Here is a 282567-nt window from a genome sequence, read left to right on the forward strand (position 1 = left end):
GCACCCTTGCCCTGTGTGAGTTCACCACAGTGTCCCCATTGCTGCCTCGCTGCAGCTGGGTGTCCCAGGAGCTGCATCCATAACTCATCCCACCCCCTGAGGCCTCCTGTGGATCACACTCCCATCATCTCCTCTGTAGGTCTCTGCAGCACTTTGTGCTGCTCTGCTTTTTGGGCTTAGCTCTGACCCCTGATGTACCTCCCCCACCCCACCCCCCCTTCAATTTTTAAACATAATAAATAAATAAATTTGCCCCCCAACCCTGGTACACAGAGAAAAATGTAGAAAATAAATCAAAAGGACTCCCCCCACCCAACAATCAGCACTGCAGAGCACAAACTGAGAGGCCGCCTCGTCCTGCTGCAGGCAGCTTTCAGTTTGTGCTGGTACCAAGGCACTAAACCAGTAAGGCCTTTGAGGTCCAAGTCCCTGCTGGTGCTGGCACACCATGCCTCTGGCACTTGGTGCACACTATTGGAAAAGGCAGAGAGCACATGCCCATGGGGCAGCGACATTGCTTCCCGTGCTGGAGTCCACCCAGGAGTGCTCATTGTGTTTGGTGGCATTGGAAAACCTCCAGGTTGCAGAACACTCCCAGAAAATTGTCCCCTGGTTGGGGCTATGGATTCCTGCCTGCAAACTCCGGTTCTCCTGTGCTTTGCTCAATGGCCCTCTGCAGAAAGGAGAAGGCACCACTGGAGCTGGTGCACAGATCAGGTTGTGCTAAGGGCTCCGGGCACCCATGGTGCTTGGGTTTTCAATCTCAGGGTCTCATCCTTCCATCAGGAGAGGAACTAAACAGCTTCACTAAACAGCTCTGCCGCAGCATCCCTGTGCCATCTCCTGATCGCCCTTCCCAAGAACCCATCGCTATCGCGAGGACGCCCCGGTTCCTAGTCCATGGCACAGGGTGACCCCGGGCCGGCCGGGCGTATGGGAGCAGCAGTGCCGCACTACGTGACCCGTGTGGGGGGGCCCTCCTCCAGCAGGCTGAGCGAGCGGTTGGTCAGCTCCTGGGCGCTGCTGGCCAGCTTGTAGCCAAAGAGCCGCATGGCCGGCTCGCAGGCGTCCTGCACCACCTGCGCCAGCTTGAAGGGGATGCTGAACCTCCACTTCTCAAACTGCTCCGAGGAATTCTTCTGCGTGGAGTAAATGCCGTTGCCGTCCTGTGGTGCCTGCGTGTTGGCACGGATCCACTCCTCCACCTGCGGCGTGGGGTGGATGCCTGCGAAGCGGTACATCTCCAGCGCCTTGCGCAGCGGCGCCCGCGCCACGTCCTCGTAGCGCACCAGCATGTAACGGCCTCGCAGCCAGCGTGGCTGCCGCAGCCCCAGCTCGGCCGACAGCCGGATACTCTCGCAGTTGCCCCGCAGCCGCTGCACCTCGTCCTCCTGCAGCGGGGCTTCCCCCTCGGCCGCCCACTTCTTCCAGCTCTCGTACTTGCCCGAGAAGGCCACCATGCGTGACGCCAGCACGGCACGCGGGTCCCGCACCAGCTGGATGACACGCAGGTCCAGCCGCGGGTCCTCGGCCAACGGCTGCAGGAACTCCAGCTGCCGGATACGCACCGTCTTCAGGGCCATGTGCTGCTTGCGCCGGCACGCCTCGGCTGCCAGCGTGATGTTGAGGGGCCCGCAGCGGCGGTTCTTGCAGTGGTACTTCTCAAAGACCTTCTTGAGGACGGGCGTGCAGACGGGCTCCTCACAGAGTGAGCGGCTGGAGCCCCGCCGGAACAGGGCAGCTGTTAAGTGCTCCTCGGGCGCCGGCGAGATGAAGCTCTCCAGGATGTAGAGGTCGCAGAGGAGGAGCTGCTGCAGCACGTCCCGGTACACCAGGGCCGAGCCCACCGCGTTGGCTCCCCCTGGCTCGAAAGTGACCGTCCTCTCAATGTGCCACAGGGGCTCAAAGAGGTAGAAGATGTTGCCCTGCTGATTGAAGAACTCCCCAACAAAGGAGGAGCCGGTGCGTGTGGTGGCCATCAGCAGGACGTGCCGCCGCGGACCTGGAGCTGCCATGCCCAGCTCCCCTGCCAGCTGCAAGGTGACGTTGCGCAGCCGTGTCCTCAGCTGTGAGAAGGCTGTGTCCAGCTGCCGCAGTGAGGCCAGAGACCCATTCTCAGCTGGCACCGGGCTGGTCTCTGTCTCATTGGCCTCTGGCAGCACCTGCGGGGACTGCTTCAGCTTGTCCGACACTCTGCAGGACAGCAAGGCAAAACAGGGCTGAGCCCATGTCCCTCTGTGTCCCTCCATCCCTCTGTATCCCCATGTCCCTCCTTAACAATCAGTGTGGTGAGGCACTGGCACAGGCTGCCCAGAGAGGTGGTGGTGCCCAAGCCCTGCAGACACCCAAGGTCAGGCTGGACGGAGCTCTGAGCTCCTAATGGAGCAGGTGTCCCTGTTCATTGCAGGGGAGTTGGACCAGTTGGCCTTTAAGGGTCCCTTAAGAATCCCTTCTGTGATTCCATGATCTCTGTGTCCCCATATTCCTCCATCCCTCTTTATCCCCCTGTATAAGTTTTTTGGGGACCCCCTTGCGTTCTTTCCCTGCAGGACCTGGGATCATTACCACATGGGGCAGGCAGGTGGCTCAAAGCAGAGGACACACAGTATTCCCCTGTTCCCTACCTGGAGATGAAGTTGTTTTCCTTCTCGATGATGACCAGCCCCACCACGAACACCAGCAGCACGGCATACTTGCTCCTCATCTTCAGGCAGTGCAGCACCTCCCGAAAATCCTGGGGCAAAGCCGATCTCCTCTCCATTTGGATGGTGAGTGAGGGAGCTACAACTTTTGTGTCTTCCGCATGTCCACACTTTCCTTAGAGAATCCCTCAGGCAGGCACCTGATGCCCTGGGCTATCTGCTGGGCACCTGCTGTCCCGCAGCATCCCTTCCCAGGTGGCTCTGGCCTGCGGGAACAAGGAGAGACACGTGGGTGCCTTCCAGCACTGCTCCCAACATCTAGAGAGCTCACGCAAAGGGTCTGGAGGTGATTCCTGTCTGCTGGACAAACACAAGCTCGAGGAACTCCCAGCACCATAAGAACACGGAGGCAGAGTGTCTCTGTACAGTTCCCACCTGGCACCCAGCAGCTGCTGACAGCACCACTCTCCCAGCTCCCAAAATAAATCCACCACGGGAGACCGCTTCCCACACCTCCTCCTCCAGCATCGAAACCCAATCCCAGCCAGCTGCCTGCTGTGCCTGGCCAGAAACCCCTATCAGCCCCCCTGGGCAGGAGCTTCGGCAGCAGGGCTGCTCAACGAGGCTACGGGGGCTTCCTGTCAGCGTGATGGGGCGCGCGGCTTCCGCCTTCCTCTAGGTACGAAAAAGAAACCTGATGGGGTTCCAGGAACTGGCTGAAGGCCCACGTGGTCCCCTGTGTGCATCGCACACTCTGCCCCCCACGCCCAGTGCCATCATTTTCTCATGTGGGTCTGTTGTGGCTTTGCACTTGCTGGCGGTGACGGCTGCCAGGGGAAGGGATTTGGACTGCCATCGCCAGTGCAGGAAGTGTTTTCAAGGGTCAGCGCTGCCACTGCCAGCATCCTGGGTGCAGCCGAGCCGGGATTTCCCCCTTCAGTGCCCACAGCAGACAAACCACAAACAATGCCCAGACCAGGGGCTGTACGGGGAATAGATTCCAGAAAAACCCCTATTCCAAACCCTGGGGCAGATGTGATTCATTAAATACACGGGCAGCTGAGTGCTGGGTCCCTGAACCCTGCAGGGCTCAGCCTCGGGGCGCACAGAGCACCCCACTCTCCGTGCATCTCGGGTCTGAGGGCTTGAAACCAGCGGGGACAAGGCTGGAGAGCAGCACGGTGCCCCGCTCGGCGTCTTCCTCACTGGGAGCACGCAGCACGGCCGGGGAGAGGCACAGGCGGCTCTTTGTGAAGGGAACAGAGGGGCTCTGTGCCCCCGCGCTTCTCAGCACCGCTGGGGCTGGAATGGGAGCAGGCGGCCGCAGGGTTCCCGTTCCCAAGTCCCGCTCCCGCTGTTCCCGTCGCCGCCGGAGGTGTGCGCGGTGAAGTCACATTTTCCTCCAGTGACTCAACGGGCGGCCGGCGAGCTCCTCGAGCAAACCGTCTGCTCGCAGCCCTCGCCTCCCTCTCCCCACCGGGTTAATGGGGGACAGCCCGGCTGAACCCACGGGCAGAACAAAGGGATGGCGCGGGCTCCGATCGCCGCTGCTCTTTGTCTGCAACCCGGGGGAAGAATCACACAGCAGTTCCCTCCGTATTACAGAACGCTTTTCTTCCCCGCGCCGGGAAACACGTCGTCACCCCGACTGCCTCCTCCTGGCAGCGTCCCGGAGCCGGGCGGTGGGATGGGAGCGCTAGAGATGGCACAGCTCGCTTCGGCCACCGGCTGTTCCCTCCGCTATTTTTTGCACAAAATCAACGTGTGTATTCAAGTTGAAAAAAAAAAAAAGGGGGGGGGGGGGGGAGGAAGAAATGAAAAAACAGTCACCTCCTACGCTGTTTATAAAGTTGCCCAGAATAGCCCCAAACCGCGGCCAAATGGGGGCCGGTGCCCAGCCCTGAGCAGGGGACGCGGGCGGGGCGGTGTCGGGGCCATCAGCCCGGCTTCCAGGTGACTGCTGGTGGGCTGGCAGGGGGGCACTGGCAAGGGCTGCCCCAGCCCCGCGATAGGGCTTTCGGAGCCGGAGGCTGCCCGCGGGGTTGTGGCTGGGGCAGCGGCGGGCGGCCACGTGCTGGGACCCAAATTGGGAACAAACTCAGCTCTAATCGCTGCCGGCACCGCTTGCGGAGCATATTGCTGGCTGGCTCCGAGGTCGACTCGGGAGGCGCCCAGGTGGGCTCTGGGGATGGCACGGGAGGGAGGAAAGCGGCTCAGTACGCTCCAGCTGCACAAAGCCGGTCCCTGTGCCTCAGCCTCAATGAGCCCTTTCTCCGGGGTGAGACGGAGCGTGCCCGCCTCCCCGAGGCGCAGCGCTGGGAGAGAGCTCCGTACTGACGCGGTGCAGCGCACGGGGAAAACGGGGAGTTCCATGCCTGCGGTGTCGCAGCGGGCTCCGGGCCGCGACTCCCGGCAGTGGGACCCCGCCGCACCCCGGCAGCTCGGGGCGGTGTCGGGGCGCGATGCTCCCCGGAGCCGCCGCAGAACTCTCGCGGGCGCTGAGGCCCTTCCCGGCCCCGGCCGCATCCCGGTGCCCTCGCGGCCGGAGAGGAGAGGCCGAGGACAACTTCGCCTTCCTTCGGGAGGACGGCTGATGCAACTCTGGGAGAAACTCTCCGTACCCCCCCGGCCCCTTTGCTCTCCGCACCGAACCGAGGCTGCGGCGCGGCTCGTCCCGACACCGCGTTCTGCTCCCCCCGAGACTCGGGGGCTCCGGGGGTTGCCGGACCCGGCGGGGAGAGCGGCGAGAGCTCCCCGTTCGCAGACAAAGGCGCGGTCGGAGGCGGCACAAAGGATCCCGGCAGCCGCCCGCCGAGGGGCCGGGGGAGGGGGGTAAGGGGGGAGCGGAACGCGGAGCCCCCCGGCCCCCTCCCACCGGCGCAGAGAGCCCCGGCCCCACCGCCCCCGGCCGGCCCCGCGCCCCCCGCCCGTACCTACCCGCGAGGGCCCGGTCGTGCGGTGCGGCGGGGCGGGCGGCGGGGGCCCTGCTTTTCTTCACGGCGCTGTCATCTCCCTCCCTCCCTTTTCCCTGCCTCTTTCCCTCCCTCCTTCCTTCCTTCCTTCCTCCCGGGGTGCCGGCGGGGGGAGCTGGGCCGGGGCGGGGCCGGCCCGGGGCATCCTGCCGGCTGCATCCCGCACCTCGTCGGGAAAAGTTTCTCTCGGTGCCCGGCCCGCTCCTCCGTCGCCGGCTGCTCTGAACCCCGAGCCCCGCAGCACCCGCGGGTTCCCTTCCCGCAGCCCCACCGAAAGGGTCTTGTGGTTGCTCAGCGCTGCGCTGCTCCGGAGTCACCCCAGAACTCTGCTGCGGGTATGGTTGGCAGCGTGGGATGGCGAATACACGGTGCCATCGCCATCCTGAGAGCCCCAGCGACAGTGTCCCATCGGGAGGGGAACACAGCTCCCACTCCGAGCAGAGAAGGACGTCTGGCTCTGCAGGCAGAAAGAGGAGAAAAAAATAGTCCCCATACAGCGTCTCAGCCCTGTTCACATTCCTGGCATAGCTCTTCCAGGCATCAGGCAGAAACACACTTGCTGGCGTTGGCGTGCCACTCGTTAGTAGCCCCCCATTAACGAAGTTACCGTGGAGCGCCCTGCCCTCCGCCTGGAGTGCCAGCACCGCGCTCCCAGCAGGAGGGTGCATGCACCAACCTGTGCGAGGTACACGCACCGCTGTGTGCACTGATGGCAGCGCCCGGCGGGTGGAGCAGCTTGTGAGCAGCCCAGCTCAGCCTCCGCCTGCTGACCCCAGCCACCACTTTCCCCTTCCCAGGAACTTTTTGGGCATTTTCAGCTTTTCGCTTACTGTTCCAGTGTTGCGTTTGAGCAAGTGGTGAAAATGCTTCATACTGCACTCCTTGCCCATTTTCTACCCAGATCCGTGCTGGGGACCGCGCCCAGCTGTGCTGTAAGGAAGCCCAGCCCGGCCTTCACTCTGTGAAAGCAGGGCAGAGTTTGTGTGGATATTCACCCACTGACTGGGAGCTGCCAAACTCTGCCCTCACGTCCCCGTGCACTGCCCAGTGCCGTCTGGCAGCCTCAGTGCTGCAGTGTGAGGGGCTCTGTTCCCTTCCATGCATCCCTCGGGGTGCTTTAGGGGTTCGTTTTCCAGGAGGACATGGCTGGAGGACTGGGAAGGCTTCCCCCTGGCTTAGCTCCAAGGGCTCATTCCTGATTTGTTCCATAGAATCAATTTCAACCCCTTGGTTGAGAAGGACCTCAAAGATCATTTAGTTTCAGCCCCTCTGCTAGGTGCTGAGTCATCAACCACCAGACCAGGCTGCCCAGAGCCACATCCAGCCTGGCCTTGAATGCATCCAGGGACGGGACATCCACAGCCTCCTTGGGCAACCTGTTCCAGTGTGTCAGCACCCTCTGAGTGACAAGCAGCCAGTGCTGGAGCCAAGCAGGAGCCCGGTTTTCCAACCACATGCGCACCTCAGGTGCTGGCATGCCATCGTTACCAGTTTGCTGCCTGCAGCCTGCTATGTCTGATGCAGCAGTCATGGTGGAACAGCGGCACACAGAGGGTAATGGACGAGGTGTCCAAGGGCCGCCAGCAGGCGACCCCAGAGAACACTGCTGCTGGTCCCTAGGGCCGCCTCCTTCCCCGTATCCGCTTCCTGCAAGCCCAGCAGACGCCACAATCAAAGCTCCCCAGGGCGATTTGCAGCCGACCTCTCTGTTTTTGGCTCCCCCCAGCGGATGTGCTCGACCCTAGTGGATGTAATTTGGGTGGAAGGCCGGGGGCGGCTCTGTGCCCCACTCACTCCCTCCCTCCCTCCCCCCCAGCAACGATGAGACCCTCGGGCTCTGGGTTTTCTGTTCCTTTTTCGGTTCTGCTTCTCTAAAACTGCCGGCGTGCAACTAAGAAGTTGCTACATTGTAGCCCTCTTTATTTTATTTGTATTTGTAATAATTGTAAACACTTTCACCACCAGCCATTGCGGACGCTCTTACCGATGCCGTGAGAACAGCAGAATGGGAGGATGTCTGGTAGAAAGAGTGAACCTGAAGCAGTGACCCCAGTGAGCAGTGCCATGAAGGCTGTGGCCCTGCACCTGTCCTCCTTCCCATGGCCCTTCTACAGTGGGTGCTCGTCACCAAGATGGTGGCCAAGCCAGGCACGTGCTTTTACCATCCCTTTATCGTGAGGAAGTGGGCAGCTGTCAGCTCAGAATCAGAACCCCAAAAGCACAGCATCAGCCAGCATCCTCAGCTGGGCAAAATTCAGGTTCCCTGCTGCCTACAAGGACAGATATGGGGAACCCCCATTGGAGCACCCTGCTTTTCCTGGTGCTGGGAACCTGACCCAAACCAACAGCAGGCTTCCCTTTCCAACAAGGAAAGAGAAACCCCCAAAGAGCTGATTGCTCTGATTGCAGCCTGTCACCTGCCCCAAGCCTTTGGGGGTGTGGGGGGGAATAGGGGGGTTGGGAGGGGAAAGCATGCCAAAGCATAGCTTGTCCAACTCTCTCCCCTCTGAAAGAAGGAAGTGAGAACCACAGAGCATTGAGCAAGTAGAAGTACTCAGCACCAGGAAAACCCCAAGGGTGACTCTGCAGCTCAGGTGTGTGGGCCCCTGCATGGCAGCTCTCCCTTTTTCATTTGACCACATAACCCCCAGACTGATCGGACCCCAGCACATGTCCCCTTCCCCTCCTTTGTGTTACTTGCAGCCGTGTGAGCCTGAAGCCTTATTTTGCATTGCTTTTCCTGTGCTGGGTGAGCTTCCAGCTACTTCGAGGCCTGATCGGGCCCATGTGGGGCATCCCCAGACCTGATGCACATGGCTGCAGTGCCAGAGGCAGCAGGGCAGCCCCTCCAGCATCCCTTCAGGTGTTTTAATTCTGAGCATTGCTGCTGGCCCACGGCAACCTGATCTAACCGATGTGCATTGCTCCTCTTCTGAAAAACCCTCCAGGTCTGAGATTCCTTAGAAGGCTCTGAGCTCATGGGCGCGTGACTGCCAGGAGTTTGCTTTCCTGCCAGGTTTGGGGGCTGATCCCTCTCCGAGCTCAGCCACTGTTTACAGAAGGCAGTTTCTGACATCTCCTGTCATGCTGCGGCCCTGTCGGCCTCTGCACTCAGGGAGATAACGTCTCCACCTGGATATCTTGTCTGGCTTAAGATAGCTAAATCCTCACTATTTAGCACACAATAGGGGCACCAGGGCAAATAGAACAGAGAGCACCAGTGTTGTCCAAAGGTTTAGAACCCAGCGGTCAGGTCAGCCCAGTTTTGTAGCGAGATGGGGAGAAGTTCCACCCCAACAAGCGCTGCCAAAATCATAGAACCATTCAAGCTGAAGGGACATTTAAAGGTCATCTGGTCCAATTTCCCTGCTATGTACAGGGACATGCAAGGTGGAGACGTGGCTCTCCTTCTGCACGTAGCTTACTGTGGAAAGCCATGGGGAAATTGAGACACCTGTGTTAGAAGTCACTCAAATGCCAGCTGTCTGCTGATCACCCCAGGCAGCATCAGGAAAACCAAAGAGGAGCAAAAGCAGTGTACTCTTCAAGCTCCCCTGTGAAATAGGAGTAGTTAAAACTTGATGATCTTTTTTTTTTTTTTTTTTAAATGGAAAAACTTTCCAAATCTCTCAGGGTTAATTAACTCCCATTTGCAGATCTGCAGGGAAGGACTGGAGGTGGGTCTGGACATCATCCAAACTCCCTCCCTACCCCCCCACCAGAGCACACAGAGATCTGTCACAGCTGAGCACTGCAATCACAACTGGAGGGCAAGCAGCTGTGGGACAGGTTTTAAAGGGTGGCTGCAAAGAACTGAAGGGTTCCTTTTCAATGCTTTGGTGCTATGTGCCTTGGTCTCTCTGTGAGAGGCGGCTGTATGCACTAAGCTAGGAATGGAGTTTGCTGCTCTTTCCAAAGCAATTTTTTGCATGTTTCTCTTTTCTCTGGGCTCAGCCATGCTTTTGTTCTGTGGTTGTGTCACGATGCTTGGGGTTGGGAGTTCCTATGCCTCTGCCTTCCCTGAGGAAAGGGAAGAGGGCTTTGTTCCTTCTTTCACATCTCTGTGTTTGCTGCTGTGCAGAGATGCTCGGATACTGCCCCATTTGCTGTGGGGTGAGCAGTGGGAAGGGAGGCTGCTGGTGGGCAGGCTGCTGTAGAGCTCTCTTGTGACACCCAGGGAGGTTGGATTACAGCCCTGTGCCTTGCTTGTGCTACAGGTAGAGGATGATGGATTTGTTCTGCAGCCCTTGGCTCTGAGTGGGGGCTGCTGCAGCCATCGGGCTCCCACTTCCCCCTTGTGACTCTGAGGCCCACCCCAGTGCCAGCAGTCAGCTGCTGCTGTATAAGTCACTTAATTGCCTGTCTGGAAGGCCCTTGGCCCCAGGCATGCTGATATCCCTGTGTGTGGCACTGCTGGGCCACTTGCTGAGGTCCCAACCTCCAAGAGCTCCCCATCCATCCCTGCTCCTTGTCCCACATGCCAACTCACCCCATTTGCTCATCTGAGCCTCAGCAGATGTGGGTGGTTATTTCTGTTCTAAACTCTTGTGGTTTGTGCCCTCTTCTCCAAATGAAACTGTATTCCCTTCTGTGCCTTCCACTTTGCTGCGGGTACAGAAGGAAGGGAAAAACAAGTGTTCCAACAGCAGAGGAAGCTGCATGAATAATGCTGGGGGTGGGGGGAATGTTTGCTCAGTCCTTGCACAAGGCCCTGAGGCTTTTTGTCCCCTGCCAGCTCTTCTCCCCAAAGCTGACAGCACTTTGTGCCATGGCTCCCAGAGTCCCGTGACTGTGTAATCACTGCTGTATGAGCTGAGTCAAGGCAAAGCAGATTTTCAGTGTGTTGCAAATCAGCCTGCACTGCAGAAAAAAAGCCCCTGGAGCTTCTAAGAGTAATCTTGAAAACCTGCAAAGAAGAAAGTAAATTAAAAAAAAAAAAAAAAAAAAACCTCAGGCCTCTGCTTTATAAAAAGCTTTTTGATTTTTGGCAGCTGTGTTTTGCCCGTTTCTGACTGGTAGCAACAGCACAGAAGCAAGGCAATGGCACTGAGCTCTGCACCAAGCTGGGACCAGCCCAGAGGCAGCAGGAAGGTGGAAGAGGAGGTGGAGGATGAGCAATGTGCTGCCCTTACTGTGGGGCTGTGCTTTGTAGCACCCAGCAACACTCAGGTTTGATCACTGTGGACAAAGGCACGTGGAAGCAATGCTCACTCTGCACAAGAGCTCTTTGGCAGGAAGATATTGTCCCCTCCCTCCACTTCACATTGATAAATGTGGTGGAAGAGAAACCCTACCCATGCTGGGTCCCCCCCACATTCACAGTTTGGTCCCACGGTGCCTGCTTTGGGAAGGCCCATGGGGCTATGCTGGGGCTGCAGCCAGGTGTTGGTTCCCAAATGCTGCTGTGGGCAGGTGGAAGCCATGAGCAAGGCTTTTCTCTTTTATTTCATCCCCCTAGACTTTGAGGACTCAGGTTAAAGCTTATTTTTTTCAATGCCATCCTTTCTGAGAGGCTCTTAGAAATGGGGAGCAAAGGTTTTTAAAAGATTTGATTTTTATTATTTTTTTTTTTAATAGAATTGATGTATTAGAAGCACCTTCAAAAAGCAGCTCTTTAATGGGGGAGATGCACTTGCCAAGAGCTGGCTGCTTTCAGAAACTGTGGTGAGCTTCAATGCAACAGCACAGCACGACTGAGGGAGGGGGAGCAGTGACGATGGGATTAGGTAAGCACACTCCTTTGTTCATCCCTCACTTTTATTGCTGAAAACCTAAAAAAGCATCAAACCCACTCCTTTTATTGGAGAAGGTTTTTAGTTCCCAGTAAGCAGCTGGAGTCATCGGTTAGAAATCCTGACAGATAAGGTGGGGAGGAGAAGGGAACAGTATTTCCTGGGGATCCCATGGGGCTGCTTCTGTTGTACCATGAGTGGGAATGAAGATGTCCTGAAATCTCCCTGCTCTTTTCCTTGGTCTTTTTTTTTTTTTTTTTAATTTCCTTGGGATTTCTGATATATATTTTAAACTTCATTTTTCATTTTTCCTTTATTTTCTTCCTGGGTGACCTAAGTGTATATTCCTAATGATTTCTTGGGGGATGGGGAGAAAGTCAGACTCAGAACAAACCTAGGGCTTAATTCTCCTTTCGATTTACAAAAAGAAAGCTGTTTCCCCTTCAAAGGCTGTTGCATGCCGGTAGCGGAGGTTTGCCTAGCTACATTCTTACTGCTTACAGCCTTGGGAAGATGACACAATGAGAGCAGAAATGGGAATCTGCACTGTATGCACTTCCTTTGAAGCATGGGCTTTGCAAGGCGATGCTAAATTATCGATTCTTCTGCTTTTCTATTGACTCTGTGCTCTCAGGCCCTGGGAGTACCAGTCAGAAATCCTGGCTCGTGAGGGCAAAGCATTTATGGCTGCTGTCCTCTGACTCTTTGTAGCTAATCTGTTTGGTTTGAAAGAGCAGTGCAGTGCATTGGGATATGTCCTTCCCTGGAGGGGTGGAGTAATCCCAGCAAGTAGTACATAAAATGCTGAAGAAACAATTAAAAAAAAAAATCAGCTTCTAACTATAATGAAAAACTTGTGGCAGGACAAAAGAAATACAGCAAAATGAGAACTCTCTGCAGAGATTTGAGGTTTTGTTTTGCTTTGCTTGGAAAATCCGGTGCACTTGATCTGACCCCTTTAGATAATTGAGTTGTAGAACGTGGGAAGGAGCAGGGCTGCCATGCCAGCAGTGCTGAGCACTGCCAAAAGGGGTTGGTCCTTACTGCTTTCATCCCATGCTGCCATTGGGGCTCGGGCAGCACCCTGGGTCCAGGTTGGGCTGTTAGTGCTGGTGCAAGGGACGCTGGAGGCCTCCCTCCCACTGCCCTGCTGGCTCTTTGCATGCTGCCTTGGGCTGATTCAGGTCACTAATCCAGCACAGCACTGTCTGCTTCTGTGGAGCAGGGTGGTTTTGCTGTGCTGGGGAGGTGAAGGACTTGGAGCAGCAGAATGAACCGTGCTGGTGCTGGAGTTGTTCCTCTGCACTGTGCTGGTGGCAAAGACAGGGGCACAGCATCTGGCATGCTGCAGGAAGCCCATCCTGAGCCGGGACCCAGTGAGATGTCAATGAGTCATGTGGAGGCTGCTGCTGCTTAAGCTGGAACAAGCTTCAGATGTGCTCAAGGCTCTTCCCAAGCCTGCAAGGCTGTAATTTGTGGCTTGCTTTTGCTTCCTCTTTGACAGCTTGGTACAGTCGGAGTGGAAATGCAAAGTGGTCTAAAAGCTGCACTGCTGCAGAAAGTGCCTCTTTTTTTCTTTTTTCTTTCTTCTTTCTTTTTCTTTTTAATTTTGGCAATGAGAGCACTTCTCCTGCAGAGCTGTCTCTGCAACTGCAAAAGCAGAGCCTGTAGGGGCTCTGGCTGGCCTCCCAACATTGCCAAACACAGACGGCTCGTGTGCGTGCCACTTGCGCAAAGCGGGGAATGCAGTGAGGAGGGCGAGGTGGCCCTGGGAGGAATTTGTGCGCCGTAGGCTTGACATAACCGAGCATCAGGCTTCCCGGAGCCGGCTGGGCCTTGGTGCCAGCCCAGTTGGACTGGTTGCTGGTGGAGCAGCACTGCTGGCTGCCAGCCCTTGAGCATGAGTCATGGTATGCTGCAGGAGAGTCCCTGCTCTGGCAGCTTCCCAGCCCCAGGCTCTTCCTACTCACTTTCTTTGTGCTTCTCAAAGTGGGGCTGAAAACAAGCTCTTGGGTAACCAGCCCACAACTTTATTTAAACAACAGCTGTAGTTCTGGATCACTGAATTGCACAGGCTTCTGAACAAGGAGACTGTAGAGCCGTGAGAAAGAACGCTTGCATTTTGTAGGAAATGTCACAACAAGCTATCTGTCTAAGTGAGCTCAAGGAGCCAACAGAAGGTCCCTCTCCTCCTGTTTCAGAGAGTGGTAGGTAGATGGTGCACAGCTGTGGCTCATGCTGTCAGGGTGAGGTCCCCCTGCATGCCTTGGTTCCTCATAGCTGTGAGCTACCCCTGGTCTCAATAGGACTAGCTTATCTTTGGGGTTTCCTTCTTGTAAATAGCCTCATCATCCATGGCAGATGGCCAGTGCTTGGTCTCTTGATGCCATTTAATTTTCTTTAATCCCATTTTAAGTGAGAAAACTACTAGGTGATGTGTCAAAATAGGGAAAGCTATATCATAGTGTCAGTTAGGAAGGTGGTAGCTGTGTATATTAAAAAAAAAAAGAAAGTCCCTAAACAGCTAGAATTGGCAAAGCTCCAGAGAAATTAGGCTGACAGTGGCTGTCCTGATGCCTGAAATGCAAATAAACTGGAGGTGGCACCAGGAAGATCCATCTTTGTCCTCCATCCCTGGCCTTCAGTTCCCAGTGGGAAACCACCATACCTGCTGAAACGGTGCTCAATTCCCAAACGGTCCTATTTGCCCCCCTTACCCCACTTCCAAATATTCCTCACCAAGCTGTTTTTTTGTGTTCCTAAGCTAGTAGCTGACTTGGCTTAGAAAGACAAGGTGCCTTGTCAACACTTTGTGTGCACACGAGAGATAAGAGAGGCATGCCGAGCTCTGTCTAAGCAAAGTGGCTTTGGGACCAGAGTAAAGGTTGTTTGCTTAGTCTGGCCAACACTGCTGGCTGGCTGGGCCTGTCCATCTGACTTCAGTTTGAGAATGATCTCAGTTCTGCTGTGCGCGGCAGTGGGTGAGCATAGTCCTGGTGGCCTCTGGGTGGGATTGCGGAATGCTCTGTGTCTCTGTGTCTTCTTGCAACTTGGTTGCCCCAAATTGCCTTTTGACTTGAGAAAGGTCTGTGTAAGAGAAGTGTGCCTCACTCTGTTTAGATACAGGCTTTCAAAGTGAATCGGTACAAAGATCCACTTCCTCCTACCCTAAAAAAGAAGTGTTGTCAGTGAGTCCGTTCCTTGGGAAATGAATGTGTCAATACCAAACACAGGACCACTGTGTGCGCGTAGATCCGCATCTGTAAGAATTGATTAAAAGATGCAGCATGTCTGCTGAGATCAGGGAGAGCTTGCATAAATCCTAACTGCAGAGTGAGCTTTCTGTTCTCCAAAGCATGGGTGAGAAATGCACTGTGGGGTAAAAGGAGACCACTTTGCTCTGGTGGGGCCAGGTGATGCTGTGCAATGCTCTCATCTTCAGGAAGGGAGGCAGAAAAAGGGACCGAACTGTATGAAGGACCTGCACAACCCTGGCTGGTGGTCAGGCTTTGTGGAAGACAGTTTCATTGCAGTGCCTGCTCCTCCAGTTGCCTGGGAAGTGCAAGAGATGAGGCTCTGAAGCATGGGAGATTGTGATGAGGAGGGGTTTGGCTTCTCCCGGGCAACAAACAGGACCGAGGAAATGGCCACAAGCTGTGCCAAGGGAGGTTCAGATGAGACATGATGAGAACTTTTTCTCTCAGAGCAGTCAGGCACCGGAATGGCTGCCCAGGGAGGTGCTGGAGTCACCTGGCAGCGTTCAAGAGGCGCCTGGACGAGGAGCTGCGAGATATGGCTTAGTGCTTGTGGCAGCAGTGGCGATGGGCGGACGGTTGGACGAGATGATCTCGTGGGTCGTTTCCAACCTTGCGATTCTATGGTCAAGTGAACACGGGTTCTGCTGGTCGTGCCTTAATGTTACTTGGGCCGTGTGTTGAGAGGAGAGGGAGGAGGCGGCTTGCGGGCCCCGTGAGAACAGCGAGTCCCCCCACCTCCCTCCCAGCCCTGCGTACGGATACCCCCAACTCCCACACGCCCCGCCGCCATTTCACGCCCCTGTCGGGCGGCGCTGCGCACAGAGCATGCGCGACGGCGGAGGCCGGGGCAGGGGGGCGAGGCGCGGGAGCGGTGCCGGGGGGAGGGGGCGGTGCCGCGCACGCGCGCTGCGTGCAGACGCAGCCTTGATATAGGGGCGGGGGGCGCGAGCGCCGCATTGCAGGCGGGCGCGGGACCATGGCGAGGCGACTCCTGACCCTCCTCGGCCTCCTGGCGGCCGGTAAGCGGCCCGGCCTCCTGCTCAGCGCCGAAGCGAGCCCCTTCCTCGGCGTGTGCGCGGGCTGACGCCGCCCGGGGCCCTCCTTGCGCTGATTCGGGCGGTTGCAGGCCGCGCCGTGCCGGGGGGCGGGGGGACGCGGCCCCGGGTGGCGGTGCTGTGCGGGCGCGGACGGGGGTCCCGGGGGAGCAGCCTTCGGCGGGGGCTTGTCTTCGTCGCTTCAGGGGTAGGTCAGCGTTAATCCGCTTTGAGATAGCGCTCCGCGGTCTCCTGCGAGAAAGGGAAGGGCCCGTGGCCGGCCTGTCGCGGGGCTGGAAGTGGAGCGGCCTGTCCAGCGCTGGGCTGGGGGTCGGTGCGGGTGTTTGGTGCCGGGCTGAAGGCGGGCGGCGATTCGCTGTGTGAGCGGAGGGGCGATCCGTGGTGCTGCAGGAGATCCGCGGAGTGAAGGTCTGCTGCAGCACGGCCCCGATGCCCTCGTGTTTTTTTTTTTATTATTATTTTTATTTTTTGGCAGGTTTTCCTCTAAGGTAGGTTTAAACACGCTGCCTGTTTGCTTCTGAGTTTAACTTGTCGCATTTGACCGGCTCATTAAAAGCTATAAGAGTAACGCGCTGACAGGCTGCAGTAAACCGTGCCGAAAAGAGATTGCACAACTGCGTGCTGCTGTTATACCTAACAGTATGCGGCTGTTGCCCTTGTGTGCATGACTTAGTGGAAAACCTCCGATTTCTCAGGCAAGCAAACCAATATTGCTGTCTCACTCTGCTTGTTTATCTTCTGGATGGTATAACCCGGCTGCCTCTGTGCTGGGTTACCTGCCATCCGGTTCCATTTTAGTGGGGCTGTTCTTGAATCGCCACAATTGTTGTTTTTTTTCCCATGCTTTAAAAGTGAAAAGCCTTGAAAGTGTTCAGCCAAGATTGCTGTTAGCATATTTAGGGAAATTGTAATGAGAAACCAGTTTAGCAATGAGAGTTAACTTGGTCTGCTTGTTAAAGGCATGTGAATGCAGCTTGGCATAGCAGAGGACTCGTTAGGCCTGTTTTTCTGTAGGAAGTCACTGTTTTAGCAGAAATAAAAACCCATCTCTTTTCACTGAAGTGCTGCTATGACTGCTAATTGATTCACATACAAGAGCACTGTAAAGATTTTTTTTCTGACATCTTGGCTGTGACAACCTGGAAGGCCAATTTTATGCAACAAGTTAGGTAATTAGCCACATAGAAATCTCCCTACCCTTGCTGTATCCTAATGGAGTTACTTGGCAGGCTTACAGCATGGTTGGTTGGCCATCAGGGTTTTTGGTTGACCTACTTAAAACTGCTTCTGTGCATCTTCCTTGTGGAGACTCTCAGGAATTAAAGCTAGGTGTAAGGGCTGGTGTTGTCCTACGCTCCTTGGTTATTGCTGTCAGAGATTAGTTTCTCTTGAGTTTAAAAGGAGATATATATATATATATATATATATAACCTGGTACAATCTAAATTGGGAGTAGGAAGTTAAAAGTTTGAGCAGGCAATTGAAGCAGCACTTTGTTCTGTGCTGTGGATGAAATCAACCAAATGATGAAGGTGCCTTGTTGTAAAATGAAATCCCTGTTTTGTGGGATGATTGGGGAATGCTGTGGGTGAGAGGTATCAGACTGCTGTCATGTAACCAGGCTGTGCTGTTGTAATCATGTGACTTGTGTGTGAACCTGGCCTTGGACGATCAGTCTCCCTGTTGTTTGCAGAAGAGGCAGAAATAGAAATAGGCACTCTTGGTTGCCTCTGGAGGAGCTGAACAAGCTGTTCTGCATATTCACAGCTACTCCAAGTGAAATAAATGTGTGCTTCTGCAGAAATTTGTCTTCTGATGACCTCTATTTGTGCTATAAGTCCTGCAGCGGTTCTGGGAGTCTCTAAAAGCTGAGATGTCATAGGGAGTGGAAAATAAGGCAGAATAGAAGCTCGTCAGCAAAACTGAAAGCATTTCTGTCAGGTGATGATGATGTCACCTGGGGCTGTGGGAGGTTGGGCTCTGCTCATGTAGCAGTTTTTGTCTGCAGTGAATCTGCTGCTAAGGCTGCAAGCTGAAGGGGATACTTCTCTGGTCCTTTAAGTGTGTGCATGTGTTTTTGAGGGAATGTTTGTGTACTGGGTCACAGAGCAATGTTTAGTTTCAGATAGCAGTACTGTTACTGAAGAGGCTTACACTTGTTTTCCCTGTTTTCTAGACTTTGAACTCCTGTAAAAGTTTGTATATAGAGAGATTTTCTTACAGATACCCTTCTGTTTTCTGAAGTCTTGGGGATGTTTCTGGGCTTTACTTGCCCTATGCCTGTAGGGTAACCTGTGGCCAAGAACTTTGGCTTCTTTGCTAGGTGTGGTTCTAGCTGTAGTTAGAAGGTGGTGTGACTGTGCTTACCTAGTGAAAGGGAAGTCCTCAATACAGAATTTCTGCAGAAACTTGCATGAAGTCCCCTTTTTCCCAACCCAGAGAACCCCAGAGCAAAACAGAAGGAAGGGAGATAAAGTATGTTCAAAACTTCAGACGTATTTATATGGTAGAATTCTGCTGCAGGGAAAACTTCCCATAATCTCATGGGAATATCCTGGTGTCCTGTCTGGGACAGCTCTCCTATGACTGCCAGATGCTTTTGAACATTCAAGTATCTTTCCTAGCTTCTGTCTTAAGAAAATTTTAGGCAGAAGTTGCGTGTTTACTCTGCAACCTGTTATCTCCTACAGCCTTAAAGGAACACTGGCAATTAATTGGAATGGTGGAGCTAATTGTACTGTCTTGGCTGATGGTGTTCTCTGCTGTCTTTAACTTTGTTGTGATTGCCTGTATGGACAGAAACTGCTTCTCCTACCATCTTTGCTTTTTTGGTGCTAGAAGCAAGGGAGTGCCTGAGCTACAGTGGTGTTTTACAGCAGCCAAAGTGGGAGGGCACTCCCTACCCTGAGGAAAAGCCCAATCCTGCCTTGAACTCAAGACTTGTTTCTGGTGAATTGCTGGAGTTCCTGGTGTTTCAGGCTTGATATTGGTTCAGTAGATGCAGGCACGGAAGGCTGTGATACTAAGGGACATCTGGAAAACTGATAATACCTAGCCACGTTTCATGTTCAACCTGCAAATTTGTCCACACTGTCTCAATTACTGTGGTCACTTGACTGCCTCATCCAAAAGCATAGCATGCCTTTGGCATGAGTTATAAGTGTGGGATGTGGTTACAATTTGTGAAACGTTTCTTAAACTCACTGACTGGCCAGAGAGCTGTGGAGCACCTAACCCCTCCTATGACTCCCTGTTGGGGTCACTCCTTCACTTGTTGACACTTTGTAAGATTTGACTAAGAGAGGTTGATCCCACTTGACTTGAACTTGAACACACTTTGTTCTTGCAGTTTCCAAAAGAAATGAAGTAAACATAGTTACCAACCACACACACAGTGGAGGAGATGGATGCGTTCCCTTGGGCGATTCTGGGTGATAGAAGTCTCTTCTACTTAAACATTGCCAAGTGGGATAGCCTGGCACATCTCCATGTTAACGTACTGGGAGCAAATTGGATTGGCAGCAAGGTGTAAGAGTTGGTAGAACCCCCAAGTTATTTTCCACATATGACTTTGAGACATTAAAGTAAATGATGACTCAACTCTTTTCTTACCAGTTGCAGGTTAATTTGTCCATAGAAATGCTGCTTACGCTGTGTTTCTCCTAGCAGTCCGGTTTGGAGGCAGCTTGAATCTTCAAGCTGAGTTCCCAATAGTTTCCTAGTTTATCCCCTGGCTCTCTAGGAACTCTAGCCTGGCCCACAGAGAATGTCTGTGCACAGAAGCTTATATAAGGTGTTAACTTGTAAGAGCAGTCACGAAAGTCTCATTAGTAGATCCAGTGCAGCTTTGGAGGAGATTGCTTAGGACCTTTTTCTGTGCATCTCGGAGTAATTCAGGCTGGTTCTCAGTAAGAGAAATATAACACATACTTGAAGGAAGAGAAGGTTATTGTCAGTATGTAATTCTCACCATTTTTCCAGTAGCTGCCCTTGCAGAATGGTAATGCAGCCATCATAAGTTTCCTTCTGGATTCCCGTTTGCTTAAGAGTGAAGAACTCGACTCTACTTCAGTGTATTCTGTAAGCTTTTCAAAAGGAAAAGGTATTGATGTCTGGGAGGGTTGTTGCCTGTACTTGACTCACCTCTGTTTGTTAGTTTGTCCCTCACAGATAGTAGCACTGAGGAGAGCTGTGATAGTTGGCACACATCGATTTGGAAAAGTGTCTTGCTGAAGTAAGTAGGGCAGCACCTTTGTGGGAGAGAGGTACAAGTTTCCCTGTAGCCTTCCAGTCCTTAAACTGGCTTTTGTGTGAGCTCCTTGGCAGGCCCCATATGAGGTACAGTAACTGTTGCTTTTTGGACTGTTAGTGATATTCTAGCAGAGGTAGGTTACTGACCTGAGCCTTCAAGAATGGATTGCTGCTGCTTTTCAGCTTTTGGAGAGTCTTGGTACGTTGTTGGGCTTCAGGCTGTGTTTCTGAGGCAACGCTGCTTCTGGGAGACAGCTTCTGTTGTTTGTCAGGAATGAGCATCAGAGAGGTCAGCATGCATATGAAGCTCATCTTTGGGATGGAGTAGCTGCAAGGATCCTAGGGTGCCTGCAGACTGTCAGCTTGGCTAGAGGCCTGAAAGCTCAAGTCTTTTACAAATGAAAGCCCTTTAATTTGGTATGGGGGCTGCATTTTCACCTTCCCCTTCGATTTTCTCTTGTTGCTTAATTTAGTTGTGCAGTGGCCATTTGCCTTCTAAAATGGAAGAAGCCAGTTGAAAAAGGGAGGAGCCAGTGAAGGGGATGACTTCTGAAACACCCTGGCCTTCACAGATAAGCTTGTGCGGTGCTCTAAAAACAGTGGCATGCAGCAACTTCATGGCAGTGGGGGGCAGGGTTGGATGGGCATGGCAGCTAATCTACAGAGAAAGGAGACATCTATTTAAAAATGGATGACCTCAAATAGATGAAGAACAATGTGTAAAATAGAGGGATGCCAGAGATAACTAAGAAGGTAATCCCATTGAGTTTATCCAGCAAGCATTAGGAGTTGTGTGAGGTAACTGACTGTGCTTTGTTTTCTCCTGGGTTGCTGCAGGCATCACGTGTCAGTGCAGAGGCTGTTGGGGAGAAAAGGCAAGGGAACTGTTCTGTTGGGAGCTAGCACACAGACCGGGAGATTTACTTTGGTTGTAAAATAAGTGAATATATGAGGGAAAAAATGCTGGCTCAGAGATAGGAGAACAAGCTAAAAGCAGAAGTTGTGGGGATGGTAAAAGACTTCCATCTGTTTTCTGAATCTGGAAAAGCTGTCTGTCTTCCTGCAGGGGGGAAGGCTTTAAGTAGTACTGGTGGTGTGGTATCTCTTCTGTCCTGGAGTGTGATAGGCATGTTAAAATAGAAAGGCAAATAAAAATTGGAAGTTGGTTAAGAGCTGGATTGAACCAGAGTGAGTTGCTATGGGATTGCCTGGGTTTGGGCTTTAAATGGGCTGTTAGATTGAGAGTTTGAGAAACTGTGTTTTATAACTTTTATAGTTTGGTATTTCAGTTTAGTTTTGTAGCTCTGTAGTATGTTTGGAACAGGGGGAAGGGGGTAATTTTCTTTTGATGTACAGAACAAAAGGCATAGGTTATTTCTTAACAAGTAAATAGTTAAAAGTCTTTAGTTCAGCTGTTTAAAGTCAAGGTCTTGCTTGATTTTAGCCAGGCTTTACTCTTTCTTGCAGAGCTTCTTCCCAGTGTTCACTAACCTGTATCTGAAAGGGATGAATTGCTTTCCTTGGCGTTGCTTGTTGTCTTCCAGCTGAGAGCTGACAGCTATTTGACTTTCCAGTCTGACTTTGAAACTAAATTCTTGCTGGTGCTTCCAGATGGATAGTGTATGGATAGTGTGCTGTGTCTTACAACAGGCCTTCTGTGAGCATTTTGCTGACCACCCACTTTTACAAGTTTAGAAGTCTTATAAGCAGTCCTAGGGTGCAGTTTTGCTGAAAAATGATGTGCAGTCTTGGCCTTTTCCTGGGGGAGAGCGTGGCAAACTTCTTGTTCTTGTGTAGAAGTTTTAAGTATGCCAAGCACATTTTTCTTAAAATAAATGGGTCACTCCTCTGTGAAATCCAGTGTAAACAGGCTTTAGAGAGGAACAGCTGAAAAGGCTGTGGACTGTCACCCATAAAGCACTGTGTATTTGGCTCTACTTGATGCGTGCTGGCTATGTACCTAGCAGATGTGTTGGTAACTCAGCTGTGAAGCTAATCCTCTAATTGCTCAGAATCGAGGGGCGAGAAACAGAAACGTGATTATTTGCTTGTCATAACTCACTAGAAGCTTTGTAGCTTAATTTGTGCTTCTTAGTGGTCAATGTAATTTTACGGCATTTTGTGATGTGTAAACAGCACTGGTGTAGAAATAATGGCTCCTGAATAGCACCTACCCAGCTGATAGGTTTGAACAGGCTTCTAACAGCCCTGCAAAAAATGACAGCAGTGCCCTTTAGGATAACCATGGCTGGTTTCACAGGAGTGTGCCTGCTGTGGGATTTCGGGAGCTGTTTCTTCATTGGTTACTGCAACCTGGAAGATTGAGCTGACCTAAAGGCAAGGTGGATTGAGAAAACTGGGTGAAGCTGAGTGTCTGCTCCAGTGGCATTTGCAAACCAGCATAAACAAATAAAATACTTAAAATTAGCTAGGAAGTGAGCTTGATGCTCTTGCCTTATTACTAATAGTGCAGGTCTCCTATGTGTCTCTGGGGGAGCTGCCTGAAGATAACTGCTTTTCTGGAGTTGGCTGCGCTGTTGGTGTTTGGGACTCATCCTGACATCTCAAAATAGAAATTACTGGATTGAAATCTGCTTTAAAGTATTAGTAAACTGAAGTGGCGTAATGGAAAGGTCATAATTACACAGTGCAGCATTGAACTGTTTACACTGAAGTGGAAATTGTTCAAGTGTGCAACTGTGAAAGCACAATTCTCTCTTTGGCAGCTGTGGCCAGCCCTGTTTTGTGGCAGAAGGACTGTGTGAAGGGTCCAGAAGTCTGGTGTCAGAGTCTTCGGACAGCGTCGCAGTGTGGAGCCGTGAAACACTGCCAGCAGAATGTCTGGAGCAAGCCTACTGTAGTAAGTATCAACTGCTGAGATCTTCCCAGGGTAGTTTGGGTAGCTGGTTTCTACGTGCTGAAGATTTTCAGGTCTGATTGCGGTTAAGTGCTACATCAGACTACACTGTGGTTGCTGTGAGTTAATTTGGGTGCCAGATAAGGGTTGCTCTCCATTTTGTGGCCTTGCGCAACTTGTCTGCTGACTTCTCATGTGACCTGTTGCACAGTGCAGCATGTGGAACAGAGCTAGTGGATTTCAGACTTGATCCTCTTCATTAAGGCGATTCATAATTCATAGGGCCCTTTTTATTCTGAGCCACATCAAGCTAGTAGGTTTAGTTAAAAAATAACAGCTGTGTGATTGCTTAGGTCTTTTTCACAGTATGATATTCCACAAAAGATACAGCTTGTGCTAAACTAGGAAAGCCCTGACAGTAAATAAGTGTACAATTGTTATATTTAGTATAGCTCTTAAAGTTGTGCTACATGTGAGTGCTGCTTTAATGGATATAGCTGTAGCTTGTGTTGCTTCACAGCTTTCTAAGACAAAGGCCATTTGCACACAGGTATATCCAACTCATTTTGCCTACATCTGTGCTTAAATGTGTTTCAGCTTGTGGAAAAGTAGGGAAAGGAGAAATATTGGAATGGCTAGGTGTAATTAAAATGAGTGAAGCTGCCTTAAAAGTTCCTATGCTTCTGGTGTGTGTGAACTCAACTAATTTCTTGTGGGGTTGGAAGAACTTGTGTTTTGTTCTATCTTTAGACTGTGAGTTTGTATTCTCTACTCTGTTCCAAGTTTACTTGACACAAAATAATGTGAATATGATTAAAAATTATTTTTGTCCCTGATCTTTGGAAATTTAGACTCTTCAAATAGAAAGGTAGAACAGGTTCAGGAGAGGACATCTCAGGTCAATATACTTTACCTTTCAAGTGTGCTGGGACTAGGTGAGATAATAGTGACAACATACCTGCTTCTTTAGAACATGCTGATTTACTGAAGAAATTGGTGTTGGGCATGTTCAGAGTGACCTTGCTCTGTTTTGAAGCGTCTCTGCCTCCACCTTAGTTTCAGCCAATACCTCTTCTTTAATTTAAAATATGAACGTGGTGTTCATTCTTTGCATTCATATTTGCAAACTGCATTTACAGGCACTTAATTCTGTCTCCAGTTAACTCTTCTTCTCTCCCTAGAACAGCATCCCCTGTGATTTGTGCAAGGAACTTGTAACAGTGGTTGGCAAGGTTTTGAAGGACAATGGCACAGAGGTAAGCTGAGCTCTTCTGCTTGCTCCAAGGCACTTGCTGATTTCTTTGTCATAACAAAGTCTCAAGGTGCAGCGGTATAAGAATACTCTGCAAGAATTTTCCCAGTATGAACAGCAAGTATTAAAAGAGGACGGATTACACAGAACATGGCTTTTAAACGCACCTCTTCTGTTTTAGAGATTAGCAAATCCTAGAGCCTTCCCTAACACATCCCCAATTGTCTATAGATGGAATTGTTCCTGTGTTAGTGGGCCATTAATCTTGAAGGGTGCGATAATGTAGAAGTGGATGATGAAAGCAAGTAAAGTGGGCTTTATTTTGGCTATGTGACTGCTTCCCTTTAGCTTTCATGAGCTCAGAGTATTTAGTGAGGAAAAGATCACTCATGCTAGCTCATAATTTCACTTCCTATTTAGTGTAAATGGCTTGTGGTAGTGTGGGCCTTGTAGGATGTATTTCATGTTTTCTCTTTGGTGGGGTTTCATTGAAGACCCAAAACTGGGCAAAAAGCTGTAATGTAAAATCTTATTCTAATTTGGCTTGCTGGCTACCTAGACTTACCTGAGTCCAGGGGCCATCTTTAGGCCTCATATCATGCATTTTTGGGAATGGAAAGAGCTTTTTGATATATAGATCTAGATAATCTATGGCTTGCCTTATCTTTTATTAGGATGAGATTCGCTCTTACTTGGAAAAGACATGCGAGTTTCTTCCTGACCAAGGCCTGGCCTCTGAGTGCAAAGAAATTGTGGACTCTTACCTACCAGTTATTATGGACATGATCAAAGAAGAATTTGTAAGTAAACAACAATCTGTAACTGTTTGAATTGAGAACTGCTGTTGTTCATGTTTGAGTTTTCCATGCAGGATGGTGCATATGGTCCTTTCATTCTGTGTGAGTTATTTGTGTTGCACTTCTTTACATTTGAAGACAACTTCCTTACTGGGAACTGTTTTCCTGCTTCAGCAGAACAGCTGTCTACTCTGAACATCATGTAACAGTGCAGTCAGTCCAGTGCTTTATGTATGTATCTTATCTCCGCCAGGATAAACCTGAAGTTGTGTGTAGTGCCCTCTCACTGTGCCAGTCCCTTCAGAAGCATCTTGCAGCGATAAAACTTCAGAAACAGCTTCAGTCCAATAAGATACCAGAGCTGGACTTCTCTGAACTGACATCTCCATTCATGGCTAATGTGCCTCTCCTCCTTTACCCTCAAGACAAACCCAAGCAGAAATCTAAGGTAAGGGTTCAGTGCTACTACACTATGAAGGAAAAGTGTCAGATTTTGTGTAAGAGTTCATTGGTGATTCTTGGTAAGGGATTTTCATCCTGGGCAAAGATTAAATAGATGTTCTTCACCTGAGTGAAGTCTCCTAGTGAATTTTGTGCTGCTGCATGTACCTGTACAGCTATCTTTTCTTCCTTGTGGATTTAAAGCTAAGTAAACTAATAACTGCAGCCTCTATGAACTGTCTATATTAGCTTGGATTAACAACTGCAGTCTATGAAATTAAGTCTTGTGCTGGGCTTTTTCCATCCAGGGCCATAGTAGTCAGACAGGTCTTACTTGAAATCGTTTCTTCCAATAAAGTGTTCAAAGGAAGAAGAGAGATTCTCCCGTGTTCTGATTAACCTTCTGGCTGTGCCTTTCAGAGAAAGCATTTGTCTCTGAATCTGGAGTTGACAGACTGGATCAGAAGAGAATGAATAGCTGACAGGGTTGTAGATGAGATTATGAACTTGGGAGTAGAGGCCGAGTCTGATAATGAACTTAGATAGGGGAACTAAATAGCTGAGTGGATGTAGAACAAGCTCTTGTGGGTGGAGCAGGGAGTTGTATGCCAAATTTAGAAACCTTTCCCCCTGTCATCTAGTAACAAAACCAAGAGATTTTAGTGATTGAATATCTCACTGTTATATTGAGTTTCGGAGCTGTGTGTACCTAATCTCCATCTAGTGGCTGGTGCATATGCTGACAGGAAGGTGTCTTTTCATGTGAGGTTGGACTTTTAAGTATTCCATATAGTATTAAGGTTTACACATAGTTTAAAATAACTATTAAAGCTTAGTACCACATTTGAGAAGATTCAATGGCTATGTGAAGATGTGTCAACTTCTTTTCTCTCTTGGTCCAGGGAACTGAGGATGTATGCCAGGACTGCATTCGGCTGGTTACTGATGTTCAGGAAGCTGTGAGAACAAATGCAACTTTTGTAAAGTCCTTGGTTGCGCATGCCAAGGAGGAATGTGACCGCCTTGGACCTGGAATGTCTGACATGGTAAGTTATCCTTCTGTTTAAAAAATTGTTTCTGAATGTAGACATAAATCACTTGATCGGTGCCTTAGTCCCCTCAGTGTATTTTCTAATACGACCAAGGAGCATGTGTGACATTGGGTGCATGTTATGCTGTGTAACAATGACTCAACGTTGAAATCATCAGCTTTTCGATCAAGTAGCAGTGGTGGGGGGGGGGGAGGTGAATGGGAGTGAAGGAGACAGAAAAAGGCTCAAGATGACTAAGAGGCTTTAAAGATACGTTTCATTAAAATCATCTGGAAGAGTAATGGGGTCAGAGAAGTACAGAGGGGTAATTTTTCCCTGGGAGGAATGAAAGGACTTATCAGATAAGCATATGTGTGCAATGATTGTGTAACCTGAAATGCCATCTTATGCATGGGACAAGCTGTGAAAGATAACAGTGTAGGTATTAAGTAGAGCAGGTAAATTAATACTTTAGGAGGTATTAGAAAATTCTAGGTTAGCCCTGCAGCTTAAGTGTCTTGAGAATTACAGCAAGGCTTTTTCTCACTTCCTGCAGTGCAAGAGCTATATCTCTGAATATTCTGACTTGGCCATCCAGATGATGATGCACATGGTAAGATCAGTAAAATGTGATATTTGATCTCAGTTCATTTTTCTGCTTTGTGTAGCTGACTTATTTGGAAACAGGAAATGCTTTTTGTAATAGAAGTGGGTAAAGTTTGCTCTGTAAGTGTTGGTAGTAACACTTGGAATTTGGCATTTAATTGGATAATAACCTCACTTCCAGTTTGCTTCAGCCCTTTCCTCTTCTTCCGCAACTGCTTCAGTAGTGCAGAAGGCATGCCAGAGATACAGAGGAAGATGCTTTATGTACATTATGCATGACTATCTCAGTCCTATACTTATACCACTTTTCCCCTCAAATATTGTATACAAATAGTAGTTGGTCTCTGTCACAGCGTTGCAAAATTGATTTAAGTAAGTGCTGGAAATAAGTATACCTTGGGGGGTGTGCACTGTCACCCTCCATTTTCTTTGTGGAAAGAGTATGCAGTTTAAATGCTTGACAATTTTTTTTCTTAACTGTTATCTTTAATTTCTCCTGTCTTCTTCTGTCTCCCATTTTCTTTGTCAACAGAAAGATCAGGTAGGTGAACAACTTGCCTGTGGTGATAGCCTGCTTGTAGTTCACTTGCTACTCTAAAAGGGCTGGTAGTTCACTCCTTGCTCTATTAGCTGTGTATGTGGTGTGAGTGCACTCAGTTTTGACAGATACAAGGGCCGCTTATGTGATGACAGCAGGGAAAGACTTTAGTCTTCCTCCAGTGGATTGGTCTGTCTTCCAGCTCTGGATACCAGTCTTTGGTACCAAGATATCAACTTGGTTATGCTTTGGCTGGTGGAGTAGATGATGTGCTCGCTTTCATATGAGACAGAACTGGGAAGAGCGAGCCAGTGGGTCCTGTTAGCTTCTGGTGTAATGTTTGGGCTCAAAGGGCTTGAGTTTGGTTATCTTTGGGTCACCTTTGTTAATATTTAAATCTAGAACTATCATACTAGATGCTCTGAATACAGAAATCAAAATGAAAGGTGCAGGAGGCCTTTAGGCTTCTGCTTCCTAGAGCTGTTTGGGCTTTCAGTTTAACTGCTCCTGGGAGACCTTGTGTCTGTCATCTCTTTGAGAGAGAACACTGTGCGTGTGGATGTTGTTTTAACATTAATATTAAGGAAATGCTTATAACGACGCATGAATCAAAGGGCTTGACTTAAAGGTACTGCCTGGAGTAGCCTGAAGCATCACTAAGTCTGAGATACTGCTTTTGTCTGTGCATGAGGTTATGGCGTGATGTTGCGTAAGCCTCTGCTGTAATAAGCTCGATGACATGGCTAATTGGCTGGGGTATGGCCTTCTAATTATCTGTAGGACTAAAGGTAACTTTTAAAAAATCTTAAATAGACTTAAGGGGAGGGGAAACTCAAGTTTTGCATAATTCTCTGAAAAGTCTTTCTTACCTTGTATAGGTACGGTAAGACCTCCTTAGAGCAGTATATTTGCCTCATGTTCAGGATCTGTTTCTGCATTTAGTAATGTCTGTGACCTCTGAGATGCTAGAAAGCCTTCTTAATGGCTTTGTTTTATGCTCTTATGACTGAGAAGAACACTTTGAATGCAAAAATTGCATATACTTATTTAAAAAAAAAAGGGGGGGGGGAGGTTAGGCTTAGTTTTTAACATGGTTAACTTTTGTTCCTTATAGGCTGTGTTCAATAATGCAGGAATGTGTTTCTGTTTTCAAAATGTGATGTTACAGGATGCTTTAAAGAAGGTAGTTTGTGAAAGAGAAGAATCCTTTCTTCTGAGCGTTTCTTCCAGTTCTTGGGTGAACTTGTCAGGAAAACAAACCTCTTCTGTAATAACTTAGGGCTTTCAGGGGAGCAGCTTATGGATGCAGATTTAAAGGGGTGGTGGTGGTGAACTGTTTTGGTGTTGGTACATCTTAAGTCAACTCCTTTGAAGGGCTTGCATATAGCATATTAGCTCTTGGTAATTGGGTTTTGAAGTGGATGTGGCCTAACCTCCTCCTCTTCTAAGGGAGCTGTTAAATTTGATTTGGTAGCTGTCCTGCCTATAACCGTATCAAATGCTTTGGTGATACTTCAGTAGTCCTGAAACCTCTAGTTGTGTTGGAGCCTTTTAATAAAGGTGTGTCTTGTGTTCTCTTGGCACTCCCACAGGCTCCATAAAAATGGATGCATCTTCTAGACTTTTAAAAATTACTACACCTCTCTTTCCAGCAACCAAAGGACATTTGTGCCATGGTTGGATTCTGTCCTTCTGTGAAATCTGTTCCCCTTCAGACTCTGATGCCAGCTCAAGTGGTTCGTGAAGTGAAAATGGAAACTGTGGAGGTATGACAGTGACTTTGTACTCAATAGCTTTGCTGCCCTTTTTGCTTTACTGTAATGAACTACATGAAACAGAAAAGTAAATGCTTGTATGCACTGTATAATCCAAATCTCCCTGCATATAAAATCCTGGGCTGTTGTTTTTGAAGCCTGCAAAGTAGAAGGGAGCTGATGTATTTATTATCTTTACACAGCCTTTAACTTAAGCAATGAGATGAGTTTTTTTTTCAGAAGAGTCTCTTTTGCATACAACTAACTTCAGATGAACAGTCTCCAAACAATTTCCCTCAAGTCCCTCTGTTTTTTTAAATCCAAACAGGAGGATGCTCTCAATTCTAATAAATTTTGTTCTGTTAATGTGTTTTAAGAAATACTTTGTGTTTCCCTTGACTCCAGTCACCATGGCAGTGCTTATTTTTGTCTGTTAGATTTAACTCACTTCCTTATGCAACCTGAGAACTGTGGTCTTAAATAATCATAAAAATAACTTTTCATACAAAAAAGCATTTTATGAAGACCTTTGAGGTTTTGGGGCTGTGCAAGACCTTTTGAAAGCTCAAACTGGCTAGCTAGGTAAAGGACTTAGTGTGTCAGTCCTGAATGTGAGTGCTGTTGGACTGATCTTTTATGAATTGTTCTCTGTCAAATGTGGTCAGGTGTTGATTTATTGTTTTGTATGAATGTTTATATTCTCAGAAAGCCGCAGTTCAAGAGAAGACTTTTTCTGTGTGTGAAATCTGTGAGACGATGGTGAAAGAAGTGACTGGCCTGTTGGAGAGCAACAAGACAGAGGTGTGTAAGTGATGAAAATGGTACTCCTGCCAAGGCTTTGGCTAAAATGGGCCTGTAGTGTTATTGGTTTAGAGGGGGAAAGAAAGCTCAGCTTTATGAGAGCAAGAGTTTTCTCCTCCTTTGCTAGGACAGAGGAAGCATTTGAACAGATTCAGATTTGTCTGTTATTTGCTACTTGTGCTTCCTTGTCCTCCAGGAGGAGATTGTGCATGAAATGGAGGTCGTCTGCTACCTGCTCCCAGCAAGTGTCAAAGATCAGTGTAAGGACTTCATAGAGGTCTATGGCCAGGCTTTGATTGACATGCTCCTGGAAGCAACAAATCCTGAGGCTGTGTGTGTTATGCTGAAATGCTGTGCAGCCAACAAGCTTCCGCAGCAGCCAGGTTGGTAATGATGACTTAGTATTGTTGTAGTGTGAGCTAGTTAACCTGTGATTATATCCTCTGTGGATTCGTTGCCTAGTGCTGCCTCCTTTCTTCTGTTTGGGGGAACTACTTAAGTGTTTTTTTTTTCTTTCTCAGTTGTGGTGAAACCTGCAGGTGGCTTCTGTGATATCTGCAAGATGATAGTAGCTTATGCGGACAAAGAACTCGAGAAGAATGCCACAACAACTGAGATTGAGGCTTTACTGGAAAAAGTCTGTCACTTCCTGCCAGAGTCTGTCAGTGATCAGGTAAAGCATCTGTATAGGGGCAGGCTAAAAAGCAATTCTGTGCGCAGTCCAAGGCTGAAGTCCACACATGCAGCTGGAACTGACTTGGTTCAACCACCTAATCCTTCTTAGGATTTCTCCTTCTCTACTTAATACAAAGGCAGAGCAACCTCTCACATTGTCTCGCTCCAATTTGTAGGAGGAAGATGAGGTTCTTTTAATATCTGTATACCCAGTGTGAGATTAAGAAAGAGCGGTTCAAAAGTTGATCCAACCAGTTTATAATAAATCCTAATCAGGGAGACGGGGAAGAGAAGGAGGGCGATAGAAAAGATAGGAAAGAAGCAAGAATCGCGTAAAGCAGGGATAGTCACCACCAGGATCCAGCACTGGTTCTGTTGCACACCGTTTGGAAGGTCTGAGGCAAAAGCAGTGGGGGAGGGAGAGCAGCAGCAGTGTGGCCGGCCTTAGGCAGCAAGCAGGTAGCAGGAAGAAGTCGCAGAGCCAATCTGTGAGGAAGCAGCAGGACTCAGCAGGCCCGGGAGAGTCTGTCAGCATGCAGGAATTCCGTAGTGAGGAATCTGATGGCAGACACCTTTGTTCTTCTTCAGCATGCTGGTAGAGTGCAGAGCAAGCCCAGGAGGGAGAGGGGCAGGTTGTGAGGCTTCTTCATGTCAGAAACCTCTTCTTCTTCATGAGGAATCTGTTGCCAGAAAACCTAAACCTCATGGTTATAGGTCCCCTTTTTATCCTTCTGCCAGCGTGGCATTCCTGGGTGCTTGAGTAAGAGTCATGTGCAGCACCTCCTGAGATGGCCCTTGCCCAGGACTTGTCCATCAGTGTTCTCCAGACAAACGATTTCTCAACTTTTGCTCAGGACTTCCTCAGACTTGTTCATCTGTGTCCCCAGCAAGCTTGGAGACAATGATGTAAAAGAATAATCTCTTACACACGTGCAGTAGAGGAAGAGAGAGGGGAAGAAAACTGTGGGGGGTGGGGTGGGGGGGTGAAGGGCAGCAGGCCAGATCTGAGCAGTCCTGGCTGTGTGACAGCCTGCCTTCCTATCAGTGCAAGGCAATGATGAACAGAAGAATGAAGCAGAGAACATGGAAAGGCTGGAGAGTCATGCCTCGGGGTGCTTCTTATAAGAATATGATCAGTGTGACTTGTGTCAGAGTTGGAGGAATCTCCTTCTGCAGAGACTGGAAGGAGTTGAGGTGTGGGGAGACTGTTTTCACATTCTACGTCCTTAGGGGGGTTGGCAGTCTGCTGATGGGTTGAGACTTTCAAGTTCTTGGCTGGCTGGCTTGCTGTACTAATTTGTAGTCAATAAAGGTCTGCCTAGAAATCCTCTGAGAACAGTGGGTGGAGGCAGCTGAAGGGTTTTTTCCCCTTCCTATCTCAACAAGGATCCTGTTAGGGGGATTAACAAAATAGCTGGACATAAGCTGGCATAATTCCAGTGAGATAGTAAAAGGCAATGCCTATTAAGCTGTTGCTGTCAAGGTTTACCTGGAAATCTTATTAGGTGGCTGCTGAGTGTCAACTGCTTATAAGTTTAGCAGGCATATTATATGCAGGGTTAAAGTAGCCATGAAACAGCTGTTCCTGCTAACTGCTGTGAGGCTGTTTAATAGCTGTGGTTGGCTTATTAATTGGTGCCGTTAGTCTCTGCTGAGAGTGCCAGTGTATCTGTGCTTCAAAGTTGGCCTCTCCACTAGAGGGCTGACTGCTAGTGATGGGAAGCATTTCTGCTGTTGCCAAAGTGGATGGTTAGTGCTTGGGTTAAGGACGCTTAAGAGCCGTCATCAGTGCATTGCTGTGATCCTGTTCAGGATGTTTGTCTTCAGCCTGAGCATGTTTTCCCCCTGAGACATCGATAAACTCCACTATCAGAGACTGAGCATTGCAAATCAAAGTGTGTGTTGCTTTTTTGACCACTTTCTCATCGCTGTCTTTTCCATACTCAGTTGTGTCTACAGGCAGGTATGAACTAACCAAAAATTATTTTGTTGTGGGGTGAATGCCATGTTAAATCTTCTGATCCACATAGCTTGAGTCTCTGGTTTATTGGTGTAAAGTGTGTTATTGGAGTGCTTAGAGAAATAGATGATGGGTCAGCTTGCTAAAGACCCTATATTAATGTGATCTTCTTAAGGCCTTAATGGAGAAAATCTCTCAACCTGTGCTTTGTTACAGTGTGTTCAGTTTGTGGAACAGTATGAACCTGTGGTTGTGCAACTCTTGGCAGAGATGATGGATCCCACTTTTGTTTGCACTGTGAGTATCGTATTTAGTTCTATTCAGGATGGGCTCTGATACAGTCCTGCCTACTCTTCACTATGCTTTTCAGTGTCTAGCAAGCAGAAACACTGTTGGAATAAAAATTAGCATGCTGAATGCTTGGAGCAAATTCACTTGTGCAAGGCCTTGGGCTTAATGAATGGACAGCTGTTTGACTGCCAGCCTTGTGCAAGGAAGGACAAGAAAAGAACTGCCAGTGGTTATCCACTGTTCAGGTTCAGTAACAAGCATGGTGTGTCTTGAATGTGATGAGAGGAAGTTAAATGACGTTGAGAACAATCCCTTTCTAGAAGCTGTTTCACAATACTTAATATGAAAAAGTTGGAGTAACTTAGTTTTTCCTGGTGTTGCATTGCTGCTTTGAGTCTACTGATTCAGCTGTAACCATGACTGCAATTGTCAGCTGAAGACAGTGCTGTGTTTGCTCCTGAAGCTGCCTCAGCATTGCCCCTGGGCTCCTGCACTTCGTTAGGTAGAAGCTCAGACATAAGGCTGAAGTCTAAATGTTTCGGTACTAATTCATACTGACTGCTGTTCTTTCCACAGAAATTAGGAGTCTGTGGAGCAGCTAAAAAGCCTCTCCTAGGGGATGATGCTTGTGTTTGGGGTCCAGGTTACTGGTGTAAGAACATGGAGACTGCTGCTCAATGCAACGTATGTAAAACCTTGAATTTCCAATCATTTTGATAACCTCCTTAAAAACTAATTTGCCAGCTTCTCTAGCACACTAAGTGGGTGAATTCCTAGGTGGGTACTATCTAGAGGTGGTTGAGTTTGATTAGAGATTCTTCCATAGCCCTTAGCTTTCTTAAAGCACGCTGTTCCTCCCTTATTCCCTCCTGTTTATTACTCTGCAAGCATTTTGGAATCATAGAGTCACAGAATGGCCTGGGTTGAAAAGAACTATAATGACAATCTAATTTCAAACCCCCTGCCATGTGCACGGTTGCTCACCACCAGACTAAGCTTCCCAAAGCCACATCCAGCCTGGCCTTGAATGCCTCCAGGGATGGGGCATCCACAACCACCTTGGGCAACCTGTTCCAGTGTGTCACCACCCTCTGTGTGGGAAAAACTTCCTCCTAATATCTAACCTAAACCTCTCCTGTCTCAGTTTAAAACTATTTCCCCTTGTCCTATCACTATACTCCCTCACAAACAGACACACCTCCTCCTGTTTATAGGCTCTCTTCAAATATTGGAAGGCCACAGCAAGGTGTCCCTGGAGCCTTTTCTTCTCCAGACTGAACAAGCCTAGTTCCCTCAACCTTTCTTCATAGGAGAATGAATAGGAATCCATAGTAAGCTGCAGTATGAGCTTTGTATTTAGTCTGTGTTCCAAGAGCCGTAAAACCGTGCCACAACCTATGATCAAGCTCTAAAAGTTGGCTTTCAGTATTGTTGTGGGTTGATGCTTTCTCTGCCAGGCCTTAAAGACTGAGGATCATCGTTTCCTGAAGCTTCTGAGTGGGGGGGCAAAAATACTGTTTACTATATAGAACCACTTATTTTAAGAAATGGTTTTTGTTCCAAAATCTTAGTTCAGAGTAAGGTGTTAATTGTGTAGGTAAGAGAACAAGTGGGTACTAACTGGCTTTTTTTCCACTCACATATACCATTTCTTTCCCTGCAGGCTATTGATCACTGCAGACGTCATGTGTGGAACTAGAAGTATTTTTTCCAGTACTGAAAGTTTGCCATGGCTCATAAAAACGTGGACTGAGGCTGGAGAGCTGTATCTCAAATGTCCCTCCTCTCTGCCTCATTAATAATTTGACCTTCAAGTTCCTTTATTGTAACTCTTCTGTAGCAGTGCTGCTGTTGAAGGATCAGATCTTCATTGTTGACTTAACAAAGATATTTCTGACTGTACAGTTTAACTCATTATGCTCCTGAAAATAGTCAGTGTGTTGTAGATTTTAATTGGTAGACTGAAGTTTTTTTAGGTGCTGGGAAAATGACAAAAGATGAAATGAGCTTCTTATCTTTTAATTTAAAGAAGAACAAGATAGTGACTAAGCTTTTAAATATCTTTCTGTAGCCAGCTTTGGGAAGATGACATATGTTGTGTTTAACATCTGTCTGGAGTACTAGTTTTCTGCTTACTGTAGGGGAACCCTAAAGGATAATGTTGAATCCTGGAATTCCTTCAGCTGGAGTTTTCAAAGCTTTGCAGATGCAGGGAAGGGGATTTGGTGTGCCCAGCAAACTTTCAAAGCAACCCGTATATAGAAAGGATACATTTGCACTTGAGTGGTCATGCTTAAGACTTGTAGTGTTGTCATAGCTAAAGAAACCTCTCAATATTAGATCGTGTCCTTCTTATTTCCTTGGATGACTCAGCTTCAACATGGGTATTCTCTTGTCAAGCCCTGAACAGTTCAGTCTTTTCAAGCATGCTGACACACTTAAGGAATGCCTCCCCACTTTTTTTTTCCCCCCTACTTGCTCAGCGATTCTGCTTCATCTTACAGCTTGGTACATGCAACCAGCCTGGTGCTAAGGAGGTAGAGCAGACTCCATCGTTAGGAGATGGAGGTGAAAACATCAGCAGGGGCTTTATGTATATGAAAGCCTGTACAGTGTAGCGAGCAGAACATGTGGGAGATGGTTTTATTGTAAAACGCTGTTTCGTTCCTTGCTTTTGGTTTTCTCTTGTGGCATATTCCAGTAATCTTAAAGCTTCAGAGATACTGTTAGGCTTGCAGGTATTTCCCATTGCTGCCACCCATTCTCAGTGACATTCATCCTTCTGAATAGTTTGAAGTTTAGCTTTTTCTTTCCCCAGAGTTCCCGTTTGTATTGGGAAATGCGCCTGAGTTGCAAGTGGAGATAGCAGAGAGTGAGAATGCTGTTGCAGGTATTTTACAGCTTTGCTGGCATGCCTGGCAGCCTTTCACTGTGGCACAGAAGGAAAACATCACACTGAAATTCTGTACTTTTGAACAAAAGACTTTTAAGGCAGACTGCTACCCTGAAAACAAGTCAGGCCCTTGAGGTAGGGGCTTTCAGGATGAGAATCATGCTTACGTTGTTCAAGACAGACCTTTTACTGGCTTTATGTGCTAAATTTTGAACAAGGTAACTCCTCAAAAGGCAACAAACTAGTTCAGGAGAGTCCTCTGGGAAGCAGAAGCTGGGCTGTGTGGAGCTTTGAAAACTCCAGTCCTGTTCAGAAAGTGCTGGCAACTGCTCCTCTTTGTGCAGCGCCTTGGGTGAGACAGGAGCTCTGCTAACAGGGCTTCAGGAGCAAACAAACTCATTTTCACTGAGTTGAATTGAAAACCACTCAACTGCATCTTTTTCTTACTACTTGTACATACTGAATGTCTGGGCAGTCTTGACAGATACTGAGACAGATTTATCTTTCCTGTTTGTGTACAGAACTCTGAAGCACTCCCTGCTTTAAAAAAAAAAAAAAGTCCTCTAAAGGTGTACAATATCAGCAGCTTTCTGTCTTGGCAGGCTTGTGCAGTGCTTCCAGTGGTGTATCCCAGCAGGGGTAAGTGTCCCAGGTAGATGATGGGCTCTCCTCAGCATGGCTGGCCCCTGGAGAGATACAGGTTGTCACACTGCAGATCTTTTAAAACTGGATGATGTTCTTCAACATGATTTTTTTTTTTTAGGGGGGTGGATTAACACTTGCTTTTATCAGCTGGCAAGGTTGTAATTCCTGTGGGTTTTTTAGTAGTGGAGGACTCATGCTGGCAGCCTGTAGGGCGAGGTGAGCTGGGTGAAGTCCTGTGCTCCTGCTGGGAATCTCTTCAGTTTTCTCACTTCCTGTGGAATGTGGCACCTGACCTGCTTGAGTGACGCGTGTGGGGGGACGTGCAGTTGCTTTCTAAAGAACATTGTCTTGATTTTTTTTTTTTGCACAAAAGCTTCTTTAATGAACAATAAAAACCTCTGTAAACTGGTAACTCCGTTGTTCCCTTGGTGTGTGCTAATTCCTGAAGGATCTTGTCAGCGTCCCTTTGCCTCAAAGGCAGAAGAGGGCATGTCCCAAAATGTCACCTGAAGCTTTTGCAGCAGAGGCAGGGCGATGTCAGGAATCCTGAGGCTGAATGACAGGATTCAGGTTTGCATTGCAGCATGCGTGTCCCATCAAGCCTTTTTATATGGAGGGCAGCTGTGGGCTTGCCAGGGATTGCTGCTGCTTGTCTCTTCCCTTGATGAGCGCAATGCCTGCTGTGAGGTAACACTGACGTGTTGCAATTCCCATGCACGGGCTGGAGGGAGTTCTTGCTGGAGCTGTTTGCAAGTCAGCACTGAAGCCTGCTATCATTTAGTGTGGCTTTCCTGCGTCTTCATTTCTTGTTTTTATTTTGATTGCAATATATTTCTTATAAATGCTTAACGACACCTTTGATTCTTTTGACTAAACTTACTGATCTTTAATACCTGTGCTAGCTTTGGGCAGTGGGTTCTGGGCTGTAAAATGAAGCCTGGTCGGTTCTGACCTCCTGGGAATACCTGCCTGACTCTGGTCCCTCCCTCTGCTTGCATACTGCTGCTGATTTTATAATCAGGGCATAAAGAGGGGTGTGGTAATTGCTGTGCGTAGGTGTCAGTTCTCACTACTTCTCCCAGCTGTTCCAAGATTCCTCAGTCTGGGAGAAGCACGGGAAATAACCAGCACTGTGGACTGTCTTGGGAACAGCATGGCGAGCAAGTGGAGAGGCTGGGTGCTGATCCTCTCCGTGTGCTTGGGGTCCTACCAAGGTAAGGTCAGGCCTTGTGCGTAGGGCTCTTTCCTCAAGAGAGCTCAGAAAGTGCTTCTGAACCCCAAAACTATTCCAAGCTATCTTAAGCGTGTTTCCTCCTCATAAAGGATCGGAAAGGTTCAAACTCAGTAGCATGCTTCCTTGTCCTCTGGTTTTGGGCACTCTCCAATGGGTTGTGCTTTGTCTCCTGTTCACTTGGAATCGACTGTTCTGGTTTTTGCCCTGAATGGTGATTTTTAAGAGCAGAAAATGATTCCCGTAGGAGCCAGCAGAGCTGGTGTTTTGTAGGGGCTCAAGGGGAATGGAGGAGATGAGATTGAAGAGGATGAGTCAACGTGGAATCTCAACAGCTTGGCTGCTGCCCTCTGTGCTGGGGCCTGGATGTGGATGTGTGCTGTGGGAGCCATTGCTTGTGTGTGCTATTCTGGTTCCCCACAGTACAGCTGTCTCTTGGGTTGGGGGTAGGGAAGCAGGAAGACTTTTCTGCTGAGCTTCCTGGCTGGGTCTTGGTGAGCTCTGGGTTACAGGGTGCAATGTTGGAGAGCTCCTGGAGCCTTCACCAGTAGGGCTGTAAGGAGCAGATTGCCCCAGGCAGCAGAAGGCAGAGGGGTCGTGCCCAGTGATCCTTGCTGACGGGGAGGGAAGAGGGTTGGAAGCACTTAGAAGAAAATTCCTTGGGGAAGCCACAGAGCTCTGTAGATGCAGGAAGGTGAACTTAAGATCTTTTGTGCACTTATTTTGGCCACCCTCCCCTTGGGCTTCACAATCTGTGCTGTGCTGTCCCTGTGCTGGAGTTGTGCTCCCCATATGGGACGTGCTGGGGGGGGCACGGGCTACTGGGAGCTTCCTTACCACCAACAGGACCAGCAGGAAAATTTACCTGTGTGCTCAGCATGTTGGAGCCAGCCTGTGGTGGGAGGGAGTACAGCTCTACCTTCCACATCTTCACCAACTCCTCATTTCCTCATTCCTGGAGGGTTTTCCCACCAGCACTGTTAATATCACCTCTTCTTGGCCAGATCCTTGGATGGTTTGGGGGAAAAGCTGCATTTGGGGAGTGCGTTGCTGGCTGGTAACTGGGGCGCAGGGCCCACGTGCCACCCCCAGGCTTGCACCACAACCGGTTCTCCGGGCTCAGCCGGCTCAGCTGTGGAACGAATGCTCCTCCGCGCCCTGCAATGTGCTCAGGGCACAGCAGTGATCCCATCCCTACTTGTCCTTCAGAGGGCATTTCCCACCTGGGGACCATTTGTGTGGTTGGTCTCCAGCCTGGTGCTGGTAGAAGTGCCCATGTCTGTGGGTCAGTCGGTTCATATCTGTTGGATTAGGTGGGGTTGTGTCTATGGGTCAAGCTGGGCCATCCCAATGTGCACACTCAGTGTTTTTGGGTTGTGTGGTGCCTGCAACACCCCTTCCGTGCTTACTCAGCATCTCACAGGGTGAGCTGGTGACCCAACATCTGTGAAAACAGTGATTAAAATGGACAGCTGTCCAATCTGGGAGGATGTGGCAGGTGGGAATGGAATCTTAGGCCACTTCATGCTGGGGCTGCGCACCCACCTTTCCTAACCCTGGCATCATATTTCTGTGTGCAATCCTGTTTTCCTTCATCAAAGGAGCATCAAGAGGGAGAACTGGCTTAAAAAAAAAAAAAGGGTGGATTTTGCTGGGGGAAAGCATCAGTGCTCCTTTTTCTGCCACGTAGATGTATGTATCATAAATAGATATTTTTATATATAGTAAGCTCAGAAACAGCCTCAGGTTGCAATGCTTTGTCTCTTTTCTCTTAAATGGGGCTGCCCCTTAGCTCTTGTCTGCCTTGCTGTTCCTGTTCAACACACCGTTGCTGTACCTACATCAGCTGATGCAGTGAGTGTGTGCCTGTGTGGGACTATTCCATGGGAACAGTCCCTGTCGGACCCACCCTGCCCTGGAGCAGCGCAGCAGCACTGCAGAGAGCTATGCTAGCACTTTTGCTGCAGATGCAGTTTGTGGGGGGATGCTGCTTGCCCTGTTGTGCCTGCACAGAATGCATCCTGACGTGTGGAGGTGGCAATTAAACACTGATGGTGGGAGGTGCTTATCAGGTGGCGTTACACCATGCCTGGCCTGAGCGAGAGCGATGCTGTCACCTCTGTATTATTCATTTTGCAAGATTTATGAGGTTTTTTTTTACGGTGACGCCTTACCAGGTGTATTCAGCTCTCCAGGCTGTGGGTGCCTCACATTCACTGTGATTTTAAGATGGGAGGAAGCTGCTGTGATGTGTGCCTGTCCTTATTGAGGGCAATAAATGATGTTGCAAAAGGAGAAGGAGGCAGAGTTGGGGCTGAGTGAGCTTTGGGTGTCAGCAGCAAGTGGCAGAGATAAAATAATAGTAAATGATGCTATTGTGAAAGCTGAGGCGAGTCAGGGCAGGAGGAATGAGCAGCATAGCATTGCTCCTTGCTGCCTTTGCAGCTGGGGATGGGATTGGATGGAATGGGAAGCAATGAGATGGATAGGATGCAATGAGACAGTATGTGATGGTATGAAAGAGGGTGTGATGGAATGGGAAGAGATAAGTTAGGATGCAATGCAATGAGATGGAAGGGGTGGGACAGGAGGTGAGATGAAATGTGATAGGATGGTTGAGATGTGATGGATAGGATGGAGTGGAATGGGATTGGATGAGGGGGGATGCAGTGAGATGGAATAGGATGAGATGAAAGGGGAAAGAGTGGGATGAGAAGAGACAAAATGTGATGGGATTTGATCTGATGGAATGAGTTAGAATGAGTTGGGATGAGAAGAGATGGGATGCAAGGAGATGGGAAGCAGGCTGGCAGTCCATGGTTTGGGGGTTATGCCACCTTAGGGATCCATGTGTGTGCTTGGGTGCTGATGTTTCCCTCTCCTTCCCCAGCTGGGGCCAGCCCCCTGCCTGAGTGTGGCGAGCAGCCGGAGGAGTGGTGCCGTGATGTGGGGACGGCAGCCAAGTGCGGGGTGCTGGAGCTGTGCCGTCTCACTGTTTGGGACCAACCAGTAGGGGTAACTGCAACTGGGGAACACGTGGTATTGACCTGCCCATAATCCAGGGGTGGGAAGTGGGGAGGATGTAGAGGGTCTGGTGCTAAGGCAGCATCCTGATCCATTCTCTATCTCAGCAGAAAGGGATCCCATGCCACCTGTGTCAGGTGGTGGTGTCCATGATGGGGAAGATCCTGCAGGACAACTGCACTGAGGTGAGTCTTCACTGGGAGCACAGGCTGCTGTCTCCCCATGCGTCTGCAGGGCCAGCACAGCCTGAGTGCTCCCCTTCTCCTCTAGGAAAAGCTGCGGCTCTTCTTGGATAAGAGATGTCAGTATCTGCCCTTCCAGGACTGGTCGGTCAAGTGCAAGAAGATGGTGGACACTGGTGTCCTCATCCTGGCCCAACTGGGCAAGCAAGTGCTGGTAACAGCCTGGGGACCTCTGCAGCAGGGAAACCCCTTGAGATACACGATGCGGGGAGCATGGTGGGAGTATACAGCCCTGTAATGGTGTGGGAGGCTGTAGACAATACTTCTGCAGGGAGAGGATGGAAATAGGAATGATGCTTTGGTACGGGGATAGATGTTGATATGGTGATGGCCCCAGCCTGCTACCTCACTCCCACAGTCGGACCCAAAGGTGGTGTGTGGCACTATCAAGTTGTGTCAACCCCGGGGGGGCCTTGAAGGGGCCCTGAAGTTCCAGGAACAGCCACCAGCCCCTGCTGACCCCGCACAGGACTTGGCCCAACTGGCTGTGCCCTTCATCAATGGCGTCCCGCTCCTGCTCCAGCCCCAGGACCCACCGCATGCCCAGGTACTGATAACCGCCCCTTCTTTATAACTCATTTATCAGTGCTGTTCTACTATTTGGTGCTTTGGGTTAATGAGGTCCTGGAGAAAAACTGTTTGGGTTTGACACTGAGTTGTGCTACTATCATCCTGCAGGACACTGGGGACCTGTGTGAGGATTGTGCCCGGCTGGTGGCAGCTGTGCAATTGGAGCTGAGCAATGGGGCCATCACTGCTCGCTCACTGGTGGCCCGCGCCAAGGAGGGGTGTGAGGGCCTGGGGCCCGTCCTGGCACAGAGGGTAATGTCACTGCGCCAGGGACATCCTGGTGGCTGCTGGGGCTGGGAGGTGGCAGAAGGCAGTGGTGGTTACTGTGCCCCATCTTGTTTGGTATCTTTATTGATCTGGACGAGGGGATTGAGTGCACCCTCAGTAAGTTTGCAGATGATGCTAAGTCGAGAGGAAGTGTCAATCTGCCTGGGGACAGGAAGGCCCTACAGAGTGAATTGGATAGGTTGTACTGCTGGGCTGAGGCCAATGGGATGAGGTTCAATAAGACTAAGGGCCGGGTCCTGCACTTTGATTGCCATAACCTGAGGCAGTGCTACAGGCTGGAAAGCTGCATGGAAGAAAAGGAGGTGTTCCAGAGCTGTGGAGATGTGGCACTGAGGGATGTGGACAGGAGGGGGTGGGCTGGGGTTGGGCTAAGTGACTTGAGAGGGCTTTTTCAACCTGGATGATTCTATATTCCTCTGTTCTCCCTGCACAGTGCAATTACTACCTGGCCAAGTATGCAGACACAGCTGCCTGGATGCTCCAGTACTTGGTAAGCAGGAGAGCTGCTCCCCAGTGCTTCCTTTTACTTCTGCAACTTTCTGGATAGCTCACACTGTTGCGATTCAGTTTTTAATGATTGTTCTCATATTTTTCTCTCCACCCTCCACCTTCCCACCTCCAGCTGGCTGAGGTAAGCGAGATGCCCACTGGCAGCCCATTAGGGCCAGCACAGGTCCATGGGCTGAATGTGAGCCATGTCTCCGCAGGACCCGCGGCAGCTCTGCAGCATGCTGGAGCTCTGCCCCACAGCAGACCCAGGACCCCTGCAAACGCTGCTCTCCGAGAAGATGGCCCAGCTCCTGGGCACGCTGCTCTCCAATACGGTATGGCCCCGTCCCCTCTGTCAGTAAGGGTGGATGGGGTGAATGCAACTTAGCCCTTTTCTCTCCCTCCCAGGAGGCCACGCCGCTGTGTGAGATGTGTGAGTTTGCTGTGCGGGCGGCTGAGAGTCTCCTGGAGAACAACATGACGGAGGTGTGCAGGGGCTCCGGGGGGCTGCGGGCAGCAAGGGGATTTCCCCATGGCATCACGCCTTTCCCACCCAACAGGAGCAGCTGGTGAACGACATTGAGAAGGTGTGCTACATGCTGCCGCACAGTGTCATCGGGCAGTGCAAGGACTTTGTGGATTCATATGGCAAGGCGGTGGTCATCATGCTGCTGGAGGCCACCGACCCGCAGGCTGTGTGCACCATGCTGCATGTCTGTCCGCGCCAGGGGGCGGCCCGGGGGGCAGAGCTGGGGGCAGGGCTGGGGGCAGCACTGGAGCCGGCTGCTGGAGCCTTCTGCAACGTCTGCCAGATCTTCATCACTTACCTGGATAACGAGCTGCTGAAGAATGAGACGCTGACGGAACTGAGCGCTGTGCTGGAAAAGGGCTGTGAGCTGCTGCCCGGCCCACTCACCAGCACGGTCAGTGGGGCTGTGCTTGGGGTGGTCCTGATCCCCACCCTGACACCAGGCTCACCCCCCACCCCTCTCTTCTGCAGTGCGAGGCGCTGGTGGTGCAGTATGAGCCAGCAGCTGTGCGGCTCCTCGTGCAGATGATGGATCCTGACTTTGTCTGCACTGTGAGTGCAAACCCACAGGTTGGGGAGGGACTGATAGCTTTCAGGGCACAACCTCTCTCTTCCCCTATTTTCCCCTTGGCAGAAAATCCGAGCTTGTGACTCAGAGCTGACCTCAGCCCCCTGTGCTCAGGGACCCGACTACTGGTGCATCAGCATGGCCACTGCCACCGAGTGTGAAGTAAGTGACAGCAGCAATCCTCCTGCCTGCTGCACACCCCGCAGTGGTGCAGCTCCCATCTGCCCCATCTCTCTCTGCAGGCTGTGGAGCACTGCAGGCAGCATGTATGGAACTAGGAGCATGGAACATCTCCATCCTGGACCCTCCCCCCCCCTTGGGATGCAGCCACAGCACCAGGGATGGGGTGTCCCGGAGGCTCCCTCCCAGGCTCTGGGGCACTCCAGCCCACTCTGCTTTCTTCTTTTCCGCCCCTGGGGCTTGGATTTTTGGATCAGGTTAAGGGATTTTGTTGTCTTGTTGGAACTGGGAGCTCAGCGGTAGGCTTGTTTCAACGTACCCCCCTTATGCTATCCGCTGAGTGAAGACCTTTGGTTATCCCCTTTCACATTCCACCCAGAACTGACACCAAAGCCACAATCGGAGCAACTCCATGGACTGGGATGGGCTCTGCTGCTGCAGCGCTGGTCCCAGTTTGCTGGTGCTCTAACACCATGGGTCCCATGTGATTTTTGGTAAGACCTTTGCAAGTCTTAGTCCCAGCTGGGGCAGCTTTTTAATTTGACTTTTTTCCCCCATGGTCACTAGTTAAAGAAACAAAGCAGATTCCACGTGCCTGGCTTTGCATGACTTCTGCAGTAGATGAATGTTGCAGGGGGGAGAAAGAAGACATAGGCTGGGATAGAAACATGCATGTGTTTTTATATATATATATAAATATATTACATATGTTTATATATATGCATATCTGTTCTATGTGTGTGTGTATATATATACATATGTATACATGTTTATGTGTACATGTATATACACATATAAATACATATATTTATGTATATGTAGATAGATGGACACAACCTTGTCCCTGCTGCTGTGTAAGGATGGGCATAACCTGCAGAAGGATGCAAACCCAGCACTGCAGGGCCAGCATGTGGGGTTCCCTGGCTGCAGGGAGGCATGTGATGGTATCCCCAGCCCCGTGCATGGAATGCAACATGGAGTCACCTTCAATCCACTGGCATGGGAGCCTTTCTGGAATATATATATAGTGTGGGTATCCCATGAACACACAAATGAGTGAGTTTGGGGTTTCCTTCCCAGCAACCATTTCTTGCAGGGGATCCTGATGTCAAAGTGTGGTGATGAGGCAGTGGTGTGCTGGCTTGTCCCCACTATACCACCAATAAACACCTCCATCAGCCTGGCTCTTGTCTTCCTTCTCTTCTATGCACCCTGGTTGCACCCTGGTCGTGCTTGTGCAGTGTCATGTTTCTCCCCAAAAACCGGGCTCTAAGGGTGGGTGGAGGGATGAATTAAGAGAATTAAAGGGCTTTCTTTTCAAAAGGTGGCTGTGAGATAGTGATCTTGTTTGCAGAGGAGGAAGAACGACAGCTTAACCAAAGCCATAAGGAGTGTATTTCTGATTCCTGTAACAGACCATTCCCAAAACTCTCCACAAGGTAACGGTTGGAAACAACCCCCAAATGAACAAACCCGGGAGCCAAAGAGAAGGGGAGGACGAGGGGAAGAGGGTACACACAAACAAACAACAGCCAGAAGCCTGCTATTGTCAGTCTCTCTCTTTTGACCACATTGTAACACATTTTGGTAAAGCCAGCAAAATGGAGAAATGTCTTCGGTTGGGTCTTTCCCTGCTGGAAAGGTGACAACAAGCAGTAATGCTGGGTGGCTTCGGGCCATAGGTACCCACAGTTGAGGTGCAATGGGCTTTGGTCCCAGCATCAGTTTGTGTGGGGGACGCCTTGCTGTGGCTGTGCTGTTTTCGGGTTGCCTTCACCCTCATCCAGCCTCATAACGCTTGAGTTCATTGCATTCACTCAGCATTATTAAAAAAAAAAAGAAAAAAGTTAGTTTTTTAATAAAAAAATGAATTATTTAATGATTCAATGACACGCAAGGAAGGGCAGATCAGTCCTGAGAGCCCTCTCCCAGGACCCAGCTCTTCAAGGCTGCTGGGTTGAAATGCAGGGACAGATGGAAAGGGGACTGAGTGCCGGTCTCAGTACCCGCTGTCCCCCCAGCTCTGTGCTTGTCTCCTGCCATCCTGGGCTGGCCTGGGCGGATGCTGCTGGTCATAGCTCAGTGATCTCCAATGGGCTCTCCATGATCACCTCCCTCATCTTGTGCAGGGGGGTGGATTTGGCTGACTCGGTGCGGGCATTGTGGTCGTAAGCCCCGCAGTCGGCAGTCAGAGTCTCCAGCGAGCGCCCCAGCACCTTCTGGTCGTCTTCAGGGAGGCTGTTGAGGTCAGAAGCCAGCAGTGTACCTGTACTGCCATGAACCACGTGGATGCCATCGGGGCCTTTCAGCTCTACTGGCTGCTTGTGCCGAAAGCGCAGGCTGCCCTGGCTGGGGCAGCGCTCCTCGTCCTCCTCCAGGTCCTTCTGGATGAGCTGCAAAACCCCACCAAGATGTCACCAGGTGTCCTAACTCCTTTCTGGGGAGTTACAACTCAGAATCATAAACACTGGAAGTACCAGTTAAATCATCTAGTTTAGCTGTCAGCCCATCACCATTATAGCACTAAATCACGATGCTCAGTACAACACCTCCCCTTTTCATGATCTGGACCAGGGATGGTGATTCTACCACCTCCCTGGGCAGCCTGTATCAGTGCTCTTTCTGAGAAGGAAAGACCCAGTCCTCCTCTTTCTTCGCAAGGAGCTCCACGGTCGATCTCCCCTTGCTCATTTTGGGGAGCAATTTTCTGTGCATCTGAATATTGCAAAGCTAGCCTCGGACTGCACAAGGCCCTGTCACTGGGTTGTGGGGCCAGGAGGACACACTGCATCCCAAAGGGCACAGCAAGCATCTCCCCATGCCCACACACACCCCCTCTACCTCTGTGACCGAGGAGCGGTCTCCCTGACTGGAGGTGGCCTTATGCACCATCCGCTGGGCAAAGAGCCTTTTCAAGCGCATGTAATCATCCAGGACCACCTTCAGGAGAGAGCCCTGGGTGGAGGAGGAGAGAGGATGGGTTATGCAAGGGAAAGAGCTGTTTGTTGGAGGAAGGCTGGCCCCACCCTGGTGTTTCTTGCAGAAAAATATCCCCTTCTGGTGTAGCACCTGGGGGGAGGAAGCAATGTTGGATCCACGGTAGGGATGCTCACCTTAATGGGTCCCTCGCGCATGATCTGCCCCAGCTTGGCAATGTTGTCGTACTCCTGGATGGCGGCTCGCAGGTAGCGGTCATCCTCAGGCTTGGCAGCTGAGGGCTCTCGGCCGAAGGTGCCCTGCAGGAGGAGAGTGTGGCTTTGGTGTCAGCATGGGAACAGGCATAGAAATGGGTGAGTATGCCAGAAGGTTTCCCCAGGAGCAGGGCCGGGGCTATATCTCACATGGGTCCTGGCTGGGCTGTTCCAGAGGTCAGTGATCTCGCTCAGGTTCTCAGGAAGGTCATCTTCATGTTCTGCTTGTGCCGCCAGTTCCATGGTCCGGCAGAAGGGGTCCAGCCACACGGGGTTGGCCCTGCCTCGGAGGGGGAAAAGTGCTCAGCCCAAGGGAGAGCAAGGAGAGGGGAGCCAGAAAATGCCCCAAATACTGTGCCCAGCTGAATCCCCCCATAAAGCAGAGGACTCTCCACCGCCAGTTCATCCCTGGCTGTAACATGTGGGTACTCCATTGAGAGCATCCCCTGATGTATGAGGAAGCAGAGATAGGAGAACTCACCCATCAAAGGAGTACTTGTTGGTGTTTGGCATGTCCATGATGTCCATGAAGCCTCTATTCCCTGCAAAAGGCAGGAGTGGAGGCTGCCCAGCAGTTCAGCTGCTTACAAGCAGCAAAAAGCTATGGGCATGGGGCAGTTTCTTTATGTAGGGAATTCAGTGGCAAAAAAGGCACCGGTGGCAGGAAGAGCACTTTGTGATGGGGTTGATGGCAGGGAGCCTGGGTGAGAGGAAAGCTTCCTACCACCACACCTCCACATTTAGCACCATGCATACCAGCCAGGCACCCTACTGAGCCATGCAGCTGGAAACCCCCAGCACTGCTCACCTGTGGAGCCCGCCACAATGGCTTTCAGCTTCCTTTTGTGCCTGCGAGAGAAAGAAATACAGCAAATTAGCAGAGAAGATCAGAAAGATGTCAGGAAGGAACAGAACATGCAGGTTATTGGAAGCTGGACACTACTCACACTGTGCGGTAGTACCAGTTCATGAGGATGAAGAGCATGGCAGCCAGGAAGAGCAGGACGGCCAGCACAATGATTGCCATCTGGGAGAGATAGAGGGGTAGTGGCAAATAAAAGTAATTATATTATTTATATAATATTATTAAAATAATATAAAATAATATAGATATATTATATAATTAAAATAATATATAAAATAAGAATATTATGTATGACATATATAATATTAGAATAATATTAGTAGTATAGTAAAAAGTAGTTAAAGTGTTACTATATGGGAGGAAGGAGCTTCACCTGCAGAGCTGAGAGGTCGTCCGGGGCACGGGCAGTGATGGCAGGCTGTACATCCAGCACATTATAGTTCCTGAAGAGGTTCCTCAGCTGCTCCTTGTTCTCATCGATCATCTGAATCACCCTGGGGACAGAAGAGTGCTTGGGCCTCTTGATCTGTAAGGCTCACCACGGGCTCTGACCAATGGCTAACGTACCGCTCCACATCCAGGATGCGGTTGGTCTCCCTGTTCACCACATGGATCAGCAGCTCTGTCTGTGCAAAGTTCACCCGGCCTTTCTTGTCCACGTGGAACTGGGGAGAGACAGCAAGGTCTGCAGTGCTATAGGGGTGTCTCCTCAGGGGGCATCTCCTGAGGCATGCTCATGTGTCATTGCCCACATTCATGCAAGGACAGCCCTGTCCTCAGTGAGCAGTGCTCGAGATGTGTCCTCAGCCAGATTGCTGGGCACTTGATTGGTGGTGGAGTAGCCACATTGCTCCACATCAACCAAGACCGGGGTTGGTCCTTCACTTCCAGACCCTGAGGACCTCTGTATCAACACTGCGTCCCTGCAGGGGATCTCCCAAGCTACGTGTGGAAGGTGACATGCCCCTCGAAATAACCTGGAGAACTGATGGTTACCTGCACGTCATCCGTGTTAACAATGGCACCCGTGATGTTGGAAAGCAGACTGATGAACTCCTCCTCAAACTGCCTGACCTTATCGGGGATCTCATTGATGATAATTTTGACTCTCTGGTCATCCCGCAGGATGTAGATCCCCACAATGGCTGTGTCATTGTGGCCCACCAGGTCAGAGGCCATGATGTCCACAACAAAGTAGCCAGGATTGTAGGCCGTGAAGAGATCAAAGGTTCTTAGGATGCCATCAAGAGTACCTGGGAAAAGGATATGCACAAGCACAAGGTTAGTGTAGCCACTTCAAAACGCTCACCTGAGGTCTCCACCAAGAAACTTGCAAACCAGGGCTTGGCAGGTGACCTACAGAAGCTCTTGCAAGCTAGAGCCTACATTGTGAGTGGAAGAAAGAGGACGGAGGAGCAGCCATGCTGCCTAGTGACTATGGCTATGGAGGACATGTCATGCCATGGAATCATCTGGCCCTGCACTCATGTGGTATCCAGGCTACGCACCAATGCTGAAGATGTTGGCCACCTCCTCAGAATCATTGGAGTGCTGCTTGATGTAGCGGATCCCCAGGATGCTGTACAGGACTAGGCTGTTGTTGCCCACATCAGCATCCACTGCCAAGACTTTGATCAGCTCTGATCCCACCTTGGCATCTGTGGCCACCCCTTCGGGAGGAAGATAGAACAGAGATCTGGATCTGTGCTCTGTTGCTTCTCCATCCACTCATCACTGGAATCCCTTCCCAGACACCAGCAGTCCTTACCTGCTGTATACTCTGACTTGGTGAACTGGGGGGACTGGTCATTGATGTCATCCAAGAAGATCCGCACCTCCTGAAGGGTCAGATCTGTGCTGAGGTCCCAGGGCTGTGCTCTGCCTGCTCGCTGGCCCCGGGGTGGGGACCAGTTCCTCTGGCTGGATGCTTTGACGATGATGGAGTAGTAGGGCTCCTTCTCGCGGTCCAGGTCACGCAGGACTTGGAGCTTCCCCTCCCGGCTCAACTGGAAGTTGCCCTCTCGGTTCCCAGCTGCATGCAGAAAGGGGAGCTGAGTCATTTGCCTTTTGGCTCAGCATGTACTTTACCATGTTAGAAATACCATGAGCAGCCTAGGGGAGCTATGCAAACCCTTGTAGAGCATGCAGGTGGGGGTGGGGTGCTTGGACCAGAACTGATGCAGAGTGACTCTAGGGATGATAGCTTAGGACATCATCCTTGTTTGGCCACGCTATGTCCCCATCTCACCTGCTATGAAGTAGTAGACGATGGCATTGGAGCCCTCATCTGCATCCACCGCACCAGTGACATTGCCCACCACGGTGCCAGGCTGTGAGTGCTCAGGAACGGAGAGTGCCTGGTACTGGGGACTGTCTCTCTGCCGAAGCCCAGGAGAAGGGACGGAAGGCTTATTGTGGTGTATGAGCCTTTAGTACCCCCCTTCCCTTCCCCCCCCCCCCCCCCCCCTTTTTTTTTCTTTTAAAGGCTAGAAGTTCCAAACCCCATTGTGCTTCCCAGCACAGTGATGCTCAGCAGTGCATGCTCCATCACATGCAGCCCCATCCCAGCACCCTCTGTGCCCTCCTTGATGCCTTACAGGTGGCCTGAGGAAGATAGGTTCATTGTCATCAATGTCATCGAGTGCGACCTGGAGGGGCTGCATCGTCTCATAGGCTGGCTGGCCCTGGTCAGAGGCCACAATGATCAGCTAGGGAGAGAAATAAAGTGCTGTTCTGGGCAAAGGCAAGCAGGGTGAAGGGACATTGCCAAGGCAGTGGCAGAGCGGTGGCTGGGTGGTAGAGGGAATTTAACAGTGAACTGTGTGATGGCCCATCACCACCATGTCCTCCAGGACGCAACCTTCTGGTGGCTACCTCTTGACTGTACCACATCCCTCTTGCATCCTCTGATATCATTTGATAACCACCTGGTTCCTGCTAAGGTGGTGGTGGGAAATTTCCACTACAGGGGCAGATGTGACCATCCCTGGTCATGGCCTCCACCCTAGCAGCCCATCTTATGAACCAGTCTGGGTGTGTTATCACCTCACTCACATTGTACATCGCTTGCTTCTCCCGGTCCAACCGCATGGCCGTCTGGATCAGCCCACTGACAGCATCGATGCTGAAATATTCCCAGTCCTTGTTTCCTGCCCCGGTTTTCAGGAGGCTGTACAGTACTGCCCCATTGAGGCCCTCATCCTTATCTGTGGCATAGACCTCGTAGACGTTGGAGCGCAGAGGGATCTCCTGTTGGCACATGGGCAGCACCTCAGCCCCCAAGCTGCAAGCCATCCCCCTGTTCCATCAGCCCCTCCAAATCCCATTGTACTTGCTCATGCTGTCCAAAACACAGCCTGGGGCTTGCAACACTCATGGCATCCCCTGCACCTTGCAGTGCACTGCTCATGTATTCTGGGGGTCACCATCCCAGCTGTTCCTGTCTCCAGTGCTGAAGCTGTGCAGCCCACGCTGACAGCTTCAAAGGGGAAATGTAGAATTCTGATTTCTTACGGAATAGCTGCAACTCTGGGTACTGGTTGGAGCCAAGCCTGGCTTCTCAGAAAGGAGAAACACCTTAAATGTCAGCCTTTTGGCCCACATTTATAGCATGTTCAGCACACAGTGACTGGCTATTTCCCTATTTTATACACTGCCAGGGTTTCTGTTCCCCAAGATGTCCCTCTGGGGACCAGCTCTGCTCAGAGGCTGGTCTAACATCCAGAAATGACCTCCTCATCCCAGGAAACCTTTCCAGTTTTCACCAAAAGCAAGTGCCAACCCAACTTCTTGCTGTGTGTTAAACCAAGATCTTCTATCACCTCTGGTAGGCATGGAGAGTGCTTTTGGTCACCAGCAAGACTGTGTGCCATGGTGTGCCACCTCTCTCTGCCTACCTCCCACCCCTCAAGCCCCAGATGTACCTCCTTGATGTGCAGAATGGTGCCGTTGGGTGGGCGGACGAAGACAGGGCGGTTGTCGTTGATGTCAATGACCTCAATGTGAAGCATGGTGGTCCCCCAGAGTGGGGGACGACCTTTGTCTGTGGCCACCACAGTCAGGTTGAATCTCTCATAGGACTGCAAGCGCCGCCGGGATGTGATAAGCCCAGAGTCTTTATTGATTTTGAAGGCCTCTGGGGAAAAGCAAAACACACCTCCGGTTCAGGACACTTGACACTAAATAAGCAATGAATGGTATACTTTAGAAATCTGTCCACCAGATGAAGCACACCCCTTGCTAGTGGAAAATCCTATGGTGGGGTGATGGAGCAGAACTGTCTGTCTGAGCCTACGGTGCCACCTGGCTGCTGAATTCTCACACCTGGGCAGCATCAAAGGTGCCATCCCCAGGCCACCCTGCTGTGTTTCAGTGCTGCTCAGGGATTACTGGATTTCAGGCACCATCTCTATCCACCTGCAAAACCTTAACCCTTATTGGTCCCTACAGCTCCTCACCAGAACCCTGTATGTCCCCCATCCACAGCGAGAAGCCAGCCTCCTGTGGCACCTACCTGCTCCGGGACCCTCAATGCTATAGGTCACCACACCGTTGTCCCCCTCATCCAGGTCTGTTGCGGTCATGGTGATCACTGATGTACCCGCTGGCTCATTCTCGTAGACGCTGGTGCTGAACTGGCTCTTGCTAAACTGCGGCCTGAAGTCATTGATGTCCAGGACGGTGATCAGCACCTTCGACAAAGCCCAGCCCACTGGGTCACATGAGGATAGAGACCCCTGCCATGACTGCTACAGGAGCACGGTGCCCTTCCTGCTATTCGTCTCACTCTACTGGCCCAATTCCTGTCCCCAACAATGGAGATAGACACAGCCAGGGCGCCCATTCACTCCGTGACCGGATGGAGCACTTGCAGACAATAGCATCCACCTCCCCTACCCCTCCTTCCCCATCCACTCCTATGGATGCTTGGTGCCCGTAGTGTAAAGTCCCCCTGCACTGTTAATCCCACAGCCCCATGTCCTGGGATCCTCTGCTCTTCCTTCAGGCTCATTCCTCCCTAGAGCTGGTGGTGACCTACCTGCACAGAGTTCTCCCGACGGTTACTGGAGATGTCCCCAGGGTTGTCCCTGGCCACAGCTGTCAGTGTGTAGTGGTCCTTCTTCTCCCGGTCTAGGGCTGACAGGACGTAGATGTCACCCTGCAGCACACAGAGACCTTCAGGAGTGTCTTATCTGGCAGAGCTGGTACTCAACGAGGGACAAACAGTGAGGTGCAGGAGCAGGATTGCCCTTGGGGCCACAGGGTGGGATCATCTCAGCCTGCCTGCTCTTTTTCCCCTCTGATCTAGCTTTAACTGGCTCCTTACCGTGTCAGGATTTATCCCAAACTTGCCCTCTCCATCCCCTAGGCTGTACTGGATGAGAGCAAAGCGCCCAGAATCCGCATCCGTGGCCTTGACCCTCAGGATGACTGTACCCAACGGTACGTCCTCAAAGACAGCTTTCTGCAAGCAAAGGGAGCAGGGAGGGCTGGTTGCTGCACTGTTTGCCATTTTTGTAAGAAAAGACTGTTAATAACTAGCTAAGCCACCAAGGTAATACTCAGGTTAATGCACTGCTTCCAAGCTCTGCACAGATTTGGAACCAGCTCACCTGGTAGGACGGCTGGCTGAAGATGGGGTTGTTGTCATTGACGTCCACTATCTGGAGGTACACAGGGATCTCAGCGGATCTGCGGGGAGAGCCGTTGTCGGAAGCTCGGACAGTGAAGTTCAGCCACTGCACCTCCTCGTAGTCCACTGTCCTGTTGGCCACGACCTTCCCTAGAGGATGGCAGACCCTGAAATGAGAAACCTGCCCCCAGGTCCCCTCCTGACAGCCTTTTCTGCACACAGAACATGGCTTGGTAGCAATGATGGAATAAAGGAATCTCTTCTGCTATGAGCCAGGAGAGAAATTAATGAAAGAAACCTTTCTATGGGCTAGCTACCATAGTGAGCCAGAAATCAGACGGTGCTTCTACGGAGCTCCCTATCTACTTGGTTAGATTTGGTCCTCGGTTGCCAAATCCTGGCCAAATTTCTCATAGAATTACTACAGCTTGTTCCTTTTAGGATTGGGCTGTGTCAAGGGGCTTCAGGCACTCCACCTCTTCCCTGCTTTTCTCACAGGGGTTGTGGGATGCACACCTTCCCAGACCACCAACCTGCCGATTGATCTTCAAGGCAGGCATAGCCTTCTGGGGACAGGTCCAGCAGCTCATAGGTGATCTGCCCATTGGCCCCTTTGTCTGGGTCCACTGCTGAGATGGAGATGAGTGTGGTGCCTTGTGTGGCTCCCTCCAGGATGCGCTCGGTGAAATAGGTGACCCCGAATGGACGGAAGCGTGGCGTGTTGTCATTGACATCCAAGACGTTAACTGTCAGTTTGGCTGGGGACAAAATGGGGGAGAGAAAAGAGAGAAAAGGAGAAGTGAGAAAGAGAAGGGAAAGAAGGATGGTCCTAAAGAACATGGAACTCCAGGAAAGCCAACTAAACTGAACTGGATCATCAAGAGAAATGGCTATCTTCAGTTGTGACCCTAGCTGGCTGTGGGACAGCCTCATTTACTTCAGCCCTAAGCTGGTCTGTGTGGCTGGCTCTGAGATGGTGGCCAAGGGCCATGAGATCATACTGGTACCTAGGAAAGGCAACATGTGCCCCTGTGCCACCTAGTTACCCCCATGGCAAGGGATCATGCTTACCATTGGGCACGCTGACTGAGCGGTCAATGACTTCACTGGCATTGTCATGGACTGATATGGTGACCTCGTAGGTGGCCACAAGTTCCCGGTTGAGGGGGGTTTTGATCTTCACAGCTCCTGGAAACCCCAAGAGGTTTGGGTTAGAGGCTGTACCTGCACTTTTTTGAGCACCCTAGGTAGACTGATGGGCACCAGCCAACTGCTGCTTCCTCCCATGTGTTCACACGTTTACCTCTCCAATGGCTGAGCAGGGAAAGAACTTGGTAACTATCTGAGGAGATGACTTCACTCTCTGTACTGTCCATCTCCTGCCTTCCTGCCTGCTCCACTCGGCCCAGATAGCTGGGTTTCCCTCTCCTCTACCAAAGATTTAGCTTGTGGAGACAAGAGGGATTTAGGAGCAACTTCTGCTGTATCACTGCATGATTGTCATCCATCTTCATGCAACATCAAGGCACTTTTAATAGTCTTTCCCCACCTCCTTTCCTCCAAGTGATTTTTTTTCTTTCCCATATCAGCTCCATGATTCCAAAACACTCCTGGTGGAAGGCTCCTGGCCCTCCTGCCCTTGAGGCTGGCACTACTTACTCCATTCCCCCCATCCCAGCCCCCTCTGTGAGGGTGCCCGCATCCGGTCTGCAAAGGCTGAGCAGCCACCTCTGGCCTGCCTGGCCACCTGCAATGATGATGGGTGAGATGGAAGGATGGCATGGAGGGAGAAACAGGTGTGGACACAGAGACAAACCTGGTGAGCCAAGAGCTGGAAAAAGGAAAGAAAAGGGTTAGATAAGCTGGAATAGCAGAGCAGGAGGCAGGAGTTGAGCATCAACGCCCCATGCCTTGGACACCTACCTCCAGGAAGAGAAGAAGAAGCAGAAGAGAGAAGAGGGATCCATGCTGCCCGCACCACCCTTCCCGCTCTCCTACCTGTCCTAAAATCCACTGTGAATGCTTCCTGCTGGTCGGACACCAGTGCATCCGTGTCATCACGGGCCACAATCTCCAGCAGGTAGTACTCCAGGCGTGGATGGAGGTCCCGGTCAATGGCGGTCACTTCAGCCACCACAGTTCCAGGCGTGGCTGATTCAGGCACGCTGACTGTTTGGATGGGGTTGATGAATTCGGGCCGGCAGTCATTGACATCATCAATGAGGATGCTGATGGTGGCAGTGCCTGAGAGAGCTGGTGTGCCCTGGTCCACAGCCACCACTGTCAGCCGATAGGCATCCCGCTCCTCCCGGTCAATGCTGAGGTTGGCCACACGGATCACCCCTGTGGTGGCATCAATCAGGAATCTGTCCTGGCCCCCACCCTCAATCCTGTAATCCAGTTGCTTGTTGAGGCCGCTGTCTGCATCTGTGGCTGTCACCTGGAGGACGGAAAAGCCTAGGAAGGAGGAATGCAGCCTGCTAAGGTAAGGGATGGAGGGCAGCAGCAATCAGCCCGATTCCCAAGGAAAATGCCACCAAGCAATGTGGGCAGCCCTAGCTCCCAAACTGCCCCTTCAATCCCAACTCAGTCAAGTTCTATAGTCAGTTGCTGGCTCCACACAGTCCTTCAGGTCACCCTTATGTCCCTGCTGTCCACCCTCACCTGGGGGGCTGTTTTCTCTCAGCCGAGTTGTGATGGACACTGGCTGGAAGACAGGGCGGTTGTCATTGTCATCCAGGATGGTCACTGTGAGGCTAGCGGTGCTGTTCAGCCCCCCAGTGTCAAGGGCCACCAGCGTGAAGTCCAGCAGTGGGTCCAGCAAAGCTTCACGGTCTATCACAACACCGGGCTTCACTGAAACGACACCTGGAGGAGCAGAAAAGTCTGGTGACAGACCCTACTTCTGCCTGGTGGCCCTGGGCTGGGGACAGGGGTCTGCCACATCACCTCACCTGTCCTATTGTTGATAATGAAGAGGTCCAGGGATGTCGCCAAGAGCTGGTAGGTCACCATAGCATTACTGCCCTGGTCACCGTCCAAAGCTAGGATGGGTCCATTGAGCATGGTGACTGGAGTCCCTGGATGGGACAGCTAAGGTTAGGAAGGGTGTCAGGCCCCACAGAGTCCCCCACCCGCTTCCCACCCTGGTGATGCATGAGGGACAGCAATGAATGAATGGAAGAGGTGACAGAGCGAGGCCTTGCGGGGCGTGAGGGGGTGGCTGCTGCAGCCCTGCAGACCGGCATGTGGGGCCCAGACATGGCAGCGGGATATCCTGCTAAAAGCAAACAGACAGACACATCCATCAGATCAGCTTCTATGTGCTGTGGGATGGGAGCTCCTGGGGGTGTCCAAACCCTTTGTCTGGGAGCAGATAGCAGCTAGGTTGGAGACATGTCTTGGAGCAGGAAGTGGTTCAAAAGGCAGAAAGGAAGAAAAACATAAAAATAAGAGGAACATTCTTAGCACTTGTGCTGAAAACTGTCCATCTGGACCGGCTGGACTATTTCATCTCCATCCCATGAAGCAAGACAGCTCCAGGTGCTGGTGATGGAGAGGTAGCACCCTGTCCCCTATAAGACCCTCTGGCTGCCCACAGAGTTCCATGTGGACCATCATCTTGCTCTCTGCTGTTGAGCAGTTCCTAAACAGGGCTGATTCACTGCAAACTTGCATCTTGCCTGTGCCAGAAAGGGTTTCCACTTCCTGCATAGACAAAAGTCGTGCTCTCCTGCAGGCTGACCTCCCCTCACATTCAACATCCCCTTCCCACTGACCTGTGGCCTCACCCTGCGTGGTGGCACCATTGGAGCAGAGCCCGTGGTGCCTCCTCCATGGTGGCCAGGAGGCACTTCCCCTTGCCCGGCCCCCCAAGGAGTGAGGACAGACCTACCCGGGGGCGAATTCTCCATCACCTCGGCCTGGTAGGAGCTCTGGGTGAAGAGGGGGTGGTTGTCGTTTTCATCCGCTATGGAAATGACCAGCAGGTCAAAATCCTACAGGTTTGTGAAGGAAAATGGGGACAAGAGGGTGATGACCGCAAGGTCCTTTCAACAAGATCACCACCCACCTCTCCTACAGAATCGTGTTCCCCAAAAGTGGAGCCATGTGCAACTATGATGCCATGTTCCCCAGATTACCCAGGAGAGTCTACAGGGATACCTGTCCCAGAGCTGGGAATCCCTTCTTAGCCCACACCCTCAAAGGGTGGTGTTTGGGACATCCAACAGATGTCACTGTGGTTGTTCAGCTCCCCGGCCCAAATCTGGCCCTCCATTCATGATGTCTACTGCTGTTGCACAGAGTCAACACAAAATGTAAGATTTGCTCTAAAACCTAATGGCCTCATTCTCTGTTGGTGGGGTAATGCAGCCCCTCCCTCCTTGTGACCCCTATATGCTTTCAAAGGATGAGAACACTGTTGGAAATGCTCCCTGTTTTCTGGTCATGGCAGGAGCCCCTTCTCCCTTGCCCTGCCTCCTGCACTGCGGGAGGGCTGGCAGTGTCTGTAATTACCCGCCTGGCATTGCGGATGTTCTCAGGGTTGTCCTTCACCGTGACGGTCAGCCTGTACTCTGCCACCCGCTCCCTGTCCAAGGGGCGGTTTACGTAGATGATGCCGGTCTACCAAGAAAAAAGGAGGAAATAGGTACAAGGGACATGAGGTGGGCTTCACCTGCTGGAGAAGGCATCCTATGGAATGCATAGACCAGAGCAGTTCTGCCTGGTGCCATGAAGTCTTTGGAGACCCACCAGCCAGTAGAGCCCCATATCTCTACACAGCCCTCCACTTTGGTGTCCAGTGCACCTGTAACCCATAGATCTTCACCTTCCTTAGCTCTCGGGAGCCCTACACCCTTCCCAGGGTGCAAGACAGCCCATGGGGGCAAAGGAGGGAACTGTGCCCACCCTACAACCCCTGGTGCCCAACCCCTCAATGGGGCGTACGGTGCTGTTGATGTAGAAGGCGCTCTCTTTGTTGCCAGCAGTTATGTCAAAGGTAAGGAGGGCGTTCGGGCCCTGGTCTGCATCCCGGGCAAGGATGCGTGTGACGAAGCTGGAGACCGGGGCGTGCTCACTGAGGGTGATGTTCATTGGCAGATTGAGGAGCACGGGGTCATTGTCATTGATGTCCAGCACACGCACGCCCACCAGCATCTGCAGGGACAGAGAAGAAGTACAGGCTCTGATAGGGAGCACTTATGTCTATTCCTTCCTGCAGGAAGGAGTTGGGGAAACAGGATAGCGGCTTGCTGGTCACCTTGGGTCCCTGTGGACTCACCGTGGAGCTGAGTGGGGGCACACCCCGATCCCGGGCGGAGATAGTGAGGTTGTAGAAGGGGATGTTCTCGCGGTCCAGCTCAGCATCCTTCCGCACCCGCAGCTCCCCTTCCACTGGGGAGATCACAAACTCCCCTGCCAGAGATGGCAGGGCCATGGCTTGCACCGTGCCACCCAAGGGGACAGGGGACACACACCCTGGTTCTGAGGTTGGCTCTGGGCACAGGGAGGGGTGTGCTTTGTGGGCTCAGGGACAGCCCCATTGCCAGGGGAACAGGGTAGCAGGGTCTATCTCAATGCCCAACATCCTTGCCAGGAGAGGAGGAGCTGGCTAGCGGGACTGAATGGCAGAAGAAAGGTGCTCACTATCCTTTCTGACGATGCCAAAACCTCTCCAAGCACCTGTTTGTGACTGGGCAGGGGGCCTGCATGGCATGGATGGACCCAGAGCCAAGGAGCCGCTTCTCAGTTGTTCTAGAGATGTTTTGCAGCCAGGGTCAGCTGGTAGATGGGACTGGGCTCTGCCTTCCAGAAAGCTTTGGCTGCCATCACCAGCCACTTTGAGGGGGGTTAGGGGGGTAGTGGTGACAGCTGTAGCTACATCCCCTCAGCTGCCACACAGCCGGAGACACTCACAGCTGCTCTGCCATCTGCTCTGGGGCTGCAGCTTTGCCATGAGTTACAGGGACATTCAGACCCCAATGCATCCTGCAATGCTGCTGTATGCTTACATTTCTCTGTTTCTCTTTCTGTGCTATTTATTTTGTTGCATTTGTTGTTCAGCAGATTCCTCCCTCCATCCCCTCTCCCCCAAGCTGGGCTTGCACAAGATCAGGCCCCCATCCTTGGCCAATAACAGGTTAAGTTTCCTGTTGCTCAAAACAGGATTTCCTGGTGTCGAAAGGCAGAATTTGCAGAAGCAGCCAGCTGGGAGGATGGCTTTTCTGAAAGGCTTCCGCCTGCACTCTGCAACTCCTCCACCCACCCCCCTCCCTGCCTGGTGTCAAGGCTCTGCTTCAAAAAACCACAAAATAAAGCAAAAAAGGAAGGCGAGCCCAGCCTTTCCATAAGCGTGGGCTGCATTCCGTGTTCCCCTGTAGAGCAGGGCAAGACGGATGGGGCCGTACCACTGCCTCTAGCACAAAGTTTAGGAGCTAGCACCCCACGTCCCTGCTCACCCAGAGGGTCCCCAGCGATGATGCTGTACTCCACCTGCCCACCGGGCCCCGAGTCCCCATCGTGGGCCAGGAAGGTCCAGATGCGGGGTCCAGGTTGTCCCTCTGTCACATCGAAGGGGCCCTCATAGGGCCGTGGGAAGGTGGGGCAGTTGTCATTGATGTCATTGAGATTCACCAGCACCTGCAGGAAAGGGAAAAGGGTGAGAGGGCTGGGAAAGGGGACTGACCTTGTGCCGATTGGTGGATGGGGCTACTGGTGGAAAACTCCACATTCACATCCTGACAATCCCAAATTGGATTGAAAACATGAGAGAAACATGCTTGTCCACAAAAGAAATGAGTTCACAGAGAGCTGTTCTCTGCAGCCAGCTGTTTTCTGGCTCTCTGAAAAGCTTGCTCACTCCTTCTCCTCCTGGACAATCAAGGGCTTCACCTCTCATGATGAGCAAATGAGAAAAAATTTGCAGATTGCATGCTTATTCAAACACAAAACAACACCAACGCAGTTGGCTTACCATCCCTTTCCATGACACATTTAGCTGGCTGGACATCAGTGAGCCTACAGTCTCAAAAAAGCATCAACAGTTTCGAGAGAGTAAAGCACGGTATGAGCACAGCCATCATGGCCATCAGCCAGGCTGAGCTTGAGTCTTTCAGGCATTTGGCCTTTTAACTGAGTCACCCTCCACAAAACTTGTTTATATATCAGAGAGAGTTAAGCCTTTCTGGGCACTTGCATGGCAAAGAATGCCTGTCTGAGGAGAGAGTCTCCGGTGGCTGGTGAAAGGCTGAGCTTTTGGAACGCTAGAAGAGGCTCCTCCAACTCTTCTAGCTGGCCATATGGGTTTTATGGATGGCTATGAAGAAGATGCTAAACAGGAGATACTTTCTGATCTCCTGGATTGAGGGTCATAAGGTTTGTCAGATGGACATTTGGTACTGGCTAAATCTAATCCTTAAAGACTATATCTGAGTGCCTGCTCCGTTTCCTAGCAGCAGAGAAAACAAATACTGGCATGCCTTATCAGGGAGATGGATTTCCCATCACTTGTGATCCAAAATAATCAGTAAATCTTCTCCTAAAAGCTCTGCTTTCAAAATGTACTGGCAGAGCTATGTGGGCGGCATGCAGAGGATGTTTCCTCTCCTGTCTAGCCCTGGTCCTTGTTGCTGACAGAGCCTCCAAATTCATGTCTCACTGTGGTCAAGGGAAAGCTTTGCCTTTGCCTGCAGCATGCCAAGAACTGCTGCCTCCCCTATCCTGTCCAGCAGGCTCCAAAATCACTTTGGACATGGACAACACCATACAAAAATCAAAATCCCATTTTGATTTCGTCCACTGAAGTAATCAGTGTGTTCAATTTGTGCAAAACGTGCTTTGGAACTGCTAGCCTACCCTCCCTTCCCTGAGCAGAGCCTGACTGATCTTGGAGCAGAACACAAAGTTTGTGAAATTGCAAGAAAAAGGGATGAGATGCTTTCAGTAACCTCCCTACATGGAATGAAACAGGAATTTGGAAAGCAGATGAATAATGGTGGCTGAGCCCAATCTTGAGCACTCTGTTTTGCAGCCCCATGACGAAACAGCAACTGGGCCAACTGGGAAGAGTGTCTGGTGAGCACTAGGAAGGAGATGTGAAACCACTCGTGAAAGGATATAATGCTACAGTGGGATGGAAAGTACCACGATAATAGCAGGGTGGCAAAGTCTTTGGCTACAGCAAAGGAGAACAGCCCAAATGCGGCAGACACAGAACTGAAGGAAAAGAGCTGCTTACCTTTGGAAGGCCTCAGGTAGGCAGGGATCTCGAGCAAGAGATGCCCTCACCTCCACTGCCAACCTTTAAGTGAGGTCTGGGAAGGGGTGGATTCTGACTCCACCCTTTCTGGTCACTCCGATGCACTGCTGGATTGACCCTGCCTTCCCACCAGGTGCTCAATCACTGGTTCAGACCATGATTTAGCATTTATGCTACGGAGGAGAACTCCTGGACCCCAAAGACACTACAGTGTCACAATCCTACCGTGGTGGTTGACGTCAGCCGGCGCGAGGCGATGGGGCACTGGTCAGTGGCAGTGACCACCAAGGTGTAGCGCCCATGGCTGATCTCATAGTCCAGCTCCTTCAGGGTGCGGATTTGTCCCTGTAAGGCAAGGGGACAGCAGCTGGGAGTGAGGGACACAGGAGGAGGGTATGGCTGAGCTGTGAACAGCATCCTAGCATCCTGACTGACCGTGGTGCTGTTGATGTGGAAAGTGCCCAAGATGTTGCCTTCAGTGATAGCATATGTGACTGTGCCGTTGGGCCCTTCGTCCCGGTCCAGGGCCTGCACGGTGACAAGTGTGGCATTGAGAGTGGCAGGGCCCTCATCCAACGTCACCTCATACAGCTGCTGCTGGAACACTGGAGCATTGTCATTCTCGTCCAGGATGGTGACGAACACCGTGGTGGTGGCCTGTGGTATGCGGGGACAGCATGTTAAGGCCCACAGTGAGCAAAGCTTGACCTGTCTGGGTCACTGAGCAATGTGTAGTTAGTCCTGCTGAGAGCTGCAAGCAGGAAGCATGAAGCTTTGCCCTAAACCAAAGTGACGTGGGGCTGCAGGAACACCTCCAGCACAAGGCAACATCCAATAGTGGTTAGGAGTTAGGTACAGAGTTAAAGCACGCATATATTAAATCACAACCTTGTTTCAAACACAACATGTCTCAGTAACATCTCAGTTTCTTCTGCTTTTTCCCATTGCTGCTAACTCCAGGCAGAAGCCAGTGGTAGAGGAAAAGCCAGACACTGAACCCCACTGTGCCTTGCTGCCTGGAATAGGTCTTAGCAGGTTCTCATTGTAGCACTGGGGACACCTTGGTCACAATTACTGAGATGGAAAATACCCAGAACGGCTGCTGCTATGGCTTAGAGGAAAAACAAAAATGAGCATCTCAGACAACCCTGTCCTCTGGTCATGTCATCCATGGACACAGCTGGGGGTAGGGAGGTGACAAGAGCATGCCACTATGCCTAATGGCTCAGCTGGCGGTAGGACCCCTCCAGCAGTGTCTTGGGATGGATGAGAAATTTTTTTGGAGCAGGATGAAGAGCAAATGAGATGTTTCTGGGCAGCAGGATGGCTGGAATCTGCCCTACCAATGCCAACTCCTCCACTTGTCCTGTTGGGGTGGGACATGGGACACCGATTCCAGGACAGAGGTTTGCACACAAGATCTGCCCATACTGCAGCCAGCCTGGGTGCGACTCCCTCCAAGGTCACAACTGTCACAAAAAAACCTCCAAACGTTGTGCCTATACCCTCCCCCAGTGACAATTTCCTCCCTACCAGACAAGGGTAACATTTCTGATAAGAGCTTTGTGGAAGCATCTACTGTAAAGCCACAACCACACTGCACCCTCCTCACCAAGATGCTTGAAGCAGTGTGGTGCTCAGGATGTGCACAGGTGATGCTCTGGAGAGGATGTGCTATGGGGTATGGCATCTCCCTGAGTTGCCCCTTTTTCCCCCCTCCTGCTCATCCCTTCTGCAGCACCAGCCTGCCCAAGCCGTTGGCTACCTGCCCACCCCTCTCACAGCAGAGAAACTAATTACAAGCGAGGTGTGCACTCAGCTGAAGCGAATCGGGCAGGACTGGGCACCGCTCCGTGCCCCATCTGGCCTCCTGGGGGTGCTCGCACTTCTCCTCTCCCCAGCTCGAACGAAATTTCCTGCGTGCACGGCTCAGGCGGGCGCGGCGGGGCTGCGCTGCGCTGCTCCGGTGCTGCGCGGCGATGGAGGACTCCCGAGGAGCGCCGCTGAGGCTGCTGCTGGGGCTGCTCTCCTTCATCGCCTCCCACGGTAAGCCACGCTTCTTCTCCTCTTCCCCAGCACCGCGGGCTTCCTTACCGGGTGGGGGACTGGGGGGGTTCTTAACTTCCTCGGGGTTTTGGGGCAGAGGGGATAAGCGTTGCCTCCAGACGCGGAGTTTCAAGCGATGGGGAAACGGGGCCATGGGGCAGTGGCTGTTGTAAACCTTTGCTCGCCAGCTGTTTGTTTTTCATCCTTCTTCCTTCACTGTGATGGGACGCATGCAGCATGAAGGCAGCCCCCCGCCGGTACCCCGAGCTCAGCCGGGCTGGGAAGCCCGCTGTCGGCAATGCACAGGCAGTGTGTTGGAGCTGCTCTCTGCACAGATGCTCCGCTCTACTCTAATCTCCGTGCACATTTGTGCATGCACGCAAGGGATGTGCCAAGTGGCTCTGTACTGGGCTCGCCTTCTCCCTCTATCTCAGGACAACACACATTTCTGCTGGCACATCCCCAGAAAGAAATGGTGCCCAGTTGCAAGGCTGGCTGCAGCCTGCAGAAGTGTGCTTAAAAACGAGGGAGAAGGCACATTTGTTTTTTGCACCCCAGCCGCGGCTTTCCTGCATCTGGGGTGTGCTGTGGGCAATACTGAAAGGACACATCTGGGGCTGGGAAAGGCGCTCCAGCAGGGCTGTGCACGCAGAAGTTTGTCTGCTCTTAGTGCTTCTTTCTGCCCTCTTTATACAAGCTTGGATGCTCGGTGTTAGCCCAGTGCCAAAAGAATGGAGCTTCTTGCACCAGCATGACTGCCAAAACTTTCCATAGCCCAGCTAATGCTAGCTGGGCTGGATGGAGAAGTGGAACTCTTGGAGACATCCAGCTCCTATATAGTTTTAGAACGGCAGCAGCATGGATCATGCCTCGGATCAGCCCCTCTCCTCCATGGGGAAGGCAGAATCCCAATTTCTGAACTCATAACTCAAGCAGAAACCTGGTGCTGTGGCCTCATCCCTGGGCTGGGGCTGAGCTGTGACCTGCAGCAGCTGGGGGCAGGCAAGGAAGCTGGTGGTTTGCCACGTGCCACCACTGCAGTTTTGCTTTGAGTTTTTCTGGGAAAGAAAACAAAAGGGCAAAGCCACACAGGTTTGCATTGGCAGCAGGTCAAAGCAGTTCCATGATGCTGTCCCTGGGATAGACACCACATATCAGGGACTGCCCCAGCTCCCATGTACTAGAGCCATTTGGCTCCATGGGAGATAAGGGCCAATAACACTGCTTTTTTTCCTGCATCCCCTTTCTTTCTTTCCTTATTCCTCCTTGCTGCAAAGACTTGTGCCAAGGTAGGCTCAGCCCTGTGCTCAGCCAGCTGAGAGCTCCAAAGCACAATGACAACATGGTGACAACAACCTCATGGCATGGCTGCATGAGGCTACTTGGTACAAATGCTCTGACTTAACATTTTGCCATGGGGAAGCACTGAGTTTCCATCCCAGGTGCTCCCAGCATCCCTGGACCACTTTTGCTGGGCATGGACCTCCAAAGCAACCCAGTGCACAGATACTCCCTTTGCTACTGGGCAAAACACAACCAGGGCACAGGCTCCCAAACCAAGCCAGTGGGGATGAGAGGAATGGCCCCTCTTTTTTTTTGGGAAAACAAAGGCTGTGGCAGACACTTCCTCCAATAGAGCCCCAGCTTCCCTTCTCCGGGCTCCTGGGGCCGTGCTGTGAATGGGGCACTTCCCGTGGTGCAGGTAGCACGGCCTCCTTGGAGGTGCCTTTGTGCCGATGGCAGGGTGTGGGGCTTACTGTGGGGCATATGGCTTAAGTGGGGTAGGAGCAGCACACGGAGCATTTTCGCTTTCTCTGTCTTGGTATGGTGATGGTAGAAGCCCTGCATCGTGGAAGGTGCTCAGTTAGGGTGGAGGTGATGGGAGCTCTGTCTCAGCTGGAGGGTGACCTGTGAGACACTCAGCACATCCGTGGCTTCTTGCTGCCTGCTTGATATAGCAAGTGAAAAACCTCAAAGCGAAACAGCCCGGAGTGATGGAACAACAGGATGTTATTGAGATGCAAGAGCATGCTGTCCTAATGCCCTCTTCTTTAAACATCCCTGAGAACCTCAAAAAAAACAAAAAACAGAAAAAAACAAGGTGCAACTCTCCAGCCCCTCACATGCCCCTGGCTGAGCAGGGGAGGAATTTCTGTGAGTAGTTTTGGTTTCAGACAGCTCCTTGCAGCAGCAGCAGCCAGTTCCCCTTCTGCTCTGCAGCACTGAAAAACAAGCAGGGTGGGACCCTCTCCCCGCCTTGTCTCAGGGGCATGGCCTCCTCCTATGTCTTTTCTCTTTTTTTTTTCTTCTCCTTTTTCTTTTCTCCTACTTTTTTCTTTTTTCTTTTCCCCCTATTAACCAGCTGTCGACACAAGCTATGGGGAAACAGGAGCCAGCAGAGTGCGATGCAACCAGACCAAGATACTTGTATTTCCTCATTTGCCAGCCATATCCCCTCCCCCGCTTCCCCTCCAGCTCCCTTTGCACCCTTTGCAGGGCTCCACTGCCCCTTAGCCCAGACCCCCACCCACTGCCCCACACTGTGCTGCCCACCTGAGCTGTGCCCCACAGCCTTCAGGTCACCTGCTACTGTTAGAGGATGCTCAGTGCTTACTTTCAGGGAACAAGAATGCTTGCAGCTACAGAAGAAGGGCAGGTTCTGTTTCCCATCTCCCCCCTTTTAGGATATTCAGCACCTTCCCGAGCCTCAAGTCTCGCATCATAGGAGAGAAAGACTTCTGGCCATCACCATGCCATAGCGGATGCCCACACTGGGGTCCCTGAGGGTGATGCCCCTTGCATCCTCACGGTGACCCTGTTCTTCTGCTGGCAGGAGGGACAGTGGCGTTCCTGGTGACAGCCCCATACACGCTCTGCATCTGCCCTGAGGGCCAGAACGTCACCCTGAGCTGCCAAGTGAGTGGACCGCTCGCCAACCACCACGACCTGATCTTCAAAACCTGGTACTTCAGCAACAATGGTGACCAGAGCTGCTCCGAGAAGCGACACATTCGCAACCTGACTGAGAAGGAGCTGCACCACGATTCCAGCCGGCACCATGGCACCGCTGCCAACAGCACCATGAAGTTCTCCCATGGATCACCGGGTGGTCACCGTGGCGTGGAGTTCGTCCCTGACCACCATGGGACTTTCCACATTGTGGTGATGAACCTGACACTGCAGGACAGTGGGAATTACTGCTGCTATGCCATGGAGACACGGCGGGAGCACGGGAAGGTCCATACCCTGCATGTAGCTCACGGCTTCGTGGAGCTGCAGATCCAGAGGGGTGAGCAGGGATGCAGAGGCATAGGATGCCCCAGGTGGGGTGAACTGGGGTATGGGAGCTGGAGAGCAGCGGATGTCAAAGGGTTGAAGGAGGGACGGGGAGCATAGGAACAACCCAATTGGAAAAAAAAAAAAAGAAAAAATATATCAGTGGGGGCTGGAAAATGCAATTAGAAGTGTGTTACATAGTTTCAGTGATCTTCTTTGACCTTTTGCAGGAGAAAAGGAAAACAAATCCTAGCATAAGAGGCTGTGGGGCCAGGCAAAGGAGCCGCTGGTGCTATTGTGGCTCTGGTCTGGCTTTTGGGAAGGGCTGGCTCCTGGCGTGGGGATGGATCCCATGATGCCACTGCTCTGAAGGAGTGGTGTTGGAGTGGCACAGGCTGCTCAGGGAGGTGGGGGAGTGACTGTCCTGGAGATGTTGCAGAGCTATGGAGATGTGGCACTGAGGGATGTGGGTGATGGGCAGGTGGGGGTGGGCTGAGTGAGCTGAGAAGGCTTTTCCAACCTGAATGATTCTGTGATTCCATTTCTCTGATTTTCTCAAGCTCATTGGGCAAAGGGAAGCTGGTAGATGCTACTTGAACTAGCTCCTGACGTCTCATGTACTTTGGTTTTCTCCTCCACAGGCAGAGGAACACTTCAGAACTGCACCTTTCACACTGCTACCAGCAAAGGTAAATGAAGAAAGAGAACACCTCTTCCCTATGCAGTGCATGCTCTCCCAGCTCACATGCTGCCTGAGGGCTGGGTGCTACCCTCCAGGTACACCCATCCCGCAGCCCTCAGAGCTGGTGCAGCCGCGCTGTCACTCTGTCTGCCCCTCCTGCTGGTTGAGAAATCCATTTTGCTAAAACTGATTTGAGATCCAATCCTTACTCTGATGCTCTGCTATTGCAGATATCACGGCCGCTGCACTGGCAACGGGCGCCTGCATCGTGGGCATCCTCTGCCTGCCCCTCATCTTGCTCCTGATTTACAAGCAGCGGCAAGCAGTCAGCCACAGACGTACGTACCCCTGGGTGCTCCCTATCCAGGGACCAGGAGGATCCATTCTGGGACACCACGGGCCACATAGTTTTGCTCACTAAGCCATTGGGCAGTGACATGGCTCCAATGGAAGCCCTTGGAGAAGTGGTTTTTGCAGCAGGAGTGGAAGCGATGTCAGCATGAGGACAGGAACCATGCTTTCGACATCCATCCCCAGCCTTGATGAAATGAGCATAGCCAACCCACAATATTGCAAAATGCATACGCATAGAAGGGTGTGCAGGGGGGAGGCAAAGCCCCAGAGCTTGATGCTGGGGATAGGGGGGTTGCTGGAACACTTGGGCAGGAGGTTGCCACAGGATGGGTGCGATGCTGGGTGCAGGCAGGTGATGCTGATGCTGTTTTGTCTTTGGCAGGTGCTCACGAGCTGGTCCGAATGGAGAGGTAAGCGTGTTCTTCCCCATATCACCAGCACCCCAAAACCACCCTGTCCTGCTCAGCCTCCCATTGGGGTGCAGCTGAGGTCAAACCCACTCTGTCACTTCCTGTGCCCTGAGCCACCATTGTGAAACAGGACTCTGAAATACAAATGCAGATCACCTGTGCAGAATGCTGCCAGTGCAGTGTAACCTCAGCTCCCTCCCAGATTTACAAAAAGGGAAGAGATAAGAATGAAACTTTTCAGCCAAAGTAGGCTTTTTTGCTGAAATCCCACACAGCCATGTGCTTCCACACTGACAAGGAACCACAGGCCCCTAGCCAGAGCATCAGAGCTGGCTGTCAGCCCTAAGGCAGGGCTGGGGGGATTTTAGTCATGCAATGCTCGCACAGGGAGCCATCAGCTGCACCCTGCCAGGCCTTGCAGGAGGGCAATAAAATGAGTGTCTGTATCCTCTGGCCCCTCTCCGCACAGCTGCGCCTCTGTGCTCCCCGCGCTTCCCGCACAGAGCATCCTCAGTTCAAAGAGATGCACGTTGTCACTGCACAAAGCAACGTGCTGGAAGGCTTTGCAATAAGGAGACCCTCTAGCATCCCTCACTCCCTCTCTTCTGCAGCAGTGCCCAGGGCATCGAGAACCCTGTCTTCGAGGCGCTCCCTGCGGGCAGTGCTGAGCAGCGGCCCCGGCCTCAGCTCTCCTACCTGGGCGGGCGGCAGCACTCTGAGTCTGGCCGGCACCTGCTGTCTGAGCCCAGCACCCCACTGTCCCCACCAGGCCCTGGGGAGTGCTTCTTCCCCACTCTGGGTGAGTATCCTCGCAACTACTCTGTTTGCGGCTGCTGTGGGAATGCGTGGATGAGTGCCCTGCTGAACGCTTAGTGCACTAACACCTGCTGCCTGCCCCCTTTTCCAGACCCTGTTCCTGATTCACCAAATTCCTTGAAAGCCTGAAGAGCCCCATGGCCAATGCAACAGAGGAGGGCACTGTGTTGTGATTGTGCTGGAGGGGACGCAGCCAGGGTGGGCAGCAACTCCCACCCAGCCACTCCCAGCAGGAAAATTAAAAATAAATTGAATAAAGACCTCCACACCTTCCTCTCCCCAATGCCTGGACAGCAGCTGCTGGTTTTCCCTCACATTACAAGGAGGAACACGCAGAGAGGATAATGGAAAGAGCCTGATCTCAGTCGTCATTATGCACCGGACAATAAAGAAGGGGAGGATGCCAATACAATCAAACAACAGGAAAGTGCCTTAAAAAATCAAGTCAAGCCCAGGAGCCTTGCCCGTTTCTGCTGTCCCAGTGACCTCTCTTGCTTGGACTTTGGGTTTCACTGCCTATTTTCATGGCAAAGAGCACGGAGAGGGACAATTGTGCACAGCCTGTACGAAGATGTATGCTGTTGACATTTCATTGATTGTGGATCTCACCTTGTGCCTAAATCCCGGAGGATGGAAGGAAGAGCAGCTCTGGGCCCCGGGAGCTGCATCTCCGGCTCCTCCTGCCAGCCTCCCCCAGCACTTAACTTATTGTCAGGGGCTCCACCTGCGTGGTGCTCACCCATCCTGCTCACTTGGACGGCATATCCTTTCCAGGAGCATATGGTAAACTACTTGAAGCACCGCAAGACAAAACAGTGGCACTGGCCAACTTTACACGAAGGGTTTCTTTGCAAGACAGGAAGGGGAGAGGCTCGCTCCTGTCGCAGCCCTTCTGCCCCACTGCCTGCTGGCACAGCCTGCAGCCAGAGGACTGTTTGTGCTGTGATGTGATTCTGTACTCAGCTTCAGAGTAGTAGGATTCATCTTTCTGTTTGTGACATTATCAGTGCTGATTAAAAAAAAAAAAAAGGATGCTTTTTTTTTTTTTTTTTTTTTTTTTTTTTTTTTCAAGCTAGTGAGTCAGATAGGTTGTCTGCAGGGTGCTGGTGGATTTTCTGGCTTTGCATGCAGCTGCACTGGCATCACCTTCACTGCAAAACTGAGAAGTCCTAGGGCACTGAAACAGCAGGAGCCAGCAAGAAAAACCTGTCGATGCATAGCATCCCTACTGCAGAAGGCTGTCGAGCCTCAGTGGCACGAAGCCATCAAGGAAAGGCTGTGCCTTTATGGGGAGGAAGGTTTAACCCACAGTCCGGCTTAAGAAAAAGACACAAAGAGGCGTGTGAGCCGCTGGGTGGGTAGAAGTGTGAGGATCTGCAAGCCGTGACCTGTGCTGCTGCTTGCAGCAAGTTTCCTCCAAATGTAGAGCAGGGCTTTGCAGCCAGCATGCTGCCAGAAGATGTGTGAGATGGGGAGAGATAAGGGCAAGGTGGAGGCGAGGCGAGATGGCAGTGAGGTTGTGCTGTGCTGGGAGCATTGTACACTTGCATATGGGTATTTGCTCATGCATCTTGCTGGGTTCAGCATCCTGAGACACTTCTCTGTCATGGTGTGAGCCGGTGGGCAGGACAACCCCTGCTTGCCAATGGGGATGCTTGGAGTTTTCAGCTGAGACAGATATGAAAGAGCTCAGAACTTCTGCTTAAACCACTTCAGAGCAGAGGTGGGGGTATGAAACAGCGCATGAGACACAATCGAGGACACGTGCTGAAAGCAGTGATGAGGCAGCACCTCCCTAAACACCTCAAAGCAACCAGAAAGGGTCCAAGGCATCGCATGTGCCAAGGATGGATTCCAAAGCACAACCTGAAGCAACACGCTAACGCATGGCCAAACAGTCAAAACATCACCACAGAACTTCGCATCCACCCCCTCCCGCATCCATCCCCATGCAGCATCCCGGTGCTCAGCCCCAAAACCCTCATCCCCAGCGGCTCACCGACAGCGAGGGGTTGCCCTCATCCTCCACAGTGACCAACAGGCAGTAGGAGCTCTGCCGCTCACGGTCTGGCGGGGAGGGCCGTGTGGCAATCTCGCCGGTGACGCGGTCCATGCGGAAGGTGAGGTCCTCGTTCCCGCGGGTGATGTAGTAGGACAGGACGCTGTTGAGGCCGGCATCCCGGTCGGTGGCGCGCACCTGGACCACTGCCGTGCCCCCACCGACGTTCTGCAGGTGTACACATACAGAGGCATGATATAACATAGAAAAGACATCATTCATGATATTGGTAACATCATTCTAATATAGAGTGGGATTTCCCAGGCAGCGTGCTGCTCCAGGCTCCAAACTCCATCCTGGCACCCAGCAAAGCAGGGACTGTACCCCTTGGCCAGCATGTTGGGATGAAGCCCTTGGGTTTCCTGCTGCAGACAGCCAAGCATTTGGCACTATCTGGGCTCTTTAAGTGTAAAACCTGAAGGTGGAGGCTGTGTAATGCACTCAGAGCTCAGCTAATTATTTCTAGATGGACCCATTACAGGGGAAATCAAAAGAGAAATTCTGTTCTTCGACCAGCTTCAACCATGCATTACAGAGATAAGGAAATCCTAACAGGGCAATAATGTTAATGCGAAACTATTCATCACGAGCAGCACTCCCACGCATCCAAGTGTCACTGACTATCGCTTATATTTCATTTTTCACCCTCAAATGGAGAACCCATAGCCCAGGAATTAAACCTGCAGGAAATAAGTTGTCTTCTTTTCATGCCTGGTTGTGTTTTATTGCTTAATTATCCAGCTCCCTCAGAGCCGCCTCGCCTCAGGTGCTCACCTCACTCACGCTCACATTGTAGCCCAAGGGGCTATCGATGACGGGCGGGTTGTCGTTGACATCGAGGATGGTGACCCGCAGGGTGTGCTCTTTCCTCCGGGGGGGCACGCCGCCATCCGAAGCTTGGATCTGTGGTGGTAGGCAATTTTTCTCCAATATGCCATTTCTAAGCACAAAGGGCAGGGGAGCATGGCAGGGCTCGGCTCACCCGCAGGGTGTAGTGATCCAGCAGCTCCCGGTCCAGCGGCCGAGCCACGAGCACCTCTCCGTAGGTGTTGTTAGTGGTACGGATCTCAAACGCCTGCCCCACGTTCCCTGCTGTCAGTGAGAATGTCACCTGGAAGCAGCCAGCAGACAGAGGAAAATCATCAGCAGGTGATGTGACACGGAGAGCCCCTACAGGAATAAACCCAGCAGCACCTTGGGGTGTTTCAGAGCATCTTGGAAGGTGTAGTGCGGTGTGTGTCAGGGGTATTCAGCCAATTCCCCCAGCAAATTCCCCCAGCCTCACCCACAGTCCTCATGCAATGCTCGGCATGAAGGGGATGCAGGGCAGGGGAAGGGGCTGGCATGGTGCTGGGGGAGGATGCAAAGTCCCACCTGCCCATTGCTGCCTGCGTCAGGGTCACGGGCCAGGACCACAGCCACCCGCCTGCCCACCATGCTGTCTTCTGGAACACTGACAGATGAGTCGGAGGTGATGTCAAACTGTGGGCTGTTGTCATTCTCATCCAGGACTGTGATGGTCACCTGTGGGCATGGCAGAGGTGAGACCCCCGGTAAGACCCCCAGAAAGCCCTCAGTCCTTGCACCTCCATCCCCCAAAAGTGCCTGCAAAACAAGTGGGGTCTTGTCCCACAGGGGAATGCACACAGATACTGCAGGCTAGAGGTGTGGGTTCACACTTTGCAGCAGAGCAGAGGAAACCCAGAGAGATCATGCTTTCAAGCTTGCTGGATTTTGCATCCTGGAGGTGACAAGGCTACTTTGGCCACCATTAATTGGAGGAAATGCTCTCATTGCCTTTTGCAATTGAAGACCTGCAGGAGTGGGAGAGGAAGAGCAGTTCTGTTCCCGGGGCTCTATTTATGGCTTCCCTCGGCCACAGGTGTGGCGGGGCTGAATGGAGCTGCTGTGGTTGTTGGTGAATCAGATTCAGGGACTGAGGAGCAGGGAAAGCCTGGCGAGTTCTGCAGCTGTTCCTCTGCAGGAGATGCCACCTGCAGCTTGGTGCTTGGGACAGGTCCTGCCATTGATAGTGATGGTGGTGTGGCACACGTGCTTACCTTCTGTGGGAGGAGAAGCAGAGAAAACAACAACAAAAAAACAAGTTAGTGGGGTATGGAGCATCCCAGCCCACCAGGGCAGGGTCTCCCCTCACTGCCTCTTTCCTCCAGCACTCCCTTCAGAGGTAGCAGGTGCCCCAAGATATGGGGTCTTGGAATGCAGAGCATGCCTCCAGCTCTGAAACTCCTGTGGGGCCCAGCTGGCCCAAACCGGCACACTTTTGTCCCTGCCCACAGAGCCACCCGTGCCCATGGGCCACCCTCTGCGGCAGGGAGATGCAAATCGCCCCACTCAGCTGCCCCTGAAACTGCCAAATATAACGCTGCCCTTCAGCACTGCAAAGTATTTCAAGCCTCCCCCAACCAAGATTTACCTACCTCAGGACCAGTGTATTTTGGTAAGTGATCTGTAAAGTCTACAGGGCTGTGTTTTAATGTCTTTTTTTGTTTGTTTTATGTGTTATGAGAAGTCTGACCCTGTGACACACAGAAGCTAAAACTCAGCTGTCTGTGCTTATGCAAATGCAGGATTTCCCCCATAGTTGGGTTTTCAGAACCTGGTTTTTGGGCTGGAAATGGGTCTGCCAGACCCAGCAGATCTTGCACAAGAAGAGCCAACATGATTACGGCATTATGAAAAACCTGTGTGATAACCTGGCCAAGGGAGGGGAGAGGAGCCACTCACCACCGTAGAGTCGACCTTTGGCCCTCCGTCATCGGCCACCACCGTCAAGGTGTAGAAATCCCCCTTCTCCCGATCCACTTGGCCTTTCACCGTGATCACCCCCTGCCAATGGCCAAGAGTCGTGTCCCCCCAGCAGCCCCAAGGCACTGGGGACAGCCCAGCCCAAAGGACAGCACCGCGGCCGCTTACAGTGATGCCGTTGATTTTGAAGAGAGAGAGCGCCTGGGCATTGGTGTTGGGATCAAACTTGTAGGTGATCTGGTTGAGGTTGTCAATGGAGCGGGCCTGGACGCGGAGCACTTCGGATCCCAGTGGGATGTTCTCCATGATGACAGCCTCATAGCTGCTGTTGGAGAATTGCACGGCCTCATCCAGCTCATTCAGCAGGCTGACGTACACGCTGCAGAAGCCCTGGTTGTTGGGTGGAGCCTGGTCTGTGGCTGAGACATTCATCAGGTAGCTCGTCTTGGTCTCATAGTCCAGGTAGTCGATGGTGGTGATGAGACCTGTACTCTCATCAATCTCAAACTTCCCTTCGGCGCCTGACAGGATCTGGTAGCTGACCAAGCCGCCATTCCCTGGGGAAGAGCACAACCATGGCACTCAGCATCCCAGTGAGGCAGGACCACCGACACCGAGCCCAGCCCACAGGGCTGCAGCCCAGCCAGACCCTACCTGTGTCTCTGTCCGTGGCCCGCACCACGGCCACTGAGGTGCCAATGCCGGCTGTCTCGCGCAGCCCCAGGCGGTTGTACTGCCGCTGGGTGAACACTGGCACCTCGTCGTTCACATCCTCCACATACACGATCACCTGCAGGCCCCAAGAACATGTGAGAGGACTCAGGCAATGGGAATGGCTGCTGACTGCCATTTTGATGGCCTGAACCCCCCAAGTTTTCGCAGAGGAATGTGAATGTGGGTCATGAATTGGGAGGAGCACCAAATCCCCGTATTCCTTTCCTCCTGTGGAGGAACCCATCCTCTGCAGTCCCAAGAGGACAACAGCAGCATGGCAGCAGCTAACAGCACTGAAAATTCATCGTCTCAGATCACAAATGTGTCCCTAGGATGTCTCATTGCTGCGAACGCTTGTCATCTGTTTGCATGCATGGAGGACCTGGAGCATGTCCAGAGAAGGGCAGTGAAGCTGTGAGGGATCTGGAGCACATGTCTTATGGGGAACAGCTGAGAGAGCTGGAACGGGTCAGCCTGGAGAAGAGGAGATGCAGGGGAGACCTCATCCCACTCTACAACTCCTGAAAGGAGGTGGTAGTGAGGTGGGGTTGGCCTCTGCTCCCAGGTAACAGCAATAGGATGAGAGGTGACAGCCTCAGGTTGTGCCAGGGGAGGTTCAGGTTGGATATTAGCACACATTTATCCTCCAAAAGAGCACTGATGGCCTGAGAGGGCTTTTCCAATCTGGATGATTCTGAATACATTTCCTGGCATTCATCTGCTGCACAGGAGCAGTGTTAAGAGGGATCCATCCTTCCTTGGCCAGAGGCAGGCACAGCTCAGTGTTAAGCCCTCTTTGGGATCCTCCCCAAACTTCACTGTTGGAGACCCTGCAGCGTGGGAGCACCGATGGCTCCATGGGAAATTCTGTGCAAATCTCACAGCCAGAAAGTCAGGCTGTATTTTCCTGCCTTTCCCCAGGGACAGCCTTTCTCCTACTGCTTTCCTATGGGGGCTGTGGGCATATAACGTGCAGCTGGAATCCCCCAACACATTGGTGGTTCTAAAAATAAAGGCGATGTGACCAGAGGGATGAAGTGGCAGATCAGGGTTCATGGGAATCCCTTCTGAAGAAAGGAAGTTGCTGTATCACTGCTGCAGATGATTACATTAGTCCTCTCTTAATTAAATAGATGCTTGACTATGTGGTTTTCAGCATGCAGCCTGAGCGCACCCAAATGTCACAGGAAAAAAAGAAAAAACAAAAACCCAAACCCTCTTCTCCACCCACAGAGACTTTCCGTCAGCGTTTCCAGGTCTCTTGGGCTTCCTGCATGCCTGCCTCTGCTCAGCGAGGACTGGAAATTACTGCTGTCTGATGCAGCATCTCTACAAGCTGCCTCATGCTGGGCACGTACCCGCACGGAGCTCCTCATGGGGCCGTGCTCTGTGTTGTAGGCTTCCACCTCCAGGACGTGAGAGGAGTTCTGCTCACGGTCCAGGGGCCGCACGCCGCGCATCACCAGCCCGCTGCTGGGGTTGATCCGAAAGTTGTTGTGCTCGTTCCCTGGGGGTGAGAAAGGCAGAGTGGTCATGCAGGTGGTGCCAGCCTCTGGAGTGGAGTGCCCGTGTAAACCTGGGCTTACCCTTAACGATCCTGTACCACACTCTCCCATTCACACCCTCGTCTGCATCCATAGCTTTCACCTTCGCGAGGAAAGAAAAGCAGAGGTGAAGCTTGCAGATCCTCCCACCCTTCCCAGCTGTCAGCTTCGAGGGAAGGGGGGTTACCCTGCCCTCATCATCTCTGCATCACAGGCTGAGTGCCCAAATAAGGGGTTTGCTTCTTCCTGAATTCACTGGGTGGCCAACCGAGCTGAGCAGCCCTCAGCTACTATGAGCTGTGCATGGAGCTCCCGGGGAAACCTAGCACAACGGTCCCCTCTGGTGTCTCCATGTGACAGTGCAGCTCTCTGCCCAAGGATACACTTCCCCAGGGGAATCCAAGCCACCCTCAGGAGAGTGAAAAAAACCCTGAAGAAATTATCCTAATGTACCTCAAGTCACTAAGTCAAACCGTGTGTGCTTAGCAAATGCCAGAATGAGGGCAGCTTTGGTCACCCTGCTTCAGCAAGGGCCTGCTGGGGACAGCTGGGGCTATCAGGGTACCCGGGGTCATGGATACCACCACGGCCCCAGATGCATGAGCCTAGGTTGCAGCTCTCAGTTTCTGGGCCCCACAGCTCTCGTGCCATTTGCTGGCCGTGGTTTCATCCTGTGTCACACAGCCAGTGAGCAATGCTTGTCTGCTCTGATACAGTATCTTGCTTTCCACCCTGCTCATCTCCACCTCATAGTTTCCGATCAGCAATTAAAAACATTTAGCTAGTGCCTTTGGAACCCTTTTTTTTTTGCACATTTGACCTGGCTGCTGCCTACCCAAGCCTTCCTACCCAGGAATGGGGACTACACAAGCAGACCCACAGCTCTCTCAGAACCAACTCAGAGGGCGGTGAGTGCACTGGCACTGATGCTCAGAGCTGTGGAGGTGCCCTGGATCATTGGTGGAGCCCTGATCTGGTAGGGGCAACGATCCCATGGCAGGAATTGGGGCTGGATGGGCTTTGAGGTCCCTTCCAATCCAATCCTGAAAATCCCTGCCCTTGGTTCCTTCTAGGAGACAGCCAGCCAAGGGTCCTCACAAGCACAGGGGCTTCTCTCATCTCATGAATAAGCTGAGTGAATTTCTTACTTTAGTCCCATGAGGCTCCCTGTCCTTGCTTTTTTCTCCCTGATACTCTCACCATGCATTCACAGGGAACAGACTGGTGTTGAGAAGCCACGTGCCTGCACGATGCTGCTGGCGGCTGGGATGTCCTCAGGTACACTAGCTTCATAGCTGCTCTGAAGGAAGATGGGCCGGTTATCATTGACATCCAGGACAGTGACATAGACAGTGGCAGTCCCAGTGCGGCGGTTCCCAGTGGGGCCGTTGTCTGTGGGAGAGAAAGTAGGGCTGGGATTTGGTCATCCCTGGCTCTTCACACAGGGGATAGCTGGAGGTGGGGTGTAAGCATGGACCAGCATCCCTTCTGCATCAATGTGGAACCTGTAAACCTGTAGGGCTGTGATCCCAAAATTTCTGAGCAAGTTATTTTTTTTTCTGCTCAGGAGGGACGTCCAAGCCTTCTGCAGGCAGGCACATCATTTTAAAGCTCTAAGGATGATAGACAAGATGTATTTGGTGCCCGCTCCTCTGCCTACGCCAGGGGATGAACTGGCAACTACTGAGCTGAAGTCCAGCAGTATGGAAGCAACACTGCAGTGCTGGGACAGACTGGGAAAGGAAAGCCCTGAGATGGGACCAGACAAGGGGTGAAGTAGCTGTCCACAAAAGCAGCTGTGCAAACACAGGCAGCTCAAAGCTTTCATGGAAACGGGGAGAAACTCTCACCGATGGCCTCCAGGATCAGTGCATAGGATGCCACCGTCTCTCTGTCCAGGCTCACGACCGTCCTGACCACCCCATCTCTGAAGCCAACACTGAATTTGCCATCCTGGTTCCCACCTGCAGCAAATGACAGGAACCAGAATGTTATTGTCACCAGTGCAGTTCCACGGGTGAAAATCAACAGAGACTAGATGCAGCCCCTGGGGATGTGGTGATACAGGAGGCCCTGAAATAAATTATGCAGATGCTGCACCTTGTGGGTTTAACGGCAGGGTGTATTTAGGGCCAAGGGTTCCCAAATCTCAGCCCAGCGGCAGCCAATAGGGGAGTTAGAGCAGGGCCGTGCAGCAGAGGGCGATACCGCACAAGTTTTGGGATCGGCAGCACCGATATACAGGCAAGACTCAAACAATCTTTTTCTTATCATGTTGGCATTGTGTCCCAAAAGCTGTACGTTTCCCAGGTGTACCTGCTCCCTGGCCAGAACGGAAAGCATCCTTGGAAAAGACACCCAGATCCCCCTGCAAGGCAGTCTGGAAAAACATTGTCAGGGTGGAAAGCTCCCCAGCTGAGTGAGATGGGGTCAGCAGCTGTACCTGTGATGAAGTAGCTGAGCTCAGCATTCAGTCCCACATCGGCATCTGTGCAATTGAGTCGGACCACTTTGAAGTCCCGGGCCACGTCCTCGGGCAATGACACGTTGTAGATGGCTGGGAAGAAGGTGGGGCTCTCATCGTTCACATCCAGCACTGCAAGAGGGAATGGAGATGAGTGCCCCCAGGGCTGCCTTCCTTCTGCTGCCCATCTCCCCAAAATTCCCCTGGCTGTTCTGAGTACCCTGTAGAATCCTTGCTGCCTACGGAAATTTAGACATTTGGGGACTGGAGGGGACCTGATGTGCCCACCTTTAACAGTGAGGGTGCTGGTGGAGCTCTTGGAGGGTGTGCCAGCATCGCTGGCCACCACACGCAGGTAGTACTCAGCGATCCTCTCCCGGTCCAGCACAGCAGTGGAGATGATGAGCCCGCTAGTGCTGTTGATGAGGAAGTCCATACGGGGCATCCCCACCTGCATGCGATACGTCACCCACCCGTTGGGGCCCTCATCCAGGTCAATGGCCAGCACCTGGTGGGGACAGGATGGAGGAAGGGGTGAGCACGGTGACCCCAATCATTTCCTGAGTGACAGGAAAGCTAAGCTTTCCTAAGCTCTGTTCCCAGAAACCTCAGGTTGAAATAACAGAGCTTCAAGTTATTCTCCTTGTGGGTACCATGCTGTGTGATGACAACACAGGTTCCCATGGACATCTCCATTCATTGTGGAAATGATGTCATTTTCCAGCACTGGTGGGATGAGCTCACCTGGAAAACAGAGGTGCCAGCGGGAAGACCCTCAGATATCTCAGCGACGAAGGGCAAGTTTTGAAAAGTGGGATCATTGTCATTCAGATCCAGAAGGTTGACGAACACTGTGGCACTGCTGGTGGCTCGTAGGGGTGGCCGCCCACCTGCAGGAATAGGATGGGGGCCAAGGTTAATGCCTACAACCCCTCGGGAGAATGCATGGTCCCCAAGCAGAGAAAACTCTCCCTGCAAGCATGCAGGGTCTGTCAGTGCACGTGGCTGAAGACAGCAGCAGCATACATCTGTCCTTATCCCTTTCCTTACAGCAGCTTGGATGGGACGTTACAGCACAAACACAGGAAGGGGCAGAGTAAAGGCTAAATGTGCTTCCAGGCACTAACTGGACAGAGGGGAATTTATCCTAATTAATCTTTTTTCTTGTCCTGAAAATGACTCCGTAAAATATGTTCTCAGAAGATTAAAAAAAAAAACAAACACCCCAAAACATAACCGCTTGACCAGCTCTTTCTCCCTCACCTGCTCAGCTGGCTTCCCTAGGAAGGGAGACCTACAGCCATGGGATCTTACCAGCCCTACAAGCTCCACAGCCTCAGCTCTAAAAGCATCCCTAGATTACAATAGACCTAAGCCTAAGCATACTTTGCATACACTGAGCAGCAGTGCTGCTGTCCTCTTCCAGCCTCTAGAAGAGAAAGCTCATGCCCACTCCTTTCTATCATGTAAGGTGGTGGCCCCAGCTCTGCAGCATGCCTCAGGCTCAAGTGCCAGGTCTCAAAGACCAGCTGGCTCCACTCCCCGCATTAAACACTGATGTCCTCCCATGACACCAGCTTACAGTCGGTGACCGACACCACAATCCTCCGCATCAGCTCAGCCTCCTGTGGGTTGGGGTTCTCACGGTCCAGCTGGACGCCGGAGGTGCGGATCTTGCCAGAGGTGCTGTTGAGGCTGTAGAACTTGTTGGGGGGGCGGATGCTGTACACCACTGTGCCGTTCTCCCCCAGGTCTGGATCTACAGCCACCACCTGAAATGGCAACAAATGCAGCTGAGAGACGGGAGTTCAAACAAGAGTATCCCAAGTGGAGATTCACTGCTGTCTAGTATAGTGGCTGAGCCTTCACTGGTGGCGTTCTCCTCCCCTGGACATTTGGTGCTTCCTGTAATGTTTTTTAATTGCAGGGGGCATTTACATATACTCAAAGCTCAGAACAACTTCACTTGTATCTTCCCTGGCTCTTTCTGTTCCAGCTGAATTTCCATCCTAATGGTCACACAGCAATTGCTTTCCCAGCAACTAATTTGGATGGCGATGCAAGAGGACTTCTCAGCTTCTACAGAAGCTACCTGCCACTCTCTGGAGGAGAAGTGTGGGAGAAGCACGGTGGGACCCACAGGTCCTCCAAAGTAGGGCTGGGGGCTGTGTGTCACCGTTGCAAACCTTGTCACCTCCTGCTCTCCTGCTGAGCCTTTCTTCCTTTCTGCACCAGCTTTCTCTTGCAGCCTTCCCTGTTAAACAGTTTTGTGGATTCTCCTCACTTTCCTCTCATTTATTTTCTGTTTCGTGCCCGTCATTTTTCTCCCAGTGTGATGGAGTGCAAGCCTCTTGCTCTCCTTCTCTTTTATTTCACCAGCGGGATTTGAAAGGCTGTAAATCAATGTCTTTCAGAGAGGTCCTTGAAGGAGGTCGCAAGCGAGGCTAAGAAAAGGAGAACTTGGCCAAAACCCACATGATTGCGAAAACAATAAAGAATCCCAGTGGAGAGGAGGAATGCATGGGATGGGCAGCAAGGAGGAACCTTTTGAACCAACTTCTGCAAGGCTTACTGCAGGCATAAGGGAGGAAGGCTGGGCAGGTGGGAGGAGGCTGCTTGAAGCTGCCTCTCTGCGTACGTACCGTGGTGACGTCTGAATTCGGGGGGGTCATTTCCACCAGGTTGATGAAGTAGGGTGCATCCTTCCAGGTGGGGTAGTTGTCATTGATGTCCAGCAGTGTGATGTTCACCTGCAAGAGAAAACAGGCTCAGCTGCTGGCAGGTCCGTGTGAGGACCAAGGTGAATTTTTTGTCCTAATTGCAATCTGTGTTGCAGAAATTCTTTTTTTTTTTTTTTTTCTTTTTTTTTTTTTTGTTGCCTTTCAGTGAAGCTACTGACAGAACATCCTCTCATCTGCAGCCCCAAACGGGAGCCCAGCACCCCACAAGCTGTGCATTTGCCTAGCCAAGACTGCAACCTCTAGTTACAGCCTTGCTGGATCCCACACCTTCCAGTGGACCTCAGCACCAATGACAATTATTCTGGGCAGTTCTTTGGCACTACCACAGTACTTTGCTGTTGCATGGGATATCTCTTCTGCAGCCCAAGAAAGCAACCCAGGAGAGAGAGGACCCCAAAACATTAAAGCTTCCAACCAACATTAGGCCACAGGAAATGGATCCTTGGCTTCTGACCTCATATTTCCAAAGACTTCCATGAAAAGGTTTCAAATGATGGTATGCCAATGAGGGGCGAGGCAAAGCCATTGCCAGGAGGATTCAATTTGCCTGCACCTCTGCTAGAACCTTTCAAGGAGCCCAAGAATCAAAAAGCAGTTGGAAACTCTTGATGCAGGCAGTGTGTGAATAGCAGTCATCAGGAACAGCTAAGTGCTCCTGCAAGCTCTCCGACCAAGCATTTTCTTGAGAAGCACTAACAAAGGGAGCCATGCTGTGGGAGGAATGGGTACCTGCTGCTGTGCCCGTGCCAAGGGATGGACACACAAAGCACAGGAAGGTCAAGTGGCTCTGTGACAAATGGCTTGCTAGGAAAGGGAGCCTGATTTCCAGGTCCACCCACTCTGAAGAGTCATTCTGCAGTGGGAAGCAGCCCGGAGTGATGGGCAGACACCACAGTGTGCTCCATGTGCCCTCCAAGCACGGGGTCCTGGGGCCATGCTCACCATGGCAATGCCTGTCTTCTGATGGTGACCCACACCCCCGTCCACTGCTCTAACTATGAGGATATATTCAGATTTGGCCTCCCGGTCCAGCAAGGATGTCGTCGTGATCTCTCCTGCAGACAAAAAGGATGAGAGAGATGAGGGAGGTCATACGGTGACTTACCACCTGTAGCTTGGGAAACTGGTGAAAACAGAGTTACTTCAAAATGGAGACTGATTCAGCTTCACATAGATGGTTAGGGTTTCCTGGAAGGGGTCTGCAGCCAGCAATGTAAGGAATAACCATGCTCTCCTACCCTTCTAGGGGCTCTATGCTGCCTTGGTCCCCTGAACCTGCAAACTCAGTGCCTGTACAGTGCCTGAGCTGTAAGGTGTGCCTTGCTATGTATGGAGGAGCTGGTGTGCCATGGGAAGAGCTCATCCATGCAAGAACTGGAGAGGAAAAACTAATCTAAGCAAGGAAAATTTGTAAGGCTAAAGGTCTTCTTAAAATATATCTGACTCCAAACTCTCACAGCACCAACTAATCCCTATACTGAAAAAATTAATCACAGGAAAAGTGGTTTAAGCGTGCAGATGTCGTAATGATGGATGTCTCCTGTCCACAGACTTGCACCCAGCACAGCACATCCTCACAGAACAGGTACAGAGAGTTTGGATGTCTCACAGATAGCGTTGGCTTCTCCACCACCCCAGGTCACACTATCATCCCTTTCTTCCCTTCCAAGCACCCATGTGCCTCTTTTCTTGCAGGTGCCATATGGATAAGAGGAGGTCCTATCTGCAGCATTTGCTGCTTTGTCAGCATTCCTGCCCTTAATGAACCAAAAAGATGTCAGCGAGGAAGGGCAGACAGCATCTCCTGAGCTAAAATAAGCCCTTGCAGTCAAACTGCCAGCCTTTCCTCAAGCATCACTTACTCTGGAACCTTCTGTTGGGGCCTCTCCCAAAAGTTTCAGAGTGCCCAACCTTGGGGACAGAAATTTGGTGGCTCCCTTACATCGTGTTTCCCCTAAGTAGGCTGCTGGGAAAGGAGGAGGGAAGAGTGAAGGGGGGAAAACAATAGGGAAGAAAACTGGGGAAAAATGGGACTAGATTGAATGGAAAAGAGTTAGTGTGTGGATGGAGGCTCACCCGAGCGAGCGTTGATCCGAAAATGAGAGGAGCCCTCCAGGGAGTAGATGATCGACTCCTGCCCGTACTCCCTGGACCGGTCCAGGTCTGTGGCATTGAGGAACAGCACAGTAGCACCTTGTGGGGGCAGAAATGAGGGCTGGAGGAGGCACCTGCCCCACTGCTCATTGGCTCAAGGACTTGGCTCCTTGCCTCCCCAGCAAACATTTGTGTATCCCAGGGTAGCTGTGGGATCCCCAGGGCTCTCCTGAATGGCTGGAGAAGCAGCTGTACTTCATACCTGCCATGATGTCCTCCATGATGGCTATCACGTAGGAGGGCTTGCTGAAGGTGGGTGGGTTGTCATTCTCATCCTACAGCAAAAAGAATGGCAAGAGGCTGGCTGGGACAAAGGCACTGTGGGTGAAGAGGTACAGTGCAGATATGGGTGCTTGTATCACACAGTCAGCTCAAGGCAACAGTGTAAGTAGGTGGGATTAGGGCTAAGGTGTAGAGGGGGCTTGAACACCACATCTAACAGCCCAAAAAAGGGAAGGGTGGAGCCACCAGGACATTAAAGCACTGTTGCGGATTTTGTCACTTTCCTGGGGCTGTTCCAGAGACGTTTTCTTCATGGAGGCTGCTGATGGGCCAGTAGGCTCAGCTGCTCCCGCTGCCACCAAACCGGATATTTGAGGCAATTTCACGTGCCAGTGATGCCCATTGCACCGTAATTGAATTGCCATCCTCTGCTCCCGTTTCAGGAAGCAGGTGGTCTGCAATCAGCTGGAGCATCACTCGGCTCTCCCTGTGCCTTCTCCGAGGGCAATGTGGAAACTGCATCCATCCTCATGGAGCATGGGGTGACTGTCACAGGGCAAAGTCAGTGATGGGGGAGAAATGCCCAACAAGACCCCGTGCGCTCCATCATGCCATCATCAGCTTTACAGATTTCTGCAGACTCCCATCCTTTGCACGCTTCCTGTTGCCGGCTCATCGCCCCAGTGAGGACGGCAGCGGCAGTGAACGCAGCGGCAGCTTATTAGCAGTGATATTTCCCTGGATCTCGGCGCCGCGTGCTATTAGTTCTGACTCGGCAGCTCCCTCTACAAAGCGTATTGTCCCCTAATGGGAGATCTACAAGGCGAGTTTGACTTCTTTATTAAAAACCAACAAGCAAAGGAGGAAAAAAAAATTGTCTCCCTCCCCGCTAGCTCTTGTTCTGCCTTTTCATGTCTCTTTTTTCCTGAAGTGCCGTTGTCAAACACCTCCTTCTCGTTTTATTTCTATTGTAAAAGGCAGGTGTGTTCATACTGCTAAATGGGAGCTGAGGTGATGCCCCAGCTCCACCTGTCACCTGTCCCAATCATCACGTTCGCACTGTACTTACAAACACCTCGATGGTGACGGGGACAGTGCTGTTGAGTGGTGGGTTACCAGCGTCCTTGGCCATCACGGTCAGGTAGATGACCCCATTGGCTACTTGCTCGTAGTCGAGGGGGTGATTCACACTTATCACTAGAAGGATGTAAGGTGGGAGGCTCAGCAAACGGGGGACATCCTATTGTCACCACCCAACCTACTGTTCTCTTGTCATCTCTCTCAACTGCAGTGCTTACCTCCGTACCCTTCTGACACTGTGATGTCAAAGTACTCGCGGAAGGCAGATGCCTGCACGATGCTGTAGGTGATCTGGTTGTTTGGAGGGGAGTCCTCATCAGATGCCTACATAGACAGAAGAGAAAGGTGAGCACAGATGCTGCACTGGCCATGCAGGGAGTGATGCTGAATGGGGACACGGCCCCAGCTGGTTCCTCACCCGGAGCCGGACCACCTGGGTGACAGAGGGCTCGTTCTCCCGCAGTGCTCCCAGGTATGCCTCCTTCTGGAAGGTGGGCACGTTGTCATTGACATCCAGGACGTTGATCCTAATGCGCCCTGCTGTCTCCTCGCCGCCGCCATCCCGTGCAATCACAGTCAGCGTGTAGCGCTGCATGGTCTCGAAGTCCAGTCGGGCCATCAGCAGGATTACACCCGTGTCCTTGTCCAGTGAGAAACTGGGGAGGGACAGGAAAGGGGTGAAACCCTCGGCGACCACGTGCTGGAGATGGTGAGATGTTAGTCTCCCAATTTTGGAGAAGCACCTTTACCCCAGTGGTTCAACCACACCACACCTACCGATCGGGGTCATCACTGAAGAAATAACTGACTTTCCCATAGCTGCCAACATCATTGTCAGTTGCCTGAAAAAAATCAAAAGTTAGTTAACAAATGAAGCTACTTCTGGGAATTGCACACACCAGTGAACCCATCACAACTCACAGAAAGCTTAATTTACATTCACACCTCGGGAAATTTCATGCCTTCCCAGGTGACGTGGCTTTAGGGCAGGCTGGTGGCTGCTCAGCCCAGCTCCTGCCCCCTCCAGGAACACCCACAGAAGGTGCTGCCTCCAGCAGCTCTCCAGAGCAGACAGGCAAGCCTCAGCCTCTTCTTTGCCCCCCCTTTTACCTGCTTCTTCACACCTATGTTGTTCAATGCTGTTGAATACCCAATGGATTCGGACTTGGACTGTTGGGGCTTGCCCAATTTCTGGGGGAATTTCTGACCGGCCACCTGCTGCAGATAGCATCCCTCCAGCAAGAGTGCTCAGCGCTATTCCCCAAAACATTATGCCTCCTGCCTTTCACTGCCATGCTGAGCTGGCGTGGGAAGAGTGCACGAAATACAGCAATTCAAGGCAGATGAGATTTTAAAGAAAACAGAGAAGAAGAGAGAGCTGTCTGCTGCGAGCAGCTCCATTTCCACAGGGGAGAGAAATCCTAATCAGAAAGCCACAAAATAGGCACAGGAAAAGAAGGATGACCTGGGAAGCCCAAATCCTGCAAGGCTTTGCCACTGGATGGCTTTGCCTCCGGGCGAGGTATGCAAGGCACAGTTTGTTAGCTCCAGAGGAGTGAGGCGAGATTTATGTATGTTTTAAAGTCTTTTTTCTAATGAATATATAAAATATGCATGAACGGAGGCAAGAAAAAATGACCAGAAAACTTTGTATTTAGATGAAGAAAGTGGAATAAGAGTCCAAAACTATATCTTTTTTTTTTCTTTTTTTTCTTTTTTTTTTTTGCCCCCCACTATATTTTCTAAATTGAGTCCTGTCTGGACTACTTAGACTCCAACCAGACTCTGAGAAGCAGGGTCAGAGACACATTTTACGTCCAGATACCATCAGGAGGCTGTATTTTAGGACTGGCACAGAGCACAACCCGCTCCTGAAACCCTCCTGATTTACTGATGGCCTTGGGTACCACTGCCAGCAGAGCAGGAGTTTGAGCACACCCAACTGCCTCACCTGTGTCCCCGTACCTTTCATGTTATGGTGTGAAAATTTGCCAGAATTCCTTCATTTTCCCCCCAAAAGCTTCTCAGCTGGGTAAATCCTTGGTGCTTTGCCTCAGCCAAAGCATGACCTGGTGGAGCCATCCTTCTAGCCCTACCCATTTTGCTGATTTTCTTCTCCACTGCTAAGGTGTGCTTTAATTTTTATGCACATTGCACTCAGCAAAAATGAGCAAATCAGCCCAAAGCCACCCTACCCAGGACCAGGGGATGTCTTTTTTCCAGACATCATTTTTGCTCCCGTAACCTGGGACCCATTAATCCCTAAACGCTTGGGACAAGAAAGGCATTTTCCACGCACCTGGGTTGGTGGTGATGAGATAATGATTTACAGGGAACCTGCCAGTGCCACAAAGCATGGGCAAAACTAATTCCCTTCATTTGGCCCCGTGCGATTGCACTTGTAAGTGCTTATTGCAGTGACAGACAACGCCGGGAAAGTGTAATTTTCTGCTGCCGGGCTAAAAAAATATAGGGAAGGAGGAAGGTGAAGAGAAGGTCAGCATAGAGCCGTGTGATGCGAGAAGAGCCAAAGCTCTGATGCCTCTGTGGGCTGATCCCAATGCCACAGTGCCAATGCCCAGTGTTTCCAATGGATCGGTCCCCAGCTGCAGGCAGGGAGAAGGAGAAAGAGAGGGAGGAGGAGAAGTATGTGGCTGGAAGTTTCCTGGGGCTCCACCTCAAGCAGCCATCAAGCAGCTTTTGCGGCTGCTCGCCTCCTGCCCAGAATATTAAGAGGGGATTTGCCCACTGGAGCCTGCAAAGGGCAGGATGGAAGCACAGGTCTATAGCTGTGCTTTTGTGAGCTGTCACCAGTGTTGTGCTCTTCTCCAAAATGCATTTAGGTGGCAAAACTCAGGGAGAGTCTTGGGAAGAGGCAGCTGGGCTAACCCGAGGAATCCATTCATTCCTCGAGCTGCAGGGATGCTGCTCTGTGTTGTCGCACAGCTCGTCAGCCCCAAGCACTGCTCTCCATCCCGCACGCAAGTATTCCCACATCTCCCTTTTATCCCATGAGCATCCTTCCCACCTCCCAGGCAGGCGGTTCTGCTCTCCTGCGCGGATCTGCAGGAAAGGGCATGTCGTGCAATTTGTTCGGGAAACAATAGCAATGTTTGACATGTCATAAGGATTGATGGAGCAGAAATTTACATGGGAGAATTCATTTTTAAACAGCTCCATGGAGCCCCAGCGCTTTGCTTGTAATGGTTTCAACATTCATCATCCACCAAGCCCCACTGAACGACTCTTTAAACTGCTCGAGATTAACTCTGCTCACAGCAGCTCTGCGAGATGAGTGGGGGACATGCTCAGAGACAAAAGCCGTGCATGTCTATTTGGGTCTCTACCCCAAAAACATCCTGATCCACCAAAACCTGCCTAAAGGTTGAGCAGCTGGAAATGGCACGCTCCTCCCAGCTCTGGTGGATTTGCACTGGTATGGCAGCAGGATGAGACAGATATTGTTGGGCTGCTACGGTGGGTCACTGCTCCTCTGCTACCTTTGTTTTCCCCCTACCCCGCACTGAGGATCCAGGAAATAAAAATTGATGGGGAACAAATTGCTTTGGCCAGGAGCTCGCTGCTTAAAAGAGTCGTAGCAGGAAAGCAATTACCTGACATCAGAAAGCTGTCAGGGCAGCAAGTGACCGGCCGTGCTTCTTGCCTCCTGGCACAGGGACAGGGATCGGCATGGCACGTCCACCTGCCCAATTCTGAAACCACTTGCTAAAGAACAAGCAACCCTTCTTCAAAGCAATCGTCAGATCCTGATTTTCCAGAGGAAAAGGGAAGAGAAACCATGCTCCGGCATGTCCCGCACTGTGATGTGATTTGGGATGGGGAGGAGAGAAAGATAACACACAGAGTTTCCATGAGAAGTAACCACCGGGCTGCAAAGCTGGATAAAGAGAACTGGTGGAAAACCTACTTAATGCACAACTTCCCCAAGTGGAGCCTGCTCTGGCAGCTGCTGTTTCCCCGGCCCGGTGGGAGGCAGCAATCAGGCAGCATTGCTGCGCCGCAGCCGTGATTAGGACTGGAGGTGAGGAGAGGGAGACGCCCAGCTGCCCCGAGCAGGGCTTCAATTGACACTAACGACCCCAAAGGGCTCCAGGGGGAGAAAAATAGCCAATCAACCCCCCTGCGAACAGCAGAGCCTTCCCACCTCTCCTCCCGGCTCACTGATTGTGTTTTCTAACAGCAGCAGTGCCTCGTCGGCCAGGTTAACACTTGCCTGGGTGGCCGTCATTTAGTGGCTGGGGATCACGGGTCGAGGTGAGACCCTACAGCATCTCGGGGTGGAGACAGACCTTGGGCAAGAGGCTTAGCGCCATGTTTTGTGCTCCTGTCCCACCACAAAGTGGCACCAAGCCCAGCACAGCGCCAGGTCGTGCACGACAGAGCCAGGAGCGAGTCCTCCACTAATGAAGCGTATTGATTTCATATTCTCTTGTTGTCCACCTAAATGGCAAGCCGCACATCTGATAGATTAAATAACTGCGCAATTGCTTGGCTGACATCTCAATTGCTTTGCTGCTAGGTCCCTAATGAATTTTACAGTCCAGCAAAATGGAAGGAATTAAGGTCAAAGTCCAACGCAGGAAATATAAATGCCCATTCCTCTCTAAAATGCTCCCAGGAGCTCTCCCAGTACCTACAGCCCCATCTCACCCAGGGCTGATGGGCACGAAGGATGGGTGGAAGTCACCCCCACACTGGATGCATGATTGCTCCAAGACAGATGCAAACCCACATACGGAGGGAATTTTGCTGTTCAGAGAGGGGCAGCAAGCCAAGAATACATGAACAAGAGGCAGAGGGATTGCAAAGGAGATGACCCTCGGTCAACATGAAGAATGTGGTCCAGCAGCCATGGGCTGAACCCCAGCACACCAGCCCAGCCTCTATCATGCAGCATACAGATGCTTCTCAAGCATCCCTTAGAATCATAGAACTGTAAGGTTGGAAAAGCCTTCTCAAGTCACCCAGCCCAACCCCACCTGTCCATTGCCTACGTCCCTCAGTGCCACATCTCCAAGGCTCTGGAACACCTCCAGGAACACAGACTCTCCCACCTCCCTGGGCAGCCTGTGCCCATGCATCACCATGGGATGCAGAGCTGTTTTGCTGCTGTGACTGTCCCCATTTGGGGCTGAGCTGAGCTTTGGTTTTTGCCACCTCTGCACTTTGAAGCTGTGCATTTATCCTGACAGCTCCATCAGGCTGCGGTGCGGCTGCAAGAGCTGCAATAAGTGTCTCTCTCCCCAGCTGTCATGATTCCTATTCCACCCCATTTCAGTCTCACGGATTGATATTTAGATTAAAGAGATAAACACAGCCAGAGAGCACTGGGCCCTGACAGAAAGACGAGGGCTTCAGATCCGTCAATCATGCCGCTACCTGGAAACCCCCTCCTCCCTGCCCTGTATTTACAGAGCCAAATCGAGGAGAATATTTGAAAGGAACAAGGAGTGTGAGCAGGTTTACAAAAAAAAAAAAAAAAAAAAAAAAAACGCCAGGCACGAGGAAGAAAAGCTGCTCATGTTTAACTTTCCAGGCAATTTGGAATTGCCTGCTTTGATTATTTAACTATTTATTGTTTGGTGCATTTGCAGCTTTCCTCTCTTCTCACAGATAAAGGATTCAATTTTCCTCCAAGCGACAGGGAAATTGGACGTGATTTTGCTCTGTTTAAGCACAGCTGGAGCAGGAGAACACGGGGCTGAAGAATAACAGGATTGATTGGGATGCTAACGGGGAAGGATGGGGCTGACATTGCCTCTCTTTATCACCTCCCATCCCCACCAAAGCCATGCAAGCACTGTCCAAGGATCTCACCCTAAGCCAGCAGATTCCACCTACCACCAGGCCTGCCCCCAAAGGCTTTGCAGTGCAGGTGCTGCCCAAAATGGGACCATGCCAGCCCAGCTCCAGAGCCCAGAGGATGGAAGGGGCACAGGGCGGGCTCACTGCTGATTGAGAAAGCGATTCGCATCTTAAATAGGTGTATACTGATGCCCAGGGTGGGAAAAATCACACTATTACTTTTGTGTTGACTGGTGTTCACAGCTGGGTGGAAAGAAGGGGAGGAAAAGCAGGGTGGGATCGATTTTCCCATCCTCGATGCGAGGCCAAAGAGAGATCGAAGTGGCAGCGGCAAACTGACAGCTGGGTGGTGAAGGAGAGAAACTTTGCCAAGCAAATTAAAGGTTGCTTTAATGAGGAGAGTAATGGAAGGTTAATTAGCACATTTACTTCATTAGGATCTTACTAACAAGGTTTCTCCTAGGGAAACATGGTGGCTAAGAGAGGCTGAGCTCTGCAGGCTGTGGAGATGCTCTGGAGGGACTGCAGCACATCCCTGGGACAAAGGAGCAAAGTGGGGCCTGGGGGTGGGACAGCTTCTCACATTTTCCTGGAGAACTGCTTTTCTCCATGCCATTTGAGGCAAATCAGAGGCACTGCTTTGGCTAAGGAATGAATGGCTCGCTGTTTGTTTCGGCTTTAATGATTTTGGTTATCAGAGCTTTCCAGAAGGACCGTATGCTGCAGATCTGTAGGATACGAGAGGCTTAAGGAGACCTCCTGCCCCTTAACTCCTGCCCCCCGTAGGGTCTCTGTCCCATTCCCCAGCCCTGCAGTTCCAGCAAAAAGAACAGCAGCTGATCACACAGCACATGCCTGCACACTCATAGGACTGGAGGTGATGCTGAGCTCCCACTCCTCTCACTGGAGCCTTTGGGGGTCCCAAGGCAGACCCCATTTCCATAGCCTCCTCCACCCCAAAACGCTTCTAGCTGAATGCTCCACCTGGTCCCAGCCCCTCTCCACGAACCAGAAGAGCCCCACATGGGTCATCTCCAGCCCCAGTGCAGCATCAGATGGACACCCAGCCTTCCTCAGGGGGGACCAGTTCAGTCCCTTGTATCAGGAGCCTTGGCCAGGGGGGTTGTGCACCCCAGTTAGTTCAGGGTGCAGCATATGCTCTCAGTGCCTCTTGTTCCTGGAGGGCACGAAGTTATATACCGGCTGCCTGCTTGCTCAAGAAGTGTGAAATTCTTTCTCTGACCTTTTCAGTTACGTTATTAAAAGGTTTCATGGCCAGTTGTTTCAGAAAAAAAAATAATATTTCAATATCTGCTGGTATCTGGGGCAGAGCTTTAAGGCTCGGGGAGCTCTCCCAGCACCCTTTCCCTACCCCTCAGGGATGAGGGGCCATTCCAGATGTTCTCCTACAAGCAAGAAGCTCCCTGCATCTGTATGATAAATGCATCTCCTGGATGGGACTGAACAGATGGACAGATGGATGGATGGGCAGGGAGAGGAGAGGATGCGGAACGGAGAATGGAGAGCCGGCCAACAGAGTCTTAGAGGGCAGACAGGGCTGCATAACATGGGGACGGGGGTGGGTTGTGCCCAAGGACCTGCAGGGACACAGAGCTGACCCTGTACCTGCATGTTGCGTTGTTCTACAGCTGATTTACACGTGTAGCAGGCAATGTTTCTCTGCTGTCAGCAGCATTACGAGGTGAAATGCTGCAGAGACAAATGGCCATTTGTCACTGCAAATGAAGTCTGCTTCTGCTTTTTTTTCCTCCCCTTTCTGTTTGCAGCTGGGTACCAGACCTGCACTGCACAAAGGGGCATTTCCCACTGCCTAACCCTGTGGGTAAATACCACACTGAGCAAGCAAAATGGAAAGAAAAAAAAAAATGAAAGAAGTGATTTCATAGTTAGCAAACAGACTTTCAGTGGCAGCATCCTACTGTCCAGCATGCCTGCAGTGAATGGGACATTTTGGGAAGCTTGCAGGAAAGCCAAGCATCCCGCAGCAGGAGGGCTGTGAAAAGTTTGGGATCAGCTGGGAGGGCAAGCTGGGTTTGAGCACTAATTGCATCCATTCTGATTTATCACAGAGGATTCGACTCCGGGCGGTTCTGCGTGTGCTCTGAAATGCTGGCAGAGCTGGAAGTTGGGAAAGAGGAGCGGCAGTAACAGCCTCATTGTTCAGTGCCTGACGGCCCAACTAGCTAAACATCTGCTTGAAATATTAATAACTGTCAGATGGGAACAGCTCGGGGGCTCTATGCAGTTTCACACCATCTGTTTGTAGAGTAAACACACTTACACACCGAGCCCTTTTGTCAGGGCTTTTCTTCTCTGGGTGGCATGCAGGAGCTGTGACTGTAGAACAGCAGCAGCAATGCACCCAATGCATCACACTGGGGATATTTCCCATCCCAGAGGAGCACCAGCATCTCTATGGGTTTGATGGCTGGACTAGATGATCTTAGTGGTCTTTTCCAACCTTAATGATTCTACAATTCTATCTCCTCCTCCACATCTCCATCTTTAACCAACACGACTCTTGCGGCTCTTCCCCTCTTTCCACCCTCAGCACAGCTGATCCCTATTTCCTTGCCACACATGGGATTTGCAGCAGAGATGCTTCTACTCACGTGGACCTGCAGCACAGTGGTGCCCACGGTGGCGTTCTCTGGAAGGCTGACATTGTAGAGGGCCTTGCTGAAGACCGGACGATTGTCATTCTCATTGATGAGGTTGATCTTCACGCGTGCAAAGCCAACGTGCTCTGGGATGCTCTCATTTGCAAAGAGCTGCACGGAGAGAACTGAACCTTAGAACTGTAGAAGCACAATTCATGTTGGGAAAAGCCCTCTCAGCTCACCCAGCCCAACCCCAGCCCACCTCCACATGCCCATTGCCCACATCCCTCAGTGCCATATCTCTGCATGCCTGAAACACCCCCACAGGTAGCCTGTGCCAGTGCACCACTGCTGTTTCCAACCTGAACCCCCTCTGGCACAACTTGAGGCCATCACCTCTCCTCTTAATTGGAGCTTCTGTGAATTCCACTCTTTTCTCTTTTAATTTTTTTCATGCAGAAAACTATTCCCTCCTGCCAACCTCAACATTCTGTGCCCCATCTCCCTGCCCTTCCTGCTCCCTTACCGAGAACTCGTAGCGGGGGATGGTTTCAAAGTCAAGTGGGACAGCCACACGGACACGGATGTCCGCCTTCCCCTGGATGGACGTGGGTGAGATGATGAAGTGGTTGGAGTTGTTGCCCACCAGGTAGACCTCAAACACACTGTTGGGGCCCTGGCAGTAGAAAGAAGACGGCTGGTTAATTGTTTGCATAGCTCAGCACCGGCCTTAAGAATTCATTTGGTTTTTAAGATGTTTGCTGGACATGCAGTGCATGCAAATACTGCAAGTCTTCTTTTTATGTGCTTTCATAGAAGACCTCTGTGCGTGTGAATGAAACGCATCCCTGGGATAAATCTGTGCAGGGCAAAGCTGGAAGGGAAATCCCTTTTAGCATTTTGAGACCGAGGTACCACACTGCATCCCACTCTGGGATGTCACAACACAGCTGCCTGTCCCTCCAGCCCCATCTGGGACCTGTATATCCCTCTCCCACAGCCCCACTGGCAGAGCATGCCCATGGCGCTGCAGGAACGCTTATGGGAGCACCACTCCTTCCCACTGGTCAGCCCTACAGAGCGAGTCTAGGAGTTGCTGTAGCCGAATTGCCAATTTTCCTCGAGTGACCTCCCTTCTAGCAAAAAAAAAGCAGCAATTAAATGCACGAAGGGGCACTAATAGCAAAACCTAGCTGACTGTGACCACCGAAAGCCGCTGGCACATGCAACGTCCCTGCTGGCCCTTCTCCCCTCAACAGGGCAGCACTCCCCGGCACCCCGTGCAAGGTGCACTGCAACTGCATCTCCTCCACATGTCCCCTGCCTCTCTCAGGGTCCCTATGCAAAAGCACATTCTGGTGACAGTGAGATGCAAGGGATTTTCTTGGAATCCGGCAAGGAGCAAGTTTGTTGGAGGCACGAGATAAAAGTTGAAACATCAAAAGAAATCCAAATACTTGCAGGGAGGGAACTAGGTGGATTAATTCTGGCTGGGAAGGGAGATCAGGCTCCAGATACTGCCGTCCCTAATTACCAGCCACTCGAGTGCCTCAGTCTCCCCATGTGAGCTCTGGGGAAGGGGAGAACGCCTGCCTGTTGGGAAGGCTGCTGCCAGGTCTGCTTATACATTTATTCCACTATTTACTTTTTTTGGTTTCGGCCCCCATGCTGCTTTTCTTGCTCCTGGTTCCTGGAGCCTGTGAGCCCCCTGCGGATGGCTGAAAGCAAATCTGAATATTCAAATTGTTATCAGCTGCCCAGCAGAAGGGGCTGGCTCAGCCCATGCCGCCACTGGTGCCCCGCTCCGGAGATTTTTCCACACGCTTCTCAAATCCCTCACCCCCTTCCTCCCTGCCACCCAGAGAGAACAACAGGGCCAAGATGACTGCAAAGAGCGAAATAAGCACTGCTATCCCAAGCAGGCAAAGGTCCTGCAGGGCTCATGGCCACAGCGTCACAGGATGCTCAGATGTGGCATAGGATGCTCAGGCACACAGCACTGATGTTCCTTTCCCCCACTTGACCTCCTCGTGGCCGTCCCCAGCGCCGCACTGATGGAAATTTAACGCCAATTCAGCTAAAGACAATTGTAGCCGCTGTTGTGCATAATTATCACTTTGTTCCCCGTGTACTTGCTCCTCAGAGCGTGTAATAATCGCATTCCTGCTGCCGTGGTGCTGGCATCAACCTGGTGTCAATACCTGGCTTTTGGGGGGCTGATCAGTCCCAAATACAGCCCTATGCATGCGTTCCCCCCTCTTCTGGAATCAGGAGAATGCAGAAACACTGCCCTAGCTCAGGTGGTGTTCCCAGAACAGAAAGCTTGTGTTTCTGCAGCAGCATCACTTCAGTTTGCCTCGCAGCTACCTTCCAGGCAGGGGCAGAAAGCTGAGGAGTGCTTAATATCTTTCATTCTGACAAGTTTGCAAAGAAAGAAAAGCGCTAAGAGTTCAGCAGGGGTGGATGAGGTAGAAAATAAGAAGGAAAAAAAGAGAAATTCTTCAAATAAAATGCAATTAGTGCCTCTTTGTATGGCTTGGCTACCTTGTGCCTCAGTTCTAGCTAGGCAGGGACAAGTAATGCTTAATCTTGCCTTTGAAAACATAAAGAGGGTGTTTCTCTCCACCCACTCTGAGGCATTTCACTTGAGCACTCTGGATAGCCTCCCTCTGCTCACTCCTAGCACTCACTGCTCTCCCAGAACCAAAAGCTCATCCAAAGGCTTTCTAGCCACAAACACTGGGACATCATGTTCCCTGCATCCCTCAGGATGCCCAGAGCAAAACCTTTCCCACCTCACATCATCCTAATACCTTCCCATCCCTTTCCATCTGTCTGTCCCAAGCAGCGTTTCCTGCCTGCTCCCAAGGAGCTGCTCCATCCCCAGGTTATCTCCCAAATTCCACACACGCCTGCACAGACGGGATCAATCCGAGGCTGCCTCGCCTCCAGCTTATCTCTGCTCCAAATGATTGATTTTCCCTCTTTAAGGGTAATTTGCTGGTGAATTCCATGTATTGCAGAAACCCCTGTGAAATCTAATTCAGCCCGACTGGCAGCTGGCACTTTTGGGAGAGAATACTCGAGCGCCGTCAATTCCCCCCTACAATTCCTGGCTGCGTAGATCATATTTATAGCGTGCGTGTCTGTCATATGCATATATATGCTTGGGATGATTCATATATTGCACCTGCACACACATGGGCACATACCGTATCCGCATGCAACTCTCTGATGCAGCTTTATGCACCAAATACCACGTATTCCCATTGCCTGGATATATATATATATATATATATACATACACCTTTTCATGCATTTCCCATCTATCTTCCTTAATATGCTTATTTTGGGGGAACTTTAAAAATTATTTTCAAATGTCAGCCCATCATACTCGTGCTCTATACAGTCTCTGCCCTTTTCTTTCTCTTCATTCGACCGTGGCAAGGAAAATCAAGTGAAAGCCATGGTAGAGGAGCTGGTTTCTCTGGTGTGCTGCTTCTCTTAATACACTTCTATGGACCTTGCAGTGATGCTGGCACAACTGAACCTGGTCAGATCCCTTCCACGGGTGAAGAAAGCTGCAAGAGGGCATGCCCTGGGCAATACATGCTTACAGAAGCCCTGACTGCAGCTGGACAGCTTCGAAAATCCCACCCCAAGTATTCAGCCCATGTTTTCCAGCAAAAAAAAAAAAAAAAGAAAAAAGAAAAAGGGCAATCCAGGGTGTTAGCTTTCTGTCTCAGAACAACTTATTTGTTCCTGCTGATCTACCACAACACAGGTGAGAGGAAAACCCAGTGCATTCATATGAACAGACACACGTCTTCTGTAGTGTCCATTTCAACACAGGCTCAGCATAAACACACTGGGAGATTTACACAGATTTTTATAAAGAGCTCTCAAATGGTTTTGGAAAAGGATTCAAGTGGTTTTCTCCCTGTCTAGCAGAGAGAGAAACTCAGTTGCAGAGAGGTTAATGCTTTTTTCTTGGTTCACAGAAGGCTGGCTCCAGAACCGAACAAACCCTGTGCACTACTTTGTCCTGCATTCAAGTGTTTTTGACGAGCCACAAGAAATACAAAAAGCAGAAGTGGGTGGGGGAAAAAAAAAAGCTCAGCCCTCCTTCCGCTGCCCTGCTCAAGCCAGTGCTGGTCCAGGCATGACCTTGAAGTAGAGAGCAACCAAGCCTGGGAGAGGGATGTCACCATCCCTATGACTTCTCCTGATTGCTCCTTCAGAAGGAAAACACAACACATGGGTGCTGGAACTGCAGTACAACAGAGACAGATTTCTTCCTCCTTGTCACAGAATCGTAAGAGCTGGAAGGGACCTTTAAAGCCCATCTGGCCCAACTCCCCTGCAATGAACAGGGACACCTACAGCTTTGTCAGGGGCTCAGAGCTCTGTCCAGCCTGACCTGGAGTGTCTGCAGGGCTGGGGCAGAGCAGCTTGGGCCAGTGCCTTACTGCATTTACTGTAAAAAACTTCTTCCTTATATCCAATCTAGATCTCAACTCTTTTAGTTTGAAACCATTTCCTCTTGTCCTGTCACAACAGATCCTTCTACGGTGTCTGTCCCCCTTTTTTTTGATGCTGTCCTTCCCCATTCCTCCAGCAAGCTGGGAGCTTTCCAGGAGTGGACTGGGAGGAACAGGCTTTCCCTTTGGGCACCCTATGTGTGTACACTGAGATGCTAAGCTCAACCTCACTGCAGAAGAGCACTCCAATGCGAAGAGAAAATCAAGCACACGCTTTCAAGTACTGGCTTGTGTGCAATGTAAATACCTGCTGAAGTGCTCCGCTGAATTGGTTAATCTAACCTTTGCAAACAGCAATCATTTAAGCTGATATACAGTACACAAGAAGAAAGACAGACCCAAACCCCACAGTTCAAGAATGACACGTGGCCCTGGTTACAAAACACCTTCGTGTTTAAGGGCCTGAACCCCACATAGAGCATTTTAAGGACAAGACCTGTATGACACCTCTTTACCAACCCCACGAGACACAGTGAGCTTTCCTGCACCTCTTACCAGTGGAAATAATGACATAGCCAGAAGCAAGCCATGCTAACGCGATGGTTTCCATGAGCTTGCGGAGTAAAAGCTCATCTGTACAAGAGAGATCCTCTCTCAGCAGTTTCAAAAATCTCAACAAATTCATTCAGAAAATCACAGTAAGTCTAAGGCATGCACCAGGAGCCAAAAGAATGAGGTTATTTTTTGCTCACCCTATCAGGAATTCAAGGCTATTTTTTATTCTCCCATTTTAAAATTAGCCAGGCTGAGAGGCTGGAGTGAGTCCTCGAATGGGAGTGACTCCAGTAAAATGAGCTTTTAACAAGAAATGATGACAGATCCTTCATTCTTGTGACATAAACAGGAGCATTACAATGCCTTTCAAGCACGGATCTGCTGACATCTCTCAGAAAGCACAACAGTGGCTCTGTTCCCAAACTATCCTCAGCGTCTGTCATATCCATATCTTCTTTATTAGTAATCGACATTTTCAAGAAAAAAATGTCTTTTTATCTGCCTAATAGATCGTCTGCCCCCTTTGGGCTGAACTCAGGACTCCCAAGGGGTGACATCATGTCACGAGTGTGTTGTTAACTGTGTGCCATAATCACTTTTTGTGAAAAAACAGGATTTTGTGTGGTTTACAGGGTTTGCTGAATCCCACTGGGGGCTTGAGCAGAGCATGTCCATCACTTCAACCAGCAAAGGCCATCACTGCCTTCCAGCCACAAATGCTAATTCACCGCTTCTTAGAAGATGCACGTTTCAATCAACCTACTGGGATTTCATTTTATTTTATTTTAGGGAGTGGGGGAAGATGTAGATGTTGTATCCCTCTTTGCTACCACTCAGTTCACCTGCAGTGCCAGGACAAGTCCCGTTGGGACTCTGAGGTCCCCCAGGAGCCCAACAGAAATTCTCTTTTCCTAAAAAGGGCTGGCATAAGAAAGCCTTGCAATGCCCGAGGGGAGCCCTCAGTAGCAGGCAAGGATCAGCATCCTGCACAATCCTATTTTCTGGCTCTCAGTGGCCTCAATGCATTTAAGCAGACTCCACGTCTGTGCTCCAGGGAGTGAGCTGCAATAAGAACTGCAAAAAAGAGGTACCAGGGTACAACCACGTACCTCATCACTGATCTTTATCCTTCCCTGCATCCCCTCCCCCCCAAACAACCCAGATGCTGCTTTACCAAGAATGCTGTGAATCACCATGACCCATGTGTGGCAGGAGCTGGCTCACCTCATCCTTGTCCTGCACCTGGATGAAGAGGGGCAGTGCGAAGCCCACCTGGGCCAGCTCAGGGATGGCCACGCTGTACTCGGAGCTGTTGAACTCGGGTGCGTTGTCATTGACGTCAATGACCAGGATATTGAAGGTGGTGGTGACGGTGGCATTGGAGGGTGTGCGGTCATCATTTAGCTCGGTGCCCTGTGAGGGGAGAAAACAGTGGGGCAGCCCGTCTCCTTTCTCAGGTGACAAGTGGTAGGACACAAGGAAACAGCCTCGAGTTGTGCCAGGGGAGGTTTAGATTGGATTTGGAGGAATTTCTTCACGGAGAGGGTGGCCAGGCTTTGGGACAGGCAGCTTGGGATGGTGGTGGAATTCCCATTTTTGGAGGTATTTAAGGGGCATGTGGACATGACACTAAGGGACATGGGTTAGTGATGGGACTTGGTAGGTGAAGCTGATGGTTGGACTTTGTGATCTCAAAGGGCTTTTCCAGCCTAAATCATTCTACAATCCTATCTGTGCTTTCCAAAGAATAAATGGTAAAGGGCAGAAATAGCCACTGGGCAGAGACCACAGTGAAAAACAAAGTAAATGGCTGTTCCTGAAACACTTGGTGGAAGGAAGAACTCTTCCTCACCCTTCATCTTGTGTGTGCTGCAGAACCTGACCAAAGTTTTGGAAGGTGTGCATGCTGTGATAAATCTCCCAGGTTTCTTCTCCCTCTGCTTTGCCAACAAAGGAGACTTAGAAAGGTTTGGGTTGGAAAGGACAGCCACATCCAACCTGGCCTTGAGCACTTCCAGGGATGAGGCATCCACAACTTCTCTGGGCAGCCTGATCCACTTGGTCCTGCCTGAGCATCTTCCCATGCAGCTGACGTGAACATACACACATGCTGACACAGCTCTTCTGCCACCCCTGTTTCAGATACAGTGCTTGCAGACCTACTCCCTTCCCGTAGTCCTCAAACTAAGGGAAGAGGCAATGGGAGACACAGCACTCGTTTTCTCCTCTGCCTTCTCCTGCGGTGCAAGCCAACCACAGAAGTACTGCTGAAGGCACAGGAAACTAGGGCAACTCGGGAAAGCAAGATTAAGACCTTAAAATAGCTTTGGCAACATCTAAACACAGAGCTAGGTCATAACTCCGTATCGCACCTCTGTCTCAAGAATGACTTTAATTTTGCTTTCCCCAAAGGAAAGAGCACAGATTTTATTGCAAAGCTTGCAAACTGCCTTTCCCAGCAGTCTCTCCTCTTATCCCCTCTCTTTGCTCTTCACTGCTTTTGCACTCCCAGCAGAAAGGGCTGATCTCAGCCAGGAGCACCCAGCTGGGAATGGAAGCGGCAGGGACATCACAGAGCCAGGCTGGTAGCAATCTGGGGACGATGGGAAGTTTGTGGGGAGGGGAAACGAAATCCAACAGCGCAGTATCACATGGCTGGAAGCCTGGCATCGTACAGTCAGGAAAGCGGGCAAGCTTTCATGTTCACAGACCTTTCCGAGATTAAACTAACATTTTTGACCCTATTAAATACAGACAACACATGTATAATTTTTTTCCCCCTTCTCTCAATTTCTACTGAGTTTAAACTATAAATTTCCAAACCAAGAGATACTAGGGATTGATGCAGTTTTCTCTCTCATGCAGAAAGCCTCATAGTATGACCTGCGTCTGAGACCGGGAGGAGGAATTTCTTGTTTGCCCCTAGCTGTGCCCACTGCACTTTCTGAAGCAAGCAGGCTGCTGCCCTCTCAATCAATGACCCTTCCTGCTATGCTGATTTTTCCCCAGCCCGGCCCAGCAGAATCTATACTCTTAAATGTGTTTCCAACCAGCTGCCCTGCTTGGTATTGATTTTAATTAAAGGGCTGTGAGCGGCGCCGACGGCCTTGCTCAGCTGGGGCTGCAAGCCACGCTCCAGTGCGTTTTCTTGACAAGGCAACTTCTGGCATCACTCCTTTGGCTGATAGAACAGCAGGAAGATCTAGCTGGAGGCAAGGCAAAGCACCAAAAATGGCTCCATGGAGGCCATCCTGCAGGGGCTGTACCAAATCTCCTTGGTCAGCCAATGATGGCTCACAGCTGTGGATGCCCCCAGAAGCCCCAAAGCCAGGGTTTGTACCTCCATCTGGGTGCTCTCCCGTTCCACTCCATGGGGTCTTCAGCACCTCACCTTCACTGTCAGGATGAACCCAGAGCTGTAGAAGGGGTTCTCTCGGTCCAGTGGCCCATTCAGAGTCAGTGCTCCACTGATGTAGTCCAGAGCGAAGATGCTATTGGTGTTGCCTAGTAAAACCAAGAGGCAGTGTAAGCACAGGAAGGACATGAGATTCTCTCCCACTGGCCTCTGCATGACTGGACGCAGTGCTTGGGCACTGTGCAGTGCCTCAGTGTGCTTTAAATGGTTGTAAATGGCCTCCTCCACAAACCTGCCCAGCTGGGAATGGTGCTTTCCTTGTAGGTGGACATCTCTAGTGCCAGGGAGAGTGCTGGAGTACACACTACAGGCTTTAGTCCTGTGTTTATGCGCTTGCATCTACTGTCAGCAGATGTGATGCCCTCAAGCAGCTGCCACATTTCCTATCTGAGTCAAATTTGGCCTATGCACTGCTCCTTGCACTCACACCAGGTGCTTCCAGCGAGCAGCCTATTTGGCTCCTCCTCTGGAAATAGACACCGAGGGAGCACTGAGGTGACACTCGAGTCTCTCGGCCAGCAGATGCTGAAAGGATGAATTTCCTGCACTGGGGATACCCCTGTGACAGTCACAGGTCCTCTCTCTGCCCTCCAAACAAAAGCAAGCAGTTGGTGCTTGGAGTCCAGGATACCTGATGCCGGCCCAACACAATGCCGTGGTGGCTGCTAAATTAGTGATGAGCATGGAGATTGCATGCTGGCATGCGGGCACCAGCACTGCTGCTCTCCACTCTCCTTCCCGGGCTGCTTCCTGAGAGCTGTAACAACTTTCTCCCCCATTTCTGCCCTTGATGCTCTTTTCCCTCCACCTGAAGTGGCCTACTGAGTGCCATCCAGCTTAATGAACCCATGCATGGCTTCTTACAGTACCAGCAGCAGCTCAGAGAGGTATGGAATCACAGATTCTTTAAGGTTGGACAAGCCCTCTCAGATCACCTAATCCAGCCATCCACCACTAAACCCTGTTGTTCCCGCTGCCTGTCTTGAAGGATGCTCCACAAGATGCACCGAGTTGCCCTGCTAAGAATTTAAATGCTCCCGGATGCCATGTGGCTGTGGTGTTTTATGTATCGGGGTGATCTTGATATGCACCCCCTGATATAGACTGTAATAAAAATATGGTATCCACAGACACTTTTGATGGCTAGAGGAATAAAGGAGTTATCTGACAGTCTCCCAGGCTGCACATCAGAGATTCTGCTGTGGCTCAACTTCCCAACACTGCTCACGGAGAAGATACACATCTGGTGCCCTCCGGGGTTTCCTTCTGTCTGCTCACAGAGAATTGCTGCCTTTGCAAAGGAGCCCGGGAAGGGAGCGAGGTGGCCCCATCCACGTTCCTCTGGGGACATCCGAAATTTTGCCAGCAGTGCCTCTCTAAGCAGCCATTCGTTCCGCTTCCAGCCACGAGCCCTGCCAAAGAGCTCGTGCTGCCGAACAATGCGCCATCCCCAGAGGCATTTACAAAAATCTCTAATCATCTTCACATTTCCTCCCTTTTCTCACAGCTATGAGAAAAAGAAAGATAAAAATAGCCAATTTTGCCTTCCCCCCCCCCCCCCCCCCCGCCTTTTTCCTCAGCCCTCTGTCTGTGGATAATTTCTCCCTGCTCCAGCTCCCCTCCCTTTCTCCATCAGCTTTCACCCACTTGCTCGCTGTATCGCTGCATGCCACAAGCCCCAGCACACCCGTGGTGGCCATGGGGACAGCAAGCCAGCAGAGCCAGTTCTACGTGGTGGTGACCTGATGCTATGGCCAATGCCCTGCTGTTTTTGTATCAACGTTGAGACACAAGACAAAGGGCATGGAGGGGAGGGTGAATCTTTGCAGGATTTTTCAGCTGTGCCCAGACCCCGGATAATCCTGTTTCTCAGATGACACGGATGGCACAGACTTTCCCATCCCCACCATGAGCTCTGCATGCTTGTTTAATGACACGGGCAGGGACAATTGTGGCTGCCTTAGCACTGAAGAAAAGTGACCCACCGAGCGATGCTCCTACTGACTGTCATTCTCCATTGCTCCACCCCAAGCCCATGCCTAGAGTGGTTCTTCAGCACTAGTGATCCCATGTGTGGCTCAGGAGTTTTGGAGGGATGGGGACAGGGTGGGTGGCAAACTAGGGCACAGAGCAAGAGGAAAAGCAAAGCATCCGATGCTTGAAAATATCCCCAAAGACAAAGTAAAGGCAAAAACAACAACAAAAAGGAATATGTTTTGGGACAGAAATATAAATGTTGTTTAAGAGATATCAACCAGCACTGAAAATGGTGGTGTGGGTACAGAGGTAGCAGAAGCTCCTGTATCCCACGTGGCCAGGAAGGCAAGGAGCAGCTGGTGCAGGGTTAGGAGCAAAGAGATGGATGGCAGCAGCCCACCCCCAGCGCTCTTCCAGGCTCATTGAGGAGCGGAGCCCAGGCATCACCGCGAAGAAACTCTGCTACAACGAGGGGTTTTATAGATGAGGGCCGTAATGTTTAATTGCCCTCAGCCAACTCTCTCTGTTTAAAAAGGCCATTAGAAATGGTGGCACGAGTCCAGGATTGAGGAGAAAAAAAAAAGAAAAAAAAAAGGAAGAAAGGAAGATATTGGCATCTCCTCCTTCCTCCCTGCCCCTTTGGCCTTTGAGCATCGCTCACACCCACAGGAGGGATGCAGCCAACCTGCCAACCTGGCCATGCGGGTCGACTCATGCCAGACAGCATCCTGCTCACAGCCAATGACTTTCACAAGCTGCAAAAGGGGAACCCATCATACACCTCGCGCCTGGTAATTTATTAGTCCAAATGTGCTCCGTCAGGGCTCCTCAGCGCTGAAATAGATGCTGTTGGATGTGGTTCACAGAGTCAGCAACAGACACAGTTATCATCGTCTAAAGAGTCCATCAGCCGCCACGACCACTCTTCACCTTGAGGTTTTGCCCCGGGAGATAGGCAGGAGAGCACGACAAGGGCAGTGCCTTACCCCAGGCTTGTCATTTTTAGGATACTTAAGCTTGGACCACCACAACCATTGTTCTAAAGGAAAAAGAAAAGGAAGGAAGGACATTCCCATCCCTTTCTGACCTATATCTGCCTGGGCCACCCCGCATTCATTGCGCACTGAGCACAAGGCAATGCTTGTAAATGTTTTTGCTCAATCCTGCACCTTTTAGAAGCTATTTGTCTGGATTTCCAAGTCCGCTAAAAGCAGCAAGCAGTCACACAAGGAGAACATGAAACAGCAACAGTGATGTGTCCAGGATAACTCACCCAGATTTTAAACTAAAACCCACATTTTTGGGATCAACACCTTCCAAAAAACCTCTCATCCTACAGAACATCTCAGAACCTCTTATTATCTCTAGCCCTGACATGAAGAGAGAGAGCACAGGTTCATCCAGTGGTTACTAGCGCTTCAAATATATATTAAATCACAGGCAGGTAAAGAGAAGATCCCTGCAATCAAACACAGACTGTGTTTTATATTTACATATGAATGGGAGTGTACAGTTTTAATTTCCAAATATCCATCGTCCCCTCTGCACCTCAGTTATCCTTGAGTTGTGACAGAGCCAAAGCACACTAACTCAAGGAAACCCAAGGGTATGACTGCAGCCACCACCTCTTCTCTGAGCACTGTCAGGGTGGGAAAACAGCCGGTGATGAATAGCTTGGCGTCAGGCACTTTCCCACCCATCAGCATGCCCTCCTCCAGAGGTGCTCTGTAGTGACGGCTGCCTTTAAATCATGCTGCAAGGCCCTCCCAGCAGCTGTGATTTATGGGGACATCAACACCCCAGCAGTTCATCCAGCAATCCCGATGTGGGAAAAAGCCAGCACGGCCAAGCACTGGGAATGTTAAAATCAGCAGGTTATATTTCCAAGGATTTTCCCTGCTGCCTGGTTTAAGGGAAATGGTTTGCTTTGCCTTGCCTTTCTCTATTAAACGGGGTCAAAAGTAGGAGGGGTGGGACTTGACCTCCCTATGGATCTTCGTGATGCCCTTTGGGAAGGTAGGCATGTGGACAAGCCAGGCCCATGTGAAACAAATCCTGAGAGTGCCCATGCTAATTTGGTAGAAAGATTCTTATTCCTTAACAGCAAGAACAAAAGAAAGCCAGAGAACGGTTATCTTCAGACACGCCTCCCTCTTGCTTTTGTAACTCACACTTCTGTTACATCGAGCAAATAATAATTTTTAATTCCTGCTTCCCTCGGGATTCTCCAGCTTTAGGATGAGAGCGCTTCACTGGCAATGGAACCAGCCTCCTTAAAGAGTCAATTCTGGAAAAATGCTGCTTCTGGGGAGCCCTGAGCACAGCTGCTCAGAACTCCCCTTTCTCCTGTGGGGCTTCCCAAGTCCCACTAAGGAGGCGTGGATTGCCTTTGTGCCCATCCACTGCTGCACCAGAAATCTGGCATCACTGGCAGACGCTGCTCTTCCCTCAGGTTTAACCACTGTGATGATGCCCATTAGTGGCACAGCCCATTTAATACATGATAAAAGTCCTGCTCCTAGGCAAGCTCTGTCACTCTCCCATCACCTGTTGGTGCCACCAGGAAATCAATCTGCCTCCCAGCCATGAGCTTCCCACAGTGAACAGCCTTATTTGGAGCAGGTCATGGCACACAAGTCACCCACTCGCCTGGGACATGAAAGATGATGAGGCAGAGTCCCCAGCACAGAAGCTATCTCCATAAATCTGCCAGAAAGGAGCTGTGGATTACTGCCCGGGATTAATTATCTGTCCTTCAAATGGAGCCCTGACCTCAGAGGCTGAGCATCACCGACCCACAGGTGACATGGCTCCCTGAGGCACCCCCACGGACCACTACCCAGATCAGTTCTCCTGTCTGATCTCAGGTTAACAGCCTTGTAAGGCAGTGGCACACAGTTAGATTTTCAGTCTTGTTTTATGTGGTTATGGTTAATCTTCTAGTTTTATCGTTGTGCTGTCACAGGAGGACCTTGTGCCTGGAGATGGCTGCGTAAATAAGGGCTCCCACACTATATCCCAAGCATGGCTGTGGCTGAGCATGACAGCAGCAATTCCAAATTAATACCCATGACCCATCTTTGAAGCCAGCCAATGCCTTCCACACACATTCCAAAGGGTCGGTGGTTGCTTTGTGATTCTCCCTCTACTGTATATTCAAAGGAGATGCCCATATCAGGTTGTGTGAAAGCCCTGTGCCCTCAGGCTTGGCACCTTGTGCCACTGTCTTGTGGGAGCATTGCCACTTCCCCCCCATCACAGCCCCCTCTAATTGCAGCCTCCATTGCCCATTTTCACTTTTGCTTACGGTTGGTTTCTAATTTAATTTGCGTCCTGCTTCCCATATGTTAGACCACTATTTTTCTTTTTTTGCAAAATTGCAATAAAAATCTACCAGCTCAGGCACAAAATCTGCTCGCTGACCTTTACCATCATGACTGAAGATAATGATAAATTAATTAGGCTTTACCTGGAGGCCAAAAAAGCCATGTGCCTGGGGTGAGTGGGATTTTGGAGGTGCTCTAGCAGTCCGCTCTCACTGCCGGACCAGAGTGTAGTATTGTCTTTCTTGAGCAAGATGGGCAAATGGTGGAGATTTTAATAGAACATCTCAAGTAGAGGTGAGATGGCATTCACGGCCTTACTGACTTAAGGAAAATCAGATTTGGTTTGTGACCAAGAGGCAGGGTGAGGGGGGAGCGATGCTGGCAATGACGGGAGATATCTCCCAACCAGTTTGTGTTGTCAGCTTGGGGAAAGCAAAATAAATAAATTCAAAGCAGCCTGAGCACCGGTGGCTTTGATGTGTTCTGCACGATACTCTGATAGGGAGCGGCTCCCCACTGGGCGGCACTGAGGCAGGATTAAGCTGCTAGTGTGTGTGAAAAGATGCGCGCTGGCTCTGGGTACTGCTGTCTGTCTGTCTGTCCCCCCACTCCCAGTAAAGCAGCAACGGGGCTATTCCATGGGAAAGCCAAAGAGGAGCATAAACATAAGTATTTCCCCAGTGAGAAAGGGCCTGGATAAGTTAAAAAAAAAAAAGAAAAGAAAAGAAAAGAAAAGAAAAGAAAAAGGAAAAGAAAAAAAAGAAAAAAAAAGGACCCCGCTGCTCTCTGCTCAGATTGATCCACGTGATCTGAGGGAATCGCTCCTTTAATTTGTGCTGGGGTATATTAGAATAAATTGCAGAGGGAATTAGAGGAATAAATAATCTTTGCTTCTTCAAAGGCAGGCAGACCTGGGCGCTTGTAGCTGGGATCAGTGGACTTGAAAGCCAAGGTGAGATCACCTTGAACCTGGGTTCGATTAAGGGAGCATGTGAAGCAGCCCAGCTTTATGGGAGTGAAACAGGAAACTATTTCTATGCATGGAGCTGCCAGCCAGCCCCACTGCGTGTAGCATTCCCCCCAAATCGATGCCCACACACACTGGGGAGCAACTTCTGAGCTTCAGGGCAGCCCTCGCGAGGTGTCCAACTTGTGTTCTGCTCCTGAGAACCACCGTGCCCACCCTAAAAGGCACCCCTCTCCCACTCCCAGCCATGACTTACCTGAGACAATGGTGTAGCCAATGCCACGGGGCCGGCCCTTGTCCTGGTCGATGGCTGTTATCATCCGCACTGTGGTACCCTGCAGGAAATAGGAACAATGTTAGGGCAGCAAAGCTCTGCTCACCCACCCTTGGGAAGGACCAGCAGGACTGAGCCTAAGGGAGCTGCAAAAATTTTAACCTTTGATGGAGGAGGTTGGATGGGCACTGGCAACAGAGTTGCCCATAGGTTCCTGCAAGCCCACCAGCCTGCTTCTTAGCCCAGCAGCAAGGTCCTTGAGGCCAAGAACCCCCAAATCTGACCCACGAATCTTGTTTAGCTCCTGAAATAAAACTATCATACACCCTGTCAGCTCCATAAGCTGTGTTTCCCCTGCTGCACTGCAGTGAGCCCATGTGAATACAAACACAGCCACATGCACGTAATTAATGTAGTGTGAAAAAATTTACAACTCAGCTGTTCTTGTTTTCATTGGTTTACTAAACAGTGGAAAAAGAATTTTTTTTTTTTTTGCCCTCAAAGAAAATGTCAATGGAGGCGTTTGCATATCTAACAAGGGAGCACAGCAGCAGGCAACACTGTTTCCCCACCATCCATCAGCTGAAGGCCACCATAGCAGAGTGGGGACCTGTTGTGTCCCCAGCTCTCAGCATCAGGTAGATCTGCCCCTTGAAACCTCAGAGGGCATTTCAATAGACTCCTTAAGTATGTCCCTGCTGTTAACCCCGAACATGAGCTGTAAATCCCAAGGCACTGGCTTGTGAGCAGCACTCGGCTGGCAAACCTCAGCAGCTGCTGGCAAGCCTCTAAATCACGGACAGTAATTGTCCTTCCCAAACGAGCCTGAGGAAAGGGGAAAGCAAACCAGTGGGAAACAGAGCAAGGGATGTGGAATGGAGGGCAAGGCCATGTGGAGAAGAGGGTCAGAAGAAAAGGCAGGAGGAGGCAGGGCTTGGACAATGGCCAAGCATTAGCGAAGACCCAAAAGCCCTTCCTATGGATGAGGTGAGCTTCACCAGTGACTGAGGAACATGTGCCAGAGTGGATCTGAGCTCTCTTTTGCTTCTAGATGCCATCTTTTGGGACCAAGGCAGGGACTTGATTGTCTCTGGTGTCTGTTCATAGCCCAACTGGCTTCTATCCTTCCTGCCAACTCCTTCGCAAGGGCTTCCAGCTGGCAGATCCCAGCCCCCAGGAACACAAGGATGATCCTTGAGCATTCACACCATGTTTAGGATCAGTCTGGACTTTCTGTAGAAGAGGATGGAGCAGTGCCACAGGGCAGGTGGAATGGTTGTCTACCTAGCTGGTGGCAATGATTTGTTTTAAGGTGAACAGTAACAACGTGGCCTTGGAGTGTGATCACTCAGCATGGTCTTTGGGAAGGGGTATTCTGGTTCAGTAAGGGATGAAATGAGATGTGGAGAAGGAAAGATGCAAAATTTGACCCTACACGTCTCTTTAGAAGCCACAGCAGTCAGGAAGTGCCTTGCTCACCAAACACACAAAACGGAGCTAAACCCTCAGTAATGCCATCACGTAATTTCTCTTCTAAAAATCCTATTGGATCACAATGTTATTCCTTCTAATTCTTGGCATGACAAAGATGGGAGAAGTTGCGCTCTACTGGACCATCTCAACTCCACAAGCCAAACACATCCAGCAAGGCTTCCATTTCCTCACAGAAACCCCAGGATGCCCTCCAGGGTCAGGAGCTCTGCCCAGGGCTTGCCCCAGCAATCCATGGCACGAACCTCTGGCTCTTGGACTCTCCCAAATTTCTGGTACTTCTTAAAGCAAGTGGTGGGTATAAATCGGAACACTGGAGCAGAATAACTCTCTCCCTCTAGGGAAGGAGGGAGAAGATTTAGAAAAGTAATAACCTGGAAGAGACTACGCTTGAAAAAAGGTAAAGAAAATAAAGAATGGCACATTATCCAAACAAAGTTTGAGAGTTTTTTGAAGAGGGGCAGGGGTAAATCAATCCTTTTTTAATAAAACCCTGAGCTTTTAATAAAGTGTTCACACTGATGGGCTGGAAATATTGTAAGAAAGAATTAACTCGGAGCTATTGAGACTCTAGGGCAAAAATAGCACTGATTCCACGTTATTTCTTTAACCCAAGGAGTTGTTCGAGAGGAGGGGGTGGTGCTGAAAAATTAAAACTGTTTTAATGATATTTTACATGGATGCACACCATGCTGTTGCAAGGGAACACACTTGCTGATCTTGAGACTGAGCACCAGTGGTCTTGTCCTTCCCTTGCCTTTGCAAGGCTCCATGTAGGATCAAACTTTCAGGGGCCTCAGCTCATCTCTTAGAAAGTGGATTCCTCCTCCTTCACCCCAAAGTGAAGCTGCGAGGGTGCCTGGGCCAGGTATCAGCCAATGTCCAAGAGCAAGTCTCACCTTCAGCATCTCTTTTCTAGCCTGTACTAACTTCTCTAGAGCATCAGCGATGCTATCCAGCTTACGCAGATGGTGTGATGATGGATGCATTAAAAGAACCCAAGGATGAAAAAACAGCCTTGAGTGCTCTGGGAGAGTCACCTTAGGCAGTTTAGGATGATAACCAGTTGCACAGAATGAAGCACAACACCTCCAGAGATGGCACAGCTTCTCCTTGCTGCATCCTCTTCCTTGGCCCTGTAAGACATTTTCCTTCCTTCCCATGCCTGAAGAACTGTGAACCCTGAGTGCTTCCAGTTATGCCACCAGATTCCAGTTTGGCAAAGAAACTGCAGCACTCCTCTCCCCTTTTCCCCTTTTCTTCTTCCTCTGTTGCAGGATTAGGGACTTGAAAGGCAAAGCGCAGCACAAGGAGGAGCTGGCGGAGGGGGGAGCACCTCGGAAAGCTGCCACGGCAGATTCGGAGGCAAAAATCCTATTTCTCACTTCTTAATTCCAGTCAATTCCAGTCAAAGGGTTGATAGAGATCTGTTTGCAGTAATTTGCTGCAGTTTATCCACTCTTTTCACCTTCTATCGGCTCTTCACTGACGGGCTGGCTGACATGCTGTTGCTCGAGTGAGGAAATTAAAATTTGATGCAATAATCCCAAATAAGAAGGATTTTATTAGGTAATGTATACACTTTAGATTAGGTATTCTCGCCCGATACATTGATAGAGGAGCACAGACATGCTGTGCACTGCAGATAAAAAGGGAGCAAGGGAGAGGGTGTGGAAAGAAGCCTCTTCCGTCCCCAGATCTGGGGCTGGAAGACGTCCTCAATGTGGCAAACGTCCCCACAAATGCACTACAGCTTTACAAAAGCTCAACGGCTGGCAGCTTAAATCAGCTGCATGGCAGCCCATTCTGGGGCAGAAGCTGGCTGAGCCCAGTTGCCTCACCCAAATCTGCTGTTATCCTTTCCAGAATGGAACCTTTTGGCATACACTCCTTCAGGTGGTAAGGTGAGATGATGAGGAGGGCTCCCATGGAGAAACTTGCCACCAGAAAATCCACATGGAAACCCCAAGCAGTCTATGTGCTTGTTTCAAATGCTGAGATGTCTCTCATGAAGGATGGGTCTTTGGTCCTGGTCTGGACCCTCCAAAGCAGTGGCCAAATTCAGCAATGGGCCTCACTCAATTCCCACTTTCCTCACCCCCAAGCAATGGCAGAGAAAGTGGTCGGAGAAGGTCAGCCAGCAGAAGCTGTACTCACCACACCTTCCCTTTGGGAACCAAAGCTGTGAGATGGACCCAAAAGCTGCTTTTGTTCCTTGTTTTTATCAATTGTGATGCTTTTAGAAATGCTATATATGGCAAAGAGAAATTGGGTGGGGTAGTAAAGTTTCATTCGTTTCCCATTTTGGGTTGAGCAGTGAGTATTTGCTGCTTTGCCTACCATAAATATTGTACACCCCAGGAATAACTCTGGTGCATGTTTGTTTAAATGGATTGTTTAGCTCCAGCTCAGCAAATGCCATTAGGTTAAGTGAGATCTCCTTTCCTGAACACCAGGTCACTCCATGAAGGCGATGCAGTCTATACTTTTCGATACTCACAGCACTTCCATTTCTATAATTTCATCTGAAGCTATGTCGTCTCCCAGCAGTTAAGAGTGATCTAAGCAGCATTTTCTTTTCCCTGTGGCTCATGTTGACCACCAACAGAAATACTAAACAGCACTGAATCTCATGAAAGTAATTCATAAAGCCATTTTTTGGCCATCTTTGGGTTGGCAGATGGGTAATGTGCTGTCTGATGGTGAGATTTCTGACAGTAAGACTCAGCCCTATTGATCCAGCACTCTCAGAGCAGTCAGAGCCAGAGTTTTGCTCCAAAGTGCATAAAAAGGCAGAAACTCAAGTGAGATGGAGTCCACCCTGCCACCACATGAAACGAGCCATCAGGTGTTTCAGATCTAGCACAACAGATCCTGTGTGGGATGGATTGTGGTTATGGAAGCCTAATGCTGTCTCAATCTAGAACAAAAGGTTTCGCCATCCACACACAAAAATATCTGCCCTCTTGGTGAAGATACGGGATGTGGGAAGGTGGGTGTTGCTGACTAGGGCTGATGCTTTGGTTGACAGGAGTAGAAGTTGCTCAGCGCACTCCCCATAGGAGAAAGGCACTGCTGCACTTCGAGATGGAGAGATGTTTCCACAACCAGTGAGTTTGCTGACAAACTGAATTTCAGAAGAACTGAAATGATTGGATCAATTTGGTAAAACCTGGGGGAAAAGACTCAAAGTGCTGAAATGGCTAATCTTTCTGGCATTTTCAAAACTGCTTCGTTTCAGAAACATTTCCATTTTTCTTCAGGTTTTCTATTAGAAATGGCATGTGTGGATGCCAGGGGGAAAGGAGGTGAGCGTGCACTAAGAACAACATAAAACCTTCTTAACATTTAACAAAAAACATTCAAGAAAATGTTTTACTTTGGTTTCATTCTTCCTAAAACCTCAAAATTTTGCCCTTATTGAGATGCCACTTGGACATTTTCTTGTGACTTGTTTCCCCAAGGACAGACTGATACTCCTGCAAAAGGGAGGTTTTCTTCCAGCAGTTTAGGGATACCTTGTGCTTTCCATCCTACACCCTGTCCCATCACCCCCTTGGTGCACTGGAGGGAAGCAGCCCTTACCGGAGGCGAGTTCTCGTAGATGTTTGTACTGTAGGGCAGGTTGATGAAAATGGGGTCCATGTCCTGCACATCTGTGATGGTGATGGCCAGGTTAGCCAGAGTGGATAGTGGCTTGTTCTTGTCTTGGTCCTTGAAAAACAAGGGTGAGAAAGGGACTCTATTAGAACAACAGAACTATTCCACAGTGTAAAGTCTCCCTCAGTTGCGGCTGGTCAAAATCTGAGTAGTGTAGGCAATCACTTCTTTTTCAAGCAATCGCCTGGAATTATCAACCACTGCAACTCCCTCTGAGCTGAAATACAATATGCATTTCTTTCTGGAATTTGCCCCTTTAATATACAGCAAGCACCAATTTAATTTTCCATCATGCTTTGGGTGGAAAAGAAGCAACATCTTGTTTAAAAAATACTTCAAAACATAAATTCCCTTGCAATGCAGGTCCAACCTGGGGCAATTCTGCCTGGCAAGAGCAGGAGGATCCTGATGCCTGCACCTGCTCTGGAGAGGAGGGGCAGCCAGCACATCCCATCAGGACACTTTAGGACCTACCAAGGCCAATTTCTCCGCACACCTGGAGCTCTATGAGCAGGACACAGCACAGCCCAACAGCCTCATTGCAGCTACTCCTGGCAGTGTCCTCATGCTTGAGTCTCATCCCACGGATGTCTAAAAGCCACCCCAATATCCACAGCCCTTTGCTAGAAGGACAAGAACAGAATAGGCAGCGCACAAAGGAAGGAAATAAATCTCTCCTTACCCCCTAATCAAGCACTGTGGTGAAAGGCAACCATTAGAGGTTACCACACACTTCTGCAAAATGGCTCTGAACAGCACCAAGGACTGATTGCCAGAAGATTAATGTTAATTTAAACCGTATTCAACAACACAGCTTGTACATTATCCTCTTAACCTGCAGGCCTCAGCGTTTGTGGCCTGGATTGATGCTTATTTCTGACTCGCACTCTGCTGTTATCATTATCAAGTTGAAGTCTTTCGTTTCTTCAGATAATGCTTCTTTCCCTCCCCTTTGTCTCTTAAATTTTGGTTAAGCATTACAGAGAGCACAAAAAGCCAAGTGTGTTTCACATTCCCTTTCCAGTTTTGTATCCTTGCTGCCTCCATCCCAGGGGTGGAGGACACAGAAATGAATTTGGGGATGGGGATGGGGAGTAAAACAAAAACTGATGTGACCAACACACCTCTGTGCTGATACTGGCAAAGCACTGCCCAGTGTGAGCCATTTACCAATTTTTCAGGCAGACACCATCAGATACTAAGACTGGAGACAGTGGTGAGACTGTTAACTTCAAAGAATCGAATGTTTCTCAGCTGTGAAAGCAATGAAACATTGCAATGTTTACTGGAGGGAGATGGAGAACTCACTGCTGGAGTATTTAAAATGGTGAGATATATTTCACGAAAAAAGCACAGCCTTTTGGAGAAGAAGGCCAGAACATGCAGGGATGGGGCTGAAAGGTTGAGGTGTTTGCTTCAGGCCCTGCAGTCTGCGGATGCCGTGAAGAGCAAAGGAAGCGCACAGCTCTCCCTGTCCCTCTGACACGTGGCTGTGCAGCAAGACAATGATCTTGATTAAATCACATGCTCCAAGAGCTCCAGCCAGCTGCCTGGAGGGGGCAGGAGGGTTTTCCCCCCCCTTTCCCAAGCACACAGTTGGTCAGATAGATTGCAAGGCTGTGTCTTACCTTCCTCACTTGCAACAGAGCCACCACACAGAGCTGCCTGCACGGTGCTTCCCAGCAGTTGCCTCCCTGTTGAGCTGCTGCCAGAGCTGACCCCAGCAAAGACGACTTCCATCCATGGTGGGGCATGAGTGTGACATTGTGATTCCCTGGGAAAGTCTCTCTCATGAGTCCCCTCCTGGAACTGACTCTACCCATCAAAATTTTAACTTTTGAGGTTTGAACTCAGCTATAGCTGAGCAAGAATTGGCAGGTTCAATGCAAGCGAATCCAGCTGTAATAAGCCAGGATGCACGAGGAATGATAGCAGAGGATTTAATGGGCTCTCCTGGTCTTAGATGCTGTGACATCAGCTGATTATTGACTGGCTGCGAGCAAAGCAGCCTGGTTTTCTCAAACAGGGGAACTACTCTCTTTCATGCAAAAGCCTCTGATGTGTGAAAAACCACAGAATGGTGTAGGTAGGAAAAGACCTCAAAGACTGTCTGTCCAGGAGCTGATCTGAAATGGCAATGCATTGCCCTAGAGCATTCCTGGGTGAAAATCACTTAGTGCTGGAGGCAGCTTGGCCATTGGTGGCCAATGGTAGCCACTGGCCATCAGCGTTCCACATCTTGCCCTCTGCCTACCCAAAGAGCTCCCTAACCATCCCCTCTATTCCGATGCTCCCACCATATCCACCCAGCACCTAAATTGTGATTTGGCAGTTTGCAAGAAAGCTGTGTGTCCGGGACAAGGCTCACCGTTGCGTTGACCTGGAGCTGGTACGCCTGCGTCACCTCGTAGTCCAGCTCGCGGATGACGGTCACGATGCCGCGGCCACTGTCGATGGCAAAGAAGCTGGATGGAGGCTGGAAGGAGTACAGCACGCTGCCACCCGCCCCCTGGTCCGGATCCGTGGCATTCACAATGAAAATTGGAGTGCCCACCGGAGTGTTCTGGAATTAGAATTAAAAATGCATTGATAAAACTGTACACTGGCCAGTTTTCCCATCAGACGCATACCAGCAATTTCCATCACCCACAAAAAACCAATATCCAGAGAGCCAAGAACTTCAGTCCAGTATTTTCAGGAGGTTTCTAAGTTATACAGCTGTTCTCTTTATTACAGGATCGCAGCGCTATAATAGTTGTTGCACACTTCTAATCATAGTTATACAGCTGCGGTCAAGACGGCACTTCTATCACAAACCCTTATTTTCCCAGACATCACAACTTTCCAGAAAAATTACTGGCTCTTTGCTGAAGCTTGTTTTCTGCCCAAAACCACTTTTGTTTTCAGTGCCGATTCACTCTCCGCTTTCACTATAAGACATTAAATATAAAACAGCCCCCCCATCCCCCGCCTCCAAAATGCATTCAATGCAACACAGAACTTTACATAAAATCCAATGTTAGAGTTTCCACAGCAACTACAACCTGGCCCGATTAATTCAGACATTAGCAGTTAAATTGTTATAAATCTGTAACTAATCTACATGCATAAAATATGCAGCTGAGTGCACAAAATCAGCAACGGCAAGTGCAGTTTGGCACTTCTTATTGTTTAACTTCGCAGCGGGGAGAACAATTATCCATTTTTGGCGGAACAGCTGCATGTTCCTATGCAAATCTTAAATGCATATTCTCGTCTCCGGGAGGGCAGAGGCAGGGATGGCGAGCAAAAGGGTTTTGCTGGAGGGAACAGTGGGGCACAGAGGTACATTTGCAAGATGTGCACAGCTCTGTGAGGAGGTGATGCAGAGCTCCGACCTGCCAGCCAGCAAAGGTCAGCAGCGAGGAGCCTCGGGGCTGGTTAGGACCAGTTGGGATAATACGGATTATTTCTGCCAACCTCTTCGCCGGCCTCTGCGCCTTATTGTGAGTTTGTTCCTATTCAATTTTTCCTGCTCAGCCCAAGGAGGAGCATCGCGAGCTGCCGAGGAGGTGGGAGGGAGGCAGGGAGAGGAGCGAGCCCAGTCCTCGTGCTACTTCATTGGGTTGAACCGAACAGCAGAAAAGCCCCAAAACCACAGGGTCTTGCCATGCTGTCCCCAACACCTCTGCCCTGGTGTCACTTCTTCCAAGCAGTGAGAGGTTGCAGTTCCCACCTCGAGTTTTCATTTGATTTCTGCCTTTTTAATTTTTTTATATTTTTTTTCCCTCCACCCTTTAAATCAAGCTGCTAAAAGAAGCCTTGCAGGGCATGGCCCGGGGATTATTTTTTAAAGCACCTTCAAGTTTTTTTGTGATCAGCAATCACAGAAGCATAAAAGATGTAGCTAGAAGGCACCTCACAAGAAAAACCCGCTCCCTCGCTGCACCTAAATCATTTCCATCCTTAGAGCCTTCCAGCAATGGAGACATCACAACCTCCCAGGCCGATTTATCCCAGCAGTTTGCTGCTCTCTGCCTTACAATTGCTCGTTTTTTGTCACATTTAACCCAGATCCCTGTGAGCCCTGAGTCCGAACTGCATTTCACTGCATCTCCTGTGCATTAAGGCTGGGGTGTGCAGGCAGGGAGCTTAGAGGGCTTGTGAGGCTCTCTGTGGGGAGACGCTGGTGGGTGTCTGCTTGCTGATCTCTCCCCCTCTCCCTCCTCCCCCCACAGTACACCTCCTCAGGGAGAACTATGCATCCCCCCATTCCCCTTTTGGGCTAACTCAAGTTACCAGGTGTAACAGACCTGAGGTATTCCACAGCCTTGACAAACTGCCTCCATTTATCCATCCATACATCTATCCACCCCTCCTTCCATCTCTCTATTCATCCATCCTTTCATCCCTCCCTCCATCCATTCCTCTGCTCAGGTTCCTACCAAGGCCAGGAAGAAAAGTGCTGCAGATTATACATGAATGGCCATAGCAGACACCAATTTGTACCAATGAGATCTGGGACATATCGTCCCCAGCACTAATAATATTCATAAGGATAAAGCCAGGCTCGATGAATATTTCCCCTTTTTAAGTGCCCCTAGCCACTCCTTTTAACATGCAAATCCGCTCTGGTCACTCTGATTACGGGAGAGCCTGATTTCCCCGGCATTGTGTTTTATTCAATAGCTCCAGAGCAAGCTTAGAAGAGTTCCTCATCCCCTTGCCCAAAGGAGAAGCTTTCTAGGGGGGGACATGGAGGTGGCAAATCCCAGTGATGCTGCCTGAGCTCTGACTTGGCCATCGCTTTATTTTTATCCCTCTCTTATAGCTTTTCTCTCCAGGTCTCTTCCTTGGCCAGGACAGCAAAATCCATACAAGCGAAGCATCAGCTCTGCATGAAGACCTGCTGCCCCAGGGAAACAGTCACTGGTGTCCGTGGGGCTGAACACAGAGGGGGCCTTAAGTGGGGACACCAGTATGCTTGCGGATAGGTAAAGCATGGGCAGAGAACACCTGGCGCTGGGAGAATCAGGAGATGAGCAGAAGGTCTTCAAGGCAGCAGGGTCTCCCTGGTGCTGTCAGTGCCTGTGCACAACGTTACATACATTTCAGACTGTCTGCCTTCAAAGCAGCACAAATACATCTTTAAAATCCTCTTGCTGTTTTTGGGTCAAGCAGGCTCAAGCTATTGCTCAGCAGGAGGCTGAAGTCTTATTTCTCAAAAGACGTGGCCCATCATCTGAACAATGCAGCAAAACATCTGTATAGACATCACTGGCTTGCTTTTTGGGTTTGATCAGAAATAACAAGTGGAGGGCATGGCCCAGGGAGATACGATTGGCACGCTGAGCTCAGGACTGCTCAGAACGGGTATGTTTCTGCTTTCTGAGCATTTGGGCCATTTACGGGGCTCTTCTGCACGTCCCTCATGGCTGTTCCTCCACCACAGAGATCAACCCTGATTATGCTTAATTCACTGAAAGGCAAAAATATCAAATTCTATCCGTTCTGTCCAGCCAAAAGGAAATGCAGGTAGACGATAGCCTAAAGCAGCTTGTGGCAAACAGGTGAGCTTCCCAGGTTGGCCCCCCAGATTTGTCATTTTTAAAGCTCTTCTATCTCTCCAGCAGCCAGCCATGAAGCTTCCCACAGGAAAAAAAAAAAGCCAACGAAAAAGCTAATGACAAAATTGTGTCATATCATTAAATCTTTGTTACGATGCCAGCAGATGTGAGACAAAAATAACCAGACAGATGCCTCCTGTGGAGGAGGAGGAGGGCAAAGGGGAGCAGGATCGCTTCTGACCGCCCCGCATCCCCTCCTGCTCTTGCAGTGTCTGCAGGGGGTGTGAGGCTGCGAGGCCACTTGTGCTTCCCTCCATTTGCTATGAATACATGAGGAACTATCCTAAAAATCCCAAAGGAAGAGGCTCGGGTCCCAGTGAGCTCCTCCTCAAGCATCTGGCCATGCACAGGACCTCCACACGACCTCCCAGGGCAAAGTCACCCAGCAGAAGCTGGTGGAAGCGATTAGGATGCGGATGTGCGCACGCTGGACCAATGCAAATAATGTGTAAAAACGGCAGGCAATCTGGCCGAGCAGCTGTCTGAAGGTCGATGAGATGTGAGCAGGCAATGCAAAGGGGCTGGAGCTGTGGGGCTCTCAATGCTGCCATCTCAGCACCAGCCCCCAAACTACCTTGCAGGCCATACGTTGGGTCCTGCTCTTTTTTTTTTCCACTGACCGCTCCCATTAGGAGACGCTTGGCTGATCATGCTACATCTCAGGTCAACAGATTACTCTCAAATATTCCCCTGATGCTGTTTCTAGCAGCTCCTTTCCCTTTCTCCATCATATTTGCTCCCAAATCCCACTTCCAGAACCCAAGTCCCTCATGCTGATGCCCTCCCATCCCAAGGCATGGCGTCCCTTGCCCAAGGCCAACCATCCCAGTGGTAGAGATGGAAGCTGAATCCACGCAATGAAACCCCAGCTCCCTCTTCTCCACACGATTCCTGCAGGCTCTGCCTTGAGAAGGACCAGCCGTGCTCTGTGGGTTTGCCTTCCCCCAGCCACCAGCCTGGGGCTTGCCAGCTCCAAACACTCACGCGGATGCACACGGGCTTCCAATTCCCTTGTTCTTTATTAGGCTTTTAATTACATTTATTAATTGCATTACTGCTAGCCTGAGCCAAGCAATTTCCAATTTCAAAAATTGATTTTAAACCTGATAATTTCCCTTTTTCCCCCTCTTTTTTTGGATTGAAATTCACCCCACCTCTCAATCAGCTCTCGTTAATATGTATCCCCTGCCGCTATCTCTATTAAGTGACCTCCCTCATTATCGCCTGACACTGGCAAGCGGCCACCACAGAGCTATAATTCAATTGAGGGGCTTTTGAGAACACCATAAACACAGCTGGAGGAGACGCGGTGGAGGAGCCAGCACTGAATTACCGGCTGGCTCACCGCGTGCGGGTCGGAGGCTTGTTCTCAGCAGAGGAATTCAGGGTGAGGAAAGTGAGGTGCTTTGCCCCAGAACCTCACTGAAAAACCCCAAGATAGCACCATGCACAGAGGCAAGCCACAGGTATGCTCACAATCAGGCCATAAATCGCGTCCTTGTGCCTTATCCTCCATTTCCTCGGCTACCAGCACCATACCTCTAGCCGAAGAAACAGCAGTGGCATTGGCAAACCTCAAACCCCATATGCTCTCCCCCTGAATCACCAGCAAACCCATGACCATCAACATCTTCCCCATAGTTGCATACCCACAATCTGGGCAGTCTGAAAGCAAAGGCTGGAGTAGATCCACACTTTCTCATCTTTCTACCAGAAAAAGATTTTGGTTGGAAAGGGTGGCAGAGTTGGAGTAAAGTACATCTCCTCTAAGCCATACAGCTGCACCCTGTGACACTGATCGATGCATAGAATAATTCAAAATCAACACAGTGAGCAAGCATGTCGCCCTCAAAACACAATTATAAACAAAGAACAGCAAAAGGAGAATGTATTTTTCAATGGGTTCCTGCTGAGAAAGTGCAAGACTTTGCCCTCTGTTTGAGATTTTTCTCAGTTACCTATAAGATGGCTAGGAGATATGCAGGGGGACAGAGGCTGAGAGGTGGGTAGGGAAGAAAGGCACGCGCCATTGAGATGGAGGACCCATACCTCTCTTTGCTTTCCCATCCATTATCAAGGAAATGGGCAGAGATGGATCAAGACTGGGAGGACACAGGTGGTGGGAACACAAGATGGCCCAATGAGATGTTTGAAAGTCAAAAGAAAACTAGAACAACAGGAAAACCTGCCAGTCAAGGAGCACCACAGCACTTTTCCCCCCAGCTCTTGCTGCCCTCTGTTAGCCCAGTGGGGAGCTGCTGGTCCAGGGGTGCTCCAGATGTGCTCCACAGCAGCCCCGTGTACTCCTTCAGCTTCAGGCAAACAGCTGCCATTAGCAGAACACTGGTACAATGAATTACAAACAAAACCCTAATGACAGGACACTGGCAGTGTTGCTTCCACTTGATATTAATTGGGTGACACTTTATTTTAATGGTACATTAATTAATGCGGGATATCAATGGAAGTCCAAGACACCCGCATTAATACAAATGAATTCATTATCATCGGTGTTATTACAAGAAACGACAAATAAATCTGTAACTGTGGGGCCCTTCAAATAATAGCCACGAATCATTAGGTATGGCATTCATTTATACAGCAGACTGCAAATACATACATGCGAGCTGCGGGTGCTCTCCTGCTCGCAGCCTCCTCCCCATGCCAGCCTGTCTCTTCTCCTCCAGGCTCCCACCCCCATCCCAAGCTCCTCTCTCACCTCCCTGCAAGAAAAACCACCATTCCTTCCACTGCCGGTTTGGCCAGATGGATGGAAACCTGCCTGCTTTGCCACCGTGCTTATATATTTGTCCCCTGTTCTGGTTGATGAGCCAGTAGTGTGCCTTTTGCTCCAGCAAACAGCACCACCTGCTCGCTGCTGACCATAGGTGGAGCAAGCCATTTATCCTCAGGAAAAGAGGGAAATGAGCAATCTGGTTGAAGCCAGGGATTTGTAGGTCCCCATAATGTCCGACTGACCCTTAGCTTTGGGAAGAGGCAACAGCGGTGGTGAGGTCTGGGAAATAACAACAGAACAGCCGCTGAAGCCAAAAAGAGAGGGAGGAGTAGTGGATTGACTATGGCTGTGCTAACCATGCAGACCCGTGATTATTCTTGAAGAAGGAAAGGAGTATCTGATAAAGCCATCAGCCTCTGGAGGACACAGGCGAGCAAGTCATCGTTGCTTCTGGCTGCAGGTGGGGAAGCCAGAAAATGTCTCAGGAACAGCAACATTCCTGACACTGTCGTATTTTGGCACGAGATTAAAAATTTCAGAGCTAGTCGCAAGGAAGAGCCCCCAGTAGTTGTACCCTGGGGCTATCAGACCTACGCCATCCCATCTCTGCTCCTAAGCACTGAGCATAAGCTAAACCAATCCCTGCTTCTTTGCTTGCCAGGCTGAGATGTGACCATCTCTGCAATGGAAACAGAGCCTCACACCCACTCTGCTGGCTTTAAGAGCATCATCACCTTCACCTGCTATGTAAGAGGTGGCCCCAAAGATGCCACATGGATATCTTAGAGGAAGCGCACACAGTGAGCAGCACCACATCACTCCTCCTCCTGCAGGCAGGGTTTGAGGTCTGCCACTGTCATGTGAGTGCCTCCTTGCTGGAGGAAAACCTTTGTGGATAAACGTTAATACAAGCATGTAATTATAATACTGTAGCGCGGTGATGCTACATTAAGCATTGTCTGAAATTGTTAATGCGCTTCGGTGAGAGCTCCAGAGGGCGTCCTAGAAGGCTTAGGGTGGGGAATGGCATGGGCACTGCAAGCCCTCTCCTAAATCTGCCTGTGCAGCTCCTTCAGAGACAGGGATAATGCACTGGAGAGCTGTGGGTGAGCAGGCTGGGAAGTGCGTGCCTGCAAGAGAGCTCTACAGGAAAGAACAGGAAAAAGGTAGAAAAAAGAGGAAGGAGAAAGGAGGAATGGTGCTTTTGGGGCTTTCTCTAGAAATAGGACATAACTCCTTCCTTTCCCCTCTCTCTCAGCTGGTTGCATTCTTTTCAGACCGTAAAAGAGACTACAGTTTTGCCAGTCCCCCTGTCCAGCTGCAGGGAGCAAACACTGCTTGAATCTTCAGCATTCCCTAAAATCCAAGAGCACCAGAAAAGAAAAAAGGCAGGGACCAGAACAAAGGGACCTAACACACACACAGCACATTGGCCCTGCAGCCCCACCATGGCTCCCGCTGCCTTTTTGGCGCTGATTGCTGCAGCTCGCCCTTCTGCTGATTGCAGTTGATGCTCCTGGCTGGTTCTTGCCCCTCCAGACCAGACCCTCCATTACTGCAGGTCTGGATTTTAAAAGGTTTGTTTATGAGTGCCTTTTTTTTCCTCCAGTTCAGCTTAGGGGGTTTATGCTGTGCTTGGGCTCTCTCTGCCCTGTCTGGATGCGCTGATGGATTTCAGTGTTTGCCAGAACCCAGCAAAACCAGGCTCACCGGGAGGTATTAACTTCTAACCCCCATGTAAAAATAGCTGCAATAAAGCAGGGTGAATAATATAAGCTTCACCTAATGTAACTTTGATTAAAAAGTCCTGCCCTCTCCATCATTCCTCGGTGGTAACTGGAGAGGCAACAGCAGCTTGTCCTTCCCAAAGGCCAATGTGAGCCGGGAGAGCAGAGCTGCAATGGGTGAGGACACCAAAAAATGACCGATTCCTCCCTCCTGATGCAGCACCCCACCCCAGCGCCGCAGCAGCAGGCTTTGCAAAGTGATGAGGAGCTTCAGTCCAGAGCAGAGGAGCAACAGCATCCTTCCCCTAACCACCCCATCTCTGTGTATTTAATTATTCTCCTCTGCACTCCCAGTGCCGGCAGACTGTGGAGGGAGCCGCTTTGTTACGGCGTGCAGGAGGAGGCAGGCAAGGTTTTAATTTCACGCCTCACACCAGGCGCCGCACTTTTTGGACACCGTTTGCTATCTGACTTCTGGCCCTATCTCTGGTCCCACTGCTCCCGATGCAGCCGCGGCCAGTTGGCTTTTTAATTTATTCTCTGCTCGGATGAGGACCACGCACAAGCGAGCGCCCTGGCCGGCCAGCCATGCCCTTTTAATAACAAAACATCCTCAGTTTAGAGGTGCAGTGTTGTGCTGGGCCAAGTATGGGGTCGGCTGCTTGGTGGGGACCAGAGCACACCCCACTGCTGTGAGTCACAGCTGCCTTTCCCTTCCAGACACCCAACAGGAAAAAAAAACACCAGGGAGCTGCCAAACTCCTTTCCCATTTCCCCTTTTCAGCTTTGGATCTGCCCCTCACCAGTGGCTGAACCATAGCCCTGTATCAGAGAACCGTCCTGTGCAAACAGAAGGGATGGATGAGCTGCTGCCTTGATACCTTCACCACCAAAATCAAACAGAACACAAAATCCAGCCCAACAGCCTGATGTTCAACCTGTCAAGCTCCATATTTTTGATTTTCTGTCTATAGCACTGTCTGCATCTTTGCAAGCACAAGCATCCTGAATTCCACACTGGCCAGTGTTCCTGTTGAAGGAGTGACATCTGGGAGCCACTGTTGCCAACACACCCAGGAGTCACTGACCCCGGCTCCCCAGGCAGCCTGGCTAACAATTCCCTATGCCTTCAACACATGGAAGAAGCAAGGCACAGAGTCGCAGTCTCAGGCTGGGAAATATCCTTACTCATATGGCATCCCTCCCATGATACATCAAGACTGGCTCTGAGACGTCAACTCAGAGATGATCACATCCCAGGGAAAAGCACTCCCCAAAGTTTTAACGCTGCAAAACTTCTTCCTGAGCCCCAACCCTCTCTTTCTTCCAGGGAGGTTTGTCGATACGGAGTTCAGATCTCTGGCAAAGGACAGGGGATGAAAGAAATCAGAGCAGGTAATTGCTGTGTGAAAATGACAGCGCAGCGATTTGCACAGAGCAAAACGGACGGCGGAATATCAAGAGGCAGCCGGCGGCGGTGAATCGATACCTCCCCAGAGGTGGGATTATTAGGGAGAGAAAGGGGCTCGAGAGATCCATCAGTGCCTGATGAGGGACTATTTCCAAACGACCGGCCACTGCATGAGAATTGCCTTTGGAGTGGCACGTTTGGGATGCAGCCCCAGCAAGTTCAAGTGGGAGCAGCAAAGACAAGCTTTAAGGATCATTTTCTATCTATGCAGATAAAATACAAAGTGAAGTGGCCCTGAATCGGAAAGCCAAAGAGATCTGCAAAGATGCCCAGCAGTCCCAAGAAAGCAGCAGCAGCCGTTCCTGTGCTGCTATCCCTCCCCCAAAACCTGGGCAAGAGGCAATGAATGAATGCTCAGCAGCAACAGATGCAGGCTTTGTGGGGCCAAAAAGAACAAATGCCAAAGTGGGAAGGGCCTCACAGCAGCAGCCAAATAACTGCAGTGGGGTTGGCTCTAGGATGGAGCTGCACTGGGCACATCGGTGGGGCTTTGGTTGACAGAAGTACAGAGTCGGTCCCCATTCCACATGTGACTGGGAGAAATGGTTTGCCTAATGGGTGACCTCACTGGGGCTGTATTTAGTCATGCCTATAACATCCCTCTGAGCACGATGCACAAATACTCAGCTAATAGCCCGAAGTGTAAATGCAGTTATAAACAAGATGAGAGGACTTCTGTTACCTCAACATAGTTTTTGGTCTCTACACATCTAACATACACCTGACCCAAAACTTAACCAGGAAACCAGAACGCTGTCCAAGTCATGACAAAGCTTTGGGGGAAGGAATGATGCCCATTAATGACCAGCTGTAAGCAAAGCACAAGGAGGTAAGAAAAACAGCCCTGGCTTGGCAGCACTGCAGCGCTTAACCCAACAGCAGCCCTGCTGGCTGCTGCTCACCTTCTCTGGCACCAAAATCCCTTCGAGACCCAACAAGTTAAATAATGTTTCGAGAGCGCATCTACTCAAAAACAGCTGCACCCGGCAAATATTATGAGGTCTAAGCCTCAGATGCAGCTCTTCTTCCCATCACTCAGGCTCAGTGAAGGATTTGCTGTGTGGGTTTTGTTTTGTTTATTACTTCTAATGACTTTCTCATTATCATTTTGCTGTGAAACATAAACGATGGTTATGGGAGAAATCATATTATTTGGATGACTTTATTAAATTAGAGAGCAAATCTGTGTATATTTCTGGCTCAGGATAAATGCTTGAACTTTGAGAGGCCAAAATTCATTTTCAGATGAGCCGTTTTAGGAAGCTCTGGAATCAGCAGCTCAATTTGCCCTCAGCTGCAAGGGAGATGTATGGGGGTCTGTCTCAATTGGATCCCCCCCACCACATCACCAAACCCAAACCCCGCTCCCAGTGCTGCTTATGAGAAACGTGAGACTTGACGAACATCATGGAGAAATAAAGGCAGAATAGCACTGAGAAAGAAAATAATCCTGTTCTGTGGCCCCAGCTCCAGCTGAAATAAAACAACAGCCAGCAGACGTGCAAACGGCTGAAGTGGTACAGGTTATGTGCTAGAATTAAAGTGACGCTGCTTAAAATACCCAGAGCTGTCTGGCACCTTTCTCAGCACTGGAGCTCCTGCAGGACCACCGGCAGGGCTTAGCTGGTGCTGATAGCAGAACAGAAGCGTGTGTGAAGCAAAGACAGCATGAGAAAGTTGCTGCTAGACAGTTTAGAGGTAACAAAGCTCCCAGTTTCACAAATTTGTGAAAACAACACAGGCTGATGCGAACTTAAGACATATAGTTTCCCAATGGATGATGGGTTTGTAGTTTTCTCCTCCTTTCCATCCATCCATCCACTCATCCATTCATTCACTCACCCAGCCATCCATCCACTCCACTCTGAGAGGGGACCAAAACCAGAATGTTTTGCTAGGCATCAAATCAAAGCCTCCCAAACTTTTTGAACCCATATCTGACATGGGAATAATTTGTTAAAAAGAATAAATCCACCAATCACACCCAAAGGGAACAGGCAGTGGAAAAACCTGATAAAAGGTCTACTGAATGAAAGCACTTTCTTCATCCCAACCCAAAGGTACAGCTGGAAAGCACCAGGATTGGTAAAAAAATCCCTGGATTGCTGGAAAAAGCAAGCAATATTTTGGGATGGAGTTGTTGCCTGCATGACAGAACTCATAGCAGGACCTGTACCTCCCTGTGTGTGCTCTCATGGAAGGGATGCACAAAAGATCCCATTTACAAGTTGCCACCCCACTAGGAGATCAACAAAATACCTCCTGTCTGCAGCAGGCCACCACCACATTCATGCATCACCCCTATCTCTACAAGTGCTATAAATGTGAATAAATGTGAATGTCCCCACAGCCACGGTGCAGAAGGTCCCAAATTAGAGGATAACTCTCTGCACCGAGGATGGAGACCATCAGCCTATGTTCACGTGAAGCTTGCATCACTTATCCTCTCACAGTATTTGATTTGCAGAGAGGGAAGCATTCAAATTGCCAAGCTCTTATGAAAACATTGGCTGTGACAATTTCTTAACTTCCTCAGAAATGCTTTAAGACATCTCTTGATTTGAGACCGGGAGCAAAAAGCGATCCCATCAGTTTTGACAACCCCTTCTTGTGCCATGCACGCACAGTCCTATCACCTTGCAAAACCTACAGCTGGGCAGATGTCTCAGGAACATATAGAGAAGCCATAGGCATGGCTAGGAATGGGAAAGTTGGCTTGTGGGACCTGAAAGCAGCTTCCTAACACCTGCCCAGAGCCCAGAACAATGAGGTTCAGCCAGAGCGGGCTGTGAGTAGTGCCCTGCTGCACACACATGGCAGTGGGGCTGCAAGATGAAACACCTTGATGAAGAGCTGATGTGACACTCTTCTAGCAAACTCCTGTGTCCAGAAACGACGTCCTTCTTCTTACAACAAAAGGACAGAAATCCTATAAACATGTTTACCCTTCGAAAAACAGCTCTCGACACCAAATCAATGGAAATAATCTGCACCCTTTTCCCAAAGGGAGCTGGCAAAGCCTGTGCTTCAAGCACAAGGAGAGGGCTGTGTCCTATCCCCCATCTCTTGCAGAGCCCTTCACCCCTTCACTTCTGGTCATGCAGTTTCTCAGAAGTAGGCTCCAACTACCCTACCAAAAGGCTCTAATAGATGGAACCATATTAGAATAGGAGAAGAGTACCTTTAGCCCGCCATATTTTTCCAGATTTGAGGAAAGGGAGAAAGAGATGAGCCAAGCCTCCCTGGGAGGCAAAGCCTTTCAGTTAAATGTATCATGAAAAAGAAAACTTCTGTCACTGCCTTAAAAAGGTTTTTGACAGGTCTCCATTTGTAACCCACAAACAAATGCAGCCTTTCATGCTCCACGGAATTCTGATATTGCTTCATCGCAGACATGAACCCAGCTTGCCAGTGAAAAGCCAGAGGAGCAACCATATTAAAGAAGCTTTTTTTCCCTACTTCTGGACGCACCAGAACTCTCTCATTTCAGGAGCCGCATCTAAGTTCTTGAGAGCACACCTTGAATAACTGGAAATCACTCCAAACCATTTCAATGGCATGGGATGGACCAGCTGAAGTCAAGCCTAACAAAAAGGGCATTAGGATACAAGATGGAAGGAAACAGAGCTTTGCACCATGGAAGCCTTCCTTCTTAGAAATATACAAACCAAGCCAAGCTTAGAAATACACATATTAGCTACACAGTGCAAGTCAAGCATGCTTTTCCTTCATAATGTCGTGCTAATTTTGGTTCCTCACATTCCTCCTGCAGAGCTCCCAAGACCTCGTGTCAGCTGTCACCCCATCCCTCCTCCCGGCAGTGGGATGGGTGGCCACACAGCCCAGGTTTGTCACCAGCCAGAGGAATCCTCTAGAAAGAGAACCTGCAGGAGAGAGATAAGCAGCATCTCCTCTGCTCATCAGAATGCAGGGAAAAGACCAAAACAAATATTAATGAGAGGCACTTAGCTGTGCCTGTTCGGCAATCAATAACGCACGACAAGGAGCACAGTCAGGCTGCAGGCTGCATGTTGGAGCTCAGGGTCCAAATTGGAGGGGTCTTCTGCTAACCCCTCCTGCAGGTCATGCCAACCACCTTGTACCCATCACGCGTTAGAGAAAAAAGGGACCAGATTAGTGACAAACACTTCTCATGATTGTGTGTGATGATGATGACGCTCACCTAGAATAGCTATGTTCCCTTTTTCTTTCGTCTTTTGTTTTAAATTTTTGAGGTTTGGGGTGGGTGCCTTTTTAAAACAAAACAAAACAAAAAACACCATGTTGCCCCTATGGGAACACAAGCTGTGGCACAAGGGATGGGTTAGGAACAAAGGGATGTGGCTGGGGGATGCTCTCCCCACCTGTGCTCTATCAGCAGGATTCCTGGAGCGGCCTCTGAGGGCGCTTGGTGGCTCCCGCGGCGCTGGCTGCGGGAAGAGAATGGCTTTCAGCTCAATTACCCTTCACATTCTGATTCCATAACGCTCCAATGAGGCTTTTTAACCAAAAACCAAAAAAAGCATGCCTGCTGCAGCCTGACCTCAAGCTCGAACGTGCAGAAGGGACGCGACTCGCCTCCTGCCCCACACTGCCCATCTCTCCTGCTCCTCTCCTGGCCAGACACCCTTCTGCTGGAAGCAGGGGTTAAGAGGAGGATGATGATAGACTGATGATGAATCACATTGTAGAAAAACTGTTCACCCAGCAGCTTGGGTAGGTTGCGTGTTCAGGGCGCTCAGAAATGAGGTCTGCAAGGCAGACACACTGAGGTGTCGTCAAGGAAAGGAAAACCTGCCCGTACCCAGCTGGCAGCATTTCCAACAGGGCTGGTAGCAAGAATTATTTTCTGGTGCAGCTCTGAGGACCTCAGCAGCCCTACCCACATTACAGATGAGGTTAAGGACCAGAGTATGAGATGCACAATTAAGTAGCCCCTGCAAAGAGAAGGACAAACAGCATATTGAGATCCGATCCCTATTGGATGCCCCGCGTTGAGATACCAAGCTGCTCTCCCCCACACCCTGCATGCACGTGCACACGCGTGTGCACAGACCACCCCACGAGCTGCTTCTGACAGTAAGGAGCACAGGCTGACATTTGGAGAGCGAGGCGGAGTGGTAGAGACGCAGCAGGAGCTGGGAAGGGCTGGGAGGAGGCAAGGACACCGCAAAAGCCTATTTGCAAAGCTCATTTACTGCACATTTGCCCGATTCTGCCGCTCGGAAAGGAGCGGGGCTGATGTCAATATTGCAGCACTGGGGATGGTGGCAGCAGATGCCCAGAGCAGAGCAACACCTACAAGAAGCATGTGCAGAGCAAAGGACTGCAGCTCCACCTGAAGCCAAGTGCAGCACCGGCTGCTCGCCCAATTTTGCCAAGAACACCCAAAAAAGAGGTACAAATCAAAGCAGTGAGAGCTAAGGGACGCTTCCCAAGATGCATCTGAATTTGGGGAAAAACGTGCTCTTCAAGTCACCTACACAACAAATCCCCCAAATTAAAAAGTTTTCAGACTTTTTCTTTTGGAGCAAAACTGCCTCAAACCCCATACATTCTGTTTTCATGCTGTCTTCATTATTCACCTACTGACAAAATAAATCAAAGACATTGTAAGTTTCAACAGCAATTAACAGTGGAAATTAGGCAATGGCTGCCTAACACTGATTGAAACCATTTCCTCGATTAAATTCCTCCCATTTGTAATGGAACTGATGTGAGCAGTTCTGCTTATGTATAAATATTTCAAAAAATACAGAGACTGATCTATTCTATTATTTTACCACAAAATACGACCGACGGTAGAGAACTTATTATACATGACCATCCCCGACATTACAAAATAATAAAATGTAAAATGCAATTCTGAAAAAGAAATTGGACTGAACTTATTGCGTGAGTGGTTTTTATTGTCCTTTTGAAGCACCATTTCTGCATGGCTTTCCTGTCAAGGCGGCAGCGTTCCCCTAAATAGTCCCATCTTAATTAAAAACAGCATTTTTTCTAAGAAAAAAAAAAAAAAAGGAACCCAATCACCTTTGGCAAGAGCTTTGTGCCACCCATCCTGCGTGGCACCCTGAGCTTGGGATTGGGTTTGGGACCCCTACAGCACAGCGGCGTTGCTCACACACGTTTGCTGTCTCTTTTCTCCTCCCACAGGGCCAGATGGGACCATTCGGAATGGCAATACAGTCAGAGCTTTGTAAAGTGCTGTCTGGATCCACAACAATGCCATCCTTGGTCTCCCTATGCCATGTTTTCCATCTGGCTGCAGTCACTGCCCTACAGGTTTGTGGGCTGTACCCAAGCCATCCTTCCCACCTCTGTCCGAGCTTTCATCGCTTCTGCACACTGCTTTTCCTCCCTCTGCTCTAAGATGATTTCTCCAGCTCTGTGAGCCTCATTTTCCCAGCACGACCACTGCTCTGCAGAGGCACTGAATTGCTTGCTGCCCCACACCAGCTTTTCTTCCAAGCTCCAAATGGGATTTTTTCCCCCTTTTTCCTGCCTTCCCATTCCCTTTGTCCACCCCGACACTGCACTGGTCAGAGCAGCATGACTATTTCTAATTTCCAGGCTGCCCCCCCTTGCTGCAGCATCCAGCCAGAGCCAGCCCAAGTTTTGCCTCGTGGAAATGACTGTTATCTCCAGGACACTTTACGCATTACTTCCACGCCATTTGGAGTTTTCCGCCCCAGTAGTTTCTGTTGCGTCTCTCATTTCACTCTTTGGGCACATGTTTTAAAGGCCCAGGGTCTCCTGTTCTGCTAGACCAAGGAATGGGCTGCCAGACAGCAACTTGTCCCTTCCCTGCAGGACTTCAGGACATCACCAGGACCCTGAGACACTCTCCATCTGGCATCACAGTGCACACGTTGCTGATAACAACCGCAACTCACATGACAGCAAACTTCAGAGGGGAGGATCATAAAGTAAAAGAATCTTAAGATTAGAAAAGCCTTCTCAGGTCACCCAGCCCCGCCCTATCTGTCCATTGCCCACATCCCTCAGTGCCACATCTCCACGGCTCTGCAACACCTCCAGGGACAGTGACTCCACTGGGAGCAGCCTGTGCCAATACCGCACCACTCTTACAGAGAAGACATATTTCCTAATATCCAACCTGCAGAAATGGGTATCTATCAATACTCACAAACTCAACTCAGAGCCAATATGTCAAAGGGCATCCCATCATAGAATGGCTTGGGTTGGAAGAGACCCCAAGAATCATCAGGTTCCAACAACAGCCAGAAGCCCAGCAGAGCAAGCTCTGATATCTGGTACATTTCTGGGCTCCTGTGGTTCCTGCCTGCAAATTCCAGGAGACAGTCACAGCACAGAGACTTCATCACAAATGAGAAAGGGCATCCCATGGCACAGCAAACAAAATCATGACTCAGCAATTTTCTGCATATAAAGATATGTTTTAACATCCAATCTATAGAAATGGCCTCATCTCAGCAGATCACAAGGGCTGAGGTGGAAAGGGGAGGGAGAAGTCTGGGTTTCTTTGAGGGATATTACTTCCTACCTAGTGATTACAGAGCAGATGAAACCCTCTCAGAAGAGATTATCTCATCCAGCTAAGAGATGGCTTTTTAATGGATAGACAGTATACCCGCCTTTAAGGCTGCTGAAAAGAAGGAAGATCCTTCAAACGTGGCTCTGCTTCCACTAGTTTGCTGGACAAAGTTGAAAAGTAATTAAAGGTTCTCAAAAATAATAATACAAAAACTCTGGAAAGAAGAAAAACATCACAGCAAACACAAGGTGACCAGATCTCTGAAGCCAAAGAGAGAGCATCGAGTTCATTCTAACCTGTGTATCCACAAGTATGGACACCCCAAAGGAGAGGCTGGGATGGAATTTCTTGTGCTAGTGATTGGATGAGCCATGTCTTGTGCCTCCTACACAGCACCACGTGGATGCTCGCCTACCCAGAACAGAGAACCAACTTGCTTCTGGCCAATGATGTTTAATGAGCAGAGCCTGAATAATTCACAAATTTGTTTCTTGTCTCTCCAGCAAGTTACAAACAAACAAACCCAACTGAACACCACCATAAATAAATGAATTTGCATGGGAAGTGCCGCGGAGGAGTTTGATATGCTGTGTGCAGGGTTGGCAACAGGAGGGGAAAGTTGGATTTGGGGGGGTAAATTATTCATCGTAAATTATTTGTGCACTCTCAAATCCACACAGAAGCATACAGGCAGGAGGAAAAAAAAAAAAAAAAACAGAGAGCAGAGGGGGAAAAAGAAAAAGAAATGAGGAAGGAAAGCATCCAGCAATGATTATAGACTGCTTTACTGTGCAGCGGGAACACTGTTCTTATCAGCTCTGTTATCGTTGCCTTCAATTCAAAGCCTCTTTGTTTAAAGAAAGGGGAAAATAACCCAAAAGGTGTCTTGATGAATGCAAGGCAATGGCCAATGGGCTGCAGTCAGAGCTCACGCTCATTGCAGCTGCTTCGTATGCGCAGCATCAGCCCTCAGTGCCATTGCTACAGAGTTATACGAGCCCCTGAAGGTTCCTGGGCAGGATGGCAGGGAACCTGATGTAATTACCAACATTATTACCATTAAAGAAAAATAATAATTTTAATTACAGCTAGGGCTTTTGGGCCTTTCTCCGGTCCTCCCCTTCTCTTCTCACCAGGCAGCACAGCCTGCTTCCAGGCTGTGTAATGGGACAGGGCAGGATGGCCCCCTCCTTTCTCTCCCCTTTCCGCACAATTAAAAAAAAAACATCATAAAAGTGCTGTTTTCACCACACTGACATATTAAAGGTGCAAATGGTAACCAGTGATGGCTCATGAAAGCTCAGTCCCACAGGCCACCCCAAGCAGCAGTGACTGCTGATGGCAAGTGCCCACATGCATCCCCATTAAAACAAAGAGGGAAATGGGGCTGAGTGCAGGAGATCTGACACCTGCAAGCTGGCTCTTGCCAAACTGATGCTGGGTGCAGCCTCTCCTACCTTGCCTCTTGCTGTTGTTGGCATGAACCCAAGAGGAACACCTTTTTTTTTTACAGACCTTTGTAAGAGGGAGGGGAGGCCAGAGACCTTCTCCATCAGAGGAGAAGCTCAGGGATGATATATGGGCCTCTCACAGATCAATAGGCGGTCCTTAGAGATGAGCTGCGTGCCTTTGGGAAACAGAGTCCTGCTGCAATTAATATCACTTGGCCAGTCATAGGTGTTTCTTTGAGAGGTGAGTGTCCTCTGGTGAGTGCCTGGAGCACTGAGCAGCCCTGAGCCTGGCTGGGGACAGCTTTTTGCTGGAAGATGTAGCCTAGTGGTACACCTTCCTTCATAAATCACTAAAGGTAACAGCAGAAAAGAGAGGGTTTTCAGAAGAAGGGAGAACCCCTGTGGATAAGTTCCTGAGCAAGGAAGTGCACAATTAAGCAAGCTTTCTGAGAGTGTGTGAAGTCTGCTGATGCTCTGGAGAGAAGGACGTGGCTTGAATTTGGCTAACAGGCTCAGAACCGCCCCATACAATGGCCTTGGAACCCAAGGGCATTGGTGTCTTGAGGAACCCAAGATGTTGGATTAGAGACACTCCAGCTCCTGGAAACAATGGAGATCACCGCAAAGTCATAATCGAACTACATGGTCCTCCAAGGGCCTTGTGCTTGGGGATTGAGATGTGGAAACACAGTAGGAACCCAGGGCCAAGGATCTAGCCCCATCTCGATGCCAGGAGACAAAAAAACAGTGCACGGGCTTGGATCTGCTCCATGTAAAACCACTGAACCACAGCAGGGAGACCGGGTTTCCTCCAGATCCAGTGAAATGTAAAAACAGATCAGACAAAGCAGACTGGAGTTGTCAGGGACTGAGGCATCACCCCACCGGCCAGCCACAGGCTCGGCAGCACATCTTCCCTGACTCAAAAGCCAAGCTCAGAGACTCCCAAAAATCACAGTAGCCCAGGGCTGGAGGAAGATGAGGAGGGCATGGGAGAAGTGAAGCACGAGGGCTGCACACAGGAGGAGCACAAGCCCTGAAGGTCAGCGCAGCAAGCAGGAGAGCGGCTCACTGATGGACGCCAGCAGCACCATGGGGCACGGGCACGGTGTGCACGTCCTCACAAACTGGAAAGCCATAAAAGTCTATTACAGCAAATCAAACAGCAGTCAGCATGACAGCCATTAGCCTGAAATGAATACACGAGAACTTAATGAGCTCTGTCGAGGCCAGCTTGGTGAATTAAGTTGCCAATTCTAGCAGGATTCCCCTTTCTTTACAGACTGGAGCACACCCGCGCTGCCTCGTTGCCTCCCAACGAGCGGCCGGCGGCATGCCCTTGCCCAGATGGGATGTACCATTATGCTGCAGCCACCCCCATGTCCCGCACCAGCCCATGTTCAGCTTTTTTGGGCAGGGATGGTGAGGACCTGCTGAGTACAGGAGATGTGCAGCAGCTGCCCTATGCCCTCGGAGCCATGGTAAAGCCAGATGCCCGCTGCCCTCATCCCCATCTTATGCTGGAGAACGGCAGCCCGCATCCAAATAATTCATGTTCGCAAATCAAGCAGACTGCGGAAAATGCTGGGATGGGTGTTTAGAGGCAGTATTGTTTTTAAAGGTCAGTTTACTTCATGTTCCATTTATTTATGCACACTCTTCTTTTGACTTTCCCAGCGCCGCACAATAGTGGCGAGGTTTAAATGGCCTTTCTGTTGCTGCTCCATTAGCTAGGACAACTGCAAATCGATACATCCATTTATCTCAAAATTAAAAAGAGAAAAACCCTCATTAGCTGCCAATTCTACACAGGTCCAGTCTATGCAAAACCACGAGTGTTTCTGCTGGTGTGCACTCCATTCCCAAGCTCCCATCGCAATTCATTCATTAGCCAGAGATGGTCTTTGAGACACATTCGGGTACTTGCAGCCTTGCTACTGGCCCTGGGCTGTTAGAGCATGGGGACAGCCTGGGGACAATGCCATCTTCTATCCCCTTCCTGTGCCCACACCAAACTTCAGCTGCTTGCAGCCAAAGCAGGAGAGCACCTTTATCTCGAGAGCTGAGTGGGAAATGTCCCTGCCCATTCCCTTGTGGGCTGCAGCCATCAGAGAGATCCCATCCATGCCCTGCCTGCATGCAGTCTGCCAAAGAAACGCCGTCTGCCCAGCAGAGGAACAGAAGTGCCTGCAGGACGCTGGCTGAGCAACGGGTTCGTGGCTCATTACCTCTGGTTGGTGCCCTTGCTTAAAGATCATGGATGGAAACTGAGAACTGGCACACAGTGCCTTGTAATTAGATTAGGCCAACCTCCAAAGAAGCATGGCTCTAATGGCTGAGCGGGTAAGTGGGGGGACATACCAGGCTGTGCCCCAAGCACTCACAGCCCTCATTTCCTCCCCAGTGCCTTTACTCTCCCTGCTCCCTGGGCTTGACACAGAGGTTGAGGGCTGACACATGGAAGGCTTCATTATAGACTCACGGAATCATGAAACCATTTGTGCTCAAAAAGCCCTCTTAGGTCACCCAACCCTGCTCCAGCCCACTCCCATTTGCCCATGTCCCTCAGTGTCACATCTCTACAGCTCTGCAACGTGTCCAAGGATGGTGACTCCCCCACCTCCCCAGACAGCCTGTGCCACTGCATCACCACTCTTTCGGAGAGTAAGTTTTTTCCTAATACCCAACCTGAAGCTTTTCAACACTGGCTCTTAAGGAAAGACATGCACCTGTCAACATCCAGAAGTCCAAGCAAAAATGTGAGAGCATGGAGCAGCTCATACAGCCCCTGCCAAGTCATTTCTGTACCATCCGTGCTGCAAGGAGGAGAAGAAATGGCTCTGGCTCCGTGCCACCCAGGAAAGAGGTTTCAGGTGACTTGATGCGAGGCAGGCAGCGCAACCAGGAGATGAGCTTCCAGCTTCCACATCATAGGCTGCCTAACACAGAACTTATCCTCACAGCAGGATGAGCAGAACCCAGCCCAGTGAGATAAACCATGGTAATGCAATTGTTTGTACCTCTCCATCATTGGAGACTGCTTGATTTCACACATGCACACTTGACATCACTCATGCCTTGAAGTGTGCTCAGGGAGGAACAGGGAACAATAGGAGAAGCTTCATCCACAGGAGGACATGGAATGCTTTATTTCAAACACAACACTCTGAGCTTGTTATCCTCCTCCTAGCACTGGGAGGTTGAGGGGCATTTTTGCCAAACGAAGCTCTAGGTGCAGAACCTCTCCTTAAGAAGGTGCCAGCACTGAGAGAGCATGGCAGAATGCTATGGAAACCTATCCTTGGAGATATTCAACACCTGGGCTGGATAAAGCCCCAGGCAACCTGATCTGACATGATATCATCTATTTCAGTAGGAGGCTAGGCCAGGTGACCTCTGCTGGTCCCTTCCCACCTCCAGCATTCCAGACCCCTCATTTCCTACCTCCAGCATTCCAGGCCCTCACAGGACAAGTCCTGCTTTCCCCAAACCCCATCATTTTGCTTCTCCCCACCATTGAGAGCCTCCAGGATAGAATGCTCAGCAGCGACCGTGTGATGAGGCACCTACCTCAGGGATGCGGACACTGTAGGGCTGGTTGTGGAACTGTGGTGCATTGTCATTCACATCTCCCACTTGGATGTTGACCGTCCCCTTGATCACCTGTGGCCACAGGGATGAGGACAGTGAATGGGCGTCAGCCTTATGCACAGACTTAGGAACTAACTTGATTTGGTGGCTGCTTTCCCCTGCATTGGCTTGCCTTGGAGCTGCCCCCAGCCCACTCCCCAGGGCCAGGGTGACCCATCCCTTCCACTCCCCTCTGCACACGCCGCAGACCATGAAATGAGAAGTCACACTTACCCCCTGGCTGTCGCTGACAGAAAATTCAACCGTGAATTCTGACTTGGTCTGAAAGGGAAGGAGAAGAAAAACATATAATTAAAGATACCGGAGTGTTTATCTGCAGATGGCAGGCTTGGGACTTTTAGCCAATATTATTACATGCAAAATGCTTTCAGGACCTTCAAAAGAAGAGAAGGGGCGCATGAGTGCAATTACCTCTGCTGAGGATAAGTGCTGAGAAGCACGGCTGCTAGCAGGGCTCCAGCAGATTCACAACACTGAGAAATACCCTGCTAGGATTGGGAAGATGCAAGAAGGCTCAGCTCCAGCCCACAACTGATCTCTCGGAGCATTGCTGCCACCTTCCCAAAAATACCTGCCCCAGGACATCATGTTGCTGGGAGCACTGGAATGAGCACAGGGAATTAATGGGTTGAAATCCCCTAAGTGCATTCAGTAATCCCCTTGCAGTCCTCCGTGCCCCTTGTTGCTTCAACTGATTTAACAGGTTGTCCTGAAACTGTGATATATTACAGTCACAGGTGCTGGGGTGAGAGACATGCTGGTGAGAGGGGAATGTTGGGTGTCAGGAGCAGGATATTGCTAGCAGAGGCAGAGCTGTTCTTCCCAATCTTTTTTCCCCATCATCAGCAATCATGCTGCTCACATTTTACCAAGGAATGATACTGAATGGACAGCCCAGCTCTGACCACCATATCTACCTGGTGGTTTGGTCCCCATCCCCAGACAAGCACCCTGCAGTCCTCAGCTTCCCTCTGCATTCCAGTCCCAACTGCAGCAAGTGCACTGAGTACAGCAACAAGCAACGCTCCTGCTCAAAGCTCAGCCGGAAAGCAGTGTGGAGCATCTCCCTGTGCTGCAGACCTGGGTGATTTATTCCAAACAAGAGTGGTGTAGGGGCAAACAGCAGCTGTCAGTGCCCAGACTGGGAGCATTACTTGCAGCAGGGCAGCAGCTCATCCTACAGAAAGGTTTGGGAAGCAGCTGACACCACGTTTGCCCAATCCACCACCCCCCAGACCTCTGAACTGCTTAATTCAACTCATCCCCCCCCAGGTGACGCCTGCAGGCAGACGGAGTGGCTGGAGCACAAGGGACAGGGGAGTTCCACTCCTGAGACATCCACCCTGCTGCCTCCGCTCAGGGAAGGACAGGCAGTGGAGAAGGAAGGAAAAGTAGGAGACAAAAAACACCCTGTTGAGTATCTGATCTTAAGAACTGGGTAGACAGAATAACCAGAGAAATCTGCGACACTCGTGCAAACAAAAATCTGCACGCTTATACACACCCCTTGTATAATCAACAAATATACAGAGTGGTGTGGTTAGATCAGTGTTCACAGACCACATAGCTGGAAAGATTATCACGTTGGAAAGGGATAATTGGAAATAAATGGAAAACAGTCACCCATGTTGTAGTTGTAGGCTCACAGAGACAAACTCCAAGAGGAGCAATCTCCAGAAAGAGATACTTCCCTGGTGGCAGTCAGCCCTTAAGTGGGGTCTAAGAGAGGTGCATCCAAGCTCCACCCCTTCTGGTCACACAGGTGAATTGCCTTCACCTGTGCTCCTGCAACTGACTCAGCGCTTGCCTCAGGTGATCAATCAGAGGTTCAGCCCATGATTCCACAGTTCTCATATACCCCTCATTGTAGGGTGTACATTTTTTTTGCTCAGGGCTTTTCTTTTTTGGTAAAGAACTGTTTTCCTTTGAATCTTTGTGGGAGTGAAGAGACCTTAAAAATAATCATCACTTTGCCTCACATCTGGCTCCTTCTTCTTTTACTCTATTTTCCCTCTCCCTGCATCATTTATCTTGCTGCAACTCCCTCTGCCTTTCCAAGCCTTCCTCTCTCCCCTGAACTGTTTCTTTCCCCTATATGTACAAAAACTTGCTCCCCCTTCCCTACCACTTCTCTCAAATGGCTTTCTATGCCCGGATTTCTGGATCGCACGCAGCCAGATGGGGAGAACCCCAGGCAGAGCTGTGTTACCTCTCTGTCCAGGGGCTGCCGGAGCCAGACGACTCCAGTGACACTTTCCACTGCGAAGAACCTGCTGGCCTCCTCACCAACCACACCAAACACCAGCGGGTCATTGTCCAGGTCCCGGGCCAGCAACTGGGTCACTGAGGAGCCTGTGAGACAGAGAAAAGAAATCATCAGTGGAACACTCTCAGGGAGATGTTTAGGTTGGACAGTAGGGAGGATTTCTTCATGGAGAGGCATTGGGATGGGCTGCCCAGGGCAGTAGTGGAGTCCCCATCTCTGGAGGACTCCAAGAGATATGTGGATGTGGCACTAAGGGACGTGGTTTGGTGATGGGACTTGGTAGGTCAAGTTGGTGGTTGGACTTGGTGATCTTAACGGGCTTCTTCAACTGAGAACATTGTACAGCTCTACAAAATCCTGAAAATACTCAGCTTATCAGCCATCCTGGGCACCACAGATGGTGGAAGAATCTTTGACTCTTCTAAGGCAAGGGCACATAAACCACACTGCCGCAAGTGCTGGGTGTTTCCTGTGGCAGGAGAGACATGGACTCAAGTGCTGGTGCAGAAAGGAGGCCTTTATTGTCTGTGCTTACAGCCTTTTATTCCCACGCAACAACCCTTTGCTCACATGTACCAACAGGCACCTCATGCCTGCTTACATCTGGTGCAAGCAGCTACCAAGCTTGTTTACTCATTTGCAAGGTAATGACTTTCTTTGTCCCACAACTCCCCATTCTTTATTAATTTGAACAACACTCATTTGGTATTAATATAAATAGTATATACCAACAAACATGCAAAAACCAAAAAACATTAATCTGCATGATCTTTCAGACGCACGGTCCCAAACCTTGATATCACCCATCAAGCTAAACCCATGAGTTTTCAATATGTAGCTTTCGTCCCGCAAATCAGAAACCTTTTGAGGTTGCTGTCACACTGCTTGATGCTGAGATATTGGCTGCAGTATCCACAGTCCAGTTGCCACTGTAGGCTTCAGCTGGGAGGATACCCAGAAGGTTGTTATGAGTCCAAAGCAGCAGCAGATGTTAATGGTACTATCAAGCAGGGCTTTATGACTCTGGCTGGAACCCATCGTGGCCCAACACCTGCGGAAATGCAAGTATAACCTCTTCCCCTCTTTTTTTTTTTTTTTCTTTCTTTTTTTTTTTCTCAAGGATTGGGAAGTCTATAATTAAATCACTAAAATTACATATCTAGAATCAGAATTATGAAAGCCAAGAAGATGCAGGTAAGATATACAGTTGTAAATATACTCATTACGTTCTTAAACGCCAGCATACGTCTGTAGCTCCTGCTCCCACATGCCGAAGATGAGCGCCGGGTGTTTGCGGTGGTGGCTCTGCGCTCCAGAGCCTTTTGTTGTGCAGATTCTCTCCAAAAGCCCATCCACATCATGTATTGAGTACTTGTCAATTGTGCCAAGGTCTTGCAATCACGAAGACAAAGAGCGTAACTTTTCATAACAGAGCTCAATAGATTACCGGTATAGGGGGAGCCGAGCCCGAATCCAAAAACCGAAATCACTGGACAGGCGAGAGCCGAAAGCAATCTCTGAACGATGTTCAAGTCCCCCTCCAGCTCCGCTTCTTTGCGGATCTGGAGGGGGACTTTCGCCAAACTTCACGCGGATCGGGGGTTTCAAGTCTGGTTCCTTTCTCCGGCTCACTAAGCCTGGGGTCTAAAGGATCGTTGTCCTTGTAATCGCGGTCGTTTACAGCGGCTCCCGATCTCCAAGGCCCTAGAAGGTCTTTAACCACAGGGTCGGAGCGCGCAGCTGCGCCCCACAGCCTCACTCCGTTTCACATTTTGTCCCCCGTTTCTATGTCATAGGTCGTAGCCCCATCTACTCCTTCTACATTACGAGAGACCGACACCAAAAGTCGCCTTAAATCGAAGCTTTCCACTTTAGCGTGGTGCTCCTGCAAAATGGTTTCCAATATTTTGCAGACCACCTCCAGCTCCTTTGTTATACTTGTTCCCATTGTTCCCCGTCGCTCACCTCCGTCCTGCAGAAGTGATTCTAGCTGTGCAGCCTGGTTCTGCTTCCCTTAGCAGATTCTGGGTCCAACTTCCTTTCAGCACCGTAATTCCTTGCTTGATAGCTGATTATCTCCCGAGGCTGACCGTGATACAGTGTCCCTGTTCGGGTGCCATTTGTGGCAAGAGAGACTCCGTTGCTGGCACAGAACGGAGACCTTTATGGTCCGTGCTTACAACCTTTGATACCCGCCCAACAACCCGTTGGTCACCTGTACCAGCCGGGCGCCCCGTGCGTGCTTACATCTCGCGCAAGTAGCTACCAAGCTCGTTTACTCATTTGCAAGGTAATGACTTTCTTTGTCCCACAGTTTCTCTTTGAAGTTAGAAATGCGATGCTTGGGAAAATGACTAGGACAGCAATAACAGCAGGATTGTGTCTGCCATGTACAAAGGCAGCAGCTTTGGACCTTTGGAGCCATTTTTGCAGAGCTGTATTTCATATATTTTTGCCCCTCGCCTCGTGGGGCATTTTTACACTTTCTTCAATACACTTTCACAGAGGTTCTGAAACGCGGCAACAGACACCCAAGACATCCACAACCACCCCCCCCCCTTGGGCAACACGAGGGCATCCCACAACCCTAAAGCATGGGGATGAGAATGAAGGTGACCTGTCTTGAAGCAGGCTTGGCACCAGGCAATTACAGAGCGCTTGGTCCAGCATCAATCACAGCAAAAATAATGGCAAAGCTGATACGAGATTCCATTAATAAAGAATTAAATGATAGGAACATAATTAATGCCAGTCAACATAATTTTATGGAAAATAGGCCTTGTCAAACAAACCTGATTTTATTCGTTGATGAGATTACATTTTTTGGCAGATAAAGGTAACTGCGGAGAAGTAATAGACTTTTGTAAGACATTTGACTTAGCACCGTGTGACTTTCTGATTAAAAATTTAGCACTGTATGATAACCAGCAAGTGTGCTCAGCTGAGGACAACCAGCAGGTGCCAGGGCCACCGGCTGCGGGTAGGGGACATCCCAGCGCGACGCTGAATTGCTGTCGGCACAAATTCAGGTGACATGAAGATTGACAGCATGGCAAACAGCAGGGGAGAGAGAGCAGTCGGGTGAAACGCTCGGTAATTTGGATCTGTTTGGATAGAAAAAGGAATAATAATAATAATACAAAAAAAAAAAAAAAAAAGAGGTTTTCACAACCCCACTCCAAATGTCCTCGAAGAAAAGCTGGTGGGACACAGTGGCAGAGAAGGGAGACTTAAAATCCTAGCAGGATACATTTATGAGAAAAGAGAGAGAGATGACTCAGGCTGTCTTGAGCACATCCACAATGAGGACAAACGTAACACTTAAAGATGACTATTCCAGCACAGGAGAGCAGAGCAAGACCCGGTGCCCAAAAGCAGACAAATCTCTATTAAAGTACTTCTAATAGAGTACTTATAGTTGAGAGGAACTACGACTAACCACTGGAAAATGAAAAAATATATCTATAGATCTCTCTATATATGTGTCTACCCTTTTCACCAACACAGGTCTATTGCAGTGATGGGTCTTGATCAAAGACACAATGGGTGAAGTCCCAACCCACTGTGATCAAGCAATCCATCAGCAACTTCCCCATCTATTTGATGACTGCAAGCGTAAGGAGATGAAAGGTGACCTACACCTTCTCAAACTTCACAGTCCTTATATGAAACAAGCTACTGGCTTGTGTTTATTTCAGAGGACATCTGAAGCCATTCTTAGCAAAGGTTTCTTTGCCCCAGGAGATGGGCAAGCCTGTGACCATGCCTGTGACAGCGACAGCCGATAACAAGGACAAGGCAAACCCGGCGTCATTCCTCTCCATTTTACAAAATTTTATAGGAGAAACTGATTTTCCCCCTTTATACCTTGTACAGAAATGCAGACCAACAGGGTATTAGTGATCCGGGGGAGATGCCTATGTGCTCCTCCTCTGCTTCAGACCCCAAAAGGTCTCGGCTTCATTTCACGGTGGAAGGGAAAAGATCTTAAAAATCCTGCTGAACAGCAAAACTGTGTCCCACCCTGTTCTAATCATAGCTGCATTCATGGCTCGTGTGCTGCAAACCCACTCGTACAAAAAAATCAGGCAGCAAACGAACATTTAACTCTTCTCTATCACCCTGCATTCCAGTTACCTCCCGCTGGCAGGGAATTCAGTGCCTAACCGGGGGAAGCTGGGGGCCAGCATGAAGTGGCTGTGGGCTGAGAGCATCCCACCACCTGCACCCCTGGCTGCTGCCAGCCTGCCATGTGCAGCCAGATCCCTGCCAAGCACCGCGCGTTGTGGGAAACAAGAACCACGCTTGCATACAGACAAAAATAACAAATTAAAGAGGAGATAACAAGAAGTGGGCCCCCAAAACAAGATAAGAGACTTCACAGTCTCCATTACATTCATTACTCTGATTTCTGCATATTTTTGCAATTTCTCCCTGGGAGAAAGCTAAGTTTAGGTGCATGGTGCAAGGTAGGTGTGCAGGCTGCTCCTGTAGCGAGGCAGCGTGAAGACTGGGAATGCACTGCAAGAGCAGCATGAGCATCTGCACTGAAAGGTGCAGGAAATAACTGCAAAAAGAAGTGGGCTCCCCTCAGACAGGGAGTAATGTATTCGTCAGAATCCCCTTCTGTGGCATTTGCAAATGAAAAGTAGTGTCTGGGCTGTGCTGAGGGAGCAGATGGTGCCACAGACCTGAGAACCAACCTGACGAGGACCCAGGCTGAGGAAACAGGGACAAATTATCCTTTTGCAGTTCAAAGTTATGGGCTCCATTTGTTTCCCCTCAGGAATCAGACAGGGCAGTTAAGTGTCTTGATTCCAGCAGATAATCACAATTTATCTTGTCTCCTTTTGCTTCCTTTCTCTCAATCACAGCTACTTCTCTCCCTTTCTCACACATACACAGATTTCCTTCTTTTTCCAAGTCTTGAACTCTGATTGACCTCGGGAGCTTGTTGTCACTGTTGTTTTATTCCCGTAGGAGTTTTGTGAGGTTTGGCTGCTTTATGGGGGCATACTTTTCATAGAACCATGGAACCACTTAGGTTGGCAAAGCCCTCTCAGGTCACCCAGCCCAATATTGCCCACCCCCATGTCCCTCAGTGCCACATCTTCATGGTTCTGCAACACCTCCAGGGACAGTGATTCCCCCACTTCCCTAGTTCTCTTTGAGAGGAGAAATGTGCCCTCGTGCCCAACCTGACCTTCCCCTGGCACAACCTGAGGCCATCACCTCTCATCCAACTTTTGCCCCCAAACAGGGAGGGATTCCTGCCTCAACATCTTGCTTTCAGCTACCAAACTCTACATATTTCTTCTTCACTGGCTTTGCTTTCAAGAAGAGAATGAGGAAGAAGAGTTTTTGGAAGCTCTGAGACCCAGGGCCAGCAGGGGAACGGAGAACAAAGGAGCACTACAGAGGAGTGCGGTTGCCAGAGCAAGATGCCGACAGCCTGTATGGGGCACAACGGAGAGCACTGAGATGCAACAGGTTTCTAATTAGTTTCTTAATAAGATGCTCTCTTAAAAGGTCTGATCCATACCCAAGTGGAGTTAATGGGAATCTCTTCGTTGATTGAGCTGGCTTTAGGGCTCAAGGTTTCAGGCATCAGCAGCACTTTAATATTAAAAACATTTTAATCCCTGTTTGAAAGCCAGTGCCTGTTTCTCCTTGGCTGTTGCAACATGCTCACCCCTCTTGATCTTGGGGGGAATCCTATCCACTGCCACAGCCTCCCAGCAGCACCTCAGCTTCTGCTCTTCTGCCACCAGCACCTCTGTTCCCCTCATTTCTCGGAAGGGACGGGGACAATTAAACCCAGTGCAGGTGACCCGATCAGCCCCACCCTTCACACATTCCATGGAGGCATTTGATGGATCTGATCTTGAAATCCAAGCCCTGTTCTTCTCATTTGTCACCTCCTCCCTTTTCTTTGCCTGCAATTCATTTTCTCTCTCATCTTTCAGAAAATAAATAAATGAGAAAAAAAAAAGCCTTTTTTCCATGGTATTCTCCCAAATACTTCTCCTCTTACAAAGAAAGAGGAAATGCCAATATTCTGTGCTGCTGAGCAACCATACAGCATGCCACCTTCACGCCAAGATGGAGGGGAGCCAACAGGGGAAAGGACATCTCCTATGGGCACCAGGGGCTTTATATCCTTACTTTTGCCTTCCTTTATCCCAGCCTCTCAGAGTGGTTTCCCTTTCTGATTTAGGTTAGACGTTAGGATGAAATTCTTCACTCAGAGGGCAGTGAGGTGCTGGCATTGCTGCCCAGAGCAGTGGGTGCTGCATCCCTGGAGGTGCCCAGTGCCATGCATGGGACCATGGGCAGCCTGAGCTGTGGGGCATCAAGCAACCCATGGCAGGGTTTGGAGCTCAGTGATCTTTAAGGTCCCTTCCAATCCAATCACCATGTGAATCTCTGGTTAATGAAGATGTGGGCACCCAGTGCCTGCCTACCATGTGCTCTAGACCCTTCTGCAGGGACTCCCTTACTTCTTGCAGCTGGGTGAGCAACACCAGCAGCACTCATGCCATGCAGGTACGTTCAGGTTACACCCTGATCATCATTCAGGTATGCTCAGGGATGCCTCACCTCATACCATGGGTACAAGGTCATCCCTCTCAGCATTTTCACACCTTTCTTCCACCTGGCTGCCAGCTCATTTCCTAAACAAAAACTCAACACTCCTTCTCAGGAAGGGCTCCAGCATTTGAGCCCAAACTTTCCAGAGGGACTCAGCAAGGAAAGTTTCCACTCCTACAGTTCGACTTGAGCTCACCATTACAGGCTCCTCTTTCTGGGCAGCAATGGGCAGCATCAGGTTACCCAGCAGCAGAGATGCCTCCACTCCCATCGCTGCCCACGTGCACCATGCACATCACCTCTTACCTATGGGAGAGAAAGGATCTCAGCATGGAGGGGACAAGGAAGAGAGGGAAAGCAAATCTGTGCAGTCACAATTTCCTCCGAGCGATTTTATCACTCTGGGAGCTGAAAAGCACAAAGGAGAGCCTTCCCTAGCTCCTTGAAGTCAGAGCAGGAGACAGAGTTTGTAATTTCTCTGCTGCATTTAGTATTTTTAAGTGGAGCAGTTGGTATTGAGATGGCATCCATAAGCAAAGCTGACAGGCAGCAGCAAGCCTTGGGAAGAGCCTCACTACTTGGAGGTGGCTGAAGGGATGGCTAAAGCTGTTTGAAAGGAAGAGTGAGTGATAACTGAGGGCTTTCTTAGTTTTCTTCACTATTTACTGAACACTTTGGTTAGTTTTGCATGGAAAATGGGAGGAAAAAACAACAACAACACCCCCTGGGAGATAGTGAACATTCTTGACATTTATCATGAAAGTAAAGAGAATCCCTGAGGCTGTCCCAGCAGATGCTGAGCACGAACGTGGGCAGAGAGGCAACATCCATCCCTGCAGCAAAAAACTACAGCTGCAGCCAGAGGGCTAAGAGAGCAACATCCTCTCATCAGCCTTCACACGGGTCTTACAGCAGCATGGACAGCAAGCTAGCCAAAAGCTTGTGTCTTCGTGCCAATGTAGGCTACAGCCTTTGCTTGCTTGCTGGCACTTCAGCTCCTTGGAAGAAGCTGCATATGGGCCCAGATCATTTCCCCCGCTCTCCTGGCTCTCCTTCCTCCCTCGGACCCCTGATGCCCTGCAAACCTCCAGCCTGGGAGCAGGGAGAGCACCAGCAGCGTGCAAACCCAGCGAGGGTGGGTGTTTCCAGCTGCATGAGCATGAAAGAGGGAAATATATACAAATGCATCAATAAAGCAGGAGAGCAAAGCAACAAAAGAAGCACTTGTAAAAGGAGGAGTCCAGGTCTGTTGAGGTATTCCCACTGTAAAAGTGGTTCCCACACTAAAAAACCCTCTTAAAAATAATTTCCTCTCCACGCTGCCTGAGAGCCTCATAATTACTAACAATGATCACAGAGCCATTCATTTCATCCCAAAATTAATACATCACGTTCAGAATGATATCACATTAATTTATCACAAGATTTATGAAACTTGCACTTTTTCTAATGAGATTTATGCAAATTCTGCTCCATCCATTGTTCACACTGTAAAAAAAAAAAAAAAAAAAAAGTTCTGTTCAGGAAGCTGCTCTGTCCAAAACCTCCACTGATATGTGTCCTTCCTCTTCAGCCCTACAACAGAGAAGGGACATTCCCAGTCTGTTCTGGGCCAACACAGCAAAGGAAAATGTAAATCTGAGATCAGCCAAAACTTCCCAGCAATGAAATCCATTGAGATGTTAAGTGATGGAAAAGAACCCCAGCATCAGCAGCCACACAGCAGAGCTGGGAGGAGGGAATGCCAACCCAACAACAGCACCCATGGAAAAGCCCCAGTGCTTCTGGAGTACAGACCAACGGGAAGCTGTGGAAAAACCCACCTGGGAATGCCAACCCCCTGTCTATAGAGGCAAATACATCCCCATGCCATGCTGCCACCCTGGGCACAGCTCCATTCAGCCCCGTGCCCCTCTCTGAAATGCCTATATGAGTCTGCAGTCGCTCCTCCAGGAGAATCTAGCTAATGCGGGCTTGATTAATGTTTCTGACACAAAGTTTAAACTCTAAATCCATAGGATATCCCTTTCTAATTAATTTTTGAAATAAGAAACCACCCAGAAAGTCTAAGGAATATTTCCATTGTTCCTTCCTGCCTTCTCCCAGCCTCCACACCTCTCTCCAAAAGAAAGGAGTCTGGTTTCCAGCTAATTAAACCATCACAGGGCACAGGATACTCTGTCACAGGTGCCAATATTTGGGGGGGGGGGAGGGGGAATGCCACCCAATTCTCCAGTATAGATATCACAGTGCAAGGGGATCCAGCTGAGAAACAGGTTCATGGGTGATGGTGAGAGCTTCACTCCGGCTTCCCACTAATGCCAATCAATCCAACACACCAGAGCAGCTTCAGGGTGCTGTGCTCAGACCCTGCAGGCAGCTTGGCACCCTACAGCCATCCCCTCCCCACTGCGAGATGGGCAAAGAATAGGAAAAAAAGGTGAAACTCGCAGGTTGAGGTGAATACACACAAGCTTTGGGATGAATGGGTTGGGTGTGCCTGCAGGGGGGATGCCCACTTAAATCCCATGGCCCATTTTCAGCAGGATCTGCCCCACATGCTGGTCCGGTTCCCACTGATGCCAGCCCCCCTAACAAGCAGTGTGAGCTGCCCTCTCTCAGCCTGCAGGGACTGATGTCAGCACAGCACCACTCTGTTTCCAGAAACATGAGACATCTGTGGAATTACGTGGAGCAACCAACAAGCACTGGGACCAAAGTGCTGTACTGCAGAGCTGGGGTCAGCCCTGCTTGGGGAACAGAGAGCTGTTTTCTGAACAAAGCCAGGCAAGCTGTGCTCTGCCTGCCGGCTGGTGAGAACAGAGATAACAAGGGGCTCCTGACCCTACAAGAGATGAAACCACAGCACCATGCAAAGAGCTTCACAGGTCAGGAGCAGCAGGTGACCTGTTGCAGCCTCCTTTGCTAACTGCAGAGAGGTATCTTAGATCTCAAGGATGCTGAGCCAGCAGTGCAACACTTGCACTGGCACTAGGAAAGCTGAGACTTGCTCAGGAGAGGAGCGAGCTAACACACAGCACCAAGTGGACATTGCTTCTCCTCAGCCACACTGAGCTTTCTGGAAGCACGCCTGGGCACAGGGAAGAAAAGCAGAAGTTGTCTAACGAGGTGCTTTGCTACTTGGTGTAAATAAATGATTCATGTGTAAGATGACACAGAGTGCTTTGCATCTTACCCAGGCAAGATAAAGCAGCTCTTCATTAGAAAAGAAGGGCTACTCTCTGAATAACATGATGGCAGAGGTAGCCTGTTCAGTTGCAGTGCCCAGGTGAGGTCCCAGGACTGTTTTGGCACTGAGCAGAGCTGCACAACACACTCCATCAGTGGCATGTGGGTACTGCATTGCCATGCTTCAGGCACAAAAATGCCACCTCTGAGATGGTGCTGCTGAGAGCCACATGTCCCCAGCCTTCCTGCCAAGCTGATCCCTATGGATGGGGACAAGAAATGCCCGTCAGCACATTTTACTTGCACAGGGGAAGTGGGAGCAGGATTCATTCACATCTTATTTGAAATCTCATCTATACCTTACAAAAGATGAAGCTTCCCTGGGGTGCTCAGCCTCACAGGGAATACAGAACCTTCCATTGCTACAGCTTGCCTGTGGCCCAGCTGCTCTGCTCTCCCTGAGCGGCTCAGGGAATAAATGCATGCAGCCATCCTGGTGCTAAACATTGCTGGATATTTTGCTCCAGCACAAAGTGACCCGGCCCATGCACTGCTCACCTCCTGCAAGAAGAACTTGGAGAAAACTGGGAGTCCCACTGAGTGGTTGAAGACAGGAGATGTCATTTACCTGGACCTGAGCAAGGCCTTTGACATGGTCCCCCATCACATCCTCATCTCCAAACTGGAGGGAAGTGGATTTGACGGGTGGACAACTAGATGGATAAGCAATTGGTTGAAAGGCCGCAGACAGAGGGTGGTGGTCAATGGCTCTATGTCCAGGTGGAGGCCGGTAACGAGCGGTGTCCCTCAAGGGTCTGTCTTGGGACCGGTGCTCTTTAACATCTTTATTAATGACATCGATGAGGGAATGGAGTGCACCCTCAGCAAGTTTGCTGATGACACCAAGCTGAGTGGTGCAGTCGATACGGTGGAGGGAATGGAGGCCATTCAGAGGGACCTTGACAGGCTTGAAAGCTGGGCTCGGGTGAACCTAATGAGGTTCAATAAGGCAAAGTGCAAGGTTTTGCACTTGGGCCGGAAGAACCCCAGGCACCTGTACAGGCTGGGGGGAGTTGTCCTTGAGAGCAGCTCGGCAGAGAAAGACCTAGGGGTCCTGATAGATGAGAAACTTAACATGAGCCAGCAGTGCGCTCTGGCAGCCCGGAAAGCAAATGGGATCCTGGGCTCCATCAGGAGAGGGGTGGTCAGCAGGGATAGGGAGGTGATTGTCCCTCTCTACTCTGCTCTTGTGAGGCCCCATCTGGAGTACTGTGTTCAGGTGTGGAGCCCTCAGTACAAAAAAGACATGGAGATTTTGGAAAGGGTCCAGAGGAGGGCCACGAAGATGATCAGGGGGCTGGAGCACCTCCCCTATGAGGACAGGCTGAGGGAGTTGGGTTTGTTCAGCCTGGAGAAGAGAAGGTTGCGGGGCGACCTCATTGCAGCCTTTCAATATCTGAAGGGAACTTACTCCCAGGAGGGGAGTAAACTCTTCATAAGGGCTGATAATAGCAGGACACGGGGAAATGGTTTTAAGTTAAAAGAGGGAAGATTTAGGTTGGATGTTAGGGGGAAGTTTTTTACTAGGAGGGTGGTTAGGTCCTGGAACAGGCTGCCCAGGGATGTTGTGGATGCCCCGTCCTTGGAGGTGTTCAAGACCAGGTTGGACGAGGCTCTGGGCAACCTGATCTAGTAAAGGTGTATGTTTGGTGGCCCTGCTAGGCAGGGGGGTTGGAACTACATGATCCTTGAGGTCCCCTCCAACCCAGGTCATTCTGTGATTCTGTGATTCTGTGATTCTGTACCAGTGGTCAGATTTTTGTCTGCAGACCTCAGATCCATAAGCAAATTGGCCTTGGACTGTCACCATAACTCTCAGAGATTTCAAAATATGCGCTGAGTGATGGATTCTGCCTCATTATAATGAAGATGCAGCAAAATCCCCACTGATTTATCTCTCAAGTTGAGTTAGCACCTCTCAATCTTGCAGTAAAAGCAAGTCTCACTAGTTGGGTCAGAAACGTGATGCCCAGAAAGGTCAGTTTGAGCAGGTTGCATTCCCTGGGAAGTAAACAGACTTCTTAAGAGAACCAAGAGAAACCAATGAGTGCTTGGAAGACTGGTTACATACATTATAGGACGGCTTGGGTTGGAAGGGACCCCAAAGCCCACCCAGCTCCAACCCCTGCAGTGAGCTGGCTGCCTCCCACAGCTCACACTGCCCAGGGCCCCATCCACAGCACTGGACACCACCAGAGATGGGGCACCCACAGCTCTAGGCAGCCTGAAGAGATGGAAAATAGAACAAAGAAGACATGCAATGTGTTAGTCCTTCCACCATCACTCCTGGCCTTGCAGCTGCCCCAGTGCAACTCCCTGGGGATGTGCCCCATCCAGGACACCTCCCTGCCTTCTGCTTCCTCTCAAATGCCAAAAGGAAGCTGGGGAGAAGCCAGGCAGGTGGTGTCTGGGTAAGTGAGGCACAAGCTTATCTGCCTCCCCGCCACCACACTGCGGCAAATTGTTTGTTGATAAATGAGGCTATTTAGGAGCAAGTGATGCCAGCGTTGCGGTTATTAATGAGGCCGACGTGGAGACATTTCAGAGCAGCCCCATGTTCCATTGTCCTCTCGCTTGTGAGTAATGGGGCACTTCAGCCACGGGGCTTCAGAACCTGCTTGGGCTGCTGAGCAACAAGAAAAATAAAACTGAAGGAAATGGATGGAGCATGCTGGACTGATGACTCTCATGCACTGAGAAAGCCAAGCTTCTTGGGTGGAAGTTGGGCAGAGCTCCAGAGTTGATGTTAAGCTGAGAGTGCTCCCCCCTTTCCAACTACCAAAACTCTTCCATTCACACTGCAAGCTCCTAGTGGCCATAACACAACCTGCAGCATCCTGCTCTCCCAGTCTACCACCCTGCATAGCAAACATACCCCAAGAAAAAGCCAAAAGCAAGCCCTGACAGTCCCAACAGAAAGCAGCACGGGTCCAGCTGTTCTTGCAGCACATGGTACGCTGCAGAGCACAATGAGGGTGACATTTGTTGAAGCCTGGGAGGCTTGCATGGGGCCAGCTCCTCACTTTGCACATCACAGATGTGTAAACGTGGCCAGGAGAGCAATGAGCGAGAAATAAAGAGGCCGGTTATTGCCATAGGAAACCTTGGAACTGAACTCTGTGGTCGCTGGTGGGAGTGCAAGGCAGAGCACACAAGCACGCAGCTGTAAATTTGTTTCCGACTTAATATACCCACGAGTGTTTTTCCTTTCCTATGAAAGCATTCCCTTCTGCAAACAAACATCTGGAGATCTCTGCTACAGCTGGACAATTATCCCCAGTGACTAAAGCGTTCAATTAATTTAGCCTTTCTCGTTTGCGAACCGTCTGCAAAGAGAGCGAGGTTTGCAGGAATTTATTTGTTATTTGAATACGTTCAGCGCATGGCTTATTAAAAACATATTTCAGACAAAGGATCTCTTGCTAAGTGCTCCTACAACTGCTGCTCCGAGGGCTGGCAGCCGGCTGCTCGCAGCACGCAGCCGGTCACCGCGCTCACGCGGGAGCATCTCTGCATCGTGATGGAATGCTATGCCTCTCCAGAAAGAGCTTTCCAAGGGCCCGTGGAAGCACCTGCAAAAAAACATTTCCTCTTGCAAGCACAGAGCACGCGGCCACCTCCAGCATCTTCAAAACCACAAAACAACTAGCACAGAAGTTGTCACAAACGGGATGAGAATACTCAAATTAATTGACTTAATGCAAAGCCACAGGTGGAAACACCTCTTAGTAGCTTGCACAACATCTTGCAAGCATCCCCGTGGCTCCTTATTGAGGCTCCTGTGTGTTTTGTTTCAGATCTCTAGGGAATGCTTCCTACATCACAGCAGCAGGAGAAAATGGGTGAGAAAAGGGGTAGGGAAGGGCTGTTTTCAAGATGAATGCGGTCCCTTGGGTATGCAGCAAACTCAGGCTTGCCTTCCTGCTGCCTTCACCTCAAGCAGACAGCCCATGCTCAAAAAAACCCACACCCTTAGTCAGATGTAGAATCCAAAATTTTAACGTCCAAACTCAAAACAAAGCCCTATGCTAAATCCCAGCTGCTGGGTTGTTTGAAGACAAGAAGAAAGCAATCACGGGGGTTTCAGAGGCTGTTCTAAAAGTAGAACGCTATGAAGAGAAGAGTGATCCTATAAGTCACAGTTTTAGGCTTTTTCTTTCAGTTGCTCCAAGGAAGGGCTTTCAAAGCTTCTCTTTCCCCTCAAGCCCTAAATGAGGGAGAAATGGGTACTGACCACTGAATTGAGCATCTACTTGCCAGCAGCTACTTGTACAGATCAGAGAGAACAAGGACAGCCCCAGCCACCTCTGCCTGACAGCTGCACCATAGATGTCAGGCAATCCTCCAGCCCCACCAGCCCTGGGAGGACCAGGGATCCTGCAGCACAGAGCACACAACAAGGAGACTCAGATAAAAACCTCAAAGACAAACTACAATGAGCAGCGAGCATTTTCCTACTGCCTATTTTTCTCCTTCTGCCTCTTTGGGTTGTGCTTTGTTCCAACCATTGTCCCCAGTGGGATGCAGAGGGCACAATGGCCCAGGCAACTCTTCACTTTTCTCACATTTGGGCTGAGATTATATCTGCTATTATTGAGGAGTGCTAATAAGCCATATTAACTGAGAGTGATGGAGAATGGAATAAGAGAAGGATTTTCCTTAGACCCAATATGCAAGGAATTCATAACTTCCCTAATACCTGTACTGATAACTGATATTCATGCTGACTATATTTTAAAACCAAGCTGACTCGTTCCACAAGAAATACTTACACTTATAGTGTGTGTATATATATATATATATGTACTCTAATCCTCTTCTAGTACCACTCATGAAGAACACCCCAAAAAGACCATGCAAACAAATAAAACAACATCCCCAGTTGAAACAGTATTGTAAGGTCCAGGAGGGCACAGGCAGTTTGGGGTATCAAGAAAAGGAGGCTGAGGATGATGCATGGAAGGAATCCCACCACTGCAGGCAGCTCAGGGCATGGGCAGAATCCCATTTGTTATGGGACCTCCAGTACTTCAGACCTTCACCCCCAGAACTCAGAAGCAAACTAAAGGGGTAAAGACCTTGTGCCAAGCCACTCATCTTTCAGCTCACTCTTGCAGATGATATAATTCCAGTTTTTGCAGATTAGGGGATGCCCATGTGCGCTTCCATCTCTCCTATCTGTCCCATGCATCCCACAAAGTGAGCCTGCATTTCCCTGCAGCCTCCCCCTGGTTTGCAACAGGGCTCTGTGACATGCCTCCCAAATGACTGATGAGTCGCATGTTGTTTTTGAGCAACTCACGTGGCTCACCAGCACACAAGATGACAGACCTTGGGAACCTGGGCATTAATACTGGAGATTTATAGTCAAATCTGTCACGGATGGGGAAGCTTTTTCCCCAAGAACTCTGCCTGAAGGTCGCTTTCCCTGGGCAGTAAGTGCAAAGAAACTCTCAGCCACTTTAGGCCCCAGGAGAGGGCATACGGGGAATGGAGAGATGCCCACAGAGCTCCAACTGCAGGCTCCACCCTGGCTTTGGGACCCCCAGCTCAATCCCCACATCCTCAGCAGGTTGGGCTGTGCTTCTGAGTATGTAATACGTTCACCCACAACAGACCCAGTCTCATCCACCCATGTTCAGCTGGGATGAACTCTCTGCAAACTCTTCTACTCCCTCCCAGCCTTCCCTACACAAAGATCAGGAAGCCATTGCAGCAGGACGTTTGATGCATGAGGCTACATCTTCCCGTGCACAAATACCATCAAGGAGTTCATGGATACTGCTGCTTGCTTATATTTCACTGTCAATGCTACGCTATTATTTCTGTAGAGTGACTGCTTACTGCAGCTCCAACAGGCAACAGGTGCCATGGAAATCAGGGTAAACCTTGAAAATACAACTTCATTCAGCATATTAGTAAAACCCTACACGTTTTTCATTCAAGGACAGTGAAGTCACAGTGCATAATCTCTCTACCATGGGATTTCCCCTTCAGATTACTGAAGTGTTCCACTGGTACAGCAACATACTTGTGAGCTGTGTCCAGCTGCTCAGAACAGGGCACATCAGTGGAGCAATTAGCTCACGTTTGTTATCCACTGAACAAACTCCATTGTTTCTGTTGCTATCAAGGCTGCAGGTGGCTTATAACAGCAGGAGGTGTCCTGGAGCACATCCAAAGAAGGGCAATGAAGGGTCTGGAGCTCACGTCTTCTGGGGAGCAGCTGGGTAGTTCAGTCTGGAGAATAGGAGGCTCAAGGGAGACCTCATTGCTCTCTAGTGGTGGTGAGGTAGGGGCCAGCCTCTGCTCCCAGGTAATGGCAGTAGGACGAGAGATGATGGCCTCAAGCTGTGCCAGGGGAGGTTCAGGTTGGGTATTAGGACAAATTTCTTCTGTGGAAGAGCAGTGACACAGTGGCACAGGCTGCCCAGGGAGGTGGGAGTGTTACAGCAGAGCTGTGGAGATGTGTTACTGAGGGACATGGGCAGTGAGCAGTATTGGTGGTAGCTGGACAGCTGGACTAGATTATCTTAGTGATCTTTTCAAACCTTAATGATTCTATGTTTCCATAGAGGTGTTTGGGACTAGCTTACCCACAAATTATCCTTGTCCCGGATGGGGACCAAAGTACTTGTGACAGAGGAGAACCAACCCTTCAATTTCTGAGCGTACCAAGGATGTCTGGCTTGGGGACATGAAATCAGTCATTCTGCTGCTTCTCTCTTCTCTTTGCCAAGGCTCATGACCAATACAGAAAGAGCAAGTCAAGAAATTCAGGATAAGTAGAGGCAAAACACCCACTAGGACCTACCCTGGGCTAGGTGGTAATTTCACAGATTTCAGAATACCCCACCAGGAGGAAATCTGCTTGGAAAGGCACCATACAGTCCTTCCATCCTTCCTTAATCACATATCAGGACTGGCTAATGGCAAGCGGTTCCCATCTCTTAGCTGGCAGAATGGATCAATCTGGACAAAGGAGACTTTAGAGGCTTAGTCAGGGCAACATGAATAAATCCAATGAATCATTTATTCAGTCAATTTTGGCTGTCTCTAACAATTCGCCATCTGAAAGTTTCTCTGGTGTATTCTTATTTAAAACAATAATCTCTGTGGATAATTCTTAGTCTCCAATTTGTTTAGAAAGCAGCAGATTATAAAACTTGAGCCATTTTGGAAGGACACAGTTGACATTGTGTCATTTCTTCCCTTGCCTGAGCCTGCTTAAAGGACCAACAGGAATTAGTCCAAATCAGAAATTTCCTTTCTACTAGTCCTGTTTGGCACCATGTGTGGAACACTGCTGCCTGCAGCCTTTTCTGGACACTACATACCAGCAGAATCAGCAGACCCCTACGAACACACCTGTCCCTGCAACACTCATTCATCTTGTCACAAATCTGAAGACCCAACACAACACTCTACCAAAAAGAGATTCCTTGGAGCAGAGATGAGCCAGATTCACAGTCTCTGATCCCAGCTCCTGACCTGACCCCCTCCTCTCCCTCGTTATGGATGAGGTAAATTAGCTGTGACACTCATTAGCTTCAGCTCCTAATTAGGGAAAATTAATATTGGTTTTGATAGAAGTGTTGGCTCTCCCAGGCAAAGGCATTATCGACCTAATTATCCTGTTTTGGAGCAAATTCCATTGCAGAACATTCTTCTTGGGGAGCCTATAGGTCGCAGGCACCCACTTCCCAGCCCTCCCAGAGCACCTGACACCATCCCCAGCCCACCCTTCCCAAGGCCAGAGTCCTGCTGGCACTGCTCTCATGAGGGCAGCCAATGATGCCATGCATCTTGGCAGTGCTTCAGACAGCTAATGGCTAATTAGTGACTACCCAGTGAAGAGGGTTTTAGGGGAAAGCAGGGGAAAAAAACATCTATGTCGCTGGGAGGAGCAATTCTGGGAAAGGTCTTCAGTTTTTCATGTTAGGACAAGAGGAACTTGCACACCTTCCTGCCTTTCAGCTGGACCATGATAAATGGGGCTGTTGTTCCACATCACATTTTTAGGACCATAATAATCTCCCTGGAGCAGCACCAGTCACCCCTGCCTGCCTGCAGCTGCATCTCCTCCCAGCCAGCCCGCATCCTTTGTGCCTCATGACCCATTGCCCAGGCTTACTGCAGGACTCCACCAGCCCTTCTCACAGCTCACCGGGACTCTGACAGTAGCTAACGAAAGCAATACACTGCTAAACAGAAGGGAAACATTTGCTACCAAAGTTACATATGAAAAGCCACTGTCTTATTCACACATTAATAATAATAAAGATGTCAGACTGTCAGATAAGAAGTTAATCTCATTCAGAGCACAATTAAGGGTGCCATTAGCCAACCACCTGGGGCCACTTCTGCTTTTCCAGTGCAGTGGGTTTAGCAGATAACAGGCATGAGAACAGGACAGATCTCCACACCAGACCATTGGCACCACTACAGGCAGCCCTAACAGGCCTGTGCTCCAGCCAGGGCACTACGTACTATTTTCTTACTCACACCAAAGAGGCTGCATGCAGGACTCCCCTCCTCCCTTCCCCCTTGCTGTCAGACTTGGGGGATGCTGCACACCTTTACAGTTTCTGCAAGAGCATCCTTTTGCAGTGTGATGCTATCTGCCTGGGAATTTTATTTTTCTCCTCCACATCCACATGGAGCCCTAATTTATGACCATTTCCACAACTCCAGTGAAGCACACGAGTAATGGCTGCTGGCTGATGTGCTCTCTGCAGCCTTTCCCTCCCAGCTCCATACCTGACAGGTCTGCAGACAGCATTAAGTTTTCAGTGCTTTCTGCATTGGGAATTCTTGCTCTGGCTGCAGTCCTTCCCATAGGGCTCAACAGAAGCCAGAAGACAGCAGCAAGACCCTATAGGAGCATTATTGGCCCCCCCAAAGCTCTCAAGCACCCAGTCTGTGCTTGGGAAATGCACTATTTGAATGAAAATCCCTTGCCAAAACACATGCTCAATGTGGAATGCAAACCAGCAACCAGGCTGAAATTAGGGCACAGGGCACTTGTGTTAGTGAAAGGAAGGGTGATCTTCCACCTCAGGTATAACAGTCACTTAAAAAGCCAAATTCCTCCATTTTCAGGTAGTCAGCAAGAAACCCAGGACCAAATCACCCTCCTACCTGGGAGCGCGATGGCAGACCGCCCGCACAATGCAGCACACGAGGCTCACCAGAGCAGCCGCTTGACAAAGCAGTGCAGATGAATGGAATAAAATTGAGTTACTAAGCATTAAATGTCAAGTGTTTGAAATCTTTCCCCCTTGCGTAAAGAGCAACGTTAATAAATCTTTACGAGAGGGAACGTGGAGCGTATTCACTCTTTTGACCACCGCTGCAAATGGAGCAGATGTTTTCATTGAGTTGTCCAACAATGCTGTCTCGATCTTTCTTCCCCCGAGTGGTTACAGTTAATTCCAAAGCCATCAATGCACGGGAGCGCTTTGACAGGAGGAACCAATTTATTAACTCCCGCTGCCAATCAAGCACATTAATGCAGCCGTCTCAGGAAGGGGCATTGGCACACAGCTGTGATAACACGGATAAAAACCACAACGCCAAGGTGATCACCCCGTGTGTCCCCTGGTCCCAAAAGTCAAGGAAAGGACAACAAAAGTCAGGAACAAGCCACTGACACAATCAACGCATCCCTGTTAGCACGGTTGGGTAGCTGCAGCAATGCACACATTGGCATGAGCTTCTTTATAGATATAAGGATGTTTCTGCAAAGAAAAGGGTTAAATATTCTCAACGCAGCTCGCTGAGATGGGGGCAGCTTTGTGCATTGATACTTCCCAACAGCAAGGTTTTTATTCGGCAGTCTCAGCACATGGCACGTATGCCTGTTTCCAGAATGGCTCTCTTCTACCTGCTTATTTTTGTACAGGAACGTGGGGGGTTTCTGTAATGGGCTAGCTGAATTTTCACATTTTCAATGCGTAAAATGACTGGAGCAGGTGAAGAGAAGCAAGACTTCTTTTTTCATGATTTTTTTTTCTGGGTTTAGGGCTATTTTTCCCCATTACCAGCAAGCAACAATCAGAAAGTAGTGGCAACAGGGAATAGCTTAAATGCTTTCATTGAAAAATATATATATATATATATAAAGTAACATTTCTACAGCAACCAGTCACAAAATGTTTAATTAAAAGGTTAATATTTCACAAGGCTGGAAGTCAAACAGTACAAAGATTCCAAAAGCATCTCTCACAGGATGCCTTTATCAGCAGCGCTGCGTTGCTGGACAATGCTTTGAGCAGTTCCCCACCTTGCCTAGGAGCTGGACATATGCCCCTGCACTATGTCACTGCCAAGCCACCAGTGTTCAAACTGCTGGATGCCAGCCCACCTTGAGGCCATCCACTCCCAGCAGCTGCCTCTTCACTGTGGCATTTTATTTTTTAAGCTCACACAATCCAAATGTACGAAGCTCCCACTCTGGCAAAAGGCGCAGGCATGGCTATTAAACACTATGGTCAGGGCTCCTTTCTTTTTTCTTTTTATTTGTCTAAAAATCCCACTGACAGACTCAGGGAAGAAGCAGGTCACCTTCCCCAACCCTCTCCACCAAAACAACAATCATACGTGCAGGTATGCATCTCCCTACAGAATGGGATCCTGGTTGCCCTTCAGACACTACTACTTCCAAGAGATACAAATAACCCCCTGATTTGAACACAGACACAGACTGAATATACAGATCACTGTATGACTTAAAGTTCTCCCATGCAACAACACATCCTGAAGCCTCAGTGGATTAGGATCAAGGTGGAAGAGCCCAGATCACAGAATGGCTTTTGGGGTAAATGAGATCACAAAGTCCATTCAATCCCTGCCATGGGCTGGCTGCACCCCAGCAGCTCAGGCTGCCCAGGGCCCCATCCATGGCACTATGCAGCTCCAGGGATGGGGTACCCACAGCTCTGGGCAGCAGTGCCAGTGCTTCACCACTCTGTGAGATAGCATGAATTAATGTTACCAAAGCCCTTCCAAACATACAAACCAAACCAGACCTCGTTGCCATAAACATGCATCTTCCTCTGCTGCTGTTAAAAGGGTTTGGCCAGAATGCAGGACCTTGTGCAACCCAATATGGCAAGCCTAACCCTGCAAACTGTTTGATGAAGTTGCCCGAACCAAGGTTAATTCGTCCACATTGCAAATACACTTTCTGCCTTCTCTCTCTGTTCTTAGACATAAGTATCGATGTTACTGCTTATTAGCAAAGCAAATAAGAAGATTTAAGTGATTGATGAAGTGATTAATTTAATGACGCAGGACTAAGGGTTTGGGGGGACTTTTTTACCTTAAGTTTCCTGATGTTGGGAATAACTAATTACACAGCCTTCAGTTCATGCTAATAATGCTGTACACTACCTAAAGCTCAGTAAACAGCTTTGTCAATGGACCTTCTAGCGACCAGCAGCGGGAAAAGGGTTTGCTAGGAAGCCTGAAATTCCTTTTCACCAGGCTGTAGGATGCATTCTTCAAACATTTGTTGTTCATTAGAGTTGTTACAGCATTTAGAAACAAACTCGGCCCTTTGCAGAGCACTTATCAGCCCTGACCCAAGGAGCCTGCAAATCCAATTTTAGACGGTAAATAGTCATCGGAAGGTAATATTGCTTTCAATTAATCCTGAAAATGAAGGCGATGTTCTTATGGTTTGGGCTTCTAGAGGAGAACATTCGCTCGCAGCCATGCCCGTAATGAAGCTTGCAGAACAGACTTCATATTCAAAAATATCTCAATCTTTCTCACAGCCAGAGCCCAGCACATTCATCTTGAATTATCCTTTGTAAAAGGCCAAATCAATTCTGCTGGCTGCACGCGGGCAGGCACGCGCACCCCACCGGGCTGATGGGCAGGCAGGCACTCCCACTGCCGGCCCCAGGTGGCAACGCCATCCCACAGCAGCCACCTACCAGAGGGTGGGGAGGCAAAAGGATTTGAGGCAAAAGGAAACCTCGAGCCCTCTTGCGCTGTTCTGGGCTCCTATGTCTTGTAAACCTGCACGATCTTGCAGGTATTCCTAAACACTGGTCCAGCTAAAAACTTAAAAAAGCCAAAAGAAAGGGACAAATCCTTGTACAAGAGGATTGCAGCTGCTCCCCAAATGCTGGGTGTTGATGTAGCTGGGATGCGGAATGGTTCCAAGGCAGCAACTCACTTGCATGCTCCCATATGAAAGATTTCTGACTCGAGAAGATTTGTGGAACCCTTTTGTTGCCTAAGTCAACAACAAACTACTGCCAAAAAAAAAAAAAAAGAAAAAAGAAAAAAGTAGAGGGATACTTCTCCTGCTTCCCAACATGGCTCAGCACAGCCAGGATGGCAGAGGAGGTTGATAAGGTGTGGGCAAAGCAGGCTGGAGGTTCAACCCTTCACACAGTGCGGATGGATCATGCCTATAGGGAAGGCAGATGGTGTCTTTAGCGAGACCACACCAGCCAAGTGTGCAGTCCCAGGAAGGAGGTTCCCAGCAGCACTGTTATAATGCCATCACATTTTGCAAAGGCATCTTTCACGCTGCCAATATTTCCTGAGAGCTGGGTTTTTGGAGAGCAGACCTACCGCAGTTTGTTCACCCTGCTCCTTTTGGTGAGTCAACCCTGGGCTCTGTAGCCATCCTCTGCACAGCTCTGCCCAGAGAGCTGCGAGATGGTTTAATCAGTCAGGAAGCAAACACTGGCACTCTGCTCTCGACATGTTTCCCTCCAGCTCTGCACCAGGCAGGTGCCACCAGTGGTCACACAAGAGCCCAGCCGCAGTCCCCAGCAGATGCCTGCAGCTGTGGGATCAGGCAGGGCTTAGCACAAGCAGCCCATGCTCAGATAACCATATCTACGGCAGCAGCTTGAGCAGCCCGGCACCCCCAGGGACTCACCCGGGTGCCAAAGCATCTGGCTGCTCAGGACCGACTCCGGAAGTCTGGCATGGAGGAGGTGATTGCCTTGGAAACTACACAGTGCGTGAGGATGTGCTGCCATCCTGTCCAAGGAACCCTTTGGTCCTAACAAGAGTGGACAGTGGGGTAAGGCCATCTGCAGCCATCAGCAGGAAATGCTGTCCCAAGACCTGGAGAGACCAACAAGCACCCTGCCTGCTGAGCAGTGAATTCCTCTTCTTGTAGAACAACTCACTCCCAAAAGGACTGCAAGTTCCCAAACTAGCCAGATTTTTATTTATTTTTACAAGCACTCCCACCCTGTTCCCAAAGCATGAGCTATTTGCAGCATTTTTACCAGCTCAGCAAAGTTCCACATAGAATCATAGAACCACTAATGCTGGAAAAGACCTCAGATCACCAAGTCCAACCCCAGCCCATCCCCACCTGCGCATGGGCCATGCTCCTCAGAGCCACATTTCCACTCTTTTTGAAGATCTTCTTGATAACACAGCAAAGGGGATGGCTGAGCCTTGTAACAAAATCACTGTCGATTCCCCCCTGTCATCCTGCACCACCCAACCCCAGCAAGCTTTGCAGAAGTCAGTCCTTCAAATTCACCTCCTCTTCCACTTTAAGACAACGTTATTCCAATGATGCTGAAATGTCATCCCTTTGATGAAGGGGAAGCAGGATTGCTCTGGTTTGAGCAGTCCCTTTTGTCATGCAGTTTGGGAGGCAGTGAGGCATGAAAGCTTTCATAGAACTGCAGCTGAATTGAGAGAGGTGGACACAAGGCTGCTTAGGGACCCGACGTGACGGATATCTTCATTTCTGAAGCCCGTCCTGCATAAAGCAAACCCATTTGCTGGCCAATTAGACCCTAGTCACTGTATGACACTAAGATGACATTCCTCTGGGGGGACCCAAGCAGCTAAGCCCTGCAGCATTCAGAAAGCCTCACACCACCTGCCCCAGGGGAAGCACTAAGAGCAGCTCTGGGGGGTGACAGAGGTGCCCTGTCCTCCTGACCCAAACCCCTGTCTGAGGGAGCATCAGAACTCATCCTACAGAATGCTGGCATTGCTTTGTGTCTCTTCAGGAGCAAAAGTACTGTTTGAAGCAAGCCTGATGTTCTCCATTCCAATCCTTTCCTCCAGTGTGCAAAGAGGAGACCCCACCATGGACCTCCACTTCTTACAGGGATAGTAGCAAGTACACGTATCCAAGGCTACAAAAGCCACAGCAGAGATTTGCCCTTCTTCTGCTTGCAGACCCACCTTCTAATGAACCCAGGGCTGCAGCAGTGCCACCCCTTCTATGTGCCAATGAGCCAGAGTCCTCCAGCACCTCGCCCAGCATCGATATCTATGCTGCTCTCCGTTACCTATGGCCCTCTCTGATGTGTGGCATTAAATGAAATGGCCCTTGGAATGATTTTGCTCAAGGCAGTGAGTAGCGCAATAAAGACAGACAGCTCCTCTCCCACAAGCTCTCCCTCCAAGGGCTGTTAACCAGCTATTACTTCTACTTTTGGAGCAAAACACTACGCTTTGGCTACTCCGATGCCTGTTGCTCCATTTCTTCCAATGCACCAGATCAAATCAGCAGGGGGAGGGTTTAAAAAGCAGCAAAGCTTTTTAAACCCTGCACACAGTTGCCCATGCATCCGTGACATCCCCAGCACTGCATTTCCCCATCCGTGCCCCAGCCGCCCAGCCCATCATTATCCCTCCCCCTATCCAGGCTTCCCCTGGCTCTCCGCTCCTGACTCAATGGCACTCGCCCTCCTTCAGCTCACGTTTCCTATTCCCAGTGCTCCCGTCCGGCGCTCCCCCTCTGCCTGTGTGTGTGTTTCATTACTTCTGGGTGAAATAGCTGACTAGAGGGTCACTCCACCTGAAAATTGCTCTCCCAGGACCTAAATGAAACAGATGGGCATTGATGATGTTTTCAAAGGAATTAATCAGCCCGGACTGGCGGCAGCGCCGGCAGCTCCATAGTCCCAATCTCGCCTAATGAATTCCGAGTTCTCTGTCTTAATAGCTCCTGACAAGACTAATTTACTCCTGTAAGTGATTAGAGGGGGGAACGATCTCTTAATTGTTGCTTAAGATTCCTCTAGGCATCACACGCAGCGAGTGGGGCTGCTCACTTTGTGTGAGGTGCTCCTGTGCCTGGGCACATCAAGCGATGTGAAGAGGGCTGCAAGGAGGCACGCAGCCAGGGCTGCCCAGGCAAGGGAAAGACTTGCTCTGTGCAGGGACAGCTGAGTGCTGCATCCACACCTCTAGTACTGAGAACAGGAACTGGGATGCTGAGGATGTTGCAGGAGGGTACCAAGACCAGGTGGGAGCTTCAGACCTGGTTCAGCATGTAGCAATCCCCTTTTTTTATTCCAGCATCCTCTGCAGCAAGCATTCACTCAATGCCACGGTGATGGGTGCTTCTCAAAAACCTCAAGAAGCCATGGGCTCTTTCCAGCTTTGCTACATGCCCTCAGCTGGGGTACAAGAAAGGTGCTGCCAGGTGATGCTTTTTTTTTCCTGTCAGTTAACAACCCTTACTCTGAAAATATCTATCAACAGCAAAATAAAGCAAAACAAGCACTTTGTCAACAGTTTCAAGGTTGATGTTTCCCTCTGGTGCATCTGGAACCAAAATCCCGGAGCACCAATATCTTTAAGAGTGAATTTCATTTCTGTTCAGTGTAATACAGAGTTTAGGGAAAAAAAAATAATAAAAATCAAGCCCCAAACGTAATGCCAGGAACAACTCTATACGCACAATATCTCACTGGAAAATAGACTTTCAGAAATCTCCAGTCATTTTTCACCAGAATAGAAGTTCCGTCAAATTCCCATAAGGTATTTCAAGCTCAACTACTCCAAGAGCCACACTCTTGGTCAGGAAGCGTTCCCATTAACCTGTTCCCAACCAGTTCCCACTCCTACATCCACACAGCTGCTTTCTTCCAGCAGCTCCCCAAGCCACGCTATGATTTTGCAGAGCCCTCCAATCTCTGAGAGCTCTGGTGAGGATCTGAGCACAGCAAGAACAGGTGTTGAGGATGCTGCTCAAGGTGGTAGATGGAGGTAGGAGCGCATGAGAAGGGGCCTCCATCTACTCCTGGCCACCCTTCTGTTGTTGCTCATGAGGGCTCCCAATCAATTCCTCCAGCATTAAAGGCCCGTCATGAGCACTGATTGAAGAGCACAAGCTTAATGGACTGAGAGTCTGGAAAAAGGCTGAGAACGATCAGGTCGATTTCTGCATTTACTTCAGACCAATCACTACCTAAATAAAGAAATAAAAAATAAGGTACACCTGCCAATCAAATGATGACCAAGATGTTTTTTTTCTTTCAAGGGCACCAACACATACACGCCTGGATGTGCACCACAACCTTGCCCAAATTCCCAGGCATCCAGCAGTGCATTTGAGATGCTCCATGCTCAGGTATTTGCAGTTGGAAATGAGGAATAGAGGATGAAGTGCTGGCACAGTGAGAGATGCTCTTCCCCATTTAAACTCATCCATCCCTGCTTGGGGAGACTCCATCCCTCACTGCCTTGCCTCACTTTGGGTCATCCATGCCTTCAAAGCTTTTACAACTCCTTCCTTCTGTCCTCTTCCAGAAAGTTTTTCCCCACAAGCCTCCATTCCTGAGGTCTTTGTTCCTTTGTGGCAAGGTCCAGCAGCATGGATGGTCCCAGTCATGGTGCTGGGTCCAGTACATCACCATGTTACCTGACCATATGGACCACAGCCAGAGCCAAGGACACTGAGCCTGCTCTGATGGTCACCAGGTACTGCAGTGCCACTGTGAACTGTCCCAAAGGGGCAAAGGCACTGAGGCTCCTCTCTGTGCTTTTAATCATGGCCTACATCTGGAGATCCTATTTCTATCCATATGCATTGAATGCATCCAGAGCTCACTGCTGCCAGACTCACCCATCTGCTTATAGCAGTAGGTCCCCCAGCACAACACAACCCTTCCCCACATGGGAAAAGACCCCACACCACATTGAGTAATTAGCTAAGTAACAACCACAGAAACAAGAAACAACAACCACAGAAGCAAGAAATGGGCTTAAGCTTCCCATGCACGAAGCATTTGAGACATACTCCCAAGCATGGAGAAGACCTAGCCAAAAGCACTCTAGCTCCAACCTTCCAAAGGCAGCCAGAAAGAACAAGGCAGAACTTGAGCCCCAGCTGGCAGTATGAACCCATGGGCCAAAAAAACCCCTCAACCAACCAGTAATGATCAAATCTAATCACTTTTTAATTATTACTACTACTTAAAATCTTGTCCAACGTTGGGTTAGCAAGACCAGCCAGCAACACACAGCACTTACCCACAGGAGTGTCCTCATTGATCAGCAGGTAGGTGTCAAAGAAGTAGTTTATGAAGTAGGGTAGCCGGTTGCCTTGACCTGGGAAAGGAAAAAGAGCAAGGAGTTCTTTCAGCAGTCAGGAGAATCATTTTGTAGGCAGGAGAATCTTCGGGCTCAGGGACAGGCTGGTGGAGAATCAAACGTGGCTGGACCTGGGATGGTGAGGGACACCCCCAGACCACAGCTGGTAGATAGAAGAGGAGCAGAGATGGCTCCTACAGTGGTCATGAGCTTTTTTTTTTTTTTTTTTTTTTGAGTTGTTTTCTTGAGAAGAGGCAAGAGGGGATGGTGACAGAGGGCAGCAGGGCAGGCTTAATGAGAAGGTGTTGGGATGGTGAGCGTGAAGAAGGTGATGTATTGCTGAGAACAAGTGGAGAGCAAGAAAACTCAACACCCTCGAGGTGATGAAGGGAGGTGAGGAGATGGATGATGCTTTGGTAGGTTAAAGAAACAACAGGAAAGTGTCCCTTCAAAGCCCAGATTAACACAGGAACAGTCTCAAAGCGAGTGTGATCTGCTCCCACATGCCCCAAATCCCTCTCAAGGGAAAAACACACTGTGGGCATGGGAGAGGGATGCAGCTTGAGCTCCTCTTGGGCTCTCCTTATAACACAGGGCTGACCACAGCTGAGAGCTGGGAAAAGCTGGAGGCAGGACCTGGCTTTGGACTGCAAATTCCAGGAAAGCTGTCACCTTCCTCCATGCTCCAGTAATCCAAGAGCTTCTTCAGGTGGAACCAGCCAGCTCCAAGGGATGGCAATGAAGACGAGTTTAGGAGAGAGCAGCCAATGCTCTCCAAATTGCCTCCAAATTGCCTTTCTTTGCCCCTTGCAGAACAGTGACAGGGCAGTAAGCCGCCGAGGCTACATGCATCCCATACAGAGCCGCAGAGATTGACTGCGCCTGTCAGTTGCTGTGAACGTCCTACACCAGGCATGCAATCAGGCTGCCAATCTGGCTGAGCCATCTTGAGGCTCCAGGAGGGGAGAAAAGCACTCACTGCAAAGGGCACTGTGCTATCAAGTGGACACATGCTCGCTATTGTTTATCAGCGAGCGCCACACGAGCGAACACCCCTGCAGCCCCCTCAAAGGCAGCTGAGGGTTAGCCCATTCCTGCAACAATCCCGATTTTCACGGAGCTTTGCTCTGTGTTTTGTACTCACACACCCTGCCAGAGCTCCCGAGGAGACCGGGAGCATCCATCACACCCCATGTCCGCATGCCCTGAGCTCTTCCCCCTCCTGCAAGCTGGCATTTGCTCCAGATGGAAATACAGGAGAGGTTGTGCAGTTCATGGAGGAGTTATTTCCCACACAGCATACATTACAGCACTACTCAGGTAATAATTTTGCTGCTGAAAGCACAGGGAGAGTCCTGCCACGTGTTACAGAAATACCTCTGCTGTTAAGCAGCTTGCAGGCTTCTGGTTCACGTCCTTGCCTTTTGTCTGCTTCCTTATGCATCCTTGCATAAGATGATCTGTCACCAGCTGTGACCTCTTGGACACGCAGCTGGAAATTGCCAAGGTCTTCCCACTCCGATGCACGAGGAGCAGGTACCACTGTTGGGTCACCTGCACATCACCCTCCCCCTCCTCCTCTCATCCTACCTGCTCTCTTCAGAAGGGAACATGGATGTAAGACCAGGCAAGGTGAGGTCTTCTAGACAATAATTTGTCACATCGCGAGTGGGGGCAGGGGAAGGGAAAGGAGCACCCCAAGCTTTTGGGGGGATTCCACCATGCCTACAGACCCACGTGGTGGCAGAACAGACAGCTACTTGGCAAACAGCCAGCAGCCAGCACATGGGTTGGATTCCAAGCACAGCACTCAGCAACCACAAGCTTCACTTACCCAGAGGGATCAGCTCCAAGACCAGGAGGGACAACAGAAGGTTGCTGGCAGCAGTGCGACGCTTCATTGTTCCTGCCAAAAAAGCAGCTCACGTCAAGCCCAGCACATCACAGATATTGTCTCATGCCCCCAGAGCAGGCTCAGGGACACAGCTGGCACAACACACACAGATCACTATTTTGTTAACACTCAGCTTCCATGCGGAACACACCACCCAGAACCCTCCCAGCACATCAGGGGAGCTAAGGAACCAGCAACGTTTTTGTAGTACATTGGGGTCCTTCAAGCTCAGCTGTCTGCTCACATACGACACAGCCCCAGGATGGGCTCAACAATGCCAGCAAAGGGCTTTAAGTTGAAAGAGGGGAGGTTTATGTTAGGTTTTAGGGAGAAATCTTCACTCAGAGGGTGGTGAGGCACTGGCACTGCTGCCCAGAGCTGTAGGTGCCCCATCCCTGGAGGTGCACAGAGCCACATGCACCTCTCAAACCAGTAGGGCAGCTGCCAAGCAGGCACTGCAGGGCAGACCTGCCCACATCCTGCTTTGCTCTAGGATTTCCTCCTCTTTACATCCCATCACCACCCTCAGAGCAGCAGGGTGCTCAGTCCCAGCCTGGCACGAAGAGGCGGGCGCTCCTCAGGAGCTTCAGAGTAATCGCTACGTGTATTTCATTTTTACTGATAGAAATGTCAGTGAAGACAGTTCGGTTCATAACTCTGTCACCATCTCAGCAGAAAGGGCCTTAAATTCCCATTTCTTCAGCTATTTCCCCACAAGAGAGGTTCCAGGAGAAGGGATGCACACTCAGGAAAGACAGCACAGTTGGGACCCTCAGCACAAGCCCAAGGAGAGAGCTGGGGCCCCTACCTCCACACAGACAGAGCTGCCACCCCCAACCACAGCCCAAATGGAGCATTCGAGCCCCTCTGCATTCAGCAGTACAAAAACGCTATTGAGAAAAACACTAAGTTTCTGCTAAAATAGCACTGCTATAAGCTCAGGTGAGCGGAAACATTATTCCCCGGCTTCACAGACCACGTTTAAAAAGCAACAGGGCGGTGGAAAAACAATTTGCGTGATGGAGAACTAAAGGCAGCTGACAGCATCCCTTTTGAGTGCCACGATAAATCTAAATATTGTACATTCCAAGTCAGTCACTTCATTATGTAAGTAATTGCCTGAAATGTCATTTTGATTTTTGTCTGTCTTCATTAATGCTGCAGCTCTTCACTGGCTCTCAGAGGCAGTTCACTCCGATACTGCAGATTTCGGAACGGGCTTGAGGGATCTCGGGGGAGAACTTCAAAACTTGTGACTAGGAGCATATTAAATCACACCTTCTGCCTGGAAGAGGCTCTGTGTAGGAAGCATTCGGAGCAACACCTGACATAATAATGTCTCTGGGCAAGTCATCTCTAGGAACTTACCGTGGTCTCCTGGCTGCAAAAGCACTGATGTTAAAGCAGAGAGCTCCCAGCCCGCTGGCAAGTGCTCCCCAAGGCATGGGAAGCAGCAGACAAAACTATATTAATAGGGACAGATGCAAGCTGGAGGAGCTTCTCCTGCTAGAACACTGTCTGCAGAGGAGTTGAGCACTTGCAAGTTCAGCTTGAGCCTGGCACCACTTTTGCGACCCAGAGAGAACCACACAGAGCCCCCCATACACATAGCACAGCTTTTGGAATTGTCCCACCTGCTAACACGGGAGGAGCTGCAGCAGAGCCCAGCAGTGCATATCCAGCAGGATTTAAACCAAGCAATATTGGCAGCCTCTGCAAAACACTGACTGGACTCAGCACATCGCTCTCAGGGTGCTTGAGTGCTGGCTTCCAGGCCGTGCACCTGCACTGGTTGTTTTGAAGTGTACTGTTAGGGTGCTCGCATAGGAGAACGCTGTGCATGCATGCAAAACACACTGAGCATCCTTAATCGACTCCACTGCGTCCTGCTGGCGGAGTTGCTCTTGCATTCAAGCTGCTGATGTTGCTAAGTGGGCTCCAAACCCAGAGCCCCTTTCTCCCTATCCTGATAAGGAGACACGGCAAGAGGGAACACGTATGGGTGAAACCCTCCTAAAAACCACTGCAGGAGGAAAGCGGGCCCCAGGGTGAGCATCCACTGCCCTTTCTTTATCCATCACCACTGACCAGACTCAACCCTTGTGAGCACCAATATCAAGCCTCAACCCCAGCACTGCCTGCAACATGTTCCACCTTCTCCATTGCCCTGCTCCCCTACCAGAAGCACTGTTAAAAAAAAAAAAGTTGATTCCTAAATTTATTATTTTTTTTAACTGACTTCTTAGCCAGGCCTTCACAATAAGTGTAATTCCATGCGTTGACTTGAGCAGTATACAAATCATAATTCCTAAAAATAACAAATGGCAGAAAAGGGTAATCAGAAGTAAATTGATATTGATAAATAAGCTTTTCTCCTGCGCAGTAGGTGGTTTATTTTAATCTAATGAGTTTTATATTTTCTGAGCTTTCAGATTCTGTGATGAAGAGCCGTCCGCACCAGAATTACGGAGTGCTTGGAAATATTGTAATTTTATGGCTCATTTTGTCAGGACTCTTGAAAATGAGATTTGTTCCCAGTAAAAAAAAAAAAATTGCCCCTTTTTTTTTTGTATTATTATTCTCTTCCCTGTGGTGAGGGGAAAAATTCCCTCGTTAAATAAATGCAGGGCTGTCCATTGGGAAGGGACACACGGCTGCCACTACTCTCCTTTACCAGAATCTGCAGAGAAGCTCCCAGTGTCTGCAGCAGCTCGTTCCTTTCTCCAAGCAAGGAAGTGGAAGATTTTTATTTGCTTTTCCAGTAGGAAACAAGCATTAACTACAGAACATATTGTTTAACCAAAAGATCTAGATTAAAAGAAAACACTGTATTTGAGCAGAAGCTTCTGGACCTCACTCCACGCAAGAAAACTTTGTCCTAGTTGGAAGTGCTGGACTTGAGTTCATGTTTTACCCCAGCTGGAAGTGAAATCACAAGTGCCATAAAACAGCCCCAGTAGCCACATGGGTTTGCGCAAGCAGAACCTCCAGCTGCACGACTGCAGAACATCATCTGGTAGCACAGCGTTACAAGTCTGTGTATCACATTCACTGCCTCGTTCATGCAATGTTAATAACACCTCTGGGTCTTTGGAATACGACACATCCCCCTACTGAGGCATGCATAACCACCTGCCCTGCCATGCTTAAAGGCAGCATCTCTTGTGGGCGAGGCAAAAGACACTGACCAGGGCAGCACTGAGTCCCCAGCAGTGGTTGCTACACTGCCTATGGTGACCAGTTCCCCATCATAAATCCTTGGCAAACTGGAGCTACAGTGGCACACTGGGATGAGGCACAGGGACTGCACCAACAGGGATGTGGCTCGGTGGTGATGGGCTGATGGTTGGACTAAGTGAGCTTAAAGGTCTTTTCCAACCTTTCTGATTCTATAACCAGAGCCCAGCTCACAGAGCGCACACAGCATAGTTTCCACACGATGGGAGCCTCTCCAGACTCAGTCCCAAAGAGCAGAGGACAAAGCAGCAAGAGGAAAGGTTCTGAGGGTTTGATTCAAATCTGCTGGGCAATGGGGGCTAGATGTGTTCTGCTCATGCCCTGCTCAGAAGGGAAGACAACTGTGAAGTGCAAATGAAAACACACCCATCTAAGTGTTCCACACACGTGCAGAATAACAAACACCCCCAGTGTGCACATGCTACGTGAGCAAAAATGCTATTCTAGCCCCATGTTACAATGTGCTGGGGATGCCAGACCATGGAGATCTGCAAGGCTTGAATGAGCCTTGTGGAAACCACCGAGATCTCAGCCACACAACCCACAAGGTGAAATAGGACCCCGCAGCAATGCAAGCAGGAAGGCACAAATTGTAAATATTTTTTATTATTTGTAGGTCTTAGGCCATAAAAGTCCCAAACTAACCCTTGTCCTGTAGCATCGCTGGAATTCTTTTTGTGGGATGCTGTAAGGGGAAAAGGAAGAAGTGCTGGGGTGCACTTTGAAACATTTGTGCTCACAGATCACAAGCATTAAAGCACAGCCTGCACCCAGGCACACTGCTGCAGAGCAGGACTGCAGGCAGCTGGGTTGCTTCCACCCTAACAAGAGGCAACAACCCCATTCACAAGGCATTAGCACTCCAGACCATCTGCGCAGCACATTTAAGAAACTTGATGAATGGAGCCCTTTTTCAGAAGTTCCCAGTGCTGTGGCTGCTTCCTCCTGGGGAAGTTTTGTCTTTCCCTGCCCATCTTGCCACACTGGGCGCTGCCCCATAGCAGTGGGAGCCCCTTCCCATGCCATCTCCCTGATGCTTCCAGGTGGAGCCCTGGAGTGGGGCAGACAGGTATCCCCCAGGCAGAGCTGGGTGCCCTTCCCAGCCCTGCTGCAACACACCAATGGGCTCCGAGCTCCCACTTATCTTGCAAACATTCCTCTCACTTATCACAAAAGGAGGAAAAAAAAAAAAAAGAATTAAAAAAAGTGGAGACCATCAATTTTTACAGTTTCTCACAAAGGGAGTGTTACAATTTAGCATTAAAACAACTTGCCGTTCTTCCCGGACACAATCTCGACTTTGTGCTACAAAGCAGTTTGCCTGCATAACACTGGGGAGGGAGGGGGTGGAAGGAAAAAAAAACAGGACTGCGAAGGGATTTCCTCCCTTCTCTCCCCAGGGGAAGGAGGAATGGCAATGTTACATCTCCCTCCCCCAGAACAGCCGCCTGGATTTCAACAAACACACGCTTCCCATGGGAATGCCACCGGGCACATGGCGTGCTCCAGCCCCATCCCACACTGCTCTCATACTCCAGAGCTGCATGCAGAGATGTCCCAGCACGGTGCACTGGGAAGGGCCAGGAGCACTGTAGGACCATCTGCTGTGCCCAGGGGACCTGTCACCAGGAGGGCTTTGGTGGCTTCACAAACACAGGCAATAAACCACTGCAAGTGCAGCATAGAAACTTCCCATTCCAGCCGAGCACCCCCAAAATGACACCGTCAAGCCACTGGAGAAATTATAAAGGTTGGAAAAGCCCTGTCAGCTCATGCAGCCCACTCCCACCTGCCCACCTCCCTCAGTGCCACATCACCAAGGCTCTGCAACACCTCCAGGGACGGTGATTCTCCCACCTCCCCCATTCCCTAAAAACAAAACCGACAGCCAGCAACAAAAATACAAAAACAAATAACTGTTGCCTTCTCTTACAGCATCTTCATTAGTCCCCCTTCTCTTTCGGCAGATCCTCACTATGCTAATATAAATTTGCCCGATTAAATGCCGACAACAAAGCCCCGCACCTGTAACCCCCAATTGCAACTGGGCATAGGCTGCGATTTACCTCCCCGTGGTATCCCGAACCTCTTTCGGTGGATCGGAACAGAAGGACCGCTGCTGTGCAGATCAAACAACAGCGGGGAGACGCTGTCCCTGCCACAGCCCGGGCTCCGTGGAAGGCAGCCCGATGCCATGCAGCCGGCTGCTTTCCCGGGGACCAACCCTCCCTCGTGAAGTTTGAGCGTTTTCTTTAAATAAAGCGGGATGCGTGCGGGGCAGCGCTCGAGGCGCTCAGGGGAAGATGATTTAAAGGAAGAGACGAGCAAAGGAGTGGGGGAATGTTAAAAAAAAAAAAAAAAAACAATGAAAAACAACAACCAAAAGAACCACAAAACAATCTAAAGCGTTGTTTCTTGAGAAAACGAGAATCCACCCGAGGCGAGTTGGTCGCTTCGAAAAGCCTTTTTCCCGTTCCCTATGGGTACGGAGGGATTAAAGCAATCCCTTCCATCGCGTTGGGCGCTGCTCAGCCACCAGCAGCCCCGCGTACCCCGGTGCTGCAGCTCTCACCCCGCTTCCCGCATCCGCCGTTGTTGGAGAAGTTCGGCAGCCCCGCACCATCCCCATCCCCCTCCTGCCTCCCCCCCCCGCGGATCGCGGCGGAACCCCCGCACCCCGTTACCTGCGGCGGGGCGCTGCCCGCGGGGACATCACCTGCGGCGGGGCCGCTCCCCCCAGCCGCGACGAGCGAGCCCAGGCGGCAGCGGAGGGAGGAGGAGGAGGAGGAGGAAGGGGTGGGAAGGAGCCCGAGCGGCGCGGAGGAGGCTGGCGCAGCGCCTCTCGCCCAGGTAAGGAGTATTTCACCCCCCTGCCCAGCAAAGTGGGTTCCCCTCTGTATCCCCTGGGGAAGGGGACCAAGCTCAGCACACTCTAGGGGATGGAATCCAGGCTTTGTACCTCTTTGTTACAGGATTCAGGCTCAGCATCTCTCCCAGAGCATCTCCTACAGTAGGGTCCAGGCTCAGCAAACCCCTGGAGCACTCCCTCCCGAGCTCTATGGGGTTTAGGACTAAGTACTCCCCAAAGTGATGGAGTGCAGGATCACTATCTTCCTTCTCACCCCCCCCCTCCCCCCCCCTCTCCCACATACACACACATTACAGGCTCAACACTCCCCATATCACAGAGTTCATTCACTCCTCTCCAAGATTACAGGTCCAACGACCCCTTCAGAGCATCCCCCACAGGATGCGGTCCTGACTCATTGCCCCTCCCATAACTCCCCCTTATTACAAGGTCTAGCTTCAACCCCCTCCCAGGAAAGGGTTCTGGCAGCATGCTAGCACACTGGCAGTTGCAAAGAAACTTCAGCCCAAGGCATGCACTGGGCACACAAAGTTTTAATTCAGCCTCTATTTCTGGTTTCTTTTCACATTAGCTTGTGCAGGAGGGCCAAGCAGGTCCACAAGCCCAGTGTAAATCATACATGAGTGGAACAAGATACAGGCAGTGCCCTGGCATCAGTATCATGCTCAGAGGTATGCCAGTGCCTGCATACAGTTATTATTCTTACACACCTCTCCCTTGGGTACCCAGTGTTACCAGGACAGTGCTACCAACACATGCTTCCACCCAATCCTCTGCAGAAATCCCTACTGATCTCATGGGTGGCTGTGGCCTTACAAGCAACAGGCATATGGATGGAGACAGGAAAGAAGACAGGTCCCTGAGAGGATTAAGGCAGCACTGGTCACCTCATCTTTCTACAGAGTGGCTTATTATTTAGTGACAAAATTAGGAGCTACACCCTCACTGCTTCCCACAAGTAGCTCTTAATTAAGAGCACAAACAAAAGCACTTAGTATTGCTAAGGCCCCTCAAAGACCCTTACACACTCACCCTCACATCCCTCCTCCTCCCACAGCATCTGGCAAATGCCTCTACAGGCTCAGGAGGGGATAATTAAGCCCTTGCCTCTTGCACAGCTTCTGCTAATTATGCAATTACTTTGGCTTCTCCGCGGATTGATCTGGACTGGGCAGGGGGTTGCACTCTGTGTCCTACAGCCATGAGGAGCCCCGGGGGGGAGGGGGTGGCACAGGGCATCTCCACGTTGTAATGCACATCAGAGCCAGCCCATGGATGTCCCCCTACAGCTGTTTGGGGTTAAGCACGAATCCCTGCAGCTGAGTGCAGGCAACTCCTATAGCTAGCTGAGATGCTGGCCGATAATTTCACCTCGTGCCTTTTCTCTGGGTCTGCTTTCAGCAGCTAATCCTAAAGTTGTAGCTTTCTTTTGTTGTTGTGGGTGACAGTGAGCGCTTGTCCGGCATCAAATTCATTTCCAAGCCCGCATTCAGGCCAATGTTAGGAACACACTGTTTACTCAGGAGTTACGGGTGGAGCAAAGCGAAGCCCCCTGCAGAAAAGCAGAGCAACCGCTTTCCTTTTCCGTTCTCGTTCTCCACAGGCAGAGCAGGAGGTGCCATCTGCAGGCGCAGCACCGCGCGGCACCTTGTGCCAGCGCCTCACCGCCCCGGCTCCAGGACACTTCCCTTACATCCCAGCTGAGAGCAGGGCTCGACTTCTGGAGATGGAAGTCCAATGGGCCCGACCGCACGTTGCCATCGGGGTGATGAACAAGGAGAGAAACTTTCCGAGCGCACGTTGTTCTCGCGGCGCAGCTCAGCAGAGCACAAGCCGCTCTAATCACAAGCTACAGTCCTTCACCATCTGGTTAGAGCCTAATTACAAATGCAGGAAAATAATGTGCTTTACAATTGCACCAGTAAATGCTGTAAATGATTTAAATGCATGCATATGTTCCCTGCAGAATTCAGCATGCATCTGCGGCTTCTTCTCCTCGCGCTAGGCACACAAATCAAGGAAAAAATACCCAACTCTGACGAACAGAATGTCCCTAGGACGGTGATTTTTATCCCTTCTTCTTCCCCCCTGCTGGAATAGCAAACGGGGCCTTTTTGTAACAATTCATTCAGCAGCGTTTCTTCGCTCCCATTTTAAAAACTGTTTATCGCCGCCGTGTAAATATAGTACAAATTACCCCATAAAGCACTCAGAAGGAGCACGGCAGCCGGGTAAGCCTGCAGCTGGCTGATGCTGTTTCAAAGCAGAGCCGTTGTGTGGGGCGGAGTGGGGGAAGAGCTGGCTGCAGGGTCCCGGCTCTGCTCGGCTCAGCTGCCGGGAATGGGGCCCCCGAGCTGGGGTTTGGGGTTTCCAGTTGTGCTCTGGCTCAGGCTGCAAAGTCGTGGAGGTTTGCCAAGCCAAAGAAAGCTTCCACTCAGCCAGCATCTGCGGAGGGGAAAATGGTTAAGGGATGGAGTGGGATGGGATAGATCTTTCTTTTGAAGGGCTGTTGGGGGCAGTCCTGGCTGTAGACATCGGGATGCTCTGTGGTGCTGAGAGGATGCCCTGCATGGAGCTGTTGCCCCACAGTGATGGGTACCACACACCTCCATCCTTGAAGTCCTAGCTCCAGGCATCAAGCCACCAAATACAAAGCTGCCACAGCTGCTTTTGACCCACCATCCTGACCAAACACTAAAAGGATGGATCCTGCCCCAAAAAGCTGCACAGCAGGGCAGAAGGCAGCTTCTCTTCTGTCCTGTCAGCGTGCATCACCACCAAGGCGATGCTGGAGGACAGTGAGGTGGTTTCAAAGATGCCTCCACCTGCCAAACGTTCACAGCGTCGTGCCAAGGGCTCTGGACCATGGGTTGCAGATGGAGAGGTGGTAGGAGGCATTGTTTCCATCACTCAGCAGAAGGGACAGCCCACGTAAGGCTTTGCAGATCAGAAAGTCTCTTGCAACCCATGTGAGGCAAGCATCATGCCGTAACACACATTTCCTTTCCTCCCAGAGCACGCTGGTTGGCTTTAAAGCCCTCAGAGCCTGCACACACAGGCTCCAGAACTGGCAGCAGAATAGCTGGCAGCAGTAAGGACAGAAAGTACACAGAAAGGGTCGGGCACAGGCTCAGCCATTCTCTTTTGAGCAGAAGCTGCAACAGATGCATCTCCTCCACTTCCTGCCCTTCCATCCAACCCCTCTCTGTACCACCTTTCCGTTTTTGTTCTTCCATTTCACAGCCTCTGCCCTCCCATGGCTGTTTGGCTGTGGAGCCCAGGCGGGTGCAGGAGGCAGCGCAGGGCACAGTGGCACTGTGGGTTGTTTTGGCAGCAAGGCCAACCCTGGGCACTGCACAATCAGCAGCTCTTCCCCTTGGCAGCAAGCAGGCATCCAGAAGAGTTTTGATGGAGTTTCACTTCATGAATCCACACTCATGAATTCTGCAAGACTCTGCTTGGCTCGCTCCATGCCAAGCCCTGCGGAGATCACGGCAGTCCTTTCCCCAGCAGCCAGATCACGGTCAGGTTCCCTCTACACCACACACAGCCCTCAGCAAGCACCAGCCTGAACCTTAGCTGGGTGCCTGAACCCACCATAGCGAGGGTGAGAAGAAGCCAAGCTGGTATCATTTAGCTCCATGCTGCTGCAAAGAAGGTTTAGGAAATCAGAGTGTTTGACAACCAGATTCACTTTTGGAACTACACCAGAGTTGTACCTCTCCAGCACACATCAATAGCAAAAAACAGTGAAAATATTTACAGTTCTGCTCATCTCTGTGAAGCAGCTGAGGAGGTGGTACGAGCCAGAGTCTATCTGGCAGAGCCTTTTTGGACTCTGGCTCCATGCAACTTGGCTCCATCCAATCATGCACGTGGGGAGTGGCACCCCAGGATGTGGTCAGTCATGGCAGAAAGGAATTCAAGTTGTGTCTCAGTGTGTGCATCTCCAAGAGAAATCACTCCAGGCACCAGCATTTACACAGAATTAACTTTATTACCAATGGTATCAGACAATCAAGTCTTGTCTTGAGAGGTATTCGGTAATTTCACCTGTAACATCACGGAGAGCGTGGGCAGATGTGCAAAGCAGCCAGTAAATGAATCAGACCTCATAACACCTGGTATGTGGGGAAAACCAAACAACACAGAGCAGAAGACCTCTAAACTGCCTTTAAAAGCCCACCAAGGCCACCTGAAGCTAAAGACAGAATGGTGGCTAATGCCACCACTAGTGCTTGTGCTGTTGACTGCAGAGCCCAGGTGTGCAAAGTTGAGCAATGTAAAGCTTCTCTTCATCATACACCCTATTACTGGGTTTTACAGTAACTCACCCCCCTGAAAGCACCTGGAGACTGTCATGCCACCCATTTGCTGTAATTAATCAATTTTTCTGCTGTGAACTCAATAATTGTAACATCAGAGCCCCTTTGGCAATTCTCCCCAATTTTACAGACCTCTCTCAGCTCAGGCTAAAGGCACATTAAAAACACAGAAGACCTCTTCACGTTTCAGTTTCCTTAGGATTCACCTGCAGATCAGTAGGGTAGTGCACACAATCACTGTCTTCACAACTGCACCCAGCAGCACAGAAAAGTAAACAGCCACAGGCTGAAAAAATCATCTGGAAAAATCAATGCACGAGGAAGTGCAAGTGGAATCTCCTTTGCACACACCAAGGTTTCCCCTTCCTTGGAGAAATCCCTCTGCCCTGCTGCTATTCACCCTCTAGGCTCACTGAAGGCTCCAAGGGCTGAAGTACCTTTGGTTCCACGCCACCATTGGGTGGCAGCGAGATACCCATTTCCAGGGGCATTTTAAGGAGGGAAAGGTTTCTTTGACTGCTCAGGCATTCTCGCTGCTACCCTGCAGTCAAGGCTTTTGATCCATCTGCTTTGCTCCCAAACTCCTGGCTGGGCAAACTAAGAGCATCCCTCTGGCTCTCCCCTAAATGAGATGCACCACCAGCACGGAGCATGCGGAGCCCATGGCCAGCCCCAGGACCAGATAAAAGCTCATCACCACCCCCGCTGCCTCAGCCAGCTCCTTGGGCACGATCTTGGGGCCATAAACAAGGGCCAGTGTCCCCAGGTAGCCATTGCTGAGACCCAGCAGTGTGGTGAACACCACCGGGTAGATGTCATGGTTGAAGAGCACCGTCCTTATGTAAGCCCGGGGCTGGTAGTTGCAGAGGATGAAGAGTGGGAGGAAGATGGTCCTGAGGAGAACGAGGGCAGGCAGCAGCCTGCTGTTGGGGCCAGGCGCCTGGATCCAGGCGGTGATCTGCCGCCCGCACCAGTCAGCAAAGTTATACAGCAGGAAGCTTGTCAGAGGCACAAAGTACTTGGTGGCCCACAGGCTGCCCGAGGTCTGGTGGACAGACTGGATGCTGGAGGAGAGCGAAGGGAAGATGATGATGGAGACAAAAAAGACATAGAAGAGGCAGAAGCCAAGGGCGGCAGTCTTGTGCAGGATGGGGCGCAGTGGAGGGACGGCAGCGTTTTGGGGCAGGCTGCGTGCTGGGCTTCCTGGCTCTGCTTCATCCTCCATGGGGCTGCTGGGCGATGTGGTGGCCAGTGATGGGTGCTCCCAGTGGCTTCCCATGTAATACCTGAAAAACGGAGGAGGGAGATCATACAGAAGTTGGAAATGTGGGGTGGAGCAGTACCCTCACCAGCGGCTCCTGAGGAACACAGCTCAGTGGGCATGGTGATGATGGGCTGATGGTTGGGCTAGATGACCTTAGTGGTCATAGGATCACAGAACCATAAGGCTGGAAAAGCGCTCTCAACTCACCCAGCCCACCCCTACTGCCCATGTCCCTCAGTGCCACATCTCCACAGCTCTGCAATACCTCCAGGGACGGTGACTCCCCTGTCTCCTTGGGCAGCCTGTGCCATGGCATCACTACTCTTTTGGAGGAGAAATGCATCCTAATGCCCAAACTGAATCTCCCCTGCAATAACTTGAGGCCATTCTCTCCAGTCCTGTGGCTGTTACCTGGGAGCAGAAGCTGACCCCCCAACTCACCACTGCCTTCACTCAGGCAGTTATAGAGAGTGATAAGGTCTCCCATGCACCTCCTCTTCTCCAGACTGTCCCATCCCAGCTCCTTCAGATGCTCCCTGTAAGACGTGCTCCAGACCCTTCATAGCTTCACTGCCCTTCTCTGGACACACACTAGGGCCATGTCTTTCTTGTAGTGAGAGACCCACCACTGAAACATAGCACTTGAGGTTCAATCTCAAAATCACCAATAAAGATCTTAAAAAAGATATTACAAATATTTATCTTTTCCAACCTGAACGTTTCTACAACTCTATGATTCCATTCTTCTCCCCCTGAGAAAGCTCCCCGGAGGCTCAGCTCATGACAAATTTCATCCCGAGGTTTTGGCCAAATGGAAGCCAGCAGTGCTGCCCTGTGGGTGCTGCCAGAGCCCAGCCATACCTGGAGTACTCCAGGCGGGGCAGCAGGAGGTACACCATGATGCAGACTACAAGGAAGATGTCCGCCGTGAGGAAGTAGGCCAGAGCACTGTCAGTCACGTCGGCCGCTGCCGCCAGGTCGATGACGGAGGCGATGGCACTGACCGTGCCTCCCATGGCCTGACCTGCAAGGTGGCTGTTTGTGGGGAGTGGCCAAACCAGAGGCCCCTTGATCCCCCTCCATCACGTCACACCACAGCCAGCGTGTGACCCAACCCAACGGGCCAAACTCATTAAAACACTCTTGTTTCAGCCCCAGGAAAAATGTCTCCATCTCCATTTGATTTTTTTTGTTTGTTTGTTTGTTTCCTTTCCTCATGGTTTCTCAACCATCCTGCAGCACATTCATAACGTTATCAACACCAGCAAGCCTCCAGGGAGCTCATCACTCACAGCTCCCCGCGTGCCCCTCATCACTTATGGAAATGCATGTAAATGCTGAGAGAGGAAACAAGGCAACATTTAAGATTCCTCCAGATGCAAAGTGAAGAGTGAAAGGACAGCATCTCCTCGCGTAGAGAAAGCACAGATCATGCTGTGGCTTTGGCTGTGGGCACTGTGAGGGATGTTCTCCTTTGGGCAGGGATAGTGAAGGTCCATCCCTGCTGAGACATCAGCACTGGGGATTGCAGGGCATTTGCAGAAACGAGAGCTCTGACTCATGTGACCCACTATGCTTCTCGTTCAGCAACTTCCCTTTATCTCAGTCTGCAAGTTTTTGGGTTTTTTTTTTCTTTGTATGGCAAAGTGAAGTTTCTAAAATAAACACCATGTGACAAAATGCCAGACGCAAAGGGAATAAACACAACCTACAGCAGCCTACGGAACATAACTGCACCAGGAGGGGGAGGATGCAGCAGGAGGGGATCCCTCACACCCAGGGCACGCACCTGCCAGCAGTGCCTGTGAGTTCCTCATGGGGAAGCGGCTGCTCAGGCCCAGGATGCTGCTGGTGAAGATGGTGGAGGCACTGCTGACCACCACCACGCAGCCGATGGTGAGGGCGAAGAAACAGGTGGTCCAGGAGGATGTATCCACCTTCACCAGCACCGTGATCACCAGGAAGATGGACAGCATGATGAAGAGGGAGGACAGGATGCGGACGCTGGCGGGTACCCTGGGGACAGCAGGGAGGAACAACTCCGTGACCTTCCTCTTAACTCCCTGTCCCGAACCCATGTTCTACCCTCATTTTAAAACTGTAACTTAACAGGTGTGACGCAGGGAGCAGCATCTCCTCTGCTGCGAGGATCAAATAAAATCCAATTTAAAATAAAGAAAGCCAAAGGTGCACTGTTTGAGCAAGGAGGTTACTTGTTACACAGGCTCTCAGCTCACCCACGGGGCAGAGGGGAAGGCAGCCCACCCCACACACACCTGTTGACCAGCAGGAAGTTTCCAACCAGGCACAGCACCGAGGGCACGGTTGAAGCGATGGAGATGTAACTTTCAAAGTAATCCTGCCAGGAAAAAGGGTGGACAAAGAAAGGTCAGATGGAACAACACAGAGAGCTCCAGCTCCTACATCTGGCATGACACAGCACAAAAGGTGCTACCACCCAACCCCAGCACGCAGCCAGGAAGCAGGAGGCATTTCGCACCTTTGCTCTCCTTACTCCAGGTTTCTCTACAGCTTTGCACCGTCTTCTTTTAATCAGTTTACAAGCATGTTAATTTATTCCTCACCATCAAGAGCTTTACTGCAAGCGACGGGAAATCTAATAATCGCTCCTAGAGGGGCTGTAGACATGGAGATGTAAATGCCTGCACTTACTGCATCAGCTTGGGAAGCAGCAGGCTCTAAGCTCTGCAGACATACAATGAATTAGGGAATAGACAAAACAACACGCTAAAACTAAGCCTTATTTACCAACCTACCCAAAAAAAGCCCCCGGGGATATTTAATACACTTCCAAGTTAATTTTCTTTTTGAGGCGGTGGTGAGGAAACAAAGCTTTAGAAAGCTTTGCACCAAGCAGAAGTACATCTGCACTTGCAGTGATGCTGTGCTTCAAGCACCACAGGGAAACACTCGTTTGCTTGCACGAGCAGCAGGAAGGGAATTTGAGAAAGTATTTAAGAAACTTGGGAGTCTGAGCTGCTTGGAAGTTTTACGCCACCTTACCCATGGCCAAATGCTGCTGGAAGAGAAGAAACAAGCAGAAGTGTTTCAATTGCTATTGTTTCTGGCTAAAAGGAAAACGAGAAGGAAGACTGAGTTCGCTCTATTTCTGATGACTCTGACACTCTGCAATGGCCTGCATCATTCCTGTGGACGTGGTTTGAAACAAAGTTACAAAGCAACAGGATCACGTTGTATCACTGACCAGCAGCAAGCATCGCCATACCCAGAGGATGGGCGTGCAGCACACTGGGATGTGCTGGGTTTGAATCACAAACCATTTGCAAGTTTTAAGCCTTTGAGAGAGTCTTTGCCACGACCAGAGTGCTTTCCAGAAGGGCTGAAAGGGGCTGATAGCTTTCTTTTTGATTCAGCTCAACCACCAGAGAAGACCCAGGTTGCTCTGTACTGACAGAAGTAACAACCCTCATGCTCAGGAGAGCTGTGTGCATTCAGATGCTGGCACAACACCAAGCAAGGGAACAAACTCAACCATGCCCTTACACTGGTTACAAAACCAAGGATAGAGGCTCTGCATGGAAAAAGGAAAAACATCTTTTTTTTTAACACAGAAATGATCTGAACAGGGATACAGCAATGCTTAAAACAGGAGTTTTTAGGATGGAGATGTTGGTGCCGAAGGAAAATAAGGTTCTTTGGAGACGTTGGTGCTGGAGAAAAATAAGGTTCTTTGGATGGGCCAACCTTCCAGGCCAACACTGCTCAAGCATAAAGGGCTTTCATGATGCTGAGAAAGATCTTCCAAGGATACCCATTTCACCCCAAGGCAGCTTATTAAAAAATTCCCTGGGACAAGCTTCCTGCAGAAGCAATAGGAGCAGGCAGGATGCAGGAGGATGGCATGCTTCATACCCTGTCCTGAGCATCCTCTCCAGTACAGAGGAAGGGCCACTCAGCACCAGCCTGGCTGCATCGTTATGGTGTCCATCAGCTTAATTCACCCAGTCCAAGCACCATCAGTTGCACTGTGTTTTCTCCCCATCAAAAGAAGCCCACACAGCAGACCTCAGAGCTACTAAAACCAGCACAGCTGTGGGTACCATACTGGTGTCAGAAAGCAAAGAAAACATGGGTGTTGCACCAGGCTCTGTGCTTGTGAAAAAATGTGCCCAAACCACCTGAGCAAGCTGAGCAGCAGCAGGAGCTGATGCAGACTCATCACAACCATGCTTTTTCCAGCCAGAAGGAAAAAGCATTGCTTTGGAGAAGAAGCAAGGAAATAAAGAGAGGCCATGCCTGCTGGGAACATTCCCATGGAAGAACAAGGAGGAGGAAGAGAAGGTTTTTGGGGGAGAAGGCGGCTTTCTGGGGAGAGAAGTGCCTTGTGTGCCCACCTGCTAGCAAGCCTGCTGCCCCCAGTGCACATCAATCACAGTGTGACAAGTTCCCCATCCTATATGTCAAGAGCCAGATGTTTGTGGCCACAGTAGCTACTCTGGTCACACCTGCCAGACCTTTTAAGAACCTCCAGGGTGACTCCACCACCCCTAGAATGGCACACTGCTTGGCTGTGCGCTCCCTTGGTGGTGTCAACCCATGTGCACTCACCCGCAAGTCAGAGGGGACTGGTTCTGCCTGCTCTGAACAGTTCTGTAGCTTATATGCCCAATAGTGCTTGGCCGTGATGAAAAAGTTCCATGGCAGCAGCGACCCGACGCCCAGGAGGAAGAAGATCACATAAGCCCCATTGAGGTGGTCGCTCGGCTTCGGCCGGCTGGCTCTGTTCACTGGGGGCTCCTCGATCAGCGGCTCTTCGTCTGGGGGAAAGCTGCTGCCCGCTGGGTGCATGGCGCTGGCACGCTGCAAAACAGCCACGTGAAGGGGGTTAGAAGGTGGGAGGCAGCAGGAACTGCCCCGTGGGTGCCCAGCTGAACCGGAACGGGGCTTGGGAGGGCTGTGAGCTGAAAACTCTGAAGGTGAGATTGAGACAGGTCCGCCACAGCCCATCCAGCAGGCAGCAGGGCACCTGGCCCTGTTCATCGCAGCTAATAATTAACCTGCACCCACACTCACTTTTCCCTCTTGTAAGCAGGAAAGCCAGCTCCTGCAAGGCTCGGAGGAACATCATAACAGCACTTGACCTCCCTCGGCACATCAGGCTGTGCAGTGACCCATCAACCAGGCTTCTCAAAGCGTCCTGGAAGCTGACCTCGTGCCCCCAGGCTTGTAAACTAACTCAGCCCGGTAAGGGCTTTGCTAAGTCACTCGTAAAACCGGTGCAACAGCAGCGGGCTTTGCAGGGCGACTGCACAGCCACGCAGCTTCGCCTGGCTCTGCCCGACGGACCCCCCCCGGCAAAAGCTGCGAGGAAGGCCCCGCTAAGGCTGCGAGGGGAAAAACCGTCGGAAAGGGGAGATTGTGCAGAAATCCTCCCAGCAAGACGGAAGGAAGCGCTGCGTGACATCCCTCCACCCGCAATCCCGCAGCCCCACTTACTCGGGTGCCGCACACCCCGTCTGCTCCTTCCGCGCCGGGCCGGGCCGGGCCGGGATACGCCGCCAACACCGCCCCGCTCCGCCCCGAGGGGTGGCCCCGGCCCGGCCCCCGGGCGGTACCGCAGCGGACGGAAGGGAAGCGGCGGGAGGCGGCAGCCCGCCCCCTGCTCGGCGGCGCGGCTAGCATCACTTCCTTCCCTCTGTTTCCTTTTTCCCCCCTTTGGTTCCCGACGTGTTTCCACTTTTTTTCAAAACGTATTTTCAGCCTTTTTTTTTCTCTCCTTCCCCCCGGTTTTTAATGGGGTTAACGAAGGCACCCCTCAGAGCTTGGTTGTGAGGGAAGATGCCGAAGGTTGAGCACATCACCCCTTCTCAAGTGTTGGATATTAAGGAACATTTCTTCTTTGGAAGAGCGGTGATATAGTGACACGGGGTGCCCAGGGAGGTGGTGGGGTCACTGTCCCTGGAGGTGCTGCAGAGCCGTGGAGATGTGGTACTGAGACAGACAGACACACACACACACACACACACACAGTGATTTCTCTTTGCGAGCAGCCGTGCAGAAGCTCATGCCCAACCCGCATCACCGGTGGCGGTGCACTGAGCTAGAAAGGCTCTGGAGGAGCGCAGGGGGATCTCTGCAGAGGTTTCTTCTTGGGATTTTCATTCACATAGATGCACCAAGCTGGAAAAGCACCTGAGGAACCAGCGCAGCCTCTCTGAGTCAGTAACCCATCAGCTCCAAGGGATTTGTCTGATATTTCTGACCTGCTGCAGTCTATCATGTCAAAAGAACCACTCTTGGAGAAGAGCCTCTGATCATAACACAAGGGACTGTGACAGCTGAGCAGGGTAAATAAAGCCAGGCTGTGCTGAACAAAGCTGTGATGGTCCCTCGAGTCAGCATTACCCACACCCGAGAGATGCTCCATGCTGCAGACCCACAGGTCAGCTCCTGTCAATTCAATCCACCGACGGCAGTTTTGGGCTAAGGGGAAAGAAAGGGCCAAGTATTCCAGCAGGAGCTCATCCCATGCTGCAGGAGAACAAGAAGGGCAGCCATTCCTTACAGTGACCCCAAGCCAGCATGGCCAAGGCCTCCAGCCAAATCAGAGTGCTGTTGTCCCTTAGGAGCGCCATACCTACAGCATCCAACTAAAAGCAGGTCGGGGGGAAAACCACCTGGGGTGTTCAGGATGACCTCCAGAGTTGAACTCCAAGCACAAGAGATGGATGAAGATTGGCCGTGATGAGCAAGGGTGCCCAAAACCCCTCCCCAGTGTGGTAGTCCCAAGGGCAGCCGGGTTCACAGGCACAGAACTCCAGCAGCCATCAGGCCCAGTGGGAACCAACCGGCAAGTGATGCACGCAGGAGGAGAGAGCAGATTGGCTACTTTTTTTTTTCTTTCTTTCCTTTTAATTATTAGACTAGGAAATATAATTTATTGCATAAAAATTAATTTGTTACAATAGGAACGCTAAACTTTATTTACAGTTGTTTAGTTTACAGAATAAACAACGCAGATGGAGAGGATGCCCCCAGGCCCATCTCCTGGACGTATAAATATGGAGACAGACGCTGCCAGCACCACACGGCCCACGGTCCTGAGGCTGGCACTGAATGGCCCCAAAGGGAGGAGAGACGGATGCAGACAGACAGGGTGGGAAGGACAGATGGACGGATGGGCGGCCGCATGCTCCACGGAGCAAACAGCGAGAATGAGAGCGAGAGAGATACAGGTGTGCCCTGTCCTGCACCTGAAAAGAGCAGCTCGCCTCCTGCAGAGGAGTTGCCGAAGCCCTATTTAATGCCAGCAGCCGCTTCCTTAGAGCAATTCTTCATTTTTTTCCCCAGATTTGCTTCTTCCCCTCAGCTAAGGGATGGGGTGTCGCTGATTGGATGCTGAAATGCAACCTGAAGGAGAGAGGAAACCCTTCCTCGGTGGCAAAGGGATTCACACAGAAGTCTTCCCAACCCAAGCTTCCAACCTGAAAAAGCCTTTTTTTTTTTTTTTTTTTTAATAGACAATTTTCTAAGATACATCAATTGCCGAGTAGATACTTCTACCTGCAGGTAATCTCTGTGTTTAGCCTTCATTGAGACACCATACCTTTGTGATGAACCTCGTTTCCTACAATTACTTTTCCATTCATCACGCAACATCTCCACTGTTATAAAAAGTCAACTACAGAAAAAAAGGGAGAAAATAAAGGAGGTCCAATGGGATGGAAACCCAATGGCTGCTGGAACACTTAGCCCGGCTCCCAGCCTGGAGACCCTTCCTTACCAGCAAGGTAGCGAGGTAGAACTCAGCACAGGACCAAAAGAAACTCAAAGAAAGCAAACTAAGGACTCCATTGGCATTGTTTTCCAACCCCGACACGAAGCCAACACTTAAAAATGCTGGGTGGCATGGGGTATGTCCATAATTCCAGCGGGCTTTGTGCAAACATACAGTGACCCTGATACGTGCAACGGCACAGTGACCCCCAGGCATCGTCCTCAGACCTTATGCAGAAGCAGGACAGCCCCATATGGATCTCCCCAAAGCGGCCCGCAGCCCCACATCTCCCTCCCTGCATCCCTGCCAAAATACTGACCCAAAACCAGGGAGCCCAGAGCAATGTGGTCTGCTCCCCAACCTGCTTCCCCTGACCCCAGGTTTGGGGAACGAACTGCACCATCTGGGTTTCTGTTAAAAAAAAACAACTTTGGCCTGTGCCTAGCGCCGGGCTGAAGTCTTTGGTTTGTATTTCTCTATATGAAGGCGCAGTCATCCTAAAAGCTCCCCCCAAAACCACGCTGGGGAAGAATTCATGAATGGATCTGGCATCCCCTGCTGATGCCACAAGGGATGGAGACAGAGCCCAGCGATGGAGGAGGAGCAAGGGGACAGGGGCACCGTGCTGTGCTGCTCCTTACAGAAAGCCATGGAGTGAAGCAGGACAGCAGCCCTCCTGTGCACCTGCAGCCCCCACTCCATGGGACTGCCACCAGGAAGGGGAACACGCAGTGAAAACCTGGGGGAGGGTCTCAGCTCACCCTGAAGCACAGGGGAATAGAGGCACTTAACCCTACGGACTTCCTGGGGTCCCAGGACATGTAAACAAGGTTTGCTCGGCTCGACCGCACGCTTTCCCTACAAAAGAGCGTTCATTTAAATTTCTCTCTGCCACTCTGACCACAACAGTGCTCTTCTCTCTCTCTCTCTCTCTGACACACACACACACACACACACACAAAAGACTTATAAATCTTTCTTTTTTTTTTTTTCCATATTTTTTTTTTTTTTAAAAAGGACTCATCCAAAGATCTGGATAATAAATTATTTGCGTTTCCTAAGAAACTGTCGTGGTTTGTTTTTTTTTTTTTCCCTTTTTTCTTCCTTTCCTACTTGCCATATGAAGCTGTCTGAAGCCTTTGACAGAAATAAGCTGCTTGCCTAGGTTGTACTCGTCTCTTCAATGCAGAAATGCTATCAAAGGAGGAGGAGAACCAGATGGGAAGGAACCCAAAGGAGAAGGAAAGCCCCCACTGCCTTGGCTTGAGAAGCCCCAGTTCTTCCAGCATCACCAATGCCACCCGAGAGGAGGAGGAATGCCGTGTAACACTTGAATTGCTTGTAAACGCTGAGGATCGGTCTGTAAGGCTGACAGTGACGTGGGGAGGGAGAAGCGGGGCCCTCAGCCCTTCCTCATTCAGCCTCCATGCAGGGACAGGTGCTGGGGAAGGTCCCCCTTCACCATCCCCCTGAAGGGAGCACCATCAGCAGTCACCCTCTGTGGCCATGACCACCAGCATCTCGCTCTTGCCCATCTCTTCTAAGGCACTGGCCAAGGTGTTGAGATCGCCATCGTCTTGGTGCTCAGCTTCCCATAAGTCCAGGATCACCCCAGTGGGGCTGGCTTTGGTGGCAAAGTAGTTCAGATACCTACACGGGAGAAGCAGAAAGGAAATGCAGGTTGGCACAATGTCCTTTGGAGATGGAAGGGTGGATGCTGCTGGAGCAGCCAACCTCTTTGCAGTGTGAACCATGATGAGAATGCCATGATGCAAATGCCAAAGCCCTTAAGCCACTGTCTGTGTTTTTATACAGAGACAGCATTCATGCCAAAAGCAGTGCAAACTTTGTTTCGCTGAAATCATTGACCATGTCCCCTCCCTTCCTTTGGGCCTCGGAGAAGAGCCCAGCTGGGAACATCACAAGCATGGATCCAGATGAACGAGGGCCAGGCCAAAATGAGGAGAGATCCAGACCACAGTACGTGTATATGGATGGAAATAACTATGAGCAGGTATCTCTATATCTCTATGTGGACTTCTGTGGATGCATATAACTTGGCCAGATGAAATCTAGCATGAACAGAGCACAGGGCAAGCTCAGAGAGACTCACCGGTCCATGGAAAGTTTCTGGGCGAGAAGCCTCCAGTCGTTCCCCCTGGAGTTGGGAGCATCCAGGCTATTGCAGATCTTCTGCCGGATGGAGAGGGGGATTTTGAAGGCGTAGGGTCCCAACTGGGTGGTGGGGGCACTGCTGTTGTGTGAGTGGAGGGTGTCGAAGGAGTTGGCATGCTGTGAAGGGAAAGCGAGATTTTTGAGCAGAGGGTTGGGAGGAGCCCCAGTCTTTGCCTGTGCATCCCCTGGCTGTCCCCCTCCAGCTCACCTCTCCCAGTGTGACATGGAGTTGGAAGATCTGCCCTTCCCCTTCCACTTGCCGGACGCAAATCTTGCAGGTGAGCTCGGTGGAGGCCTGGCTGTACCTCTCCAGTGTGAAAGTGCAGTGCAGGGCTCGCTGGCTGCCGCTCCAGATGTGATAGAAGGGGATTTCCTGAAGAGCACCAAAACATGGGCTCAGCCAAGGGGAAATCCCATCTACGCCAGCCACCTCATGGGGATGAAGTGAGAAAGAGAGACCCTCCCCAAACAGCATCCCACTAGGAAATTAAAACAGGCCCCCTTCCTCTTCCATTCTTTCAGGAGCGAATCCTAGAAATAATACAAGAGCAGCTGGTGCTCACCGCCCTGGGGATCCCAGGTGGCTCCTCACCTGGTACTTGGCCAGCAGCTTGCTCCTCCACAATGAGTGGGGGATGTCGTGGATGGAGAGACGCAGGTTGTGGTAGCTGTCCTTGAAGGGCAGGGGCTTGGGCTCCTCCAGCAGGTACCCGCCCAGCGTCCGCTCCAACTCCAGCACCTCCTGTGCATAGCAGGACAGGTGGCATCAGCCTCAGGAGCCCAACTCACCCCACTCCCAGTTGAACCTTCAGCTTAGATTTATGAACTAGCACAAAATCCAAGAAGCACAGTGCTGCCTACACCTCCACCTAGAGGCACTAGAGCAATCCTGATGTGGCAGAACAAGGCACAGGGAATTAAACAAGGACTACACCAGCGGTGGCCCATGCAGCCCCACTGGCCTGGAGCCCCCAGTATAGGAGGGATGTAGAGCTATTGGAGCAGGTCCAGAGAAGGGCTACATAGATGATCAAAGGCTGGAGCACCTCTTCTATGAAGAAAGGTTGAGGGATCTGGGCTTATTCAGTCTGGAGAAAAGAAGGCTCCGGAGTGACCTCAATGAAGCCCTTCCCATACTTGAAAGGAGCTTATAAGCAAGGGAAGCAACTGTTTATATGGTCTAATAGAGCTGTGGGTGCCCCATCCCTGAAAGTGCCCAAGACCATGGATGTGGCCCTGGGCAGCCTGAGCTGCTGGGGGACAGCCAACCCACGGCAGGGGTTGGAACTCAATGATCTCTAAGGTCCCTTTCAACCCAAGCCTTTCTATGACTCTATGACGAGGTCCCTGCAGTACCTTCAGTGCATCTGGCGTGTCCTCCAGGCAGTAGACCTTAAGGCTATACTCCAGGGAGGTGCAGATGGCGGGGGCAAAGATGGCCAACTGGAGCCTCTTGATTGCCGACCTGGAGTAGGACTCGCCCACAAAAACGTAAGTGCCCAGCTGGTCTAGCAGGACGTGGCAGGACTTGGCTTCAAGCTGGCAGTAGCAGGGGGTATTGAGGGTCTCCTCATCCAGGGTCACCACTTCCTACAAGAGAGAGATGGAAACAAAAGCTTAGGGTCAGCCTTTCGCTTGGGGGATGTTGTGTCCCACAGCACTCAGGGTCTTGGCTGGCTGCAGGGCTGGGCTCACACCTTACCTCCCAGTTCCCCTGGTGGGACTGTGTTTTCAGCTGGAAGATCCAGTCCGAGGAGCTGACATCCGCACAGTGAGGAATGGTGAGGACAACAGGGCGGCACAGCAGCAGGCCGGTGGGTCCGCAGGTCACCGCCGGGCTCAGCACCGTCTGCGTGCCCTCGGAGGGCAAGCTGGGGACAGGGGACACTGGTTGGACAGGGAGACCCACAGCAAGTGATGAGGGCAGAGGGAGGGCAGTGTGACTTACAGGCTGCTCTCTGCCTTGTTGATGACCAGGTACATCTCGTAGAACTTTCCCTGCGGGATGGCTCCATGTGGTACCAGCAGGCTCACCCCTAGTGCAGCACACACAGCATTAGGCTCCAAATGAGGGAACAATCCCTTGCTTATCTTACACCCAAAGCACACTTTTTCCCAGCGTGGGGCTTACCAGTGCCAGGGATGGTTAGCCTTCCCCCCAGGTAGCTGAAAGTCCCACTGGCACTGGTGCCATGTTCCCGAGGCAGACTAAGGAGGTGCTGGGAGCCCTGCTGGGCTTTGCTCCGCATGTTCACAAATTGGCTGCCACTGTCCCCTGGGAAGGTGCCGGCAGCAGGGATTCCCCCCAGCAAATCTGTCCCATCGTGCAGCCCCGGCGAAGAGGAGGTGGTGGAGGAGTTGTAGACCTTGATCTTGAGGTTGGGGAGCGGGTCGAGCAAGGGGGAGTTGGTCATGGGGATCTTGTCGGAGGAGTCCTGCAGGGCGTACATGGGGCCCCGGTACACTCCTGCGTTGGCCGTCAGGTCCGGCTGCATGGAGGGGTGCAGTAACTGGGGGTTGTCTGTGGGAAAAAACAATGAGAATGGAAAACTGCTCCTTAACTGGGGGATGCTTGTGAAAATCCCTCCTCAACCAGCACACAGTGAGTGAGCACAGCGCAGGGCTACAGCTGCACGCACCAACACAGAGCTCTCGGCTTTCATATATCAGCAAGTTCTCCTAAAACCAGGCTGGAAGTTCACCAGAACCCTGCTCTTTACATTTCTATGACCTGCAGCCAGATTCAACCTTGGCTTCAGCTTGAGAATTAAACTTTTTAACTCAGAAGGTGGTGAGGAGCTGGCACTGCTACCCAGAGAAGCAGTGGGTGCCCCATTCCTGGAGGTTCCAAAGCCATGGATGGGGTTCTGATCTGGTGGGGAGCAACCAGCCCATGGATGGGGTTGGGGCTGGTTGGGCTTTGAGGTACCTTCCAACCCAAACCATTCTATGATGTTCTGATATAATTTCTCACCGTGCCGGGCAGTCTTGAAGTTGACTGGGTGGAAGCCTCCAGTCAGGGCAGCTGATGAGTCTGTGATGTCGGTGTCAAAGTCCCGGCATCTCCTCCGGTACACCACCACCCCCACAGCCATGAGGATGACAATGAAGACGAAAATGGCCACCACCAGTCCAGCATACAGGGCTACATCACCCGTGGCCTCCAGCACTGGGAAGGAGGAGAGAAATCATGGTTGAAACATTAGGTTTATTCAGCTTCAGCTCAAAGTCATCAACCCTACTATCCTAACAGATAGCCCTGAGGAGTGAACATAATACCCATGTGCACATCATATATATGTACCCAAGCTAATTTACCTGGAAAGAGCAAGTGCCATGACATGTATATAGACATCCCTCAGCATCCCCACCACCTCTTCCCCTACCACAGGGCTCTTGATCTTTAAATACTTGGTATATGTTGGATAGGGGACAGAGGAAGAAATCTTCCCAGAAAGGAGAGGGATGAACAGGGAAGCTGTGGGTCAGGTGGAAAGATTCACCCCCTCATCCACCACAGTGTCAAGCTTGGGATGAGTTGATATTAAAAGAATAACTCTGGGGCTCCCAGCCTGAGGAAGGGTGTCCTTGGTTAGGGTGACGATGCTTGGAGAATCTTTGGTGGAGTGACACCAGGTGCATCATGCTCTACCCAAGAATTGCATGCAGCCAGCAGCAAAAGGGGGACAGGAGCAGAGCAAGAAAGCAAAGTCATCACTGTAGCTTCTCAAGCACAGCATGTGATTTAATGCACATAGGAGTTTTGAGGCAGGTTATAGTTTTTCCTTTTCCCACCCTGTCCTTCCCTAGCAGACAACACAGAGCCCTGCCACAGGTGAAACCAAAGCAATGCAGTGCAAAACAAATCAAATGGCCATGAAATGAGCACTTACGGTGGCTTTTGGGTTCGCTTAGAACTCTTTTATCTGTTAGGAAAAACAAAGTTAGAAAACAAAAGGTGAAGATGGCATGATGGGGGTGGAATGACATAAAAGGCAGGCATAGCTGGGCAGGGTGTGGGGACACGGAGGAGCTCTGCAGGTGGCTCTGCTGTCACCAAACCTTCATCATTCCCACTGCCAAATTTCCACTGTCCTGGGACTCATGTCCCAGATCCCTGATCTAATGCTGGAGCAGGAGGCTTTCGGAGCTGAGAAAGGGGGAAATTGGTGTCACACAGCAGTAGGTGGCAGCATTAGCCTACAGTGAGCCAGCTTGCAGTGCAGCACACATCATTAGTGCTGCTTTTTCCCTATAAACCTGGATGCTAGCTGCTGCTGCTCCAGAGCTCTTGCTGAGCACTGACATTTTCACCGTGGAGCTAAGGAAACCAAGTGGAATACCTCCACTGCCAACAACCAGCATTATTTCAGCACAGACCCCAAACGTAGCACCTTGTGGGACAGCTAGATCCCACGGCAGCCACCAAAAAACCCCCAAACCTTAGCACCAGCTGACAGCTAGCTCTAGGTCAACATTTATTTTAGTGCATCACACTCACTGTGCAGGCAGAGCCCGTCGGTGCAGTTCTTGGAGTCGAGCAGCCCGCCGCTGCAATCCTTGCCACCGTTGCGCGGAGCTGGCGCAGAGCACTCGCGGCTGCGCCAGTGGGTGCACTCAGTGCTGCATGCTGACCACTTGCTCCACTCCGTCCATGCGCCGTCCACTGCAGGCCACCAAACACAGACATGCTGCTGGAGACACGACTCTCGGCAGCAGGAAGGTGCCTGCACCCATCTAAGGGTGACCTCCGTGGAGATGCGAACCCCAACCCTGATGGCATCTCCATGAGGAGTGCGAATGGAGCATTCAGCTGGGGTAGGGCAGCAGGTTTGCGACCCCCTTACCTGGGCAGAGCGTGGTGCAGGTTATTTTCTGGAAGGGCTGCCCATCGCAGAAGGAGCCGCCATTGAGTGGGGCGGGGTTGGTGCACGTCCGGGTGCGCTTCTGCCAGCCCCGGCCACAGCGGTTGTTGCAAGGAGACCACTCGGACCAGGTGGACCAGCCACCATTCACTGCAGGAGGAGACAGCCATGGGAACATGTGATGCGCAAAGCCAGAGCATTGCAGTAATAAGAGTCCATTTTGGCAGCGAAGGCTCAGATGATCCCACTTCCAAGTGGGAATGCTTGCAGATACCCACACATAGGAACATCCTAATAACATCTCCTAATGACCTGGTAGACATACCAGTTCTGCAGGCATTGGCCATTGCCTAACATAATGCAATGCCCAGTGCAGTTCCCTCCTACCACTTCCAAGAAGGGCCCACAGTCCCCTCTGCTCGCAGACATGGCCCTTTCCCAAAAGCAAGAACCCGTACCATAGACAATGACAGCAGCTGTGGTGCTCCGGCGCTTGGCTACGATGTTCTTGGCCATGCAGGTGTAATTAGCAGTGTCCAAGAGCCGGGCCTGCTTGATGATGAGGTTGTGATCGATGGTGATGAGAAAGTTGGTGTCCTGGGTGGGATCAATGACATCCTCGTTCCTTAGCCACTCCACCTGGCGAGGGAAAGGGTGGGAAGGGGTAAGGATGTGGGGCAAGATGGTGGTTAAGCCAAAGGGGAACTCAGGCAGGTAAAATATAACACAGGTTTTAGTGGAAACACCCATTCCACATGCTCCCCACTAGGACGTTCTCTAAAGAACACAAAGATAAGCCACCTGAATGCTTGTTGAAATCTCTCCATGCTGGTGGGGCACAAGTGCCAAGCAAGACATCTGGACACCCCAGCACTGGCTGACCCCAGGCAGGTTGCTTCACCCCTGGGTGGCAAAGCAGGGTGCATCACCAAATTGCAGGGCTGCCCATTAGTTTCTGGGCTGTGCTTAATGAGGTTGTTTGGGATGGGTGTGAACTGATACCATCACTGGGTGTGGACACCAGCAAGGACAAACATCACCAAGGTTGGGATGTTGCGACCATCACCAGTGCTCCCAGGGTCTAAAGGCTTGGTGGGCATCTGTCACGATGTACTCCATCTCACAGCACTTTTAGGGCTGCCTCAGGGCTGGCTGGGTTCCGGGAGCCCTGTACCCACTCACCTCTGCCTGTGGCACCCCCTCAGGTGGCCGGCACTGCAGCAGCACCTCCTGTTCCAGTGGCACCTCCTTGCCCAGTGGCTCCTGGTCAAAGTTCTTCCGCAGGTCTGAAGGGGGAAAGACAGTGGTTAGCAGCGTGCTGCAGAAACCAGGCAGCCCATAAAACCTTGGAGAGAGAGAGCATAACCTCAGCACACACACACAGGGAAATGCAGAGCAAAATACAATGAGTATATGGTTGGATGAGATGGTCTTAGTGACCTTTCCCAACTTTAATGATTCTATGATTCTGTGTGTCTTGGGAGAATGGGGGCCACGGTGATTTCCCACATTTCAGGGCTACAAGGACGTGTCAGGATGCTGCTCCACAGAAGGAGCAGGAGCACCCATGCATCACTAGGTGGTGCTACAACCCTCTGCTCCAGCACCCAGCCCTCAAAAGCTGGAGCACTGTGAATCCAGGAGCTGCCCACCCCGTGCCTTTGCAGGGAACACACGGTGTGGCAAAGCACAGCACAGTGAACCCATGCCTTATCAACACGGGCTGTCAGCATACCCTAAATACAGGCCACGCTGTGCATGAGGCCCATGATGCAATCCTCACTGCAAGGGCATTCATATTTCCAGCTGTACGTGGCATGGAGATGCTGGGCAGTGCTACGCAGGCTTTGATCCAAACAACCAGGTGTGGAGAAACTGGGAGGGAATTAAGTCCTAACAGCTCCTTAGCAGGAACTGCATGGATAGCATTAGAGAATGATGCTGATTTACGGGATGGCACAAACTGCCAAGACCAGAGATCTCAAGTCACAGGATGCTGGGGATGGGAGAGTAGATGTCTTAAAACGATCTACTTCATTTCATCATTCAAGGCCAGGTTGGATGGAGCCATGGGCAGCCTGATCTGGTGGGCGGCACCCAGCCCATAGCAGGAGGATTGGAGCTGGGTGGGCTTTAAGGCTCCTTCCAACCCAAGTTCTATGATTCTATGACCGCTTCTCTGCAAGGAACACCAAACTTCTGGCTGAGAGCTTGTCCCTCCTGGGGACAAAAGGGCCTCCTCGGCAGCCAGCCCTTCAGTGGGCAACATCTTCTTTGCTGAGTCCAAATCCTTTGGGGACATCAGCAATGCAGCTGATTCACCTCCATTTTGGATGACGTGGGATTATTAGCCTTCTAATAGCAAAATCTGTTTACCACTTGGGAAGCCTGGCCATTCTCCCATAGCTTTGCCATCTCATTTGCTAAGAGAGCAAATTCAGCCGGGTAACAGCCTGATTAACTCATCCTTAATCAGGCTGACACCCACAAACAGCAGCTTAGAGAAGTGACATATGACAGCAGGGACTCCAGGGACGTGGAGTCGCTGATTCAGGGAAAAGCACAAGGTGCTAACCATCGGTTTATTAAGGATAATAAAGCACTGGGAAGAGCTGAGCAGGCTGCTGGGCGCTGAGGCATTAACCCAGCTGGTGCCACAGCAGGTAAGCATGGTGCCCACACACGGAGCTGTGCCATGAGCTGAGAGCAGCATCTTGCAGCAAGGCCTGTGTTGGCCACCTTCAATCCATTCGAACGTGCAACACAGGATGCAGCGTTGCAACCCCAGGGGCTTTGCAATTTGTAAATCGATGGTTTGAACCATTTGGAAACTCCTTATAGTGCCAAAAGAGGAATAGAAGGTGTGTGAGGCATTTATTTAAACTCAAAAAGCCACCTGTGATCTCAAAAGGGAACAACGCACCGCGTGCACTGAGCACTTACATGCAATGCGGACGTACGCCCTGCGGCTCTTCGTGGTGCCCGCGGAGCTCCAGGCCACGCACTGGCACCAATAATCCTCCAAGCCAAAGAGCTCCTCCACCTGCTGCCGGGACACCTCGATCTGCACCTCCCGCACCAGCAGCCCTGTAAGGGACAGACAGACGGCGTCAGCCAGGAGGAAGGGAGGTGGCTGCAGGGTTTGGGGCTGGAGGATGGGGCTGTAGGGATCCCATGGGCTGTGGTGGCTTCCACAATGCGACATCCTTCAAGGCTGCGGAACGGATGCAATGATGACACAGGTGACACCAAACAACCAGGACATGGTCTGCAGGGAGCTGGAAAACCCACATCTGAGGATGCTGAGGTTTCAACAAGAGTTTGATGCTTATCAGCCACTGGTGATGGGGCCATTGCCCATGGAGAGAGGAATAGGACAAGAGGAGAAGTACACACTACAACACTCCACACTCCATTTCTTTCAAACCTTCTCTCCCCTCCTGGCTGCTCTGCTGCTCGCCCACCACATCTATGTCCCCAGATAAAAACTCAGAGGTACTATTTATAAAAGGGCCCTGAGTTCACCACCACACTGAGCCGCATGTTCCCCAGCTGTAATTCTGTGAGCTTGCTTCCAGCACTGTGAGGAGCAATTACTGTCTCCCTGCCGCCTTCCTGTGGCATTGCTGACGAACAAGGAAATATTGCTTGTTTTGCCAGCAAGGGAAAAAAAAAAAACAAAGAACAAAAGGCACTTGGGCCAAGTGCTTCTGAAAAACCGACCTCTCAGAAGAAGCCAACTTCCAAAGGGGTGCCCTGAAACCTCGCATCTCGTCTGCAAGCTCCAGCCAGGTGGGATGGGACCTGTCGTGAGGAGTTCTGCTGCCTCTGTAAGCACGAAGAGCGAAGATGCTCTCCCTCCAAAAGTGCAGGATAAGCTTACAAACCACAGAGTGCCTATTTAACCGGCTTACGCGCAGCAAGACATGGCTGCTTTTATGGACGGTCCCTATTCATCTGGCTGAATTATCCTCTCCGACTTGGCCTATTTTTGCTTTCTTCCACATGAGATGCTTTGCATCCGATGCAGTCAGAGCTCTACAGAGCTAGACACATCATCTTAAAAGTTCATTTTCTTTAGAAGTCTCTTTTCTAGGTTTTTAACTGAGGGCACCTGAGAGTTGCAGACACCTGGCAGCATTCACCCATTGCATCGTGGCCACCTCCCTCTGTGCCCTTTGCAGCAGCATCCCTCAACAACAGCAGGCACTGCACATGCAGATCTTCAACAACCTGTTCTGGTTCCAACTCCAAGACAGATATTTCCAAGCCTGAATGTTTTTTACATGCACGACATCACCTCCACGCTGTAGTTATTGCCAGGTTTACACCGAGAGCAGCAATATAATCTTTGAAGTCTGCATGAAGGATGCGCGTGGTTTCCTCCCCAAAACTGCTCACATGCTGGTCCAGAGCTACACCATGGAGAAAAGCCAATGGCAAATGAGCCCCCAGAAAAATTTCCCTATAAGAAATGGGCAAGCTCACACTGCACTGAAAGCCTTCTGCCATCTCAAGGCTGGATTCTCCAGCTTTGCTCACCCATGTTCCTCCCCTCAGCACCTGCATCTTTGCCTTTACCCAGTTGGACACTATAAATAAACAGCCCCTCAGCCACTGGTGGGCACCGATTTGCCCGAGAGCAGTTTGCCCTCACACCCTCAGCCTCACCATCCTCATGGTCCTGTGGGACTGGCAGTGCCCTTAGAGGCACCTTCCCACGATGGGAGGGTGGATGGGGAGAAGGCAGCAAGCCCCAGGCTCCTGCCAGCCTATGCTTGCTCAATATCCCCGCTGGTAGCACTGCTCCTAATTAAATAAACCAGCCTTCCTGCGTGCTTTCAATCATCCTTCCAAAGGTGGAGCAGTGCAGCACAGCTTTATCGAGCTGAAACTGGAAGCACAGAGAGGCTCATGAAACTCAACGTGGTGAGAGCAAGCTCCACACTGGGATGGAATGGGATCTGCCTCCGTGACCAGGGATGGAGCTGGCTGAGATATAGTGAATAGCCAGGGAAGATGGGGAAGATGCTGAGGGACTCACTGAAACATCTAGAATACCTTCTTCTTTCCTCTCTAGTTCAGATGTGTCCACCAAGGCACAGGAGAGCTCAGCTCTCTTCACACCCTACCAGTTCTCATTACCCATTAAATATCTAAACATTACATATCTAATCCTTCTGTGAGTCTGACTAAGCTGCTGGCCTTTACCATACCCAGTGGCAATGAGCACTGCCTACGTGTTGATGAGGCATTTTGTAGGAAAGCATTTCCTTTCCAGAAGCATTAAACACACTGATGCTGCAACCTGCCAAAGGGTAATTGTGCACGTGACCCAGCTTTATTTGGAATGGCCTCACAACCCCACTTCACTAAAAGCAACCCCTCCAAGCTCTTCGATCCCTCCTCTCCTGCCCGTAGTCGCGTTTGCTGCCAGCTTGTGAAACCCTTCTCCTTTGGTTTTATCTTGCAGAGGATGGGGTTAATAAACTGATAAGGAAGCCTCATGGATTTATCAAACAGTGTAATAGCAAGTTGTGGGATTATTCCCATCTCTGAATATGCTGCTGGGCTTCCACCACACTTTCTAGAATGGAAGTTTTGTGGGGGCTCGTTTTCCATCAACTTTTCTCCATGGGCCATCTCCCATCTTGGTCAATGGGACCCCACTGACAGCTAACAACCACAACAAAGCCTCCATCCCATGGCCTGGCTATTTATCGCCTCTCCAACAAGCTGGTCAACTCCTCAGAGCTCTTCCTGTAGCTGGGGGTTGGAAGACCTGTTCCAAGACTCAACTGGTCAATAAATTCCTTCTCTATGGGGTACAGCTGAAGTATGTGCTGGGGCCCATCTCATTCATGGGCAATTAGCTTGGAGGGACAGCTCCTCTTTCATTTGTGGTATGGAATGGGAGAAAAGTTGTGCACGGAGCAAGGAGGTAGAAAACACATCAAAGTGGCTTCAGGACGCTGCAGCCACCTGGGAATGACAAAATTAACCAGGAAGAGGCCAGTTGGAGGAGAATAACCCACAGCATAGACACACAATGGGAGAAAGAAACCTGGAAAGGAGCAAAGACTGGGAAGGTCTCCATGTTGGCCTGCTATGCTACGACATAAGCGTGGTGGAGAAACGCTTGGAAAAAATAAAGGGGATGGGCAAAGGATGTGCTCACCTGTGACCTCATCTAGGCTCTCGGTGGTAACATGGTCGTTCTGGTTTACCCACTCCCCGTTGCACTTGAAGTAGATCTGGGTGGCGGGGTTGGCCCTACAGACCAGCTCCACGGGCTTGTTCTTGACGATGTAGGCATCCTGCGGCTCCCGCAAGAAGTGGGGCAGCGTCTCTGCCGGCGCTGACGGGAAGGAGTCGGGCAGCACCTCGCTGTACTCCAGCCCTGCAATGACAGTGAGTGGCCATCAGCTCCCACCTACCCAACCCCACTGCTAGTCCATGTCCTGTGGCTTTGATCCTCCATCCATGTGCTAACAACCAGCACCAGCCCAGAGCAACGTCACCAGACAGGAGGTGGAGCAGAGGACCTGGGAAACCGGGTGAGGTGTGAGAGGGGGAGGAGGAGAAAAACCCAACACGCCAAGGAAACGAGATGGCCAAGCTGCCTCACAAGCAAAAATCAGTGAGTGAAAAAGAAAAAAACCAAACCAAACCAAAAAAAAAAAAAAAAAAAACAACAACACACGAGGTTAGTCGTTTAAAATCCATTTAGGAAAATTGACTTTCCATTTCCATTTAACACAGCACTAGGGAGAGCAGTAGGACATTTGTCATAATCCATTAACTGCTCTTTTGGAAACAATGAATTAAACTCCGGGCTAATTCCTCTCTTTCTGGCTCTCCCCCACCTCTCAGGCCATTTCATCCCCGAGTCCATTTATGGGCTGTGATTTTCTCAGTGCCCCATCTTGCATGGGACACAGGGTAACGTGTGCACAGCACAAGAGCAGCAAACATCACCTCTCTCTTCTTTTTAAAGCTCCATTTTGCATCCACTGAGCTGTTGCATTTTTTTTAAACTGCCTTGATGCCATAAACCTAAATTTCCTGGCAAAGGGGACTGGTAGAAGATAATCCAGCGAGCTGGCAAGAGAGGCAGCCAACAACACTTAACTCAAGGGCTGGTGTGAAACCTCTCTGCCATTCTGCAGCATGCGTGCAGGGCTGGGTGGCTGGGATTGCACACAGAGCATCCTTCCCAGACCACCACAGTGATGCTGCCATCACCAAACCACGTCCCTCAGCATCATATCCACACATCCCTTAGACACCCCCTGGGATGAGGACCCCACCACCACGTGGCACAGCCCTTTCCAATGGTTCTCTGATGATGGTGGGCTCTCTGTGGCCAGATTCATAATGGGGTTGCTCCCTGATTTGCACCAGGAACAAACAAGGGAGGCTGATTTCTCCAATTGTCCTGATGCTTTCTCCCTCTCAGAAGCACACCATTTATGCTCCAATGGTCCCAAAGACCTGCAAAGAGGCAGCTCGCATGGCAGGGATTTACAACACTGCAACCAGACAAGCCATAAAACTCCCAGCAGCGACAAACTAATAAATATTTTAGAGTGCTCTCCACTGGCTGTAATCACAATCCCTCTGGCAGACGTCTGCAGGGGTTCCCACCTGAGGATGCGGACGCAGGCACTTGTTGCTGATCCAGTCTTAGTGGGTGAAAGCAGAATGAGGGCGTCATGTGGTATTTCCCAAAGGGTTATTGGCTTGAAAGGATTCCAGAAACTGGTACCCGCTGGCAGATTTGAGCACCTGCACTACTCTGGTCACACTGAAGAACCAAGAGGGGTTTGGGGCAGGAGAGGGAAGGGTCCAAACCCTGATGCCAAGTGCAGTAGGAGCAGCAAGATGGAAAGGGAGGAGGGGAATGGGCACCAACACTTCTCCAGCCTCCTCTCCCCGATCCCCTCATGGCACGTTTTAATCCCACGGGTTTGAGCCGGATTATCTGCAGCATCTGCTCCCCAGGGAGTCCCCTGCAGATGTTTGCAGTCAGCGCTGTCAGCTGGAGAGAAGATCGATGGCCGGGGCAGCAGCAGCATCCCACTCAGTGAGCTGCAGCGCTCCACTTCAGCCCCCCCCCCCCATTACCCCTAGTGCACAGCACAGGGCATGGAGAAATCAGAAAGCACTTGCCCAGCTCCGGCACACCTCCACAGAACAGTGCTAAAATCCTCCCCACCTGCAACTGTTATCCTTGCAAATATTTGTGAGATTACAGGAGCATTAGTGGCAGCAAAGCCTGGTGCCCATCACCCTGGGCTGCCCATAGGAGGCAGGGACGTGGCACAGGGATTAAGTGCCAGAGAATCAGGTGCATTGTTGATAGGAACATTGGGGGCCCCTCAGGCATCACCCTCCCACTGCACTTAAGCAGCTGCTCCATCCCCCAAGATGCCCCAAGGACAAAACGTGGACCATGGCTGCAGGTCCCCAGCCCAAGCTGAGCACCAAATCCCCACTGGGGCTGATGCAAACCAGCATGAGTGCAGGCAAGAGAGTCAGGGGACACAGCAAGCTGCCACCATGTCCCACAAGGGATGTGCTGCCTTCCTGAGCTTGCAATCTGCTGATGCAAAGCTCCAAGCTCGTTAACTCATCAGTACAGCACATTAACCTTTTTCTCATTGGATAGAATCACAGAATCACAAAGTTAGAAAAACCCTCTCAGCACGCCCAGCCCAATCCCACCTGCCCACTGAGCCAGTGCCACAGCTCCCTGGCTCTGGAACAGCTCTGGGTGGCTCCATCACCTCCATGCTCCCAGCTCTTGCACTGTGGCAACAGCCCCAGGACAGGGGACAGGGTGGCAGGGACATCTTGTCGGCTCCCTAGACCATCCGGCTCCCCACAGCAGGCAAATGTTGTAATTAGAGAGTGCGCGGTAATGAGGGGGTGCTCCCAGCCAACCCTAATTACACCCTTCGAGAAAATAAGCAGATTCCTCTCCCAGCAAAATTAAAAGCCTGCAGACGGACGCCCGCACTGTGCACCTTTATTACACAGGGGCTGGGAGTGGAAGGGAAAACAGAGAAAGCAAAGTGTGTGCTGAGAAACGGGTGGGACGGAGGAGCCGGGGTGTTTTGCATGCAAAAAAAACTCCACATTTCTCCAACCCTAAACCACTCTTTCTTGTTGCAAAACCCCTCGGCCACATCTTGGTGCAGGGCATCATCCCGTGCTGCTGCAGCCTCGTATCCCACAACCCCCACTGAGGGTCTGCAGGCACCCAGATGGCAAAGGCACTGCCCCAAGCCGGGAGCGGGCAGCACCGTGGTGTTCACAGCACACCGAGCCCAAGCATTTACAGAGCTGCCACACTTCTGTTTATCTTTCTGAGCGTGATAATCGCAGGAGGAGCGTGCCAAGGAGGTCCCCCACGGCCCAGGCCGGCTCATTTCTCACCAGACAGCCACGTGTCGCTCTGCCCCATTCTACCCAAGCAAAGGAGAACAGGAGGAGGAATTATGGAGCAAATCCCCGTTATATGCTATTGTGCTCGGTGCCTTTGTGCTGCTTTATGCATTTCCTTCAGGGAAGCGATGATGTTTGAAAACTATCGCAAGATTCCATCTAGCTCTGGTTCTCATTACGGGCCCAGGCACCACTCTTTGTGCTATTTTAATTCCATTGTTGCTTTCCCCTTGTATCGCTTGTTCTGTTTACCGAGCCGCGGCGCTATTTTTAATGGATATAATAATTACATGGACTTCATTTATTTGCTTTGGCTCCTAAAAGGAAGAATGCCAGCAGCAGACAATGCGGCAACGCGCCGTGCGTTCACACAGATGGCACGCACCGCGCTCCCGGTGGGAGAACAACAATAACTTCTGCAAGAAAAGAGAGAGGGGAAAAGAAAACAGGGAGCAAACAGGGACTTACTGCCACTGTTGGCCCAAAAGAATCATAAACCGTTGTTCAAGTTGCGCTAAATTGGCACAGGATGAAATCATAGAATCACAGAATCATAGAATGGCCTGGGTTGAAAAGGACCACAATGATCATCTAATTTTAATCCCCTGCTATGTGCAGGGTCACCAACCACCAGACCAGGCTGCCCAGAGCCACATCCAGCCTGGCCTTGAATGCCTCCAGGGATGGGGCATCCACAACCTCCTTGGGTAACCCGTTCCAGCGCGTCACCACCCTCTGTGTGAAAAACTTCCTCCTAATATCTAACCTAAACCTCCCCTGTCCGAGTTTAAAACCATTCCCCCTTGTCTATCACTTTCCATATCCCTCCTTAGAACCACACACATGTGGGTCTCCTCTTTGGGAGAGCGGTTTCCCAGCACCAATGGCAACACCTGGGATGGGGTGTTCCTTCTGGGAGAGACCAATGTCCATCCCATGGGTATGGAGAATCCTGACACCCAGACGGGAAAGGGAGGTGGCACGAGCCCTCCCCAGAACCCTGGGAAACCAAAGAAGCATCCTGGAAGGCTGCTCCCTCTGTGCCAGGCTATTGGTGGGAAAACACCTGATGCTAAAAAAAAAAGGGAAAAAAAGGCTGGTTGAGTGTCCCAAATTAACTAGAAATTCACCCGGAGGAGCAGCATCTCAGCGGCGGCTGGTGAAGAGCACTTTATTAAATGGTCTTTAAAGTTGCCCTTAATCTTTCAGATTTGTTGCTATGATCAAGAAAAGCATACGTGGAGGATGGGAATATTGCGCTGCTGTTCTTTCTCTGCCCTTTCCCTCCCTTCTCATTTGGCTGTGATAATACGGGACAAACAGAAGGGAAAAAGGAGGAGGGAGAGACGGGGATAGAAAAAGATTGAAGAAAAAAAAATGAAATAATCCCTGATGTTGGCAAGGAAAAAGCTATTGACATTTGGGACAAAACCACTGGGGTGTTCAGAGCCACGGGACCCAGAGCCAGCGCAGCCCTTTTCTTCCTTTCTCACCGCTGCCAATTTCCACCTTTTGACTGTTTTCTCATCCCTGACTCACTGGTGGAAGCTTTTTGCACAAAGCCGGCCCTCGCTGCCCTTCCACCTTTTCTTCTCCCCGTTCCCACAGTGCCGCGTTCCCCTTTCCTCCCTTTGTCCTGCCCCCCGCTGCGACCCAACCTGCTCCCAGCTCCCGTAGCCCCTGACAGAGGTGACCCCAGAGGGGCCTGAGAGAGACACTCTGTGCATGGAAAAAGGAGGAAAACCAAACTTGAAGCACTGTACCCCCTGACCTTATCCCCTTCTGCTCTCAGTCCCCATGCAGGAGCATTTCCATCACGGTAGTGATGTGCTGATGGCTGGACCAGATGACCTTAGTGGTCTTTTTCAGCCTTAACGATTCTATGATTTGTGCTAATTGCTCTAAGTATGGCACTGCTGCAGGTGACTGCAGGCACCTCGTGGCACCTGGCTCCATCTCGCTGTCAGCACCAATAAATCATCGCCCTGGGTACTGGGCATGGGGTGCCAGCAGCGACGGGATCCCAGCAATGTGCTCACACATGGCCCTGTTGGTGCTAATTGGAAGCCTGGAGCCAGAGTTGGGACGGAGGGATGGAGGGAATGGAATGATTGAAGGAATGGAGGATAGGTGCTCCTGCTGTAATGCACTGCAGGGGGATGTTGCAGACACAAAGCACAGGGAGATGCTCACGACCCCCCGCTCCAAGCAGCTTTACTGCAGCCTTGGGGATAAGCTCCGGCCACCCAGCGTCCCCAGGCTGCCTCGGCTGAGGGGCTTAGCCTCAGAAACCCTCACCCTCAGAAAGCCCCACAGCTCTAACCTGGGCCTGGCTAACCCTACCCATGCACCATGCAGTGCTGCCCAATGCTACAGTTCAAGAATTGCACTTGGCCCTATAACCCCAACAGCTAATTGCACAAAAAGTGCTGCACAGCAAACAAACAGCAAGCACGTTGCTCCTGAGGAGCTCCAAACCTCCTGTGCCATTTAATGCCTCCCAGGCTTTGAGGTTCGGTTCTTGGGGGGCTCTCAGAGTGCCCTATAAACAGGGCAGGTGGTGGGAAGCACTGCTCCCGTTCCAGGAAAGCTCCTGCCGTCTGAAGGGACCCATTATGTATCAGGCTGTCCATCCAACCTGATACATAAATTACTAATGCAAATTAATGGGTAATTGCAGCCCTTTCGTCCTAAATACTTAAATTATTTAACAGGCAATTAAGAGAGGAAAAGAGGAAAAGGGGCTTCACCCCACAGAGGCAGAGAGAAAAAATGAAGTGAGACCAGGAACATCCACATGTGCACAGGTGCCGCCCCCCCAAAGCCATTGGGACAGGCACCATCAGTGCAATGAGTTTCCTGTCCTCAGCAGCAGCACAGCCCATGGAGATCAGTGACATCGAGCCAAAAAACCATGAGATTTCCTCCTCCTCCCACCTCCAGCCCAAAACAGCCGGGATATATTCCCACCCTGAGCACCAGAGGGGGGCAAGAAGGAAAACATCCCTTGAGAGAAGACGTCATGTGGGAAAAAGTCACCGTAACAAAGCAATGCGTGCCCAGGGACAGCACAGGGGGCAGGGAGACGCGGCCAGACAATAGTGAATAGCCTGCAGATTACATCCTGAACTCGCAGCCTCCTGGGAGCGGGGTTATAAAAACCCTTTTTATTTTGTTTGTAGTCCAAAACAAACAAGTACATAAAAAGCCGAACGCGAAGGAGCCAGACAGGAAGTGAGTATAACATCTGGGAAACATCTGGCCTGGCTGCCCCGCACGCCAAGCCCAGCATGGTACCTGCACACATGCTTCCAGCCAGCACCGTGCCCAGCCCTGCTCCCCTACCCCAAAAAGGCACTCCTCAAGGCAACTGCACTGCAAGATGCCCCAGTCCAGGATGCCCTGAGAACAGCAGGAACTGAGCATTGCAGGATGCCCTGAGTGTTGCAAGATGCCCCACTGTGAGGCTTTGAGTATTGCAGGTCACACTGAGCATTGGAAGATGTCCCAAATACGGGATGCCCTGAGCACCGTAGGACACCTTGAGTATTGACAGATGCCCCATAGTGGAGCTGTAAGCACTGCAGGGCACCCCAAGCATTGCAGAATGCCCAGGAGCAGGATGCCCTGAGCACTGCAGAACACACAGAGCTGGAGCTATTCTCTTATTTCTGTTTCCTACCCTCTGTTCCCAACCCTCTTCACCCAGGCCCTGCAGCAGGGCACCCAGGGGCGATTAATGGGAAGAGCCCATTCATTCCCCAGCTGCAGCCTGAGAGCCCCACATCTTGGAGCCCGGCACTAGCTTCCCCACTTCTCTTAGCAAGTGCCTCAGTGCGGCTTTGGGGGTGGGAGGAAGTTAATGGAAGGCAAAGCTGATTACAAAGAACAATGCAATGACTCAATCTGTTTCTTCCCTACCTCCATTGTACCAAAGCTCCTACGTTTAGGAAGGGTTCAAGCCAGTGCCTCCATGCACAATGGAATCATCTCTCCAAAGGAAGCGGGGAGGGTCCTGTGGACTCTGAGTCAAGACTGGACAAAGCCCACCGACACAATCCCACGGAAGGGCCAGATGGTCCCACAGGCCCTTGGCACCTTCCATTCCTCACCCTTTTCCTCCCTCCCTCTGCAACCGCTTTGGGGATTACCAACATGAAGGCCATCATTGAGGTGTACCAAACTCATGCTGCCCTCTGTGTCAGTGGGACTCCAGCAAATGGGACCCTGCAGCCCCATGAGGCGTGGTGCCCATGCCCCAGTCCAGAGCCCCATTTACGACCTGGCTGTGGGAGCGCCGACAGCTTAACGAGCTCTCTGCTTCCCAAGTGGTGCCTCTGTATTTATGGCCTGAAAGGCCAAGATGGGAGCTGGCAGCCCATCACCCAGCTATCTGCTCCTGCTGCCGTCCTGCCCACATCCCGGCGGTTCCAGGAAGCCATAAAAAACGATTGTCTCTCAGCTCCCTCCAGCTTCCCCCCCTCGCTTTCTCTCTCTGCTCTAAAAACAAGAAACACCTCTATTTACTTATTTATTTTTGTGGTGGCGGTCATGTCTTTTTCACGCTCACCCCAAGGAAAAGCATCAACTAATTGATGCAGGAAACTTGGGAGCAATCACACTGATGTGCTGTAGGGCACCCAGTGATGAGGTCCCACCCAACCCTGTTCCCTCCGTGCCTAGGAGAGGAGTAGGAGGCCAGCGGCTGCCCCAGAGTGAGCATTAGTGCTGCAGGGAAATGCCTCTTGGCTGCAGCAGCATTCCAGCCATCAGCATCATGTACACCAAGGCGTCTTCCTCCACCTCTCAGTTCTAAAGATGTGCAATGCAAAGGCTGGTGGGGAGCATGCCACATCAGTCAGTGCAATGCACGGGACGACATGCAATGCTGCAATGCACAGGGAGATTGCAGTGCCAAGATGAAAGTGGTGACATGCAACGCCAAGGTATGCAACACATAAGGGGACACACAATGCCAAGATGCATAGTGCAGAAGGGGTCACACGCAATACCAAGTTTGCAATGGACAAGGGGACATATAATGTGCAAGTGTGCAAAGCACAAGGGGTCACATGCAATGTCAAGATTCGCAAAATTCCTGATGCCAGTGCATGGAGCAGAGGTGACAACCTCCATGCTCTGTGCTTCTCCCGGATAAACAGGCAAGGAGATGGGTGGGGGGACAACTGCCAAGAGATGAGCTCAAACCCTCCTGGTCCTGCCCTCCCCAGAGTTTGGATGCAGAACGCAGAGCGAGGGCCCCGGGGCTGGGGACCGTGTCCCTCTGCTGCCTTTCATTACAGCTGCGGCCGGAGCTGCCGGAGCTGGACGTTCTAGTAAAGCCGGTCAGGAGGAGAAAATCATAATAAAATCGAAAGAAAAAAAAAAAAAAATAGAAGAAGAATGAAAAAAACCAACACCCTTCCAACGTTCTTGGTTTCCCCCGGCGCGGTGGGGCAGGGGAGAAGCAGGACAGGGCTGCAGGAGCTCCTCTCTCTTCCGCCCCTCTTTATCTGTGCCCGGGGCTCCCCCGGCGCCTGCTGATAATCAGGAGAGCATTTGAAACCCCGGCGCCAGACAGGATCCTTATCTCGAGGAATGCGGGATGGGGGCTGCTCCTGCGACAGCTCTGGGACGAGAGGGAGGGGGGAGAGGGGGAAAGAAGGACCCCCCGCTTTGAGCTCCGCGCCCCGACGGCACGGCCGCACGGGAAGCCCAGCCGCATCCACGCGAAGCGGGCCGTGCCGCCGCCCCCCCAAGCCCCGAGGGCTGCGCATACTGCCAGGAGAGAGGGATTTAAAGCACACGGCGAGGGGCTGACGGAGCTCAGAAACCGCCGACGCCCCAAACAGTGCGGTTGGTGCCGGGTAGTGCCACTGCAGGTACCAGCTCGCCTAATTAGCCGGCAGAAGAAAGGGCTTCGTTTCCAACAAAGCTCTTATTTTATTTATTTGCTGACAGTAGCAGCGCAATCCCCTCCGGCACGCTGTGAAAGCAAACACGCTGTCCTCAAAACAAACCGCCGGGGGCTTTCGGGTTGTATCCTTCCCCCAGCGCTCCTCTGCTTTCGTCTTTGGGAAGGGAAAACGAGAGAGCTAACAGCCCGCGGCTTCCACGAGCGTCACGCAGGTGGCAGAGCCGGCTCCTCGCCTCCCTGCTCCTCCTCTGGGTGCTCCCACACTCCTACGCAGTGCCCTCCCCATCGGGGCTCCGCGCACCCCAGCTGTCCCCCTGCAGACACCCCGCGCCATAGGTTGGTGCTGGGCACACCAAAGCCATCCCTACTCTTAAAGATGCATCCAGAAGAACGTAGGGAGGGGAAAAAAAACCATCCCTAGGAGCAGGGAGAGAGCGGAGGGCCGCCGTGATTTTATTTAGTATCTTTATTTATCGAAGTGCTTTAAATAGATATGGATTGACTCTCTCAGCTCTGGTTATTACAGCTTGAAAGGGGAGCCGGAGACACTTTGATTAATGAACACCAGAATGCTCCTGGGGATGCTTGGCATCCAGAGCCACTCGGTGCCCTGCATCTCCCTCCTGGTGAGGGCACGTGGATGGCATAAGTCCCCACCACATAAGGGTCTGCACCCCAGTGCTAGCATATGGGACAAGGGTTGCTCCAGAAGTGCCACATCCAGAGTGGTGGCTCATCTGGGGCCACCCCAGTCCCCCAAAGATGACAACTGACTTTCCAAGCTCTGCATTCCCACCCCTCACACCTCTCCCCAAATGCCACTGCAAACTGACTGCATTTCTTTCAAAATCATTGCCGGAGGAATTCAGTTACTCCACAAACAAGGCCCAATTCCTCCTTCTGAAGAGGAAGAACAACCCTGCCCAGCTTTCACTGATATTCTGTCAGAAACACTCTGGGTTTCTCATTCTATTTAACAAGCGTGGAAATGCAGCTCCTGCCCAAACTGGGCAGCACAGCAGCCATGGGTGAAGACTTAGACCAAAACAAAACACAAAAGTTTTCTCTTCACCAGTGCATCTCCATTGCTTTGTTTAACTTTTCCATCCTAGATTATTGAGCTTTTCCCTTCCTGCCTGCACAAACAAGGAGTGTGAGCTCACCACCAGGCTGCGACCAAAACCTCCAGCGCGGGTCAGTGCAGCCAGGAGTGATCTCAGCTGCGAAGCATCACGAGGGGCAGCCGCATTCTCAGCAGCCCCAAAATAGATTTATACATATATTTTGAGCTAGAAGCGATGCCATCTCTCTGCATGCGTTTTCTCCAGAATAAGCTGGAGGAATGCGTGTTTTGCTTTCCCAAATCCCAGATCTCATTCTGATCACCTCTGTGAGAAGAGGACGAGGATGCTCTTCATCCCACGGCCTCGAGACCACACAGTTTGCACAGATGCCTTCTCAATTCCATTTGTTGTGACATGGAGGTTCGGATAGGCTATTAGGAAACATTTCGCCTCTGAAGGAGCAATGATGCAGTGGCACTGGCTGTCCAAGGAGGTGGGGGAGTCACCATCTCTGGAGGTGATGCAGAGTAGTGGAGATGTGCCACTGAGGGATGTGGGCAGTGGGGGTGGGCTGGGTGAGCTGAGAGGGCTTTTCCAGCCTCATGGTTTTGTGATCTTTCCCTTGCGCTATGCCAGCCCACCCCAGCACACCATTATGGCCTCACCACAGAGCATCTCCCACCCCACACACACGCAATAGGAAGCTCATCTTTCCCTTTCCTCCCATCTCTTCCTTGGCCACACAGAGGCTCGCTGCTGCGGAGCCACTTAGCGTTCATTAGCAAAGGACCATTTCCTTTTGCAATAATTACAGGCTACCAGCCAACGCACATCCTCTGCCATGACCCCGAGCCATCCTTCAGCTCCTCACCTTGCTCACAGCTTTCCCAAACTACCTACCAGCTCTCCGCTCCGCATGACAGTGCATAATGGCCACAGCTATTGCAGCACCTGTATTCATAAACAAGCCAACCCCACGTGGTCCCACGGCAGCAGAATGTGAGCTGCTTTCCTATAGATTCCCAGAACAAAATGCTCACACCCACGCACTGTTTGTGGTCCCCAGTGTAGGTGGCGAGTGTGATGCTGCCAGTTTATATTTCATCTTTCAGTAGGATATTAATAGATCCTTCTCCCTTCACGGGCCGACCAGCTCGCCTGGATAAAAACTTCAGTGCTAATTTCCTAATCAGGCAGCACTTAATTGCGAGACGTCTACTTGGGAGCTGAAGCGGGGGAGGGCTGCAGACACAAACAGCACCAAAAAATCTGGATTCCTTGAGGAAGTAAGGCTAAAAAAAGAATTCTCCCCCCCTCAAAAAAACAAAACAAAACAAAAAAAAACTGCCAACAAAAACAAGCCAGGCAGAGAGAAAAATAAATACTTGGGGTTTGGTTTTTGCTATCTTGGGCATAGGAGCTTGGGACATGAGGATGCTGTACCCATTTGTTGGGGTTGAAGCACTGGCTCCCCGCTGCCATCCCATCACGCACGGTGGTCCCCAGGGGCTGAGCAGATGGTTCCCAAGCTGACAGGTTGCACACAGCTCTGGAGAGTGCCAGGGGTTGTCTCCGTGCCTTCAGTGTGTGGAAAGGGAGAGCCTCACCCCCTCCCCTCAGCCATAATGGGTTCACTGTTTGCCCCATCAGTTTAGAGCCTTCCTAAGGGCACTTTCAGTGAATTCCCAGAGCTGGCGTTGGATGAGGCTGAGTTCTGGCAGCAAAGCATGATGGAAATTAAAGCCTCTTGGTCAAAACCTTGATATTTCCAGCAAAGCAGAGGATTTGGGGTTGCAATTTCCCTGCTAAGATTGGTGCTTTTACTGCCCAGCTCCCGCAGCAAGCAGCCCTTGGTGAGGCAGGGACCCAGAAGGAGCTTAGGTTAAGTTTTTTCCATAGGATTTCAGCTGGGAGCTGCTGTAGTGATCCCTTTTCCTCCCACTGATATGGAGAGGGGACAGCTGGACCCTTCCTTCCTCCACCCCCAGCAATGTGCAGAGCTACGAAAGCAGTGCAACCAGGAGGATCTCCCTCCCAGCTCCAGCACTGCTGGTTCCCAGGAGCCCTCAGCCCATCTGGGGGTTCTCGGGGTCCCTCCCCATGCCCTCTTGCACCAAATTGGGCTATAGGACCCGAGCTGTGTGACGCCGACTCCTTTTGTTCTCTGCTGCTTTTAGGCGTGCAATCTGACCCTCGCAGAAACATATGTTTTGCATTCTCTCCTGTAGGCTCTCCCCAGCCTGAGCCCTTCCCCAAAAATCCATCTCACTCCCAAGCCCTGTGTCAGCAGGGACAAGCAGAGCAGCCAGTCCCGTGGGCATCACCCAGAAGATGCTCCAAGGGTGGGCGCCGGGGGCAAGCGACCCGCTTGCAAAAATAATACATCTTCTGTCTATTTTGTGGGGTCACAGACATTTCCCAATGCCTGACCACCAGCCCCCAGATCTGTGTGGCCACGCGTGGGATTCCCCAGCAGGCAGGACCGGCCCCAGCACGCCCCGCTCTCACTGCTTTTGCTGCAGACTCCGAGGAACCTGCCCGATTCCCCCCGCTTTGCATAACCAGTTTATCCCAGCGTTTGTTTGAAAAACCCCTGTTAGTCACCGCTCAGAGAGAAGCAGCCCAGCCCTGCTTCCAGCTTCAGAGCTTGCTTTTCCAGCTTTGGGCTGAGCCAGCCGTGGGTTTTTTATGCTGTTGTATAAATGCTAGGGCCTGAAATCTGCGCCTCTGTACCTTGCTGTATACACATCCACTGCTGCTGCCCTGAGCTGTTTCTGAAGTGACTCCGTGCACGTTTGCAACACGGCCACCCGGAGCCCTGGGAGGGTTGGAGGGCACAGCTGAGACACCCTAAGCCTGGTGTTGCTCCTGAGGCCATCACAGCACTGAGCACAGCCCTCAGTGCTCAGGAATCCTCTGTGCACGCAGCAAAACAAAAGGCTTTCCTGCTTGCTTTGCTCAAAAAGGAGAAAGTTGCCCAGCAATACTCCAGCGCAGGAGCAACGTGACAGCATCCAGGAGCAGGTCTCCGTAGGGGACTGCTGCTCCTTCACTACGTTTGAATGCATTTTTCTCGCAAGTTACGCATGGGGAAGGGAAAAGCCCTGTGCCCTTTGAACACAGCTGCAGGAGGCACCCTCGGGCTGCTTGGCCCCGGAGAAGGGCTGTGCTGTTACGGATGGGACGGAGGCTGTGGGGTGGATACGCTCATGTCAGCAAACCTGGAAAAGCATTGCTGCTGGAGGCCACACAACACCCAAACGAAGCCCAGGCGTGGCTCTTCCCCTCTTTAAACCTGTCCCGAGGAGCCACCTCCTGCCCCAGGAAAGCTCCCACGCCACGCAGCCCTTTCATCACCGCCCACAGCACCTGCTGGGAGCATGCACACCCCAGCCCAGGACACCCACCTGGGTGCCCCCCAACACAAGTCTGTTTGCTCTCCTCATCACCCATAAAGGCCAAGGTCACTACCCAAAGCCCATTGGAAACCCTCAAGGACCTTGCCTCTCCTCCCGTGGTGGTCGCTGCCCCACAAAGGCAGCCCAGTGCAGGTTTAGTGCATGTTCAATGTCACTAAATGGGATTTTCCACACTTTCTCAAAGGGAAACAATCCCTTGGCTTTGGACTTGGGAAGAAGGGGAATGGGGTGAGGAGGGGTGGCCATACCAGCAGAACCCTTGCTAGCACAGGAGCTGCCCTGAGCTGACTTCGTGTCCGGGTGGAGGAGAGTTTGGTAGAGATCAGGAGGATGCTTGCAGGCAGGAGGGCAGCCAAGCCCCCTTCCCTCCCCCTCCCAGCCTGAAAACTGGGGCAGTCCCCATTCCTTACACCACAGCAGGAGCCACAGCACCTCCCAGAGCTGCTGCCCCAGTGCTCTGCTTTCACCTGGAGGATGGGGAAAAGCTTCTGGGTCCCTTCTCTACCTTGCTGCACTTCTGCTTCTTGCATAACTGGGTACATTACTCTTTAATAAGTGTCTCAACTCTCTGTCCTCCATCTCCAGGGCAGGAAAATAACTAAATAAATAACATCACAGTTTTCCCTTAAAACGGGCAAAGCGCAACAGAAGCTAACTGGCTCAAAACATTCACTTGCCAAATGCCGGAGGGATTATCCCAGCCCCATCCGTCGGAGGCAAGCCTTGCCCGCGCTCCTCCTCCTCAGCAACCCTTTATCCGCACAAATCCCAAGAAAGCTCTTGGGGCAGCCCCAAATCCCGCACCTCCGGGCTCGGGGAAGGTCTCTGCTTTCTGGGAAGGGGGTTTCCAGCACTCAAAGAGCTCGGGCTGAAGGAAGAGGGGGAGGCGGGGAGCTGCCCTTCCCAAAGGCGCCCCCAGATTAAAAGCCAACAGAAGCATAAACCAACAGCCGGGGGGCCATACTCCCCCGCGGCCCCGGCTCAGCCCCCGGGTTGGGATGAGCGCAGCCGAGGAGCGGCTCCGGGGCCGCCAGCCCGACGCATTCCTGCGCCGTGAGTCAGGGCCCGGCACAGCGCGGGGCTGCGGCTCGGCCCGCTCCACCCGGCACGGCAAGGCACGGCAGCACCTCGGCGGTGCGATGCCGGTGCACAGCAGCTACACAGCCTCGCTCCAAACGGTCCCGTTTGAGCCGTGCTAAGCGCCCTTTAGGAGAGATTTCGATGGGGGAGGGAGCTGCCTTCAACTTCTCTCGCCGAGAGCATTCCTGTAGGGGTGGGTGTGACATCGGAGCAACTTTTTGGGGGCTCTCCCTGCACGCTGTGCATTTCGCAGCACTGATGCATCCCTGCTGCAGCTCACACTTTGTTTTTCCAGCTGGATGTGAGGAGCCGCGTCACCCTGATGCCACTGGCTCCCCACTCCCATGGTTCTGGATGGGTAAAAGCTCTGGTATGGGGGGAGGATCCCACACGGCACCTCAGGATGCACCCTGCCCAGTACCCGTGGTGCAGGGGCTGTCAGCTGGCTCACAAGCACGGTGCCTTGCAGAAGGCAAATGACAGCAAACCACAGGGAGGCAAAGCAGAGACCAGGGCGGATGGGATCCAAAGGGCACCACGAGCAATTCAAGTGTCCCCGTGGAGGCAGCAGGCACTGAGCAAGGACAGGAATTCGGCTCTCAAACTGCAAACCCAAAGGGATGGGGCAAAGGGAAGGAACCTCTGTAATGGAGAAACCAAGGGACAAGGAGACAACACTGCAGAAGCTCCTCTGCACCCCAGGCCTGGACCTGAGCAGAGGTCCTCGGGCAGCCCCCCATCACCTGCCCACGGTGCCAATGCAGGAATCGCAGCTCTTAGGGACAGCGGAGACGACATGCACACCAACAGCTGCCTCCCCCCAGTATGTTCTCCAGGTACCAGTACAGAAATGCCATACCCATCAGCACCCATCCCAGCATCACCGTCTGCAACATCCATCCCATCCAAAACCCGACAATGCACTTGTATCCCCACAGCATGCCCCTAAGACGGCTCAGCCGGGCAGGCTCAACCTGTTCTTCCCTCCCAGCCTCCTTTCTTCCAAGCCCTGCACATGGGACAGACCCAGGCTTGTGGCATGCTCTCAGCCCCTCTCCTCCCAGGATTGAATACAGACTACAACCTCACAGCTCCCATACCTACAGCGACAGCCTCTTGAAGCCACCAACCTCAGGAGGTGTCGGTGAGCTATAGGGAGGGGGGAATGTATATATAGAAATATATATATGTATACACATACACACACGTTCGTGTATATAAATAATATAGTGGAGGCTGAGCTGGATCAGAGGAGTGCTAACGAGAGAGGGCAGCAGGAGCAATGCCTGTTTGTTGTCTGCGCAGGGACTGCCGACGGAAGGGCAGCATTTATTTCAAGTGCATCTCAATCACAAGATTGGGTTGTGCACAGGAAACTTTGAAAAGCCATAGCGGAAAAATAGAAAACAATAATAATTAAAAAAAGGGAAGATCGCTGAGCTCCCCGGCCACCAACAGCCGGACTGGAAAGAAGGCAACATCAAACCCTGCCTGAAGGATTGCCTGTCTGACCCGGGGGGACGCGACAGCCCGCCGTGTCATGGACAGGAATGGGACCGGCTTGGTTTCTGTGGATGGCGAGGAAAAAACAGGATGAAATGGAATAAGACGACGGAATAACAGAACAGAATAAAACAGAATCGCCTGGTAGGAGCGCAGGAACCCGCGGCCGCCCCCCTCCCTTCTCGGGGCGCAGCTATGGGGGTCCGGTGCCCCCCACCCCAAAGCGCTCCACACGAAACACGAACCGAAACCCGCGGCCACGAAGCCGCAGCGCTGAGCGCAGTCAAACGGCAGCGAACTTTTGCCAGCACAGCCAAAGGGACGTCCCTTCCCCCCTCCCCAAAAAACAACTTCTCCCCACTGCCCCCAAGCCCTCCAGCCCCGTACCTGCGGCGGCCAGCGCCCAGCGACGGTGCAGCGGCAGCAGGAGGAGGAGGAAGAGCAAGAGGAGGCGGCGGGCCGGCGGCATGGCGGAGCGCGGAGCCCAGCGGAGCAGAGCGCTGCTGCCCGCCCGCCTCGCCACACTGCCGGGCTGCCCGCGGCGGCGGGGCGGGGCGGGGGGCGGAGCCACGCGGGAGGGGCGTGGCCACTCGGGAGGGGGCGTGGTCACGGACGGAGCGTGCGATGAGCTGCGGCCGGCCTCAGCCCCGCGCCGCCTCCGCTCAGCCCTTTCGGAACCAACCCCCGATCCCCGTTCCAGTCTGCAGAAGGGGTTTGCGGGCAGCAGGGGGAGCCCCGCAGCGTGCTGGGGATGGCACAGTATGCGCACCCCGAAAGGTGGATTTAGGGCAGGCAGTTGCTCGGTTCCTGGGGTAGGGTGGTGGTTGCGGGGATGGAGAGGGGGGTCCTGCTGCTGGGACAGCGCCAGCAGCTCATTAACCCCGCTGCCTTGTGTGTATGGGGAAAGGCAATGTGCTGGAAGAGGAGCGAAACAGATCAGGGTGCCCACTGCCGTCACCACAACATCAGACACTGCTGTTCCTGTGTGGAGGGGCCCCTCAGGAGCAGAAGGAGCGTTTTGTGTGGAGTGTGTTTTAGAACCCAGTGAGAGCGTGGGGGTTAAACTTGGTGGTGTTTAAGACACTGCCTGGTATTCAAAATATGGATTAAAGCAATGCAAATGAATGGTTAGTCGGCCGCTATTTCGCAACCGTAGCAAAATATGACATGACAAACTATCATTAAGGCAAAGGGCTGTTTTTCCTCCTGGGTGTTTGCCCATCGCCCCTACTTTTCCCCCAGTGACCTGGTGCCTGCGGTCAGCCCAAGCCCCAGCACTCCCAGCCTCGGTGTGGCCAAGACAGGAGCGTTAAAGATTTGAACAACATTGAAGCCAGGTGGGCAGCAAGCAGAGGAAAGGCCCAGAGCACAGCTGGTGAGACAAAGCTCCCTTTGGCTGTGATCCAGACTTGGGCATCGCTTCCCATCCGGATTTCAGCAGCAGTTTGGACCATAGGTGGGCTGGGGTGGCCAAAAATGGGGGTGATGGGGATTTCTTGGCCCCCAAGGCAACCCCAATAACTGCAGGCTGCAGCCCCCTCCTGAAGCTTGTTTGCAGGTAGGAGATGCAGAGGGAGGCCGGCTCTGTGCGGAGGTGCTGGGAGGAGGAGGAGGCGTTTGTGGTTGAGCGGTTCCCGAGCCCTTTCTGCTTTGCAGAGCTTTATGAGTGCTGCTGGCGTGTGATTCGATTAAGGACCGTGCATCGCCTTCCCCTGACTCCAGAGCCTCCGTGGCAATGGATGGAAATCCTGCCCAGCATCCGCAGGGCACCACCAATGGTCCCATGGGGTCACAGCCCGGTGTCACCCTCCTGCCCGCCCTCCTCCAAAGCCACCCCAGTGACAAACAGGCAGAAGGGGAGGTCTGAACTGAGCAAGGGGTGAGGTAGGAGATGCCCTGTGCAGTGGAGCAGGTGCAGGGCCAGTGATAATTCCCCATTTCTCCCAGTGCAGGAGCAAGGAGTGCCCAAATCTAGTTATGGGGCAGCAGATTTAGGGACGAACAAAAGGCAGTGCTTTTTTCACACCACCCACGATTTGATTATGGACGCTTGTTGCCAGGGGATGCTATGGAGACCTCCAGCCTAAATGGGGCCCAGATAATGTTTAGGCGAACCGGAGGAGCACGGGGTTTTCAATACTGTGGAGCGATCACCCCAGGGAGTACCTACACCTGGGGCATGTGTCTGGCTTGGCCACAATGCCATCCCCAGCCAGGGATGCCCATCTGCATGGTTCCCAGATAAACAGGTGCCATGCCCCATCACCGATACAGAGCAACAGCATAGCTTGAGTTGGAAACACTTCCAGCTGGGGAAATTCCCCTATCAGCTGGGACTGCTCTGCTGGGTGGCACTCGGTGACATTCTGATCTGCTGCTCCCACAGCTGCGGGCAGAGATCCTGCTCAGGAGCAGTGCAGGCAGCATCCTCCCTATCTGCACGGTCTCCATCCAGCATGTCAGCTCAATAATTTATTGTCCAGAAGGTGCAATCACTATCCATAATTCACGAGCAATAATGTTCTACACGTTCAAACCAACAACTTGGCTCCCTGGACCGTGCGCCGTCTTCATGTCCAAGCTGTCATTTCATCCTTCTCAACAGGCAGCAGCCAGCCCTAGGTTGGTGCATCATGATGGGCACCCTGAGAACAGCAGGTCTAGGGGTTAAGTCTGTCTGTCCCAAGGGATACATTGCCATTTAATTTGGGGAAAGGATGTGGGGACAGCAGAAAGAGCTTTCGCGATAGATCAGAGCCTGGCAGGTAACACAGGAGCATCAGCAGCTCCTGGGAGGCTGTTCAGACTTGCAAGAGGTGGAGGAGGCTGAAATGTGAGGCACCTGGTTTTTGAAGCAGGGAAAAAAAATGCCTCTTGCTCTGCAAAGTGTGCGAGGCAGAGGTAAAACACAGCGCAGCAGAGCATGCCGGAGCTCCCAACTCCCGGGGGAGATGTTTATTAACTCGTCAAAACATAACGTCTGTTGTTGCCAGCGAGAAACTAGAACAGCAAAAAAAAAAAAAAAAAAAAAGAAAAAGAGAGAAAATAGAAAAGAAAAAAACAGAAAGAAAAGCCAAGGAACACATAGAAAATCGTCATTTGCTTTCATTGTACTTTGCTGAAGGCTGAAGATGCTCCATGTTAGGAGGGGCCTGAGCACAGGCTGGTGGCTCCCAGGTGAGGACCCCGGGGACGGGGCTGCCCCTTTAGTGGGGTGCAGAGTGAGGTGCTGCTGCAGATCTTGTAGCTGGCTGTGGGGCTGCAGGACACTGAGGGGGAGATGCTCTTCCTGTGGAGAGGCTGAGAAATGAAAATCTGCGGGATGGGGATGGCTTTGGTGGGCTGAGGCTGTGGTCCTCTTTGCATCCGCAGCAGGATTTCAGCCCCCAGTACTGTCAATATGTTCTTTAAGGAGCAATTTACACTTAAAGCTGACCCCCCTCCCATGAAAGTGCCACCGCATGAAACAGCAGATGGTGTTTGAACACTGCAAAAGGAAAAATGTAGCTCAAAAAAAGATAGCAAAGGGACTCCTTGTCGCGACGTGAGTGCCCCAGGGTCCTGATTTGCAGCTTCCAGCATGGAGGAGGTGAGAAAATAGAAAAAAAACAGTCACCCAGAAAACTGTGGGATAGTATGGGAGTCAAGGGAAGCACAGAGGGACCTGTTCTCCAGGACAAGCAGATGTGGCAGAGGGTCCTGCTCAGGAAGGGCGCTCCCCTCCTCTACAGTGCCGTGGGTTTGTTCATGGCAAATCAAAGCTGCTCCTCAAAACAAACAGAAAAAAAACCTCTCCTGCCTCACAAAGCTTTCCTCTCTTTCCCCACCCTGGAAATAAAACAAACAGAGCCCACTGAACTGCGTCCTCCCAACGCTGCTGCTTCCATGCAGGAAAAAATAAAAAAGCAAAACAACTTTTCCTTGGAGGTTTTATTAAAAATAAAATACCTCAAGCGCTGCTAATTTCCAAAATAAACAAGCAAATCTTCCGAGCAGCAAACACAGAGAGCCCAAGGCTTCTTTAAATGTCACTGAGGAGCACTGGTCCCCATGCATGGCCGCTGCTGGGCAGATGCCTTGCATTAGATGCATCCCAAGGAAAAGACCCAAATCCAGGTCCCCTCACTCTTGCTTTGAAGCCAGCAGGATAAGATCAGGCTTGGCTGCTGGAATGGCTTCCCCCCTAGCAACGACTCAGTGGCAGCTCCTATCTCTGCTATGGCACTGTTGCCCCTCTGGATAGCTGCGAGCCAGAAGGATGCTTCCACCCTGCTGGCTTCCCCATGTCCCCAGGCCCCACCCTGACCGTGTTTCATTCCTGCAGCCAGGAGGGCTCAGCAGGTATCAGCCTCGAGGGTTTTCCCTGCAGCTCCGTGTCAATGGGGACGTGGAACCTCTTACAGGCAGTGCACAGGGACAGCATCCGAACCCCCGCCTCGCCGCAAACAAACTTATGAACACCCCTCTCAAGGTTATCCAGCGCTGCTTAAAGATTGAAGAAGAGTGCAGCACGAGGTATACAGCTCCTCCTGAAATATTCATCCCCCAGCATCAATGTTTCATCAATTTTCTATTGGATATCACCCTTGACACCAGCTTCAATCATTTTGGTGCGGATGGTGAAAAACAGATATGTTTACAGAACACCCCCCCACACACACACCGCCTCTGGTTTCCTTTTTTCCACATAATTCGGCATCAATGGGCCTGGCTGGGTCCTGTCCTCCCCTTTGCTCTGGGGGTATCCCTGCGGGGCTGGCTGCCCCCTGCTTGGCTGGGGCTGCCCTGGGCAAGAGCAGCCCTACAAAAGGCGCCGCTCTATGATTCCGTTTGGGATTTCGTGCCCTCATGATGAGCTCCCAGCTCCCAGCAGCATTTTGCACTCGCCTGTGGTGGAGCATCCCAAGGGACCCCACTCCCTTGGCACACTTTTGGACGGCAGCATGTCAGCTATTAGTAGAGCTAACGAAGTTAAGGTAGACCTTTCCTCTTGCTGACTCTGAGCAGAGCAGCCAGCCCCTTTTACGCGCTATCTGACTAATTGTGCAATAACAGAAAGGGGAGAAACCCCCCAGCGCTGGCTCGTTTTCGCCTTTAATTGCAGTCTACAAATGCCAGTCTTGTTTTCACTCGCTCTGAAATTCCTTTTGTCAGCCCAGGGCTCCCCCTGGTTCAGGACAAAAATTGACTTCATGTCATGAATGAAGTAATTATTTCCCTCCACAAATGAAAATGGCAATTATTTTGCGAGAAGTGAGGGGCGCGTGTGGTTAGCAATGCCAAGCAAGGACGGGACCTGAGCACACAGCAGGTACTTCCGTGGTGGCAGGGCCACTTTGCCATACACAGGCCTGCACTTTGCCTTGCCCTGCCTGTTGTTTTTCTGGCCCTTTGCTTCACTCATTCCCATTTCCCACAGAATGAACAGTTTCTCTAATTTGCAAAGATGCTTTCACCTGCTCTCATGTAGGTTGCAGCTTCTGAGGGTGTCAGCAGCCAATGCAAAGCCAAGGTATTTGCGGAGCACAAGAAGATTTTGGAACCCTGCAGAACCACGGCAGCATGTGTTAGGGAAGGGATTTCAGCCCAAAGTGCTTTACTGAGCAGAAGGGCACAAGTATTGCTCCTGAGCCAGCTGCAAAGCCACCTGAAGGCTGAGGGTCACCTTGCAGCAGCTGGACCTTGTCTCGAGGGCTGTGGCAGTGGCGGCATGAAAATGTGTTGCAGCCCCTTGGCAGTCTTCAGTATCCATTTCTGCTGTTAACTGAGAGCAGAGGGAACCAGGCAGGTTTCCCTGGGAGTCTCCTGGAATGGAAGATGTGGGAAGGCTCAAGGAATTGCCCGCACACACTTCCCAAATTCTTATTAGCACTTTTCCCATCAAGTTATAAATCCATAGGAAGGCAAAGATGGCTCAAAAGTCTCCCAAACTGATGAGCCCTGTGAGGAGACACTGTGCCTGGACATCTTTTGAACCAGCGTGTGTGCCCGCATGAGCTATGGGAGGCCTGTGGCAGCAAAGGGACTGCTTCCAGTAGAGCTGCGATGCTCTCAGAGCAACCCAGACATTTACCTGGTCCCACTACCTTCCTCCAGCACCACAAGGGTTAAGATGAGTCTATTACCGTTTGCTTGTCACTTTGTCACTGATCTAATGACCATCGATAATAGTTGAATAAGAATTGATGGAGAGATGGATTTAATTAACCCCAGTGTCAGCAGCTAGCATTGCTGTCTGTTTGTGTTAATGGAGCAGCCCAGGAAAAATCCCTCCTGAGCTTTTCGTGTTCAGCCCGTGGCGGGTGGAAGAGTCCTATCCATCAGCTGTGCCCTCCAGGTGCTCTCAGTGAGGAAATTGCTTCCTCCTACTCCTAAAAGAATTAAACCATGCCCTTGGCTTCTCCCACTATGCCATTGCTGCCATCCTAGGGCTGGGTGGGAGGCACCTTGGGGGATGTCTGTCTGGCACCCACCAGGCTTGCTTCACACTTCCCCTTCCTTTCATTTTCAGCTGTGATTACTTTTCTTGTTCCAGCACATGGCTTCTGGGCAGGTCTGGATCCATCCATCACTCTGGGGATGCTCAGGGTCCTCCCACATGGTCCCAGTGCAGGACCAAGGCATCGCGGCCCAAAGGAACAGACTCCCCAGTGCGGCTCGCATCCAGGCTGCAAACGGCGCTTCCAGTGAATGCAGCTTTGTCTCACAGCTGGCATTTCCAGGTGAGATGGGATGTAGGTCCCACAGCATGAGGTCAGCGAGAATACCAGTTGCTGGCAGCCCATTTCCTGCTGAGAAGTGATGAGGTCAGCTCCTGGCTCCCGCACCGCGTGTAGTGCTTGCAGGGATGCAAGCAGCAGTGACAGACAGCAACATCTCAACAGGGTTCCCATGAAAAAAAGACAGTTCCTGAGCGTGTAACCGGTGCTGGAGGCAGGAAGGATGGGGATAGGGGTGGCATCGAGGCATCTGTCCTGCTCTGGAACAGCCTGAGCCCTTCAAAAGGTGTTGGTTTGCAGAGGCTTCCTGTTTTGCTCATCCCCATCCCAGACAGAAAGCGCCTTTGCCAAGTACATCTTCAGATCCCTGCCAGTAACCTCCAGCCATGGAATAAGTGAGAGTAGGGAAAAAAAAAAACACCAAAACCCCAACAGAATTTAATTTTGAAGACCCAGCTAGTCTTATAGCTTTTCAAGCTCGGGAGCAGGTGAGCCAATAATAAAATAAACTGCCCAGAGAGGAAATGAATATTGGGTTTTGTTCCAAACGGATGAGTTCAGCCAGAGTCTGAAAAAGGGGAGGAAAAAAAAAAAAATAGAGTAGGAATTGTTCTGTGACAAACGTATTTTGACAGTCCAGCTGAAGGGGCTGACAGAGTTATGAGCGAGGGGGAGGAATTACTGATCGCTGAGTGTCATCCCGCTTGTTTTTCTTGATTCAGCCTGGCCTCGCTAACAATGTGTGTCACTGCCCAGCGCTGCAAACATCCTCTGCTGAGTGACTCTGGTGTGCTCAGAAGCAAAGACAGTTTCCTCCTGCCATATACCTGCCAACAGTGCCTGGGGATGGGCCTGGGAAGGCCACAGGGCAGAGGGCTGGGGTCTCACAGCAGGTGTCCCGGTGCACTGACACCAAAGTCACCTCAAGCTGGGAATGATGCTTGGAAATGGGGTTCCTGTGAAGACAGTGCGGTGTTGGTGTCTGATGCCAATGTGCTCCTGATGCCATGCAGTGCCACTGCTGGGACACAGATATGGTCCCTCTGCTCACCAGAGCCTGCATGGAGCTTGTGGGACCTGTCCCCCTCCCAGACCTCAAGTTCTCTCCAAGCTGCCCAAAATTGGGCCACAGGTTTGGCCGGGATGGAATGGGTGCTGGCAGCCAGACAGGCACTCACATGCAGACAGCATGACCGCACAGGCTTCGTTTCCTTAGGAAATCTGGCTGAAAGTTCAGTCTGGCTCAGAGACCCAGGGGATTTTACAGGTCCCTTCCAGTCTGAGCCATGGAGCTGGTGGGGTAGCACCATTCTCCTCCCCAAGAGCACCCCATGGCTCCAGGCCCAGGGCAGGGCAGCCCTCACCTCCCAACACTTATTCAGATTCTCCCAACATGAACACATCCAGGCCTAGGGGTTCTGTGGCAGGAGTGGGCTCAGTTCAGCTCCTCCCCAAGCCTCTGCTCCCTGCTAGGAGCGTTATTGATGCTGGAGCTGGCAGAACCTGAGACCTTCCTCCACCTCCCTGACATCTGCTTCCCCCAGCCTGATCCCACAGCCTTTCAGACAGACACATTTATGCCCCGCTTCCCCGCAGAGTGACATCTTTCAGAACATGTTTGCTGATGGTCAGAGCAGAGGGCAGGGCTCTGAGAACCTGCCAGAGATCAGCACAGGGCCTTGGACATAAATAAAGCACTCGGAGCGAAACTTTCTTGGGGGATGTCTTGGTGCTTCCAAGGACAGCCTGGCTGCTTTTGTACCAGCCACTGCTCACAGTGCAGGATAGAGCTCAACCAGCTGAAGGTTAGGTTGTCTGGAATGGGAAGAATGCCAGAAATTGCTAGGGATACACATATATATCACTGTGTGTATGTATACGTTTAGCATCTGTCCATGACTCTTGGAGGTCTTTACCACCCAGCTCAATGCCCATGCTCAGCCCAGCCTTGGGAGAAAGGAATTCATCCATTCAGGTTGTTTTGGATGATTCATGGGGTAAAAGTAAAACAGCCCGGAAGTTTTAGGTTGTCCCGATTGCTCTATTCTGCTCCCAGCACCCTGCTCCTTGCTATTACTTGTAGGTCTAATACAGGGGAAAAGGCAAAATAAGGCTGCTCTCAATAGCTCTACACCCATCCGTACCAAGATTCAATGTGCTCACTAAACAGCAATGCTTTGCTTCCTGGGGATGAATGGAAGTAGTGATACCAGTTTTAATTGCCCCTCACACCCCACCATCCGCCTGATAGGATGCAGACCTTGTTAACATGAGAACTAATGGAAAGATGCAGGTGGGGTTCTGGCTGGTTAAGCCAGAGATGCTTCAGTGAGAATTATCCAATTAAATCTCCATCCCTGCCTCGCTTTCATTTTGTCCCCCCCATTGTTGTGACATTATCAGCCAACCCAATAGAGTCCTAATCAAGCACCTTCAGCATTAAGCCATTGCTTCAGGCATCATGCATGGCCCTGCATCTCTGGGGTACCACGCTGGGGAGGGCAAACAAAGCTAACCCCAAACATAAATATATGCATACATGGCACATGTCACAGAGCCCTGCGCCTGCCTAAGGGGGCTTCTCTTTCTGGTACTGTGCATCCCTCTTCGTTCAGCCCATCCTTCCTGGCCATCTGACACCTGGCCATGGTGTCCAGAGGGAAAATTCCTAGCCCTGCTCTGGAAGAGTTTGTGCCCCTGGCACACACACCTGTGCCCTAGCTGCAGCTCCTTCCCTTCTGCTTTAAAACTACCCCAAATCTTACTCCTAGTTCCCAGTTGGCGATGCACATTCACACTGGGTATTGCCATGGTGACAGTTTGTCCCCTGTCCCAGATGAAGGGGAGGGGGGGAATTAAGAATAAACAGTTTTAATAATGTCAGAGAAAGCAGACAGGGGTATAAAATCCATTAAGCACTGGAGTGGCCTCGCAATGGGAAGTGCTCCGGCTCCTTCCCTCTCCGTCACTCGCTCTCTCCTCAACCCCCTGAAAGGTAACCTTTAAAGCACACTCAGTAGCATGGTACTTAAACCTCTGGTATTTACTTTCATTTCATTCTGGCTTTTATTTCTTTCGAGGGGAGGAGGGCTTTTGCGTTAGAAGAAGACAGGCTGCTTTTTCCCTTCTCAGCCAGCCCAGCCTGGCAGCATCCAAAAACCTCCCCAGGCCCCCAAGAATGTTGCCCGCACCCTCTATAAAAGCATAATGCCATGGCTATGGGGTGATGGGATGGGGAAAGTTTTGTGTTTTCTGGGTTGGATAAACGTGACCTCATTGTGCCCAGACACCCGCTGGGCAAAAGAGGAGTCCCAAATATATTAATAAAAGGAAACCTGCACAATTTCTAGAAGCCATTCATTAACTTCATACGTGACCTGTTGGTAGAGACATGAATTATTATCTCTGGTAGCATCTGCAATGCCAGGCTGACCTTGTGCTCTGCCTCACACAGCAGCAAAGCAAAGCGTTCCTGGGGTCCTGTGGGCACCCAAGTTCCCAAGAGTGATGGGGGAAGGCAAAGATCCAGACAACTGTAAAGTAACCTTCTGCCTCTTTGGGTCTCTGAATCAGTATAAATCACTATAAAAGAAGCCAGCACTGTGACCAGCTTTGGGTACTGAGCTCAGGCCCAAAGACATATGGTGAGAGATCAACATGACTGGTGGTCATAAAGAAAACAAAAGGACTGCCAACTCATTGTGACAGGTGAAAACACTCAGAAACAAGAAGAACACAGAATTGTGAAGACTGGCCATCTCACAGCTGCTCCGCGGTAGATTTTTCTACATCTGCACATGCTGGAGAGCGCAGCCTGCAGGTGAGTGGGGCTTCCTTGGAATGCAGTGTTGGCTGCAGGTTGCCTCGGGCTCACACTGAACCAGACAGATTCAGAAGTGCTCAGAGCAAAGAGCTCCCAGCCCATCCCCCAACTTGGCAGATGAGGGCAAGAGGGACAAGCAGAGGTTTCTTGGTCTTGAATTAAGGGAAGCAGAGCCATAAAGCAGTTATGAGAGGAAGAAAAGGCAGAAATCAGCAAAGGGACGCAGGATGGCCGGGTGAATGAGGTGATGATGGGCCACCCTTGGTCACTGCTGCTCATCAACCAGCAGAACAGCATTTCCGTAGGAGGCAGATAACAGGAGACATTCACTGACCCTCTGGATGAGGAGTGAGCTCCATCCTAAGGAAGGAAACAAATAAAAAGTGCAAAGGTAGGAAATTGCTCAAAGATTTTGTCTGAGCATGATGGGCTTGGGCTTTGGTGGCATTGAAAAAAAAAAGTAACAAGAGAAAATCCTGACTCTTCAGTGTTTGCAGAGATTAAATTGGAGCCTTCTGGTCTGATCCATTGATTGTATTTCACTTCCACAAACAGCTGTGTGGCAGTACAAATTACAGGGGACGCAGTGCGCACCGTTTCCAGCCATCCGGCAATTTGCCCATTTATCGGCAGTAGTCTGAGCAGAGCGTGTCACAGCAGCTGGGCAGAGGGCTGGCATCCACAGGAATGCAATCCCAAGGCAAAGCCAGAGAGGTGTCAACACTCACTACGTGGCCCAGTGGTGCATACGGATACGTGGTGGAAATGTGGGTGCCACTTCTTTCACATGAGGAGACACAAAGATGCCAAGGCCAGTGGAGAAGAGATGCTGGGAGGATGGAGCACGGGAAGGGGCAGCCAAATTTTCAAATACACTCATCCCCTGGTGCCACAACAGAGATGGAGCCATTTGGAAAAGTTGGATGGATGGTTCTGCCCTCGGTGTTCAGGCCTGAAAGCAATGGCATGAGGTGGAACTCACCAGAAGTACTGAAATGGGCAAGTATTTGCAAATATTGACTTCAGTACATGTACTCAGAATAGTCAGCAGGAACAAAAATCAGCAATGCAAGCTGCTATTTGGATTGGCCCTTCCTGTTGGGACTTGGGGCTCACATTCCCCATATGTGACCCTGTGCTTCTGGAAATCTCACTGCTCCTGCAGTCCCTGTCATCACCACTCATGATAATATCCTTAATAAAAACGCTGTCAGTGTCTCATTCAACCTGCTTTTAAGAGCTGTTAGTGTCCTGGCAATCTCTGGCCGTGGGGAGCCACTCAGAGAGGGACAACTGTTTCAAGGACAGATCAGGAGGGACAGGACCTCCACAAAGGCTTCCAACACGCTGGTGAAGGACTCCCCCATGGCATCTTTCTGGAAAACCAGGCTCCCAGCCTGGTAATGCCTGGGGGGGTTGCATGGTGGGGGGCTCAGAGAGCTCCAGGGGATGGGGACAGGAGGAGTTTGCTTTTTTTCTCCCATCACATTTGTCCAGAAGGGCTGGGAGCGATTGGTAGATGGACAGGATGGGTGGGGGGAGGGGAGGAGGGCTCTGGTTAATTCCAGTTTAAACCCAATTTCATTTCATTTCTAATTAGAGCAGTAGGAGTGTTTTAACAACTGATTATCTCTGCCAGGCAGTTGTGTTTATTCTTCTTGGCTACTTCTGCAATTTTCCCAGGCAAATCTCTGCTGCTGTTGTAACATAAAGAAGGGAGTGAGGTAGAGAGAGAGCAGGATGCTCTGCCAGGAATTTGGCCCAAGATTTCCTTTTTCCTTCCTAAAGGTGAAAACCAGAAGGTGCTTGCACAGCTCTGCTGGGCAGGAGCTTAGCATAAGAATAGCATAGGAGGACAGAATCCTTGCCATCATCGGTGGCAATATGAGCCTTTCAGACCCAATAGAGGAATTCACCCTGGCACCAAGCCCTCCATTTTACATCATTCTCAATGCTGCTTCAGGAATGTGTAGACAAGTCACCTGCACTCACCCTCATGGTCATTCTATAGCAGCTGCTTTACCCGTCCCTCAGTGCTCAATTGATTGCATCTGGGCTCCGAGATGCTTCTTTTTGGCAGCATGCTCTTGTCCCAAAGCCAGTATGCACTCCATCCTCTGCACCATTTCCATGGAGGCACTGCAGAGGGTTAAATGCTGTCATACCTTGCCTCCAAACCTGGCTCATTTGGGGTTCTTTTTGTTGAGATGCGTCATGCTCCATCCTGGAGGGCTCCTCCAGCCACTTATTCATGGAGATGAATAGCAACACCCCTTCACCATTCCTAAGCTATCCATTATTCCCCTCCAAATTTCTGGAGTTGGGTAGCCATAAAAACTCATTAAGCCGTTTCAGTGTGACCAGCATGGTCACCTTTATGGAATTTTCCTCCCTCAAAATGGGATGCGACAGCTTAGAGTTAACAAGTCCAGGAGGAATACCCATAAAAGAGCTGGTGTCACAACGCATTGTTAAAATAGCAGGTGAGCCAGCCACTTGGAGAGTTTAATGGGCCCACGTTTTAAAAATATCTGTGCTGCATCTCGCGCAACAGATAATAAATCTGCAGCATATATGGATTTTCCTGCCTGGCCACAGCCCTGAGCTCTGGCTCTCTCTCTTTGCCCAAGGGGGATTTTTCTGTGGCTTTGCTGCTGCATTTTGGGGAGGGAGGAATAGAAGAGGGATGTGCACCCCTGGGCTGCAGGGTAGTCACCTTTCTTGGATGCGCAAACGTGTCCTGAGGCTTTCTGCATCCTTCTGCCCTGCTGGCAGATGCTCCTTCTGCCCAAATCCCTCATCTTCTCCAACACCAAACTTCGAGGAGGTGGGACCAGCACCTCATTCCCAATGCCACGCAAGGCTGTTTTCAGGAGGTGGCAGTGAGATGCTGTTGTTGGGAGTGGCAAATTGGAGCTGGTAGCTGGGAGCTGCGGGTTAGTTTATTTTTTTTAACACAGACTATTTGCAAGAACTTAACACACAGCATGGAATCTTCAAACTGACAAGTGAAATGTAGTTAGCCGAGCTTCTATTATTCCCAATTTATTACTTCACTGGAGAGTTGTGCAGGCTCAGGGGCTGGAGGAAGGAAAGCGCTCGCGGGAGCGCACCAGCGGCGGCCAGCTACCCGAACCCACGGCTCCTGCTGAATTATGACTCACAATTTATAAACCATTATGTGCAATGGATTTCAACTATATTTATTGCAATACAACTGCTAGCAGTTCAAAAATCAATTTGGGAAATGTGGAGGGAAAGGGCGAAATTATTAATATGTTTTATATAAATGCCGTAGTTTATCCTTTCCCAGTAAATAATGGTGAGCCCTCCGCTCACTGCAGGCTGGGTGTCTGTACAAGGGCTCGCCACACATGGGTGCACACAAGCAGCCCTAAGATGATGCATGACTGACAAGAGGATGCCACCCCCCTTGTCAAAACAATAAACTGGAGAGTATCTCACCCATTGGTTAAAACAAGGCGACGCAGAACATTTGTAGGGGATTTGGCAATGATAAGCCCATGGGAGGTGAGACCCAAAGGATGGCTCCTGGAGCACGGGGAAAGTAAGCCCTCAGCGTGACGTGAGTGATGGTACGGAGCACCCTGGCTGTGGGGAATGGGGACATCTGCTGCAAAAGGTTGGATGACATCGGCTTTTCCATTCTGGGGATCTGCAGCCATATGGTGCACTCCCAACGAGAGGGTTTCTCCAAATTAAGAAAGCAAATAGAAAGTTGAAGATTGGATGAGAAGCAAAGGGGGGTCTGCTTGCCTTTAAGGATGACCTTTCCATGGTTTCTTTGCAGCATCAGGAAGGAAACTTACTTCTATTTTAAAAGAAAAACTGAGTTTCTCGTACGTTCCCATGATTCCCGATGCTGGCACTTTAAATTAATCATTGCAAAGAGCCACCACTAAAATAGCAGTACTGGGAACAAACGTCCTCTGGGCAAATGTTGCAAATGCTGCCCAATGTATTCGCGTTAAAGCATTGTTCCTCTCCTTCGTCCCATCTCACGCAAATGTTGGAACACAGTGAGCCCCAACGGGGCAGAAAAAGCAGCAGGTTCGCTGGTGATGGTTTAGGGGTGGATCCAGGGCAAGCAGGACTGGACCCAAGCCACGTGCCCAGCCAGCCCAATTCGTTGCTGGTGGCGGGTAGCTGTTGTGCTTTTTTAAAGAGAAACCAAGTAAAGAGATGCTATATTTAACTCAGTGCTAGGGGTATCGTACCTTGGAAATGAGAACGTGATTAGTGAACTATTAAATGTCGCCTTTCTGTAATTCCGCCTGTGTTTATCTCTGCTGCCTGCAGTTTTTCTCCTCTTCCCCTCCTGAAAGCTCAACAGTGCCTTTCACGTTTTTATTACCCGTTGCATCTGTTGCCACTTCTGTTCAGATCTCCCAAAAAAATGTATTTCCTACAAGCGCTAAAACACAACAAAAAGGATCCATAACGCTCCCAGACTAATATTAGACTGACCTGATATCCACAGACCCCACAGCCTCCTCCAGCACAAGATCCAGTGTGGAGCCCGGGATTGCATCAGTTCCAGCAGAGGAAAGGATGCACGGGGATGCTGGGCATGAGGGTCATCAGATCTGCTCCCTTGCTTCAGGGCAGGAGCAAAGGCAGCAGGAAGCACTATTTCTTGTACCTTTTTGCCTTTTCCAAACACAACCGACCTTTTCTTGGCATTTCCTCTCAAGATAAATAGCTTGATCCTACTCCATTAACATAGAAGGAAAAAATTGCCTTGGCTTCTTCCACCACAGCCCAAAAGCACCCAGTACATCAGCAGGAGATGACACTTTCAATTTCTTCCTCTTTTTTTCCCCCATCCACATTACCAGGCTCCAAGCACAATGCTCTGTGAGACCACTGCTCCTCATCTAACCCCACCATGTAGAGCGATGCCACTGGTGGGTATCCCTCACCACACACGTTTAGCAGATAGAGGGCTCCAGTTTCCAGGGTTATTAACCTAGCATCTTTCATCAACTCCAAAATGAAGCCAAGGGGGAAAAAAAAAAAAAAGAAAAAGAAGAGAGCAGAGGCTTCGTTTCCCTTTTAGAATGTGTAAGCGTGCACATTTAGTGCTCATGAAAATGTCAGCTTTAAAGCAGAGGGAACTGGTACATCATCTGTCAGAACTGCAGCTGGGCTTAGCAGCTTGGCGTGACATTACAGCAGCACAGCACAAAGGAAACAAACCTCCAGAAGCACACAGCCCAGCACGAGAAGGAGAAGACGAAGGCCCGCCTGCCATGGCGGAGGTCGTTAGGAATGGAGCTGACGCATCACACGGCAAAGCAAAGCGCTTGCTAAGTTTGCAGAGTGGGCTGTATTGCCTCAAGGGCACTTTCCGTCATTGTCTCTCACTACAAATATCCCATGGACCGGTGCACGCGTATCACCATCTCTCATCTACGCCTGCCTTTAGCTTTCCTGTGACCACCAAAATCAGCATCTCCCACTGATCCCACAGGGCTCTGCTCTGCCCATCTCCTGGGAGAAAGAGTATGACTTATCCCCAAGGTCCAGTGGTAAATCTCACAATCATAATGCTCCATCTGCCCTTTAGCACAGACCCTGAGCTTGCAGCAAGCCCCCATTTTTCTCCCTTCTCTTCTTTGGGCCCTCCTGAAGCTTGAGCCGGCCCCATCCTAACCTCCTAAAAGTTGGCCTCACCTAGCCCCATGCTAACCCTGTTCTTGGCTGCCATGCCCAGCATTTCTCCATACCTTCACCACCTCTCAGAGTTTGCTTTCCCTCCACATTCCCCAACACCCTGGAGAGCAGGACCTTGTATTTTTAGCACCTGTGCTATGAAGAGCTAAGCAAATTCCCAGTGACATATTATCAATAATCAGCGCTATTAAAAATTTCCCCAAACTCCCAAGAAAGCCAGCCATGTACTGGGTGAAAAGCAGCCAATTTTGGATCACCCCGCTCCCTGTTCCTCCAGTGAGTTAGCAGAGGGTTGGGTGCAGGCACACAAGGGGCAGAGGATAGAACCTAGCAGCAAGCAAAGATGGTACTGTCTGATCATGAGTGAAGCCAGAGCTGTTTAATGGACCCATTAGAGGGCATTAGCTGATAACGACAAGACATTGCTGGCATTTTAAGAAGAGGCAGCATACAGAGCTCTGGGTCTGCACCTCTCTCCATCTGTCACTCCGTCTGCAGAGCTCCTCAGTCCTTCCCAGCACTCTCTGTTAGGGCATCTGGGTGCTGGAGGGACTCTGTCCCAGCAGTGGCCATATCCAGCATGCACTTGTGGCACCAGAGCCATATGAGAGAGGCCATATGGGAACAGCACCTCCCACCCATCCTAAGGAGGGCTCTACAGATGGGACACAGCTGAGCGAGGAGCACGGTGTTAAGATCTGCAGAGAAGGGAAGGCACGGGCAAATCTGATACACAGGATGGTAAGAGCAGCACCAACAAAGCTCACTGCAGAACTGGTGCTCCCTGGGGTGTGGGAGGAAGATGCTGGCCATGCTCTCCCCAAGATGCTCAACAAGGAACAGCTCCTACTTCACAACCTTTTAAAATCCAGCAGCTTTTGCGGAGTTGTTTATGTGAGATAAGGTTCTGGCCTGGTGAATTCATCTCAATCAGACTCCAGAAGCACAGAAAACACGTGTGGTTAAACTTTGAAGAGTGCATAGAGCCCAGTCCATGCTAGAGGGGAATGATGGGGAGAGAAAAGATCCAAGGAGACCAGCAGAGAACCAGGTGGGGGAGAAAAGGACAATTTTATGTTCCAGCATCATAGGGAAACCTCAGCAGCTTGCTCGGGCGATGCCTGCCTGGCACAGTCTGCACTTACCACTCTTGGAGACCACAGCAGAGTGTTTCTCCTTCTTCCTTTCTCCCTTCTTCTCCTTCCCTCTCCAGTCCCTTCTTCCTCCCAGTGGCCTTTTCAGACAGTAATGAACGCTGATGTCAACCATCTGCCTTTTTATTTTGAGGCTGGATGCACTACAAATTGGCAGCCCCCAAGCAGTAGAGGTGGGTGTGAGGGAGGGGGTGCCTGTCCTTATTTGTGGATTGGTTATACTCTTCCTGGGGGCTCAGGACTGAATGCTCATTGAGATGCTTTCTGAGCAGCCTGCACCCAGCTTTGGTAGGATGGGCAAAGACAGGTGATGCTTTGGGATATTAATACCTTGCACACTTCCTTCCCCCACCCCATTTTTTCTGCTCACCAGATTAGCCTTGCTAATAAGCTCTTGCACATGAATGCAAGACACATGTTGAGGAGATGCTGCATGGGGCACAGGTGGAAAGGGGGATACCTGTGGTTCAGCAGCAGCATTAGCACCTACTCTGTCTGCCAGCAGGCATGCAAGACAAGGCTGTCTGCAACAGTTCCACATCCACATGCAAACAGAGCTCCAGCCTTGTTTCTGAGAGGCAGGAAGGAGCTCTGGCGCAGGGCAGGTGCAGAACAGAACTTGTGAAGTACAAGACAGGCTATTTCAAACAGCAAATACTCGTTAGTAAGAGATATTGTTGCCTGCAGGGAGACAGTTTCTGGGTGATTGAATGTAGAACTGCTTGGAACAAATTCAATAAAATCCAGCGAGTCTTTTGCTTCTAAAGATGCTGTTTTCTCTAAGCTGATGTTTTTGCAGAGGCTCATTGGTAGGGGCCATAGGCTGACTGGGTGGGTTGCCGAGGTGAGCTGCTGGGCACATTGGGCTGGGATGTGGTGACCCTTAGCCTGACCCAGCTCATGGAAGGCAGCACTTCCATGCGTGGCTCCCAGCAGGAGCACCCAGAGGGCTCTGGGGATGTTCCAGCAGGAAACCCTACGTCAGAACTTCAGAATCCATTCAGTAGCTTTTGCATGGTCCAAAACTGAAGCTGCTGGCATTTAGAAGCATGAAGGGTGGCAGCATGGCTTGGGTTGTTTGGTGTTTTTTTTTGCAGTGATCTTCCAACAGGAAGCATTCCCCAGGACTCTCCACAGTCCCTGGATACTCTCAGGGCAGGAAACTGCCCTGCTGCTCCAACTGCTGCCTCCCCGAACCAGCAGCTCCCATTGTATGCTCCCCAGTGGCGCCATAAGGGCAGCACTTCCCTGACAACTCAACCAGATCCTCCCCAGGTCCCCTCTCCTCACTGTCACAATGCAGGGCCTGTCCCCACCCAGCCCCCTGGATGCTACCTGCTATGAGCATATAGCTGGTTTCTCTGGGCTAGTAGCTTGGGAACACATGCACAAGTCAACAAGAGTCAAGGTCAGTACAGCAAACTCACCCAATGACAGAGAAAGCATTTGTGTTATGACCTTTGAGTTATCCCATTTAATTATTCCAGAAACAGCTTCAAGAAAGCAACGGATTCTTTTTCTTTTCATTTAGAAATAGCCTTCAGGACAGATTTAATTGCTGGGGTACACACTAGTCATCTCTGGCTACGTCTATGATTGAACAAAAGTTCTGGGACCTTGTTTTAATGAAAAGGCACTGTATCTCTCTTCCTACCATGCAATAGCAACAATAGCAGATTATTAGAAGTAATATCAATCTAATCCAATCCAATCTGTACAGTTATTAGGCCTAGCTAACTACTGGTATTAATTTTATTACTAATATCACAGCTGCAATAAAATAAAAAAAAATCAACCACAGTGCTTAGGTTTGCATCATTCATCAAGCTGTTCGTTTGTTTGGCTTCAGATCAGCTAAATACTTTCCCCTGTCACTCAAAATTCAAATATGCATTTTCTTTCTTGGATTTTACCTCCTTTTTCTTCACCTTTATCTCACCTTCCTTGCAGCTTTTCTTACTACTGTCCCTCCCTCTATTGGGCTGCTCCTTGCCCCCATAAAACAACTTCATGTGAGATCAAAGCCAAGGCAATACATTTTCCAATTCTGAACCCAGAGAAGCTTCCAGCAGTTATGAGTCAGCAAGGCAAGATAGAGCTGCTGGTCACTGAAACTGCCAGGAATTTGGGGAGGATGAGTCACCCTCAAAGATGGCTAGAAGAGAGGCAGAGACAGAACTTCTCATCCCTTTTCCTCCTTATCATTCAGCTCATTTCTGTCCCAGGCTCCACATACGAAGTACCTTGAGAACTTGCTTGACTCTGCAGAAGCTTCCTCCACAGAGCCATATGCACTGAGCTGGGAGGGTGCCCATTCTCATGTCCTCCCCTCCATACGCAACACTCAACTTGGGCTCCCAACATTCTCAAGGAGTTAAATTTAACTTTGGGTTAACTGCAGTTTCCTTGAGATACTGCCTGTAACCTCCTGTACCTCTCAGCCTCTTCCCCACTCTCTCAAGAAAATAACAGCTCACGCTGCTCCCGGATACTGAAAAAGCCCACATAATTGTTACGCTCTCCACAAAGTACACCTCAGCCCACAGCGTGGCTATTTGGAGCACGAGGGGTGGTCTCGGCTGTTCAGGAGGGTCATGGGGTTGACAGCCTCTGTTATTTTCCTTTTCCTCCATCCAAGAAAAATGCCCTGCCTCCTCCAACTCAAGTCTGAGGGCACTAATTGAGAGCAGGTCTAGAGGGAGGACAGGCTTCCATCCCATTTTGGGTAGAAGTCTCAGCTCTAGCCTTGACATTCTGAGGATTAACCAGCTTCGGTTTCTTCAGTGTTTTTTTTGTTTTTTTTTTTTTTTTTTTGTCATATACCTACATAAGAAGGATTTTGACACTGAAACGGGAAGGTCTGGAAGATGAGGATTCCCATGTGACCTCAGCTGTCTCTCCATTCATGTTTGAGCAGAAAATTGCCACATCATCTCTTCAATGTAGGCAGCATCTCGAGGACCAAAGCTGGTTTATTGTGCTCTTCTACTTTCTCACTACGCAGTCTTGGGTGGGTACTGCTACCAGCTGTCATTAGCATCTCTCTCACACTAGAGATAAATACCAATAATAAGAGTCATACATACTTCTATGTACTCCTTTTATACTAATATAAAAAGAGTGTCAATTCAGTCATGGATACAAAGCTTAAGGATACTGCACCTCATTCCCGTTTGCTGCCTCAGGCACCAGGAACTGATGATCAAAACTCACCAAGCACCAAAAATATTAGTTTAATATTTGTGTGTGCTCAGCTTCTTCTTGTGCTGGGATGACAAACAGCCTCGCGACGGCATCGCCAGAGGCACTAACACTTCCATTCTCTCTCACTGATTCTGGCACACAGAGGGATCTTTTCAAACCGATAAATGCTTTCATTTTTGTCTCCACTGAAAGGACTTCCTCTACGGAGTGATGTTTTGCTAGAGGAAATGATTTAAGAGCAGCGATATGGTTGTGATTCAATATTATGCTCAGGAATTCCTTGTAAAGTCAAGGGAGAGACAAATTCTGACATTACAGGATTACCTGAACCTTGTGTGAGTTTCTCAGTCTTGCTAAAGACAGAATCAGGCAACAGACCCATGAGGAACACAGTGACATTTTGGGTCATTTCAGGACACTCCTGCTCCCAAGGAGGAACCACAGCAAATGCTCTATCTCCTGTGTGCTTACATCCACACAGGAGAAAATGCAAAATTAAGGGTAGAGAAGGGAGAGCGAACCTTTGCAGACCCCTGTTAGAAATGAATTAAGGGGATGAAGGTCAGGGTGGTTGCCATGTCAGAGCATTCCTTACATCCTTCCCCACTTGGGGCACATCAACCCATTGAGTTGACTGAAGCTGGTAAGAAGACCAACCACGAGGAACAGGCTTTGCTTTCTTTCCTTTGTGCTGAGCTGATGTACACCAAAAACCCAGTCAAGCAAAAAACGACCATCAGAAACGGTCTGGAGAAACCAATCTGCTCACCCACGTCAAGTCCAAATACAACAGTTTGACTGAGTTACCATTTTGCATTACAAAGGGATGGGCTCAAATCCCACTCCTCCTTCAATGGAGGCATCTCAGTTCCCCACAGATTATGGCAAAATGGGTGTCCAGTGCCAGCTCCCTCCTACTGATGACACGCTTATTTCTGGCCTTGGGTGAAGGCATTCTGGATGTGTTTCTTGCCAAGCTGTGGGGAAGGACAACGCTGCCTCTCCTCTCCAAGGTGGGCTGCAGCAAGGCAAAGTCCCACTTTCACTCCAGCACTGCACTGAATTGCAACACTTTGTATTTGCCTGTCAATATCCCAGTTGGATTCTGCTTCTATATATTTAATTCAAGATGAGTACCGCAGGACCTCTTTTGTTAGCTGGACACCTCCTGCACATTGTTATTATTTCTTTCATAAAAATCAATAAAGGCTTAGGAACAACAACCACCAATAATAACAATACATCTCTCTGTGTCTTTGTGTTGCATCTTGCTGAACAGCTTGGAAAAGCAGCAGACAACAGTCCAAATGGGAAGCAAAAAAATACTGGCAACAAAGTAACATGTAAGAACCAACAATAGTAGGGTCACTTCCATCTCAGCCCCTAAAGTCAGCGGCTGGGGTGAGGAAGGGCAGCAATGTTTGTAGATAAGGCACCAGACAGAGCTCCTCTCATTCAGTGTTCCCATTTCCTTGCACGTGAAGCACAGGCAGAAACTCTGATAGAAATTTAAGAGTGTTACTTTGAAAGCCATAGGCAAATCACTGCTATTGAAGCGCCTTCCTGGGCACTGACAAAACTCAAGGAGATGCATCCCCTTGATATTTTACGTTCTGCTTTGAAACAAGAAGAGATGATCCTGTCATTCCCCTCCAGGAAACAACAGAGAAGCAGGAGATAAAATCATCCAGGACCCCTGCAATTCAGCTTCAGAGCATCACTTAGCCACTGTACACAGGAGGTTAGAAAGACAAGTGTGTCTACACAGCAACACTTCTCCTCTCCTTGTACCATGATGAGTTGTTCTGCAGCTCAAGGTGTGGCTGCTATGGGTAGAACAGAGAACAGGACTGGTAGGGAAGGATGCAGCACAGCTGGCCAGCTTTGCTCCAGCTTCATGCTGCTTTCACCTGAGCCACAGCAGGCTCAGCTCTCCTGCCCCAGAAAAGCCCCCAGAACTCCTCCTGGGGGAGCACTGCTCAGACACAACTACGCTTCACATTTACCAGGAATGTAGCACCTAGGTTAAAGAAAATAAGTAACATTCTAATGCTATTGTTTTAAAGGTTAATGTATTCCCAGCCATAACTCTGAACAGAGCTTTCCGTCCAGGAACAATCATCCTGCGGCAGGAAAGTATTGAGTGGGTGACCCAGGTCCTTTCCATCTCTAATTTTTATGCATCTGTGACTCCTCTTTCATTTCTTTCCCTTTCCAGTTCACCCATCCAAAGTAATACAAAACTAAGTTGAGGTTTTATCCACATCATGGCTACTACACATGCTGCATCAGCACATACCAAAGCACCTCTGCTCCTCCACTATTTTCCCTTCCACATGAGGGGTTACAGCTGTTGCTACACGCAGAGCAAGATGCTTCCAGCCAACATCTCCTCTGTGAGGATCCATGCTAGGCAGATCTCCTGGCCTTCTGAATATCTGGGTCAATGTGATCCAGGAGTAACATCCTCCCCTGGAGACCAGCCAGCAGAAGACACCAACAGGCTCCTTCTGGAGCTCGGATGTTCTTCGTGCTGGCCTCAGCCCAAGGCTGAGCCACAATGGGAAATGCAAAGCCAGGCAACGTAACACAAATGGAGCACATTAATGGGAAGAAAGGCACAACAGAAGTGACTCAGATGAAATGTAGGCCATCAAAGCATTGCCATTCCTGTTGGGTTGGTGATTTTGAAAGCTCAGTGTGTGCTGAGAGGAAACAGGAGGGGAAGGATGGTGTTGGGTTGTGGTGACCTTAATGCCTGTAGCCCAATTGTGGTATATGAGCACAGGTGCTTCCCTGGAAGGAAACACAGACACCAGAGGCAGGACTACTCAATAGACTTTAATTCAGACTACCAGTCGAGGAAAAAAAAAGGCTTTTTTCATCAAAATGCAATTTTCTGTGGGAGTTATGTGGTCTTGATGTTTTCCCCAGTTACTACTTGATGCTGTTGAAGAACAGACATACACAAAATGTAAAAAAAAAAAAAAAAAAAAAAAAAAGATTTTTTCTGTTGAGTAGCTGAGAGCCAAACTGTTTTGATCGACTGGATGAAAGCGTTCAGGACAATTCCAGATCAAACATGATAAGTTGTCCAAGTGAAATGGGGCTTTTCAGCACTCAGCCTCCTCTCTGAATAAAAATGTGGATGCCAGGGGGAAGGGCAGGAGGGAAGGAAACACACCCAGCAAACTCTACCACCAAGTTTCAGAATATTTTGTTTGTGTTTGCAGCTAGGGTGATTTCTCCGGATCGTGGCAGCCATAATAGAAAGAGAGGGGGGAAAACGCATAATAATACCTAGTTATTCAAATACACTTAATAGAGGCAAAATCATCTCTGGTGCCTTACTGGGTGCCGGGCAGTCCATTTTGCTGTTATGGGTCTGACGTCGCTCAGGAGAGGACAAACTGGACAATAAGGTCTCTGGCGTAACCCTGTGATTAAGGGATTACCATTAATTAACGCCACGGCTCTGAGGCCCTGCCTGCCTTGCTTGCGATACGGTATCTTCCCATCGGCATGAAGCAGATGGTTCTGAATTTCCAAAATCTGCAAGACCCAATGCGATAGGAGAGAGGGAGCGGAGCAGGGAGATGGGAGCAAGATGAGGAAGAGAAACTGGGGAGAAATGCAGGAAAACACATTCCTCACATTTAATTACAGGCACTGACAATGAAAATTAATTGAGTTCTTGTTCAAATATTGCAGGCTCCCAGAGATGTGGGGGCAAAGGAGAGAGTGGGAGGATGCTGAGCTGTGAGCGCAGGTCAGGGAACCAGAGCAAACATGCCAACAAAATGGGCTGAGCAAGCAGCTTCAAAGAGAGAAACACATCACACACACAGAGAGGGAACCTATTCGCCAGGAAGGGTTGGCTGCTGGAGCAGTGCTGGGCAGCAAAGGATGTGCTCAGTACCCAGCACCTGGCAGCAGGCGAGCACTAATTATCCATCACACCTTGAGACAGAGGCATCAACCATGCTTACCAGACAGGCTGGCCAAGCAGCAGGAGGATGAAGGTGTCAGACACAGCAGGGTCCCAGCAGGTTCTCACTCTTTTTGGGGGGATTAATTAAAAAAAGCAACTCCCTGAGAGCAAATCATCGGACCAAGCTTTTTACAGTAACAACACCAGCAGCATTAAGCAAAGAGGGATACCCCACTCACCTCCAAGATCTTAACCCAAATCCCAGCACATGTAGATGTACTGAAGCATCCCAACTACAGGAGGACATACTAGGAGACAAGGACTACCAGGACACAGGAACTTTCTCCAAACTCCAACCATAAGTGCAGTGAGGCACTGGCACAGATTGCCCAGAAAGGTGGTGATACCCCAGCCCTGGAGACACCCAAGGTCAGGCTGGACAAGGCTCTGAGCTCCTGATGGAGCTGTAGGTATCCCTGTCCATTGCAGAGGAGTTGGACCAGATGGCCTTTAAGGGTCCCTTGCAACTCTAATGATCCTATGATGATTCTTAAACCAACTCCCTTTGGAAACATTGGTTTCTGGTGGGAATAAGTGTTCATCACAGCAAGGTGCTCCTGTCCTCCCTGTAGTTACTTGGAGGTGGGCCCTTGTAATGCCTGTTGGCCAAGTAAATGCTCCTATTTCAAGGCAGGTGAAGCAATCATAAATGTCAGGTAGGAGAAGTGAATGCAGTGTATCTTTTCATTTGTATGCATGGCATTTTTTATTAAACAAAAACCCGCTCTGCAGAAATGAAGTCCAGCCCCAAGGCTCTTGTTAAAGAGTTATTGATGGAAGTGTGTCCCTTTGTAACAGGGACGAGCAGCCCAGCTGCTTTTCTCCAGATTTTTTTCTGGACTTGAATACTAAAATATCACAAAATTCACCTGAGCTTCCCCAGTACCACAAGTGTTCTTTCCATATACACCATGAATACTCCAGATATCCCAGGCTGCTCATCAGACACCTCACAAACATTGCCACAGATCTCCAAGACAACTGACAGCCATGTCCTCCACCTGTGCCATGAGCCCCTTGAGGAGCACCTCCAGAGAAGTCACCGAATGTCCCCAGTTACAGACTGGACATCATAGAATCATTAGAGTTGGAAGGGACCCTTAAAGGCCATCTGGTCCAACTCCCCTGCAATGAACAGGGACCCCTACAGCTCCATCAGGAGCTCAGAGCCCCATCCAGCCTGATCTTGGGTGCTATCAAGGCAGATGGACCGCCTTTCTGGGCAGCCTGTGCAGTGCCTCAGTGCCTTTATTGTAGACTCACCCTGTTTTCAGCATTGCAAAGGAGAGTGCATCCTCTTATCTCCTCCATATGACATTTGAACCTAAGACTTTTCTCATTAAAACAAAACAAACAAAACAAACACATCCAAAGCCTTTCAAAAGCACTAAGGTATGAGGTGGCTTCTTCCATCCTCGCTCCCCACTTGATGCCATCACTTCAAGCTTGGCTGAGGATCTGCACTGGACATAACCCACTTGGCACAACCAGATGATCACCTACACGTATGGGAAAGCAATTAGAAGCAGAAGCTCGTGGGATTTGTTTCAGAACAATGTTGTAATAAGCCAGAGGATAATCCACAGCCCAGGGACTGGTCCTCTTCCCAGAGGGGAAGATGGCAAACGAGACCGTCACGTCACATTACTTCCAGTGGGCGAGCTACTGGCGAGGAGATGTGGACCGCCACGCAGTGACCACAGAGCAGCCCCACAGATGTGTCCCTAGCACAGCCCTGGGGGGGACGATGAGAACGCACAGACCTGATAAGGACTGGCAAGCTGCAGGCTACAGCCTCAGCCACACTGGTCCCTGGAGAAATTTCACTGTGTTTGCGCTAATCTCCTTACAAACGGCGTTGGGGGGGTTACTTGTTTATTTTATTTTATCCGACATGTGTCAGGCGGGCCCACTAAGCCTATTACATCTCCAGGGAGGTCAGAGTTCCCCTATTTATTTTTTTCCACCTGAACACCACTCATCCTCTCTTCAGCTCCTCTGGACATTTCTCCATCAATGCATACAGACCGGTGCTTCATAATTAACACTGGGAACACCTCATTGGTTTGGGAGGCACATGTGAGATAAGCAGCCAGCTTCCAGCTAGATATCCTAAATTTCCAGAGCTCGTAGGATTCAGAGATGAGCTATAAAGCTTGCTGGAGCACCTCTTATTGCTGTGTTTCTTTCCAATAAGCCCTCAAAATAAATAGATAAAAAGTTAACCGAACATTTTTCTACACTTTTCCAGTGCAAAATTGCTCAAGCCACTGAGAACAACTCAACTGGGACCTGAGGTTTTCTGGCACTGTTCCATCTGTTTGCATTTCTGAGCAGAAATAGGGACTGATGGCCCGGACTGGAGAGTGTGTGACCTCCGCAGTGCACCTCATGCTGAGGGACACGTGTTGTTGAAGGGCCACCTGTCCTGAGAGCCCTCCCCAGATTGGTGCAGAAAGTGGAAAGGGTGAAAAGGGGGCGAAAAGGAAAGAAAACAAAGCAGCAAGCAAAACCACCCATAATTGAGAAGTAAATGGCCGCTTTCTGGAGAAAGCATCAAGCTCTCACTATGCAATGGGGAGATCAGGAATACCAAGGGAGCAGGAGATATTTGCGCACGCACATGCACACACAGCAACACGTACACTCTGGAGACTTCACTACAGAAAATCAATGTGGGCTTATCAGCCTGCAGCAGAGCCAGGACAATTAAACATTTCCCTCTCTGCCATTATGTGTTGGGCTTAAGTTCTGAAGTTGTTCTCATCTGTGGACAGGGAGAAAGCACCATCTGAGCCAGCATCTCCAAGGGACAGCTCTCTCTAACACCGGCAGTAGCCAATATTACTTCTACGTTGCCTTCTTTGCCCTTAAAAAAAGTGATCTGTCTCTTGTTTCCTGGCCATGGACCAAAAAAAGGAAGGCAGCACGCATTCAATATCGATTTCCTTGCTGGAACCAGACCGTCTCCTCTCCTTGCACACAGACACCCACGCTCCCAGGATGAGCCCCTCCCCAGGTGCGGAGTTCTGGTGTCCTTCTCCAGCGCGGAGCAGAACTTTGTAGAACACCCAAAATGGAGCTCAAGGGGCAGAACTGAGCACAGACACAGAGCCTTGAGCGAAGGAGCACCAAGAAGCATCACACCAGCACTGTAACTCACTGCTGGTAGGGCACAGACAGGAGATGGGGTTTGGCTTTCAGGGAGCAATGCCAACACCTCAGTCCTGCAAAACTGCTTTCATGTGGCACCTCTGCCCACAGCCAGACCAAAACCTGGATGGTAATCCCAGCCCTGATGGCTGCAGATGGCCACGCTCCTCCTGGCTTAGAGAAGGAAAATTGAAGGGAAAATGCCTTTCCCATGCATGCAGAGAAGGGATTTGTGGTGGGAAGAGAAGGGGGTGTGTGTCCCTGTCAGTTACAACAGAGCTGTGGAGCAGACCTCACTTTGTGTTTGCTTTTGAGAAGGTGATGCTTGGCCTTCAAAGGACATTGCAGAGAGGTGACACGGGGAGGTGACCGTGGCCGAGTGGCTGACGGAAGCAGAGAGCTCCAGCTGAAAAAAAGCATTCCTGACCCTTGCTGACACAGCCAGCAACACATCAGTGCTGGCAGTCCGCCTGCACCGCAAGAAAAATGCAGAAGAAAGCAGCAACATCAAGCAGACGTGCTCCTTATTTCATTTTTCTACCTGGCTGGCCATATTCAATTCTGTGTTTAATTGGTGGCAGAAAGTTTCTGGAACAAAAAACATCAGTTTGTCAGTTTTGTACTTTGTTTTTCCCTTCTCTTAAAGGTTTCTCAAAGGATTCAGAGTGGGTCAAACGCTGCCAGCCCTCCTGGCTAATGCAGGCTGCACTTGATTCTGTGAGAGCTGGGCTGCTGCAGGGGGAAATGCACCTAAACTCATAAAAACATGGGGCTGGAGAGAGGGACAGTGGACAAATCCTCATTTCCACATGCAAAAAAAAAAAAAAAAAAAAAAGAGAAAGGGCCCTTCTGCGCAAACAGAGGCACTTGATATTCACTTCTCATGGCTTGTTATTTATTATCCCACTTCCCTCAAAAATTGCAGGAATCTAATCAGAGTCCAGAAACAACAGAGGATAATCTGGGTGATCAGTCACAGGCGAGCGAGGAGGAATAATAAGCAGTTGGAGTGACCACTTGAGAAGGCTGGGCTCACGGAGTGCCCATGAGCTGCTTGGTGACCACTTAGCAGTGATGAATGGATCTCAGGCTGAAAACCCACTTAAGGCCATCGTTAATTCCCAGCCTATGATGATCCCATTGACATCTATGGATTGCTTTACACGCTTGAGATTTAAGCATGTAAATGTGAACTGGGCCCTGGGTTCACAATACATCTACAGCATGTTGTTACAGAGAAGAGAAGGAGCCAGGCTGCCCAGGTGGCTTGCCGTGATGGGACCATCCTTCATGCCAGGATGACATTAAAAACCCATTGCAACAATATTTTTCTTGCTCTAAGCGTGAGCCAAATCACAGTATCTTAAGACAACACTGATCATTTCAGTGCCTACCTGATGTCCTCCCTGTACACCCCAAGCTTATATCTCCTCATTGCAACCCAACCGAAAGTGGAGGAGCCCCATCACTATCAGGGCCAGACAAGGTCTGATCAATGCTGCTCTGAACGCTGCTCAAGGGCTCTCAGATATAACTTCTCCCTGTACTAAACTTCTATAAATATCAGGGAACAAGGGAACATGGTCCACCCGTTCACTCCATCACTGCCCATGTCTTCTGCAGGTGCCTGTCTGGCTCCCTTCTTTGGAAACACTGCGTGGGTACAGCTCAAACTGTAGCAAAGGAATCTACAATGCATTTCAATAACTGCATTATTAATTCCTTAAGCGACCCAGGAGGAGACAGCTAACACAGCCCTGGAGCTGCCCTGTCTGGCCACCATTCCTGGCACTGCTTCCAAGTGGTCATTTGGATGGCGGAAAGCCCACAGGCACTTCTAACATCTTCGGGCTGGCAACCCTGCACTGGGTTAGGGCTCACACAGCAAGCCATGGGGACTGCACAATGTGGAGCTGAGCCCTTGGGGTGGCAGATGCCAAGAGCAGCCACCCCTGGTGCAAAAACGCCCTTTCCCCTAAGTCATACTGGGCGAGACATCACTTTTTAAGGAAGGATGTTGAAAGTGGTGCAAATTTATAGATAGGAAAGGACACAAGATGATCAATCATTATTAATACCACTAATGAACAACTGAGACAAACAGCATTATTCCCTTGCTTGAAAACATTGTAACTGAAAATCTTGAAGTTGACTTGGTTCTGTAGCAGGGTAAAATCTGTGTTATTCATCTGCAATGCCTTCCCACTTGTGGTTAGCACAAGGCTTTTTTTTTTTTTTTTTTTTTTTTCTTTCTGGGAAGAAACTATTATTTTGCTGTTTCCCTGTGCCCTAAATGAGTTCTCTCCTGACTATACATGCACTCTGAGATAACAGCCAGTTATCTCATGTGGAACAGTTATCTCATGTTAGATCATGTGGAAACACTTCAGACAATGAAGATACAACAATTCAGAGTCAAATTTAGACACCAAGCCAGTAATTAACAAAACCCATGGCTACGGCAAGGAAAAGCTATTGTAACACAAGAAATGCAATACAGCATCAAAAAAAAAAAAAAAAAAAAAAGATTCTACTTTTCTTACAAAAAACCTGTATAAGCTTAGCAAGCCAGAGAACATCAAGAGCTTTACATTGCCAAAAGAGCTAGAAGCAACCTGCCTCTCAGGAACATGGCCCAGCAGGCAGGTGGGGATGGGCTGGTGGTCGGACTTGACTATCCGAGAGGTCTCTTCCAACCTTTATGACACTATGATCCAATGAATCTATGCAATGGCTAATGCTTGGAAGTCTCACCATGAATCAGATGTATTCCAGCACCAAGGCTGTGACTCCATGTTGCCCTGAGGTCTTGGATCAGGGAACTAGAACGAAGAGGATCATGTTGTCAAAACCACCTCTAGCTTTGGGTATGTCACTAATGATCTTTCATATGGAAATGGATAAAGATGTGAGCTTTCTGCTTCAGAAGGACTGAAACGTCCAACTTTCGCTGTCGCATTGGCTGAAGTTTGCACTGCTGGACACCCAAGATGTTCTGTGCACTGAGCCTGGAAAACAAAGAGCCTTAGGAATAGGAACGAGCAGCAGGGAGGCAGTGGAAAGTTAACCACGTTCAGATCAGAGGGAAAACAGCAAGCAATTTCATCCAGTCGCTACAACTCCTTCCCCCCACTATTTCTTCACTTTCAGGCTCCTGACCTTCTCTGTTCTAGCCAGAAGGGAATAGGAAAGCTCTAAGAAAGCCATTCCTGTGTTATTTTTAGCAGAGGCAGAAGAAAAGTGACTGGAAATAATCCATGAAAGTGAGCTTTCACCTTGATTTTCAGACTCTGGAGATTTCAATAGCTTTGATAACAATCACAGCTTTACCAAAAGCATATAAACTGCTGAGTGATACCAAAAGCATAAATTGAGCTCTACCTTTCTTCCTGCCTTGCTTTAAAGACCTAGCAAGCCAGGGTGGAAATTGAAGGAAATGCTTTCCCTGCAAGCCAGCAAATCCATGCCTGTGCAGCAGCAGGGAGACCCTGCTTAGCTCTAGCCAGCAGGAATCCATTGTGTTTGGATGCCTTCAGCACACATGAGGGTTTGGAAAGATGACGGTGTCTTGCAAAAGAGGACACTGTTTCCAAAGTGGGATTAAGACCTCTTCTAAAATAACCATTCCTTCCTCTATAACCTCAACAGAACTACACTGTAAAACAAACAAAATGATAGCACAACAACATTCAGAGCCCTCATTCCTAAGTTACTGACACCCACCAACCCTTTGCTCTCCACCCAAGAGGAGCCAAGCCAGCTAAAAAAAAGTTAATAGAAGTATACCTGGACAAGAGTAATGATGTGGGGAACTTCAAGTTTCCCTGCCTGCCCGGACCTGCAAGCAATGCTGCCAGCAACTGCTGATGGGATGCAGACCTCAGCTGGGTGCTTTAGAGACCAAAGGATTTAATTAGATCAAGCACACTCCCAAGATGCTGATAAGAACAACATGAGGGCTGATCACATTAAGTCGATCTTTTCTGTTGATTGCTGCCACCTGATGTCTCCTTCTCCTCCCTTGCACCCACCCATCTTTTTGTGCTGCCCATAGCTGTTAGGGTGTCTGGGGAAGGAGGGAAAGAGAAAGGAAGAAGGGAGGGAGAGTAGAAACAGGGACAGAACCATTATGGTCTAGGGTTTGCTGGGCATCAGTGTGTTGTGATGCTCTGCTATTCATCAGCCAGCTGTTTGAGCAGCCCTCTGCCACGCTTCCAGTACTTCCATCACCTCCGGTTTCATCTTCCCAGTCAGGTATCCCCAAGCAGCTAGAGATCGAAACCCACTTCATTTCTGCTGATGCCTTTTAAATTGACCACCACAACTAGACTGGTTCACTGGCTGGGTTTTAAAGACCTATCACTTCCCCATGCCTTTTTCCAGCATCAGCTTTCTTCCTCCACCAAACTCCTCCTTTTCCCTCTGTGCTCAGGACTGCAAAGAGCACTTCTTTCCAGGATAGCTGTCCCTGACTTGGAGGTGGTAGAATTTCTCTGGCTTTGACTGGGTTTCTCTCTTCTGGCCATCCTCCCAGCTCAACACTGCTCAGCATCAGTAAGTGATGGCTTTTTGGATCCCCATTATTCAGGCTTCACTGGGATGACTTGTGCCCATTGCAGCCCCACACACAGGAAATGTTCCAACCTGGGGCTTTGATTTGTGCTCATAGACATGGAGCTGCCCTGCCTTCAAACCTCGGTCCCATCTTTGGGCCATACAGCACTGCTCACTCCCAAACCTGCTATTATGGCTGGGAGAAAGCACGGAGGCACTAAAAACTCCCACTTTGCTGAGTTTTAAAACCTTTTTCCAGGATCGAAGAGGTGCTGTAAGTGTTGTCATGGCAGGAGATTTATTGCTGTCTCAGGAAATGTTTCATTATTCTTGGGTAAGTGGTGGCAGTGAATTTCTGCCTGTCTGCCCAGCCATAAAGGGGCCATCGCACAGGTATTTCTGGCAGCTGGATGTGGCTGGGCTCTGACGTGTCCCCTCCCAGCTCAGAGCTGTACTGCATTGGAGAAAGTCTCCACTTCTCTTGGCTCCTGGTAGCTTCTCTGATGGTCCTTATGCCCCGTACTTCAGCCAAGCAATCAGCACCAGTTCAGCTCCATGGTACTCTATGTGATTTCATACCCATCCCTCCTTCCATCAATCTCTGTCTGCAGTGGATAATTTTCTCAGCTTCTTCCCTCCATTCCTGAGGATGGGAGGTCCAGAGCTGCTCACAGATTGCTCAAGGAGGGGTACACCAGCCACTCATTAGGCAGCAGAGCAACGTTCCCCATTTCACCCTCCCTTAGCTCCCTGTAACTCCCATCATCTTATTTGCGGGGTTTTTGACGACCGTGGAGCGTGAACTGTCACTGTGATAGATGTCTGTAGCATGACTCTCAGCTCTCTCTCCAAGCAGTAACATCTAGTTCAGAGCCCATCGCTCTGCGTGCAAAGTTAGACTGATTTTTCCCCTGTGCATTGTTTTTCATTTAGCAGCCTTGAATTTCATCTGCCGTTTTATTATCCGCTCACTAAGTATCATAAGGTCCTCTTCCCATTCTCGGAGGCTGGCTGTATTTTCATCTTTTTGGTATTAACTCAGCATTGCCATCAAATGCTGTTATTTCATTTCCCAGACCAGAATCCAGGACCCTTCCCAAGGTGCCAAGCAGCAAGGTGCCAGTGCAGAGCCCCTTGGGCTTCCACCAGACGAAAAAAGGATTTCAGTGACAGATGAGCACATGGGTAGCATGAGGCTGGGACAGCACACGAGCTGCAGAGCCATTCAGTCACCGGGCCATCACTCTGCTCTCCCAGTCTGGGGGGATGCAGCCAGATAGATGCACAGGGTGTCAGCAAGCATGTGAGCCTCTTCTTCAGGGAGCATCCTCCGTGGGGATCTCCCCCTCATTTTCAGACAGCTGTTTTCTAAACTCTTGCAGCCAATGGGCTATGAGAATCTTGAAAAACTGCACATTAAAATGAGCTATGGACACTCCATTAACCATTCCTCAAAGCTAGGTGGTGGAAGGTAAGTTTATTAACTGCTGAAGAACGGTTTCCCTCTGTAATGAGCTTTACTCCAGTATTGGAGAAAAAGCACGCCTTACTTTCCTCCTCTAATAAATGGCTTCTTTAAAGTTTAATTAACTTCTCCCTGCTCTCCTTCTGTGGCAAAGTGTCACCCTGACCACAAGACAAACTCTGTTTGTTCTTTCATCTGGGGTCAAATAAACTGCTCTGCCTCATTTGTTGGGGCTTCTGTCCTCCCTTGCTGCATATCCCAGGGAGAAAGGTAGCAATCACAGTGATAAGTGATGCTCTGAGGCACCACACACCTCGAGCAATGGGTGGGGAGTGAGGAAGCACACACCTGAAGGTGACCTGAATTGGCTGCAAACCCATTGAGTGGCCTCACAGCACCAGGGCAGCATTCAGGTTGGATGGAGGAGTCACCATCCCTGCAGGTGTTGCAGAGCTGTGGAGATGTGGCACTACTACAATAAAGAAAGGCAGCAGAGACCCAATTCAGCCTCAGGTCTACCTCGAGGAGTTGCACAGGGGTGGCACACATCTTCACGCCATCCCCATGGTGCCCATTTTGGGAAGACACTGTACATCTGGTACAGCTTTGTGGTCCCTGTACCCCAATGCACAGGGACCAGAGCCAGCCCCAAGTGGGATACAGACATACCGCCCTGCAGTTCCAAGTGGTGCAGGTTAATTAATCGTGCAGGGCTGACAGCAGCCAGGGGTTTTTGTGCACCAAAGCTTTCAGACACCAATGCAGTAATGGTCTCTAGCACGCAGACGGTCTCGGAGGATTTGTCCTTCCTGCCCAAAATAAAATTAATTAATGATGGCAATAAATAAAGCAATCCAGGCGAGTGAGAGTATCCAGGGAGACTGCTACAGGCACACAGCAAAAATCAGATTTGAGGAGCTGGACACCCTGCAGTTGAACACCTGCAGACATGGGCAGCAGGTTATGAGCTGCACGGTGCCTGCTCCTGTTTTTGGGTGGGAATAGGGTTTTTGGCTGCTCTGCCAGGTGGTTCTCCTTCTGGTTCTCTAGCAGTGCACACATACCTATCTGAGGTCTAATCACCGTCCGCTCGCTTCTCCAGCACTGCTTAGGCACTTCTAATTGGCACTTGACAAAGAACATGCCACACATTGGTCAATACCAATTAGCATGCTTATTAAGCACACATATTTGTTCGCAGCAGTTATCTAATTACTTCACAAGTGTGTTGAGAGGGATGCTCTGTGCAGGGTGCCAGGGTAGAGGAAGCTTCAGGTGGTTCACTGAACTCTGCATCTTGCTCAGGAGAAGGGACTGCATCCAACCTGTGCTTCCCTGCTCCTGTTGGGCTCAGGACTCACAACTCCAAGGGGCTGAGCACACAGAGAGTCAATGGGAAGACAGCATCTGCATAGCCTCACTCATCTGCCCCAAAGGGATGTCCCCAGAAACGTCCTTCACCTCCCTTTGGCTTCCTGGTGCATTTTTGCTGCCTTGATCTCGGTCCTTCTGTCACCTCCAAGACAACCAAGCTGCAGGACCCATCCCAAAGTATGTGCAGACCTGCTGGGTGTGCAGCAATCGCAGCTCTCAGCTCCCACCGCCTGCAACTCCCATAGAAATGCAGCTCAATTAGACATTTTGGAGGCATCCTTCTACAGAATTAATTGCATGGCAGCCAGGGAGCCAGAGTGACTAGAGAGGCTGAGGCACCTGAAATTGCATTTACCGGGCTCCTGCTTTTTATTTGTTGCATATCTCACCAAAGGCTGAGCCTACCCGGTGGGTACTGCTGTTATCAGGCAGCAGGCAGAGTGGAGCATTGATATGACATTCATGCCCAGGAACCAAAACAGACTCTATGCACTGTTTTAATTTAATGCTTATGAAAGCCTCCAATTCTGCCTTTTCCCACCTCTATTCCTTGGAACTGGTACAGCACAGCATGGCTGAGCAAGACTGCACTCCTTTATGTGTCAGAGCTGGCCTAAAAGGACTCTTCTGGATGGTGGAAATGATACCACCTTTGTATTTTGGATCCGGGGAAGTAAATGAGGATAGAGGATGCTCCAACACCCAGGGCAGAGCTGGGAGGAGGAGGAGGAAAAGCATGTCCCTGATGCAAGCCAGCAGCTGGCCCTACTGTCTGTCCTACTTTTGCTATTCAACCAGGGCATTTTTCCCATTCCCAGTAAGCCTTCTGCATCCTCTGAAGAGCTAAGAAGCAGCACTGGTGCCTACAACACGTGTATGCTTTGAAGGGCTGCATTTCCCCACCACTGCTTGGGCTGCCCAAATGGATGAAGCATGGCCACGTGTCCATAAGGCTTCTTAACACGAAGCCAACCTCACATTAAGCATGAGAAGCACATTGAACCACTCATCTCTCACGTGTACCTATTAAGAGAAAATTAAAAGAAAATTACATGGGGAAGTCAGCACCACATAGGAGAGGATGGGCTGTAATTACAGCTATTAGTTGGCTGAAAGTTCCATTTTAATGCTCTCTGGCCCACACTGATGTTCTCCAGGGAAATTTTCTCTCTATTAATTCTGGATAGGAATGGGGAGGCTCTGGGAGCCCAGGTAGGTGACTTTCAGCTCTTGTTCCCCAGCAAGTTTTTGTCTCAGGCACTGATGGACTTCACGAGAAAGCAGCACAGGAGAAGCCAACCCTTCCTCTTGCACATCCCACATCCTCTGCCAGTGTGGGAGCTCCTGAGCCCCCAGGCTAGCAGCATCTGGGAATCACCCATTCAGTTGATTCTTCATCAAAAACTGATAACTAAACAGAACTGAAAGGTTCTGAGCAGCACTTGTCCATGGAGGATCTGAAGGAACAACACGTGGTATCCGGACAACCCACCCAAGGAGCAACCATGGCCAGGACACTCCTGCCATGCAAAGCACAGCTCTGTGTTTGAGCAGTGGGAATTCATTGATGCACGCCCACTAAACAAGGTATACAGGGATGTGTAAGTCCTAAAACTTTGGAGCCTACAAAGAGGAGGGGAATCAACTCTTTGAAAGGGTGAGTGACAGCAGGACAAGGGGAAATGGTTTTAAGCTGAGGGAAGGGAGATTTAGGTTGGACGTCAGGGGGAAATTCTTTACGGAGAGAGTGGTGAGGTACTGGAACAGGCTGCCCAGGGAGGTTGTGGATGCCCCGTCCCTGGAGGTGTTCAAAGCCAGATTGGATGGGGCCCTGGGCAGTCTGGTCTAGCATTAGGTGGAATGGTTGGTGGCCCTGCATGTGGCAGGGGGGTTGGAGATTCATGATCCTTGAGATCCCTTCCAACCCTGCCAATTCTGTGATTCTGTGATTCTGTAAAACCAAGGTATTAACAGGACCTTCTCTTCTAAGAACACCCTTGAGTCAGAAGGCACTAGAGCAATGGGTGCCCCATCCCTGGAGGTGCCCATTGCTATGGATGGGGCCTGGGCAGCTTGACTTGGTGAGGACAACCAGCCCACTGCAAGGGGTTGGGGCTGGTTGGGCTCTAAGTTCTCTTGCAGCCCAGCCTTCTGTGATTCTATGTACAGCCCTACAGTGCTGTTAAAAATCTGGGGGGAAGTAAAAAAATAGAAAGTGACACGTGGGATTTTTCCTCTCTATAACAAATTGTTTCCATGGATAATTAGATGCTCTCAATTTTGCATGGGTTAGAAAGATAATTTCTACTGGGATCAACAAATACCCCTCCAGTGAAAGGTTAAACCTGCCCCACTCTGGCCAGCATACGCAACCTGGGGCTGCTCTGGGCAGCAACCTGTCAGGAAAGGGTTTTTCTAACAAGCCATAAGACCTTTCTTTCCAGGCAGGAGGAAGCATTCACAAAGGTGAGTTCAAGCAGAAAAGGGGCATTTTATTCAGCCCCCACCCTGGAGGCTCAGAGCGAGAACTTTTCACACAGTGGCTCTCTGCAGACAGCAATAACGAGGAACTATATGCATTTTGAAAAGAGTAGTTTGCACTATCACTCGTTTTCAAGTATGTGAAGTCCATAAGGTCTTGAGAAATATATGTTTGATTTTCTCCCTTTACCTAATGATTCTATGTTAGGGAACTTCAGAAGATGCCCAGCACGCTGCTCTGGAACACGCCTTTCTTTGCCATGTATGTGTACTTTAAGGGTCCCTTCCAACTCAAATGATTATATGATTCTAGGATGATTCTGTGATATCCAGTCTGAGCTGGAAGCGAGTCTGTGCGAAATCGATGTGCAGTTAGAGAAACACCAAGGGCTGCCCGTCAATAGGCTGAAAAGGCGCCAGGGCTGCCTGCACAGCTCAGTTGGCAACCTGCTGCTATTGTCAGGAGAAGTGTCAGGCTTTAAGAACAGCATCGTGCTCTTCCTCCTCCCCCTCCTGAGCAAATTAACCCCAAATCTCTTTGTTTACCCTCTCCCCTAATAAGTTCTTGTTGCTCACACAAGTAGTATCCTAAGCTCTTTCCGGAGCAGAGAAGAGCCTTTGTTCCCTTTCATCCTGGGAAAAAGAAGGGCTTAGATAATCTCGGAATGCCAGAAAGCAATTTATTTTGACCTAGACTGTTTCTGCAATGTCATCTCTTGGCTTCAGCATGGGGAAGTGCTGTTAGCAGCATTCACATGCCCTGGGCTCTGTTTGGGTTCCACATGCCTTTGTGGCATTGCACACTCCGAGATCCCAACAGCCCCAGGAGGGAATCCTGTCCCATCCCCACCACCTTATGGCACCACCACAGGCGTCTATACCCCTCCCAAAACAAGCTTTGTAAGAGTGAATTCATGCTGCTCCTCCATTCTGTTTCTAAGCCTTCAGGTGAGCTCAACTTTTTGCCTTCAAGATGTCTTTGGCAGCCTTAAGCATGGAAACTTTCTCCAGAAAGGAAAAGCAAACACAGGGAACATCATAGAGCCACGCAGCTGATGGCAGGAAACAACACCAGATGCTGCAAGACACTCTCAGAGCAGCAAGAGCTGACAGCGCAGAGCTTAGCAGACAACAGCACACATCCCTTCCAGCTCCCCCATCCTGCTCTGCCAGAGCCCCATGACTGACTTCCTCACTGCACGGTGCTCAGCCCCATCCAGCAGCTCAGGGGCTGCAATAACTCAGCATGCTGTCAACGGGGGATGTTTTTATGTCTCTGCCTCCTCTCAGGCAGGGGATGCTTCCTCTATTTTTACCAGGTAGTTCCCTTTATTCAGTTGTTCAGAGAAGAACAACAGGGAGCTCAGCCCCAAATCCTCCTGCCTTCTTTTAATAGAATCACAGAATGGTTTAGGTTGGAAGGCACCTCAAAGCCCACCCAGCCCCAACCCCTATCGTGGGCTGGCTGCCCCGGGCCCTATCTGTGGCACTGTGCACCTGCAGGGATGGGGCACCCGCAGCTCTGGGCAGCAGTGCCAGTGCCTCACTGCCCTCTGATTGAAGAATTTCCCCCTAATATCTAACCTAAATCTCCCCTCCTTTGGGCTGGGGGAATGGCAGCAGAGTGATGATCACAGGGATGCTTGGACTCACCTGTTGTGAGCCATTAGGAAGAACAGCTGAAAGTTTGCTCATCCAAACTTCCAGTGCACCACACGGAGTGGGTTTTCTCTCTCCATTTACCCACAGGTTACACAAAAATATATATTTTTTAAGATATTTAATTCCCTTGGCAGAGAGAGCATGCTCTATAGAGCACCCTTATGTCCTGAGTCTCTTCCTTCAGGCTGGGAAAAGAAAGAGCATCCCGCAGCCAGCTCCAGCTGGGCATTATTTTACCCTGCATGCTTCCCTGCAGGACACCAATGTGGACAAACGTCTACAAAGCCTGCAGGAGTTTTATCAATGCTTTTTCTTTAATGCTTTCCACACATAGGGTAATACCAATACGCTGATTTGTTGTGCAATGGCACAGCGAAGAGTGTTGGTCCACTTTGAAGGAGAAGATGGGCCTGTCACCACCACATTTGCCTGGAAACGCAGCCACACAGCCCACCCAGTGCTGGGGGCTTCCAGGCCTGAGAGATGCTGCAGGCATGCATCCCTCCACACTCGAGACAAGGAGAGTCTCCAGCCTCCCCCAGAAATTTTAAAATTAGCCACACATATAACAGGTGCACATTTAGTATGAAAGGAAGATGCTTCTCAGAGGACAAATACTAAACTGTAAAATGTATCCAGAGGCATTTCCAGGAAAAACAGGGTTTAACCTGGTGCTGGGCTGTGCAAGGATCTCTGAGAGCTCCCAGGAGCTGCAGGATGACTGCTGGAAGAGCAGGACCCAGCAGAACCTCCTCTGAAAGTTAAAAAGATAACATCAACTGGCTTGCCAAACAACTTGCTCCTTTTGTCCCACTGCCACCCCATGCATGCCCTTCTACCTCCCTATCATTTGGCTTCAAGAACCTGCAAGAGCCATATACCATTTTGCAGGCTGCCGTGCTGCAGGCTTTACAGCATGCACTGTGCAGGCTTAGCTTTTTTTTTTTTTTTTTTTTTTTTATTTCCTCCCCTCCCTACAAAAAGATGTGAGATGCAGCAGAATAAGCCAAGCATCTCCCTTAAATACATCAAGCAAAGTAGCCCCAGCCAAAGGACTGGGTGTTTGTTACCTCAGGTGTAGAACTTCTTTGGATGATTAAAAAGTCACTAGAGACAGCTGGAGCCTTTCTTCACTTATGATAAGGCCTGGCATAAAAATACATTAGTGATAAATTCCTGACAGGTGCCCCTAAGTATGGAGAAGCTGTCTGCAGCAGCTGTGAGTTATGACCTCATAATTCTTCCAGGGGGTTCCTATGGCACCATGGGTCATTAAGCCGCACCTGGGAAGCCCTCTGTCAGCTGGGTGTGAGCACAGCCACCAGCATCCCTGGGCTGGAAGCAGTGTGCCACGGCTCAGTGGCACCTCAGCCCTGTAGACATTTTTGCACTCCAGTTGCAGACAAGGGTTATTTTCCAATACCAGTGACCGTCAAAGGCAAAGCCAAAAAGTAAAATGAGCCACAAAAGCTGTGTGCTTCCCCCCATGCCCCTTCTTATAATAATGCCATGTTCTCAGCACAGATTAACCTGAGCTTTGCTCCCAATTATTATTTCACTTTCCTAAGTGCAGAAGCAGAAAGGGGCCTGACAAATGAACTGAGTGCTGCTGTTACACAGCACTTCCACTTCTGCAGCAGAAATCCTTCTTCACACCAATCTGGGCTCTGCATCCCCATGCCTTTTTGACAGCAGCTAGGACACCAGGGCCACAGTATTTCCACCATTTGATCATTCAAAGGCTTTCCAACAGGGCTCCCAGCCCATGGGGTGAATCCTGACCTGTTGGTGCAGAGGGGCTGATTTGTGAACTACTGAGATCAGAGGCACCTGCGCAGTTCCCCCAGCCTGACCTCCTCCTTTGTGTATTGCACCTGAAGCAGCCGTCAGCCACCCCTTCACTTATGAATTTGAAGGAATCATATGGGGTGACACAGGAGGTTGACTGCATCTACTTAGAGCTGATGGAACATTGTGGAAACGATCTTCAGATGGGGCACAAAAAAATAGACAAGGAAAATCAGCCCTAGCACCCTGAGAGGCTGCCATGCAAGTGCTTGCACAACAGGTGAGGGTTACCACTGAGCCAAGTATCTGCTCCCTCCAGTGAGCAGAGCATGAGGGGAAGGAGCACAAGGAAAAGGAGGCTATTGATCCCTTCCAGGGAGCAGGCTGCAAACAATCTGAACCTAAAAGCAGAAATCATGGCAGCAGCTGGATGCCTTTAGTGGGAAAAAAGGCAATTTGAGCCTTGCCTAACTTTTTCCTGCTGAAACAAACATCATCTGCACTCACCCTTCTCCATCCTTGCTCCTTTCTGAGCCTCCTACTGCATCCTTGACAAAGAACAGGAATGCTTAGATTTCTTCTGAGGGTGTTTTTTCCTTGCTGCTAATCAGACAGGCAGCTACATAGGAAAGCAACATGAGCATCTGAAGGTGCAGGGACACTTCTGACAGTGGAAGGATTCCTCCCCTTGCCTGGCATGGGTAGCCAAGGAGACAGGCAATGCCTGACCCCGCTGCAGCCGGGCGATTTGTGATACATCACCACATTTGCAGAAGTAGTATTCCTTGAAGAGCTCATCAAAAGCAGAACATGTTTCAAGATGAAAACATCCTGGTAATAAACAGGCAGAAATTTGCAGCCCTTAGCAGCCTAACGGAATGAACTGGTGTTAGCTAAGGGTTGTGTAAGGGTATATCTGAGGGAAGCAAAGAGATGCTGGTGTCTTTCAAAACAGGACTCTGTTGACAATGTATCCAAGAGGATCCTATGTCCTTCTGGCAGGCCCAACCAAAACATGGCATCAGAGACTTGGCTAGTTCCCATTAAAAACATTTTTCCACCAGCTTTCACAGTGCTTGGATCAGCACCAGAAAGGAGCAAGGTGTCAATATACAGTATATATTCTTCAGACCTCAGGATCTCATTAGCAGAGCAGTGTGAATAAAAGATCTGCTGGTTAGCTGGTCCAGCTGAAAAATCACACCCCAAAAACAATGATTTGGAAGTCAACAAAATCATTTTGAGTTGACCGAAAATCTTTCATTTTACCCAAAACACAGTTTGTGGTTTCAGATGATCTGAACAATTCTTTAACTCTTTAATTCTTTAATTCTTCAAGGCCAGGCTGCATGCGTCTCTGGGCAGCCTGGTCTAGTGGTTGGTGACCCTGCACATAGCAGGGGGGTTGATACTAGATGATTGTAGTGGTCCTTTTCAACCCAGGCCATTCTGTGATTCTTGATTCTATGACTAACTGTGAACTTTTAAGAGAGGAAAACATGAACAAACTTCTTTACTAGCACCCTATTTCCAAACTCAAATCCAAAGCCTGCCAAACCAATCATCCAACCTGCTCTCTCGACTATGGTTGATGGAAACTGTGCTGGGAAGCCAAGATGACCTGCACTAAAGCTTTGTGGCCCCACAGTCACCCAGATGAAATGGCACAAGCTCCAAAATGACCCTTGCAGATTGCAGAAGACATGAGGCTGGACACAGGGCTGGGGTCTGAATGCAGGATGTGGATGCCACTCCGTTGCCCTGCCCTGCCGACGGTGGAACTAATAGCAAGTCATCACAGTGATGATGATGCTGCTGCTTCTCAGCAGAGCATTGAGTAAACCTGGGAGGCATTCAAGAAGTGATTTACAGATGGTTTAGGTATTTATAGCAGGAAGGGGCAAGGTGGTGCCTATTTCGGTGGTGCCAAGCTATCCCATCCCCAGTTAGCAATGATGATCACCCACTTTGCTGCGTGTTTGGCTCTCTGGATCTCCAGACCAGGAATAATTCTCCCTGTAACGTGTTGTTTTTATGAGCTGCAACAGATGTTTCAGACCACACATTATCCGGCTCTGTCAGTGCCAGAATGAAGCGAGGAACACCATTACAGGCGGCCAAAGGCGCAGGATGGATTTCGTCTGGCCAATCATCACAGCCAAAGCTGGAGCCCCGCCAGCATGCGTGGCTAAAACCTTCTCCTCCCACTCCAGCAAAGCATCCCAATGAGATCATTAGAGACGGCACGTGACAGTCAGCAATGATTAATCACAAAAAGTTGTTATTTCTCAAAGCCAATACACGTTACATCTCTATCATGGGTTTGACAGCAGTAACAACACTTACAATTAAAGTTAGGTAATACTGATTAACAAGATAACGCTCACTGATGATCATGTATCTGCATCGAGTCCCATGAGTTTTTTCTTGCCTCTGAGCCAATATTTCTCACCTACCAGAAGGAACAGTTAAGTGCTCTCTAAATACCTGGCCTGGGCTCCAGCCACCCAGCTCCCAGGGATTTGGGAACCCAGGTGTTATCGGTGCCTCACACCCTCTCCAGGCTGCACTGCCAGCCTCTTCACAAGCAATCCCCAAAAGTCTCACCACGGCTCCATTCAGCAAGCATTCATGGATTTTCATATGTAAATATAGTAAGAGGATTGTAGGGGAGAGATTTGTCTTGACTTGAAGATTAGTTATAGCTCCAATTTGGCTAACGTGTGGAATGCTGCTGGCTAGATCTTGACCACTTCAATTAGCTCAGCACTATTTCTCTACATCCCTGCTCCCAGGCCAGGTGCAGCTGGCAGAGGGAAGCCAGAGGCTTGCTGAAGCTTTGAGGGGAACGACATTGCAAACAGCCTTGCTTGCAGAAAGGTGTTCTAGCATGGAGCCAGCAGACCTCAGCTGAGCACCTCTTGTGTACATCTTGTATATCTTGTTCCTGTAACTCCCTGCTCTTCTTTGCTGCCCGAACCATGAGAATGTCCAGAATGAGGGATGCACGTGATAGTGCCCAGTGTGGCACCAGGACACAAGAAAACAGATTACAGAGTTCAGAGCAGAAAACCATCACCAGCATAGTTTGATGTATCTCTAGCATCATCTGTCAGCCTGGGGTGAACTATCATCACAAGCAGTGTATTTTTCTTTGGAAATTAAAAATAAGTACCTATCAATAAGGCACACACTCCCAGGGATACAGAAAGACGGAGGAATAAACTGTCCCCATCAGACCGCTCTTGGGGGTCCCTTCCAACTCACGATATTCTATGATTCTACAACTCCGGACCATCAGCCAAAGGTCCCACTACACCTCAGCATGCTCTGTGGACATCAGTGCAAGTCTGAGAAAGTTATTCCAAACCCTGAGGGTCTTTGGAGGAGTAAAGCTAACTCTTGTTCAACATACGCTGACTATGTCCTGAAGTATGGGACGTTTTGGCTTGATTGGAATTATAATAGTGCCTTTGTGCTATTTGAAACCAAATCAAAGAAATTGTTCATAAATAGCCCACATTCAAGATGGATCCATTTATTTATCTCCATCAAATTTCCATTCTTTCCCCTTGCTGCATTTGCTAATTATCCAGTATGCATTTGCTTAAAGAAAGCATTTTTCTAGCCTTCACAATCCATCTTCCCATCCTAATGGATCTTGTGGTAAAGTCATTATGGAGACTTTATGAAATCACAGTTATTTCCATGACAACAGTGATGTAATAAAGGTGGGATTATGACATTACTGCAAGATCAAGCTGAAGGACAGGATGGATTTGTTTACCCCAGATAGGGCAAGGGAAAGACTTCATTCACTCAACATTTCTAAAAGTGCCTTAAGGTCTGCTAATGGAAGCTACATTTTATAACAGATTTTTTCTTTTCCCTTTTTTATTACTTTTTTTCTCTTTTTTTTTTTTTGGGGGGGGGGGGGTGGGGGGGGGGGAAGGTGGGGAGGAGTGGGAAAGCTCTTATTCAAGGGCATGCTGTTGAAGAAGCTTCAGAGGAGGATCTGTGCTGTGGCTGTGCTCATACTCCTTGCAAAAGGCAAGAATGTTGGGCAGGGATGCCCGAAGGAAGCCCTTCCTTCTAGGACTGAAAGGACAGACAGGATGGTCTATCCCCTTTCAAGGCTGGCTGATCTAAGCTGCTTTCTCTTCAAATGTTTTAATATAGAAATCACCTGCCACTGGATCACAGCATGAATTGGCTAGCCATGAAATTAGGTTTGAAAATGGCATTAAACCCCTTTTGTCTCCTTAATAGAAATACAACTGGCCTGGGTCTGGCCAGCAAATTCTAAGTCAAAAAACATTTGTCTTGCAAACCTAGACACACCAGTGAAGTCACTCTGGAAGCGATTTTTAGCTCCCTGTCTCCAACAGTCACAGAATAGAGTTAGGTGGAAATGACACAGCAATTCCTAAAGGATCAGAGCACGGAACGCCACAAGACAGCTTTGAAGATAGCTGAGGGTTCTGGTTTGTTTTTCACAAGAAGAAAGGATGAATATTTCATACAGTACATGGTTCAAAAGTTGATTAATGTTTCAGTGTGTGGAAAACCAAGCTCAAGAGACAAGGCTCCTGATGTAAAATCCTTTACAATGGCAGGAGGACTGGTAAGGCCAACTTCTCCCAGAGCGCATTTCATTTAACCCCTTCTTCAAAGCTGATCCTGCTGGTGGCTTGAAGCTTCACAGGCGTGTTCAGTGCTTCCCCTACAAATAGGGGGCATTGAGGCTCTCCAGCAGGGCCGTACAGAACTTGCCAGTGACAGCTGCTCACATGGAGTCTGGTGTCCCCAGCACCCAGCTTCCTCCATGGCACGTTGCTTTAACCAGACTGAGTGGCTGCCAACAGTCTGATAGCCCATACCAGTCCCCCCGCCATAGTCTTTCTGCTTGACCTGTGGGATGACACAACCAGCTTTTCTTACTTGGGTCCTGTCCAGTTCGGAAGACTCTATGATTCTCCCATTGTTTTTCTATCAATCAATACGAGGGTCTTTTCTGGTTCTTTACCAGCTCTGGTTGTCACAGCAAATACTCAGAGGAGTAGGGAAAAGTCATGTGTTCTGAGAGCTCATGCGCTTCTCATCCAGCCCATTTGATCCCAGCAGCTGTTTCAGCTTGTCCTGCTTCAATTCCTGCCTCTCTAAGCCCTACCCATATCTCTTCATCGACAGAAGGGAAACAACGTAAGGCCATGCAGACGTGTTAATGAAATGTGAATTATTAACTGCAGCGTGCTGAGGGAGATATGCAGAAGAAGGGGGGCTGTCAATTTGCCATTAATATGGAAAAGGGGCAACATTACCCCCCTGCACTGCAGGGAAGAGTAGATCCAAGCGCGCATCCCATCCCAGAGCGGGATGGGTAATGAGATAACCCGGCTGCCGCAGCTCGCGCCCTCCTTCTTCCTTTCTTCCCTGATAAAAGGACAGAGGGGAATGTAGACAATTAAAAGGAGGATTCCAATCGGCCCCGGAGAGATTCAATGAATAATAATGGACCTCCAGCTGCTAATGTGCTTAAGGACTTCAGAGTCTCAAGTGCCTAGCCAGCTTAAGGGGCTGCACCACAGACCTCATTTCTATCAGTAAATGGCGAAGGCAGGAGGAAGGGGGGTCCTGCCTCTGGCTACAGATGAGTTCATTTCTTGGCTGCTCATTGTGCTCTCCATGAGGATGTTGCTACAGTTGCAAAAGAGTAAAATCAACTCAATGGCTGGAGATCCCTCATTAACCAGTTTCTGGAGGTCACCTAAGCCAGTAATGCTCATAGTCACCCTTAAACACAGCAGAAGGTTCAGTATGCTGCTAGAATGAAAGCAGCACCTTGCCTCTGAGGTTGTGTCCTCTCATATGGACTTTTATACAGCAGGACAGTAAACATGTGGCTTGTTTTTCCTCTGCACAGCAAAATGAGCAGAAGGTCAATACCATGGCATGGTCCATACACACCATGCATCTTCTGCACCCTTCTTGTTCTGAACAACACCCCACATTAAAAAAAAAAAAAAAAAAAAAAAAAGTCTATCTGGAGATTCATCAGCACTTCTTCTAGCACTGCCCTTGCTTTTGGCTCTCACAGATGCCTCTCTGCCACAGTCCATCCACCTTCCCCTGCAGCATCCCTCCCCGGCCCCCAGCCAGGCTGCCTCCTCCCCTTGGCTCTCAAGTTTCTGCCACTCTCATGGATTTCTGCAGAGGAACAAGGAAAAGGCTTGCAAGGGAGAGAGCCAAGAACAAAGCAGAAAGCACTGGCCCATCCTTGAATTCTCCACCAAGATCTGCCCCTCATATGAAAACTGTAGAGAATAAGAGCTTCGGCAATGAATGCAATGATCAAAGGAAGAAGGGGCACCAGCTAGGTACAGGCTCCTCAGCCTTGGGAAGGGACATGACAGGTCTGAGAAGCACAAGAAGAGCTGTTTTCACCTTTCCTGGAGCAAGGACTAGGGGCACCAGAGGAAACCTGTCGGTTCAAGACAGACAAAAAGAGCTTTCTCCTTACCCAGCATCTCTGAGCCATGGGCCTCTTAACCTGTGGCTGCTAAGACCTCATAAGAGTGCATTAAAAAAATAGGATTTTTTTAGCTGAGAGTTTGCCTATTGAGGCTCTTACACACAAACACACTGCTTATGGGTGAGGAGGTCCCTGACCTGCAAACCACAGGAGACTACAAAAGTGTTCTGGAGAAATATCACTGCTGCTTGCCCTGCACTTATACAGCTTCCTCACTGCTATCATTTGTGCTAGAGACAGGACCTTGCCTTTGGAAAAGCCCCGAGACCTGCAGTCAGCTGCCTTCACACCTCACCCATTACACAAGAGACAGTCTAGGGGAAATTTCAGGTAATGTGAAGTATGAAGATGGACAGGAGTTTAATGGGATGGATGCTGGCATCTCATAGGGACAGACAAGGGTACAGTTGCATAAGCCTGTGCTGGAGCCTGCCACAGGAGGCAGGTGTGTCAGTCAATACAGAAGGCTTTGAAGGGAGAAGTTGTGTGAGGTTGCTGAGTGTCAGCTCTGCATGGCCGAGTCATGCAAGTTTAATGCACTCTGAGAAGGATAAGCCATGCACACACTCACTCCTTCAGCCCAAGGTTCAGAAAATGACCAGAAAGCACAAGTGAAAGAAGAGCAGAGCAATTAAGAGAACTGACTAATCAGCCACTTGATGAAGGTTTTTTTGTATTAATTCACAGAGAAGAAATTTGGGAGAGCTTTGGTGCAGAGTGAGTTGTAGTCCACCAGGCAGACGTAAGAGACAGAAACCTCCCAGTGCTCCTCCTGCAAAGCAGCTGCCCTGCTGATCTCTCTTTCTTCTGGGGATGGGGAAAAGGGAGGCTGCTCTGTGCTTGCTGGGATTGGCACATAGGGATTGATCTGCCTAGGACACACTGGCTGGGTTTAGCCTGTTTAGCCTTCTCCTGAATGCTACCCTGCAGCTCAGACCACTAAAGCAATGAAAAGATGACACATCACCAATGGCCAGGGTGGAACAAAGATACTGCCTTCCTCTTCTCTGAAAGAAGTCGTCCATAGCCCCAACCAGCCTCTTTCCTCTACTTGCTCCCTTCTCCTCCAACGTCCTTGCCCATCTCCCGCAGCAATATCACGCAGCAGTTGTTACGGTCAGGACGGATATTCGAACAGCCTTAGATCAATATTTGTGCAAAGAGAAAGCTTGTGCATCACAGGGCTACAAATTAACCTCCCATCCCGTATTCACGCCAGCACACAGGACCTGCAGGAGCAGCGCGTTCCCCTGGGGAAAAGTGGGACATACTTTTCATAACAGGAAAAAAACAAGAATAATAATAGATCCAACCCCAGCTTGTTCACCTTTTTACATTTCTCCCTCAGGTTAGTGGGGGGAAAAAATAGCTTTTCTTAATTAGCATCCTAACCTTTTCTAAACAGGTTCAAGGGTGTCTTGGCAGACTCGGGAAATAGTGTGAAAGCAGCACTGAATAACAGCGGCAGAATTAGTCAGGTGTAAAAGGATCTTGCCTTTTCTTTTTTCTTTCTTTTTTTTTTTTTCCTGGGGAGATGATTAGGATACTCGTAATGAGAAATATGAAGAACTTCCAAGGTTGCAGATACCTGTTCATTAAAGTAAATGTCACCTAGAAATTGTGTGCTTGGGGTGGAAAGCATGCCTTGCAGCAGAACTCATGGCTGGGACGATGCACAGAAAACATTTAATCCATATATGAACCATAATGGCTGAGCTGGGAACCATAACAACTGGATGATCTTCTTGGCCTGTCCATGTTGCCTATGGCAATGAGGTTCACATTCAAAGCAGCTTCATGGTTGGGTTTCCTCATCTAGCCTGCCGCTAGGGTTATTGCAGACTCAAGCATGGGGCAGTGGCTACTCATGGGAACGTCAGGGATGAACATAATGTCAAGCCTCAGCTAACAGAGATGGGGGTCAGCCAACACAACCAACCAGTTGTGCATAGTCCTAGAGGGTGCCATGCCAGCAGCATGGTCCACAAAGCCTGAAGCATATTTCAGAATGCTCTCTTCAAAATCTTGCCCCTGATATCCCGCAGCAGTGAACAGACCAGAGCTGTGCAAGGCTTGACCCATCTCTAGAAGAACCTGGTGCTTTCCAACACTGGCTTTTCTACCCAGTCCCTTCTAACTGGAGGTTTCCCCTGCATTCTCTGCCGAGCCATGGCTGCTTTTCCCATTGGCACATCTCTTTCAGCTTTTGCCCTACTTGGATGCAGCCACCGTCTGGATCTGTGAGATTCTTCCTTCCTTTTCCTTGCAGCACAACAGTGAGACAGCACGGGCAGGCTTGCATTATGGCTGCTCTAGATGTGGAAATGGAATAATTGCCAAATTCACCCCAGGAGGAAAATGAGCAAAGACATTTACACAAACAGCAGGTTTTTGGCTCTGTCAGTCTGCAAGGCTAGACACCCAACAACACTCACTCCTGCTTTTTCTTCACATTACTTGCCATATTTGGCCTTTATTCATATCACCCTGCCGCTGCACCAAGCAAGTAGGGGATGGCATTTGCCCAGCAATGGAACAACCGAGATAAATTTGCTCAGTGAATAATGAAACACATTTTTTCCTCCTAATCAGCCTTCAACCAGGTCTTGTTCCTAACTTTCGGAGGAGATATTGTCTCTTCCCTTGCCCCTCTTCCAAATGCAAGGAAACTATTTGTTTTGGATGGGGAACCAAATTTCAAGATTTAGTTCTAAATTTCAGAAGATCAGTAATATTTTTGTCTATCCAAGGAACATGCAGGCAGAAAGGTGCCAATTAATCTACGTTACAGTGGAATTAGCCTAATATTAAAAAAATATGATGAGGACAAACGAGAGATCAGCCTCTAATGTCCTCATTAGCTAGCACTGCTCCTTGCAAGCTCTCCATCATAGGAAGGTAGCTGTCTGGTTGCACTTCATTAGCACTGGGGTTAATTACAGTGAAGGAGGCAGGTAGGTGGGCCGTTCCCCTTCCTCACTGCTGCTCTTCGCCCATTGCTCCTGGATGGAAGTCAACATTCCCTTGACTCCTGTCGCTCCTCGATTTGTAATGGCAAGACAGGCGGAACAGGACCCATTTTTCAAAATGAATAGGTGCAAGCGGTGTCTTCCCCAGAGACAGGGGCAATTCGAATAGCGCTCAGACAGCGGGAAAGCTCTCTGCATCCTCCTTTTCTCCTTGTCTTCCTCTGACACTGTGCTCTTTTGCTGGCCCCAGCTGCTTATTTTTATTGTTAAGTTTTGTTTTCTTAACTTTTTCGACCCTACAGATGTCAGGTCAGACTCTCAGCACACTGGGTTGCCAGGAGATGAAGGACAGCTCGCAGTGAACAGGGACAAAACCCAAAATAAAAAATTTCCTAAGTGACTTTAGAGCATTTCCTCTGGCTACCTCTCTTCAGGAGGTAGTAGGATCCAGATAGACGGCAATAGAGACAGGAACACCTTCCCTGGGGAGGGGGCCACTGGCTATGGAGGGGCCAAATACGTCTCCCTGAACACATAAATTACACACCAGGCATAGGGAGGTTACGCGGAAACAGCTTTGATTTGCGGTTTTGGAAGGGCTCTCCAGCATCAGCTGGCATTCCCTCATCCTTCCAGAACCACCTGGTGCAGGGTGGGATGGCAGCAGGCAAATCACAGAACCACCACGGTTGGAAAAAACCTGTAAGATCATCAAGTCCAACCACTCACCTATCACCAGTATTTCCAACTGAACTATGTCCCTCAGATACAACACCTAAACTTTTCTTGAACACCTCCAGGGACAGTGATGCCACCACTTTTCTGGTGATGATTACGCACAGACAACACCAGTCCCATCCTTTTCTTCACCCCTTTCCTGAGTTCTCCCTGCATCTTCTGCTCTATGACCACCCGCAGACCACGGGCACCTTCCAGAACAGTTCACACCGCAGATGAACCCCACAGCTGCCATTGCCACACTGCCCCCAGCCCCACACATATCAGGTACCCCCACCGCAGGCACCACTTGGCCACCGCATCCCACGTCCTCCCCTCCCTCCTTTTAATTAGGGGCTGGTTCTTCACTCCCTTTAATTACACAGGGCGGGGGCAGGAGATGAAGATCAAAGAGCTCCATTCTCACTCTTCATTTGGGCAGCGTCTTGGGGCTCAAGACTATTTTCCCTGTGGTTTTTCGAAGCATGGGAGGTGGGATGCCAAGGCCAGGTTTGGTGGAGCAGGACTTTCTCTCCTCTCACGTCAAGACATGACTCGGCGAGGAATTTGGGTGTTGCCCCAACACTGTGCCCAGGCATTTCGGGCAAGTTTGCTGCCGCCACGTGTCCAACCTGACAGCCCCGATACTCACAGCCAGTTTTTGTGGGATGGGGTAGCTCTGCCAAAGCTTTAATGTAGCAAGCATGCTAATGATGGGAAAATAGATGCAAATACAGGAAAATAAACCACTTGGTGATTTAAGAAAGAGAAGCTTTAGCTAAAGGTAAGGGTGACTATCCATACTGTCACATTTTACGTGTAGGGGTTCTCCACTGAGCAGTGGGGTCTATTCTGGAGAGGGGAAATATATCCTAGGGCATCCAATCCCCAGAGCCATAATTCCCCTTCCTTTTTCCCCCATCCCATGCCATACATTTTGCCTCTGCAGCAGCCACCCAAAGGATTGATTCAGCACAAAAATACAACTGAATGGGACACTGCCTCGATCCAACCTCTGCAAACTACACAGCGCTCCATCTCAGATCAAACAACTGCACCTTAGGGCTAGAGTCTCAGTAAGGGTGCAACAAGGTTTTATCAAGGCTTGTTCTCTTATTAGAGGTGCCTTAAAGCCTCCCCATCCCACATGTCATATTGCAACATCTATCCTCACCACATCTGCCTGCCTGTAGCACATCCTAAATACTCAGTATACCATTTTAATAACTTTTTGGTGTTTGTTTTTTAAACTGGGTCATAATTTCATGCCAGAAGAGAGAGCCCCGATGCTCTAACCAATACAATATTTCCTCGAAATAAGTCAACTTAGAGTATTACCAAAATGAGCCCGTCTGCTATGAAAACACACCTCATTTCCAGCTCACATGGGATAGATATCCATGGCTAAAATTAAAGAAAATGAACAAATTCATAATCTAAGATTAAGGACTGTGCGATGCTGGCATGTTGTCTTATAACTGAGAGTCAGAAGGCAGAGGACTGTTAATTAACTTTCTATTGATGAAACAAATCACATAGAGAAGAACCTCGCTAATCTGTTTTGTACTAATCAGAACACATTATTAATTTGTTGAAAAAGAGCCGTCCTCTCCCTGCTGCAACACAAGTTTTATAGAGCTGGAGTGTGGTTTCACGTTACCCAGACTTCACTCTTGATGACATCTGTCGCAGTGCATTTCCTAGTGCATTACGAAGCTGCAGCATTAATAATTTAAGCCAAACTTCAGTTGTTAAAATGAATGAGCAAGGTATCTTTAGTGATTAATTACCCCTCCATCTCCCCATCTCTTTAAAAAGCTCAGCCACATGTGCCACAGTCTGGTGAGGTTTGCTTCTGCAGCTGAGGATGCCCTGAAACAAGGGGAAACATAGGGAACCCCCATTAAACTGGAGACAGAAGAACAGCTGCTGTGCATCACTACATCCTCTTCTCTTGAATAAGCTGTAGCTCTCAGAGAGAAGCAGAAAGCTGCCACAACAACTGCTTCAGTTTTAGTTTTTCTCTTTGTAATGGCAGCCCAATGGAGCAGCCATCAGTCCACAGCAAGCCAGAGAAGGAGGACTGGTGACCCCAGCAGACAGGAGGAGGGGACACTGATGAAACGCATGGCCAAGCAGTGACAGTGCATGTACAGGCTGGAGGGAATGCAGAAAGTCCCATCAGGCAAAAACAAACATGATGGATGGCACTCTCATCCTTGGCTTTCACCTCCAACCCCCTCTCAGCTTATTTCTATCTCCTCTAGTGTCTGTTTTTAGAAAAAGAATATTCTCAATTTTTCTTTTGGTGGATTAAGACTATTGTCCTTTGCTTTGGGTGCCCAAACCTGCTCCAGAAGATTCTGCTTTAAACCAAGCTGGGGTGAAGCACTATCCATGTCTATCCTCCACTAGCACTTTGCCTCCAAAACCCAGCCTGGAAATGCCCCCAAAACAGCCTGCACTGGGAGTAGGGGGCTTTGGATGGGGTTCTGACACCTCCCAGCTCCATAATCCTTTTATCTGTTGCAATCGAAAGACAGCAGACACCCTTCAGCTCTGCCAAGAGGAATGCTGAGCCCAATGGAGCCATCGCCCAAACGCACAAGTGTTTTTTCACGCAAGTTAACCAGAGTTTTAGCAATATCAGTATGTCCACACCAAGCAAAAAAAAAAAAAAAGCTCTGACTGAAGTAGGACAGCACACAGCTAAGTAATGATTCTTTGTGCAACCTGCATAATCGTAGAGCTCAGAGCAGCCACGTGGCAAAGTGGGAGCCTGCCAGAGAGCTACAAAACTGGGAGGGATCAGAGAGATACTTCAACAGGGTTCAGAAGCAGGGGAGGAGATTTAGAGATTACGCCAGATCAAAAGGATAATTATTTTGTTATATTTCCCTATCTGCATCACTAGACCGGTTATGCAAGAACAGAAGAGGCTGCACTGGTTTTCTAGTTTCCAAGCATGCCTGGTGTAAAGACAACATTTGTAAAACACCTGAGCAATAAATGCCAGCTTGACACTATCATTAGCAATTCTACAAAGACTAAGGTTGACTCCTTGCTTCAGCTGTGTTAAGAATGGCCTCTTATCTCACCCAAAACATCTCCACTGGCAGAGACATGAGTCACAGCACGAGTTAACACCTTCGCTCACATGTGGTCACTGTGGCCCTGCTTGCCAAAATCCCCGCTGCAAACAGGAGGCAGGATTTATCTCTTTGCCCAACCCATGGTAGATGGCTCTGGTTGGTTTCTGGTTGCCTTTGTCTCCTGGGAGGCTGCTCACAGGCAGCTGGGGCCAAACCCTGCTCCTCACAGCCCACACACCTCTCCAATTCTCCAGCATCTCCAGGGCCACTCCTTCCCTTCCCATGGGGAACGAGCAACATCCCTACACTACTTGCTGGTACCTTTGGAAATGCCATTGTCAGCTGAGAAATCCCCTCTAGGAAGATGATTTCCCAATATCGAGCACAGATCCTCCCATTCAAAGTTATGATAGGCATCAGAGTACCTTGGAGGACCTTGGCCTCAGCTCCAATCTCTTTAGCACCTGCAGTATACGAGCAATCTCGGTTGAGATGAGCACCAACGTGTAGGTGTGCAGAAGCTCTCCCAACATGCAGCTGGCTTCCCAGCCTCTGCTGACCACCAGTGCTTCCACCAGCTCCATCCCAATACTTCAGACCTCGTCTTCAGGTCAGTTCCCTCCCAAGCTTTTGGGGCTCCCCTTCCTTCTCCTCCCATCACCGGAGCCAGCTGCCTGCTTTCAACACCGTATCAATACCATGGTTAATTTACAGGGCAATAAAAGTTAATTAATGCTGTAGTTACAAAGTCATTACAATGTAATTATTGTTTAATTGGATTATAACTTATGTAATTTCTGACAAAGTGCTTATTGCTTATGTAATAAAACAGAAGATATTTACTAGGTGATTAATTGCTGCAGTGCCAAGCAGCTTACATGGTATAAGGACAAGGACAGTGAAGACCTCGGGGAACACTTTTTTCCCCCAAAGCCAGCACTACAAACTTGCAATTTTCCTAATGGCTCTTCCATGGTGATTTGAGTTCCTCTGCTGGATATCCCTCTTTTGTACATCCTTCATAGAATCAATTCCAGTTGGAAAAGCTCACCTAGCCCAACCACACTAGCCCACTGCCCAAGTCCCCTCCCCACTGCCACATCTCCATGGATGGTAACTCCCCCACCTCCCTGGGCAGCCCGTGCCAATACCTGGCTATTACTTCAGAGGACATTTTACTAATACCCAATTTGATCCTCCCTTGGTGCAGCTTCATGACATACAGAGGAGGAACTGCAGCCTGCAACCCAGCCATTAAAACTCACTTGCCTGGATGAACACCAGCAGGGCTGCACCACCAAATACACACCTTTCAGAGTCTGCCTGGCTCTCATCTTCCAGCAACAAGCCATGACAGCTCTGCCAGTACAAAATCAAGGGGATAAAAAGCATCAGTTGAAAGAGAAATTATCCAGTTCCCTGAATCTGCCCTTAAGCCTCCCTCTCCTACATTCTCCTGCCCTAAGAAATGGGAAAATTTAAGGAAAATCCCTCTGGAGCAGCAGAACGTTAAGCCAGGAGGCTGCACATCAAGTTGCCCTTTTGTGTTGGATGTGCCTCATCAGGCATCGCCCATGTGTCTTGTTTTATCCCCTCTGCACAGAGGAAGATTTGGGCACGAAAAGGCCAACTGAAGCAGACAAGCACCTGGGGCTACAGATGACTCTAGTGTGGGCCAGACTCAAGAACATACGGGAGGAATTAACTTGCTCCTGATAATGCTCAGCACCCATGCAACAAAGCTGGACCTGCTGAGCATCCTTCAGCACTGAAAGCAATGGGATCCATCACAGCAAAGCAACAAAGCTCTGCTGCCGGAGAGCTCCATGCACCCTGCCTGCAGGCACCGGGCACCCAGACCAGCTATGCAGGCTGCTGCACGTTCTTTAGGGTGGCAAATTAAAGAAAAAAAAAAAGAAAAAAAAAGTGTTTTATGATTAATATTACTGCTCGGATAATTACTGTTATTACAACTATTAATACTGCTTGGATAGGGGCTTGTCATGGTTCATTTGGGGAGAAAAAAGTCACAGCCTGCTCATGGGAAAAAGAGTATAACATGCTCAAGGCCATTAGCTGCATGACTCAGGGCCCTTTTTGCAAGGAATTACCATTAGACCACTTTCCCCTCTGCAGTATCACTCCATTCTCAAGCACACAATGCTCCCCAAGCACCCTGCTTTGTGCACAGCCCATCTAACCCATGGGAGCAGGGTGCCACACTGCTCCCGAGATTTCTGCAGGAAGAGAAACCACTCCTAAAATGCAAGGGAACATTTTCCAGCACAAAAATGCAGCTGCTTTGAATTCCTGCGTTAGAAGCTGGACTGGGGGGAGAGAGAAGCACTTGAGTTTTTCTCACGATGCTTTGTCTGTAAATCCACGTTGCCTTTTTTGCTTTATGGGGAACGTTTGGATTTCCACTCCTAAGCTAAAAAAAACCTGAAATAAAAATTAAAAAAAAAACAACCTAGAGGCTATCTATGGCCAGGACTTGGGTCACAGCCCCACTTCCCCAGGATATAACAGATGGAGACCTGGGAGAGGACATCTTCACAGCACCACATGCACGTGGCAGCATCCCCCAGCTCCTGGGATCTCTTTGTGACATTTCCAGCGCTCAAAGAGCAGTGGGGGGATTTGCTCTGTTGCTTTTGTGAATGGTATTTAAAGCCTCTTTTCATAACCCTGACCCGGTTTACCCTTTGACGTACAAATCAATCTTCCCTTAAATTGTTTAGCTTCTAGTCAAACACAGGAGCTGTATTGATGTAAATATTATGTTTGCTCACTTTATAATCCGGCATGCTTCACGGCTGCCTTTGTCTCCCTGCTCCAGGAGCACCACACACGAGGGGCAGGAGGAGGAAGATCCACACCCCACACCAAGCTGCTGTGAGAACCACCACAGCATCACCTCTGCTTTTTCTCTCTCCACTGAGCAGCGCACTGCTCACGAACAAAAACTTTTTCCCCACACTTTCCAGCTCCAATCCGTAGGCCAGCCACCAAGCTGATTTCTGAGAGCAGAGCCATTCCTATTATCTGAGAACATCTCATAATGTTTAATCCTACTAAGCTCCTGAACATGCTCCTACCTTCTAGCAATGAGACCTGCAGCTTAATTAACAGAGGTTAATTAATAAGCCAGGGAGTAGGAGGAGCAGTTTTTGGAGAGAACTCAGTTACTCCTCCAGCACCCCATGCACTGTCTGGGGGCTGCTCATTGCCAAATCCTGCTCCTATACATTCAGCTCTACCTCTGGCCCCCCCATAGGGTAGCCCCTTTTACACAGCCGTGCCCTCCAATAGGACCAAGTCCCCAGGTCCCAGTGGGGGCAGGAAGCCCAGTCTGCAGCCTCCAAGCAACAGGCTCCTTGCCAGGGAGCAGGCAGCCGGCTGGCACACTCACAGCCTGCAACACCACGTCTGCGGCACCAGCCCCAGCAGAAATGACATCCAAAGCTCAGAATATCTCATTACATCACTCAGTGAATATTTCCTCCTGAAAGGGAGAGAGGAAGCCTGAAGAGCAGCATAGACCCAGAAGAGGACTGCACTTAAACCACCTCCTGGAAGCCTGTAGCATTACTCTGAAGTATAAGTCAACAAGATGTTGAAGAAAAAGACGCTATTTTGCAATAAATGGATGGGGGGGAGTAGCAGGAGAGGTAGGCGGTGGAAATGTTGCAAAGGGGAAAGGGAACGAGCTGTGGAAAGTGGGGTGAACAATACAAGCAGCGTGGTTTCCATGCAGCAGCCAGTATTGTGGCCCATCCTATCTGAAAGTAACCATGCTCCCATTTTCCTCCTTCAGAGCTGAGTAAGAAAGTAGGGGGTGGGGGAAGCAGACGATTCACCACCATCACCCTCCTCCAAAGAATTGTTGGGGTTTCTGGCAAAGAGTAGATAAGGAAGACTGCAGCGTTTCTCTTCATTAGGTTAGAGAGACTGCCAAGATGTAATAGCATTACAGCTGAAGGCATTGTGGGTAATAGCATGCAAATTGCTACAAAGACACTGGAAAGGAAGGCCGTTGTGTGAGCAATGTGAAAAGGACACTGTTGAGTGCTCTTTTCCATGTAGTTTTTGTACTCTGCTTTTTGTGACGCTGGTTGCCAACAAAGTGCCGTAGTCAACAGACCCACGCTGGGCTCTACTTCCATGCAAGCTCTTCCCAGCTGTTTAAAGTCACCTGGCCTGTGCTTCATTCTGCTCCTGCAGCTGGTACCAGCAGCACAGATGATTTCTGCAAAGCTCTGGGGACGCTCTGGGACAAGCAGGGACTGCTCCGTGTTCACATTGGTTTTCTCTTTGGACCCCATGATTCCAGGTGCCAAATAAAGCAGGGATGCAGATGCCGCAAAGGCACGTCCTCACCCACGTGATATATTCTGCACCTAGAAAATATGGCTGGCGTTCAAGACTTAAAGAGCTGATATATCGCAGCCAAGCATTACGGAGGAGTAGAAGGAAAAGGTGAACTAAGGTGGATAACGAAAAGCAATTTGGTAGAAGGACTGAAGGGCTGCAAGGTACCCTTCACGTGCTCAGAAAGATGACTCAAGCATGAAATGGCAGGCATGGGAGGCAAGATGTCTTCCTTCATTAGGTGACTAGAAGTGGGAGCGACAGGGGTGATCCCAGTAAGCCCAAGGGCAGGCTGGGTGAAGCAGAGGGCACGTCATTCAGCCGCAGCCAAATGTCACGTCTGACATCAGGCTCTGCTACCAGACCTGATGCACGGTTTGAACCTCACTCTCCTGCTTTCTTTCCATGACCGCCTATTTACCTGACTGCTAAGAGGCCCCAGACATGCTCCTGACCTAGGGAAAAGACATTTAGCTTGTCTGCTATCCAGATGCTCAAATGACCTAAGAGTGCCTTTTGCTAAGTTCAAATGTCTCCTCATCAGGAACTGCAGCAACAGCCAACTCTTTCCTCTAGTCGTTCATGCAATTAAGTACTGTTTCCTAATTGGAGTGTTCTGAGCTATTTATAGCTTTATAATGACCATTTACTGCAGTGGCACTTTAAAAAAAAAAAAAAGCCAGCAGTCTTAGTGGTGAGCAAACCACAAGCACCAGGGAAAGACTTCTCCAAAGAAGGCCCAGGAGCACAGAGAGGTGAAGCAGAGAGGTAGCAAGATAAAAAAAAAAAAAACACAACACTGTTATTCTCTCCTGTACAGCTGAGGTGCACAGTGATGAATCTATGTACTCCAAGTTTATGATGCACGAAGATTAGAGCATCTATCTATCGAGTCCCACGCCTGTATTTTGCAGACAAGGCCAAGCTTTAGGGCTACATATACAGGGGATGAATTCTACCCTGACTCCCGGAGCACACACAGGAACAAACAGATGTTTCTACAGGTCTTCCTTTTTGCTCACTGGCTAAAAAAGCGTCGGACACAAAACTCTGTGCTTCAGGAAATATCCCTTTTCTTTGTGCCTATATGCTGTTTGTAGGATAACTGATTGCAGACTGAGCTCCAAGGCCTAACAGCTTTTCTGGGTTTGAATGAGTGAAACATCATGGTTTTTTTGTTTTTTTCTTTGTTTTGTTTTGTTTTTTGTTTGTTTGTTTTTTGTTTTTTTCTTTTTTTTAAACAGGAGCGGATGCCTCAGAGACCTTCACGAACACCACATTTCCAATTACATCACGTGGTTTTTCCAAAGAGACCTTCCAGTCGCACTGCTGTGAACAAAAGCCTCTTGCAAAACAAGTGGAATTAGTGGAATCTTGTTCTGTTGCAAGCTTACCCCTAGTTTCCATCTGTCTGCAGCAAGCACTCAGAGGGAGCAAGACTAAGGCTGATTTTCATCATTGTTATCCTGATTTCTCCACTCGTAACTATTTGAGCTTAACCTTGGACGACCTGGGCTTCTAAAATTAACAAACAATAACCAAAGCCTTTGTTTTACCAGCAGATGTGTGAATTTGAGGTGTTTGGGATTTTTTTTTTTTTTTTTTAAGCAATTAGAATCAAGAGGCGACTCATTTGCAGATGAAGACAGGCCAGTCCTAACCAACTTGACAGTGCCATTTCAGTAAGATCTCCCCTGGAATTGTTAAATAAGATCTTTGGAGCTTGCTTGAGTGATTGGTATGCCAGGACTGGAAAAGTTTACAGAGAGGAATAACTCCTGTATGCTGAGAGTCCTTTATACGCTCACCTTTTGATGGAGAACTGGAGAAACAGGTGGATACAAAACTCTCTCTTACATTCCCAACAGCAAGAGAAGTGTCTCAGTGCCTGGAGACCACCAGTGCAGCAGGTCCCCCCATGCAGGCAATATCAAGCTCTGCCATAGAGTTGCTTCATAGGGACAACGTAGAGGAAAGGATATTGAGATGGACTTTTCCATGCTTCAACCAGAGTAATGCACATGGACCATTCCTCTTGCCTCATCCACCTATTTGGTGGAAGAATACCCAGGCTCTCTGCTATCACATGCTGGAGACCCTACTGCAGAGCACCTGCCTTCCTCCCCTGCTGCTCCATGCTTCAGCAAAGGGTTGTGCCTTCAGTTTCAAAGGCATGCCTTTAAACTCCCTGTAACTGGAGACTCATTTTTCATGCTGAATGAGATAAAATTCCCACTGTTACCTCATTTACATCTCAATGCTGGTAGGTTATAGATGGCTATTATTTATATATGTGTAAGACATCCATTTCTTATTCTGTGGAATACAGTAAGAAGAAAAATACTCATCCCTCCTGTTCACCTTCTCTGGATTGTCGTTTCTATTTTTTTATTTTTTTAAATCCCTTGCTCAAGTTTGACTGTTGCTAAGAATTTGCAAATAAATAAAGGAACTAACAGCCCCATAAAAGCTGATTGTTTCCCCCTCCTGCAAAGATTGTCTTTGTGAAGAAGATTAAAAATCCTTCCGTGCTGCACAAGACAAAGGTATCCCTGGGCGAGAATAAGACATAAAAGAGGTTACTACATATATCTCTTGGCTGTGTGGACTGCTAATTCACACTGTTGTCATCCCTACTTGCCCATCTTTCCTCCTCCTTTCCTTTATCATGAAAGGAAGAGTTAGCTCTGCAGTTGCTGAAGGTAACTTTGGAAGCAACAGTTGCAGCGTGAGCAGGAATATTTGCTTTCCCAGCCAGCGCAGCGAGACAAGTCCCCCAAGGCCATGGGTGAAGGAAATTGGACAAAGAGAACACATCTGCTCAGAGCTGGATAGGATCCATGGCCTGGACGCATACGCTTTTTGCTGGGTAAAGAGCTGGCTGTAGAGCCAGGACCAGAGAGTGGTGGTGAATGGAGTTAAGCCCAGCTGGTGACTGGTGGTGCTCTCCAGGGGTCAGCGCTGAAACCTGTCCTGCTCGATACCGTCACTGATGAGCTGGACAAGGGGACTGAGTGTACCCTCACTCAGTACTGTAAGTTTGCAGATGACACCAAACTGGGAGGAAGTGTGAATCTGCCTGGGGATAGGAAGGGGCTACAGAGGGATCTGGACAGGCTGGATTGCCGGGCTGAAGCCCAATGGGATAAAGTTCAACAAGACCAAGTGCCAGGTCCTGCGCTTTGGCCACAACAGGGCTGGAGCACAAGTCTTATGGGGAGTAGCTGATGGAACTGGGATGGCTCAGTCTAAAGAAGAGGAGGTGCAGTGGAAATCTTGTTGCTCTGGACAACTCCTGAAAAGATGTGGCAGTGAGATAAGGGTCAGCTCTGCTCCCAGGTAGCAGCAATAGGACAAGAGGTGATAGCCTTATGTCAAGGGAGGTTCAGGTTGGAAAGAGCAGTGGTGCAGCGGCATAGGTTGCCCAAATAAGTGGGGGAGTCACTGTCCCTAGAGGTGCTGAAGAAAAGCAGAGATGCAACACTGAAGGACATGGTCTAGAGCAGTCATGGGCACGAGTTCACAGTTGGACTAGATGATTTTAGCGGTCTTTCCGACTTCAGTGATTCTATAAATATAGACTTACAACAGCATATTTACATGGCACCAGGTGCAAGGATACTGCTAAGCCAGACAACCCAGGGACCCACTGGGACTGTGCTCAGAAGGGCTTTACAGAAATCCTCAGGACACACAAGTACTTGAAAGACTTGCCACCTTTTCCAGCACGAGCCCCAGTGCAGGAACAGGAGAATGGACTCAGCAGTGGGCCCAGTTCTATGTCCTTGCAGCTGGCCTCCCCTGCCATGCTCCAATAGCCAGCACAAGGATAGCACTGAGAGCCATGCGATCTTAAACTCAGTGCAAACATGTGCTGGTATTTCAAAGCCTCTGAAGCCCCAGCCTCTTCACAGCCCTGCCATGCCTCAGCTCCCAGCAGGGAGCCAATGAGATGCCTCTAGGCTCTCTTTGCAAAAGATGCACAACTTGGGTCAGGTCAAAACCACACCACAAGGCAAGTTCCAGGAGCTGGGGGGTTTTTCCTTTCCCTCCCCTCCAAAACTGCCTGGTCAGGATTCATTAGAAGCACAGCAGGTTTTACTGGTACCTGCTCTATCAGCATCGGCTCTTCTTCTCTGCTGACAAGCTACATTCAGTTTAGGAGACTTAAAAGACCTCTGGATTCAAAGACTTGTAATGGGTTTCCTCCCTTCCTTTCTTTCTTTGCTCTTTCCCTCTTTCTCTTTAATGGCTTTCACTGAAGGGGAGAGGATTTTTCCCTGCATGCGGAGTAGAGCAAAACAAGAAAGAGCTTCGGGTTTTTCAATTCCTTTCCTCAACCCCTTGAGACAACTCCCTGTTGCAAGTATACATCAGCAGCTCATTTCTTCTTCCAGCACCACCCTGTCTGCAACAGCTGAGGTACCACCAAGAATCAGCCATCAGCAGCGATGATGGCCACTCAAACAGATCTCAATAAGTGGATGTTTGATGGATTTCATCATGAGAAGAAAAAAAAAAAACACAACACATTGATCTGTTCAGGTACAATCACATCCTCCCCCAGGTAAGTGCAGCCTCATCCTTTTCAGAGCAGAGCTGAAGAGATGCTGTAGCCCAGCCTCTGGAAAACATTTATTTCTCCATTTTCAGCCAAAAGCAGTTGAAAGAGATGGACAATGTCTTGTTTTACATTGCCAAGAAGTGTATAATACAACCTTGGATAATTTTCTTTATTGCTAGATGGTAGCCAAGCTCATAACCTAACAGCATTTGCATATTTTCTGAATAATGGGATTTCTTTATTAATTGCCAGCCCACAAATCTGCTGTTCTTGGGTATTTTTTTGAGCAAAAGTGGAGGGGAAGGAGAGCTGGAACTGCAGTCATCCAGAGACCCCGAGTAGGACTGAGTGACTGAAATCACTCGAGTTTCCCCTATTATTAAATAGAAGAGTGCTCCTGGTTTGTCTCAGAGATGCAGCAAAGAGCTGCAGAGGAAAGAGGCATTCAGAGTAGAAGTACCTGAGAGGAGGGACAGACTGATACTTTTTCCCTTTTTGTCATTCAGCTGCAATGATTTGAGACCATGCTCACAGAACACCTCTTTGGCAAGCAATTCCTAATGGGGTGGTGGGGGCACAGAGGTCCCCAGATGGGACTGGGGAAGGTTGTCAGAATTTGAGGTGGAAGAGCAGATACTGCTGAGGGGGAGCACCTTAAGGAATATGGTAGCAACGGAATAAATACAAGCACAAAGAGGGATTCACTTCTTGTGCCTGTTAATGTCTCTTTTCTGATCAATTTTGAAATGCTGGCAGACTCTAAGCCATGTCTAAAAATAGATTCCAAGTCCAGCATCCAAAAGAGCCCTAAAGATTCCCAGAATTTCCCCTACCTTGGTAGTCAATATCCTGTGCTAGGAGTTAGAACTAGCCTGAAAACAAGGATTGTGTGAGTTGCGAGATTTGGGGATTTCTCTTCCAAGACCTTTTAATTTAGTGTTTGATTCTTCTGAGAGCCAGAGGAAATGCACACTGACACAAGAAACACAATCTGCAGGTTGTGAGCACTCCCCTGAAAGGTGAAGGATTTCACATGTTTGCTCTGCTTGATTCTCTCTGGCCCCGTGCATATTTAATTAATCCCAGTTCTCTCAGTCAGAGGTCTCGAACACGATCTCCCATAGCCCAGATGAATGCCCTACGAATAAGCACTTTCTGCAAGCAAAAGCTCTGTAAAACGTGTCCAGCCAGTTTCCTCCCTTTCTTAGCTACAAGTCAATTTTTAACACCGGTTACAGAGTGAAGCCTCAGCAGAGATGAAAGACCAATTGAAGTTCTCCTGCTGGAGCCCTTTAGGCACTCAAATAGTTTCCCAAGCCATTCCTAGCCCACTGGGCAATGTCAAGGTTTGTTATTTTTCTGAAGGCTTTACCTCGGAAAACATCTCATCAAGAGGCTGA

At 50.2% G+C, this 282567-nt stretch overlaps 7 protein-coding genes across 14 annotated transcripts; 3 read left to right on the forward strand and 4 right to left on the reverse strand.

The window, feature by feature from the left end:
* Positions 1-256: 256 nt before the first annotated feature.
* CHST3 (carbohydrate sulfotransferase 3) lies at positions 257-5693 on the reverse strand. 3 transcript variants are annotated; one of them, XM_090144922.1, is made up of 4 exons: positions 5580-5693; positions 3078-4382; positions 2625-2908; positions 257-2193 (listed from the first exon to the last, which is right to left on the reverse strand). In XM_090144922.1, the coding sequence occupies exons 3-4, from the start codon at positions 2759-2761 to the stop codon at positions 954-956; spliced, it is 1377 nt and encodes a 458-aa protein (XP_090001048.1). In that variant the 5' UTR covers positions 2762-2908; positions 3078-4382; positions 5580-5693; the 3' UTR covers positions 257-953. The 3 variants fall into 3 exon arrangements, with proteins under 3 accessions (XP_090001048.1, XP_090001049.1, XP_031458768.2); XM_090144923.1 differs by lacking the exon at positions 5580-5693 and adding an exon at positions 5290-5419; XM_031602908.2 differs by lacking the exon at positions 3078-4382 and having other exon boundaries at positions 5580-5692.
* Positions 5694-15469: 9776 nt separating this feature from the next.
* Positions 15470-36862, forward strand: PSAP (prosaposin). 2 transcript variants are annotated; one of them, XM_031602915.2, is made up of 16 exons: positions 15470-15622; positions 22636-22769; positions 23948-24022; positions 24693-24818; positions 25069-25263; positions 26159-26302; positions 26844-26900; positions 27426-27434; positions 28546-28614; positions 29084-29197; positions 29891-29986; positions 30183-30369; positions 30508-30659; positions 32838-32918; positions 33489-33596; positions 34576-36862. In XM_031602915.2, exons 1-16 carry the CDS (start codon positions 15580-15582, stop codon positions 34609-34611), a joined length of 1626 nt encoding a protein of 541 aa, XP_031458775.1. In that variant the 5' UTR covers positions 15470-15579; the 3' UTR covers positions 34612-36862. The 2 variants fall into 2 exon arrangements, with proteins under 2 accessions (XP_031458775.1, XP_031458777.1); XM_031602917.2 differs by lacking the exons at positions 27426-27434; positions 28546-28614.
* Positions 36863-37001: 139 nt separating this feature from the next.
* On the forward strand, positions 37002-43806 carry LOC116235031 (prosaposin-like). 4 transcript variants are annotated; one of them, XM_090144925.1, is made up of 14 exons: positions 37002-37664; positions 40572-40696; positions 40813-40890; positions 40976-41101; positions 41306-41494; positions 41626-41769; positions 42239-42295; positions 42428-42436; positions 42513-42629; positions 42703-42780; positions 42855-43217; positions 43295-43375; positions 43458-43553; positions 43634-43806. In XM_090144925.1, exons 1-14 carry the CDS (start codon positions 37604-37606, stop codon positions 43667-43669), a joined length of 1560 nt encoding a protein of 519 aa, XP_090001051.1. In that variant the 5' UTR covers positions 37002-37603; the 3' UTR covers positions 43670-43806. The 4 variants fall into 4 exon arrangements, with proteins under 4 accessions (XP_090001051.1, XP_031458774.2, XP_090001050.1 ...); XM_031602914.2 differs by having other exon boundaries at positions 40816-40890; XM_090144924.1 differs by lacking the exon at positions 37002-37664 and having other exon boundaries at positions 37683-40696.
* A 586-nt stretch (positions 43807-44392) lies between these two features.
* CDH23 (cadherin related 23) lies at positions 44393-174387 on the reverse strand. The gene is made up of 69 exons (XM_090144926.1): positions 174234-174387; positions 168871-168942; positions 166977-167054; positions 139815-139957; positions 137819-137866; positions 137525-137617; positions 115809-116003; positions 113366-113494; positions 108272-108350; positions 101722-101834; positions 99555-99743; positions 93821-93970; positions 93307-93465; positions 85625-85689; positions 85266-85503; positions 85066-85171; positions 84837-84964; positions 83748-83820; positions 83468-83584; positions 82334-82446; positions 81293-81400; positions 80233-80422; positions 79395-79540; positions 78939-79158; positions 78630-78782; positions 78037-78150; positions 77430-77578; positions 76229-76289; positions 76001-76149; positions 74583-74718; positions 74097-74485; positions 73908-74009; positions 73223-73225; positions 72537-72686; positions 72145-72273; positions 71937-72065; positions 71103-71330; positions 61955-62176; positions 61745-61864; positions 59721-59901; positions 58544-58677; positions 58210-58419; positions 57778-57885; positions 57155-57257; positions 56214-56339; positions 55924-56127; positions 55258-55716; positions 54331-54447; positions 53793-54017; positions 53240-53409; positions 52954-53091; positions 52666-52785; positions 52141-52318; positions 51551-51762; positions 50682-50876; positions 50225-50335; positions 49876-50005; positions 49396-49659; positions 49136-49297; positions 48624-48880; positions 48195-48292; positions 48001-48121; positions 47710-47789; positions 47571-47611; positions 47244-47304; positions 46913-47042; positions 46685-46807; positions 46413-46526; positions 44393-45964 (listed from the first exon to the last, which is right to left on the reverse strand). Exons 1-69 carry the CDS (start codon positions 174361-174363, stop codon positions 45644-45646), a joined length of 10209 nt encoding a protein of 3402 aa, XP_090001052.1. The 5' UTR covers positions 174364-174387; the 3' UTR covers positions 44393-45643.
* VSIR (V-set immunoregulatory receptor) lies at positions 63125-70122 on the forward strand. Its single transcript, XM_031602918.2, has 7 exons — positions 63125-63565; positions 66399-66854; positions 67483-67530; positions 67754-67861; positions 68260-68287; positions 68899-69086; positions 69195-70122. The coding sequence occupies exons 1-7, from the start codon at positions 63499-63501 to the stop codon at positions 69230-69232; spliced, it is 933 nt and encodes a 310-aa protein (XP_031458778.2). The 5' UTR covers positions 63125-63498; the 3' UTR covers positions 69233-70122.
* A 4626-nt stretch (positions 174388-179013) lies between the features above and the next one.
* SLC29A3 (solute carrier family 29 member 3) lies at positions 179014-186204 on the reverse strand. Its single transcript, XM_031602919.2, has 6 exons — positions 186104-186204; positions 185216-185467; positions 182902-182984; positions 182415-182641; positions 181487-181649; positions 179014-180647 (listed from the first exon to the last, which is right to left on the reverse strand). The coding sequence occupies exons 2-6, from the start codon at positions 185453-185455 to the stop codon at positions 179984-179986; spliced, it is 1377 nt and encodes a 458-aa protein (XP_031458779.2). The 5' UTR covers positions 185456-185467; positions 186104-186204; the 3' UTR covers positions 179014-179983.
* Positions 186205-187487: 1283 nt separating this feature from the next.
* On the reverse strand, positions 187488-218383 carry UNC5B (unc-5 netrin receptor B). Of its 2 annotated transcripts, XM_031602920.2 has the most exons (17): positions 218245-218383; positions 201603-201824; positions 198368-198511; positions 196607-196710; positions 195883-196063; positions 195407-195574; positions 195061-195225; positions 194453-194485; positions 193534-193728; positions 192691-193080; positions 192508-192595; positions 192262-192430; positions 191916-192149; positions 191152-191301; positions 190768-190932; positions 190498-190676; positions 187488-190034 (listed from the first exon to the last, which is right to left on the reverse strand). In XM_031602920.2, the coding sequence occupies exons 1-17, from the start codon at positions 218324-218326 to the stop codon at positions 189869-189871; spliced, it is 2835 nt and encodes a 944-aa protein (XP_031458780.2). In that variant the 5' UTR covers positions 218327-218383; the 3' UTR covers positions 187488-189868. The 2 variants fall into 2 exon arrangements, with proteins under 2 accessions (XP_031458780.2, XP_090001053.1); XM_090144927.1 differs by lacking the exon at positions 194453-194485.
* Between the last annotated feature and the right edge of the window lie 64184 nt (positions 218384-282567).

The sequence above is a fragment of the Phasianus colchicus genome, chromosome 8, assembly GCF_987193195.1.
Source record: "Phasianus colchicus chromosome 8, bPhaCol1.hap1.1, whole genome shotgun sequence".
Lineage (NCBI taxonomy): Eukaryota > Metazoa > Chordata > Aves > Galliformes > Phasianidae > Phasianus > Phasianus colchicus.

What these genes read in the sequence shown, in the direction of transcription:
- CHST3 (XM_090144922.1), bottom strand. Translation starts at nt 2,761, where the DNA reads ATGGAGAGGAGATCGGCTTTGCCCCAGGATTTTCGGGAGGTGCTGCAC. An exon ending in GAAAACAACTTCATCTCCAG is followed by an intron (nt 2,194 to 2,624) that starts GTAGGGAACAGG and finishes GCTGTCCTGCAG; the next exon opens with AGTGTCGGACAAGCTGAAGC.
- CDH23 (XM_090144926.1), bottom strand. Translation starts at nt 174,363, where the DNA reads ATGGCATCGGGCTGCCTTCCACGGAGCCCGGGCTGTGGCAGGGACAGC. An exon ending in AGCTCCAGGTCAACGCAACG is followed by an intron (nt 113,495 to 115,808) that starts GTGAGCCTTGTC and finishes TTGTTTTTCAAG; the next exon opens with GACCAAGACAAGAACAAGCC. An exon ending in AGGTGCAGGACAAGGATGAG is followed by an intron (nt 93,971 to 99,554) that starts GTGAGCCAGCTC and finishes TTCTACTGCCAG; the next exon opens with GGCCCCAACAGTGTGTTTGA.
- LOC116235031 (XM_090144924.1), top strand. Translation starts at nt 40,451, where the DNA reads ATGAGAAGAGATGGGATGCAAGGAGATGGGAAGCAGGCTGGCAGTCCA. An exon ending in TTTGGGACCAACCAGTAGGG is followed by an intron (nt 40,697 to 40,812) that starts GTAACTGCAACT and finishes TCTCTATCTCAG; the next exon opens with CAGAAAGGGATCCCATGCCA. An exon ending in ATCCTGACTTTGTCTGCACT is followed by an intron (nt 43,376 to 43,457) that starts GTGAGTGCAAAC and finishes TCCCCTTGGCAG; the next exon opens with AAAATCCGAGCTTGTGACTC.
- VSIR (XM_031602918.2), top strand. Translation starts at nt 63,499, where the DNA reads ATGGAGGACTCCCGAGGAGCGCCGCTGAGGCTGCTGCTGGGGCTGCTC. An exon ending in GGAGCTGCAGATCCAGAGGG is followed by an intron (nt 66,855 to 67,482) that starts GTGAGCAGGGAT and finishes TCTCCTCCACAG; the next exon opens with GCAGAGGAACACTTCAGAAC. An exon ending in GAGCTGGTCCGAATGGAGAG is followed by an intron (nt 68,288 to 68,898) that starts GTAAGCGTGTTC and finishes TCTCTTCTGCAG; the next exon opens with CAGTGCCCAGGGCATCGAGA.
- SLC29A3 (XM_031602919.2), bottom strand. Translation starts at nt 185,455, where the DNA reads ATGCACCCAGCGGGCAGCAGCTTTCCCCCAGACGAAGAGCCGCTGATC. An exon ending in CAGTCCCCTCTGACTTGCGG is followed by an intron (nt 182,985 to 185,215) that starts GTGAGTGCACAT and finishes TTTTCCTGGCAG; the next exon opens with GATTACTTTGAAAGTTACAT. An exon ending in AACTTCCTGCTGGTCAACAG is followed by an intron (nt 182,642 to 182,901) that starts GTGTGTGTGGGG and finishes TGCTGTCCCCAG; the next exon opens with GGTACCCGCCAGCGTCCGCA.
- PSAP (XM_031602915.2), top strand. Translation starts at nt 15,580, where the DNA reads ATGGCGAGGCGACTCCTGACCCTCCTCGGCCTCCTGGCGGCCG. An exon ending in TACAGGATGCTTTAAAGAAG is followed by an intron (nt 28,615 to 29,083) that starts GTAGTTTGTGAA and finishes CTCTCTTTCCAG; the next exon opens with CAACCAAAGGACATTTGTGC. An exon ending in CAAGCTTCCGCAGCAGCCAG is followed by an intron (nt 30,370 to 30,507) that starts GTTGGTAATGAT and finishes TTTCTTTCTCAG; the next exon opens with TTGTGGTGAAACCTGCAGGT.
- UNC5B (XM_031602920.2), bottom strand. Translation starts at nt 218,326, where the DNA reads ATGCCGCCGGCCCGCCGCCTCCTCTTGCTCTTCCTCCTCCTCCTGCTG. An exon ending in CTGCACCACGCTCTGCCCAG is followed by an intron (nt 195,226 to 195,406) that starts GTAAGGGGGTCG and finishes GGTGGCCTGCAG; the next exon opens with TGGACGGCGCATGGACGGAG. An exon ending in AACAAGGCAGAGAGCAGCCT is followed by an intron (nt 192,431 to 192,507) that starts GTAAGTCACACT and finishes CCCTGTCCCCAG; the next exon opens with CTTGCCCTCCGAGGGCACGC.